Here is a 283,565-nt window from a genome sequence, read left to right on the forward strand (position 1 = left end):
CGGGTGCATCGATCTTCGTGATTTCAGCTCTTTTCTGCCACTGAACCACCACTTTTATAGACAGACCGATCGTGGCCGTAGGCCAGTTCCAGGATTGGTCATTTTTTTGGACCCTTGTTCCAAGGGGCTCATTACTGAGCCTTCATTTGGGTATTCTAGAATGGTCTTTTGATTGACAGTGGCAGCCGCCTGTGGCACGTGCTATTTCTCCAGGGCAGGAAGTCTGGCCAGATTTAGTTTACTGGGGAGGAGTCATGCAGAGGTCAATTCCTATTGACTTAAGAGATATTCATTTAACAGGGTCTGTAAAACTGTAACGAGCTCATATCTGAATATATCAGAAGCATAAAATCTGGCTGCAGTAGCATAAAGCCGCTGTGATGGTGCTCTTGTCCCCTGACCAACAGATGAGCGTCTGCTGGCAGCTAGCTGTAAATGGAGCAGCCTGGGAAGACTGGCAAAGTATATCCATGGTTGAACCTCCCGGTGCTGCATCCCTCTTGTAAGCTGCGTTACGCAGGCTGTAAGGATGGTGGATCTTCCTGAGGACAAGCAGCTAATTCAGATTCCAGTGCTCCTACTTCCTCTTAAGAGAAATCAGATAGACCTTGCTCCTGTTTGAGGCTACTGAACACAAGCAGGGCCTTGTATTCCTACAGCTCCCAGAGTTTCAGATACTGCTACCTCGTGTCTGGGGTTTATTGTTTGCTTCTCTGGCAATGCTTAGCTTTCTGGAGCTGGAAGGAGCTATAAAAAGCCAGAGCCGCCTTCTAGAACCATCCACTCCCACTGCCACCATGTCCTTGTCATCCTTGAGCAACCATGATGGGAACAGCGCAGAGCTCTTGCTAGCTCCCTGCTGCCGGGCAACCCAGTTGCGCTGAGGGAGAGGGATGGGACTTTGCAGAGCTATTCAAGGCTTTTTGGAGTCTCTCTGTTCCTGGAATTTGGGGATCTGATTCTGATCATGAAGATTTTTTTTAGCCCTCTTTTCAGTTTGAGTGATGTGATGCTTGCATTTTCCAGGTGAAAATTTATTGACCTACAGAGCAGAATGATTTCATTGTTTAACCTTATTTTTGAAGGAGGTATCTGTCTGGGTTATCTTTTTTTTAAAAAAAAGAATGAAATACATGATATTTGAAAATTATGATCTCATTCCGTGGGGCTACAAGATGTGTGTGAACTTGCTGGGCTGGACTAGAGCAGGTGCTACACAGCTGGGGTGCTGCCTCCCCTCAGTTTACCAGTGGTGGGAAGCAGATATTCTAGGGGTTATTACTCCCAAGGGGCTAAGGCCTGGGTTAAAAAACTGTAAACCACAAACACAGCTGAGTTTCAGCATAAGTCTATTAAAGTACACACTCTTAAGTTGGACTATCTGAGGTTTTAGCTCTGGTTTCCTCTACTGTATTTGTGTGTGCTGCACACCATGCATAAGTCACTCATCCACTCATGTCCCCCACCTGTTAACTTTGAAGGTGACTTTATCCTATGGGGCTATTAAAGGTGTGTTTCAGGGGTGCTTCACTCACTCTTTTGTGCTACTTCTGCAGTACACAAATGCAAAAGCACTGAGCATTTCTGCAAGTTTTGCCCACTTTAAAAAGCAGATTCTACCAGCAAGGATTCTCTTAGCCCATTGATGCTAGGCTGACTTCCTACTTATCATGTTTTGCAGTCTCTGTCCCCAGCTGCATACAGCAGGAGGACATCATTCAGGAAGCTTCAGACCAAGAGGAACAATTTCTTCTTTGGATAGAGTGTCTGTGTTGGAGATGTCCCTCTGAAATGACTGTACAATTTGTTTTGTCACAGCTGGAGTTTGCCAGTGCTTTTCCTGAGTGGAGCTGAGGAACACTTTAATGCTTGGGGACTGTATGTTCCCATTGCTCAGTGCTAAAGCACCCCTGCATGGCCACAGAAACGCAGAGAATCAGGCAGGATGGGAGTCATGGTAAAGACTCCTTTGGTCTTTTAGACTGAAAACTAGCTCTGGATAACCAAAGGCAAATAAGTGCAAATTATGCATTGCTTTGATTCAACATCTCAAACAGAACCATATTTGAAAAAAGTTTAGCTTGAATCAAAAAATAAGTTTTTGGTATTCATTTTAATAAAAAGAAAAAAATTTGTTTTAAACTTGAATAAAATGTTTATTTGACCCAAAGCAATTTTTTTCCCCATCTTAGACAAGTTTGATAAATGCAAATGGAGTAAATACCAGTCACAAAACAGGTGAAGCTGTGACAGTACATTTTGAGTGCCATAGGCCAGAAGACAGGTATCTCAGCCAGGAAATAGCAAAATTGGGTTTGTTTCTTTCTTGCTGATGGGATTTCAGAATTACACTTTTCTCAGGACCATATTCTAATCATCAGGACACAAAGTACTTTGGAGTCAGTATCTTTCACTGTTCTCTGTTGATCCTGGTCCATTTCACATGGAGTTTTAAATATTCATCAACTTGTTGAGAAACTCTGTCTCCCAGTGGGGAGGCACTCACTGTGGGACTGACACTGACCTCCGCCCCAACAAATATGCATTTCCTCCAAAGGAAAGCAGCTAAACAGAGCAGACTGAAGGTTCAGACATTGGCTGAACTACGGCAATTGACTTGGTGTATGTTTTAGCCCTTTGCAAGTGCAAAGTAAAACAGTTGCTCCTATGTGTCAGCAGCTCACTGAGCAGTGAGACTTCAGGGGCGTACACGAGCCTGAAGGAGAGCACCTGACTGCTGAACTTGCTCCAGGAGGACAGATAGGGCAGTTTTTTTGCAAGAGAGGAGTGAGCGTCCTCTTAGGCAGTAGAGGAACCTGAATCCATGTTTCCTGTGTTTTGGGAGAAGGCCCAAATCGTTGCACTACTGAGAAATGAGAAGCACAGATGCAGCAGTGCTACTTCTTTCTGTGTTATGACTCTAACCTGAACTTTTTCTCAGCTGAAACTGTTCGACCAATAACCCAGGAACCCTACACTGGAATCAAAGCCACAGTCTAGGTAGCCGATCGGTTGGCTTCAGGCTGTGGCTGACAGCAGATGGGCTTCAAGGGAAATCCTCAGAACAGGGAAAAAGGTTAGAGACATGTATGCTAGAATTCTCTCCCACCCTGAATTCATGAAAATAAAAAACTTCTCATTTTTTGGACAAAAGATTTCCCGGGGAAAAAAGGAAAAAAAAACCCAAAACCCTACCAGTCCTACCTATAAGTAGGAATCTCTTACAATGGCACTACAACGTCCCGCTACTACTGACCGGGAAAAACCTTCAGGTCAGCAAAAGGAAACAATTTCTGTACGTGAAACAAATGCTTTGTTCAAGAATGGTCTTGTTCTGCTTTCAAGGTCTTCTCTCTCTAAAGGAACACGCCAGGGAAACAAAGATTCTTGGTGTTTAGGTGACCCTGCTTGAGCAGGAGGGTTGGACTAGATGATCTCCAGAGGTCCCTTCCAACCTCAACCTTTCTGTGATTCTGTGATTTCACAATTTTTCTTCATGTAGTGAGAGCCAGCCAGCCTGAGGGTTACACATTTCAGGGTCTGCTGTGAATTCTTGTTTTCTGCTGCAGTCCACGGAGCTCTGGAGACCCTGAGCATTTCAGTCTGACACTCACATTAAAACTTCTGCAAGGCCACGTAGCTCAGCACAAATCAGAAAAGGTTCACATTTGTTCAGGGTGAGTTTCCAGTTTGCAACAAAATCCATTAGTAGGTGAAGAGTAGAGGCTTTAGCTCTTGCTCTATGCAGTCCTTGCAGCTTCAGGAGATGCTACAAGATGCAGGCTAGTGGAGTTACTCCTGCCATCCTCTGTTCAAGATACAGTAACAATTTCCTTGGAGACCAAATCCGCTGTCCTATTTCTGAACCCCCACACATAAGAAATACTTTGCTGTAGGTGAGAAACTGGTAACTACAGTAGCATTGCCAGCTCAGCAATCTGTATCACAACTAACAATAGTATAGCGAAGTCAGCTCTTGGCAAACCTGTGGCACTTGCAGGGTCAACAAGACGAAGGCTTGCTTGCCTATTGCTGAAATACAACTTTATCTGCAAGAAAACAGAATTAAGATAGTAGATGATATTTAACCTCTGCCACTACGTAAGATGTGAGTCTTATGTTCTATCTGCCTATCTAAGTCCAATGTCTCCAGTCGTGCTGGGGTACATTTTAACAAATGAGTCTCTCTCATCTCCCCTCACTGGTGTCAGCCACTGTTTAATCAGCAGAGCTATGCCGTGTGTCTCCAGCTGCACTGAGCTGCTTACACAGCACAGCTCTGTGCACGGCCGTCAGGAGACAGGGGACGTGTCACACACACCCTTGCTGCAAGACCGGTTCGTGTGTGCACGTTAATACACCTGCATTCTGGTCCTTCACTTCTGGTGAAATGTCTGCAGGGGACCCAGTGCACATCCCCATGCCGGAGTGGTCCCCTCAAACTTGGACTGGGAAAGTATTTACCATTAGGAAGAGGAATAGCTTTAAGTTAAAATAGAAGCTTCAAATGTGCTCAGGAGTCTCCTCTACATTTTGAATTTAGAGGCTCTCTTATTTGAGAGGGATTTATACTTCTAGATATCAGGATGGCACGAACAGCAACAAGCTGCTTTCTGCCTGTACAGTCTGTCTATCAGAGCAGAGAGCTGCCGTGCCCTTTTTGCCAGTCCTCAGGTGTTCGTATGTGCAAGAGAGGCAGGTGCAATGTGGGTATGCAGTTCTGTCTGACTGTTTGAAGGTGCTGCTAGGCACTCCCTGCTTGCAACACTGACAGATCAGCGGAGGAACAGTGGTGAAACTTGGCTACTCCATGAAAAGAGTTTTTTTTGTAGGGGTATTATAGGAGAGTTTTGAAAACTCTGAGGGTGCATAAGGCAGGTACAGGCTGACAGCCCTCACTGTGGCCTCGACAGTCCCTGCCTGCAGGACAAACTATCCAAAGAGAGATGAAAAAATCCCCTAGAGGACTGAAGCCCCAGGCTCACTTTCTGCTTTTTGACTGGCAGTGGATGCTGGTTAAACAGACCCCCAGTGATCTTTGCTGGCAGACACTGTCCACCCTGGTTAGCGCACTGCCACTAAATCAAAGGGGCGGCCTCCCTGGACCACAGCCAATCCACTGAGATGTGCAGCCATTCTTATGGCTAGTTTCAAAATTTGATTTTCCTTTCGAAATACAATTGTCCCAGTTAATGAAAGATGAAAATTAGTTTTATTTTTGTCATTTGCTTTTATTCATTACTTGTTTATTTTGATACAGTCATCACAATTTTTGTCTACTCATCAGCACTCTAGATCTCAGCCTGCTTGGCAACACACACCCAACACACACCCAACCAAAGGAAGAAAAAAGCTCATTCTAAAACGCATAGACCCTCACCAATTATAGCTGTAGGTGTGCAATAATATTAACAAGCCCCAATCTTTTCCAGGAAATACTAGCTTTCCACTCAAGTAGCACCTTTTGTCTAAGAAAGCTAATGCACAACACAGCTCTTCATGAGAATTACAGAGGAGTCTGGGGAGACAAAGTACCTGCCAAGGGTCAATGAGGAAAGTAATACAAAAGGACTTAGTGCCTAGACCGGCCAAGTGAAGAAAAAGAAACAAAGAACTGTAATGCAGGTGACTGATGCCAGCGGCTGAACAGGTTTTAGAAGATTCATTACTCCCTTTTGTGGCCTCTAAGGTAAGCCCGCATGTTGGAAAAATAGCCCTGGTACATTTTACACTTAACAACCCCACAAGACAGTGCTTAACTCCTCTCCAGCCATTGTCTAGCTTGTAGGCAGATGGCCCAGAGCTAGGAGGAACAAGCCGTGCCATACAATATTTCAGGGCACCAGAGTAACTTGATGTAGCATCTCCTCCCCGAAAACATGGGCTAAGTGCCAAATGCGTGTGTGAAATGGCAATGCTCAAACACATTGTTTACCAAGACTGACTATGTCAATTTTGCTTCCTGGTTGGCTATTGATCAAGGAGACAATATCCTTTTCTAAGATAGTAACTAAATATGGTGTGTTTCTTAAAGAGAAAGACTTGCCCTTGCTTGGAAATGCCCCGTAGCTCAATGTCTTTTGTGACCAGTGACCAAAGGATGTGCTGTTGCGGGCAGGCTTGTTTGATTAGTCAATATTTTGTGAATGGCCTTTGAGTGGCCTTTGAGTGGCCGTCCTGGCTCACTGCAGGTACAAGAAGTGGTAGGGAATTGAGAAACATCCACAGAGGCAGATTGTCATTTGCCTCTTGACATAAGTCTTGTTTAAATCTAATTAATAAATCTCTTTGATACCTCCTGTTTGGCTAGCAGACATGGTTAGGATACAAGTGTCCCCCTCCACTGTGCATTTGTGCCTAGCTACCTGATAGATAGCTCCAGGTAAAGAGGCATCCTGCTTAAAGGAGAGAATGATGCTGGAGAGAGAAAGAAGACACTAGGAGATCATAACAGACTCTTTCTTCTGAGCCTGCAGATGACTTGGGAGATACCAGAAGGAAAGGGGTTCTTTCGGATCTGGGAAGCTGTTTAGAGAGCAGGACACACATTTACTTGATGTCTCACTGCACCTCCTCCCCATCCCACCCAACCCCACCAAAGGCCAGGTAAATCTTGATTCAGCAGCTCCAGCCATGAAAACCAGCAAAGCTCCCTCAGCCATTCTTCAGATGAATGGGTTTTTACTAGAACTTCCAGTAGCGTTCAGTCACTACTCACATGCCAGCAGGAGTTTCTTGTCACAGTAATGCAGCAAAGCTCTAAAAAGGTTACAGAAACTGCACCCTTGGGCACTGCTATTGGCCTTCAATTCCTTGCACTGACTCTCCAGCCCTACCTCTCCATTCCTCCTTGTGATTGCCTTTACACAGAGCACACTGCAGTACCATGTGCCAACATGCACAAAGGCCTTGACCTGCTTCTCAGGATGCTCTGTTGTTGCTACCATTAAACCTTTGCAGCCTTCTAGATCACAAGTCAGGCAGGACCATTCCATCCTTTCGACCAGGCCATGGTTGGTGGCCATGTCCCTGTGACAGGCAATGTTTCTGAAGGGCTGAAGATGCGATAGTACTGTTTCTAAAATTTGGGGATGTCAGCATTATAAATGTCATGGACTGATGGTGTTGGCTCTCTGTCCTGCACCTGGAAAGTTGCACCACAGAGAGTGGGCCGTGGCCACTGATAGGATCCTCAGCAGAAATGGAGACTGTCCTCAGGAGCAGCCCAGGCCCAGCAGAAATGAACAATGTCGCATAGGCACCCTCTATGCCCTAGAAGGCAGCTGGAATGAGTGGCTGATTACCAGCGCGTATCCTGTAATGTGGATAGCAAATACTCAAGAACATGTTGTGCTGTTACGTGCAAGAGACTTTAAATGCTTGTTGTACCTACCTTTTAAACTACTAGGGAGATGAGATTGCTCGTTTGTATGGAATATTTTATGCCTGATTAACTGTATAGTTTACATTGAACATAGGCTGATTTATTTGCTGAAATAAATATCAATTTAATTATAAATCTTTTTGCTTCCTTGGGGACAGAGGGTACTATTTTACTGCCTTCTGTAGATTGCCTGCTGGTTTCTTTATACCTCAACAGAACCTTTTGGCATGGCTACAGCTTCACATTTCCTTGCAGCTGAATGGGCACCTGCTGCTTAAGCAGAAATAGAGCTTTATTGAATGCACACACAAGAAAAAAATTGAAGAACAGTAAGGTCAATCTTGCTGTGTACCAACAAGGAAGAGAGTTTGAGCCGTGAAATGTGAGAGGATAAAAAAGGCAGGCTGCTCCAGCATGTCCCTCTCCTGTCTTTCCCCCTGTGCCTCCTTCTGTCATGTGCCATGGCTGTGGACATGGAGCTCGCTGCCCTCCAGGATTTGTCCATCTCAGGATCTGCCAAGATCCCCTATGCTTGATGAAGCGGGTGAAGAGGGACTGGAGCTTTCTGTCTCCGGGAGCTATTCAGGGCTAGAGTCAAACTGAAGCAGTTTGTATTGCACTCTGGACGGGTCTCCTTCTCTGCTGCCCTCCAGGGAAGCCAGAGGCACAGCTTTTGGGTTGTTCAACGTGTCAGTTAGGAAGGCTGCGAGTGCTCCCTGTGCGAAATCTGAATCAGCAACCTTGCCTGGTGTCTCAGGTGAACAATGGTGAAAGCAGAGCTCTGAATAAGTTCTCCAGGGGTCTCACCTTGCCCTTTCTACCCTTGCTATCTGAAATACCTGACTGCACCATACATCTTCAGCTCCTGAAAAAGCCAAGGCAGAGATCCAATAGACCCAAGCTGCCTTCTCTGCACTACGCTGCAGTCTCTCTCCTGCACATAGGTTGGCAAGATAACCAGGTGCAGTAATTAGAGAACTAAGACGGCAGCCAACTGTTTGGTTTGAGCCTAGCCTAGTGTGACAAACCCACTGTCAGCAAATGGAGCTGCTCCAGAGAGCTGTGTTGGAGCATTTTATACTCTTTCAGCCCATCTGCATGCAAGTGCTATGTTTTGTTTAGGGATCCTATTTCCTGGTGCCATCATACCTCATGAGGAGCTGTGTCAAAGCCTTACTGAAGTCTAAATATGACACATTAGCTGCATTTTCTTATTCCCTGGAGCATCTCCCTATAAGGGAGAAAATGAGACTGGTTTGATAGGATCGTCCTCTGACAGATCTGTGTTAGTTGTTCCTTATCACTTTATTATCCCCTACGTACTTACAAACTGACTGGTTAAGAATTTTCTCTGTGTAGTTTTCTTCTGTGTATTCAAGTTGGTCCAACTGCTGTAATTCCCTGAGTCTCAAATTCCCTGAATTCTTCTTTTTCCTCTTCTCAGGTACTGGAACCACAGCACTGTGGGACGAAGTATAGAGGTCTCCGCACAGCTTGGGGAGCGCTTTGCAAACATGGGCTGCAGTGGTTGCAGTAAGCACCCTGTTGCCCCACGCGACGGAACATCTGAGAGACTCAAGTCCAGAGACTGGAGAACATATTCGTGTAAATAAAAAACTCTTGACGCAACATGATCAAAATACAAATACAGAGAACTAGTATAATACCTGCAAATAATACCTTACTTGAGTCCCTGGAAAATTAGAGGGTGTTGGCTGGTATTAAGCAACCACTATTCTCATAAAAGGTGCCCTTTTTCTCTTTGTGTATGAGCTTTTTGGCACAAGAATGCCCTCAGAGGACACAACAGAAAGGGCAGAAATTCCAGCGCTACCCAGAACCTAAGAAATGTGCATTTCTTCTTAAAACAAGGACATGGAGTGACCCGCAAGTGCGTCATATCCTAGAAGCAGCATGACGATGGCTGATGTGCAAAATATGAACAAAGTGGTGTAAGAGCTTGCTGATGCCTTCTTGGAGAACAGGTAGAAATGAAAGGAGGCTATGTATTTATGCCGAAATATATCTTATTTCAGGCTCTAGGTAGTTCAGAATGACAATGGACATTCTATTACAAGGTTTCTTGCTAAAAATATATACATATTTTTTCCCATCACCACTCTGATTTTTTAGGACTCTGCAGTGTTCAGTCCATCTTTGCTGTTTCATGGGGTCTCAAGGGACATGGCCACAATGGGTAGAACTCCCCAAAGATGGATCTGGTTGGAATATGCAAAGCCACCCACAAGTAGACTCTTAGCATGCAGCATAGTGGATTGAGAACTGGCTGGATGGCCGAGCTCAGAGGGTTGTGGTCAGTGGCGCAGAGTCAAGTTGGAGGCCTGTAGCTATAGGTGTCCCCCGGGGGTCAGTCCTGGGTCCGGTCTTGTTCAGCATATTCGTCAATGACCTGGATGAAGGGACAGAGTTCACCCTCAGCAAGTTTGCTGATGATATGAAACTGGGAGGAGTGGCTGACACACCAGAAGGCTGTGCTGCCATTCAGAGGGACCTGGACAGGCTGGAGAGCTGGGCAGAGAGGAACCTCCTGAAGTTCAACATAGGCAAGTGCAGGGTCCTGCGCCTTGGGAGAAATAACCCCATGCACCAGTACAGGCTGGGGGATGACCTACTGGAAAGCAGCTCTGCAAAGAAGGACCTGGGAGTCCTGGTGGATGACAAGTTAACCATGAGCCAGCAATGTGCCCTTGTGGCCAAGAAGGCCAATGGTCTCCTGGGGTGCATTAGGCAGAGTGTTGCCAGCAGGTCGAGGGAGGTGATCCTGCCCCTCTCCTCAGCCCTGGTGAGGCCCCACCTGGGGGACTGTGTCCAGTTCTGGGCTCCCCAGTACAAGAGAGACATGGCTCTACTGGAGAGAGTCCAGCGGAGGGCTACAAAGATGAGGAGGGGACTGGAGCACCTCTCCTCTGAAGAAAGGCTGCGAGAGCTGGGCCTGTTGATCCTGGAGAAGAGAAGACTGAGAGGGGATCTGATCAATGTGTACAAGTATCTGAAGGGAGGGTGTCAAGAGGATGGGGCCAGACTCTTCTCCGTAGTGCCCAGCAACAGTTCAAGAGGCAACGGTCACAAACTGAACCGCAGGAAGTTCCGTCTGAAACCTGAGGAAAAACTTCTTTTCTGTGAGGGTGACAGAGCACTGGCACAGATTGCCCAGAGAGGCAGTGGAGTCTCCTTCCCTGGAGATATTCAAAACCTGCCTGGATGTGATCCTGGGCAATGTGCTCTAGAGGACCCTGGTTGATCAGGGGGACTAGATGGACTAGATGATCTCCAGAGGTCCCTTCCGCCTTTGGCCATTCTGTATTCTGTAGTTCTGTGATAGCGGCAATTGTTTTTGGGTCATCCCAGGGCCAGATAGACTGGCCTCTTCTTAGTCTGTTTCAAAGGGAAGAAACATGAATAAGTGGTTTTATTTCCATAGTAGTCTATTTACTGAAAGGTGCTTTTCTCAGTTGCCTAAATACTTTCCAGGATGAATCTACAGATTGTGGGAGACACAGAGGTCTTCAGACATGAATCATTGCAGCCCCTGGGCACCATTCTCTCTCCAGCATAGGAAAAGGAGAATTTGGAAGAATTCCTGATTTGCCATCATTAGGGAAAACCATCTGTGTGCAAGGAGTGTATCTGTCTATGGACTTCAAATCCCCTGGTCTCATTAGTGGTGGTGAATTTCATTCCCTTGGTTAAGCCAAGAAGGGTTTTCTGATGGTCTGAGTAAACTCAGGGCCATTGTTTCTATTTACATAGGCATGTACTTTTTACCAGGATAAAAGCACAGCACATTTTTCCTGCCAGGATAAGTGGCTATTCTCAGACTTTGTGACAGAAGGAGAATTGGGGGAGACAGAGCAATTTCAGGTGAATGCCTGAAAAACTCTCTGACAACACTGTGAACCGAAGCACAAGAGAACAGGAGAAACACAAAAGGGCTTCAAAGCTTGCCTTTGGCTCCTGCCCCTGCTGGAAGGATTGGTGGTGGGAGCCCCTGCTATCTCTCTCTGCCCTGCAGTAGGTCATATCTGATGCAGTTTAGATGTCTTGTAGATCAGCTGGACTTCTCCAAATTAGTCATCCAGCACCTTTGCTCTTTCCTTGTAATTCAGAAAGAACTTGAGCTAACATGCTGGTTTGAGGCAAAACCCTGAGCAGTAGGGAGGTTGAGACCAGCTCTACATTTAAAAATCACGGCTCCTTCATGCACCTTCACTGGGTTGAATTCAAATCCGCCAGGCACTGAGGGCCTGTAATCTTGTCCCCACGATAGATGCCCTTCTCTGAAATGTAGGAGATGACCCCCAAGCTAACACAGCTGCTTTGGGATCAGCTTCCTGCAGTGCTTTGGCACTCCCTCACCCTTTTCCTTGTCATGTGCCTTGATTTCCCTTCGAGCTCTGCTGAGAGCCATCTCCTGGTCCGGCAGCGGAGTGGGTTCCCAGGGGCTGGCCTGCCCTCCCTCCCTTTGCTTCTGGCACTCTGCTCACAGTCTTTCCCACTCTGGCGAGTCTATCAATGCTAGGAGGCAAAGAAATATGTAAGTTACATAAGCCAGACATTTGAGAGCTTTATACAAGGGTGGATTTCCTCCCTCCCCTGTGAGCCTAATAAGAAACATATGTGCTGTGAGAAGTTCAAAGTCAGTGGAGAGGACCATGGTGAGAGCTAAATTTAGCACTGCACTGAGTTCAAGTCATTAACAGTGCTTAATGTTGCTTTCCCCCACTAGCAAGAACATCCAGGGCTGAAACAACACAGGCTGATGGACGAAAAGTTTTGGAAGGATCATTATGTGCTTCTCAACAAGGATGAAGAAAATGAGCTGGTAAGGAGTGGAGGTTTTTGCTGGGTTTGGGCTTTCTTATGTGCCTCTTTTCCCACAGGCTCACTTCTGATATGCCCCTGATTCTTCTTTGTCTTCACTCTCCATTAGGGACAGTCTCTTCAGCATAGCCTTGGTGAAGGCAAAAACCTTGCATCAGTCCTTGCTGACTTTGAGATTAGTTTTTACCAAATAAGGACTAAGTGAGAAAAGTACCAGTTCAGTCCAAAGGCATGAAACATGGAAGAGATCTCCTTGCTCACCAGAAATTATCCAGTCAAGGAGGAGCGTCCCTTTCACCACTATCTATTCCAATCTAATTGTGTCTCTCTAGTACAAAGATTCCCTTTCCCTTAAGGGGTTATTATGTCATCAGAAAGCAAGTCACAGAGAAGATGCTTAAAAAGGAGTTTCATCTGGGATAATTTTTTGGAGCAGTGATTAAATCATTCCTCCTGGCACGTTAGGGTTTTGTCTGCTGCTTAACAGGTCTAGAAAGATTGGACAGATGAGCAAAGTCTGCTGCAACTTTTATAGCAGGAATCACTTGTTCCTCAACTGTTTTTAGAAGCACTTACAGAGCAAAACTCTGCCCTTAAAAGACTTTTAATTACTGCTAAATTGAATATACCTTCTGTCTTTGATTGTGGTTCCTATGTTTGTGCTGCAGCTTGTGCTGCGGGAGTGCCTTGCGAACAGAATGAGATGGAAACTCTTCTTCTACCTGCTAACGTGATTATGGAGATCCTGGTGGGGGTGGGCAGAAGACTTTATCCTCAATGGTCAGGGCAGAGAACAACTAGAATCCAGGTATTCCCAGTGCACAGAAGTAGATGCCTCTGCACAGGTATGCAGCATAGCCCTGTTACTCCTGTATTTGCTAGACATGTATATGTGATACGTGCACTGGAAGCACAGCAGCATGCTACCCCCATAGCCAGGAGCCTCTGCCCTTTGCATGCGTATTGCTGCTAGCAGTTGCTTCCCAGTGTCTCCACAATGTCAACTGGGAAAGTACCTCCACCACCGGGATGCAGGTGTTCAGGGCTTGCACAGGTGGGAGAGAACCTGCCCTGCAGCACACACCTGCACCTCCGCAGCAGGAATCCTCATGGGGTACTAATGAAAGTGGGGCTCCTGCCCCCTTACTTCTTTCCATTAGATCCTTGCAGGGCTTTGCTACTCATATGGCATGCACATGAGCTTGCTTTAACTAGGGAACTTGGGGCAGTTACAGTGACCTGGATTCAGCACAAAATTTAAATCCTGCCCTGGAAGACAGGTAAGGTCTCAGCTAGTGCTAATCTGTCTGTGTCACATTGGCTGCTACAAACAGTGTCTTTCAGTGGAAGGTCATTAGCTGGTATGTGGTGATGGCTGTCACGCATATTACTGCTAGCATAGGAAGCAGTGGGGACACTGAATCTCTAATGAGAATAGAGAGCCAGGATGGAGGGTGAAATAACACTATTGCCACAAGCAATCTTTTAGTTGAGTGCCTGGGCTCCCTAGCTGAGCTTCACTGAAATCCCAGAGACATCTTCTCTGCTCCGGCTGGCTGGTGGCTACGCCTCTGTGGGCAGAGAAGAGCCCTGGCTCTGCCCTTGAAGCTGCTGAGGCACCCTGCCTTATGCAAGGCTATCTATCTAACCTGGGCTATCTAGCAGTTTTTCATAAGACAATTTCATACTGTCCTATTTGCTAGAGCTAGAGCAGTCTCACTCCCAGATATTGTACTCCTGGAAAATATTTTTTTACAACAAATAGGCCCTGCCTTGGTAGGGAAGAGCAGCAGTGAACTGTTAGTTCTCTCAGTTCCTGCCTTCAGTGCTGTCTTGTAACACTGCATGACCATTAAGCCTACAGTTTCTGGGCATAGCCTGTACTTTCTCACAGATGACTTTTGTACATTGCCTGTGCCGCATGATCCAGTTGATAAGGGGTAGGGCATGGGGTCAGTAATGCCCCTTGAGCTGCTAAGCAAGTGCAGCAGCACTAATTCTGGAATAATGAAGTTGCCAGTGGAATCTGGACATGGTCCACCCAGTTTCACCAGATTTTATTACATTCCTTGCTGGAGTCCTTCAGCTGAAAGCATCTGGCTGGATTTCACCTGGCTGTAAGCCTGGGTTTTCTTCTAAAGGTTCCTCTTGGGCATCTCTGTGAGGGTGACTCAGCACTTGCTTCTGAGGGGACCCAGATGATGGAGGAGCTATTTTTCCATCAGACTCATCTACAAGATCCTTTGTGTGACTCCCTCTTGATAGTGTCTGCAGAGCCAAGGCTGGATGTTCCTTCTCCCTTGTTCTGGACTTGAGGCCAGCCTCAGGATGGGGGCTACTGATTAGCCCCTACCAGCTCTTGAGGGACCCTGTCTGGCTCCTGTTCCTTCCAGGGCTGGCTACTTATGTGCTTGCATATCACACTGACTGCACCAACCAAGGCTGCCTCTTCTGCCACCCAGGGGGCTCATTTCTTTAATGGCAGGACTGGGTTCAAGTCCAGCCTTGTGATGCTGGCCTTGTGCCAGTGGAGTGGTGTAAGGATCAAGTGTGACCCAGCTGTGCTGAGAATCATACAGCCTGTGGCTAGGGGGGACCTCTCCAGCAGTCTGAATGCAAGGAATTCACTCCACCAATTGCTTGTTTAAAATCAGCTCTTTTAGACATTGTATTTTGTACCTTGATGCTTGTTTTCCATCATGTATTTGAGGCATTTTCTAGTTCCTCAATTACTTTGCTTAACATACAGCCATGTGCTGGAGCATGCTAGCAACAGCACATCTTCAGTTCATGCCAGAAAACCGTGAATGATCTCACTCTGTGTCTCCTAGCCTTATGCTCCCTTAGCCTTAACACAATAGCCCTTCTGAAGTGTTTGCTCTTCCTTTTACTGCAAACTAGATTCCCTCTAGGCCTTTCTAGTTCCCCTCTACTGCTGTGGATGAGCTGTGGCACCTCCCATCGTTCCAGCCACGGGCACAACAGACTTCCTGTTTTCCAAAACTGTGTTTTAAACATGTTTTTAAAAATACTGCTATTAAGTCAAGCAAATGAAAATTGCTATGGATTGTCTAAGTTGTGGATGCTGGTTTGTCCTCCAAACCTTAAAATAACATTTATAGTTACTGGATTAAATTTATGTGACCTTCAAAGAAATAACACTTCATATACAGCAAGGCTGCACACTTAAAAGCTACTGAGTTGGTTTGAAATGTATTTTGTCAGCCTGGTAGTAAGGGCTGCATGATTATCATTTTACTTGACCTGCATTGATTTCAGCCTAGTTTATGTTGATCATGATCAGAGTTCAGATAAAGTTAATTGCGCTCTTAAATCTAAATAGATGCTTACTCCACTGTCTTTAAATCATTTTAAAATTATACCTGAAGTTGAATCAGTATAATTGCTTGTATAATCCTTCTCCAAGTAGTTCTACTTTGTTGCAAACTCTAGTCTATGGAGCAGACACTCCAATTCAGATGCAAGTTTTTTAATTTTTAATTTTTTACAATTTCAAATGACCTTTTCACCTTCCAAATACAGAAGCTATTTCAATAACCGACTACACTGCCCCCATTGCATTGTGTACTTTAGTTGGCAAGCTTTTCTGGAAAACTTTCAGAGCCTTCAGTATAGTCAAGAGTAGAAATATAAGACCATTTCCTTTCATTTATTAACTCTGCTCACATCTGCAGACTTACTCAATACCTTCTTGGGGCAAGTACATCATGCGTCTGCTAATCTGTGGGTGGATCAGTAATTGTTATCTGTGGTCTGGGTTAGATATCTTACTGTGGTGATTGCATAGCATTGCTCCTGTAGCTTCTTGCATGGGCATGTGCTGCAGCACTGTCAGTAATGGGTGGTTGGCAACCTCCGCTGTGATACAAGCGGTGATGTGTCAGGTGTAGGTGGGGGAACACCTGCAGCCACTCTCCAACAGTATTGCCAGCTTCTGCTACATGTCCTTAGCGTGGGCCCTTTCCTGTCCCAGTCAACAGCTTGAGGGTGAAGTAGGAGGAATAACCTGAAGCTGAGGGTTTTTTTGTGGGTAGAGGAAAGAGCAGAGGTGACCAGGGAAGAAAAAAAATGGGTCAGTGCAGCAGGAATAGAGAAACCTTATTGAAAATAATTGATTTTTCACAAGAGGATCCAACACAAAAAGAAATAATCTCTTTCTTATTTTCACTGCAGCCTTAAAAGAAATAGTCTGTTTGTCTCAAACAAGTACTCCTGTTATCGACCCTAGCGGGGTGAACACAGAGCAAGCCCCATGGCCTCTGCCCAGTAATGGTAGGGTTTCTGCCCCTGTGCTTGTGGGGAGGCAGAGAGGGGCAGATGCGTGACTGCCACGGCAGAGGTTAGGGCAGGTCAGGTGGCACCTCACAAGGCTGCTCTGTCATTGCCATGTGAGAGCCATGGCCTGGCTGGGTGGCAGGGACACACTGAAAGCCACCTCTGGGTTCACATCCCATGGTGCTGTGAGCTGCCTCTGCCCCTTCCCTCTGGGAAAGCAGGGGCAGGGGGACTGGGAGTGCTTGGTCTCTCTGGCGCTTGGCAGAGCTGAAGCGTGCTCTCTTCTCGGAGCACTTCTGTGGCAGTCAGGTAGTCAAAACGTTGAAATGAGCGTCAACACCCCTGTGAACTTTGAGGGCTGAATTTCACCCCAGGCATTACTTCCTTTAGCAGGGTGGGCAGGTGCTCAGGTGCAAAGTAACTGTGCATACATATCCAGCGCCCCGCATAGAGAAGTACCAGTTACACTATAGGCAATAAAGTTACTGTTAGCCCCATGGGCAACTATAAATCAAAACAATGTATACAAGAATCCAAAGCTCAACTCAAGGGGTGGAAAAAAAAAAAAAAAAAGCAGGACATGGGGGACTTCCAAATCTCCTTTATGGACAGTGGAGCACCACTTTGTGAATGCAAGAATACTGGGCTATCAAAGTGCAAAGACAGGTAGCAAAGATGACATATCACCTGAGGACTCAGGTGGAGGTTGAGTGTAGCAATCCAAAAGAACCCTTAAGAACTCGTTTTCAAGATGTGGTGTTTATGGTGAAAGATAACACAGCTATAGGTACTGGGCAGATGAGGAGAGGAGCTGCTTGAGGGCTCGAGAGCTATACTTTCCCTGAGGGAGATTCTGCTCCTCTTCTGCAAGATGGATTTTGGCAATCAGCACCAAGTTCACACAGGGACCCCCTCCTAGGTTGCAGGCAAATAGCGTGGTACGGTGCTACTGCAGAAGAAGTCAAGTGAAGTGTTATCATGATGGCTCAGCTGCAGACCCATTATCTTGATGGTAAAAGCTGCAGAATCAAGTTAATTCTTTGGAAGTCAAAGGAGAGAGTTGATATGAAAATGCTGCTCTGTTGGCAGCTGCCTGGCAGCACCTTCCTTTCAGCAGCTCTGCTATAGAATTGTATTGTATCAATCAGCAAACTTTCATTTCTGAAAATGACCTTGGGGCCTTAGTGAGCCTCAGGCACCAGCCTTTCTTTTCAATAAGCATGTACTTCCTGCCCTAATGAACAAATGCCAAGGTCAAGCTTGTTAATAAAGAATGTTTTTTCTTTGCTCTACAGGAGATATTTGGCTACAAAGTGCAAGGCTACCGGAAGGCCTTGTGCATTGCTGGGTGCATCTTGTCTTGCGGGGTTCTGCTACTGCTATTTTACTGGAAGCCAGAATGGGACGTGTGGGCAAATTGCATCCCCTGCAGCTTGGAAGAAGCAGATGTTGTGCTGCTTAGAACAACGGTAGGTGGACCCTTATAGCTTATTGTTATTAGCAGAACTTATCGTTTCCATGGATGGAGCAGGTTGTCTGTCTTTGCCAGCACGACGTAGCAGATCAGTAACGTTTTTCACATTTGGAAGTGGAGTGGCAAGGCTTTGCAGGAGCAACCGGTTTCATTTGCAGAGTGCAAAACGCTGCGGAGAAGACTTTGGTTATCCTAACAATAACCGAGATACTTTGTCTGAAGGCTGGATACCATGTAGGCTTCCTGCATTTCTGCTGTCCAGCTGCAGGGTCCAGCAGCTGTCTTCTCCCAATGACATGTCTTGTACAATAACTCTGACTGTTGTCTTTCTTTATGTACATAATATGGATTCAGATGGCTTCAAAGTGGGGATCATCTTCAGAAGTTGTGGCTGTTAGTGGCTCTTCTGCTCTAAACCTGTTGGGAGGTGCTGAGGGGCGGATTTTAAAGAGCTGGATTTTAGGCATTAGTTGTATTCCAGCACTCCATCACTGTAAACTAAAACCCAATGCAATTCTACCAGAGCACTACACTTAACTCTCAATACAGCAATGATAACCCTAATATGAAGTGGTCTGAGTGTATTTATAAGTAATCTATTGTTTATTGTAACTAGTTACATCAGGCTATATTGATTAAAGGACAATTCATTCTGACAGGTGCATCTGTAGCAGTAAAGCTGAGTTGTTGCTGCCTGTGGGTATATAATAGGCATGACAACATGATGGGAGTGAATCTACAAAGCAAAGTAGCTGGTGCTGAGGACTCGACGTCCACAATAAAGTATTTCAGAGGGATTTTACTTCTAGCTGTCTCCAGTCTGGTCCCAAGGACTGAATACCTGGTAGCTACTGAAATGCATGTTCTGTTTTAGTTTCACGTTCTCTGAAATTGCTCCACAGCATGAATCAAGACAAATGGAGATGACTGGGAAATTCATTTCAAAGTGTTCTCCTAATTGGCACTAAAATATGGATACCAAAATACCTGTTACTATGGGGTAACATCTGTTACGATAGCAATGACTCTACACTACTGCAGTTCTCTGGGAATATAAGACTTCTCAGAGTCAGGAAACATTACCATAGGCAACATTTTGGGCTTGTCACTGAACTCTGTTCTGTTTCCCTAGGATGAGTTTCAGAGATGCATCAGAAAGAAGGTGACCTGGATTGATTTGTCCACACTGGGGCTACCTGAGGGCAATAAAACAGATAGTCCTCTTGTAGCTGACAAAGATTCTGTCATAAACAGAGCCGTAATGAAGTCACAGTTAAAGGTAAGTCATCTGTAAAATGGAAGAGAAAGACCAAGGAGGTAAATGAGTGAAGTATAAGAGCTAAATCATCTGCAAGCTCCCAAAGATGCTCTGCCAACATCTTCCTGCAAACCCTGTCTACATGAGCTGAAGTTTCTTCCTAGAAGTTGAAGAGTGTTTATAATATAATGAAGTGGTTTTCCCTTAATGGCAAAAGAAATTTTTGCTATTTCGTCTTGCAGATAAGATGTATCCAGGTGCAGAAAATTCGTTATATTTGGGACTTTTCTGTAAAAGAATTCAAGAAAGTTGGGTGAGTGTGAACAGCTTGTTACAGAACCCTTTGCAGATGGGAAATCCCTTGGCTGAACTTTCTCCTGTTATTCTAGATCATTAGAAGACAGCAACACGTGTCACAACATACATCACAAGTTTGGAGATGGCCTGACAAGGGCGGAACAGAAGATGAGGTACAGTCCACATGATTTCCTTCCTGATCAGTATTTTTCATATTTAAGTAGATATGAGCTCTTATGAATTATGAACCTAAGATAGTAAGACAAATTCTCCCTTTTAAATTCATGTGAGCTTCCTGTTACTCACCTCAGTGGTAAGGTAGTGTTAACTATATGGGTGACATTCAAAAATTTGCAGAATTATCCCTCTCATCTTACTGAGCTTATTCTGTTCTGAGTGATGCTAGGGTAAGTCCGGGGAAAATGCCACCAGCTCTGACTGGGGTTCAGGGCACACCAAATGTCTGATTTATTTTGCCACGATCTCCTTAAAAGTCCTCAGAAAAGCTCATCACAGCATTTAGCAGAAAACTGAAGACCTTTTCAGCAAAAAATTACTTAAACTTCAGCTTCTGAGTAAAATCTCCTCATTTTTTTTTAATTGTTCAGCTACAATAGTTTCTTGAGACGTTTGTCCTGCTCAGCCATCTATGCCTTCAGGAGTTACTTTTTTTAGGTATAAATGTTAATGTTGTTTGGGTGCACAGTTTTCTGCATGAAGTCTTACCCTACAAGACAAAGCTATAGCACTGTGGACTGTTCTTTATCTTCTTACAGGCAGCTGGTGTGTGGGCCTAATGCCATTGAAGTTGAAATTCACCCCATTTGGAAGCTACTTTTTAAAGAGGTCAGTAAGTCTGACAACCTCTTGGTGATGCAGATGTGATGTGTTTTGAAGACTTTATCTTGGCATTCTGGGATGGGGCAACTGACGCCTCATGGAGGAAAGCTGATGAATCTCCTTTATGGCTATAAACGGTGATAATATTTTTAGTATGCTTCCTGGCAGAAGATTGTGGAGAAGAATAAGTAGCTAGTAGGATACATGCTGCATACTTACAGCACCTAACCCTTCACCTTATGAATGTCTCCCTACTCGGAGAGCTGTAGGTTGGAGAACTAACGCCCTCACTCTCCCCTGCCTAGCCCCATGTTCCTGACTGAACATCTCTCATAAGCTGGGTGGTCTTGCCCTGTGACTGAGCAGTGACATGCACCTGGAGAGCTCGTGCTTTCTGCAACTGCTAGGGCAGACCATAGCCATATCTGTAACTATGTGCTCCTTTCACGTTGCCTCTTGATAATTGTTTTCAGTGAAATTTCATTGGCACAACTAAGGCTCACTTGTTCCTCTTTAATAGTCTTGTTTTAGTAGTGTCCAAATGTAGCACGAAGCATTAGAAATGCTGCTGCTGGGCTTACTTGTGGCCTCAACAGCAGTGTAAATCAGGAGAAATTTCAACAGTGACATTTATATTTCACTCATTTTATGCCAAAATAAGCAAGAAATCCTGATCTGACTGGAGATAGACACACACTGATAGTGCAGCCATGCTATTTCAGACTATGAATTCGTGTCTCCTGAGACAAGTGCAGTATTTTGAATGGAGACAGTCCAACAGTAAAAGCATATGGTTTGGAGGAAAGGGCTTCAGTGGTCCGAGAAGTACAGTTTCCCTGGACAGATATCCACCAGCGCGTTCCAGTCACAGCAGGAAGAATGCGTCTTTTACCATAGAGATACAATTTAGGAATGAGAGCAACTTTTTCCCAACTACTGCACTAGGTAAATATTTTGTTGTCTCAAATTCCTTTGTCATTTGAACAAGAAGTAGGACCTCTAATTCTGTATCCACGCCGTTGCTCCCCCTACACACTTCTACACAGTTACTGTTATGTATATGTGCTTTAGAATGGAAGCAAATATATGCAAAATTAATATCTCTGAATTACTTTATTCATCTAGTAACTTCCTTATTTTCATATGGCATAGAAGCAAGTCAATTTCCTTATCTATGTAAACAGACAAGGACTTATTGCAAGACTAATCTTCTACAGAGGACAAAATACCCACATCGTATGGGAAGGAGGAGAGATGCATGTAGGGATGGTTACTTGATGAGTTTATATATAGAGATGCTGGACATTATATTTTGCTAGTCTGTAAGCAGAGTTTTTGCAAACAGTGAATTATGTCATCCCTGTACGCATTAAGGGACTACAGCTACTTTACAAATACCTTTAAAACGGAGAGCTACGAATGATGGGAATTGAAGCTATTATAAGTCATGTGTCAGTGTATTTGGAACCGTAAGCAGAGTTCATTTGAAATACCCCACAAAATATGTGAAAAGCTCCAGGGCTCCTGAAACTGATTGGACTTGATATTTCCAACCTTTCACTGTCCCCTGGAGATGATCTTGAAGAAAAACTTTTTTAAAGTGCTGGACTGGAGTTATTTAATTTGAACTTTGCACTTCCATCCAAGTCTGATGCTTCATGGTTGAAATTTTAATGGGTGTGCCTGGAGGCAGAGCAGTCCTCATAAGCCTGTGGTATTTCTGTCCAGTTACTGCTTCAGTGGCTGAGGACCGGCATTGTGATTTAGTGTTTCTCTCTTTGTCCTGGTGAATATCGAAAAATATATTAAATTTTCATTGAGAGACCAAATTTGTCAGATGAATAATTCATCTCAGTTCTAATCGTTATGCAGATAGCTCTGTCAGTGGCTATTTTGGTTATATTAATTTTACAGACAAGTCTCATTTGTTTGGATGGACAGGTAGTGGGCAACTCTCAGAAACAATTCATCTACTTTTATTGTTCAAGTTAGATACCACATTAACCAAAGTTATATTCTCAGTTATAGCCTTCAGTAGGGCTAGCTGCTGATTTTGGTACAATGCATTAAAGTTGGTGATGATTAGTACAGTAAGGCTGACACAATGCACGGTAGCCAAAAGTATGTGAGCGTGAGGAATCAAGCCTTCATTTTGGCTATAGTCTAAAACTGATTACCTGATGGCTCCATAGACCTTAGTTTCTTCATCATTTTTCTTTTTCCATTAAGAAAGTATCACTGTGGACAGGATTTTTTTTAAATTGCAAAGTGGTAAAAACATTTATAGCAGTTCTGTCCTTTTCCACATTTGGATAGTGTCTCTTGTGTAGAGATCAGAGAATCCAAAATGACAAGGTCATCTTTGTTAGCTGGCTACAGTGGGAAACTGTCTGAGTTCAAGCTGACCGGCATAGTTGCTGCTGCATAGTAACTGGATAGCAACAGCTTTTAATCACAAATAGCTTGAACTGCGTGTAAGCTGGTAAGTCAGGAGATGGAGTCTGTTAATGCTCTGAAACCACCATGGAAGAAATCTGGCTTGTGATAGCAACATGATCTTTTAAATTAATGTTGAAGACTCCTAGACAGAGTAATGAAATGTTCTCGCCTCTTCCCACACTCATTCGCTCCTGACGTGTGTTATGTCCATCTCCTGACAAGTGTTACATTTGCGTTTGCAGATTTTAAACCCCTTCTATGTGTTCCAAGCCTTCACCCTCACTCTGTGGCTGAGCCAAGGTTATATTGAATATTCTGTGGCTATCATAATCCTGTCAATCATTTCTATTGGCTTAACTGTGTACGACCTCAGACAGGTGAGTCTGCCGTTCAGCCTGCTGGCTTCCCGTGCTGCACTCTGGTAACAATTTCATTTATCACAGACACAGAATAAGCAGTTATTTCCATGCTCTGTCTTTCTGGATATATATTTATTTTTACTACACATTCTGCTGCATTACTACAGATTTATTCCTACGGAAGAGTAGAAGGTTCAGACCTGATGGGCTTGAACTTCTCAAGAATTAGGAAAAAGGATTTAAGTTTGATACGTGGGGTTCATAAGGCTTTGTGAAGGTGTACTCTATCCATGAGTCTGGATCCCACCACAATTTCTCTTAAAATTTGCTAAATAGCAGGTCTTAACAGGAAAAAGAAGCATGACTTTTTTAAATTCTGAAATTCTTTCATCACTTTTGTTATAGAGCATCTTAAAGCATTTTTCAGTAGTCTCAGCTGATTCACTCTGACCTGAAGCATTCATTTGTGATAGGCTTGATGCCCTCAGCCTCTGTGGCAAAGGAAAGTACATGAAGTTGTCTTTCACAATATTTGCCTACCATTGAGTATCTTCATTCAGCCGAGATAAGTAAATAAGTGGCCTGGGGGTCCTGGTGCTTCCTGTTAGAAATGCAGAGCAGTCCCTTTGAAACCACTCCCTTCAGTATCTGCCTGATTTAAATACACAGGAGGAAGGTAAAAAAAAAAATCACATGGAAAAGGATATAGTAAGGAAAAAAGGAGGAAAACAGTGAGAATGAAAGTACCGGCAAAGGAGAAAGAAATTGATAGGAACAGCAGTTTGGTAGGTGACATTTTAGTCTCTCCAGGCTGTATTTTACTATATATTTTTTTGTATCATACTTCTCTGCATTGTCAAGATTTAGAAGTGAAAAAGAGAATGAGGAAAAAATGTCAAAAGTCCCTAATCTATTTAGGAAATTGGGAAAATGAGCTGGAGATTCTTGTGTCCTGGTAGCTGTTGTGCTAACTTCCAGGAAAAACATGAGTTGGAGGACAACACTGAGAAATGCAGTTCCCATGGACTGAGTGTGATGTGCCATATGGCAGGGTGAAGGGAAAGCTATGGGGTGCACTGAGCTAAGGGTCATGCTCAAAGCCCACCTAAGCCCTCGCAGGGTGCTCCAAAGGCAGGCACAGCTTGCATTGCTTCCGAATTCACTCTTCCTGCACTGAATTGGAGAATGGCAAGAATTAGCCCTTAGAAATGCTCCTTGAGTATAGCCAGCTGTTCTGTTAAACGCTGCCCAGGAAGAGGTAGTAAATTGCCCTTCCGGGAGCTGGTTCTGGTTTGACCTAATCCTGCTGTTCCCTGCACTGGCTCAGGTGCGCAACACCTCCTGCTTGCACAGGCTCGGCAGGCTTGGGCGATGGGCAGGGAGGGTGTGCAATGCTGACAAGGTGCTCTTGCACACCCTGCCCCTTGCCAGAGGCATGCTTTTAGTGCTGTGGCTTATTCCAGGCCTCACTCCGATCCCAGCAAGATGTTTTGTATATACCTGGGGCTTTTGCCAGCACAGGTGTGTTGGCCAGGAATTGCACTTTTGTATCTCTGGCTGAAATCTGTAGGCTGAATAGCACTCCTGTGTTGAACCAATATTCACATCCCTTTAAGAGCACCTTTGTAAACAAAGTGTTGGTGCCACATCCCAGTATTGCAGAGCACCAAGAACAGATATGATCCATTCAGCTTTCTTTGGCAAGGCTGGTTTTATTGTTAGATTGGTAATTTTGGCATGGAGAATTATAATGTTTGGGGCCTCAGGATATTCTTCAAACTGGTTTAACATCCTTACAAGAACAATGCTAATGAAGAAATCTACACTCGGGGATGAGTTTTTTGCAATTGCAATTTTTAAATCAAGATAACACATTCTCTATGTTCACACAATGGCAGTTGACTTCATTATTATCTCAGGATATGTAATTGTCTGAATTAGATTGCAAAAACCGGCAAAATTCTGACACCCAACTAAATTAAAACTTCTGTTTTTCTTCTTGCAACGACAATTTTGTAATGATAGTCTTTACAACTCGGTGGTTCTATTCATAACCTCCTAGCAAGGATAAAACTGACAGACGTAAAGAAACCCACCACTGAGGGACTGCAAATACTGACATTGCAACTGAGGAGACAAACTCTATTTACTTTGGAACAAGCCAAGAATAGCACCTTGAAAGTTGAGGGAGGTACAGTGGCATCAAAAGGAAGTGAATAGAAAATTAGGTCCATGCTGTCACAGCAGCTTGTTCTAGATTAACTCTATGAACTGATAAGGGATGTGGAACCTTCCCTGGATAGGTCAAGTTCAGTTTCTGTATCATTAGCATGATCACTGAATTGTAACATACTGCTTAATTTGTGTATTGCTGTTTCAACACTCAAATTGCTTTCCAACCAACAGCAGTCTACCAAGCTGCATGACCTTGTTAAGGCACATAACAAAGTTGAGGTTCGTGTCTGCACAAAGAACGAAGGTGAGTCATCCGTGTCTCATCATAATTGCAAGCCTGTATAATTAACTCATGTGTTGAAATGCACCTGGAATTACACAGCTCCTGTTGATTTCCTTGGAAGGAGCATACAAAGGGCTGGTAGCAGTGGGAATGGGGGCAGAGGGAGGTGGACAGGGCAGGGTGGTGAGGAGAAGTGTGGGTGCAGCTGTGTGGCACTCTGTAATGATGCAGGTGAACCCAGCAATTTGGGTTAAGAATCAAGAAAGGGTTTGGAAACTGAATTTCACAAACAAGCAGCTAGATAAACAAACCTGGTCTTCAGAGACTTGCTTTCCTGCACTGCTATAGGCTACTTTTGCAATCTTGTCTGGGTGATTCTTAAGGAGTCTGGATGTATGACTCCCACTGAGGTATGAGTTTTTTCTTCTCTGTGTCCAAGTTCCTTGTCCATAAAACAGAGTATAGCATTTTCCTGCCTCCCAGGGATTTTGAGATGTGCAACTACTAGGGTTATGGGTGATGTAAGGGCTTTAGATAGGTTTTCTTGGTCTGAGTGTTTTATAGACACTAAACAAATAAAACTTCCCACAATGACTTGGAGGCAGATGTTTAGACAATGGGTCTATCTGTACTGCTGCTTTTCAGCCAGTTTTCCAAAAACACCGGCCTTGCATTATGCAGTGCAGAAGTTAAGTGATGTTGTGTGTGCCTTGAAACTCTTTTATTGCTCTGAATTTGTGCACAAATGAAGTTATTTTATATTGTACTACAGGTTGCAAAAAGCTGGAATCTCGTTACTTGGTCCCAGGAGACATGTTTCTTTTGGATGGAAAAAAGTTTCCTCTCCCATGTGATGCAGTCCTGATTGATGGGAGCTGCATTGTGAATGAAGGCATGCTCACAGGTACAACCTTGAAGTACGAAATGCTACCACTTCCCAGCAGGTCTTTGGCCAGGGAGATGCCTATATCTGTTCTGATAGCGATTTGTTTGCTATTTATTAGAATAGTTCATGGCAGGAGGAGGAAAACTGAGCTAAAGAATTTACAGTTGTCTTGGACTTTTGTTCACTACCATTATGTAATATACATTTCTTATCTGCATGAAAAATAAGTAAGTTTAATACACTCTTAGGAGCAGAAACTGCAAATTCTCAAATACACGTACGTATATTTGAGCGTATGTATATATTGAGTTTTAGGATTCTGATTGTGCAGCAGTTCTGTTCAAGCATAGGCGTCATAAGTGTCTAGTCCTTGCAAGGCATGAACTTGAGCTGGGACAGAACTTGATCCAAACTCATTGATAGGAAAAGCTCAAGAGAAGCTATCTGATGTACTTTGAGACTAAAATTATAATGGTTGTCGCCATAAATCCACCTGTATATGTCCATATTCAAGTTAATCAGGCATGCTTAAGTGCCTGAAAGGTGCTGTCATTTTTTAATGTGCAGAATCAAAATTTTAAATCCCTCTTAAGTGAAGCTGCACAATGTTGTTCTTAGGTGAAAGTATTCCGGTTACTAAAACTTCCTTGCCTCTTACGGAGAGTCTGATGCCCTGGAAAACCCACAGCATGGAAGACTATCGGAGACATGTCCTCTTCTGCGGCACAGAAGTCATACAGGCGAAGCCGACAGGCAGAGGGCCAGTGAGAGCTGTTGTACTGCAAACTGGTATTTCTTTCATTTTTTGCTTGTAGAGGGAAAGTGGCAGCCCAGGGGACTGATAGGGAAGCTCTTTACTCTTTGTAGCTTAAATCCAGTGCAGATCTGTTGTCTGAGAAAAGTTTGTTCCCATCTGATGGCTGAGGTATGTGTAATGATATCCATCCCCCAACAGAACTGACTTGGGCTACAATGCCGTTATGTCAGGTACACAATAACGGCACGTGTCTTCGCACAGGGTTCAATACAGCTAAAGGAGACTTGGTGAGATCCATCCTCTACCCCAAGCCCGTGAACTTCAAACTCTACAGAGATGCTTTCAAGTTCATTATAGGCCTCTCTTTAATTGGCATACTTGGACTTATCTACACAGCGTGTGTGTTTACCTACCACAAAGTAAGTACAAGCGACGCAGCTCGGCGCCCTCGGCAGCTCACGATCTTGGCGGTATCGTTCACTTCTGCAGTCAGTGCCGGGGAGGAGGGACGCAAAAAGTAGACTACAGTTGTCATCCCGAGGGGCAGAGCTTGGCGTGCGCAGTCCCTCAGCAGTGTGGTGGGATCCCCCTGGCAGCGGTGGGACGGGGCGGGAGGACAGTTGTGCCCACCCTACTGCAGCCTACTCTTGCTGTTTGCAGAAGCCGGTGGCAGAGGTAGTGACTATGGCGCTCCTGCTCCTCACCAGCCCTGTGCCTCCCGCTATCCCCGCTGCCTTGACAACAGGGATTGTTTATGCCCAAAGGAGGCTGAAGAAAAAGAAGATTTTCTGCATCAGCCCACAGAGGATTAATATCTGCGGGCAGATCAACCTTGTGTGCTTTGACAAAGTAAGGTGCCTTTGGCAGCAGTGAAAGATGCTTTGGATGCTGGGAATGTGGGATTTTTTTTTTTTTTTTTTTTTCTCGCCCCATCTGCCCTTATTTCTTCCTAGGGGCAAAATCCTGTACGAGTGCCTGTGTGGCAGGTTCGCCCTGCAGACACAAGGCTTCTCCTTCCCTGACCGGGAATGCCACGAAGGACCTCTGGGGACGTGGCAAGGAGAAGAGGGTGGGCAGTATCAAAGTAACCAGATATTTGTTTAAATTTAGACTGGCACATTGACAGAAGATGGACTGGACCTGTGGGGTGTCATCCCTTCAGAGGGAAGTCGGTAAGGAAGGATTTAACTTAGTGAGAACCTCATCTCCAGTGGGAACGCAGTGCACAAATGTATGGTTAGCAGAGAGGTGCTTGCACAGGATAAAGAGAGAGACAGCAAATAAAATATACTAAAGATGGGTGTGTTCACGGGAGGCGGAGGTGCTGAGGGTCCCGTGCTGGACTTCCTCGCCACCACCTCCCACTCGAGCTGCACGCATCCTCCCCCCACACCTCCTGGTTCGGCTCCCCCTCTCAGAGGAGAGGGTTCTGGGTGCTGCTGCAGGAGACTCAGTAATAAATGTGTCACTGCTAATTCAAGACAAACGTAAGGTTCAGAAGTCAGCAGCAGCACGAATGTTTGTAATTACCCTGAGGGGATTTAGAGCACAGAGCTTTTCAATTATGTCATTCACAGCACAGTTCAACAAATATTCTTAATCTAGTCCATAAACCTTTCATCATTTAGGTGTTAGGATAATGCTCCTTCTGTTGAAATTAGCAGTGTTGCCAGCTTTGCCCATCAAATCTCTCCTATCTTCTGTAACCGTTATGAAAAAATCAGTGAGACCACAGAATGGACTGCCCCAGCCAAGCCCGTAAAGCTCAAATGTCCTTAGACTCCCTTGCACCTACAGTAGAGTCCATTTCAATTCCAAGCCCAAACCACACTGAAATCCTCCAGTGATAACCGGCATGTAAATAATAAGCTAGACTATGTCCAGAATTATACTATTCAGTCAAATCACTGTAACATAATCAACATGCAGGGCAGTCTGCATGTTATGTCAAACTCGAATATTCATCTTTTGCAGTGGCCGGGACAAATCACATATGCCATATCCATGCCTGGATTTCATTAGTAGTTGCTAATGTATCCGATACTTCAGCCCCAAGGAGATAATTACACCATAATGAATGAAAGGATGAATTCATTAAGAAAGGAGAAAAATTACATTCCCAATAATTCCTTGCAGGACAGAAAGACAATTACTGTCTGATGCAAATTAATGAGAAGAGATTAGTTAAATGTTACCCAATAAAAATATTCTCCTGCTAGGACCAAAACACAGGCACATAATAATGGAATCTCTTCTTGCTCCCACTCTGTGATCCAGGGAGGTCACGTTCAACAGCTACGTGCTCAACGGGTGGCTTGGAGCCCCCCAAGAGGCTAACAGCTCACGGTAATGCCAGAGTTATTTCCACTGAACTAGTCTTGCAGGAGCATCTGCTCACATGAGCAGCAGAACAAAAATGGATAGGTATATCAGAATAAATTCAGGTAAAAGAAAATTCTGTAAAGCGTCAAAATGTAAGGGTGTCTTTGCAGACTTGTCCAAACTTCACCCAACCGGGAACCAGTGCTGGTGGCTTGCCAAAGCACAAGGAGGAGCTATTGCTGTCTGCATTGATCTCATTAGTGTATTTACATAATTACTTTCTGAAACATTCACATTCTTAAACATACTATAAGAATAGCTGTCAGCTAATCTGAATACTACTAGGCAGCTACAGTAAACCTCATTCAACTTGCAAAATATCCTGTTGTGCATTTAATAAGATATAAATATTTGCTGGTATTCAATATCTTGCAAGTGTTAATTAATAAACCAATTATGACCAGACTGAGACCAGATAAATTTTTCTGGAAACAGAATAGACTTTGGTCCAGAGGGACAATAGGTGCCAGAATTCATTGGGTTTTTTTGGTAGAACTGCTAGATGTCACACTGCTGAATTCCAGATGCATTTCACTGCTCCTGTTCTAGTAATGGGGGTAGTTAGTGGTGATCAAAGGTAAACGTAATAGTCTAAATTTCTCCTTACTAAAAGGCAGCCTAAATGGCAACGGGCTGTGTTCTGGTCTGGCAGACATACAGCCTGCCAGTTTCTTAGAAGGAAAAACACTTACATGAGAAGAGAGGACTCTGAGAAATAACTTTCATGATAAAATTAGAGCTATCATGCAGTCCCGCCTCATCCATGTTCAGGCTGTACTGCAGGGATGAAAAGTGAGTGTACCTCAAGGCTTTCCCCAGGAAAAAAAAATTGGTGCATGATTCTTTTACAGCCTCAGTGTAGCTCAATATGAAACAATGAACTTATTCAATTTTAAAGTCAAGATGAGGGACAAGCAACGAGCTTCTTTGGATATGCAGATGTAAAAACTACTAGTGGAAATGAAGGTTGTGCCCTCTGGCTCTCCCGAGTGGCTCGTGGGGGTGCCGAGTGCTGACTGCTGGCCTGGCACTGCACTGCTCACCCACAGTACATTGCAGGGGGGTAAAAGGCAGCACAGGGCAGAGCAGACGCACCCCCATTTCCATACCGGAGCTTCAGAAAATTTTTGCTATGCCGGCTTGCAGTAGGGGATCTCAAAGATACTCAGCAGTTTATTTTGCAGGCAGTGTCTCCTCTCTGCGTTATCTAATACCAAACAGCAATTGCCAAGCAGGACTCCAAAGTGTCTGTGCTAGCCACTCTGTTTTATTTTCAGTTGTTTAGCATCAAGTTGAACTCTGTGCCAATTAATTATTGGATGCTTTTCGGTCTCCTGAATGCATCCAACCTATTAGCCAAAGGACAGGCAGAACAGTGCTTTGCTTGCTGTTATTGGGCTCAACTCCACCACACTCAGCAGAGCAGCACCTGTATCCACGAGCTGAGGTCTCTGTATCCCTCTTACAAGCAGTCCCACTAAACCTCTACTTTTAACCAGGTTTCAGAAAACCCATAGGTTCCCATCCAGCACACCTTTGCCCTGGGGCCCTGTGTGCGGAGCCATGGCGAGCTGTCATTCACTGGTTGTTTTGGATGAGAAGATGCAAGGAGATCCGCTGGACCTGAAAATGTTCGAGGCCACACACTGGGTAATGCGACTCCTCTTCCCTGCTCACGTCCAAACCACAGACATCTCCAACCTTGCCCACAGGGGGTCACTCTTAAGTCAAGCTCAAATACCTGCCTATAGGGGAAACTCCTTTTCGGTGCTGCTTGTAACAGCCCTGCGCTACTCCAGGCACAGCTGGAATTGGCTTTGTTATTTCTAGTAACTGTGTGACAGGTTTGCAGCACTGCAGCTGCTTTTTGGTAGTCCAGCAATTGCTTTCCTTGAGGCTGCTTGCGTTTGCTCTCTTAGTTCGATTTGCAAAGAGCAAAGTAAGGAAGCAGAGGGGGAGCCTGGTCCCGGCTTGCTGGAAGCAGGAGCTTGGACCCCAGCATGGCCGCATGGTGTGGTGTGGGGACAGCAAGCAGCTGAGGGAGTGCACAAGCAGGTTTTGCATGCCCTTATGCTGAGGGCTGTTTCCTCCGATTAGCAAAGCAAAGCTTCTGCATAGAAAGCAAGGCTGGAGCTGCATAAGCAGCAATTCCCTGAAAGGAAATTCCCTTGAGGCTACCTCCAGGATTGTGGAGGGAGCAGGATGGGAGCTAGAAGCATGAGAAGGAAAGGGGTTGCTCTTCACAGACTGTCACGGCTCCCTGTGAGCTTCCGGGTGGCACTGCAGGAGGAGGCAAGGAGGTGTGACTGTGCTGAGGCCGTGCCCAAGAGATGGTGGTAGAAGTGTGGCTCTGCCAGCCTGGTGCAATGCCTGCACTCCTGCAGGAAGCGCTGGGGCATCTGCAAGCCTCCTTAAAATCCCCTTGGCTGCTGTGCCGAGCTCGTCCCGGGAGAAAACTGGTGGAAGACCTGAGGCAGCAAGGCCGTGCTCGTCTTTCCTTGCTGTCAGGCAGGAGATGCAGTGAGCTGGCCCTGCCTTGCCTCCCTCCCACCTTCCAGCTGTGTCCTAAGCCAGAGAGGGTCTTGGGGCATTGCAGTTAAATGCCTCATCATCTTTTCTCCTCCAATGTTTTGCTCAATAAGCAAAACAGATGGCAGGTCCTTCAGCAGCCCTGCGGGGTAGGCACCAGCCCAGTACTCACTCTTATGGAAAAACAGGCAGCAGCAGAGTTGCATGCCAGCAGAAGAGGACTATGAGGGTGAATGAGCCTTAGCACATGAAAAGTAACAGAACTGGAGGGCTAAGCATCCTACAGCTAAAATTGCTTCTGCACAGTACATCAGTGAGTCTTTTAAAAGGCAAGAACCTAGAAAATAATTTTTGGCTAGATAAGGATAATTTTTTCTTTCCCTTGGTCATTGAGCTGTCCAGGCATTAAGTTTATGTGGAACTAGAGTTTAGGGAAACCACAACATTTCACACTTTTTTTTTTTTTCTCTCCACTCTCAGTAAGGCAAAACATGCAGGGCCATGTGGGCTTCTGCTAAGGACAAGGCTGCATGGAGGCTGTCACTTGTGATGGATGGAAAGCTGTATTAGATTACAATAAACCATTTCTACAGCTTGCTGCCAACAGTAAGGAGGAAACATGCCCCCATGTACTGCTGTTCCTGCTTTTAACAGACAGATGTGAAGCTTAAAATAAATAAAACCATAAATGTGCAGAGAACAAAAATGAACTGATGAAAATTTGAGGGTGGAAATTACTCTTTGCAGCACAGATGAAAGATAAGGTTTCCTTAGCGAGCTCTGTGAACCTGGGGGTGGCCCAGCAGCTAACTGCTTCGTTGCCAGGTCCCCAGTGGATGCCGGCACCCTGAGATAGCACCAATGTTGTTTTTCTTTTACAGGAAATAGAAGATTGCAGTACAGCTCAAGATGGGGCTGGTACTCTCGACGCTTGCATAGTTAGACCTGGACCGAAGGCCAACGCAGTGAGTTGAATTCTTTCTGCGAGAGAATATTCTGTGTTTTTAACATACAGCACCTGTGATGTCCTAGTACATGTAATATTCATTTACCTTGGCTAGAGGCTGGAAAACCCCTCTCAACTACTCTTTTGGTGCTGTATTGTGTCTTCCCCAAAGCAGGCCAGCTGGAAGCTTAGGCCCGGGAAAGCAAATTCTGTTTAAACTGAGCCAGGCCTTTCAGCCGGCCTCTTAGGGGCTGCAGAGAGAGGGAGAAAGGGCAGCAAAGCTACCTCTCCCAAGAGTCAACTAAAACTGACAAACAAGCATTAAAAAGAAAAAAAAAATCAAGACCAAGAAGGAAGAAAATGCTGGTAAAATACTGGAGACTAACAAGAACAAGGTAAGCCGTAAGGAAAGTGCAGAAGAAGCAGAAGAACGAGCAGTGATGTGGAAGAAGGGCTGCAGCAACAGCCACTGGTAGCAGCAGAGCCTTGTTTATCTCTCCCAGGCAGGAGAAGGGCATTAAGGCAAGAAATACCTAGTAGAGGGGGAAAGAAAGGCCTTCTGGTGGTGGACTCTAAAAGAGAAGCGAACTGAAGGGCTCAGGTGCCTAAAAACTCATCGTTTCCAACTCTACCACTTGCACTAATAAAAAATATTGACTTATCTTATTTCTAGGATTGCTCTGCTCCCTTGGTATTGTCACTGTAACACATCAAATGTCAGCTTCTGTGTTTGTAACTCCAGGAATCAATACATGGTTAGAGAAACACTGAGACAAAGCCTTGAAAACACGTTAAGCATAAAGAGCAGCACGGAGGCCTCTGGGAAGCATTGCTGGGAAGCCACATGTCTCAAGGCTTTGGTTCTTAAACTTGCAATCAGTGATCTGATCCCACAGGCAGAAAGCAGCAAAAATGAAGAAATCGCCTCAGCTAGAAAAACCCAAACAAGCAAAAGCTCAGGATGGGTTTGCTTTGTGTAATCAGTAAATCAAGCTGCAAATAACAGCTCTTTTCCCTAACCTCTTTCCAGGCTCCTGTGGAAGGAATAGCAATCCTACATCAATTCCCATTTTCTTCAGCGTTGCAGAGGATGTCTGTTGTTACGCAGCAAATTGGAAAGGAACAGTATGACCTGTACATGAAGGGAGCACCAGAAACAGTGACCAGCTTTTGCAGACAAGAAACTGGTATAGAATTGGGAAAGGGCAACTTTGAAGTTTTTATTTGCACTCATTCCAAAGCAGAGTTTCTCTTGGGACCGTAATCCTGAAAGGTTTTCGGTACTCTTTTCCAACTGGCCCCACTGCAAGTGCGCATGTGCAGCTCTTTCCACAAACAAGCCTTTGGATCAATGCAATAGTTAAAAGTCCCTAGTTAATAGCACACATACAAAGAAATTAATTGCTTGTTTGTAAGGTCGAGATACACATGGCCCAGCGGCTAGCGAGATGTACAGACTAAGGTTCAGCCACTGTACAGCCCTGGGATGATTTGCACCAGCAGAAGCTATAGCTCACAAATGATGCAGATATGTCAAAACACCCAGAGTAGGTGTAGGATCTTGGTAATTGCACTTGTCATAGCAAGTCCGATGTTGCATACACATTCTTAATTTTTCTGTTAATTTACTGACCTGTGAATTCAGCACTGAGTTACTGCCGCAGCTTGCAAAGGCTTTAAATCACAGTGATAGGAAACTTGCTGTGGACATGCAAATTACTGTTATTAGGGATAATTGCCATTAGCACTCCAGCCAAGACTTCTGTCCTCCCTCAGCAGACAAACAGAGCCTTTTCTTTTTTTTGCGTTTTAGCAATATTACAGGTCTATTCTCAAATTTGTCTGCAAACTTGAAACTTGAGTCACGTTTGCCTGAATGCTTCAGAAGGATGCCAAGCAAACACAGTACCGATGATCTGTGGCTCTGTGGCTTGTTATTTCAAATGCAATGACCTGAGAACAGGTGAAAATGGTTTTGAGGGAGAATGGGAAGATTAAGTTTAATACCATCTAATGACACAAACCTCCAAACAATTCACAGTTAGCAAGAAAAACTTGTTTAAAATGAAGTTATATTCTACTTTCTTCGGTGTCTAAATGTCTCCTCTTATCCTGTCTTAATTATTTCTATATTGATTACAGCTTAATAAATAATTAGGTACTGCGCTGTAAGGCTTTGATTGCAATATGTAGTGATTACAAAATACTGCAAAATTAAAAGGAACTCTTTACTTTTAGAGTCACTGGAATGATCAGAGAATTGAAAATTTACGATTTGGGAGAATTCTCCTATTAAGGCATGAACATAAAATAATTTTCCTAGTATACCTCAGCATGTAGGCAGCAAAGCTCAGGCCAGAATTATGAAGTCAGTTGTGAGTCCTCTGCGCAGTAATTCATCCTTCTTACCCGCACCTCAACATGCATTTAAAAGGGTGAAATAAATGGATAAATCCCTTATTTGAACAGCCAGTCACAGAGCCTTGGTACAAAATGGCTGATTTTTTTACTATGAGAGGGCATCGTGCTCTAAGTAAGGCTATAATATATCCTAATGGACAGACATTTAACACTAGAAAAGAAATCAGCAAGCATGAAGTATTTTAACCATGCAACTTTTTTCCCTGTACTGTAAACAGTCCCAGCTAATTTCGTAAAGGAGCTTAAGACGTACACGAGCCAGGGCTTCAGAGTCATTGCCCTGGCCCATAAAGAGCTAAACCCAGGGGAGGATGCAGACGTGCGCAACCTGAAGAGGTAAGGCTTGTTACGGAGCTGCCCCATTTCTTCCCTTATCTGCTAGTTTGGACCAGCCTCAGAAGGGTCTGCCCAGCCCCAGCCCCTTCCCAGACTTTCCCCCCTTTCCCGACAGAGGAAGCACAATGGCAGTAGCTGCACCATATAACACCACCTTCCTGGCAGATGGTGATTACACTGCTAATTACCCAATATGCTAATGCTCGTGTAAGGCTCACTGAGCTGAGTTTCAGAGGCTGCTGTCAAACAGTAATGAGAGCTGGTTATTGCGTTTCAATATGGCAACGAACTGGGACCGCAATAGGAAGTAACTCTGTGCGCTGCAATCTGTGGGCTTCAGCCAGCCCGCTCCTGCAAGCGTCCGTCCCTCTGTACACGCGTCTAGGCTGCCTCGCTCCTTCCTTGGGGCAGCGACGTAGAGGAGCCGCAGTCTGGCTGAAGCTGCAGAGATGTCAGTGCTTGCTGAATGCTTCGTCCTGAATTTGGCATGAGCTGGGTTTCCCTGCAAAGAAAGGGCATTTCCAGTTGAGTACGGCTTCCCATCAACCCAAACCTGCAGGGAGAGCCTCACCCTCCGCGCAGTCCCCAACAACAGCGTGTCTGTGTTTCTGTCCTTGCTCTAAGAGAGGAGGCAGAGTCCGACCTGACGTTCCTGGGCCTCCTGGTCATGGAAAACCGCCTGAAGCGGGAGACGGAGCCTGTGCTGAGAGAGCTCGCTGCTGCCCGCATCAGGAGCGTCCTGGTCACAGGTGAACCCCCGGCTCACCCTGCCTGTGCAGCCCACCTGGCGCTCGCCAGCAGCAGCTCCGTGGCCTCCACCTGGGTGGTTGCGATGCAATGGCAGGCATTAGCGGTCTGCCTTGCTGATGTTGTTTGCAGGGGACAACCTTCAGACGGCTGTGACAGTAGCCAGGAGTGCAGGGCTCGTTCACAGGGCCAGCCGAGTCATCGTCATCGAGGCGAATGAGCCAGAGGGCTCCACTCCAGCTTCCCTCTCCTGGCAGCTTGCAGAAGACGGCAAGACAAGCGCAGCTGGGCCCAGTGTAAGCACAGCTGGGGACAGTTGCATTTGGGTGACAGCTGGAATTAACAAAGCTTTAAATGTGTACTAATCAGATGTGTCACCTGGACTCCTTGCTGGGTGTCTTGCAGCAGCTATGAGGAGGAGGGGAAAGGCCCGGGGGCTGGTTTATATCTGCTGCCCCAGGGTACGCAGAGGTATGATATGGCCAATTCACCTTTCAGGGAGAAACAACTAATACAGCGGATCTTTGCTCAGGACAATACTTAAAATAGCTATGTAAATAAATGCCTGTGCTTTGCAGATGCAGCGGCCACTCCACTCACGCTTTAGGTGCACAGAATTCACAGAAATACTTGCCTGGGTGACTATTTTCTGGACCAAACTTCAGTGCCTAAACTAGCAGGGTTACGCGTTGTACCTAACAAATATTAATTACACATAGAAACGCACCTAGCAAACCAAGTGTTGCCAGGCTTGCAGAGTCTGGCACAGGGTGTTGCACCAGGCTGATCTCCCCGTTAGCCTGGTGGGAGGCTGCAGACGTGGAAACGAAGGGGCGTTTTGGAGCCCTGCAGCTCAGGGGCAGGCAGCAGAGCTGGGCGTATGGTGGCGGTGGGAGAGGGGGCTTACTGCGGAGCTGGGATGCTCCTCTGCCACTGCAAACTCTGAGTGGCCACAGCCAGGGCTAATCATCATCCGTGAAGGGGAGATGGCTCCAGAGATAGATCTGTCCCAGGCACAGCCCAGGCTGTATGCCTTCAAGATGTTGTGACTTCAGTCTGAGAATAAATGCTGTCTTATTTCTAGGAGATATGTATTAATCATGAGGAAAAGGTGATCTTGGAAGGAGAAACCTGTAACTACCATTTTGCGATGGATGGAAAGACCTATCAGATTATTACAAAGCACTTCTACAGCTTGCTACCGAAAGTAAGTTGGGAGGGAACAAAGCACTTGCTTTCCTCTCCCTGTTTTATTTGAATGGGAATTGTGTTCAGGCCACTCCTGCCTGAACCAGAAAGGTACTTTTCTGTCAGTACTTATCACACTGTTATTTTGCATTTTGACAGCTCAGGATGCTTCCCAACGTGTCTCAAGTTTCACCTGAACAGCTTGCTTTCAGCATCTGTTCTTCTGAGACTTCAAATGACAAGGTTAATTGTGGTGCTGTGAGCAGCTGTACCACTCCATGGTCACCTTCTCAATTTGAGTTTAATTAAAAAAATAACAGCCCATTTCCCCATGTACCACCACCATAGTTGGCAGTGGCTTCTGCTCAGCAGTGCATCAGAAACTTGAAATACTCTCATCTAGGAGCAGAAATCTTACTCCTGTCACCTAGTCCATAAAATAGCTAGAGACGGGAGAGATACTTTTTGGCCAGATTTTCAGGTAGGAAAAAACTCAGGCTTAGTAATACTCTGCCGATGTCAACCACTATCTGCTGTGCACTTGGAAAACCCTTAACTTTGCTACTCAAAAGGCTGTTGCAGAGCACATGGCATTCACTGTTTTCCCAGCACCTGCTATGGAAAGAGCAAGAAAGAAATCAAAGCATGATAAATCTGACCCTAATTTAGAGGAAACCCTAACTTCAAGGGTAGCAAAACCTTGGCAGGATTTGGGAGACAGAATTGGAAGATTTTAAGCACATATTGGACACCAGTCAAGGAGGGCTGATCCCACCCCAGGTGAGGACAAGCTGACCTCTTCAGGTGCAACGCAGCCTGTGCCATGAACGCAAGCCTGAGGCCAGCCTGCTGCTCTTTCTTGCAGATATTACTGAACGGGACTGTCTTTGCTAGGATGTCTCCTGCCCAGAAATCCAGCCTTGTTGAAGAATTTCAAAAACTGAAGTAAGGTTTTGGGGTTTTTTTGTTATTGTTTAAAAAAAAACAGTAAAATGCTTTATTTGAAGTATAATTATACTAGCTAGTGCTGCTACAAACCCAGCTTTCTGATCCTCCTTTACTCCGCGTGCAATCCGCGTTCACATCCTTTGTGGTCACCTTCTTCTCAGTTTGCCTACAAGAATCCTACGTGTCAGGAGTAACTTTACCTGTCGACCAGTTTTAGCTGCTCTCCATTGCAATACAGTATGCAGCATTATCTGAGGATGAGATAAAAATATAGACCCAGACTCTAGCACACACAAATACCCTCTGCCACCCCCTAGCAATTCCTGCAAAATGCCACTGAAAGTCAAGCTGCAGCCACAGGAACTACTGCAAACGTGCACACCCTGCTCCCTCTGGAATAAAATGGCGTTGTTTCCTTTCCTGCTATAGTCTCTTTCCAAATTTAATTCTAATTTTGATCTCTGTACCCTGCCTCAATCCCTCCCCATATGTGATTAACCCCGTGAAAGCAGCCTCCTTATTCTCACTGCATCTTTCTCCCTCAGTAGGGTGATGTGAGTACTGATCTAATACACCTACGCCAGTGAGTATCCTACTGCATGATCAAATAGTTGCATGCAAAGCTTATGTGTTTTTCTCTCTTTTTCCCCCGTTAGTTACTACGTGGGTATGTGTGGTGATGGAGCTAATGACTGTGGGGTATGTACAAGCTAATGTCCCATTCTTGTTAGAAGTTGCAGCTCATTCAGTATAGCGAGTACGGTTGCAAGGGGCTGTCCAAAAAACGTTTAATCGGCATTTTCCAAGTCAGCCTGTGGGTATGTTCAGTCAGCATGTCATTATAAAACACAATCTAGGTGCATTTTTTTTTTCATATTACTATACAAAAAAAAAAAAAACAGAGGAGTATTACTGTGTTTTTTCCTCCTGAAACTGGGGGCAGGAATACTTTTTTTTACACATTTGTTCATATTTACAATTAATCTGATTCGTCTGCTGGGACGAGAATGTAAAGCTGATGGCCTTAGTTAGAAAAATTATTATATCATCTATTATATTATCTATTATTATATACATAATGTAATAATATAATAACGTATTGGTTTTACAAAAGTTGCCCACAGCTCACTGCTGAGTACTAAATAAGAGGTGCTGAGGTCAGATTACTGGGAACTCATAAGAAAGCAGTAAAAGAAATACAAAGAGGACATTGAAAGGAATAAAAAGAAGAAAGAGGAAACGCTAATATAAATACTTTAACAGAAGAGGTATACACAAATTCCAGTTTGAGGGAGAGCCTACAGCATTGTTCAAAAGACTAAAATAGGTTTAATGGGATTAAACGAACAAAAGAGATATTTAACAAAAGAGATATTTCCTTCCTTGGGGAAGGAACATTATCTGGAAAATGAGATCAGTTAGGCAACAGAACAGAGGAAGATCAATTACAAAGGGCACTGAAAGCAAAGCTTGAAAAGCACCAGTAAACGTATGGCGTATGGCGCAGGGTGTGAGGGGTGTAAGGATGTCTCTCCATTTTCTTACTCCTGTGGATTTCAGGCTTTGAAAGTGGCCCATGCAGGAATATCGCTGTCAGAGCTCGAGGCGTCCGTGGCTTCCCCTTTCACGTCCCAAATTCCCAACATACAGTGTGTACCGGAGCTGATCAGGTAGGTTTGCCCGGCGCGGCTCCGGCGCAGCCTGGGCGCACTGCCGCCTGCCCGGAGCTCCCTGTGCCGAGCTGCTAGTGGCAGAGCACGGGAGCGAGCAGGATCCTGAAGCAGCTTGGTAGTAACAAAAATAACTTGTGTTCACTTATTTATATTTTTATGCCTATTTGTGCAAACACACACACACAGAGAAGGAGAAGGGGAGAGAGAGAGATCTGCCTGTACGTGTTTGCCTCAAGGATGTGGAGAAACCAAACAATTCCTCAGCACACACGTGAAATAAAGCAGTTTTTTTTTTGCTGGTGGTGGTGATGGGGTTTTTTGGGTTTTTTTGAATTTTTAAGTTCAAGGGCTGTGAGTGTTTTTGTGTTTTTAGGAGAGCTTTGCCCATGCTGGCTGATTTTTTTGGAACAGGCACAGGAACAGAGTCACATGAAAAGGCAGGTGTTACAGTGACCACAGAATAGATTTACTTGTCATTACTCTAAAATGTTGACATCCACATACTGTACGTGGTCATGGAGCAGCCAGTAATAATGCCATTTAACTTAAATATATGCAGAATAGAAATGCACCTAATTCCCAAAAGTGTTGAGCAAATTAGTAATGAAAAAAATATGAAACATTAGCAATGAAAAAAGTAACAGCAGGCTAAGCTAGGTATTAAAATTGTAGCTGCAGAATAACGGCAAAGAAACAAAACACTGCTGACGAAGGGCTAGTTTAGTGGCTCTGCAGTATCTCAAGGCCAAAGTGTTTTTCTGTGGAATTTAGACTCTTTCCCATTCTTCTTAATGATCCTACACAAAAGTGGTTGCTCTTACAAACAGACACCTTCTCTAGCACTAAGACCACAGTACTGTGTCTGCAGCTATAAGAGGGGTTTTTTGTTTGTTTGTGTTTGTTTGTTTGTTTTTTGAGCAGGGAAGGTCGAGCTGCTTTGGTTGCTTCTTTTGCTGTAGTTAAATACCTGACCCTTTATGGCTTGATTCAATTTTTTGGTACTGCTCTGCTGTTTTGGGTAAGTGTATAGTACCAATCTTCTATCAATGAAGATATCCTAGCATCCTGGGTGGTGGAGGCCCAGGAGCGGGACTTGCTATAAAATGGATGCTTTGGCAGGGCAGCTTTCCCCCTCTGCTGGGGTTAAAAACCAAAAACCTCTAAAAAGAAGAAAGTTTCCCATGCAGAGGAATAAGAGTAGGTAGTTCTCAAGGAAGAATGACCTTTGTTTATCACTGTTATATGAAGAGTCTTCACTATTTTTCTTTTCGCTGATAAAAATTTTAGAAGGAAATGGCTTTTACTCAGGGCCACTTCTAACCACGTCCATGTACATCTTCTGAGCGTGGTACCTCAGAGGGTGAAGGGCATCAGGCAAATTGAGCTACTGTGAATTAGCTGGGTATGACCCAGCCGTGGTGGGAGAACAGAGGGAGTGTGTTGTGGGTCACTGCACAGCGACAGCACATGGCTGCTTCCTTCTGAATACAGCTTGTTAGGGAGTCATATTTTCAAGGCTCCTTATCAATAAAATAGTTAAAGTATTTCAGATAGATTTCATATTTATGTATTTCGACAATTCTGATACTATCTGCTTACCCGGTCCCTAGTTTGGGCCTACCACCTTTGACGGTGCTCCCATTACCCAAAGACATTTCACGCCTGGCACAAAGTGAGACTCTGGTTCTTGTTGCTGTTACTGTGGGCTGGGAGTGCTTGACCTAGTCTGAGTTGTCCATTGGCACTAGTGTCTCCTGGAAAAAGGATGGAACAATATTTAAACACCGTGGGGTCACCCACAAGTGATACAAATTAGCGGGAGGTTCAGTGGGACCGTACTGACCTGCACAGCCTGCAAGCTGGTCCTTACAGGGTTGTATCAGGGCCTGGACGATGCTGTTGCTGGCACGGTGTTGCTTTGAAACAGCAGCTGGTGCTACAGGTTGCATCATCAAAGTTGATGCCTGTTGTCATGTGATGCTTTCTTTATTTTTCTTCCAGCAACTGCAAATCTTTGGAAATTACCAGTATTTCATACAAGACATCGTCATTACCCTTCTGATTTGCCTAACAAGTAAGCAGCTCAGGGAAACCAGCTGCGTGTGTTTTAAGAGTGTGAGTGTAAATAGTTAACTTCATTTTTCAGTAGAAATTGAAATGAGGAGCCAAGTTCTACTGTCAGTAACATCATAACCATGGATGTTAGAGCAATCCCCAGGGCCCAGAGAATGGGATTTGGCTCATAATCCCTTGCAAGCACAGTCACAAGAAACCTGTACAGAGCAGTGAGCGTTTGCATGTGCGACTTTGCTGAAAAAGGAGCATTTGCTCCTATTATGTTAGCTCCTTTAGTTTGACTATGTGAGTAGTACTCAGAGTGTAACTGCGTGTCTTGGCTCGCCTGCATGTTCTCAGTGTGAGATGCAGTACGGTCTTGGACTCCCGTGGAGATCACCATCTGCAGGTGGCAATGATATTCCCCAGCTCTCTATGTGTTTTCCTGTGGGGACGTGGGGATTCGGAGAAATTCAGGTGGAAAATAGTTGAGATCAATGCCATTTCTTGCTTATTTCTTAGGGCCAGACTTTGTAGCTCTCACCTGCAGTGAGCGGATGGGTGACCTGTGTGCAGCTCTGTTGGCTCAGCTAACACAGAAGGATGTTGGCAGGCAGGAAATGTCTATGGTTTCTTTCCAGTGAGCTTGACTGAGGCCTATCCAAAACTGGCACCCTATCGTCCTCCTGGCCAGCTCATCTCTCCTCCCTTGCTACTTTCCATCGTCCTCAACATGTGCTTTACTGTGGTCATGCAAGCCTGCGGCTTCCTTCTGGTGAAGCAACAGCCCTGGTACGCAGAGGTGGCGAGCCACAGGTAAGTCCCTCTCTTGGTCTCTGATCCCCAGCTTGCAGATCAGACTGCCAGCTGTGCACAGCAGCTGTGCGTCAGCAGCACCCCAACCCTTCCCATCGCCTCACCAAAGCTCAACGATTGCCTTTTCCCCGTGGTGTGCTTACACAGCACCACAGCGAGTGTTGCCACAACACTAGTAAGTTGCTGCGGATGCAAGGATAGAAATCTAAAGGCTAAAACACTTCTGTTCCTCAAAGGTGTCCATCCTCCAAAGCCCGCAGGGCTCTGCCTAGCTGGAACTACCAGATAAACAGTCGATGTAGAGCAGGGATGCGTGGCACAGCACTGAATCTACATCGGCACCCCAAGGGCTGTGCTGTTGCACTGCCACCGCACTGATACATCATTGGCATAAGCTTCCTAAATCGTGTGCAGGCAGCCAGGGTGTGTGCATGCACGTTCAAAGGTTGTGTTGCTCACCAGAGTAGAGATTTCAATGTAGACTGAGAAATTAACTGATTTTTTTTTTTTGAAACAAACTTAAATGTGGATTTTGATATTGTGGATGATATCAGGTTATTACATGAGGTTGGGCAAGGAAGAAGAGAGAGAGTGGCTGCTTGCAATTCTTTGCTCCTGAAGAGAGCAGGAAGAAAAATGCCAGATGTTTCCTTACAGACACTGCTTTACGGGAAACCAGACCCAGAACTCCACCAGCCCAGGAGGAAACAGTACCACCAGCAGCGTCAATAGCAGTGTCCTCAGTTATGAAGGTACTACATTGTGGCCACTGTCTTCTATCAATTGCATCATTATGGCCTTCGTCTTTTCCAAGGGAAAGCCCTTCCGGAAGCCCATCTATACTAACTGTAAGTAGAGCTGGATTAATGTGTGCTCTGTAGACTCTCATTCTTGCCACAAAATAACACTGGCAAGAGAGGCTGCTAGGAAAGTAATGCTGTGATTTCATTTGTACCCACACCATTGACTGGCACATAAAATAATTGTTGATATATGTTAGCTCCTATTTCACTATCTCTAGAACAAGCTCAGCTCCCATCTCTTACATTAGCTTCTTCCTTGAGATAACAAGCGGCACAGCTGAAAAAGGAGATCACATCTTCATTTGGAAAATACATATTTTCTAGAAGATGATGTGCTGGACTTATTGCCAGACCTGTGTATTATCATGAACACAGAGAGCAAACAGAGATGAGATGAGATTTGCTTGGAAACACATCGGAATGAGCTCCTCTGAGAGCCACAGTCTGGCCTTGCCTGACCTCTATTCCTGGAGATGAGAGAGAGCTATGATGAAATTACAGTTAAAATCCTCTCATGATAATCCTTCCTTTTCTCTTTGAGTTTTGCAGAGATGCTTTAGCCCTACTAGACTTCAGCTACTGATAGCTCCTTTGCAGTTGCACTTTTTACCCACACTGAGAGGTCAGGGCTTTGCTTAACCTTGGCACTGTTGATTTCATTTGCTACGTTGGGAAAAGACAGGTCCCAAAACATGTTTCACAGAGCACTGATCACCTGCAGAAGACAGACAATGACCAGAAAGAAACTCCCCTAAAAGCAGTCAAGCTGAGTCGGGAGAGAGGACACTTTCCGCTGACTAACGTGCACATGTGTCTCTGTTTTATCCCTTGTTGGGGAAAATTGCTAGCAGGAAGCAAAGGGAAATTTACTTGTTTTTGCAACCCATTCCATCTTGTCCCCTTTTCACCTTACCAGTGAGCAAGGTTGCCAAGAGGCCGTTGGGAGCTGTTGACCCAATTTGTCAAATAGTTTTAGGTGCCCAGCTCCTGGTACCTGCCAGGAGTTTGGCACCTCCAAACCTCTGAGCCAATTGCGATTGCTCTGTGTCCTCCTGCTTGTCTGGAAAAGGGTGCAAAGCCAGACATCAGCTGGCAAAACTCTCCCTAGGGAAGGCACTTGCATAGCCCACCCTTGCCCCATCAGTGTAAGTCCCTGGAGCAGCCGGTCCTGCCCTAGAGGGGACAGGCCACAGGAACAGGAGCCATCACACAAGGCTGCCTTTGCTGTCTGAGGTCTGGGTGGACAGCTGAGCGCATGGAGACAGCATAGAGGCAAGGATGCTGATGCTGTACTGTGCTTTTCTAATGGAAGACTCACAACTAGATCAATGCCTTTTGAGGCAGTTTCCTTTGGTTGTATAGGAAGAATCAGAATGTGCCAAATCACTTGTGCAGTAAAACTAGTGTAAGTGGAGAACTGCTCCCCACCAGCCTGTTGCAAAGCTCTTTTTTTTGGCAAAAGTAGGATTTTAGACTAGGAATTTTACAACACGAGCATTTGGGGCTCCTATCAGCACATATGCAGAGTTAGAAATATTCTGGTCACCAACTCCTCCCCCCCACTCCAACCTCCCTTCTCAGGGTCAAAAATGCTCTTGTTTCTCTAGATGTGTTTTCAGTCTTACTGGCCCTCCAGCTTGGAATCTGCCTCTTCCTCTTCTTCGCTGACATCGATGCTGTGTATAGTGGCATGCAGGTAAGCATAAATGAAACATATGTCCTTTTCATGCTGCATGGTTTTTTTTTTTTTTTTGACTCTTCACCTGAGCATGCAGAGCACAAGCTACAGCTACAGTCATCTTTGAGATGAATTTGCTAGTTTGGCACTGACTGAGCAGCCCTTTGCAATGTCTCTAACATCCATCTGGCAAGGATTTAATCAATGAGTTATTCATCTTCTCCTGTAAAGACTGGGCATCAAGAGGGAGAAGAAAAGTGCTGATAGCTTGCTGGTTTTTTTTTTTTTTTCCTCTCTAATAGAAAAGCACAATAGTGTCAATTGTGTTTTTTGCATGCTAGAGGCAGCTTGCTGGCGGGGGAACCAAGTGGGCAGGGAATTCTGCTGCTGCCGCTGCCACCCCCTCCTGGAGCGCAGGGAGCACATCCAGTGCTGTGGGGCTGCTCCCTTCCTGGCACCTTGATCTAGTAGAGGGATACCAAAGCCAAAGCACTCCTGTGAGCTCAGTGAAGGGCAGAGGACAGACAACGCCTTCCAGCGGCACAGCCCAAACCTGGGGATTGACCTGCAGGGAGCTCGGTGCAAGGACCGGGCCTTACTGCAGCCTGGGCAGCTCATCCCCCTACTGTCCCTACACAGGATCTTATACAAGGTTTTGTTAGTGTGGAGGTCTGGCATCAGGGTTAGCAGGCAGAGGACAGGATCTATGCTTTTTGCATGACCTGTAGCTCCCTAGAACTGTTTAGGTATCTAATCCTGATCCAGGCTCCTGATCACTGGTGTCAACAGTAGTTTCAGTAGCCAAGGTGAGTTAGGTGCCCATGTGCCATGGAGAATCTGGCCTCAAACTTGTCAGCATCTCTATAATAAGAGATATTACTGTTACAATTACTGTTACTTCCTACTGCCTCCTCCATGCTTGCCATTGGAAAAATGTTAGTCAGCCTCTAAAATCTTTGGGAACAGATGCAAATCTTGGCAAGGCGTTTAAACCTAGCTGCGGTTCATATCTTTTCCAACAGTTTCTTTGCACTCCTGTGATCTGGAGAGTTTATGTCTTATTGATGCTTTTGGTCACCTTTTGTGTATCTTTTTTTACAGAGGTGAGTATATTTATTGACCTTCCTTTCCCTGGGGGTGAATGGGAGCAGTGTCTGTTTGTCTTTCCTCCCTTATTAGCAGCCACACTCTCCTCCTGCAGAAGCATGAACCTGCAGGCCTCTTTTCCCCTGCCCCCCCCCATCAATCAATCAAATCCATTTCACTCAGCATCAGAGGCTTTAGACCACTTCTCTTAAGCCTTCAGGGGGAGAAATAAATTGAACGTTACCAGTAAGGAAACCCGCTCTCCTTACTTGCTGGGAGCAGGACTGGCTCTGCAGGTAGTGGAGCAGACAGCTGCACGTGCAGTTGTCTGGTAGTGACTTTAAAGCCCTTTCCTTCTTGATCTAAAATCATTCAGGCCAGAGATTGTATGGGCTAATGCAGTAATTAAAAAACAAAACAAAAAAAAGAAAAGAAGCCCAGATGCTCACAAATAATATGCTGTGGGTCAGAGATGGCTGTGTTTCACCAGATAGGGTCATGGAGCTGTATCCAGAACTGGGTATTGCTCCTTGCAAGAAAACAAGAGTCCCAGGAGGAAAAACTTGTCCCTGAGTAGTCCCTTCAGCTAAACAGATTGACATTAGTGTCATAAAGATACAACTAAGCAGAGTCTTCCCATCAACTAGGACATGTGATGTCCACATAGCATTTGGTGGCTGCTTTGCGGAAGAGGTGGGCACGCACATGCCCTGTGCTGTGCTCCCTGTTGCCTATAAGAGCCAAGGCTTACAGGATTTTTTGCACATATAACAAAGGATGGTTTTTGTTCACTGAACACTTCTCCCTCTCCATGAAGAGCAACAGCCCTGACTCTGCTTTGTGTCACTCCACAGGATGTTATCTTGCAAAACAAACACCTCTGGCTGCTGCTTAAATCCTCGTTTGGGTTCCAGTCAAACAGCCAGTACCGGAAATGGCAGAGGAAGCTGCAAAAGGATCCAAATTGGCCTCCCTTAAATGCAAAAGATTTTGCAGCAAAAAACACAAATGAGATTTATGTTAACCCAATATACGAACCTAAGGCAGGGGCTGAGGGGTAGGACGGCATATTGACTAGCTTGCACTGAACAGTCCACACTTTCATCACTCAGTATGCACAAGATTCACATTTTCTTTAAATACATGAGCAAACCAAACATTTCCAAGGCGGACTGGGCCTGCTGTGGCTGTGCCCTGGAGCACAGACAAGCAATATTCTCTCAGTCACTGGCAAAAAAAACCGACTTTGGTTCCACTCTGTGGCCACAGCAGGTCTCAGGCCTTGCCAATATCCCCTACAAAGTCTCAAGAAATACTGAATGAAGTGATGGCTTCCACTGTGTCACATCATGATCCCATGCCAGGTTTTGGCCACCACTCCACCAAATCCTGTCAACGTATCCACTGAACTTAAGGGCAAGGCAGTTCCAAAAAAAAAAAAAAAAAAAAAAAAAGAAAAAGAAAACCTGTGACCTAATCTTGACTCCATGGGAGAGCATGCATTGCAAAATTGCAAAAGCCAGCATTAAACAACACCCTGCAGCTCCCAAGCCCTATAAGACAGGCCCAGATATCATGTAATTCTAGCGTTCTTCCATCCTGTAGTGATGTGAGAGGACGCACGCATTGCCCTACCTGGCCCCCACCTTGACAGTTTCTGCACAAATATAGCTCAATGAATACATAAAAGGTGTAAGCTGTCACGTCAGGCTGGGAAGGCTAGCAAAGTATCCACAAAGATATGTCCCACTTAAGCTTGCAAAGTCTGAGGAAGGAAGAGCTGCCACCTGCTCTGCCACACACAAGCACAACTGCCCCCCCCCCCCGAAATGTCCCCAAATGACCCCAAATGTCTCCCCTCCGCAGAGCTGGCCGGGAAGGGTCAGTGAGATAACCCACAAGCTTCTCCATTGTGCCTGCACATTTCAAGAGGGCCTACGGCAGGATCAGTCCTGTTTTATCTCAGCTACCGACACTATAGTTTCTGCTGGCTCAGACTCATACACTTTGAGCACGACACGCAGAGACCTAAATGCTATCCTCACTTTGGTATCACATAGCACTACTACTTTCAAGGACTCGGTGGAAAGCTGCACTGAGCCTTGACTTTTTGCTTTAAATAGGTCATGCCAAGAAGGAAGGGTTTTAATGTGCTCTAGAGCTCTGCTGCTAAACAGGTACAGGAAGCTGAGCCTCTCTAGATTAGCTTTTTCATTTTTAATCTTTCAGTGACCTAATTAGTTAGCCATGAAAGAACTTTTCATTACATTTGAGGCAACTGAAAAAGGCCTTTCAGGTGCAGATTTATTATAATGTATTTTCCCCATACTAAAAAGGAAGAATGCTATTTAAATGTAGTAAGAGAGGTCACTACAAAATATGACCAGATGGCTTTGCCTTGTTATTTCAAACACTGGAACAACTAACGTTTTTTTAAAAAAAAAAAAAAAAAAAAAAGCAGCATCTGATTCAGCTATGTACATGTTAAAAGCAGATAAATATAGCAAGCCTTTTACAGCCAGCTCTTTTGTGCTCATCTCTTCTTACAGTCCAGGCAGCTGCACATGGAAAAAGCAACACAGGATTTAATTTCTTATGTGCAGTCTGCAAATAACATGGTTCCAAACATGCAAACCAAATACTCCCTTCAGACAGCAATCAATCACAACTTTTCTAACTAGTTTTCTCATGAGACAAGTCACGCAGCAGCTTTGTGACTGGCAAATAGTTGGGCTCTGTAGATTTTGTGAGATGTCACATAGACGCTGCACAGGTGCTTCACCTATAGGTGAAGCAGGGACACTGGGCTTAACCTACTGCTGGCTGGAGGAAGATCTTAATTGCGCTGGAGCAACAAGCTGCTTAAACTTAATTTTGGACACTGCAGAGAAAATGGCCCCGGCTCCAGACATGGCTCCTGGTTGACCTTACAACTCACTACAGCCTTACGTTAAGCCTCATCACTTTGGGAGACCAAGGAATAAGCTTGGTCAGGTCCAGTACCAACAGTTACCACACTTACACGGATGAAGAGGGAAATTTTATTTGCATAGAGGTCCCAATCTGGAACAAATAGCTGCCAGAGAAAAAGCCAGCTGGGGGGTTTTGTTAGACTCCCAGAGCACTCAAAATGTGGGTCTGCTGCTCTCAAAAGGAGTCAGAGGAACCAGGGAAAGGGATGCCTTGCAGGTGGAAGAAAACCAAGCAAGACACCGCCATGCCAAAAACAAAATGCCAATGTAAAACACATGATGAGGGAGTCATCTCTTAAGATCTGCCCTTCCTTCCTGCCTCCCTCACTCTCAAGAGCAGCTCAGAGTTCAGGAACTGCAAGTATAAGGGCCAAAACACAGTACAGGCCTTGTCTAGCATTTCCCAGGCAGTCTCATGCGGGTCCAAGCAACTGGGATTTTCAACTTGTACAGAGACATCAGCTGGAGGACACGTAATACCCCTTGGCAATATTTTTATGTTACTTTTGTTTTCAAAAAAAATGCAAAAATGTTTCTTCAAATTGGTTTAAAAAGGTTATTAAAAGAGCTCACAGGAAGCACTCTATAGAAACAGCACATGTAGAAAGACCGTTAGCAGGCTCACTGGACTAGTCCTCAGCAAAGCAGTAGGTGGGGGAGTGTGTGTGTGTGTGTGTGTGTGTGTGTGTGTGTGATATTTGCTGGAATTTGCTAGCTCTGCAAGACTAACACGGACATCATCACAACGTAATGCAAGCAGCTGTGGCAAATAGGGTAGTGCTGGTCTCATCAACAGCGACACATTTGTTAGTCTCAGTTGCAGCTACAGCCACAAACTGTCCTGCTTCCATCCCAGCCAGGGATCCAGCTAGTCTGCTCTGACCGCTTATCACGAGAGTCAGTCAATACTGTCTTTCTCTGGATCTGCTTCGGAAAAAGCCCAGCAAGGAGAAGGCACCAGCAGCAGCCGTTACAAACCCAATGGCACTGATTGCTCGGCTGGCCTGCAAAGGGAGAGCAAAACACAGACTGGAAACACTGTGAGTGGTTCCCCTCCCCGCCCAGGCATGCTGATGATGACCAGGCAGACGTAACTGAGACAATGATTGAATACGAGACACACACATACCCCATAAGCAGAATGGTACAGACCTAAGGCCCAGACCCTTACCCTCCTGGCTGTGGCGTTCAGCAAGAGGGGCGCTACTGGAGCTCAGACTGTAGCAAATCTTATGGTCCAGTGTCTCAGCCAGACTGGGAGCAACGATGGGTTGGTCTCAGTACTTGGGTTTTGCCGTCCCCAAGGAGTTCGCTGGCTGTGACCGAGTCCAGGGGCTCATAAAGAGAATTTAAGTGCATGCTTTGCAAGGAGGAGCCATAGAAGCATGCACAGAATTACTCGGTGTTCCTTACCTGTTCAGAGACCCCCTCGCCGTAGCGGAGCAGCGTCACAAAGTGCTCACAGTTGTTGCCAAGCAGGTCATAAGACACCTCCTGGTCGATGAGGTACTCAGCGCGCCGGATGATCTCCTCCACGGGAAGGGGAGGGTAGGTGTCGTCGTACTTGTTGTTGATTTGGTAGGTGTCGTTTCCCACCACATCCTTCAGGAGCTGCATCCTCACCCGGGCCTTTCTGCTAAAGACTGACTTGGCGCTGGCGAATGACGCCGCAGGCCCTTCATCTGGGGAAGACAGAGTCAGGATGAGCCAGGGTCTTGCCCCTCCGAGACCCCAGAGCAGTTTCTGGCTGGCTCCTGGAAGTCCTATGGGTGATACCTGCCTGGAGACGCCTGCGCACATTTGTGCCCCCAGCAGCAGTGAAGGGGACAGCAGTAACCTAAAAGGAACCTGTATACAACCCACAGAGCACTGAGGGCAGCAGTCTTCCCCCAGCCACAAGCCTCCCCCAGAAAAGGGACGTGCAACCCTCTCCACACAATCCTCTGGAGCCTACCAGGCTCCTCATACAGGCTAGTTCTGAGGATTTTCCTGAGAGGCAGAAAAGGTCTTGAGATACAGCATGTCCCTGCTCCACTGTGAACAGGTTTTTGAATTAGTCACAGCTAAGGATGGGCACAAGGCCACACAGGTGGCAACCGTTGCTCCTCCCTCACTTTTGGCCTCTTGTTCATCGTGATGCTGTCAAGAAACCCAAAGCTGCCCAGAGTCAACCACCTGTCCTTGGAGCAAGGAGCTCCTGGATCACCCCAAGGCACCCTGCTGCCATCCTGCAAGCCTTACCTACAGGTGTCACGTTGATGATGTATCCATCCCCCAGGTAGAGGGCCCAGTGCTGATAAGCTGGTCGGAAAATCTCGATCAGGTCCCCAGGCTGGGGGTTCCCAGGGTGCGTCGCGCTGAAGCTCTCCGTAGCTGCCATCTCAGAGGGAGGGGAGCTGGTGCCGGCTCACGACATGCCCCTCTCATAGGGCAGGCTTCACACAAGGCACAGAGGAGCGGGGAGACCTGGCGTGCGCAGAGGCCATCTGCTTAGCAAGCACAGGCAAAGAGATCATTAGGGCGCAGCACTGGCCACGTGCAACCCGCGCAGACCACCCGTGACACGTCCCGTGCAGCGGCCAGCAGGCACCGACCAGAGGCTGCCGCCGGCCGCTGCGCAGCTGTCCCCCTCCCGCGCTGCAGGGGCCCTGCCTCAGCCCTCCCGGTCCTGCCTGCTGGCAGCACGCTGGCATACTGTCAGAAACGCAGTCACCACCCCTCCAGCGAAGCGCTGCAGGCAAAGGGTGAGGCAGTGTTTCTGTGCCCCAGCCCCTCCTGCCCTTGCAGGCTGGCGCCCGTCTCACCCAGCCCTCGGCGCAGCGCAGTCCCCCTCCCCCGCGGCGGGGTGCGCAAGCAGCCTGATTTATCCGCGCTGCCTCCTCCCTGCAAGACTCCGGCTCGTCCCTCCCTACCCACACCCTGTTTCCGCTGCTTTCGAGGCCCTGCTCAAAATACCGCTACTTGTGCTGACGCTGGGGCAGCTCTGGCGGAGGGTCGCAGCACCGTAAGGGCTCCCGGGGGTGCAGAGAGGGGCGCCCGGGCGGGGGGCACCTGCCCCCACGCTTTGCAACAGGGCGGGGGCCGAGGCCCGGGGGGATGGGGGGGTGGGAGGGGGGGGCCTGGCGTGCCCCGGCGCTGGGACACCCCGGGGAGCTTGGCAAACCTGAGCCTGCCACCGACACCCCCGCAGCGCACACCCGGCACCGGCAGCGCGAGCGGGGCTCCATCCTGCTGGCTGATGCCTGCAGCCCCCCCGGCCCCCCTTTTCCCATTCCCCCCCCCCCCGGGTCCTGCTCACCCCCAGCGCCCGTCCTGCTCGGCCGTGCCCGGGCTGCCGCCCCGGGCAGCCCCGAGCGAGGCCAGCAGCGGAAGCTGACCTGCCTCTTGGCTCCTCCCGGCCGCTATAAATAGGGAGGAGCTGGGCAGGCTCTGGGGTGGGTTGTGTTTGTGCTGTCTTTAGGGAGCTGCCTGCCAGCAGAGCAGCCGGTCTGCAAGGCTGGGTGAGACTCACCTCCTGGAGGGTGTTTCTAAAAATTCCTGTCTCGTAGGAAAAAGCTCCTCCTGTCCTTGGAGAACATGGGCAATCACCTCCTTGCCAGGAGCTAGTGTCACACCTCTCTTGCCCCTGCCAGCTTCAGGTGTGGGTGCTGGTGTGTGGAGCAGGGACAGCTGTCCTACAGGGCTGAGTGGTAAGTGAGCATCTCTTACTGGAAAATTTTTAGAGAGGGAGAGGTGATGCAGAGCAGCTGTTTCACTTTGCTGTCAAGAGGATGTAAAGGAGGTGGAGCTCAGAGTAAATTCAAACTGCCATTTTAGGGCAAAGAGATTTCTAGGATGGCTTGTCATGTCTTTCATATTGTGGCTGAGGGATTTCCTTCAGGACACTGAAAGTGTCTCATGCTGTCAGCTGATTGTGCCTAGCATGAGCCTTCTCAGCTGAGGGGCAGGAGAGCACAGACGTCCTGAGTGTGGATAGGCAGAGATGGCTGTCTCCTTTGCCGTTGCCAGTGCAGCACGCTAAAAAGGAGGGCAGGTGGCCACTGTCAATGAAACTGTGCTCTTGGTCAGTTGAACTAAGTATTAAATTAAGCTCGGCATTTTGAAAGTCAGATGAGAGAGCAGGTAGATGATTATAGGAAGATGAAAAGATTAAACAGCAGCAGAAGGTACAGAACATGTGGTACCTCTTGGTAGCCTCACTGTTTGACCTGGCATTGTTAGAGGCAGACAACAGTAACACTTTATGGAGTTAGTCCCTTTCTGGCTTCTCTTGACATGCAATAGTTAATTCAGTGAGTGACGCACTGAATTGCGGTTCTGCTTTGTGTAGCACCTCCTGTTTCAGGTCTGAAGTATTTACAAGGCTTTGCAGTGGAAAACCAAGGGAATTCTTGAAACAGAAAGGGTATCCATGGAAACCCAGGCATCTGCTTTACATGGGCACATACGGGCCCTGTTGCTTGAAAGTGCTTGGGCTGTGAACCTGCAGGATACAAATTGGCCTTTGCTCCCACCGACTTCAACAGAAGGTGAGCATGGTCAGCACTGCATGACACTCACAGAATTGCCATGTTAGCAAGTGTGAGAGAGCAATAGGAAGCTGCTGCTGAACAGGCAGGAAAGATGCTTTTATAAACACTGTGAAATTCCAGTGTGAATTTGACAGTTCATTTGTGCAAGAATAGGTCTCTTGCACTGATTAATTTTCATTATATAATGAGGCTGCAAGCCCCTTTCTATTCACGTCCACTCCTCAATAGCTGTGTGTTGTTCATGTATGGACAGCTGGCATGTTCTTGAATGGCCTGGAGTAACATTCCTTTTATCCACCTAACTGCTCATAGAGGTTACAAATACTTTTCTGGCTAATAGCATGCATGAGTTTATGGGTACAAGGGAAAGGGAAGGGAGAAGGGGCAAGTTAATAATAACTGGCATTATGGCAGAAACAATGGGAAGCCTGCACTGTTCCTCACTATTGGTATAATCAAGAGGGAACCTGCAGAGAACTGGAAAACAATCAGAGACCATAATGAAATTTCACTTATGCCTCAAAGGCTTCACTCATGGCACTGGAAATTTGTTTAGGGCTGGCACAAGGCCTAGGCCTCGGTCCGCCAAGCTACGTAAGAGTGGTCTGTCATGGGGTGGGTGTCTCAGACACTACATGTTATTTGGCCTTGCCACAAGCAGCTTTGATATTCTGCTTTTGGGGGTCCTTAGCACGGGTTCAGGACTGAGCTGATGCAGATCTCTAACCATGCTTGTGACAATGTAGCAGCTTCAGAATTTGAAAAGACCCCAAGGAGAATTTATGAGAAATCAATTAACAGGCTCTCATTCTTCAGGGGCTGTCTGTTATGCTTTGCTTAGCACCCACAGCCACAGGGATGATGACAATTTTTGTTCTCATCTACTCCACCCTGATCACAAGGAGGCAGCTGTCATTCAATTGGCTCTTTCAGCCCAGCACTCCCAAGGGGGAGAGCATGTCATCCCTTTACTACGCCTGTCACCAGATGAGCTAGGTGTCTTCACATATATTTCTCTCCCCGACTGGACATTCCTTCCCAGGAGAGGAGCAAAAATAACATAGTCTCTAATGTAAGTTAGGAGTCCTTCACTTCAATATGGGTCTATAACACAAGGTCCTAGATACTTTAAGAGAGTGATTTCAAAGGTCTTCAGCAAATGCAATGTTTTATTTGGTATTATTTCTTCTCAAAGTATTTTAATAATATTTCTAATACAAGAGAAAAGTAATACAAATAAATGGGAAAAAGTAACTGTTAACTACAAGTAGGTACTTTGGGATTCATTTTGATCAAATGCAGTGTTCACTATGCAGCCATAATCTTGCGCATATACACTGTCATCTAGTGCATCTCTGGACTGGTTGAAAGATGAATCCCTTGTTTTGTCAGTTCTTTCCAATGAATGCTGCTTCTTCCTCTTCCTTCTGTCCCAAAAAAAGCAAACCAAAACCAGCTTTAATTTCTATTCTTAACTGTAGTGAGAGGCCAAACAGTGGTGTGAGCATGAATGAAGTTGAATTTTGGAGATTCCTAAATTTTGTAATAGTGATGCATAGGCCTTATGTAATAGAAATGGCATATGTTGATTCCTACAGACAAAGGTAAGTTTTCCCTCACATTCCTCAAATGAGCCCCTGAATGCTCTGGTTCCTTTCCGGTCCTGCCGTTTTGTGACTAGCAGGAGTTCTGGGGTACAGATGTGCCAGAAAATGTGTTTTTTATGTGTTTTGTCTCTGCGGAAAGTAGCAGAGCTGGCAAAGGCCTTACCTGGACAGGTACACTGCAGAGGAGATGAGAATGAGGACAACAACAACACCTGCCACAACTCCCACAGCAATGGCAACCGTATTGTCCTTGGTCTCTTTGAAAGGTGTTTCATCTGAAGAAGAAATAGGAGCCCTGTCAGTGAAAGCTAACTACTGCAAGCAGAAGCTTCTTCTCAAGCGTCAAATAGACATGCCTGTCTGCTTGGTTTATACTCTCTTTTCTGGCTAAGGTGGCTTTCTGGAGTGTCTGACCTCTGACCCCTTCTTTCTGGTTGCATGGTCACACGCTCTCACCCACCAAAGGCAGACAGAAGTACATAAACATATTATTTGCTAACTGAATGCAGATTCCAAACAACCAGTAGCTACAGGATGGCTTCCCATGCAGGAGAGTCCAGGCCATTTCTCTGTGACACTTGTCCCAGTGGAGCTGTTTATTCTGTTACGTTAGCTCTCAAAACCGGTCTCTAAATCCACTTACCTCTGTTAAGTGCAAACATAGCATCTGGTTGTTGTCACTACTGTCTGTGCTAATGGTGCCAGCAGACAGGCAAAAGTTAATCAAACATGGCTCCTCCATGGCTCAAGCCAAGAGGATCCATGTGGCATTTTGGAATATTTTCTTTGAAGTGGACCCCTACCCTCTGTCACAGTTTCATGCCTGAGGCTTATTTCAGACATGAGCCAGAGCATGAGCTGACATGGAGGCAAAGTGAACTGCTGGGGACTGCTGCGGGCTTCTGAAGTAGGTCTGGCCAAAACAGACTGATGTAACAGTACAGACGTGCCCACTTAGTCTGTGGTACCAGGGCCAATCCTTACTCAGGGGAATAGTGTCAAGGACTTGGCTGCTACTACATGCAGTGGAAGGTCAGCCTCTGCCCTGCCCTTGATTACATCACGACGTGCCCATTAAAAGATATCATCAGGTCCCAATCTGATCTAACACCTGCCTGCCTTTGTGTGTGTTATGCTGCCAGTGAAATCCAAAATAATTTTGTTACCTATCCGTTCAGCCTCACAGTTAAGTCCTGTGTACAGTTCTGGACATTCACAGGAAAAGCTGAAAGAGGTATCACTGGTAGTCTCAGAGCAAACACCATCATTCTGACAAGGACTTGGCATACATGGCCCACCTAGCAAAAAGGAAGAAGAAACACTTCAGAATCTCAGATGATCTAACACTGAGAGAACAGTTCTTAGTTAGCTTACACTGACTCTAACGTATGCTAGACATGCTCCATATTGTAAGGCCCGTTCTTTATTTCACACTTGACAACAAGAGTGAAGGAAAGAAACACTGTTTCTAAGATGAAACATCACAGCAAGATCCCTGGTATATTTATGATGGGATTTTCTTCTGTTCAGACTCTGTTGCAATTATCCCGGACTCAGTGATGAATTCTGCTGCCCTAAAAGCAGTAAGTCAAGACTTCTTCGCACCAAACACAAAGCAATAGGGTTAGGAGTTGACTCACTTCTGTAGCACCCACGAGTATAGTTTGAAACACCACAGATTTCATCAGATGCACACACTATGTTAGAGCAGGAGACGGTGGAGCTTTCTGTGCACTGGCATGTCTGAGAGCAGTCATCAGTAGTGAATGTTTCTCCAATCTGCAAGACAGCAGTTAAACATTAAAAAATATCAAATAAAATCAGCCTTAAAAGCATGAATGGAGTACTGGGGCCCCATGTTACTCTCTCCAGTGCCTTCCTGATGAAGGAGAACTGGACACTTTTTTTTTTTTTTCAATAGTTTGCACCAAAAAAAAAAAAAGCAAGCAGCCTACTAATCCAGCTCTTTGAAACTTGAAGGAAGCCCAAGAAAGAAGGCAAGAGAAGGCTTGCCTTGGGGTTTGAGATCCTATTGCCAGCTTAAACATTGTTAGTTGCGCATGTACCTAACTGTTGCTAGAGATAAGAGACAGTGGCAGATGAATCGTATTGTACCTCCAAGACAATGTGGAAAGGTGCCATGTGCCATTTTTCTGGCAGGTCCCATGCTCTTTACTGGCTTAAGCCTTATCTGCCTCAAATGTTTAGTGTTCACACAGAAATCTGTGAGATTATGAAGCTGCTAATCTGTTCTATCCAGCAGCTAAAATGGAAGATACTCTGTATTCCTCAGAGGCCAGCCTTTTTGAGGCTCTCTTCATGCTACAGCCACCTTTGCAGACACTCAGCCCTGCCCCTACCCCTCTTCATTTTAGGAGAGGGACCATAGTGACTGCTAGAATTTCTCTGTAACTGGTTTGTTAAATTTAAGAGCCTATTAGGCCTTTATTTAGAGTAAAGGTGAAGAATTAACATGGAGGTTACAGTTTAAGCATATGCTTCCCCCAACTGCCTGCCTTGAGCTTTTTGGCAGGCAGGGATTCAGAGGCACACAAAGCACTCCACACTCTCTCCCCTTCCTCTAGAGAGGAGAATATCGTTAAAAAAATTGCTGTTTCTAACGCAAAGTTGCACACTGAGCAGAAGAATGAAGAGGCTGTCAAAATAATAAGCAGGAGAAAATATTGTTTGGCACTGTGGGAGCTGTCTGGCCCACTCAGACACTGTACCTCATAATATTTGTCAAGGTATATGCAGCCACATTGTTTGTAAGGCACACAGTCAAAACCACTGAGAACATAGCCAGGGAGACATTCGCAGCCTTCAACACAGGGCGAGTCGCACTCAGAGGGGCTGGTCAGGTCAGCACAGGACGCTGGGCATGCAGACATGCATGAGCTGTAGTTGCTGTTGGCAGGACACTGTATTGCTGTAAGAATCAGGAGAGCTAGTTATAACAGGCTGCTGTGTGTTACTTACCCATTGCCTTTTCAGTGCCAAAGGATGTTACGATTTTGTAAGAGGCAAAATGATGAATACACATGCACAGAGGTATGCACACGTGTATAATAATACTAAAGTTGTAAGTCAAGCACTGCAAAGTCAGGAAATGCACTGTCAAAAGTTATTTGTGTGCTGTGCTCTCAGTCCTGGTGTTCACTGATCTCAGATAACTTCTCACACGTTCACAGTAGCCATTCCCGTAAGTATGAAAAGCCATTCCCATAAGTATGAAAAAATCTACATAAGATCCAGACGAGGGGACAGAAGAGCAAGGGTGCATCCCAAACTGTGAGCAGTGATTGAAGTGTGAGTCAACGTGGTTTCAATCTCTGAGAAGCTTTGATACATGGCGGTTCTGCAGAAAGCCTCAAAATTCAGATTTTAAGAGTCCTTCCTAGGTAGAAACCACGCATTCTACTTCTTCCTTACTTACCACAAGCTGTATGTTGCCTCCAGCCTTCCACGTTGACTCCTTGCTCCTGACAAGCCAACACGTACTGCTCCAGACTGCGACATAACGTGGCATCATCATCTCCTTCCATGCACATATCAAAGAGGCAGCTCCTATGTACAACATGAGAAAGCGTTTATTTCTAATATATTTGTTGTCGTTTATTTTTAGCTGCTTTTCCCCCTTACTCTGAGTTAGTTCCATTTTCCTGTACCTTGCTGCCAGAATAAAAGAAAGAAGAAAAAAACCCCAAATCCTTGGGAAAATCCAGTCATTTGTTGTGCACCTGCTGCTAACATGACATTTTCATATATACACGAGCAATAAACAAGTGTCTGACTGCTTGTCACAGTGAGTTTTTTCATCTTTGCTCTCAGCTTCTGTTTCAGGCTGCATGGCTACATCTTGCTTAGAGAGCACTTCTTAGTACTAAGTCTTGTATGTGGACTACAGACTTCTTTCGATATTTGAACGCTGTCCCTACGACCATATATCTTGAATATGAACACAGAATTCTGGTTTAACCAGTGTTCCTTTGCCAGTGCTACCTTCTCAACTTTGCTCATCATCTGAATATTAACAGCCTGATTTTCAGAGGCATTGAGAACTGAGGGCAATGGGATCTGCAAGTATGCAATACCTCAGAAAGATCAGGTAGACACTAGGAAGTTAAAATAGGCTTACCAACCAAATTCTAAAGCGAGAAGAAAGGTAGGTCTACATAAAGAATTGGGATATAAACACTGAAGTCAGTGGTCCTGTTTATTTGGCTTAACATACCTTCACATTCCTTTTATAGCTAAGAGGGACTTAGAAGTGGACATTAGTTAATTAGCATTAAACACTAGTTACAATGATATGACTAGAGAAAACTGGCAACTACTAGGCAAATTTGTGACTGATGAAGGATTAAGGTGAGGGTGACTCAATACATTTCATGTGGTTCAAAAAGAGGTATGTAGGAATTAGGTATGCTGGAGGCCAGAGGAGTCTTGACACACAGCAGAGGAAACTTTCTTGTCGACACCAAGATACTCTTCACTAACCTGTTTTTAGTACTTCTCCATGCAAGAAGTGTCACTGACAGCTTCAGCCTTTAGGGTTATAGCATAAAGGCTACATTTTATGATGCTAAAATTGCCAAAAGGAACCTAACAGTGCCAGATACCAAATTCTCAATGACACTTGTATAATAACACTTGTAAGTTGTTTGAAGTTCTGTTTAATGCTGCTGTGCTCTCTATCTGTGTAGCAAAATAGGAAAGCTACTTTCCAGAGCGAATAGAAAAGTAAAATCCTAACTAGATGGAAAGATGGATCATCATAATTTTTTTAAAAACAAATAACAGTAACAGCAATAATGACAGCATGGGGCTCAATTCTGCAAAGGTACTTACTATCCTTGATTCCGATTTCATATCCTTGAAATTGAAAATGCACAGCTCTTCTCAGAAAAAAAGCACCAAGAGGATTTTGGAAATGGGGAGAATAGTTGTCTGCAGCAGAGACTTACGTGAAATAGAAATCTGGTGAGATGGTAGAATGGCAGTTTACAAAAGGACCATTTGACTCGATCAGGATTTGACATCTAGAAGTGCTGTTTTGTTGCTCCAGCTGATTTTTATTGCAGCCTTGGAAAAGCCCTGGATCTGGTTCCTCCTCAGAGTTATCTTCTGAAGTGACATCTCGCCTGCAAATTAAGTCATTGTGAAACCACCAGTTCTCTGAACAGTATTCATAATATTACTCTCCAAATAAGATCACAAGAGTACTTCTACCTTGTGGTAGAAGTGTCAGTGTATTTCTATCTCATGGCTTATCCTGAATGGAAGGGAACAGATAAAGCAAATCAATGAGGTACTAGAACCATGTCTGAGATTTATGGGCTTTTAAACCAAAAGGGATAGCTGTAATTATCCCTTTGGACATTCTGTATGATCCAGGTTTCATCCAATTTCTCCTCTATCCAGTCCTTTCAATAAACCTTGAGCCTTAGCCAAAATGATGCAGCTGGAGCAGGCAAGCCATTTCTCAGAGATATGCTCACTTTCACTGAACAGCTGGCTGCATGCCTGAAGGCCAGAATTCTCCTCTAGGCATAGTCTGCAGAGCCCATTTCTGCTTTCTATTATTCCGCTAGACAAGTTTTTGCAACAAAACGATGTCCTGTCAACTAATACAATTCCATTTACTTGCCAAAAATGTTCTGTGTGAGTGGCTAAGCAACCTCCAAAGGATTTTCAAAACAAATTGAGAAGGCAGAAGGAGGGAAGAAAACTTAGTTCCCTATCTGTTGCAATTTCTGTGTGGACTAATTAGTGTAGAATTGGCCTCACCACAAATACCACACTCATTTATACTCAGAAGATTGTCCTATCTTTCTTTGTACTGTCAGGAAAGAGAATGTAGCTGCATGAACCTGGCACAGACCTAAGCCATCCCTGCGCCACAGTAGTTGCAATGGCTGTGACTCCAAAGAAGGACAGTGAACTGGAGTAATGCAGTGACGGCTCAGGCCTCTCTTAGTTAGACAGAAGATCACAGATAGTTCACCTTAGTGATGAGAAGGAAAAGTTCCTACACGCAGATCAAGGCAAGAAGAAAGACCAGAAACAAGGCAGCGTAGTTATGCCTGGGGATTAAATACGGCTTAATTCATTGACTTCCAGTGGCTGTGCATGCCATGGAAATTAAATAGAAAATTAAGTACCTGAGACGAGAGACTGTTCTTTTGAGAGGAACTTTCCAGCTCTCACCGAATACATTCACGTTCCTCACCCAAACACCATCTGACTTAGTGAAGTCATTTCTGTATCTCCCATCAAAGTTGCCACACAAGCCTTCCACTCTGTTCTTGTAGGTGTTGGCCAGCTTTATTTCTAGGGAGGTCAGAAGAAAAAAAGCCATTACTCAGAAATTTTTGCTGATGAGGTGTATGGAAGAGGTGGAAAGAAGTGCCATGTAGCCTGTTCCATGATTCAGAACAAGAGTTGGTAAAGTGGTGTGGACCCTGTACATAGGAGATGAGCACAATACTGAACATTGTCAATACATATATTCACAGGGCTGTTTCTGTGCTCTGCTGCAAGATGGATCATGACAAAAGTTGTTTATTGCTGCCAGCAGGGTATTTATATAACAGAACATCTCCATGTGAGTTCTGCTTGCACTTACAGCTTACTACCCTGCAACAAACTGGATGCATCGCCATTTTACCCACTTTTTGCCCGTCAGGTACAATCCACTTGCTCACTGAGAAACAGAGTTCCTATAAAACAGACCTTTCTTTCCTGCAGGTGGAATTTTAGGGTTTGGAAATGTGGTCATGCATATAAAGGGCCTGCACTTTCACCATACTCTCAGAAACAATATGGCTATATTCTGTTGTAAATCAGGAATAGCTCTGCTCTGATCAGAAGTGGTAACCTGGAATGAGTTGTGTGTACATGACACAGGTGTCCAGCTGAGAGATACTGAGGAATGGGACCATCTGAAACACAGAATGCAAGGAATTCCATGGGAGGAAGCACGTAGAAACATGCACTCGCAGTTGTATAGCTTGAGGACTTCATCCCTCTGAAACGGGTTAAGCTGGCAAAGAGGCAAACCTGGACTTCACCCCATCATCCTAATCAGCAATTTAAAATGATCTACTTTTGCTTTAATCATTCAGGCCTTACTTTACATGAACAACCCTAGAACAGTCTGGATCCACATCCCATTTTTCCTAAGTTCAGGTGGATCCAGATAAAGAAATGCCATTTTTATAGGTTCTCTGGTTCCTGGAAAACACTTTTTTTTTTTTTTTTTGATTTTCTGGAACTTCTTATCACAAATATTCACAGGTTCATAGGACGAAGATTTCTAATTTTTTCTTGGGTTGAGACTTCTTTTTTGGAATGAGAACATTTCTCAGACAGTATATAAATATCCTTGCAGATTGTTTTACCATCACTTACCTGCATTTTGATTGCCATCAAAGCTCAGGTATAAACCAAAATCTGTCTCCAGATAAATTCTTGTTGCTCTCTGATATATGCGAATACCTTCATGAGGACGAGCAGGGGGTATCACTCTCACACCATCCAACTAATAGGGAGAGAATAAGTTAAAATTTACACTATGTAGGCCAAATTCAAATGTGGCTTCAGTACAGGTCAATGCTACAAAGAACAATCCTCTTCTCTGGTTTCATGCTAAACAAATAACTTACTTAACCAGGTAAAAAAACTCAGTATTCACTTTCTTAAAGTAACAAAGTCGTGTATGAAAAAAGTGATCTGGACACAATATTTTCCTATCATCCTAGGAGACTTCTATTACGTGCATATGAGCTAATGTATAATCTTATGTACTAATGAAGAGGAAGGAAACAGTTTTCCTAGCATATTGCTCATTTTTCTTTTCCCCTACCAGTGATATAAAATTATATGGCTTTATTGTAAGTCTCAGGATATTTAGTGTTTTATTCCTAAATCTCTATTTATTTATTTATTTGTTTATTTGCTTGTTTTAAGTAGAATATATTGCTTATGGTTATAGAGGAAAAAAAAAAAAATCAAAGAATCCAGAGAATACAAAAATTAAAAATACCTTATGGCATTATTTTTAAAATATTCCCAATTTTTAATCAGTCTCTATCTCACTGTGCTTGAGATTAGTACTCCAGCTACTATTATTTCTTCTTCAGAATTGTTTAGGAATTGAGCTCTGAAATGGACATTTTCTGCAATTCCCTTAGTTTTCTGCGCTCTGTTCTTCACACCTGTAAAATGGGCTCTCTGATCCTTATTTCCCTGCTTTTCAAGGCACTGAGGAGAGCAACTTGCCTAAAGTATATAAAATAGTGTGATGGTAAGGTGGTGTGCACCCCTTCTTAACTCATATTGAGCTCAAGTACAGTTCTGCCTGCTCTAAGAAATGCCTGTTAAAATACAGGCCAGCATCTGCACTCAGAATCTTTCTTGCATCCAAATACAGATTTCCTTCAGGTGATGATCCAAGTTCTGTTACCAAACTGCAGGATTCTTTTTCTTTTGAGGCCTCTCTGGTGCAATTTCAAGAATATCGCTACAGCAAGAAGCTCTAAACTGCACAGTCAGTTCATCTTACAATAAATCCCTCCTATCATTTTTTCCTGTCCTCACATTACTCCCTTCCTTTCTCTTTCCCAAGTTTGCATGTTATTCCCAGTTTCCCACTCTGACTACTAAGATGGTGAGCTCAAGACAGGAGTCACCCATGCTGTTTGTGAGAGGCTTAACACAACTGAGATCACATTTTTGGTTGCCCCATAGCACTGCTGTAATAATACAGTTAGTTTTAATACTTAAATGCTTCAAAACAGACATTTATTATTCAAACTGGTTTTATTCTAGGGGAGAGGGAGGAGCATTTGGTTTGTGTGCTGCAGTGAGAGACTTACCACAAGCTGCTTCTTCTGCCTGAATCGCACCGTGTGGTTGTAAACATTGATGAGAATCTCTTTGAGGTAAGTAATGTGCCGACTTAAAGGAAGAGGATAGTTCATGCCCTCGATGCTGAACTGTGTCAGAGTATCAGGTAGGTTAGGGATGGTCTGAGCCAGAGTATACGTGTATTTCCCTTGGAAGTGGTGCACCAGACCATCAAAGGTGATATAGTGTGGATCGCCCATGACCCAGCATTTCCCAAAACCTAAAGGAGAAGAGTTTTTTTTTTACCCTCCAGTCTGAATGCACCTGTGCCAGATCTGATGCATGAACCAATTTAACAACAGTTAGATAACAAAGTCTGCTGCTAACATGCAGGTCTCTGAAAGCAAAGATGAGTGCTCAGGCATCACCCTAGTGAATGGACACCTGAGTGGAGAGCCAACCAGAGAAACTCATTCCTTTGCCGATAACCTGTGCAAGCCAGCCAAAAGAAACACAGCATTAGCATATAAGGCTTTATAGGCACTAAGTTGGGCACACTCTATCATGCAGCATGGCTTGCAGTGGGCTCTTAGACGTGTGGGTTTCACATTCCACAGCAGTATGTTGCTACAAAATTATTGGAACATGAAAAGCAGTGTCTAATTTTGGCTGGGTCACTAATGTCACATTGATTATTTCTGAAGTTACTAAATTTATCATTGGGTTCACCAGACCAAACAATTGGATGCAGTGACTATTGTCTAAGTATTCTGCCTGTTCCCAGGAACTAGGCTCTCCTTAAGGCTCCTGTGGTGTCTCTGATGTGGTATTTTGCCCAAATGGAGCAGGCCAAAGCTGCATTTGCATTATGTTCTTGTACTGGTCACCAGTACAGTAGGACCTATGTCATACTGTTCTTCAAACCAGAGGATTCATAGATGTATCTGAGTTTTATTTGTGGTAGATACAGTACAAATCTTTTTTCTTTGCAAACAGGTTAGACTAAACTGCCAATTTTTTAGAGGTGAATATATTTTCAAACTATTGCTCTACTTCTCTCTGCAGATTGTGTGCCTTGTACTGGAACTTTCTACTGTGAAAACTGAGGCCTTTTTGTGTTCAGTAATATTCCATCAACAGCATTGGCAGACCTGCCTGCCTTCCCCTGTGAAAAAGACTGGAAGCGCCACGGAAGAAAGACTGGACAGCCACATCCTTCTTCCTTCTCCAGCCTTCATGAAACAGTAAATGAAGACCCGCTTGCGCATACCTGTTGGATTACACTTGTGTTTTCCATTTTTGACCACACAGGTTTCTTGAGATTCACAGCCATAGTTCTGACATCTGATGACACCATTCTTCTGACACTGGCATCTTCTGGCACAGTGTGGAGTTATCCAAGTCTCCCCAGCCTGGACACAAGTTGTGTTAATAATATGTTACCAATGTGCTCAGCTTTACAATACAGTAAGAGACCAACAGTGAAGGGTATGGGGGCTGGCTAGGTGCAACCTGTCCTACTGGCTGTTCCACAACTGCCTTATCCAGGCATAGTCTCACCAAGAGTCTGGGAGGCAGGGAATCTCAGGCCATTTGTCCTATTGACTGTCTTGAGAATTTGGACACAAAACAGGACCAGGATAGACTACCCAAATTATTCTGATCAAATTACTGGTTTCCAACCTGTCTCAATTTTGGCTGCATATGCAAAGTAGCAAGCTTTTGCAGCTGCTAATAACCGAGACTGCAGCTTTTTCTAACCAGATGTAAGATAACTAAAGATTCATCTTTCTCTCATTTAGATGGTCAGGAAGCCAAATCCCCACAGGGACAAACTACTTACGCTGTAGTAATTGTTGTCATCATCCCTGCAGCCACAATTGCTCAGCGGTACACACTTGCCATTACTGAGCACATAATTATCATCACACTCACAGCCCTCTGTGCACTCTTTTGTCTTCTCACAAAGGGAAGAAGCAAAAATGTCATTGCATGTTGATGGGCAGGGAGATGCGCAGTCTGTGTAATGGCTGTGGGATGAGCAAGGCAATGCTGTGTGGGTGAAGAAAATAAAGTTAGTGTTATTAAATACATTTAGAAACGGCACTGCAAACACATATGACTGCCTGAAACCTAGGACTTGAGCTGAAAAATGGCAGTATAGGATTGCCTTTTAATAGCTGATTTTGATCATCCAGTTTTAATTTTTGATGATTTTTTTTTTTTTTAAATAGAGAACCAATTTTGGAGCTGCTGATTCACTTCTATTACAGATATGTCTGAGCTGGTGGTACCTGGGGTAGACCATTCAGATTCACTATTTCAGCTCAGCTGCAAATGCCTCTGCAGGCACTGTTAAAAACGTGAATCATTAGGGCAAATTCTTTAGAATGCTCAGTCCTCTAGTGGTACAAGATATGTGTTAGTTAAGTTACGTTAGCTTAACCACAGATATAAACACATACAAGAACAACAGGTATGCATGGTCAAACTAAAAGTTCATCTAGCTCTATATCCTATTTCCGCCAATGACTAAAGATGCATAAGGAGACAGTTCAAGAAATACATTGGCAGAGAGTGTTCCTTTGTCCAGCATTCTCCCCTACTTCTGGCAAGCAAGCACTTAGGAATTTCTGATGGACCTGTTCAACATTCATCTGGCTTGCTTTTTAACCAGTGAAATGTTTTAGCTTCCAAAACATCGCGTGGCAATTAGTTCCATAATATAATACTAAACTGTGAAAAAACAAATATCATGTAATCTTTATTAATCTTTACTCAGTTAGTTTGTGGCTTTGTTGAACGGGTAGAATGAGGCACGTACACTGGAGATTTATCAGAGAACCCAGCCCTTAATAAGCAACTGGCCAAATGGCCAGTCTTCATTCAGAACACAGTGAGCAGTATTGAGCCCTGTGTCCTAATACAGTATGCCAATTTATTCTAGTCTTCTTGTTATATATTTCTCAATTTTAGACTCATTGCAATATCTCACAACATCCATTTGGCTACTAAAACTATTCTAACTCCACATTACTACCCACAGCTTGTCTAGTCATGAGTTATCACTGGATTTAGTTCAACATGAACACAGCTCACTGCAGCAATGAAGTCATAAAATCATAAATAATAGCATTGTTTTTTGTGAGGATTTGGGTTTAGTTATCTTTTACATAACTTGTCCAGATAATACTGCTAATTAATTTTCATGCCATCAGCCATCTAAGGTTCTGCTTTTTTACTTGCTTGTGCACTTACGACAGAATGTGCTGTTCCTCCATTTAATGGTGATGCCTTTGTTCCTGCAGGTGTCCACATAAAATTGAACTATGTCACAGAGAGTGGACTTCATGCCATCATACTGGCACATGTCATAGGTGCATATCTGTATGAAAGGTTCTGGCTTGACCAGATTGTGACATGGTTTGAATTTGTCTGATTTTAAGACATTGCACTCGCTTTCAATGATTGGTTTATTCTCAGCAGTGCAAGGAGGAAGATCATCTTCTCTTGAATCTGAAAAACAGCTGTATGAAAGCATAAACACAGTTAAATTTGAGTTTCAAAGGCATATGTAAAACTGAGATTGAGAGAGGTAAGTCTGTTGCTACTGAGAGGTATTAAATAAATAGCCCTGGAGACTCTAATCTTCTTTCTAGTAACGAGTGAAAGAGTAGGTAATAGTAGTGCAAACTCTTACTACTTCATCAATGTGTTTTAGTTCTGCCCTTGGCTCTGCCCCATCACCACGGTCCCGCTCAGCCATCACAGGGCTGTGTCTGCCCATGTTGACCCTCACTGGACCTGACCCTGACCAGTGGATTGACTTTTCAACTTGACTTTGGACCTAACTTGTAACTGCAAACTTGTGTGGTGATCTGGACTCTCAGTTGAACCTGGCTGCCCCTCCTGGTCTGCCCTGCTCACCTTGCTCAGGTACTGTGGGATGGGCCCTAGCTGGCAAGGCCCCTGCCCTACAAGCCATGTTATCGTGCGCAGCTCCCCATCCATTAAGAGTGAAACCAGTCCTCACTGCTCCCCAATACCATCATCCTGCTCTAGGTGTTTTCAGTGTAAAATAATCATAGGGTATGTCCACACTATGGACTACCTCAAAGCCTAATTCCCCAAGTGTGCATATCAAAAGGATGGTTGTGGTTTCTTGCTGGCCTGTGCAGTAGTTTCCTATGGTGATGGCTTTTGTTTGTGCTTCACGCTGAAGAGGAGAGAAATCTCATAGGCACTACCTATGTGTTACAGAGTAGCAAAATGGCCAAAAACATGTAAAAGGAGACTATTTCCCAAAGGAAGACAAAAAATATGAAAACAAGTCATGTTTACCCTGCATCACTGTCTTCCTCCACTTTCCAGCTATTTCCAAACTGTATGTCATTAACAATTGTACCATTGGGCAAGGTCAGATCATCTTCAGGTCTGTCATTGAAATTACCACACATGCCATGCACCTGCAAGTGAACAAGATCAACATATTCTAAGTATTATCTGTGCTATACCAGCTTCCCCAAGAACTACTCACTGACCGCAGAAGGAGGCGGCCAAATCACTAACAAAATCCCACGTTGTACCAAACACTTCGGACCCGTTCCCTACCATCTGACTGCACCAGTGGAGAAATAAAATAGACACAGCAATAAATCTGTGGTCCCCTAAGGCTTCAAGGCACTTAATTCTATAACCACAGTGTGTTCCTTGTAGCTAACAGCCAGGTACTTAGCCAGCTGGGTTATTTTCTGTAACTATCCCTAGAACACAAGGAAATTAAAAAAAAATAAAAAAAGACTTGTGTGTTACAATACAGCTACAAAAAAAGATACAATAGTAAAACACAAGAAGAAAAGAAATGAAAAGTGAATATACAAAGGAGCAGTTTTGAAACAGTGACTGTACGCTTACATATTAAATCTTACCTTTGAGAAATAAGAGTGTGGGAGGGTGATTTCCAGATGGTGATTGCCATCATATTTCACTACCATACCAAAGTCAGTTTCCACTACTATGTATCTGCCAACATTTCCAATGGACACGCCTCGCAACCGATTCTCCACTGGAGTGTGGACTCTCTCACTGTTCAACTGGAGACGAAAGTTATTTTTGTCAGTACAGACACTCCTGTGAAGGCTTTTCTGCTCACATTTTATATTTCTTGTAGAGCTGGAGATCTTCCTATGACAGTTCCAACTCCTTGGCTCTTCCACCACTGTACATTCCAACTATGGGCTGCAGACTTTTAGCTGAGGAGAGCTGGGCAGGACTCAGAGCCTATGCTTTTACCAAGGAGGTATAAAGGTCCCTCGTATTGAGTAAGCTCCTACCCTCATACATGGTGGATCTTTAGCCTCAGGGACTCACGTGGATCCTCAGTGCTATTCCAGACTAATACAGTATGACTTGCTGTTCTTCTGCTCACTCTGACAAGCTATAGATGATTGAGTTGAGATCAGCTATTGAACATGGGAGCCCAATTCTTTAGTTCAGGCAAAAGTTCTCATATCTGGAGGCTCTGGGCTCTATCTCCAAGATACTACTGATATAACAGTAAACCCAAAAATGAAGTCTTGGGAAATAGTGAGAAATTCTATTGCTTGATACCAAGTTAATGGAGGTGCCACAAGTATTAAGGATATGCGTACCTGTTACTTAGAAAACAGGAAGATCCTTTTTTTTTTTTTACAGCTACTCTTTTGAGGTGGCTTTAAGATACTTATTGCAAGAATAAAAGGAGCACCAGCACCTACCAGGATTCCTTGGCTTTTCTGAAGGGTGATTCGTGTGCCATACACATCTATGTAGACTTCTTTCAGGTATGTGGCTCCTCTTTTTCCTCGGTCTTCATTCTTGCCACGGATGGTTATAGGTGTGATACTGCTGCTGTTCAAGACCTCAACCAGGGTGTAGGTGCAGGTACCCATAAAGGTGTACATCATTCCATCAAAGGTGAAGTAATGGGGATCTCCTGCCACCTGACATGTTGCTTGGCCTGAAGATGAAACATTTATCCAATGACTTTGGCCTGGATTTTATCACAGACTCAGCTGACCAAAGATGTCTGCATTAGTGCAGTAACCTGATCCTGACCGTTATTATGTGGGCAAACTTTCACGTAGGTATCTCACGTTCGTGACAATGACATTTACTTGGAAAAGAAAATTTTCCAAAAAGTGTCTCTTCAATTTAGTTTGTGAATTACAAACTTGGCAGAAAATAAATGTTTTTACCCATTTCTTTGTGCAGTTGTAGCTATGAAGCATACTAGATGGGAGTAACCCATAGCTTTTCTACTTAGTAATATATAAATACATAACTGTACATCTAAATACACATACATATTTAAGACCCTTGCAACTATCCTGATTCACATAATTGCAGTTCTTCTCAATTATTTCCAAATGCAGAGCTTGCAGCACTGGTGATTTGGGACTAGGATATGCATTATCTAGACAAAAAGAACCCACATGATCTTGCAAGCATTTGGGCAGCATCAGTTCCTACTGATATCCCCACAATAAAATGGAATCAGTGCTTGCAAGACACATCATCTGTCTTTTCATCTCTTAGCACTGGCAGCAGTCAGTTGGGACTTTGCCATCATATATGGAAAGATGTCTGTGAAAAAGCTAGAAGGGGCAGAAGGGTCTTAGTTATTGAATGGACACTGACAACCATTTTCAGGGAGAACTTACCATTGGAGTGACAGCCCAGCACACCATCCTGAACACTGCATTCCTCTCGCACCCCACACTCCCAAGGTGTGCATACAATGCTGTTATTAGTCTTGCAGGTGCAGCGTTCAGTGCAGGTGTAATTGGTGAACCAACTTTCATCCAGCTGAGAGAAAAAAAAGAGGTGTGGAAGTAAATATTATAAGATGAATGGAAAGGTAATATCATAAGGGGTAATCAAATTTTTAGTATTTGAGTGCTCATTTACACAATTATAGCCACACAGCCCACTGATCAGGAAGGCTGGCAAGGTGAGTTTCAATTTTGCTATTATTAACAGTGTAAATAATAATTTTGTTAATGTGCTTAACAGTTTTCCTCTTATGGTTCTAAAGAATGAGATCCCTCATTCTTTCATTTTTTTCTCCAAATGCCTAAGATAACTTGCCTGGTAATAATTGTTTTTTTCATCAACACAACCACAGCTGCTTTCTGGCACACATATGTCTCCACTCAAAACATAGCCCTCTTTACAGAAGCAACCCTCCACTGGTAATGAACTGCAGGAATTAACTGCTGAGGTGTTCACACAGGTAGAGGGACATCTGGTACCACAGCTCTTGTAGACACTGCCTCCAGGACAGGACATTGCTAGAGACAAAAGAAAAAACAAGATCACTCAAAAGGATAAAATCTTAAAAAAAGAAATTATGTGTTCAGTGCTTTCTCCTGAAAGTACACTAAAATTTGCTGTGAAAAAGTCTGACACTGGAAAGTGCTGACTAACAAGGCTTTTCTTGCAGTGTGAGAGAGTGGGTGGTTTTAGGCTTAGGTGGGCAAGACAGGGAAACCTGGGTCACCCTGCACATCACCTCACACAGGAATTTAAACAGTCCAGGCCTGCTTTGCGTGTAAGGCCTGGAGTGATTATACTACCCTAGGTACTCTTGCCTTCCACCTTCGGACAGTTCAGTACACAAAGGAGAGAACTAGGAGGTCTTGGTCAGAAAGCTTGGGCTGGCCAGAGCAGACAAGTGGCTGCAGGAGGGATCAAGGCTTTTCATGGACGGTCTTTTTCACATGGATTTAAAACTCATTTTTAACCATATAGTGGACAATGATGAGTTTCATACAGCTTTATTTTGAACTACAGCTCTACAGGCTATAGGTATTCAGTGACTAAACAGAGGATGTTACCCTCCTGTTACCCTCCATTTTTTCCTGAGTACTCAAGTCACTCAACTAAGGGAATAAAAGTATCTCTTCACATACTACCTGATATGATCCCATTACAGTAGTTACTATTTGAACACTTGTCACATATTTAAAAATAGAACTAAAAATCAGACTCTATCTTTCATCCTAGACCCCCTGAGAAAATGCACTGTACTCTGACATCCCTACTACTTACTATAGTAGCGAGTATACTCACTACTATAATTTGGCTTCTGTCACTCAAAGCATGCTCCTCATGGAAAATGTCATACCTTACAGAGATCTTCATGTATTTGTCTATTTCTGTGATCTAAAAAGCCTAAATAGTATTTTTGTCTAGATTCTATGATAAATCACCACAAGTGATTCTCATTCACTTCTGCCCCTGTAGCAGGACCTCTTAGTTCTCTCAGACAATTACAGCCAATATCTCCAATCATCTAGTCAGAGCACCTGCCTCTTGTCAAGTTCCCGATCGACTTTTTGTTTGAATTACTGATGGAGAGAGCGCTTGAGAGCCAGTTCTCTTAATGTAACTGAGTAATCTTCTTCTCTATAACCATAATCAAGCTGTAGATCTTTAGGCCTTATGCTATTGCTTCAGAATACGGAGTCTGGACGTCCACAGGCTTAATCTGATTTGGGGGTTAGGAGTTAATTTATTGCTCCTGTTTTATGTGGTGTCCCTATGTGTTCTGTCCTCCCAGCACTGACTCACTGGGTGCTTTAAATCAAAGGCCATTTAAAAGTCACAGTAATTCTTCTCCCACACGGAGCAGCTCCCAGAATCTCTCAATAATTTTTATATTTGGCTTCAATGCAGAGCAAACTGTTGATCACAGAAAAAAAATAAGGTGTTAATCCACAAAGGATATAATACACCAGTAACTGATGTCATCAAAATTAGCATCAGCACATAGTCAGAGATGACGGTTTATTTTACCATTGCTGAACTTTAGAGGACTTCTTATTTTAGCCAGCTGTATACTTTGTGAATAGAAAGGCCCTTTGGAAGATGTCTAGTGTGTGTAAAACTGCACAGTGCTGTATAAAATCAAGACCATTCACAATGGAACTCCTGGAAAACTTTACTATATGAAATATGAACTTAGTGTACACAACTTCACTTAAGGTCATTCTAAAGAGAATTAATCTGGAGGTAACTGAGAATACTTCTGCTTTTGTTTTTTATAGAGAACTACCTGCAACCTTTCTAGAAACTGCTGTTTCCCAAGGCCTCTTATTAAGCTATGTTTTGTCCAAAAGCCAGCAATGAGCTTTTGTGGGTAGAGTCTAGATGTCTAGACTAGACTAGATGTCTAGTCTTTCACCATCAGCTCTGCCTGCAAAGAAGATGGTGAAAAGCAGCACTTATTCCCCCAGTGCAGAAGCTCACATAAGATACAGCTGAGTGTAATCAAATCTTCCCAATAAGCTAAAAGGAAATTATTAAAACTTGAAGGTTACACTGTATTAGGAAGTGTTTAGGACCAGTTGGGATACTCACAGCTGGGTCGGAGGCAAATATTGATTTGCTATGAATAATAATAGATTATATTAACATTTCCTGAACAAAGACCCTTGACAGTGTTATCAGCTCCCCGCAGACTCAATCTCTCTCCTCTTTTCAGGACAGGTTCCCTGATTCTCCTTTCACCATCACAAACAAACGCTAAAATAGTATGGCAATCTAAGTAAATCTACTCGCTTACCTTGCCAGATTGTGGTCCTGAGTCTCAAGGCTTAAGGGGTCTCTTCTTATATGTATCTAATTATGGGCCTTTCAGAGGTCCTCACAGAGACTCACTCTTACAAAACATTTACCCATCTGCTGTTCTTACAGCACCCTGCAGGAGCTGCCAACACAAATGGCTAGCTCCTCATATATCTGCAGCAGCTGGATGTGCTAACTCCATGTTTGTACACTCTGCCTGGACCATCTGTTTTTGGACTTACAAAAATGTTTTCCTACACAGCCACATTTGACTACAGAAGATTTAAAGATCAGGCTTGTGCTCTTATAGTGGCAGTCAATAACTAACTTCAAGATGATAATATGTGCTCCAGAACAATTAGACTTGAATGTATCCAAAAATATATGAAAAATAGTGTTTTATACAAATACTGGAATGGCATTGAAATTGAAACAGGCTTAAGACATGACAAAAGACAGACTATACTCAAACATGACATAAAAAAGGTAGAAGAAAATTCATGTAAAAGGGTGAAGAAAGTGTGCAGACTTTGAAAGTTTAAATCTGGAACAGATATTTATAAATCACAGTACTCACGACAAAGAGTAGAATTTCTCCACTCTATGCATATTCCAGCATTGATACACGACTCAGCATAGGCCTGCAGTCCATAGCATAAGGACATTGCCTGTCCCCCAGTGAAACACATGTCATAAACACAGTTTTCAAAGAAATTCTCTGGAGGCACTTTGGCATGACAATCCTTGAAGATTCCTGAGTAAATCAAGAAAGATAGATAGAAGTATAGGAAAAAAGCAGGGAATGATAAGATTCATCACCACTACCACTTATTCTCTGTCACAGAAAGGAACGTATCAGGCTAACTTTGTTTAGTAAGTCATACTGACACTTGAAACTGAGCACACATAGCAAGAGTTGGCCCTCTGGATCACACCTGCTTCTTTTTTCATGAGTGATACAACATAGCTTACATAAATGAGGAGCTGATGGCTAGGCAATCCACTAATTCTAGACACCTGCAGGAGGTCTCTAATGCAGGGAACCCCTACAGAATTTGCAGTAAAGTATCTGTAACACATGCAATGCCAGTGTCCTCCGAACTATTTCTCTGAGAAAGGAGAGTGCAAATCACTATAAATCAAACAGTAACTATGGCTCTCTGAGCATCATTCTCAGATCTTCATGGACACATTGGCATTGTCTGAATGGTCAACACGTCTTGACCAAGCAGCTATGAATTTTATGGCTGTCATTGGTACCGGAGGCTTTGTGCGCTTCCAGTGTGAGCTCAGAACAATGGGCTAAAGAGAACAGAAAACATAAACTATACTTTGCAATGCCCTCTATTGCATAGCTCAGAGAACTACCAATATACTACCTGCTGGGTCTGTGATCATGCCACATGTTGTGTTCTTTTTTGCTTCACTCTCCAGCACAGGGTCACACTGCTCTTCTGTTCCACTGGAACATCTGGGTAAAGCAAGGATAATAAAGTCTTTGTTTCATCTCTCTTAGTATCAGATTTTAGGAGAAGATTGGCACATGATGTCTCTGCACAACAGGGACAGGGATTTTGTTAGTCACAAGACCAACAAAACAGGGACAGGGATTTTGTTAGTCACAAGACTTTATCCAGTTTCTTTGAGAGACTGATGTCATCCTTATCACTGAATGGATTCCATTTTTGATGCCTTTGGGCTATTCAAAGGCTCATTCTTAGCTGATCTAAGAGCTATGGGATCCAATCAGTTACAGTTTTCAGTCAAGGAATTGGACTGAAGTTCCTCCCTACCACTCAACAGACACTTCCTGCTTTGGAGAACAAGACTTAAAGGACATACTCCCTCTTCTCATTCCCTGTATAACATAAAGGAGGAGCTCCCAACTTCAATGGGCAGTCAGAAGTTTTCTTCAGATGCAAAATGGTGCTGTATGACAGAGCCAGTGAGTAGATAGCTGCTTGGTTTTACAGTTTTATTACCAAATGCCATGTGATTAGATTCCTGTACGTACATGGTGTTATTCTCAGGGACAAGCCAGCTTTGTCCAAGATCAGTAGAACTACTTGCAGTATCACCATTGGGCTTTATGTTGTCATCATTTGGATCACCATTGTAATTACCTGTGAGGGTAAAAAGAGATTTATAGAATACATGAAGTTCAAACCTGTAGAAAAAACCTAGGTTTCAGGTTGCAAAATAGACTCTAATGGACTAGTGAGAATATATATGCAACATCAATGTGTACTGGACAAAATAAGAAGAGCTTCCTTGTGTTTTAGACTTTGACTACTGCTGACAGATGACAAGGGCTTGTCTTTCAAATACAGTGTTGCTGGCTTGTGGCATTGAAGCAAGGAAACTGTAAATTCATATCTAACTAGATCACACTGCATATAAGAACGAATTGATTAGATTAAAAAAACCCCTAATTTCCTTGGATCATATCTGTAGAACTTTGGTGGATTAAAAATCAAATGGTGTCATTTGCAGCACTATATCCTTAGGTAGGTTTCCTGAATTGAAACTGTGAAACATCTACAGAGATATCATTGAACTAGGAAATTTCAGTTCATCCAGATCAAAGTATAACCAGAAACTCACACCACAAGCTACTCTTGCAATTTCTAGTTACATTTCCATCCTGAAGTACATTTCATGTAATCACCTCATTCTAGAAAGTTGCTCCAACTGAACCTGCTCAGGTTCAGGCATTACCAGCATTACTGATGAAAAACTGCTTGTCACTACTAGTTTCAGATGGATCATGCTCTCTCATTAGCTATATAAACCACCTGCGATTCTTATTTACTGTGCCATCCTATTGCAACACAATTTCTTACAGAACTCAACAGAACATGCCCTTTTTGTATGATTTGTTCTTTCTCCCAGGATTCTCAAAGGAATCTCTCTCTTGCATCATGTATTACACTTAATATTTTGTGGCATTTAAATTTTGGAAATTAGAAATGAATTTTCTTATTCATCATGTCTGTCAGCGCGGAATTATCCATTCTAGATCTCCATCACTGCTTTGTTTTAATGTGGACACTACCTAGCTGAGTTGAAATAAGAAGTAGGTGAAAAGAAGCCTTTGTAGTCTGACTTTTTTTTTTTTTTGCCTTTGTTTATATAAACATGATCATCCAGAATGTATTAACAGCTTCTAAAACAGCATAGGAAAACAGCATGAGGAAAGCTTAAGGATGCTCACAGTCAGCTATTCTGAAGCTTGTTCTCAGCTTATTCTGGAAGTTTTTATGTCCCAGGAAATGAAATGGCATAGCAATCCTTACACCCCCCAAAAGAAAAACATATCAGAATGTAAATAACAGAAAAGTATATCTGTAGGATCCTTGAGTAGATGCATGAACATCATTACTCTTATTGTATTTACACTGCAGACCTGAAGTGAGATTTTTTCCAGCTGGTAATTTTACTCATAGTTATAACTCACAAGATTCCAGAGGGATATGAGATTTATAAGTTCTGGTTGTTAGGAACTGAAAAATTCTAGCAACTTTTCTTCACTGATGTAAATTCTAGTCCATTTGACAAGGACTACTTGTGTATAGAATAAATATGACAAAGTAAGGAATAAGTTTAAGTAATCACCAGTCTCCATGACTCACTTAAAAGTGACTAAGCCTATGACTTACCACAAAGGCCACAGAGCAGACCACTGTAATTAGAGGGCACAGAAACATCTGCATAGTGGTTTCCATCATATCTAACCCACAGTCCAAAATCAGTTTCCAGGAGAACATATCCACCACTGCTTTGGATACTGATCTTCCTTTCAATAAATACTGGCAGATTCACTCTGCTGCCATTCACCTGTACAACAAGTTGTAAAAGTCAGTCTGTGCCTGCTGGGGCTCCTACAGCTACCAGCAACAAGCTCATGAACAATCTAGCAAACTAGTTTAGTGAAACATTAGCGCACAAGGGAAGTGGAAACAACCATTAAAGAACATTTCACCTGAGCAATCATGGGTAAATGTGTTTGAAAGCTCATTCAAAGAGGTAATTCAACCAATGAAAAAAAGGGAAATCCTTATGAACTCTACAATCAGAGAAGATATTTCATATTTTTAATTTCTGCATATCAGCTTAAAAATATTAGATATCAAAATATGTCTCTTAAGCAAAGGTTTTCTTACATTCACTTTCTTGTTTTTCAGCAAAGAAATCTGATTGCCATAGACTTCCACTTGCACTGACTTCACGTAAGAGACTTTGGTGTTGCCACCTCTGTGTTCATTCGTTGTGGACACATGAAAGTATGGAAGCCCCTGAGAGATGTTGCACAATCTTGAGAAGGTGTAAGAGCAATTTCCCATGAAATTATGAACTTTGTGGTCAAAAGTGTTATAATGTGGATCCCCAGAGGCACTGCAGGAAGCACGATCTGGGAAGAAAGACAGACAGAATAAATCCTTTTGAATCTCTATCAGATTTCTGCAGTCATTGTGCCCCCATCAGACACTTCATTTTACTTTGTAATTGCTATTCAGATATTGATGGCATCAATAAGCAACCGAGTACAAAAGAGTCACGCAAACTTTCCACAGAGAAAATGCCATTCTACTGAAACTGGAAGTCACCTAGATTCTGTTGCAATTCCTGAAGGTCATATCACCTGATCCAGGGATTCATTTGATGTACAGTAAATAGAGATCCACCATCTGCAGCTTGAGACCAGAACTCAATCTGAATCATGCACATTCACCTAAATAGGATTTTCAAGCTTACAACTGTCTTGAGACTGAAATTAAGACATTACAAAGCCCAGCCTAGACTCTTGCCTTTGAAGCCATGAAGAATCTGTACCTCTGTGTACCAGAAATCTATACAAGAGGCTGAAGTAGCAATATAAGCAAGATTTATAACGTTGATATTTGAACCTCAGTATGTAAGGCAGAGCAGTGAGTGTTTCACGTCCAAGTCTGAAAAGCTATTTCAGACTGAATAGGAAGAACCTACTTAAAACCTTTACACAGCTGGTCAGCTCTCTAGGGCTCTGTACTCATGTCAGTTACAGAATCTCTATTGAACACTGCATACACGACACCTCCTAGACAGTGACACCATGTACAGCTTGAGGTTTTCAGTGTGTGTCTGTGTTGTGCGCATGCTCCGGGTAAAGCTCTAAGTGTTAATAACAAACTTCCTTTTTAAAGCTTCAAACAGAAAATCTTACTATAAAACAATAGGTAGGATGAGCTTGCAGATGTTTTATGATCTTTATCAAAAAAAAAAGCTTCTCTTCTTTCAAGCGGTATGTTAAAAAAATAGTTACACTCACAGTTGTGTCTACATGTGAACCCTAACTACTATTCACACAAACCAGCAAAAGGCTGGGAACTGTATATAATTAACTAATATCACAAAAAGAGAAGAAAATCAAACCGAGAGCTAATACTCTTTTGTACTTAACAAGCTGATATATATAGAACACTTGGTGAGTAAAAAATAGAAGAAAAAAGATCTGAAACTTACTTAAACTGACATTTTAACTTATATACTAAATACTAAATAACAATACACACAATGACTCAACTTTTTCTAGGACTATGTAACAGAATAATTACTATCAAAATATTGAATTCAGACAATTAGAAGGAAAACTAAAATCAAAAGCAAAACTATGAAAAAGGATATTCACAATACCACAAATCCATGTATAACATACACACATAATGCGTTGTAAACAAATGTATAAAAATTGAAAATATGCAATAGAAATTGGCTTACTGAAATATTTATATATAAGGTAACAGATATGGATGGAAGAGAAAATTACCAGGAATATAGTCCACCCCTCAAAAAACCCCCAATCAAAACCTCCAACCACAAAACAACATTGCCCTAGGGAAGGGATCCAATGGTGACTCCCTCAAAGGAGCTCCATAATTAAAGGGCAGCCCCAGAGAGAGTGTTGGGAGACACAAGGAGAAGCTCCGCCCCTCCACTACAGCCACTCCGTGCCTCAGCTCTGCGCCACGAAGAACACAAACCAAGCAGCTTACCACCAACAGCAAAAGCTGCGGATGGGAAACCACAGTACCTGAGCTTGGCGTGCCTGTTGGTGGCGCTGTAGGTGGAGGCTGTGTTGTGGTGTTTGGCAAGGCGGTCGGGGGTTTGGGTGTGGATGGACCTACAGCAAGACAGAGGGGGAGGAGATCTGCGTCAGCATGCGAGTTTTCTTCCAGGCCCCTGGTCCACCCTTCCCAAGCACCCCAGCACCACCGCAACAGGACCCCAGGGCAGGGATCCCGCAGGGATCCCACGGGGAGGTGGGGGGAAAACAAAACAAACAGCAGCCCAACTGTGCCCCCCCAGGGCGCTTGGGAGACACAAGGAGAAGCTCCGCCCTCCACTACAGCCGCTCCGTGCCTCAGCTCTGCGCCACGAAGAACACAAACCAAGCAGCTTACCACCAACAGCAAAAGCTGCGGATGGGAAACCACAGTACCTGAGCTTGGCGTGCCTGTTGGTGGCGCTGTAGGTGGAGGCTGTGTTGTGGTGTTTGGCAAGGCGGTCGGGGGTTTGGGTGTGGATGGACCTACAGCAAGACAGAGGGGAAAAAGAACGCTCACGATCTGCTCACCAGAAGGGACAACTACTACTCACATCCACAGAGTATGTGGAGGGAGAGGGAGACTCTTACCGCTCACTCTTGAACACAAACACAAACGAGACATTTACCACAGACAGTGCCAGCGCTCCAGTCTCCCAGAGTGACTCCTGCCTGGGTGCAGGCGGCAGCGTAGGCCTCCAGGTCATTGCACAGCTGCTCTGTGCTGCCCCCGGTGGCACACTGGTCATAGACACAGCTCTCAAAGTAGGATTTGGGTGGCAGAACCGCATGGCATGGCTGGAACGGGCCGCCAAGTTGCGTGAGGACTGCACACTGCTTGTTAGCTGCCTCCTCCTGGGAGGGGGAGCAGGACGCAGGCGGGAAGATGGTTGGGTCACACCTACAAAGCAGATGGATACCCCTGAGGTCACAGCAGCCTGTGCACCCCAGCCACACCATTTCCTGACTTCTTCCCCATGCAAAGCCTCAGCCTGTGGAGTCCAGACCCCTTGCCGAGGAAACACACACCCCAGATTTCATTTGCAAGGGTTAGGAACACGGCCCACAGTCACCACTCTCCTCTGTGGCATCAGGCAGGCAAAAACAAACGGCTGAAACAGTTGGCGCCACAACAGCTCGGGAGGAGCACCGTGCCCACCAACCCTCCCACCCCCTCCATCCCCCCCGAGCACTCTCTTCGGGGTCAGGAACAGTGAGTGTGCAGAGTGGGATGCAGGGCCCTGCACAGAGGTCACCAAGGACCCCAGAGCACGGCACCTACAGGGAGAAAGCACCGTGAACCCCACCGGAGAACCGCACAGCGGGGACCTGACACCAACCCTAGTGAGCTAGCCCTCAGGGGAAAGGGGAAAGGGGAGCAGCCGCATGCCTGGAATCTATCTGCAGGCACGACATCCCAGACACGAATGAAGCAGAGCAGGGCGGACTCAAGGGCCACAGGTCTGCTGCTCCGGAGACCTTCCCGCAACCACCTCCTCTCTGCCATTCCCGACCCTCCCTCCTTGTTCCACCCACAACCGCTGTCTCCCAGGCTCCCCTTCATCTGTTATCCACGCTGCAGGACAAGGACTCACGGCCAGTCATTGTCCGGCACCATCCAGCTGGCTCCAAAGTCATTGAAATCAGGCACTATCACCCCGTCGGGTCTCATGAAGTCGTCCTGCTGGCTCCCGGTGTACGTCCCACACAACCCACACAGCTTGCCCTTGTGCTTCTCAGACACCCTCACTAGGAGCTCATGGTCCCCGTTGAACTGCAGCTGCAGGCCCAGCCTCGTAGAAACTTGCACGTAGGAGCCACTCAGGGAAACGGTCACGCTGGGGATAGGAGAAGCAGGCAGGGAGGCCGGAACACCATTGATCTGAATACGGGAGAGAGAGGGAGAGAGAAACATAAAGACGTGCCCTCCACTGAAAAGTCAGTGTTCTTCCCTGCCGTGGTGCCAGGGCCCAGGGAGTCAGAAGCGCGGAAGGCACGGGAAACCCTGCCCAGACGTACAGGGACAGCAGCTACTCTACACACGGCGCACACAAGGCTCAGGCAAGCAAGCAGAACATCGGTCGCTGTGCTTGCAGTCATCTCCTCCCCACTCAGAGACCCACCACGCTCTTCCATGAGCGTGCCAGCACGCTCAGGGAATGTTGAGCGCTTCTTGGAGGCTCAAGTATTCAAGCTGATTTCCTGAAAGGAAACCGGGTGGGGAAGGCAACCAAGAAATGGTACTTTGGAAGACGGTAGTTCCCAGGTCTAAAAATGAGGGGCTTACGTAGACTGCCTTGTTCTTCTGCAGTGCGATGTGGAGGCCTTCCACAGACAGCGCCACAGAGTTAAGGGCTGTCCAGCTCTGGCTGCCCCGATGCTCGTTGCGGGTGGTGACAGTGAACCCAACGGAGGAGTTGCCGCAGCCCGTCACCACTGTGTAGTTGCAAGAGCCCTGGAAGTGGTGAAGCTTCCCATCGAAGGTGCTGTAATGCGGGTCCCCGTAGATGTGGCAGAGAGCACTGCTGGCTGGGTAACAGCCCCTGTGGCCATTCTGGATCTTGCAGACCTCATCCTCACCACAGGACAGCGCAGAGCAAACCATCTGGCCTTTGGCTTCACACCGGCACTGGCGAGTGCAGTTCTCGCTCACAAAGCGCTCGCCTTCCTGCAGGCAGAGAAACACGGAGCACCAGTGCATCAGGCAGGGAAACAGAGGAAAACAGGTGCCCTGGGAGGGGAGCAAGCTGGGGCAGGGCTTTCACTCACGCTGAAGTAGATGCCCTCAAAGAGGCAGCCACAGTGAGCCTCGGGCACACAGGCGTCTCCGCTGAGCAAAAAGCCAGAGGTGCATGCACAGCCCTCCACGCAGGGCTTGGAACAGTTCTGTGGGGCTTGTCGGTCGAGGCAGGTGGCAGGACAGCCGGTCATGCAAGGGTCATAGTAGGTGTTGGCAGGGCACAGCAGGGCTGCAAGGGGATGAGGACAATTAGGACCAGAAAAGCCCTCAAGAAATGGCTACTTTCTGGGAAAGGGAAGGCTAAAGATTTGGCAAGAAATGCTGTGGCCACAGGTTTGGCACACAGGAGGCGGCAAGTTTTCCGCTGGGAAATCCAAGGTAGGTACTCACGGCAGAAGGTGGCATTCCTCCAGGGAAGAAGAGTCACGCCCGCCGCCTGGCACGCGTCAGCGTAGGCCTCCAGAGCACCACACAGGACCTCCCGGCCACCGTTCAGGGCACAAAGGTCGTAGAAGCAGGACTCAAAGTAGTTCTGGGGGTTGATCACAGAGTGGCAGTTCTCAAAAGAGCCAGGCCTGGCGGTCAGCATGCCACAGAACCCGTCTGACTGGTAGAGCTTCTCCTCTTCTGCACTGCAGGGTGCAGGGGGGTCGGGGACACCGCAAGAGGGGTCGTCGCCTGGGACCTTCCAGCTCTCTCCCAGCGTGGTGGAGTCTGCGGCTTGCTGCCCGTTGGGCATCATGTAGTCGTCCTGACCCCGGCCGTTGAAGTTCCCGCACATGCCACAGGTCAGGTTGAAGTAGGTCGTGGGCACCTTCACCTCCACCGAGTGGTCGGCGTCGTAAGACACTCTCAGGCTGAAGCCTGTCTCCAGGCTGATGTAGCGGCCGCTCCTGCTCACTGTGACGGCACCTCCCGCTGCGCTCACCGGCAGGGTCTGGCGCACCCCGTTGACCTAGGGCAGACACACCCCAGTGGGCCCTGGGCTTGCACGCAGCCTCCCTGAGGCCTCCCTCACGGGGAAAACAGGCCCCAGAACCCAGCACAGCACACCAGCGCCCACGCTCCCCTCACGCATGGGCGCCCCGAGGCTTGGCCAGCCCTGCCTCTTCTCTGCACTGCGCGGGGGCCTGTGTTCAACACTGGCCACATTCTTCCCTCCTTCCCTCTTCCTCCTCCAGCCCTTCCCACAATGGAAGCACCGTGGAGAGAGCGCCCCCGGGGTTTATGGGGAGCCCACCCAGGGCCTGGGACAAAAGGGTCTGGTTCAGGCAAGACCCTGCCAAGAAAAGCCACCGCCGTCTTCCAGCCGCTCCGCCCTCATGCCAGCCCAGCTCCCTACCAGCACTTGGCTCCGCTCGTTCTTGACAATTGCAATGCGTTCTCCGTACACCTCCACCAGGACTTCACGCACGTAGGACACCCTGGGGTTCCCACGATGCTCGTTCTTGGCCTCAATATTGAAGTAGGGCAGGGAGGTGGCATTGGAGCACACTTTGGCCAGGGTGTAGGTGCAGTTCCCCATGAAGTTGTGCATCACCTTGTCAAAGGTGTTGTAGTGCGGGTCACCGTGAACATGGCAGGTGCCGTAAGAGTACGGGAAGCAGCCGGGTTTCCCGTCCTGCACCCCGCAGTACTGGCCTGCAGGGCAGGAGGCACTGGAGCACTGGACTTTGCTCCCCCGCCCTGGACACGTGCACTTTGAGGAGCAGGTGTTGTCCGTCCAGAACACCGAGCCCACGGGGTAGTGCTGCCCGTTGTGCCAACACCCGCACTGCTGGCTGGGCACGCATCGGCCATTGTAGAGCAGGTACCCGCTGTCGCACACGCATCCCTCCACGCATGGCAGGCTGCAAGTAGCAGGAGCCATAGGGTCAACACAGGTAGCAGGGCAGGCTGCAGCGCACGGCTCGTAGTGGCTGTTGGCAGGGCACGTGATGGCTGCCAAGAGAAATGGAATACCAGGGATATCGTCAGGATTCCGCCACAAGGAGTCCTCTTATGGTCACTAAACAGCAACTGCCTATTTAGGAAACTAAATCCCACCAGCTGGCCCCTTACAATGCCTCCTGCATGGAAAGGACCTGCATGTGAACTCCGCTGACAAACGGTCCTCCCACAGTCATCAGCCAGCACAGGGAAATGGCATTTTTCCCCCTTCCAAACCCACTTTCCGAGGAAAAATGGAGACCTTGAACCAACGAGACTGTGGCCCAACAGGGTCAGCAGAGCAATACGTCTCGGTGCTGACTTACGGCAGAACGTTGCGTTCCTCCACGCGGGAATCTTCACACCGAGCGACTGGCAGACGTCCGCATAGGACTGCAAACTGTTGCACAGGGCCTCGCGATCCAGCCCCAGCTCACACAGGTCGTAAAGGCAGGTGTTGAAGTAACCACTGGGGCTCAGGACAGCATGGCACAACTCAAACGGGCCACTGGTGTCAGTGAGGAGTCCGCAGAAGCGGCTGCTGGCAATGACTTGCTTGTCCGTCTCGTTGCAGACCGGGCTGGGGATTGGTCCGGGTGAGCAGCTGTGGAAAGGCAGGGGGAAGGGCCCCTGGGTTATCTGTGGGCGTCTCCTGGTGTCTCACCCTCCCCACGCCTGACACATTCCCAGGCCTGCCAGGGGCCACGCACCTGCTGTCGTTGGACACCTGCCAGCTGTTGCCCAGGCTGGTGGAGTCTGGCTCCGGCACCCCCTCCGGGTTCAGGAAGTCGTCCGCTGCCATCCCGTTGTAGTTCCCACACATGCCACAGACCCTCTGCCCAAAGGTGCTCGGAAGCGTCACCTCCACCCGATGGTTCCCGTCAAACTTCACTCTCAAGCCAAAGTCTGTTGAGACCACGGTGTAGAACCCACTGGACGAGACCTGCACGCCTGCTGATGGGGTGCAGGGCAGGACCTCTTCCACTCCATTGACCTGGAAGGACAGCAGGCGAGGCACAGTTGCTGCAACCCATTCGGCACGGCTCTCTCCTCTTGCAGCCACAGCCCCGCCGTCGCTCCCCCTTGGGCTTACCGTCACCACTCCGCCCTTCCCCAGCCTTATCCGCTGGCCAGACACATCGACGTCCACGTATCGGACGTAGGACACGCGAGTGTTGCCTCCCCTGTGCTCGTTGGCCGCTTCCACGTTGAAGTAGGGCAGGGAGCTGTTGCTCTCGCACAGCTTGGAGAGGGTGTAGGTGCAGGTGCCCATGAAGTGGTGAATTTGCTTGTCGAACGTGTGGTAGTGAGGGTCTCCTTCCACCACACAGGTCCCTGACAGAGGGAAGGCCACAGGAAGCGTTCCATTAAACAGCTCCTGACGCCTCTTCTCCCCTGCCCACCCTGCACAAAGCACTACAGCCCCCCATGACTGCTCTACTCTGTTCACCTGAGCCTGGCGGCGGTGTTGGTGTCGGATTCTCTGTCGAAGATGGGGCGGTGCTGGGGCTCGGTGACGGTGTAGTCACATCGGCTATGGGAGAGACAATGCACATGCAAACTCACTCCTCCCTGACAAGCTCCTTCTCAGGGCAGAAACTGCACAGACTGCCTCAACGAGCAATAATGGCCCTGGAGCCACCCTTCCCCAAGTGGGAAACAAACCTGGGCAGTATCCCTTCCTGATGGACAGATCATCCAATGCTACATCGCTCCGGAAATCTTCACCCCATTCTCCCTCAAGGACAATCTAGGGAAAGGGTTGGTTTCCAGCATTAGCTCCAGTCGCACACAGGAAGCGCCGTTTCAAAGCACGGTCTGCCTCAAAGGGCAGTCAGATCCTCTGCCCTACCTGCATGTTTCCTGTGCTGTGCACCGTGACCTCTCCCATGTTCCATCTGTCCCCCTGGTTCCCAACACTGCTCCAGATCATCACCAACTCTTCGTTCTTAGCCACGTACACCCGCAGGGCCATTGTTTCAGCCACTCCGTACATGTGATACCAGAAGCGGAAGCAGTGCGGTCCTTCTGAACTGCACACCGGACTGACCAGCTGAGCCACAAAACCGTTGAGGGCATTGCTGCCTTGCAGGTAGATGTAGTAGCCGTCTGAAACAAAGCACAAGCCACGCTGACATACTGACAGGCACCATCAAACCTGGACAAAGCACTCTGGAACAACCCAGACACCGGCTTGGCAGCACCCCCTGCAGCAGCTCAAGGCAGGCAAGGGTGGGGAGAGCAAACAGATCCTCTTGCACATCCTTCTCTAGCCACAAACACGCAGCCTTGAGTCTACCTGTGAACCATGCTCGCCGTGGACGATGCCAGATGGACGGTTTCAGCTGAGAAACAGCATCACTTCCGTCTCTACAAAGCATCGCCATAATCCTAGCATGACTCGGCAGCTTTCGGACCCATTCATCATCGGTTTCTAGAGGAGCCAGCGTCTGCTAACAGACACCCGTTTGCCGTCCCCTGAGAGAGCCTGGCCACTGGGCTCCGCATTGCTTTCCCCCTCGCACAGTAGATCCTTGCCTGCCCTGGCGGTATCACAGACTGATTCCTAGGGCTGCAAGGCTTCCTAAAGCAAGGGCCTGGCCCTGGGGAAGACTGCCACAAGCAGCTCTGGAACAAGCCCAAGAAGCATGTGGCCTGTATTTCCTGCCAGAAGAGGCTCCTCGTCCCCTCCCCAGGGATACCCCTCTGCCTGAAGGACCACCATGTACCAGCTGCTCTTCCTACCTCCTGTTGTGTGGTCATAGGAAGGGCCGGTATCTGGCGAGGGTGTTGGCCCCTTGTGCCTTATCCAGTCGATGCTGCTGTAGTCCGCCTGTACCCACTCACAGAAGTCAACGTCGAATGTGCAGGAGAAATTGCAGGCTGCAGGGGAAGATGAATATGGTGCAGAAAGAAAAGCAGAATTTCTACAGTGAGGGCAGGGACACCTTCTCCTTGTGTCCTGGCAGGGACACCTACATTCCCGGCGTGCTCATGGCCAGGTGAGGATGGCCAACTAAGTGGAAGCACGTGGTGTGCCAGCGTAGCAGAGGAAAAACTGCGGACAGATAGGCCAGGGAGCAAGGTTGTTCCCAGATTATCGGCTTCATCTTGGGTATTCCAAGGTGTTCACTAATCAAGGCTGCCTCCCTCTTCCCCCTCCCTCGTCCGGTTGTCCCTCCCTCTCTTCACCTCGCTGGTCCTGGGTGGTACCTCGCTAAGCCTCCTTACAGCCTCCATCCAGCCATGGGCAGGATGTTACCAGTGACTCACTACAACTCTAGGTCTTTTCTGACAGCCCCTTGTCAGCAGCACTTCATGTACAGAAGAGGGACAGCAGGCACCACAGCCTTGACCACTCTTGCCTGGCACTGCATTTCCATCCCACTAGCAGCACTCAGGCAGTTGCCCGCCTTCCCAGGGCCTAAGAAGCTGCTGACAACACACCCCAGAGAGGCCACTCCAGAGCCAAAGACAGGCAGCGCTGGGCAGAACGCTTTGGGCAGGACACGTAGGGGAGCAGAGGTAAGGCCTTTGTGGACTGCCAGGCTGGAAAGGGTTGTGCCCAACCCCTCAGAGCTGCTGTGACATGGCGGGGCTCCTGGATCTTAACCCTTAGGCTGTCAGCCCTAGAGCCAAGGCATGCAACAGAGGGGAAAAAGAATGCTCACGATCTGCTCACCAGAAGGGACAACTACTACTCACATCCACAGAGTATGTGGAGGGAGAGGGAGACTCTTACCGCTCACTCTTGAACACAAACACAAACGAGACATTTACCACAGACAGTGCCAGCGCTCCAGTCTCCCAGAGTGACTCCTGCCTGGGTGCAGGCGGCAGCGTAGGCCTCCAGGTCATTGCACAGCTGCTCTGTGCTGCCCCCGGTGGCACACTGGTCATAGACACAGCTCTCAAAGTAGGATTTGGGTGGCAGAACCGCATGGCATGGCTGGAACGGGCCGCCAAGTTGCGTGAGGACTGCACACTGCTTGTTAGCTGCCTCCTCCTGGGAGGGGGAGCAGGACGCAGGCGGGAAGATGGTTGGGTCACACCTACAAAGCAGATGGATACCCCTGAGGTCACAGCAGCCTGTGCACCCCAGCCACACCATTTCCTGACTTCTTCCCCATGCAAAGCCTCAGCCTGTGGAGTCCAGACCCCTTGCCAAGGAAACACACACCCCAGATTTCATTTGCAAGGGTTAGGAACACGGCCCATAGTCACCACTCTCCTCTGTGGCATCAGGCAGGCAAAAACAAACGGCTGAAACAGTTGGCGCCACAACAGCTCGGGAGGAGCACCGTGCCCACCAACCCTCCCACCCCCTCCATCCCCCCCGAGCACTCTCTTCGGGGTCAGGAACAGTGAGTGTGCAGAGTGGGATGCAGGGCCCTGCACAGAGGTCACCAAGGACCCCAGAGCATGGCACCTACAGGGAGAAAGCACCGTGAACCCCACCGGAGAACCGCACAGCGGGGACCTGACACCAACCCTAGTGAGCTAGCCCTCAGGGGAAAGGGGAAAGGGGAGCAGCCGCATGCCTGGAATCTATCTGCAGGCACGACATCCCAGACACGAATGAAGCAGAGCAGGGCGGACTCAAGGGCCACAGGTCTGCTGCTCCGGAGACCTTCCCGCAACCACCTCCTCTCTGCCATTCCCGACCCTCCCTCCTTGTTCCACCCACAACCGCTGTCTCCCAGGCTCCCCTTCATCTGTTATCCACGCTGCAGGACAAGGACTCACGGCCAGTCATTGTCCGGCACCATCCAGCTGGCTCCAAAGTCATTGAAATCAGGCACTATCACCCCGTCGGGTCTCATGAAGTCGTCCTGCTGGCTCCCGGTGTACGTCCCACACAACCCACACAGCTTGCCCTTGTGCTTCTCAGACACCCTCACTAGGAGCTCATGGTCCCCGTTGAACTGCAGCTGCAGGCCCAGCCTCGTAGAAACTTGCACGTAGGAGCCACTCAGGGAAACGGTCACGCTGGGGATAGGAGAAGCAGGCAGGGAGGCCGGAACACCATTGATCTGAATACGGGAGAGAGAGGGAGAGAGAAACATAAAGACGTGCCCTCCACTGAAAAGTCAGTGTTCTTCCCTGCCGTGGTGCCAGGGCCCAGGGAGTCAGAAGCGCGGAAGGCACGGGAAACCCTGCCCAGACGTACAGGGACAGCAGCTACTCTACACACGGCGCACACAAGGCTCAGGCAAGCAAGCAGAACATCGGTCGCTGTGCTTGCAGTCATCTCCTCCCCACTCAGAGACCCACCACGCTCTTCCATGAGCGTGCCAGCACGCTCAGGGAATGTTGAGCGCTTCTTGGAGGCTCAAGTATTCAAGCTGATTTCCTGAAAGGAAACCGGGTGGGGAAGGCAACCAAGAAATGGTACTTTGGAAGACGGTAGTTCCCAGGTCTAAAAATGAGGGGCTTACGTAGACTGCCTTGTTCTTCTGCAGTGCGATGTGGAGGCCTTCCACAGACAGCGCCACAGAGTTAAGGGCTGTCCAGCTCTGGCTGCCCCGATGCTCGTTGCGGGTGGTGACAGTGAACCCAACGGAGGAGTTGCCGCAGCCCGTCACCACTGTGTAGTTGCAAGAGCCCTGGAAGTGGTGAAGCTTCCCATCGAAGGTGCTGTAATGCGGGTCCCCGTAGATGTGGCAGAGAGCACTGCTGGCTGGGTAACAGCCCCTGTGGCCATTCTGGATCTTGCAGACCTCATCCTCACCACAGGACAGCGCAGAGCAAACCATCTGGCCTTTGGCTTCACACCGGCACTGGCGAGTGCAGTTCTCGCTCACAAAGCGCTCGCCTTCCTGCAGGCAGAGAAACACGGAGCACCAGCGCATCAGGCAGGGAAACAGAGGAAAACAGGTGCCCTGGGAGGGGAGCAAGCTGGGGCAGGGCTTTCACTCACGCTGAAGTAGATGCCCTCAAAGAGGCAGCCACAGTGAGCCTCGGGCACACAGGCGTCTCCGCTGAGCAAAAAGCCAGAGGTGCATGCACAGCCCTCCACGCAGGGCTTGGAACAGTTCTGTGGGGCTTGTCGGTCGAGGCAGGTGGCAGGACAGCCGGTCATGCAAGGGTCATAGTAGGTGTTGGCAGGGCACAGCAGGGCTGCAAGGGGATGAGGACAATTAGGACCAGAAAAGCCCTCAAGAAATGGCTACTTTCTGGGAAAGGGAAGGCTAAAGATTTGGCAAGAAATGCTGTGGCCACAGGTTTGGCACACAGGAGGCGGCAAGTTTTCCGCTGGGAAATCCAAGGTAGGTACTCACGGCAGAAGGTGGCATTCCTCCAGGGAAGAAGAGTCACGCCCGCCACCTGGCACGCATCAGCGTAGGCCTCCAGAGCACCACACAGGACCTCCCGGCCACCGTTCAGGGCACAAAGGTCGTAGAAGCAGGACTCAAAGTAGTTCTGGGGGTTGATCACAGAGTGGCAGTTCTCAAAAGAGCCAGGCCTGGCGGTCAGCATGCCACAGAACCCGTCTGACTGGTAGAGCTTCTCCTCTTCTGCACTGCAGGGTGCAGGGGGGTCGGGGACACCGCAAGAGGGGTCGTCGCCTGGGACCTTCCAGCTCTCTCCCAGCGTGGTGGAGTCTGCGGCTTGCTGCCCGTTGGGCATCATGTAGTCGTCCTGACCCCGGCCGTTGAAGTTCCCGCACATGCCACAGGTCAGGTTGAAGTAGGTCGTGGGCACCTTCACCTCCACCGAGTGGTCGGCGTCGTAAGACACTCTCAGGCTGAAGCCTGTCTCCAGGCTGATGTAGCGGCCGCTCCTGCTCACTGTGACGGCACCTCCCGCTGCGCTCACCGGCAGGGTCTGGCGCACCCCGTTGACCTAGGGCAGACACACCCCAGTGAGCCCTGGGCTTGCACGCAGCCTCCCTGAGGCCTCCCTCACAGGGAAAACAGGCCCCAGAACCCAGCACAGCACACCAGCGCCCACGCTCCCCTCACGCATGGGCGCCCCGAGGCTTGGCCAGCCCTGCCTCTTCTCTGCACTGCGCGGGGGCCTGTGTTCAACACTGGCCACATTCTTCCCTCCTTCCCTCTTCCTCCTCCAGCCCTTCCCACAATGGAAGCACCGTGGAGAGAGCGCCCCCGGGGTTTATGGGGAGCCCACCCAGGGCCTGGGACAAAAGGGTCTGGTTCAGGCAAGACCCTGCCAAGAAAAGCCACCGCCGTCTTCCAGCCGCTCCGCCCTCATGCCAGCCCAGCTCCCTACCAGCACTTGGCTCCGCTCGTTCTTGACAATTGCAATGCGTTCTCCGTACACCTCCACCAGGACTTCACGCACGTAGGACACCCTGGGGTTCCCACGATGCTCGTTCTTGGCCTCAATATTGAAGTAGGGCAGGGAGGTGGCATTGGAGCACACTTTGGCCAGGGTGTAGGTGCAGTTCCCCATGAAGTTGTGCATCACCTTGTCAAAGGTGTTGTAGTGCGGGTCACCGTGAACATGGCAGGTGCCGTAAGAGTACGGGAAGCAGCCGGGTTTCCCGTCCTGCACCCCGCAGTACTGGCCTGCAGGGCAGGAGGCACTGGAGCACTGGACTTTGCTCCCCCGCCCTGGACACGTGCACTTTGAGGAGCAGGTGTTGTCCGTCCAGAACACCGAGCCCACGGGGTAGTGCTGCCCGTTGTGCCAACACCCGCACTGCTGGCTGGGCACGCATCGGCCATTGTAGAGCAGGTACCCGCTGTCGCACACGCATCCCTCCACGCATGGCAGGCCGCAGGTATAGGGTGCTGTTGGGTCAACACAGGTAGCAGGGCAGGCTGCAGCGCACGGCTCGTAGTGGCTGTTGGCAGGGCACGTGATGGCTGCCAAGAGAAATGGAATACCAGGGATATCGTCAGGATTCCTCCACAAGGAGTCCTCTTATGGTCACTAAACAGCAACTGCCTATTTAGGAAACTAAATCCCACCAGCTGGCCCCTTACAATGCCTCCTGCATGGAAAGGACCTGCATGTGAACTCCGCTGACAAACGGTCCTCCCACAGTCATCAGCCAGCACAGGGAAATGGCATTTTTCCCCCTTCCAAACCCACTTTCCGAGGAAAAATGGAGACCTTGAACCAACGAGACTGTGGCCCAACAGGGTCAGCAGAGCAATACGTCTCGGTGCTGACTTACGGCAGAACGTTGCGTTCCTCCACGCGGGAATCTTCACACCGAGCGACTGGCAGACGTCCGCATAGGACTGCAAACTGTTGCACAGGGCCTCGCGATCCAGCCCCAGCTCACACAGGTCGTAAAGGCAGGTGTTGAAGTAACCACTGGGGCTCAGGACAGCATGGCACAACTCAAACGGGCCACTGGTGTCAGTGAGGAGTCCGCAGAAGCGGCTGCTGGCAATGACTTGCTTGTCCGTCTCGTTGCAGACCGGGCTGGGGATTGGTCCGGGTGAGCAGCTGTGGAAAGGCAGGGGGAAGGGCCCCTGGGTTATCTGTGGGCGTCTCCTGGTATCTCACCCTCCCCACGCCTGACACATTCCCAGGCCTGCCAGGGGCCACGCACCTGCTGTCGTTGGACACCTGCCAGCTGTTGCCCAGGCTGGTGGAGTCTGGCTCCGGCACCCCCTCCGGGTTCAGGAAGTCGTCCGCTGCCATCCCGTTGTAGTTCCCACACATGCCACAGACCCTCTGCCCAAAGGTGCTCGGAAGCGTCACCTCCACCCGATGGTTCCCGTCAAACTTCACTCTCAAGCCAAAGTCTGTTGAGACCACGGTGTAGAACCCACTGGACGAGACCTGCACGCCTGCTGATGGGGTGCAGGGCAGGACCTCTTCCACTCCATTGACCTGGAAGGACAGCAGGCGAGGCACGGTTGCTGCAACCCATTCGGCACGGCTCTCTCCTCTTGCAGCCACAGCCCCGCCGTCGCTCCCCCTTGGGCTTACCGTCACCACTCCGCCCTTCCCCAGCCTTATCCGCTGGCCAGACACATCGACGTCCACGTATCGGACGTAGGACACGCGAGTGTTGCCTCCCCTGTGCTCGTTGGCCGCTTCCACGTTGAAGTAGGGCAGGGAGCTGTTGCTCTCGCACAGCTTGGAGAGGGTGTAGGTGCAGGTGCCCATGAAGTGGTGAATTTGCTTGTCGAACGTGTGGTAGTGAGGGTCTCCTTCCACCACACAGGTCCCTGACAGAGGGAAGGCCACAGGAAGCGTTCCATTAAACAGCTCCTGACGCCTCTTCTCCCCTGCCCACCCTGCACAAAGCACTACAGCCCCCCATGACTGCTCTACTCTGTTCACCTGAGCCTGGCGGCGGTGTTGGTGTCGGATTCTCTGTCGAAGATGGGGCGGTGCTGGGGCTCGGTGACGGTGTAGTCACATCGGCTATGGGAGAGACAATGCACATGCAAACTCACTCCTCCCTGACAAGCTCCTTCTCAGGGCAGAAACTGCACAGACTGCCTCAACGAGCAATAATGGCCCTGGAGCCGCCCCTCCACTACAGCCGCTCCGTGCCACAGCTCTGCGCCACGAAGAACACAAACCAAGCAGCTTACCACCAACAGCAAAAGCTGCGGATGGGAAACCACAGTACCTGAACTCGGCGTGCCTGTTGGTGGCGCTGTAGGTGGAGGCTTTGTTGTGGTGTTTGGCAAGGCGGTCGGGGGTTTGGGTGTGGATGGACCTACAGCAAGACAGAGGGGGAGGAGATCTGCGTCAACATGCGAGTTTTCTTCCAGGCCCCCGGTCCACCCTTCCCAAGCACCCCAGCGCCACCGCAACAGGACCCCAGGGCAGGGATCCCGCAGGGATCCCACGGGGAGGGGGGGGAAAACAAAACAAACAGCAGCCCAACTGTGCCCCCCCAGGGCGCTTGGGAGACACAAGGAGAAGCTCCGCCCCTCCACTACAGCCACTCCGTGCCACAGCTCTGCGCCACGAAGAACACAAACCAAGCAGCTTACCACCAACAGCAAAAGCTGCGGATGGGAAACCACAGTACCTGAGCTTGGCGTGCCTGTTGGTGGCGCTGTAGGTGGAGGCTGTGTTGTGGTGTTTGGCAAGGCGGTCGGGGGTTTGGGTGTGGATGGACCTACAGCAAGACAGAGGGGGAGGAGATCTGCGTCAGCATGCGAGTTTTCTTCCAGGCCCCTGGTCCACCCTTCCCAAGCACCCCAGCACCACCGCAACAGGACCCCAGGGCAGGGATCCCGCAGGGATCCCACGGGGAGGTGGGGGGAAAACAAAACAAACAGCAGCCCAACTGTGCCCCCCCAGGGCGCTTGGGAGACACAAGGAGAAGCTCCGCCCCTCCACTACAGCCACTCCGTGCCTCAGCTCTGCGCCACGAAGAACACAAACCAAGCAGCTTACCACCAACAGCAAAAGCTGCGGATGGGAAACCACAGTACCTGAGCTCGGCGTGCCTGTTGGCGGCGCTGTAGGTGGAGGCTGTGTTGTGGTGTTTGGCAAGGCGGTCGGGGGTTTGGGTGTGGATGGACCTACAGCAAGACAGAGGGGGAGGAGATCTGCGTCAGCATGCGAGTTTTCTTCCAGGCCCCTGGTCCACCCTTCCCAAGCACCCCAGCGCCACCGCAACAGGACCCCAGGGCAGGGATCCCGCAGGGATCCCACGGGGAGGGGGGGGGAAAACAAAACAAACAGCAGCCCAACTGTGCCCCCCCAGGGCGCTTGGGAGACACAAGGAGAAGCTCCGCCCCTCCACTACAGCCACTCCGTGCCTCAGCTCTGCGCCACGAAGAACACAAACCAAGCAGCTTACCACCAACAGCAAAAGCTGCGGATGGGAAACCACAGTACCTGAGCTCGGCGTGCCTGTTGGTGGCGCTGTAGGTGGAGGCTGTGTTGTGGTGTTTGGCAAGGCGGTCGGGGGTTTGGGTGTGGATGGACCTACAGCAAGACAGAGGGGGAGGAGATCTGCGTCAGCATGCGAGTTTTCTTCCAGGCCCCTGGTCCACCCTTCCCAAGCACCCCAGCGCCACCGCAACAGGACCCCAGGGCAGGGATCCCGCAGGGACCCCACGGGGAGGGGGGGGAAAACAAAACAAACAGCAGCCCAACTGTGCCCCCCCAGGGCGCTTGGGAGACACAAGGAGAAGCTCCGCCCCTCCACTACAGCCACTCCGTGCCACAGCTCTGCGCCACGAAGAACACAAACCAAGCAGCTTACCACCAACAGCAAAAGCTGCGGATGGGAAACCACAGTACCTGAGCTTGGCGTGCCTGTTGGTGGCGCTGTAGGTGGAGGCTGTGTTGTGGTGTTTGGCAAGGCGGTCGGGGGTTTGGGTGTGGATGGACCTACAGCAAGACAGAGGGGGAGGAGATCTGCGTCAGCATGCGAGTTTTCTTCCAGGCCCCTGGTCCACCCTTCCCAAGCACCCCAGCGCCACCGCAACAGGACCCCAGGGCAGGGATCCCGCAGGGATCCCACGGGGAGGTGGGGGGAAAACAAAACAAACAGCAGCCCAACTGTGCCCCCCCAGGGCGCTTGGGAGACACAAGGAGAAGCTCCGCCCCTCCACTACAGCCACTCCGTGCCACAGCTCTGCGCCACGAAGAACACAAACCAAGCAGCTTACCACCAACAGCAAAAGCTGCGGATGGGAAACCACAGTACCTGAGCTCGGCGTGCCTGTTGGCGGCGCTGTAGGTGGAGGCTTTGTTGTGGTGTTTGGCAAGGTGGTCGGGGGTTTGGGTGTGGATGGACCTACAGCAAGACAGAGGGGGAGGAGATCTGCGTCAGCATGCGAGTTTTCTTCCAGGCCCCCGGTCCACCCTTCCCAAGCACCCCAGCGCCACCGCAACAGGACCCCAGGGCAGGGATCCCGCAGGGATCCCACGGGGAGGGGGGGGAAAACAAAACAAACAGCAGCCCAACTGTGCCCCCCCAGGGCGCTTGGGAGACACAAGGAGAAGCTCCGCCCCTCCACTACAGCCACTCCGTGCCACAGCTCTGCGCCACGAAGAACACAAACCAAGCAGCTTACCACCAACAGCAAAAGCTGCGGATGGGAAACCACAGTACCTGAGCTCGGCGTGCCTGTTGGTGGCGCTGTAGGTGGAGGCTTTGTTGTGGTGTTTGGCAAGGCGGTCGGGGGTTTGGGTGTGGATGGACCTACAGCAAGACAGAGGGGGAGGAGATCTGCGTCAGCATGCGAGTTTTCTTCCAGGCCCCTGGTCCACCCTTCCCAAGCACCCCAGCGCCACCGCAACAGGACCCCAGGGCAGGGATCCCGCAGGGACCCCACGGGGAGGGGGGGGAAAACAAAACAAACAGCAGCCCAACTGTGCCCCCCCAGGGCGCTTGGGAGACACAAGGAGAAGCTCCGCCCCTCCACTACAGCCGCTCCGTGCCTCAGCTCTGCGCCACGAAGAACACAAACCAAGCAGCTTACCACCAACAGCAAAAGCTGCGGATGGGAAACCACAGTACCTGAGCTCGGCGTGCCTGTTGGCGGCGCTGTAGGTGGAGGCTGTGTTGTGGTGTTTGGCAAGGCGGTCGGGGGTTTGGGTGTGGATGGACCTACAGCAAGACAGAGGGGGAGGAGATCTGCGTCAGCATGCGAGTTTTCTTCCAGGCCCCTGGTCCACCCTTCCCAAGCACCCCAGCACCACCGCAACAGGACCCCAGGGCAGGGATCCCGCAGGGATCCCACGGGGAGGTGGGGGGAAAACAAAACAAACAGCAGCCCAACTATGCCCCCCCAGGGCGCTTGGGAGACACAAGGAGAAGCTCCGCCCCTCCACTACAGCCACTCCGTGCCTCAGCTCTGCGCCACGAAGAACACAAACCAAGCAGCTTACCACCAACAGCAAAAGCTGCGGATGGGAAACCACAGTACCTGAGCTTGGCGTGCCTGTTGGTGGCGCTGTAGGTGGAGGCTGTGTTGTGGTGTTTGGCAAGGCGGTCGGGGGTTTGGGTGTGGATGGACCTACAGCAAGACAGAGGGGGAGGAGATCTGCGTCAGCATGCGAGTTTTCTTCCAGGCCCCTGGTCCACCCTTCCCAAGCACCCCAGCGCCACCGCAACAGGACCCCAGGGCAGGGATCCCGCAGGGACCCCACGGGGAGGGGGGGGAAAACAAAACAAACAGCAGCCCAACTGTGCCCCCCCAGGGCGCTTGGGAGACACAAGGAGAAGCTCCGCCCTCCACTACAGCCGCTCCGTGCCTCAGCTCTGCGCCACGAAGAACACAAACCAAGCAGCTTACCACCAACAGCAAAAGCTGCGGATGGGAAACCACAGTACCTGAGCTCGGCGTGCCTGTTGGTGGCGCTGTAGGTGGAGGCTTTGTTGTGGTGTTTGGCAAGGCGGTCGGGGGTTTGGGTGTGGATGGACCTACAGCAAGACAGAGGGGGAGGAGATCTGCGTCAGCATGCGAGTTTTCTTCCAGGCCCCTGGTCCACCCTTCCCAAGCACCCCAGCGCCACCGCAACAGGACCCCAGGGCAGGGATCCCGCAGGGATCCCACGGGGAGGGGGGGGAAAACAAAACAAACAGCAGCCCAACTGTGCCCCCCCAGGGCGCTTGGGAGACACAAGGAGAAGCTCCGCCCCTCCACTACAGCCACTCCGTGCCACAGCTCTGCGCCACGAAGAACACAAACCAAGCAGCTTACCACCAACAGCAAAAGCTGCGGATGGGAAACCACAGTACCTGAGCTCGGCGTGCCTGTTGGCGGCGCTGTAGGTGGAGGCTGTGTTGTGGTGTTTGGCAAGGCGGTCGGGGGTTTGGGTGTGGATGGACCTACAGCAAGACAGAGGGGGAGGAGATCTGCGTCAGCATGCGAGTTTTCTTCCAGGCCCCTGGTCCACCCTTCCCAAGCACCCCAGCACCACCGCAACAGGACCCCAGGGCAGGGATCCCGCAGGGACCCCACGGGGAGGGGGGGGAAAACAAAACAAACAGCAGCCCAACTGTGCCCCCCCAGGGCGCTTGGGAGACACAAGGAGAAGCTCCGCCCTCCACTACAGCCGCTCCGTGCCTCAGCTCTGCGCCACGAAGAACACAAACCAAGCAGCTTACCACCAACAGCAAAAGCTGCGGATGGGAAACCACAGTACCTGAGCTTGGCGTGCCTGTTGGCGGCGCTGTAGGTGGAGGCTGTGTTGTGGTGTTTGGCAAGGCGGTCGGGGGTTTGGGTGTGGATGGACCTACAGCAAGACAGAGGGGGAGGAGATCTGCGTCAGCATGCGAGTTTTCTTCCAGGCCCCTGGTCCACCCTTCCCAAGCACCCCAGCACCACCGCAACAGGACCCCAGGGCAGGGATCCCGCAGGGATCCCACGGGGAGGGGGGGGAAAACAAAACAAACAGCAGCCCAACTGTGCCCCCCCAGGGCGCTTGGGAGACACAAGGAGAAGCTCCGCCCCTCCACTACAGCCACTCCGTGCCACAGCTCTGCGCCACGAAGAACACAAACCAAGCAGCTTACCACCAACAGCAAAAGCTGCGGATGGGAAACCACAGTACCTGAGCTCGGCGTGCCTGTTGGTGGCGCTGTAGGTGGAGGCTTTGTTGTGGTGTTTGGCAAGGCGGTCGGGGGTTTGGGTGTGGATGGACCTACAGCAAGACAGAGGGGGAGGAGATCTGCGTCAGCATGCGAGTTTTCTTCCAGGCCCCTGGTCCACCCTTCCCAAGCACCCCAGCGCCACCGCAACAGGACCCCAGGGCAGGGATCCCGCAGGGACCCCACGGGGAGGGGGGGGAAAACAAAACAAACAGCAGCCCAACTGTGCCCCCCCAGGGCGCTTGGGAGACACAAGGAGAAGCTCCGCCCCTCCACTACAGCCGCTCCGTGCCTCAGCTCTGCGCCACGAAGAACACAAACCAAGCAGCTTACCACCAACAGCAAAAGCTGCGGATGGGAAACCACAGTACCTGAGCTTGGCGTGCCTGTTGGCGGCGCTGTAGGTGGAGGCTGTGTTGTGGTGTTTGGCAAGGCGGTCGGGGGTTTGGGTGTGGATGGACCTACAGCAAGACAGAGGGGGAGGAGATCTGCGTCAGCATGCGAGTTTTCTTCCAGGCCCCTGGTCCACCCTTCCCAAGCACCCCAGCGCCACCGCAACAGGACCCCAGGGCAGGGATCCCGCAGGGATCCCACGGGGAGGGGGGGGGAAAACAAAACAAACAGCAGCCCAACTGTGCCCCCCCAGGGCGCTTGGGAGACACAAGGAGAAGCTCCGCCCCTCCACTACAGCCACTCCGTGCCTCAGCTCTGCGCCACGAAGAACACAAACCAAGCAGCTTACCACCAACAGCAAAAGCTGCGGATGGGAAACCACAGTACCTGAGCTTGGCGTGCCTGTTGGTGGCGCTGTAGGTGGAGGCTGTGTTGTGGTGTTTGGCAAGGCGGTCGGGGGTTTGGGTGTGGATGGACCTACAGCAAGACAGAGGGGGAGGAGATCTGCGTCAGCATGCGAGTTTTCTTCCAGGCCCCTGGTCCACCCTTCCCAAGCACCCCAGCGCCACCGCAACAGGACCCCAGGGCAGGGATCCCGCAGGGATCCCACGGGGAGGGGGAGGAAAACAAAACAAACAGCAGCCCAACTGTGCCCCCCCAGGGCGCTTGGGAGACACAAGGAGAAGCTCCGCCCTCCACTACAGCCGCTCCGTGCCTCAGCTCTGCGCCACGAAGAACACAAACCAAGCAGCTTACCACCAACAGCAAAAGCTGCGGATGGGAAACCACAGTACCTGAGCTTGGCGTGCCTGTTGGTGGCGCTGTAGGTGGAGGCTGTGTTGTGGTGTTTGGCAAGGCGGTCGGGGGTTTGGGTGTGGATGGACCTACAGCAAGACAGAGGGGGAGGAGATCTGCGTCAGCATGCGAGTTTTCTTCCAGGCCCCTGGTCCACCCTTCCCAAGCACCCCAGCGCCACCGCAACAGGACCCCAGGGGAAAACAGGACCCCAGGACCCCAAGTGGGAAACAAACCTGGGCAGTATCCCTTCCTGATGGACAGATCATCCAATGCTACATCGCTCCGGAAATCTTCACCCCATTCTCCCTCAAGGACAATCTAGGGAAAGGGTTGGTTTCCAGCATTAGCTCCAGTCGCACACAGGAAGCGCCGTTTCAAAGCACGGTCTGCCTCAAAGGGCAGTCAGATCCTCTGCCCTACCTGCATGTTTCCTGTGCTGTGCACCGTGACCTCTCCCATGTTCCATCTGTCCCCCTGGTTCCCAACACTGCTCCAGATCATCACCAACTCTTCGTTCTTAGCCACGTACACCCGCAGGGCCATTGTTTCAGCCACTCCGTACATGTGATACCAGAAGCGGAAGCAGTGCGGTCCTTCTGAACTGCACACCGGACTGACCAGCTGAGCCACAAAACCGTTGAGGGCATTGCTGCCTTGCAGGTAGATGTAGTAGCCGTCTGAAACAAAGCACAAGCCACGCTGACATACTGACAGGCACCATCAAACCTGGACAAAGCACTCTGGAACAACCCAGACACCGGCTTGGCAGCACCCCCTGCAGCAGCTCAAGGCAGGCAAGGGTGGGGAGAGCAAACAGATCCTCTTGCACATCCTTCTCTAGCCACAAACACGCAGCCTTGAGTCTACCTGTGAACCATGCTCGCCGTGGACGATGCCAGATGGACGGTTTCAGCTGAGAAACAGCATCACTTCCGTCTCTACAAAGCATCGCCATAATCCTAGCATGACTCGGCAGCTTTCGGACCCATTCATCATCGGTTTCTAGAGGAGCCAGCGTCTGCTAACAGACACCCGTTTGCCGTCCCCTGAGAGAGCCTGGCCACTGGGCTCCGCATTGCTTTCCCCCTCGCACAGTAGATCCTTGCCTGCCCTGGCGGTATCACAGACTGATTCCTAGGGCTGCAAGGCTTCCTAAAGCAAGGGCCTGGCCCTGGGGAAGACTGCCACAAGCAGCTCTGGAACAAGCCCAAGAAGCATGTGGCCTGTATTTCCTGCCAGAAGAGGCTCCTCGTCCCCTCCCCAGGGATACCCCTCTGCCTGAAGGACCACCATGTACCAGCTGCTCTTCCTACCTCCTGTTGTGTGGTCATAGGAAGGGCCGGTATCTGGCGAGGGTGTTGGCCCCTTGTGCCTTATCCAGTCGATGCTGCTGTAGTCCGCCTGTACCCACTCACAGAAGTCAACGTCGAATGTGCAGGAGAAATTGCAGGCTGCAGGGGAAGATGAATATGGTGCAGAAAGAAAAGCAGAATTTCTACAGTGAGGGCAGGGACACCTTCTCCTTGTGTCCTGGCAGGGACACCTACATTCCCGGCGTGCTCATGGCCAGGTGAGGATGGCCAACTAAGTGGAAGCACGTGGTGTGCCAGCGTAGCAGAGGAAAAACTGCGGACAGATAGGCCAGGGAGCAAGGTTGTTCCCAGATTATCGGCTTCATCTTGGGTATTCCAAGGTGTTCACTAATCAAGGCTGCCTCCCTCTTCCCCCTCCCTCGTCCGGTTGTCCCTCCCTCTCTTCACCTCGCTGGTCCTGGGTGGTACCTCGCTAAGCCTCCTTACAGCCTCCATCCAGCCATGGGCAGGATGTTACCAGTGACTCACTACAACTCTAGGTCTTTTCTGACAGCCCCTTGTCAGCAGCACTTCATGTACAGAAGAGGGACAGCAGGCACCACAGCCTTGACCACTCTTGCCTGGCACTGCATTTCCATCCCACTAGCAGCACTCAGGCAGTTGCCCGCCTTCCCAGGGCCTAAGAAGCTGCTGACAACACACCCCGGAGAGGCCACTCCAGAGCCAAAGACAGGCAGCGCTGGGCAGAACGCTTTGGGCAGGACACGTAGGGGAGCAGAGGTAAGGCCTTTGTGGACTGCCAGGCTGGAAAGGGTTGTGCCCAACCCCTCAGAGCTGCTGTGACATGGCGGGGCTCCTGGATCTTAACCCTTAGGCTGTCAGCCCTAGAGCCAAGGCATGCAACAGAGGGGAAAAAGAACACTCACGATCTGCTCACCAGAAGGGACAACTACTACTCACATCCACAGAGTATGTGGAGGGAGAGGGAGACTCTTACCGCTCACTCTTGAACACAAACACAAACGAGACATTTACCACAGACAGTGCCAGCGCTCCAGTCTCCCAGAGTGACTCCTGCCTGGGTGCAGGCGGCAGCGTAGGCCTCCAGGTCATTGCACAGCTGCTCTGTGCTGCCCCCGGTGGCACACTGGTCATAGACACAGCTCTCAAAGTAGGATTTGGGTGGCAGAACCGCATGGCATGGCTGGAACGGGCCGCCAAGTTGCGTGAGGACTGCACACTGCTTGTTAGCTGCCTCCTCCTGGGAGGGGGAGCAGGACGCAGGCGGGAAGATGGTTGGGTCACACCTACAAAGCAGATGGATACCCCTGAGGTCACAGCAGCCTGTGCACCCCAGCCACACCATTTCCTGACTTCTTCCCCATGCAAAGCCTCAGCCTGTGGAGTCCAGACCCCTTGCCGAGGAAACACACACCCCAGATTTCATTTGCAAGGGTTAGGAACACGGCCCACAGTCACCACTCTCCTCTGTGGCATCAGGCAGGCAAAAACAAACGGCTGAAACAGTTGGCGCCACAACAGCTCGGGAGGAGCACCGTGCCCACCAACCCTCCCACCCCCTCCATCCCCCCCGAGCACTCTCTTCGGGGTCAGGAACAGTGAGTGTGCAGAGTGGGATGCAGGGCCCTGCACAGAGGTCACCAAGGACCCCAGAGCACGGCACCTACAGGGAGAAAGCACCGTGAACCCCACCGGAGAACCGCACAGCGGGGACCTGACACCAACCCTAGTGAGCTAGCCCTCAGGGGAAAGGGGAAAGGGGAGCAGCCGCATGCCTGGAATCTATCTGCAGGCACGACATCCCAGACACGAATGAAGCAGAGCAGGGCGGACTCAAGGGCCACAGGTCTGCTGCTCCGGAGACCTTCCCGCAACCACCTCCTCTCTGCCATTCCCGACCCTCCCTCCTTGTTCCACCCACAACCGCTGTCTCCCAGGCTCCCCTTCATCTGTTATCCACGCTGCAGGACAAGGACTCACGGCCAGTCATTGTCCGGCACCATCCAGCTGGCTCCAAAGTCATTGAAATCAGGCACTATCACCCCGTCGGGTCTCATGAAGTCGTCCTGCTGGCTCCCGGTGTACGTCCCACACAACCCACACAGCTTGCCCTTGTGCTTCTCAGACACCCTCACTAGGAGCTCATGGTCCCCGTTGAACTGCAGCTGCAGGCCCAGCCTCGTAGAAACTTGCACGTAGGAGCCACTCAGGGAAACGGTCACGCTGGGGATAGGAGAAGCAGGCAGGGAGGCCGGAACACCATTGATCTGAATACGGGAGAGAGAGGGAGAGAGAAACATAAAGACGTGCCCTCCACTGAAAAGTCAGTGTTCTTCCCTGCCGTGGTGCCAGGGCCCAGGGAGTCAGAAGCGCGGAAGGCACGGGAAACCCTGCCCAGACGTACAGGGACAGCAGCTACTCTACACACGGCGCACACAAGGCTCAGGCAAGCAAGCAGAACATCGGTCGCTGTGCTTGCAGTCATCTCCTCCCCACTCAGAGACCCACCACGCTCTTCCATGAGCGTGCCAGCACGCTCAGGGAATGTTGAGCGCTTCTTGGAGGCTCAAGTATTCAAGCTGATTTCCTGAAAGGAAACCGGGTGGGGAAGGCAACCAAGAAATGGTACTTTGGAAGACGGTAGTTCCCAGGTCTAAAAATGAGGGGCTTACGTAGACTGCCTTGTTCTTCTGCAGTGCGATGTGGAGGCCTTCCACAGACAGCGCCACAGAGTTAAGGGCTGTCCAGCTCTGGCTGCCCCGATGCTCGTTGCGGGTGGTGACAGTGAACCCAACGGAGGAGTTGCCGCAGCCCGTCACCACTGTGTAGTTGCAAGAGCCCTGGAAGTGGTGAAGCTTCCCATCGAAGGTGCTGTAATGCGGGTCCCCGTAGATGTGGCAGAGAGCACTGCTGGCTGGGTAACAGCCCCTGTGGCCATTCTGGATCTTGCAGACCTCATCCTCACCACAGGACAGCGCAGAGCAAACCATCTGGCCTTTGGCTTCACACCGGCACTGGCGAGTGCAGTTCTCGCTCACAAAGCGCTCGCCTTCCTGCAGGCAGAGAAACACGGAGCACCAGCGCATCAGGCAGGGAAACAGAGGAAAACAGGTGCCCTGGGAGGGGAGCAAGTTGGGGCAGGGCTTTCACTCACGCTGAAGTAGATGCCCTCAAAGAGGCAGCCACAGTGAGCCTCGGGCACACAGGCGTCTCCGCTGAGCAAAAAGCCAGAGGTGCATGCACAGCCCTCCACGCAGGGCTTGGAACAGTTCTGTGGGGCTTGTCGGTCGAGGCAGGTGGCAGGACAGCCGGTCATGCAAGGGTCATAGTAGGTGTTGGCAGGGCACAGCAGGGCTGCAAGGGGATGAGGACAATTAGGACCAGAAAAGCCCTCAAGAAATGGCTACTTTCTGGGAAAGGGAAGGCTAAAGATTTGGCAAGAAATGCTGTGGCCACAGGTTTGGCACACAGGAGGCGGCAAGTTTTCCGCTGGGAAATCCAAGGTAGGTACTCACGGCAGAAGGTGGCATTCCTCCAGGGAAGAAGAGTCACGCCCGCCGCCTGGCACGCGTCAGCGTAGGCCTCCAGAGCACCACACAGGACCTCCCGGCCACCGTTCAGGGCACAAAGGTCGTAGAAGCAGGACTCAAAGTAGTTCTGGGGGTTGATCACAGAGTGGCAGTTCTCAAAAGAGCCAGGCCTGGCGGTCAGCATGCCACAGAACCCGTCTGACTGGTAGAGCTTCTCCTCTTCTGCACTGCAGGGTGCAGGGGGGTCGGGGACACCGCAAGAGGGGTCGTCGCCTGGGACCTTCCAGCTCTCTCCCAGCGTGGTGGAGTCTGCGGCTTGCTGCCCGTTGGGCATCATGTAGTCGTCCTGACCCCGGCCGTTGAAGTTCCCGCACATGCCACAGGTCAGGTTGAAGTAGGTCGTGGGCACCTTCACCTCCACCGAGTGGTCGGCGTCGTAAGACACTCTCAGGCTGAAGCCTGTCTCCAGGCTGATGTAGCGGCCGCTCCTGCTCACTGTGACGGCACCTCCCGCTGCGCTCACCGGCAGGGTCTGGCGCACCCCGTTGACCTAGGGCAGACACACCCCAGTGGGCCCTGGGCTTGCACGCAGCCTCCCTGAGGCCTCCCTCACGGGGAAAACAGGCCCCAGAACCCAGCACAGCACACCAGCGCCCACGCTCCCCTCACGCATGGGCGCCCCTGAGGCTTGGCCAGCCCTGCCTCTTCTCTGCACTGCGCGGGGGCCTGTGTTCAACACTGGCCACATTCTTCCCTCCTTCCCTCTTCCTCCTCCAGCCCTTCCCACAATGGAAGCACCGTGGAGAGAGCGCCCCCGGGGTTTATGGGGAGCCCACCCAGGGCCTGGGACAAAAGGGTCTGGTTCAGGCAAGACCCTGCCAAGAAAAGCCACCGCCGTCTTCCAGCCGCTCCGCCCTCATGCCAGCCCAGCTCCCTACCAGCACTTGGCTCCGCTCGTTCTTGACAATTGCAATGCGTTCTCCGTACACCTCCACCAGGACTTCACGCACGTAGGACACCCTGGGGTTCCCACGATGCTCGTTCTTGGCCTCAATATTGAAGTAGGGCAGGGAGGTGGCATTGGAGCACACTTTGGCCAGGGTGTAGGTGCAGTTCCCCATGAAGTTGTGCATCACCTTGTCAAAGGTGTTGTAGTGCGGGTCACCGTGAACATGGCAGGTGCCGTAAGAGTACGGGAAGCAGCCGGGTTTCCCGTCCTGCACCCCGCAGTACTGGCCTGCAGGGCAGGAGGCACTGGAGCACTGGACTTTGCTCCCCCGCCCTGGACACGTGCACTTTGAGGAGCAGGTGTTGTCCGTCCAGAACACCGAGCCCACGGGGTAGTGCTGCCCGTTGTGCCAACACCCGCACTGCTGGCTGGGCACGCATCGGCCATTGTAGAGCAGGTACCCGCTGTCGCACACGCATCCCTCCACGCATGGCAGGCTGCAAGTAGCAGGAGCCATAGGGTCAACACAGGTAGCAGGGCAGGCTGCAGCGCACGGCTCGTAGTGGCTGTTGGCAGGGCACGTGATGGCTGCCAAGAGAAATGGAATACCAGGGATATCGTCAGGATTCCTCCACAAGGAGTCCTCTTATGGTCACTAAACAGCAACTGCCTATTTAGGAAACTAAATCCCACCAGCTGGCCCCTTACAATGCCTCCTGCATGGAAAGGACCTGCATGTGAACTCCGCTGACAAACGGTCCTCCCACAGTCATCAGCCAGCACAGGGAAATGGCATTTTTCCCCCTTCCAAACCCACTTTCCGAGGAAAAATGGAGACCTTGAACCAACGAGACTGTGGCCCAACAGGGTCAGCAGAGCAATACGTCTCGGTGCTGACTTACGGCAGAACGTTGCGTTCCTCCACGCGGGAATCTTCACACCGAGCGACTGGCAGACGTCCGCATAGGACTGCAAACTGTTGCACAGGGCCTCGCGATCCAGCCCCAGCTCACACAGGTCGTAAAGGCAGGTGTTGAAGTAACCACTGGGGCTCAGGACAGCATGGCACAACTCAAACGGGCCACTGGTGTCAGTGAGGAGTCCGCAGAAGCGGCTGCTGGCAATGACTTGCTTGTCCGTCTCGTTGCAGACCGGGCTGGGGATTGGTCCGGGTGAGCAGCTGTGGAAAGGCAGGGGGAAGGGCCCCTGGGTTATCTGTGGGCGTCTCCTGGTGTCTCACCCTCCCCACGCCTGACACATTCCCAGGCCTGCCAGGGGCCACGCACCTGCTGTCGTTGGACACCTGCCAGCTGTTGCCCAGGCTGGTGGAGTCTGGCTCCGGCACCCCCTCCGGGTTCAGGAAGTCGTCCGCTGCCATCCCGTTGTAGTTCCCACACATGCCACAGACCCTCTGCCCAAAGGTGCTCGGAAGCGTCACCTCCACCCGATGGTTCCCGTCAAACTTCACTCTCAAGCCAAAGTCTGTTGAGACCACGGTGTAGAACCCACTGGACGAGACCTGCACGCCTGCTGATGGGGTGCAGGGCAGGACCTCTTCCACTCCATTGACCTGGAAGGACAGCAGGCGAGGCACAGTTGCTGCAACCCATTCGGCACGGCTCTCTCCTCTTGCAGCCACAGCCCCGCCGTCGCTCCCCCTTGGGCTTACCGTCACCACTCCGCCCTTCCCCAGCCTTATCCGCTGGCCAGACACATCGACGTCCACGTATCGGACGTAGGACACGCGAGTGTTGCCTCCCCTGTGCTCGTTGGCCGCTTCCACGTTGAAGTAGGGCAGGGAGCTGTTGCTCTCGCACAGCTTGGAGAGGGTGTAGGTGCAGGTGCCCATGAAGTGGTGAATTTGCTTGTCGAACGTGTGGTAGTGAGGGTCTCCTTCCACCACACAGGTCCCTGACAGAGGGAAGGCCACAGGAAGCGTTCCATTAAACAGCTCCTGACGCCTCTTCTCCCCTGCCCACCCTGCACAAAGCACTACAGCCCCCCATGACTGCTCTACTCTGTTCACCTGAGCCTGGCGGCGGTGTTGGTGTCGGATTCTCTGTCGAAGATGGGGCGGTGCTGGGGCTCGGTGACGGTGTAGTCACATCGGCTATGGGAGAGACAATGCACATGCAAACTCACTCCTCCCTGACAAGCTCCTTCTCAGGGCAGAAACTGCACAGACTGCCTCAACGAGCAATAATGGCCCTGGAGCCACCCTTCCCCAAGTGGGAAACAAACCTGGGCAGTATCCCTTCCTGATGGACAGATCATCCAATGCTACATCGCTCCGGAAATCTTCACCCCATTCTCCCTCAAGGACAATCTAGGGAAAGGGTTGGTTTCCAGCATTAGCTCCAGTCGCACACAGGAAGCGCCGTTTCAAAGCACGGTCTGCCTCAAAGGGCAGTCAGATCCTCTGCCCTACCTGCATGTTTCCTGTGCTGTGCACCGTGACCTCTCCCATGTTCCATCTGTCCCCCTGGTTCCCAACACTGCTCCAGATCATCACCAACTCTTCGTTCTTAGCCACGTACACCCGCAGGGCCATTGTTTCAGCCACTCCGTACATGTGATACCAGAAGCGGAAGCAGTGCGGTCCTTCTGAACTGCACACCGGACTGACCAGCTGAGCCACAAAACCGTTGAGGGCATTGCTGCCTTGCAGGTAGATGTAGTAGCCGTCTGAAACAAAGCACAAGCCACGCTGACATACTGACAGGCACCATCAAACCTGGACAAAGCACTCTGGAACAACCCAGACACCGGCTTGGCAGCACCCCCTGCAGCAGCTCAAGGCAGGCAAGGGTGGGGAGAGCAAACAGATCCTCTTGCACATCCTTCTCTAGCCACAAACACGCAGCCTTGAGTCTACCTGTGAACCATGCTCGCCGTGGACGATGCCAGATGGACGGTTTCAGCTGAGAAACAGCATCACTTCCGTCTCTACAAAGCATCGCCATAATCCTAGCATGACTCGGCAGCTTTCGGACCCATTCATCATCGGTTTCTAGAGGAGCCAGCGTCTGCTAACAGACACCCGTTTGCCGTCCCCTGAGAGAGCCTGGCCACTGGGCTCCGCATTGCTTTCCCCCTCGCACAGTAGATCCTTGCCTGCCCTGGCGGTATCACAGACTGATTCCTAGGGCTGCAAGGCTTCCTAAAGCAAGGGCCTGGCCCTGGGGAAGACTGCCACAAGCAGCTCTGGAACAAGCCCAAGAAGCATGTGGCCTGTATTTCCTGCCAGAAGAGGCTCCTCGTCCCCTCCCCAGGGATACCCCTCTGCCTGAAGGACCACCATGTACCAGCTGCTCTTCCTACCTCCTGTTGTGTGGTCATAGGAAGGGCCGGTATCTGGCGAGGGTGTTGGCCCCTTGTGCCTTATCCAGTCGATGCTGCTGTAGTCCGCCTGTACCCACTCACAGAAGTCAACGTCGAATGTGCAGGAGAAATTGCAGGCTGCAGGGGAAGATGAATATGGTGCAGAAAGAAAAGCAGAATTTCTACAGTGAGGGCAGGGACACCTTCTCCTTGTGTCCTGGCAGGGACACCTACATTCCCGGCGTGCTCATGGCCAGGTGAGGATGGCCAACTAAGTGGAAGCACGTGGTGTGCCAGCGTAGCAGAGGAAAAACTGCGGACAGATAGGCCAGGGAGCAAGGTTGTTCCCAGATTATCGGCTTCATCTTGGGTATTCCAAGGTGTTCACTAATCAAGGCTGCCTCCCTCTTCCCCCTCCCTCGTCCGGTTGTCCCTCCCTCTCTTCACCTCGCTGGTCCTGGGTGGTACCTCGCTAAGCCTCCTTACAGCCTCCATCCAGCCATGGGCAGGATGTTACCAGTGACTCACTACAACTCTAGGTCTTTTCTGACAGCCCCTTGTCAGCAGCACTTCATGTACAGAAGAGGGACAGCAGGCACCACAGCCTTGACCACTCTTGCCTGGCACTGCATTTCCATCCCACTAGCAGCACTCAGGCAGTTGCCCGCCTTCCCAGGGCCTAAGAAGCTGCTGACAACACACCCCGGAGAGGCCACTCCAGAGCCAAAGACAGGCAGCGCTGGGCAGAACGCTTTGGGCAGGACACGTAGGGGAGCAGAGGTAAGGCCTTTGTGGACTGCCAGGCTGGAAAGGGTTGTGCCCAACCCCTCAGAGCTGCTGTGACATGGCGGGGCTCCTGGATCTTAACCCTTAGGCTGTCAGCCCTAGAGCCAAGGCATGCAACAGAGGGGAAAAAGAACACTCACGATCTGCTCACCAGAAGGGACAACTACTACTCACATCCACAGAGTATGTGGAGGGAGAGGGAGACTCTTACCGCTCACTCTTGAACACAAACACAAACGAGACATTTACCACAGACAGTGCCAGCGCTCCAGTCTCCCAGAGTGACTCCTGCCTGGGTGCAGGCGGCAGCGTAGGCCTCCAGGTCATTGCACAGCTGCTCTGTGCTGCCCCCGGTGGCACACTGGTCATAGACACAGCTCTCAAAGTAGGATTTGGGTGGCAGAACCGCATGGCATGGCTGGAACGGGCCGCCAAGTTGCGTGAGGACTGCACACTGCTTGTTAGCTGCCTCCTCCTGGGAGGGGGAGCAGGACGCAGGCGGGAAGATGGTTGGGTCACACCTACAAAGCAGATGGATACCCCTGAGGTCACAGCAGCCTGTGCACCCCAGCCACACCATTTCCTGACTTCTTCCCCATGCAAAGCCTCAGCCTGTGGAGTCCAGACCCCTTGCCGAGGAAACACACACCCCAGATTTCATTTGCAAGGGTTAGGAACACGGCCCACAGTCACCACTCTCCTCTGTGGCATCAGGCAGGCAAAAACAAACGGCTGAAACAGTTGGCGCCACAACAGCTCGGGAGGAGCACCGTGCCCACCAACCCTCCCACCCCCTCCATCCCCCCCGAGCACTCTCTTCGGGGTCAGGAACAGTGAGTGTGCAGAGTGGGATGCAGGGCCCTGCACAGAGGTCACCAAGGACCCCAGAGCACGGCACCTACAGGGAGAAAGCACCGTGAACCCCACCGGAGAACCGCACAGCGGGGACCTGACACCAACCCTAGTGAGCTAGCCCTCAGGGGAAAGGGGAAAGGGGAGCAGCCGCATGCCTGGAATCTATCTGCAGGCACGACATCCCAGACACGAATGAAGCAGAGCAGGGCGGACTCAAGGGCCACAGGTCTGCTGCTCCGGAGACCTTCCCGCAACCACCTCCTCTCTGCCATTCCCGACCCTCCCTCCTTGTTCCACCCACAACCGCTGTCTCCCAGGCTCCCCTTCATCTGTTATCCACGCTGCAGGACAAGGACTCACGGCCAGTCATTGTCCGGCACCATCCAGCTGGCTCCAAAGTCATTGAAATCAGGCACTATCACCCCGTCGGGTCTCATGAAGTCGTCCTGCTGGCTCCCGGTGTACGTCCCACACAACCCACACAGCTTGCCCTTGTGCTTCTCAGACACCCTCACTAGGAGCTCATGGTCCCCGTTGAACTGCAGCTGCAGGCCCAGCCTCGTAGAAACTTGCACGTAGGAGCCACTCAGGGAAACGGTCACGCTGGGGATAGGAGAAGCAGGCAGGGAGGCCGGAACACCATTGATCTGAATACGGGAGAGAGAGGGAGAGAGAAACATAAAGACGTGCCCTCCACTGAAAAGTCAGTGTTCTTCCCTGCCGTGGTGCCAGGGCCCAGGGAGTCAGAAGCGCGGAAGGCACGGGAAACCCTGCCCAGACGTACAGGGACAGCAGCTACTCTACACACGGCGCACACAAGGCTCAGGCAAGCAAGCAGAACATCGGTCGCTGTGCTTGCAGTCATCTCCTCCCCACTCAGAGACCCACCACGCTCTTCCATGAGCGTGCCAGCACGCTCAGGGAATGTTGAGTGCTTCTTGGAGGCTCAAGTATTCAAGCTGATTTCCTGAAAGGAAACCGGGTGGGGAAGGCAACCAAGAAATGGTACTTTGGAAGACGGTAGTTCCCAGGTCTAAAAATGAGGGGCTTACGTAGACTGCCTTGTTCTTCTGCAGTGCGATGTGGAGGCCTTCCACAGACAGCGCCACAGAGTTAAGGGCTGTCCAGCTCTGGCTGCCCCGATGCTCGTTGCGGGTGGTGACAGTGAACCCAACGGAGGAGTTGCCGCAGCCCGTCACCACTGTGTAGTTGCAAGAGCCCTGGAAGTGGTGAAGCTTCCCATCGAAGGTGCTGTAATGCGGGTCCCCGTAGATGTGGCAGAGAGCACTGCTGGCTGGGTAACAGCCCCTGTGGCCATTCTGGATCGTGCAGACCTCATCCTCACCACAGGACAGCGCAGAGCAAACCATCTGGCCTTTGGCTTCACACCGGCACTGGCGAGTGCAGTTCTCGCTCACAAAGCGCTCGCCTTCCTGCAGGCAGAGAAACACGGAGCACCAGCGCATCAGGCAGGGAAACAGAGGAAAACAGGTGCCCTGGGAGGGGAGCAAGCTGGGGCAGGGCTTTCACTCACGCTGAAGTAGATGCCCTCAAAGAGGCAGCCACAGTGAGCCTCGGGCACACAGGCGTCTCCGCTGAGCAAAAAGCCAGAGGTGCATGCACAGCCCTCCACGCAGGGCTTGGAACAGTTCTGTGGGGCTTGTCGGTCGAGGCAGGTGGCAGGACAGCCGGTCATGCAAGGGTCATAGTAGGTGTTGGCAGGGCACAGCAGGGCTGCAAGGGGATGAGGACAATTAGGACCAGAAAAGCCCTCAAGAAATGGCTACTTTCTGGGAAAGGGAAGGCTAAAGATTTGGCAAGAAATGCTGTGGCCACAGGTTTGGCACACAGGAGGCGGCAAGTTTTCCGCTGGGAAATCCAAGGTAGGTACTCACGGCAGAAGGTGGCATTCCTCCAGGGAAGAAGAGTCACGCCCGCCACCTGGCACGCGTCAGCGTAGGCCTCCAGAGCACCACACAGGACCTCCCGGCCACCGTTCAGGGCACAAAGGTCGTAGAAGCAGGACTCAAAGTAGTTCTGGGGGTTGATCACAGAGTGGCAGTTCTCAAAAGAGCCAGGCCTGGCGGTCAGCATGCCACAGAACCCGTCTGACTGGTAGAGCTTCTCCTCTTCTGCACTGCAGGGTGCAGGGGGGTCGGGGACACCGCAAGAGGGGTCGTCGCCTGGGACCTTCCAGCTCTCTCCCAGCGTGGTGGAGTCTGCGGCTTGCTGCCCGTTGGGCATCATGTAGTCGTCCTGACCCCGGCCGTTGAAGTTCCCGCACATGCCACAGGTCAGGTTGAAGTAGGTCGTGGGCACCTTCACCTCCACCGAGTGGTCGGCGTCGTAAGACACTCTCAGGCTGAAGCCTGTCTCCAGGCTGATGTAGCGGCCGCTCCTGCTCACTGTGACGGCACCTCCCGCTGCGCTCACCGGCAGGGTCTGGCGCACCCCGTTGACCTAGGGCAGACACACCTCAGTGGGCCCTGGGCTTGCACGCAGCCTCCCTGAGGCCTCCCTCAAGGGGAAAACAGGCCCCAGAACCCAGCACAGCACACCAGCGCCCACGCTCCCCTCACGCATGGGCGCCCCGAGGCTTGGCCAGCCCTGCCTCTTCTCTGCACTGCGCGGGGGCCTGTGTTCAACACTGGCCACATTCTTCCCTCCTTCCCTCTTCCTCCTCCAGCCCTTCCCACAATGGAAGCACCGTGGAGAGAGCGCCCCCGGGGTTTATGGGGAGCCCACCCAGGGCCTGGGACAAAAGGGTCTGGTTCAGGCAAGACCCTGCCAAGAAAAGCCACCGCCGTCTTCCAGCCGCTCCGCCCTCATGCCAGCCCAGCTCCCTACCAGCACTTGGCTCCGCTCGTTCTTGACAATTGCAATGCGTTCTCCGTACACCTCCACCAGGACTTCACGCACGTAGGACACCCTGGGGTTCCCACGATGCTCGTTCTTGGCCTCAATATTGAAGTAGGGCAGGGAGGTGGCATTGGAGCACACTTTGGCCAGGGTGTAGGTGCAGTTCCCCATGAAGTTGTGCATCACCTTGTCAAAGGTGTTGTAGTGCGGGTCACCGTGAACATGGCAGGTGCCGTAAGAGTACGGGAAGCAGCCGGGTTTCCCGTCCTGCACCCCGCAGTACTGGCCTGCAGGGCAGGAGGCACTGGAGCACTGGACTTTGCTCCCCCGCCCTGGACACGTGCACTTTGAGGAGCAGGTGTTGTCCGTCCAGAACACCGAGCCCACGGGGTAGTGCTGCCCGTTGTGCCAACACCCGCACTGCTGGCTGGGCACGCATCGGCCATTGTAGAGCAGGTACCCGCTGTCGCACACGCATCCCTCCACGCATGGCAGGCCGCAGGTATAGGGTGCTGTTGGGTCAACACAGGTAGCAGGGCAGGCTGCAGCGCACGGCTCGTAGTGGCTGTTGGCAGGGCACGTGATGGCTGCCAAGACAAAAGGCATAAATTGTACAAAGGGTAATTCTTTGCTCACTTTTCTCCCTCTCAAAATTAGAATCCCATATTTTCTCACATGGTCTGCCATCTTTGCCCCGTGAGAACACTGAATAACAGAATCACAGAATGGTTGAGGTTGGAAGGGACCTTTAGAGATCATCTAGTCCAACCCCCTTGCTCAAGCAGGATCATCTGAAGTAGGCTGCCCAAGACCGTGTCCTGATGGCTTTTGAATATCTCCACGGACAGAGGCCCCTGGGCAAGCTCTCTGGGCAAGCTGTTCCACTTCTCAATCACCCTCACAGTAAAAGTTTTTCATCAGATTCAGACAGACCTTCCTGGGTTTCAGTTTGTGCGCACTGCCTCTTGTCCTGTCACTGGGACCACTGAAAAGAGTCCAGCTCCATGTTCTTCATGCTCCCCCTTCAGATATTTACCTGCACTGATAAGATCCCCCCTCAGCCTTCTCTTCTCCAGGCTAAACAAACCTAGATTTCTCAGCCTTTTCTCATGAGAGAGACTCTAGACTCTTAATCCCGTTAGCAGGCCTACGCTGGACTCGCTCCAGTAACTCCACGTTTCTCTTCTCCTGTGGAGCCCAGAAGGGGACACAGTATTCCAGGTGTGGCCTCAAAAGTGCAAAGTAGAGGGGAAGGATCACTGAATCATCCCTGACCCACTGAAACAGAAAAGGGGCCCCTGCTACTAATAATTAACTCTATATCCTCACGTCATGTAACAAGAATGGTTATTATTCCCCACTCCAATGTTTCATTCTCAAGTTGGGTTTTCCTAGGAGCATGGAACCATGGCATGCTTTCTGTGCTGACTTACGGCAGAACGTTGCGTTCCTCCACGCGGGAATCTTCACACCGAGCGACTGGCAGACGTCCGCATAGGACTGCAAACTGTTGCACAGGGCCTCGCGATCCAGCCCCAGCTCACACAGGTCGTAAAGGCAGGTGTTGAAGTAACCACTGGGGCTCAGGACAGCATGGCACAACTCAAACGGGCCACTGGTGTCAGTGAGGAGTCCGCAGAAGCGGCTGCTGGCAATGACTTGCTTGTCCGTCTCGTTGCAGACCGGGCTGGGGATTGGTCCGGGTGAGCAGCTGTGGAAAGGCAGGGGGAAGGGCCCCTGGGTTATCTGTGGGCGTCTCCTGGTGTCTCACCCTCCCCACGCCTGACACATTCCCAGGCCTGCCAGGGGCCACGCACCTGCTGTCGTTGGACACCTGCCAGCTGTTGCCCAGGCTGGTGGAGTCTGGCTCCGGCACCCCCTCCGGGTTCAGGAAGTCGTCCGCTGCCATCCCGTTGTAGTTCCCACACATGCCACAGACCCTCTGCCCAAAGGTGCTCGGAAGCGTCACCTCCACCCGATGGTTCCCGTCAAACTTCACTCTCAAGCCAAAGTCTGTTGAGACCACGGTGTAGAACCCACTGGACGAGACCTGCACGCCTGCTGATGGGGTGCAGGGCAGGACCTCTTCCACTCCATTGACCTGGAAGGACAGCAGGCGAGGCACGGTTGCTGCAACCCATTCGGCACGGCTCTCTCCTCTTGCAGCCACAGCCCCGCTGTCGCTCCCCCTTGGGCTTACCGTCACCACTCCGCCCTTCCCCAGCCTTATCCGCTGGCCAGACACATCGACGTCCACGTATCGGACGTAGGACACGCGAGTGTTGCCTCCCCTGTGCTCGTTGGCCGCTTCCACGTTGAAGTAGGGCAGGGAGCTGTTGCTCTCGCACAGCTTGGAGAGGGTGTAGGTGCAGGTGCCCATGAAGTGGTGAATTTGCTTGTCGAACGTGTGGTAGTGAGGGTCTCCTTCCACCACACAGGTCCCTGACAGAGGGAAGGCCACAGGAAGCGTTCCATTAAACAGCTCCTGACGCCTCTTCTCCCCTGCCCACCCTGCACAAAGCACTACAGCCCCCCATGACTGCTCTACTCTGTTCACCTGAGCCTGGCGGCGGTGTTGGTGTCGGATTCTCTGTCGAAGATGGGGCGGTGCTGGGGCTCGGTGACGGTGTAGTCACATCGGCTATGGGAGAGACAATGCACATGCAAACTCACTCCTCCCTGACAAGCTCCTTCTCAGGGCAGAAACTACACAGACTGCCTCAACGAGCAATAATGGCCCTGGAGCCGCCCCTCCACTACAGCCGCTCCGTGCCACAGCTCTGCGCCACGAAGAACACAAACCAAGCAGCTTACCACCAACAGCAAAAGCTGCGGATGGGAAACCACAGTACCTGAGCTCGGCGTGCCTGTTGGTGGCGCTGTAGGTGGAGGCTGTGTTGTGGTGTTTGGCAAGGCGGTCGGGGGTTTGGGTGTGGATGGACCTACAGCAAGACAGAGGGGAAAAAGAACGCTCACGATCTGCTCACCAGAAGGGACAACTACTACTCACATCCACAGAGTATGTGGAGGGAGAGGGAGACTCTTACCGCTCACTCTTGAACACAAACACAAACGAGACATTTACCACAGACAGTGCCAGCGCTCCAGTCTCCCAGAGTGACTCCTGCCTGGGTGCAGGCGGCAGCATAGGCCTCCAGGTCATTGCACAGCTGCTCTGTGCTGCCCCCGGTGGCACACTGGTCATAGACACAGCTCTCAAAGTAGGATTTGGGTGGCAGAACCGCATGGCATGGCTGGAACGGGCCGCCAAGTTGCGTGAGGACTGCACACTGCTTGTTAGCTGCCTCCTCCTGGGAGGGGGAGCAGGACGCAGGCGGGAAGATGGTTGGGTCACACCTACAAAGCAGATGGATACCCCTGAGGTCACAGCAGCCTGTGCACCCCAGCCACACCATTTCCTGACTTCTTCCCCATGCAAAGCCTCAGCCTGTGGAGTCCAGACCCCTTGCCGAGGAAACACACACCCCAGATTTCATTTGCAAGGGTTAGGAACACGGCCCACAGTCACCACTCTCCTCTGTGGCATCAGGCAGGCAAAAACAAACGGCTGAAACAGTTGGCGCCACAACAGCTCGGGAGGAGCACCGTGCCCACCAACCCTCCCACCCCCTCCATCCCCCCCGAGCACTCTCTTCGGGGTCAGGAACAGTGAGTGTGCAGAGTGGGATGCAGGGCCCTGCACAGAGGTCACCAAGGACCCCAGAGCACGGCACCTACAGGGAGAAAGCACCGTGAACCCCACCGGAGAACCGCACAGCGGGGACCTGACACCAACCCTAGTGAGCTAGCCCTCAGGGGAAAGGGGAAAGGGGAGCAGCCGCATGCCTGGAATCTATCTGCAGGCACGACATCCCAGACACGAATGAAGCAGAGCAGGGCGGACTCAAGGGCCACAGGTCTGCTGCTCCGGAGACCTTCCCGCAACCACCTCCTCTCTGCCATTCCCGACCCTCCCTCCTTGTTCCACCCACAACCGCTGTCTCCCAGGCTCCCCTTCATCTGTTATCCACGCTGCAGGACAAGGACTCACGGCCAGTCATTGTCCGGCACCATCCAGCTGGCTCCAAAGTCATTGAAATCAGGCACTATCACCCCGTCGGGTCTCATGAAGTCGTCCTGCTGGCTCCCGGTGTACGTCCCACACAACCCACACAGCTTGCCCTTGTGCTTCTCAGACACCCTCACTAGGAGCTCATGGTCCCCGTTGAACTGCAGCTGCAGGCCCAGCCTCGTAGAAACTTGCACGTAGGAGCCACTCAGGGAAACGGTCACGCTGGGGATAGGAGAAGCAGGCAGGGAGGCCGGAACACCATTGATCTGAATACGGGAGAGAGAGGGAGAGAGAAACATAAAGACGTGCCCTCCACTGAAAAGTCAGTGTTCTTCCCTGCCGTGGTGCCAGGGCCCAGGGAGTCAGAAGCGCGGAAGGCACGGGAAACCCTGCCCAGACGTACAGGGACAGCAGCTACTCTACACACGGCGCACACAAGGCTCAGGCAAGCAAGCAGAACATCGGTCGCTGTGCTTGCAGTCATCTCCTCCCCACTCAGAGACCCACCACGCTCTTCCATGAGCGTGCCAGCACGCTCAGGGAATGTTGAGCGCTTCTTGGAGGCTCAAGTATTCAAGCTGATTTCCTGAAAGGAAACCGGGTGGGGAAGGCAACCAAGAAATGGTACTTTGGAAGACGGTAGTTCCCAGGTCTAAAAATGAGGGGCTTACGTAGACTGCCTTGTTCTTCTGCAGTGCGATGTGGAGGCCTTCCACAGACAGCGCCACAGAGTTAAGGGCTGTCCAGCTCTGGCTGCCCCGATGCTCGTTGCGGGTGGTGACAGTGAACCCAACGGAGGAGTTGCCGCAGCCCGTCACCACTGTGTAGTTGCAAGAGCCCTGGAAGTGGTGAAGCTTCCCATCGAAGGTGCTGTAATGCGGGTCCCCGTAGATGTGGCAGAGAGCACTGCTGGCTGGGTAACAGCCCCTGTGGCCATTCTGGATCTTGCAGACCTCATCCTCACCACAGGACAGCGCAGAGCAAACCATCTGGCCTTTGGCTTCACACCGGCACTGGCGAGTGCAGTTCTCGCTCACAAAGCGCTCGCCTTCCTGCAGGCAGAGAAACACGGAGCACCAGCGCATCAGGCAGGGAAACAGAGGAAAACAGGTGCCCTGGGAGGGGAGCAAGTTGGGGCAGGGCTTTCACTCACGCTGAAGTAGATGCCCTCAAAGAGGCAGCCACAGTGAGCCTCGGGCACACAGGCGTCTCCGCTGAGCAAAAAGCCAGAGGTGCATGCACAGCCCTCCACGCAGGGCTTGGAACAGTTCTGTGGGGCTTGTCGGTCGAGGCAGGTGGCAGGACAGCCGGTCATGCAAGGGTCATAGTAGGTGTTGGCAGGGCACAGCAGGGCTGCAAGGGGATGAGGACAATTAGGACCAGAAAAGCCCTCAAGAAATGGCTACTTTCTGGGAAAGGGAAGGCTAAAGATTTGGCAAGAAATGCTGTGGCCACAGGTTTGGCACACAGGAGGCGGCAAGTTTTCCGCTGGGAAATCCAAGGTAGGTACTCACGGCAGAAGGTGGCATTCCTCCAGGGAAGAAGAGTCACGCCCGCCACCTGGCACGCGTCAGCGTAGGCCTCCAGAGCACCACACAGGACCTCCCGGCCACCGTTCAGGGCACAAAGGTCGTAGAAGCAGGACTCAAAGTAGTTCTGGGGGTTGATCACAGAGTGGCAGTTCTCAAAAGAGCCAGGCCTGGCGGTCAGCATGCCACAGAACCCGTCTGACTGGTAGAGCTTCTCCTCTTCTGCACTGCAGGGTGCAGGGGGGTCGGGGACACCGCAAGAGGGGTCGTCGCCTGGGACCTTCCAGCTCTCTCCCAGCGTGGTGGAGTCTGCGGCTTGCTGCCCGTTGGGCATCATGTAGTCGTCCTGACCCCGGCCGTTGAAGTTCCCGCACATGCCACAGGTCAGGTTGAAGTAGGTCGTGGGCACCTTCACCTCCACCGAGTGGTCGGCGTCGTAAGACACTCTCAGGCTGAAGCCTGTCTCCAGGCTGATGTAGCGGCCGCTCCTGCTCACTGTGACGGCACCTCCCGCTGCGCTCACCGGCAGGGTCTGGCGCACCCCGTTGACCTAGGGCAGACACACCCCAGTGGGCCCTGGGCTTGCACGCAGCCTCCCTGAGGCCTCCCTCACGGGGAAAACAGGCCCCAGAACCCAGCACAGCACACCAGCGCCCACGCTCCCCTCACGCATGGGCGCCCCGAGGCTTGGCCAGCCCTGCCTCTTCTCTGCACTGCGCGGGGGCCTGTGTTCAACACTGGCCACATTCTTCCCTCCTTCCCTCTTCCTCCTCCAGCCCTTCCCACAATGGAAGCACCGTGGAGAGAGCGCCCCCGGGGTTTATGGGGAGCCCACCCAGGGCCTGGGACAAAAGGGTCTGGTTCAGGCAAGACCCTGCCAAGAAAAGCCACCGCCGTCTTCCAGCCGCTCCGCCCTCATGCCAGCCCAGCTCCCTACCAGCACTTGGCTCCGCTCGTTCTTGACAATTGCAATGCGTTCTCCGTACACCTCCACCAGGACTTCACGCACGTAGGACACCCTGGGGTTCCCACGATGCTCGTTCTTGGCCTCAATATTGAAGTAGGGCAGGGAGGTGGCATTGGAGCACACTTTGGCCAGGGTGTAGGTGCAGTTCCCCATGAAGTTGTGCATCACCTTGTCAAAGGTGTTGTAGTGCGGGTCACCGTGAACATGGCAGGTGCCGTAAGAGTACGGGAAGCAGCCGGGTTTCCCGTCCTGCACCCCGCAGTACTGGCCTGCAGGGCAGGAGGCACTGGAGCACTGGACTTTGCTCCCCCGCCCTGGACACGTGCACTTTGAGGAGCAGGTGTTGTCCGTCCAGAACACCGAGCCCACGGGGTAGTGCTGCCCGTTGTGCCAACACCCGCACTGCTGGCTGGGCACGCATCGGCCATTGTAGAGCAGGTACCCGCTGTCGCACACGCATCCCTCCACGCATGGCAGGCTGCAAGTAGCAGGAGCCATAGGGTCAACACAGGTAGCAGGGCAGGCTGCAGCGCACGGCTCGTAGTGGCTGTTGGCAGGGCACGTGATGGCTGCCAAGAGAAATGGAATACCAGGGATATCGTCAGGATTCCTCCACAAGGAGTCCTCTTATGGTCACTAAACAGCAACTGCCTATTTAGGAAACTAAATCCCACCAGCTGGCCCCTTACAATGCCTCCTGCATGGAAAGGACCTGCATGTGAACTCCGCTGACAAACGGTCCTCCCACAGTCATCAGCCAGCACAGGGAAATGGCATTTTTCCCCCTTCCAAACCCACTTTCCGAGGAAAAATGGAGACCTTGAACCAACGAGACTGTGGCCCAACAGGGTCAGCAGAGCAATACGTCTCGGTGCTGACTTACGGCAGAACGTTGCGTTCCTCCACGCGGGAATCTTCACACCGAGCGACTGGCAGACGTCCGCATAGGACTGCAAACTGTTGCACAGGGCCTCGCGATCCAGCCCCAGCTCACACAGGTCGTAAAGGCAGGTGTTGAAGTAACCACTGGGGCTCAGGACAGCATGGCACAACTCAAACAGGCCACTGGTGTCAGTGAGGAGTCCGCAGAAGCGGCTGCTGGCAATGACTTGCTTGTCCGTCTCGTTGCAGACCGGGCTGGGGATTGGTCCGGGTGAGCAGCTGTGGAAAGGCAGGGGGAAGGGCCCCTGGGTTATCTGTGGGCGTCTCCTGGTGTCTCACCCTCCCCACGCCTGACACATTCCCAGGCCTGCCAGGGGCCACGCACCTGCTGTCGTTGGACACCTGCCAGCTGTTGCCCAGGCTGGTGGAGTCTGGCTCCGGCACCCCCTCCGGGTTCAGGAAGTCGTCCGCTGCCATCCCGTTGTAGTTCCCACACATGCCACAGACCCTCTGCCCAAAGGTGCTCGGAAGCGTCACCTCCACCCGATGGTTCCCGTCAAACTTCACTCTCAAGCCAAAGTCTGTTGAGACCACGGTGTAGAACCCACTGGATGAGACCTGCACGCCTGCTGATGGGGTGCAGGGCAGGACCTCTTCCACTCCATTGACCTGGAAGGACAGCAGGCGAGGCACGGTTGCTGCAACCCATTCGGCACGGCTCTCTCCTCTTGCAGCCACAGCCCCGCTGTCGCTCCCCCTTGGGCTTACCGTCACCACTCCGCCCTTCCCCAGCCTTATCCGCTGGCCAGACACATCGACGTCCACGTATCGGACGTAGGACACGCGAGTGTTGCCTCCCCTGTGCTCGTTGGCCGCTTCCACGTTGAAGTAGGGCAGGGAGCTGTTGCTCTCGCACAGCTTGGAGAGGGTGTAGGTGCAGGTGCCCATGAAGTGGTGAATTTGCTTGTCGAACGTGTGGTAGTGAGGGTCTCCTTCCACCACACAGGTCCCTGACAGAGGGAAGGCCACAGGAAGCGTTCCATTAAACAGCTCCTGACGCCTCTTCTCCCCTGCCCACCCTGCACAAAGCACTACAGCCCCCCATGACTGCTCTACTCTGTTCACCTGAGCCTGGCGGCGGTGTTGGTGTCGGATTCTCTGTCGAAGATGGGGCGGTGCTGGGGCTCGGTGACGGTGTAGTCACATCGGCTATGGGAGAGACAATGCACATGCAAACTCACTCCTCCCTGACAAGCTCCTTCTCAGGGCAGAAACTGCACAGACTGCCTCAACGAGCAATAATGGCCCTGGAGCCACCCTTCCCCAAGTGGGAAACAAACCTGGGCAGTATCCCTTCCTGATGGACAGATCATCCAATGCTACATCGCTCCGGAAATCTTCACCTCTCATACCCTCAAGGACAATCTAGGGAAAGGGTTGGTTTCCAGCATTAGCTCCAGTCGCACACAGGAAGCGCCGTTTCAAAGCACGGTCTGCCTCAAAGGGCAGTCAGATCCTCTGCCCTACCTGCATGTTTCCTGTGCTGTGCACCGTGACCTCTCCCAAGTTCCATCTGTCCCCCTGGTTCCCAGCAATTTTCCATTGCAGTACTGATGTTTCATTGGAAACTACATACACCCGCAGGGCCATTGTTTCAGCCACTCCGTACATGTGATACCAGAAGCGGAAGCAGTGCGGTCCTTCTGAATTGCATACTGGACTGACCAAATGGGCTACATCACTTTCTTTGTGTTCACTTCCTTGCAGGTAGACATAATAGCCATCTGGAATTAGCAGAGTGCCAGTGTCACATATTACTGGTGCAGAAGAATATAAAATCTCTCCTTTCTCATTTTTTGTGCAGGTACCAATTCTGAGAGGCACCAAGGAAGCAGCCTTCCCTGGAACTTATGATACTGGAAGATGAACACTGTACTTTCCAGAATAGAGCATCTCTAGAGAGCACTGGCCAAGGAGTGTGTTAACGTTAAGGTAGGCAGCAGTAGCCAGGCTATAATAGTACACCATTTTTCACATACCATCTCTATCAAACTCCTAGTCCCCAAAGTGATTTGCAGGAGATTACACTCATGTCCTACTTAGGGAAAGGCAAGCCTCCTAAAAGAAAGGCCAAGCACTGGAGTGATCGCATCTCTAGCTGGATATGTCTTTGCTGAAGCCTCTTCCCAGGAAACTATGCAAATATTTCACTCACTCATGCATCTCCTGCACATTTCATCCACCCCAACACAGACTCCTGACTGCTGCAAAAGACTTTGGATCAAGCCCAGTAAACACTTGTCCTGTATTTCCTGTTAGAAGAATCTGTTTGCCCTCTTCCCAGGGAGATCTTCCTACCTGAAGCATAGCCATGTACTGGCTCTTGTTCCTACCTCCTGTTGTGTGGTCATAGGAGGGGCCTGTATTTGGTGAGGGCGTTGGCCCCTTGTGCCTTATCCAGTCAAAATCGTCATTGGCCGCCTGTTCCCACTCACAGAAGTTGATGTCAAACGTGCAGGATAAATTGCAAGCAGTTGGTGCAGCTGCATATGATGTAGAAAAAAAAAGCACAATTTCCACAGTGAGGTTTGGTAATTTTTTCCTTGTTCTAACAATGCCCTTCTACTCCTCTGGTGTACCCACATCCATGAAAAATTTGAAGGCGTTATAGTGGAATGTGTAGAAGCTAACAGTACAGTTAAACTCACTTTGAAATATGAAATTGTGTTTTTGAGAATGTGTCGTATTTTACCAGTCCATTCCTCAATTGTTCTCATAACGGCATTAATATCCTATATTTTTACGCTGTGCTACAGCCATAACCCTTGGTCATTTGAGCAAATTGCTCAAAGCGATCCTGCTTGGTATGGTGGGTATTCAGCTGGCTCTCAGAATGCTGCTTTGGTGAAAATCCAGGATTCATAAAAAGAAACGGTCTCCTATTTCTTTTTATCACTTATAAAGTAAGATGAGAAGTATTGTCTCAGGATTGCGAAGAGGTCATGGGATGCCTTTTCATGTTATAACATATTTAGGCTGCCATTTCTGCTGGCTTTCCTGAGATGCTAAGCATTTGAGTGTGTCTTACATCTTCCCTTGAATCACCTCTTGTTAAATTCTGTTCAGCTTTTTAATCACCTGAGTTTATATTTGTAGCGTGAGGCTGTTCGCTAAATGACCTCATGACTTACCGCAGATGGTATTTTTTCTCCAGTCACCCAGATTTACACCTCTAAGTTCACAGACAGCAGCATATGCCTCTAAAATTTTGCAAAACTGTTCAGAATTCCCATCTGTGGCACACAAGTCATAGACACAGCTCTCGAAGTACAGCTGAGGGGGAATGTACCAATGACAGACTTCAAAAGGCTCACTACTTTTCAAAATGATTTTGCAGAGTTCTTCATATTCTTTCTCTTTCGCTGCATCACAGGTGGGTGGTACAACTGCAATTGGATTACACCTGCATCAAAAATGAACAACAGCTTGGTAATGTGATAAATATTTAAATTTTACTGTACAGTAAATGCTCTGACTTGCAAAGTATACCTCAACAGTAATGAAACCCTATGCCAAAATTCTGTGGATTTGCTATGTATTCTCATCTTTAGTCTGTCAGACCTAAAGGTGAGAATAATTACACTTAGACCCATAATTCCCCATTAAGAATATAATAGTGAGTTGTTGTTATACGACCAGCTATTTAACACTGGCAAGATAATTTAAATTCACTATTGCATATAGTAAAAGTAGTAATTTGTATGTGAAAGTATTAATAGACAGAGAAAAGCCCTGTGCCTATCTTCATCAATGTGGAGCTATCTCAGGAGCGGAACCTGAGATCCATATTTAGCTTTCTCATAGTTGGATGGAAATATTTTAGAATACAGAAATAAGAAAAAAATCAAGTTAATATGCAAAAAAAGCCTAGTTTTGATTAAAATGTACAATGTTCATATGGAAAACATATGAATAGTGCTTTAACATTTCTACACTTTCTTTTAAAATGTAGAGCTACTCAAAGATGAAAATGCTGGCATACAAGTAATATCAAGGAAGGATTTCTATAGAACATAAGTCAATGCAGGCTTCAGCTTTTTGCTATTTCCTGTAATATAATCAGATACTTACGTCCAGTTGTCATCCTTCACTACCCAGCTGTCACCAAATTTATTTGGATCGTGTTCTAGGACTTTATCTGGTTTAAGAAAATCATCCAGCTGGTTGTCAGTGTATGTCCCACACAGACCACACAGCTGTCCTTTAAGACTTTCATCAACCTGAACAAAAAGCTCCTGGTCACCATCAAACTTCACCTGGATCCCTATAGAGGTATCAATGACCACATAGTGTCCTTTTAAAGCTACTCTGGCTCCATGTTTCAAATTCACAGGAGGATGAACCTGGACTCCATCCACCTAAAGAAAACAAAACCCATACAAACATAAGTCAATAAAGCTCCTAGGAACCAAGGAGAGGTCCATGCTGTGAGTAGTGCAGCTTTCATCTCCAGGCCTTATTCTAGTGAGTAACGTAAACACAGCAGTTTGAAACTTAGCAGAACCTAACCAGCCGTATACTTGTCCCACATCTTGGATAGGGGTTTGTAGCACAAGTTGAGCTCTGTGTTGTCAAAACTACACACATGGCAATACTTGGAATAGCTAATTTAAAGACAGTTCTGATATGTATGAGTCTGAGAGTGTACGGCAAAAATGCTGTTTTAATTTTAAAGACCAGATCTGTAAAACTCAGACTTAGATTTAGTTCAGCAGAAGCCTTCTATTATGGATGCAGCTATTGTTTTTTTTTTTCTACAGCCTAATGCTGAAAAATTTTGAAAGGATAGAAGGAAGCTATGTTGATTTGAGCCTTATTTAGAAACACATTTCTGTGCCCTCTAGTATGTGCAGTCTTGGAGGTAAATAGAGAACCTTGATACAGTTCTGTGGGACAGAAAAAGGCAATGCACAGATGCAATGGACTGCTTGTCTTTGAAGTTTAACACTTACATAGGTCTCCTTGTTTTTCCTCACAACAATGTGAAGATTTTTCAGTGTGACAGCAATGGAGTTCAAGGCTGTCCAGTTTGGATTTCCTCTATGTTCATTTCTGGTTGTCACTGAAAACTGCTCAGAAGAATTTGTACATGTCTCAACAACTGTATAATTGCAGCCTCCTTGGAAATGGTACAGTCTCCCATCAAAAGTTATGTAATGTGGATCCCCAAAAATGTGGCAGCTGCTGGGATTGAGCGGATAACAGCCCAAAAGTCCATTCTGCACCTTGCAAACTTCGCTTACTTCGCATGTGTCTGAATTGCAAACTACAGTGTTATTTCCAGCACATATACATTGACCTGCACAGTTTGTTTGCCAAAATGTTTCTCCTTTCTGTTAGAGACAACAAAATAAAAAGAGTTAAAAAGAGCTCATGTTAACGGTAGGCTGTGAAATAAGCCCCTGAACTAAGTACCAGAACCAACCTCATAATATTTCTCATTTTGAAGGCAGCCACAGTTGCTCATGGACACACACTGTCCACCACTGATGACAAAACCACTGTTGCATTCACAACCCTCCACACAAGGTCCGCTGCAGTTCCTTGATGCAAGAGGGTCAAGACAGGTTGCAGGACAAGCACTGGTACATGGGTTGTAATGACTGTTGGGAGGGCATGCAACAGCTGAAAAACAAGAAAAGGCTCTGAAGTGACAAACACAACTCACATGAAGCCACCATCCACAATGAGATTATTTTGAACTAGTAACAATACTTTCTCAGAACATGTTTGGAGTCTAAAATTCCTTTCTTATTTTGATACTAGAATATTAAAGAGAAAACAATTCTACATGAGAATGGCATAAATGTTTAAAACATATACTCTGGCTGCTAAACACCTTCAACTCCATGTGAAAACTAAACCTCTTTACATGATGCCTAATATTTAGCTGATACATTTCTAGAAGTTCATGGATTGCTAAAGTCATTATATGAACTTATGAAACGCAAAACTCTATGACTGGCAAATATCAGATAAAACTCAGAGGTGAACTACCATTTTCAGGGATTAACAGTTCCTTTTTCTACACACCTTCCCAGGATAAGGAACATACATTTTCCTTGCTCTCTGTAGGAAAAATTCACAGTGCAAATTATATAGAATTTTATTCCCCAATACTTTGAGCAGACGTTCAAAGTACAAAGTTACGTGAGGTAGTGGCTAAAAGCAGCTTGCTCAGACAACAAGAGAGCTATTCAAACATTCTGTTCCCTACATATACTCACGGCAGAAGGTGGCATTCCTCCAGGGAAGAAGAGTCACGCCCGCCACCTGGCACGCGTCAGCGTAGGCCTCCAGAGCACCACACAGGACCTCCCGGCCACCGTTCAGGGCACAAAGGTCGTAGAAGCAGGACTCAAAGTAGTTCTGGGGGTTGATCACAGAGTGGCAGTTCTCAAAAGAGCCAGGCCTGGCGGTCAGCATGCCACAGAACCCGTCTGACTGGTAGAGCTTCTCCTCTTCTGCACTGCAGGGTGCAGGGGGGTCGGGGACACCGCAAGAGGGGTCGTCGCCTGGGACCTTCCAGCTCTCTCCCAGCGTGGTGGAGTCTGCGGCTTGCTGCCCGTTGGGCATCATGTAGTCGTCCTGACCCCGGCCGTTGAAGTTCCCGCACATGCCACAGGTCAGGTTGAAGTAGGTCGTGGGCACCTTCACCTCCACCGAGTGGTCGGCGTCGTAAGACACTCTCAGGCTGAAGCCTGTCTCCAGGCTGATGTAGCGGCCGCTCCTGCTCACTGTGACGGCACCTCCCGCTGCGCTCACCGGCAGGGTCTGGCGCACCCCGTTGACCTAGGGCAGACACACCCCAGTGGGCCCTGGGCTTGCACGCAGCCTCCCTGAGGCCTCCCTCACGGGGAAAACAGGCCCTAGAACCCAGCACAGCACACCAGCGCCCACGCTCCCCTCACGCATGGGCGCCCCTGAGGCTTGGCCAGCCCTGCCTCTTCTCTGCACTGCGCGGGGGCCTGTGTTCAACACTGGCCACATTCTTCCCTCCTTCCCTCTTCCTCCTCCAGCCCTTCCCACAATGGAAGCACCGTGGAGAGAGCGCCCCCGGGGTTTATGGGGAGCCCACCCAGGGCCTGGGACAAAAGGGTCTGGTTCAGGCAAGACCCTGCCAAGAAAAGCCACCGCCGTCTTCCAGCCGCTCCGCCCTCATGCCAGCCCAGCTCCCTACCAGCACTTGGCTCCGCTCGTTCTTGACAATTGCAATGCGTTCTCCGTACACCTCCACCAGGACTTCACGCACGTAGGACACCCTGGGGTTCCCACGATGCTCGTTCTTGGCCTCAATATTGAAGTAGGGCAGGGAGGTGGCATTGGAGCACACTTTGGCCAGGGTGTAGGTGCAGTTCCCCATGAAGTTGTGCATCACCTTGTCAAAGGTGTTGTAGTGCGGGTCACCGTGAACATGGCAGGTGCCGTAAGAGTACGGGAAGCAGCCGGGTTTCCCGTCCTGCACCCCGCAGTACTGGCCTGCAGGGCAGGAGGCACTGGAGCACTGGACTTTGCTCCCCCGCCCTGGACACGTGCACTTTGAGGAGCAGGTGTTGTCCGTCCAGAACACCGAGCCCACGGGGTAGTGCTGCCCGTTGTGCCAACACCCGCACTGCTGGCTGGGCACGCATCGGCCATTGTAGAGCAGGTACCCGCTGTCGCACACGCATCCCTCCACGCATGGCAGGCCGCAGGTATAGGGTGCTGTTGGGTCAACACAGGTAGCAGGGCAGGCTGCAGCGCACGGCTCGTAGTGGCTGTTGGCTGAGCAGGCTGGTGCTGTATAATGAAAGAAAACCTTCTGCATTAATGTTTTTTATGTATTGAACTATTTTTTTTAATAATTTTATTCAAAACATTTAGGGGACAGGCTGGAGTCCTGAGGCATTTTGATGCATGGCTTTATCGTCTTACCACCCTTTAATTTCTTTTAAGGTTTGAATTATTTCTCTGCTAAAACGAATTTCCTGCGAGTTCTCCTGTCCTGAAGATGGTTATTGTGAATTCATACACGGGTCTGAGGATATCAGTGTCATATACTTTGTCCTACATATGTTTCATGTTTCCATTACAGGTCTGATTTTTAGTTCTAGTCATATTGTAATTTCTTAATTTGTACTTTTTCACTTCATTGAGGTCTTCAATTTTTGTTAAATAATCAGGATGTGTTAGTGCTCTGCTGTATTTTTAGATCTTGTTACACACATGTAAAAATCTTAAGCCAATTAGAGCCTTTAAATAGAAGCATTTTCTGGGGAGGCGTTGCCAGAACTGAATTTGCCTGAACTATCCTTACTCAGCTTCTGTATATGTATGTATTGCTGTTCCATTTCAATGACATATTCTCATTTTACTTTTAGCCTACTTCCCTGTGGAGGAAGTGCTCACACAGTTATATTGCACCTTTCTCCGTCCATCCTCCTGTTTATGAAATTTGACCCAGCTAACTTATTGGAAACAATTTTGCAAGGTGAGTAGAGGACAAAAATATAATTCAAGTCCAATAAATAAAATAGAAGCAGGGCAAAGAGGAGAGATTCTGCAAGCAGCTTCAGCAGCGAAGGCTCACTGCTGCTTAGAAACCATGGAATCCATATGAGAAAAAGCCTCAATTATGTCCCCAGCAGAGAAAATGCTCCAACTGGAGACTGCAATCAACCATGAAACAGAAATCCCAGAGTAATCAGGCTTCATTCATTCCAGTGCTTACAGAGCAGTGTCTTTCTGCAGGTGCCCCATCTCCTTCAGGGCACAGAGCACATAAGGCACTGCACAGTGTATTGAATCAATATTTCATGTTCCCTGCATTGCTCCTGGTATGAGCAATTCTGTTCATGACTTTCTACCGGACAGTATTCGAATCCTGTTCTAAAGATTCTTTTTTTTTTCCTATAATTATGAAGTCCTAATTATATCTTTAGCAGTCCTAATTATATCTTCCTGAGGTAGTTTCCATCAATCTTTGATACATACGGCAGAAGGTTGCATTTCTCCATGGCTTCAGAAGGACTCCTGCAGCTTGGCACACATCTGCATAAGCCTGCAGGTTTTGACAGAGGGCTGCATTGTTCAAATGAAGTTCACACAGATCATACTGGCAGCCTTCTGAATAACTCTGTGGATCAGCTACTGCGTGGCAATTCTGGAACGGACCACTGGGATCAGTGATCAGGCCACAGTATTCATTACTTTGAATCATTTGTTTTTCATCTGTAGTGCAATTTGGGGTATGACCATCATCTGGCAAGCACCTGGTGTGGAAGAAAGATGTGGAGAAATTCACTGATGAACTTTGCATGCACAAGTATCCAAGATGCTTTTCAAATCATATCCAATAAAACTGCAGGGCTGGTCAAAAGCTAAGCATGACATATTTGAAAGTTCTAATTTTTCCACAGTTAAGGCAGAGACTCAGGTTTTAATATGATCTCAATCTTATAACTTTTGATCTGGAAGTGGTCTGAAAGAAACTCATATTTTAATTTTGGCTTTCTTTTAAGTCTAAAAACAACCTTTGTACATGGAAAGTATCTAGAAAGGAGCAAAAAGTAAAAACATTTTCAGTTAAATATCTATCCTCATTAAATAATATATTGTGAAATTATAAAATAAAAAGCAAAATATCTCAGAAGTGCTCAAATCGAACCTTCAAGTATTATTATTAATATTCTATAACAATAATTGAAATCCTAGTGGGCATCTGAAGATGTTTTATTCAAATTTTCTCTTTTAGCACAGGTGAAGTTGCTGTGAAGCTTTATCCAGATAAATGAAGTAAGTAAGCACTGACAAGACTGTGTGCATGACATTTTTAGCCCACATACAATAGTTGCTTAAAATACTGCTCATTACATAACCATCATCTTAGGCCTATCATCATGATTGGAGTCCTACCTGGAATCGTTGTAAACCTGCCAACTGTTTCCAAGGCTGGCCGAGTTTGTTTCCATCCCTCCATCTGGGTTAAGGAAGTCATCTGCTTTGTGTCCATTATAATTCCCACATATTCCACAGACTTTAGACATGTAGGTACTGGGAAGAGTGATTTCTGCTCTGTGATCTCCGTCAAACTTGACACTTAGTCCAAAATCAGTAGTAACCACAACATACTGCCCACTGAAGGAAATATTGACACTGTGCACCAAAGTCACAGGAAGCACCTGGCTGACTCCATCAACCTGTAGGCACAGAGAAAGACAATATTCATATTGGCTTTAAAATAAGTATTTTTGTGGTGATCCTTTCAGATCACATCCCTTTATTGAGCTTAAGCCTTGCACAGTGAGCCTGAAATAGCAGTAGGAACACTAACGTGTTAAATTTAAGTCTTGCTTAACATACATGCTGCATATAGGCACATAATCCAGGGGCACTAAGGTGTTAAATTTAAGTCTCGCTTAACATACATGCTGCATATAGGCACATAATCCAGGGGCACTAAGGTGTTAAATTTAAGTCTCGCTTAACATACATGCTGCATATAGGCACATAATCCAGGGGCACTAAGGTGTTAAATTTAAGTCTCGCTTAACATACATGCTGCATATAGGCACATAATCCAGGGGCACTAAGGTGTTAAATTTAAGTCTCACTTAACATACATGCTGTATATAGGCACATAATCCAGGGGCTCAGGACCACACTAATGAGGCAACACAACTTGCCAGTTCCAAAAGGTATGTGGTCAAAATGAGCCTGTGTCTTCTCAGACCATGGTCTTGGTGAACTTGACCTAGCTGGCAAAGGGCCAATGCTTAACATGGTCTGTCAGCATTATCAACTTACAGACCAAGAACAGGGTATAAGATTCAAAAAATGTAGGCTAGAATGAATTCTCAGAAATTTTTTAGCATTAGGCAGATTTTGAAAAAGCTTTTTTTTTTACTTTTTGTTTTTCTTTCTCTTTCTCCTTTACTTTTTCTTCTTCATAGATGAAATGTCAGACAACAGAAAGCAAGAGTGTCCAAGTAAAAGTGGCAACATATAATAAAATTAGCATACACTTTGCATGTTTGTCCTTATTATATATGTAGGTAAGTTCATTTTACTTAGAAACATAAATAATGAAATTAATAAAGAAATACAAGGAAAAAATATAAAAAGGAAGTAGTTGGAAAAATATGCATATGAAGTTCACTGTGTTTCTAAGATCAGATGGGAAAGGTCCCATTGTACATTTAAACTTCTGTCTCCTGTCACATAAATCACTGTACTATTTTCTTATAAGAAGGGTAGTAGTGAAGTAAGGTGACCTATTCATTTACTGTAGGTTTGGAATCAAATGTCTGTCTGCTGCCATGGCCCTTTATACTATGGAAAAGAGCTGTAAAGCAGTCTTAAAAACACAATAGCTGCTTAAATGACACAATTGGTATGAAGAAAGTAATCAGATTGTCCCTCTGGGACTCTCTCATCTGGCCCTGCTTTATTGCAAGTGCCAGGTGTTAAGTGCAGTTATCAGAGATGGGTAATAACTAGATATCAGGGATGAGCATGCAGCTTTGCAAGCCACTATGCAGGATCAGGAAATAACCACAAGTACAAATTCTGTAAATTCAGGGCCTCTTTATTCCCTGTTACAGACCATGCTTGAGGATGAGATCAAGCTAGAGAGGTAGGATAGCCTACTAAATCCATCTGGAGTGTCAACTCTAATCTCATCTCTTAGCATCACAGCACGAAATTTAGCCTATGTTTTCAGTCCTAAAATCTCAATGCTTACTTTACAAGACTCCACACTATTCCTAGGCCTAAATATCTGACTCTCCTCTAAATATTACTGGAAATTTGCTAGCAATTTGTACGCAGTGTACTGTGGTTTCTGCATTCACAGTAGAAGTTACTGATGAAATATGGTGGGCTCTGACCTCACCTTAACAACTCTGTTTTTACCCAGATTGATCCTGTAGTCATATACATCGATGTCCACATATTGAACATAGGACACGCGGGTGTTGCTTCCCCTGTGCTCGTTGGCTGCTTCCACATTGAAGTAGGGCAGCGAACTGTTGCTCTCGCACAGCTTGGAGAGGGTGTAGGTGCAGGTGCCCATGAAGTCATGACGCTGCTTGTCGAATGTGTAATAGTGAGGGTCCCCATGTATACTGCAAATTGCTTCTGGAGAGAGGAAAAAGGGAGATGTTCTCGTTAACACATGGGTGCATCCAGAAAAACCACTTCCTACCTTCACTGTGCTGTGGGAAAATACTGTCACCCCCATTTTGCACATTACATATGGGAGAACTGAAGCAGAGATGAGTTTACATGGCATAGAACAATGTTATAGAGACATACGCACAAAAATTAACTAGTAGCACTGGTAGAAAAAAACTCAGGTGCCCTTCTACAATGTATTGGCTAACATAGGTGTTTAGCTAAAATTACCTGTCACTAGAGGTGGCATAGGTTTTGTCGGTGTAGTTATTGATGGCTCAGGGGTGGGGACTGCATCTGTTGGTAGAAAAGACAAGGCAACACAATGAGTTATAACATTAAAGAGTATACAGTATGTACTCACCAACAAATGTGAATTTCTACGTACTCTTCACCAGCTTAAATTGGAAGTTTTTTATTTGAAGCAAAAGGAACTGCCTCTACTTAAAAATGAACATTTGAGGACATATGGGTCTTTTGAGCTTTTAGGGAAGCTTGTCTGACTGTTGGCTGGGTGAGAGCAACTGAGCTTGTCCCTGCATGCTTCTCTGGAGCTGGAAATGTATTTACAACTGGATATGTGATTCCCTCTGGTGAGTACGTTAAGGCAGTGAAGGTAATACTATCTGCAAGTGTTGGCAGGACTGGGAGTGAGTAACTTGCCAGAAGGTGCCACACAGCAGAAAGAAATGACTCTCAGGGCACTAGTAGTTTCTAATCAGAGTAGTTTGTTATTTCTTCAAAAGGATATTTTTCTTTGGAAAGTGAGAGCTGCAAGAGCTTCCTAGTGACAGACATAACAAACAGTGGTACTGTGGAGGCTTTGCTGATGCCTGCTTCTGCTTGCTGACATATTCTAGCATCTTCCTCATCTATTCTTTATCGACCACAAAATGCACGTGAACTACAGGAACCAACATAAGTATGCTCTTGATGTTCATACTCATTCCACTAGTGACTTCTGAATGACGGTGAATCTGTGTCTCTGGAAGTACAATAGACTGACCAAAACCTTCAGAGCACTCAAGTGTTCACTCCTGCCCCTCTGCAGAACCAAAAATAGCTCTACTCATTCAGCTACTCTCCTATCCCACGCTTGTAAGCCCTCCACTGTGGACTGCATGTGATAACACTCGCTATATGAGGAGATAAACAAGTGAGGAATTGGTTGATGCAGAATAATGTTTTCCATCTATTTATGGGTGCACTATAGGAATATAATTACCCAAATTAATCCACAAATAAGGCAATTAGTCTTCTGTACAATTTACACTACTAACAATATTATATATAGGGATTAAGTTATAGTACAGAAAGTAACTCATATGAGAGCAAGATAGAGATCTTTGAACCATGGATGGAGTAATTGCACACTACGACAGTACTGTTTTTATGCTGACTATGTGATTCAAATTCAGCTGGGTGTGGAGGATTTGCAGGATACTTATGAAAATAATTTAGATGAAGCCAATAGACTTCACAGAACTTGAAGTGCAGTATATATTGCTAAACCTCTGTATAAAGTGATCCTTTTCATTTACATGCCCTGGCTTCTTGTACATCTGCTTTTTACAGCCTACTTCTTCACATCCAGTTCCCTGCTCCAGTGCAACCTCAGATTTTTGCACACTCAGCACAGAACTGTGCCTTTTGCTTTTTCAAAATCAGGGAAAATTGCAGGAATCCTGATAATGGCTATATTCCCAAAGGGATACTTCCCAACAAACTTTAAGGTAACTTTGTTGTAGAGGTGAGAAAAAGCACAGAAGAAAACCTCTTCCTAACATTACTGCCCCTCAAGATGTAAGGTGAAGCGCTGCAAATGACAACATGAATTATCAGTCATCATAACCCAAAGACTGCCTGTTAAAGTTGTCAAAGAAACTATTTTTTCAGGCAAGACATGGACATATATTTGTTTATTCATGAGTTTGATTAAAATCTCTATTCAATCAAATATTCTCGTGAAAGTAAAAAGGTTGGGAGGAATTTACTTTTCATCAGAGCTAATAACTCACTTAACTTTCTATTAGTAGCCATACAGTTGAACAGAGAGAGGAGCACCTTTCTCCTGCCTCTTGCAGTTACATTAGTGCACCATCCAGTGGCTGAATCATGTGCTGATGCGCCTGGGAACACAAATACTAGCTCTACCTGGCCCTCAGAAAAAAGCTCTCAAGTATTTTTCATAGAATTTTAAAGAAAATGATATATTCTGAGGGTTTGGCCCTGAATGGAACTCTTCACTCTCCAAAGTTCCTGGTTAATGTAAATCTGAGACATTTATTGCCTTTATACAAATAGTGCTTCACGAAGAGAGGTGGTTTCTATTAAGACCTAAAGACATTTCCTATATTGTATTCAGCAAGCCTCTTGTACAGTTCATATTTTAAAAGTGTTGCGTGCATAGCAGTAAATCAGTAAAGATGGTCTGAAACTGTAATTCGCTTCTGGATCATAGCCATCCACAGCTTGTGACAGTCTTGGCTGATTTGTTACAAGGGCAGGGATCAAGCTCAAATTGCTGATTCACAGTCAGAGCCAGTGGCGCACCTCAGCTTTACTGATGGACTGTTATTTCTCTGTATAGCATACAGCAGTGCCATGTATTTGCTGAGCTCATATGGGTAGACATTTACTGTTAAATGTTGAATAGAGCATTTAATCTGGAATCCAAGACCAGTGTGCATAGCCTTGGTCAGGCTTAGAGATACACTGCAAACAGAAGAGAGGTAAAGCTTGCTAGATCTCATGAAAAGAGTCACTTTTCAGAGAAGGGGACAGCTTATTCCAACCATGTTTGAGGCAGTGAGGAAAGATCTGGGAAGAAACTTGGACAAAACAGAAAATATTCAAATAAACTGAGCTGTAAATGTTGTGTCGCTTCTCTTTTGTGGTTTGGAGTTGTGAGGATTTGCTACATTTTGTGTGGAATTGAGTGATGGTCAACAGCTTAAACAGATGAGGAAGGAGTGTGCACTATGATATGCAAACATAGACTTACCGCAGGACCCATCCCTTACTCGCACATTGTCCAGTGCTGTGTCCCCATACTCTGTCAGTCCTCGGACAGCCTCAAAAATGACCTAGGCAGGACACAAAGTTGAATCACTGCATTAGAGATGTTCAGGCCAATGCAAGAGCATTTCCCTCAGCACATTTTCAAACATTCCTTTCTAACCTGCCTCTAAAGGCATCAAAGAAGCTGAGGGTGGAGCAGTTTTCCTACCTCTCTTTAGAAGACTAAAAAAAATATTCTGTAATAAGGTAAGAACTTGAAGAAACACTGTCCTCTATTTTGCTGGCTGATAAATGTCCTATGAGGATTAGTTGTCTGGATTCTACAGAGGAGTCCAATGCATGCAGCATCCCAAAGTTTAAATCTTAACTGACAGCAAAACAAACTGCATTTGAGTAAGGCACCCAAAATCCATGATCTCATGATAAAATAAGGAAGGGAAGGAAAGAAAAAGAGAGAAGACTAAACATATTTTATCCCCTAAATAACACCACCAGTGAAACTCAGGGGGTCATTTCTTTCTTCTCTTAGTTCATTGGCACAGAGTGTGAGGCAAAATATTTGCAAAATGAAACCAAGAAAACCTTGGTTATATTTTTTGGCTTACGTGCATTTGGCTTACGTGCACAGCCTGCAAGAGAAGGACAAATCAGACATGCTAATACTGTACCAAGAAATTTATTCCAAAAATATATTACCTTTATCCTTCTCTGTATTGAAAAAGTTTGAGTAACGGCACCATACATCCAAGAGGAACTCTGATTTCCCTTCCGACTCCAAACCAGAAATTCCCCTGCTACATCTTGGATAAGCACTCTCAGCTCATTCATGTCTTCTGACCCAAACATATAGTACCAGAAGTCCACACATATTTTTTCAGAAACCGTAATATCTGGGCTCTCAAGTCTGTTAGTGTCAAATGGGATCAGATTACTGCCTTCTTGATAGATGAAATAGCCCTCTGCAGAATGAAAAGAATGAAAGTATTGCTGAATCTTTGAATCCTGCTAAGTATTATTTAAAACTGAAGTACAATACAACTCTGGAAGAAATCAAGAGCATCTTCAGCAGTGTAAAGCAGTGCAAAGAAGCAAAGCAGAAAGTGCTTGCAATTTGGTAGTTAGCATCATGTAGTTATCCAGAGCAGAACATGAACTGGAGAGCCAAGCAAACACATCTCATCTTATACGAGCAGTTATTTAGGCCCACGAATAAAGATGTAGGCTGCTTCCAAGAGACAGCACCTTCTGCTACAGTGCCCCATTGATCCATATTCATTTTCCTCTTTCCTTAAAGGAAAACAATGGAATCTGCTATACAACTTCTCTTAGAGGACACATCTTCTTTAAAGATTTTGGTCTCAAGACAAGCAAATTCCTGGCACAAGGAAAATTCCAACCCTTCAATATTTGTTTTTGTCTCAAAATGGTAGGGAGCAAAAGAAATACAGATATTTCCTGCAAAATGAAATGTGTAGAAAGAATTCTGCCCACCAAAATATTTGGTTTGATGTTATCAAAAGGAATGAAACTTTCCAAATTTCAGAAAATCTGAATGTTTACTTTTGGGATGAGGAAATTATCTGAAATATTATAGTTTGAATTGGTTCAATATAAGATCACATTTTCCTATTGTGCATTAAAATTGATTTAAGATCTTTACCAGGGCTGAAGTTTTTTGTGTTCCCATGACTACTCTGGGCTAAGATTAAAGTCAAATTTCCCCAATGCAGTTAAAGTCAATTCTCTCCCATTTGACTATGGAAAGGAATCAAACAGAAATGAAGACAATATGGCTCCAGACACACCATCCAACATCCAGTTGAATATTTTAGGATTTTTAATGGAGGGAGGGAAATGTAAGTTACCTGAAGTAAAATGTTCTATGTCAGTTCAAAAAGCAAACCATTTTTATTTGCATGAATTGAACTTGAAAGTATTTCATTTCTTCCTTCAACAGAGAATTTTAATTTTTGTGAGCGAAAATGCAAACAAATAATTCAACAGAAATTCCAACTAATTCTGTTCTAACCCCTTTACTAACTGATTCTGACAGTAGCTGACCTTTCCAATCCAGGGATAATTGCAGAAAGCAATATGAGTGCCAACTGATCCCCCATAAATGGACCTGTTAGTGCAGGACTGATGGTTCAGACAAATAGGGATAGAGCCATATTAACCATTCTTTTGATGGAATAACCATACTAGACCTCAGTTTTTCAGTTAAATGTAGCTGAAAACAAGCTTTTTAAAGATATTTTTTAAATTTCAGACTTGATCTTGTAACACTCTTTGCCAGCATGAACATTATCTAGTGTCAGCGTTAGCAATCATTGTGTTTATTGCCATTAACTGATATCAGTGTAATTTGGCCACAAAAACTCTCTTGAATAATGATCTGTTGCACTTCACTGCATTCTCTGTGAGGTATTAAGCATGAAGTAATTAGCGTTCTTCTGCTTCCTTGCACTGATAAAAATTTCCAACACATGATGGGACAACCCAGTTTTATTTGTGTGATGGACATGGTGAAAAAGTCAAAGTCGATTGTCTGCAAGAAAGTAAACTGACATATTTCAAAGGGTTTCATGAATCTCATTTTTTCCAAAAAACAAAAAAAGGAAAAAAAAGAAGAAAGCTAGTAAAGCTGTCTTCGAAAGGAAATCAACAGTGCCTCCACTGAGCACTTACTTCCATCAGGATAGTCTCCATTGGGACCTGTTCCATCAGTTGGAGTGTCATGCTTGGTTCGTATCCACATTCCCTGGTTTACATTGCAAGGTTGGGTCCAGTCACAAAATGGTCTTGAGTTGTTGTTAAAATCACATCTGGTGAGGTAAGCTGAAACACAACACATTAACACAAGGAAGAAGAGCTATATGCTCATAGTCTGCCTGGGACGTTAGCAGCGCTAACGACATGCAGTTACCTGTTTCAGGCTCCCATGTTCCCAAGCCACCAGTGGGTCTTTGCTTGATCCTGCCAATGAAATATAACACAGTGAAGCCCCTGTGGATTTAGTAACTCAAAAACTGTAAAAGAAAGATTGTTTTAACAGCTTGCACTTAACGGAGACATAGACTGTGAACGTGAATGGGACTTTAACATACGCCTTTGAGTATTCTTACTGAATTACTGTCCAAACTCAGGGCTTCATGCATGTCTCAGTCCCTGTCTTCCAGTCTGTCCTTACTTCCTCATAATAAATCTGAGAGTGAGACAAAGGTGGGATATGTTCACTTCCTCTGAGGGTGGAAGGATCCTCTGCTCTGTATCCCATTGAACTAGAAGAAGACCAGCTCTCCCAGACATGGGGAGCTATAGGAAGAATGGCTGGGTGCAGCTTAGCCAGACAATGCCAGGATAATAGCATAGTCTTCCTATGTCCATAATAGGAATAGTCTTCCTATTAACTTGCTCTTGGCATTGCCACCCCTGCTGTTGCAAAGCAAGGTGTGTAAGTGCCCATAAACTGCTGTACCACATATCTAATGTGGTACAATCTAGCTATTTGTTGGAAGGCTTGTATATCCTGTAACCACTGCAAATCCCTCACAACCTCAAGTTGTCATCTTATGCAGCTCTTCCACTAATGTACCTTGTAAGTGATGTAGAGCAAGAGCAGTACTGTATAGTCCTTGTGGTACTGCAAAGTCCTGCAGAGATGAGCTGACACCAAACCAGAATATCACCACAGCACGGATGGATGGCTGTTTGGGTGTTTTGCATAGGTAAGGGATTTCCAGAACCACAAGGCTACCGTAGCAGCTCTTGACATGCTCTGATGGTGGTCCATACCTTCAGGAGGCCGGGTTCAGTTCCAGTCTCTGTGGTGTCCTCCTCCCTAATTCTCCTTATTGTACTTGACACAGTATAAAGAGTCTGTCCTTCAGGGAATGCATCACAGTGATTATTCCCACTGCCCCTCAAAATCTAAGCAATGACATTCAGATAAACTAGGGGATTTAAGAGCAAATATCACACAAACAAGACCTATTTCATCAATGGCATGCGAAAGCAACTGGAAAGCAGATTGAGCTAAAGCTAAGGAGGAAAGATGAGGAGTGAAGACAGATCAAGTAAGAAAATTTTCTTTACTGTTTCTTGCTGGATTTATTCCTCCATGAGAAAGAGCAAGCTGTGGCATTATTGCCGTTTAGGCTCTACTCAGTGCTCTCTTTAAACTGTTACACACCAGACAAGTCCAAAGGCAATGGGTACTACTGTAGGGAGGTATAATCACAGTATCAAAAAACATTTGATAACTACTGTGGGTATTTTGGCCAGCTTTCTCCCTTTCAGATATTCCGTTAGAAATTCACGTGTGTTACAGATTTCTCGTATAGCCGGAAGCCAGCACAAAATTAGGCAACAACAAAACTGAATTATTTTCCCTTTTTAAAAATTACGTAATTCAATTGTACAATAGCCCACATTTATAAAGTGAAGAAAAAATATTTAACATTAGCTAAGCTTCCTGAATTAAGGTACGTTCAGTACTGTGGTACTTACCCTGTGGTATCCAGCACTGAAACACACAATAAAATTAAAATGCATTTTAAGTGCCAAAGAGTCTCCATGCTAGAAGACAGAGTTAAGTCTTCTGTGTGGTATACTCTGCATAGTAATCCACCAGCTTTACTCAGCAAGAGGGAAATGAGGACGACCCACAGCGTAACAGAAGAATATATTGACCAGAGGGTGGAGACGATCATAAAAATCCGTTCAACCATGTGTCAGTACTGCTCCCTAGGTTATCTACCTCAAGAAAGCATATATTAGCAGAAAACATTCTGCATCACTTGCTTTTAAACCCTTTGTTGTTTGCTAAAGAAATCAGTTTGAATTTGCTTATTTTTGATGCTGCTGTTGTATATTTTGAACGTCTGCATTTTTAAATGGATTTTTTTTCCATATTGATGGCAAGAAAACTTACTTCGTTTTTACTTCCTGGTAGTGTGATTTCTCTTATTTATTGAGTTTTCTCTTGTTCTGAAAGTAACATTCAGCAGAGCAGCAGACCTTTCAATTTACTCATAACCATCCCATTGTCATCAGCACAGTTCAGGAATGTTCTGAAACGTTACTGCTACTTTGCCACTACTTTGGGCAGTCGCATGAGGAATCGTTTTCTGAGTTGTGTCAATAAAAGTGTCTGTGGGTTGTGTGCACAGAAAAAGCGGTCTAGTCGTTCCCACTATCTCTTGGGCCTTTGCCATTCTGTTCTTTTTGCAGCATCCCTTGCACTGGGGTCTGCAGAGAGACTTCTCTAAAGCAGGCAGATTCCCTACTATGCCTAGGTTTCACAGCTGATGAGTAGCAGAGGAGCACTAGGAAATGTACAGTGTTTCCTGCATTGCCCAGAAAACCAGGAGACAATGGCTCCTGTTTTGTCTAAAAGGAGGATGGATCTGAGAGTAGGGGTACTTCAAAAAAGCAGCCTCTCAGTCATAGCCACCTTCGCTTTGTGATTGTGTTCTAGTGGTTAAGATCATTGAGATTTCATAATTTTAAATGACTGGGGTTTCCTCAACTCTTTCTTCTGACTCAGTGCAAAAGATTTTCACTTATCATTAATGAGTAATTGAGGAAGGTACTTACAGAAACAAAAGAAACAAGGAAAGATCAAGGAAGGCTGAGCAGGAACATAACTGTATTTCAAGTTTCATGTCATGACAAAAGGCCTGGGGCTGCATTTTGCTACAGGCTTCTTCCCCACACAAGCCCACCAAAGCCCAGAGGATGTATGGAGCTGATGTTGACTTGACTGGTATCCATTCTTCTCCAGTGAAAATCCTTCACTAGGAAAATGTGCAGATTTTTGCCAATCAATCCACAGGGAAGAGGATTTCTGTGATTCAGAGATAAAGGAGACTCATTCCCTGCAGAAAACCTTTGGCCACATTTTTCTAGTCCAGCTGAGAAGAGCTCAGTGTGAGAGGGAGAATACAACTAGTGACCTTCACATAAAAGTTGCATTGAGCACACCAAGTATTTTCAGCAAGGCTGCTGAGATGCTGGTCCAGCAGGTGGTAATTTTGGGGACAGCTGCCCCTTGCACTGTAACAGGTAGCAGTGTTCAGGTACATTCCCTCCTTGTACACATATGCTTTGCTCCCGCAGATGACTTTAGGGCTTCCTCATAAATCTGGTGCTGCTCTGTATCTTTCTGACAAGAGTGAGTCCACCTGCAAACAGCCACACAAGCCTCCCTGGCTAGGAGATATTGTCCACATTGGAAAGAAAGCATCCCTCTGGTAAACCCATCCATCCACATGATGCACTGTCTTTGAGCACTCCGCACCACGACATATCTGAGGCACTGAAGCTCCATGAACATTGTCAAAAGAATAAGCTATGCTATCCAGTTACACTGACTGCCCTTTTCTGTCACCTTGTCACCCCTGCTTCATGCCAGCTCAGATACTTTGTGAATGGTGAAATGGAACACAGATTATGGCTTTTCAGCGAGGGACAAATATTAATATCCCCTTTTGCAGATGGGTAAAGACAACACGGAAATGACTTGCTCACGGAGTCACCATTTGATTTCAATGGGATATGACCATACCCTGCATTCCTGAATATCCAGTTGATCAACTTCTAGGCCTGCTATTTCTCTTCTCCATCCGCATGCTTTGTATCTCTGACAGGCCTCTGGGAGACACTGTCATCTGTATTAAAATATTGGTCTAGACTGCATAGCAACCTGAAGAAAAGCAGTTCTTCATTTCTAATACAATGAAGATAAAATTCTTTCAGGGCAGGGCATTTGCAGACAATCTTAGAAAGAAGTTACCTTTTACTTGTGCCTTAAACCAAGGATGCAATGATGTTGTGCTTCTTTTTGAAACCAGATTCCAGATTTCTTCTCATCTACAGCCAACATTAGAAATTTCCCTCACCTTATTCCTGTTGATGAGGCATACTGAGGCCACTCATGGGAAACAACTGCCTTTATATGACACAAATAGATTTCCCACATAAAATCTGCAGGAAAAGATGCAAATAGTAGGCCTTGTCAATGAACACAGCGTGTATAGAAACATTTTTGAAAGGACAGAGAGGTACTGTATACAATTTTATTTCTGGCTAGTAGTCAGAAAGGGACTCTTAAAGGGACTCCCTTTCTATTTTTGCAGTACAAAATTCTGTTCCCAGCAGAGAGAATCAGCATGAGACCGCAGCAAAGGGACAGCACAATGAAGACACAACCAAAAAACAATTGTCTCAAGCAAGAAAAATTAAACAATGAGGGAACCAAAAAACTCTGAAGTTTATCCATTCTAGTAAGTGCTGTCTAGTGCAGTTTTTGCTGCACATTTTTGCTAACATACGTAATTGTCTTCAAGTATCTAAATCTGGTTACTCCATTTTCTTGAGTCCGAGTATTCTCTGATGAACAGTAATTGCGTTTCAATGCGTTGCTAATGCTCAGCCTGTGATGCTGCAGTCAGTAGCATGCTAGGGAGATTGGTAAGCTTAGAGAATGAAGAAAATTATACAAAACCCTTTTCCTTTAATCTATGGGTTTGGAGATAGTTGAGCCTCAGAAAGGCACTAAGGAAGACTGGTTTGCTGCTACCTAACATGATGCGGAGAGGTCACCAGCTAATATGAAATGCCGGTATCTTGTTGGGATGCACTTATAGTACATATATGTCCCAGGACCCATTCTGTCTGAGGCTAGATCTAGAACAAATTTTAACTGGACTAACTAAATGGCTAGTTTTAAGTGGCAGAATCCTGCACAGATTCTCTTAATTTAGAATGTACCTGATAAAGTAAATTTGCACGCATAAATTAAACATTTTTATCTGATTTTCAGACAATATAAACGTATCTTATTAGGCAATGCATAAATTCAACTATGCTGGGTTTTGAACCAATTTTTGTTAAACTAATGAAACCTGTCTAGGTAGAAAGAACCCTCTGTTACTTTATTGTTTCTTCCCATTTAGGAAATAGTAACCAAGTTCTTCCTCTATCCTAACAAAGCAGTGAATCGGCTCTGGTAGAACGTAATACCTATGTCACAGTCAGTTTCTGGAACTCTCAGTGCTCTCTGGGCTTCACTTTGCCTCTACTGAGGTCATATATGAGAAGGTATTGCCAGATTTTACTCTTATTCCTTCAGAAAGCCGTCTATGATGGACTTCTGCTGAAGCTACTCTCAAGTCAATGCTCTGGTAAACCTGCACTAAGGAGTTATGAAACAGATCATTAACACTCATAAATCCATAATCAGACAAATTTAGATTATACAGCAGTGCAATTAATCCCACCTTTGCTCTGTTGAGCAACATGCTTTGATAGGCTGAGGAGGAAGTACACAAAAAAATTCTGTTGCTAGAAAATAAATTGATGTTACTTTGATGAGTAAAGTGTACCTATGCTCTGAAGAACACAAGCTGAGGTTGTTTTTCTAACTGCTGGCTCTCCACACTAAAGCTTAGGTTTGAAATTTAAGCTTTCTTCTTCCTGATCCGACAGCCACAATGATTTTGGGTGTAGAATTATATTAGAGTGCAGGTGCCAGATTAAAATTTCATTCTCTTTCTTATGTTTTGAATAGTACAGAGCTAACAGAAAGAAAAAGATAATTGTTTTTGATCATTATTCTCGGTTTTCAGTTCTCCACAGATAGAATTCCAAACTGCACAGTGTTGGCAGTATTTGCCTTCATCCCAATGCTACTCCTATACCATGACCTAGAAAAAAATACATTTCTAAGGTAATGTTCACAAGTGTATTAGGTGCTTACAAATGACTATTATATAAATAATATATTACTAAAATTATAACTATCGCGGGCTTTCTTATCTTTGAATCGAAATTTATTGACAATGTATTTCAATTCCAACAAACAGGGTGGAGAATGCAACATTCCTCCCACTTAATGTGATATAGATTTTTTTGCTGGCATTCCAGTGGGTGTTTGAATAAATGAATGATTATCATGGGTAAAACTACCGTCTTCCTAAGTTTGGGGGTGCTACACTTGCAATCATGAGATTAGTAAAATCTCCAGTTAAATCAGTTTATAAAAGCCCAGAAGTTTCTGTAAGTCTGTCTGTTAATAATAGATGAGACATAAAAAGATACCTTCTAATATGTATTTTGGGAGCAGAATTCTAGCAGGAAGAAACTTGTGATTTAACTCTTCAAACTGCCTTTTTTGTGTAGGGATAGTCTTTTTGGTTTGTGATAATCTAATCAACTGCCTTTGACTCTCTGGAGTTTAGCACTCTTCATATCTGCACCTTGATGCATTTTACATTTATTGTTTGAGGTTTAAAATACACAGCAAACCTGTGGTGTGCAGAGTCCATTCTCTAATAGCAGTTTCTTTCAGAGGCAGAACAGTACCTTATATTTTCCATCAAAGGGTTTGTAAAACCAAGTTACCTACATAGATGAAGGTTTCAGATTACTGCCAAAGTCTGATTCTGCTCTTCCACTGCTTTAATTCCATTATTCTGCTGTAAAGTTTGGGGTTCTAGTCCTGAATCACTCTGGTGTAAATGAGAGGAACTCCTGGCTCATTCTTTATGGCAGAACTGATATTAGAGATGCATCTCTACCTAAAATTCAGGTTTGCAATCTCCTGAGGTACATTTGAATTTTTAGGTCACCAGTGTGAGCTTCTTTGAAGTTGATTAAGCCTGTGTTGTCCCTTCCCTCCTCAGTACCCCAACATTAGCAAGCCTTTCCCTTACTTGAACCCTGTTCCAAACAGCTGTGTGTGTCTGCCTGATCTTTTCTGTTAACCCTAGACAAACTGGTGCAGCTCTTTGCCTTCCAACCCCATTCCTCAGGTCCCGAGCAAACCTGCAGACCTCTTACCTCTTCCTGGTCATTTCAGGAAGGGTGACTTCTCCCATGCGTTATCACTGGGCTAAAGCTGCTTCCTCTCAGGATATAGTCCTAAGGTATAGTCACTTCCTACAGTAAGAGAGCCCCCTGAATTTCCAATAGATCCTGTAATAAAGCTATTAAAGCTGATTACTGTAGTGCCTTCCTAAAAAATTCCTAACATAATTTCCTTTTTATTTAAATATGTACAGATGTATAAATTATTTTAAACCAAAAACAAAAAAGGAGAAAGTCATCAATGTCTATCCATGTGACGTTTCCTGATCTAAATCCTGCATTGCCCAGAACTAGTGGAACAATGCACTGCTCACCATTATCTACATCACAGATGCCTGCCTGCCCAGTCTGTAGAAAAACCCACTGAGAGATGACTAAGCTCAGCTAAAACAAGTCTCAGTTTGGCAGCTCCTGCTGCTTTTACAGATGGAGGGAGACTGGAGAGTTAAGCCACTGCTCAGTTTGTCCCCAGATCACAAATTAAACCTGCTCTGGGCTCTAGCAAGGTGTGAAGCTTGTGAAATGCCTTGCTTATTTGCACTTTGTTCTGCAAGCTCCACATCTGAAATGAACTAAACTCAAACGGTGACTACTTGTGTCATAGATTGGTTCAGAGTGAGTGATCAGCATTCTGCTGTTTGCTTTGGAGAGAACTATTTTTGTAAAAGATTGTTTGAATTCTGAGCTATGCAGGAAAACAAGACTTAAGTCTCAGGAGGTAAGCAAGGCTTCTCATCAGCAAAGCATTTAAACTTTAGACAACATCTGGGTGTGTTTGCACACTTCTGTATACATAAAAATTTGTATGAATAAAGTTCAGCAAGTACAGCTGACCACAGGATATGATTTTTTTGGTGTGACTGTGATTTACCTCTCTGGAAACCAAAGACAGCTAGGCAGCATTTTCTACCAGACCCAACTCAAAGTATGACATTCTAAAAATCATCATTGTATTTAGATCAAGGTAAAATGTTTTGGTTTGGGTTCTGCTGGTCAAAATATAGACCTTGTACATTTCAGAACTCCAAGCTTCCCCCTTTGCCCCGACTCCGAAAATCATTGGATAATCAAATTCAGACAAAAACAGATAAAAGATGAAGAGCTACGAAGCTAAAGCTTCATGCTGCTATGAAGTGAATGTCCAGTATCAAGCCAAACACATGTATTTACATTGCCTTTATAATCTAAATTAAAAGATTATCTTTTGCCTCTAAACATGATATGATCTGCTGAGAAGCAGTGCTCATAGGACTGGATATGGACACAAGAAGGAGGAAAATAGGCCTCTGGATATGTTATTTCAGAGTTAAGTTGGTAGAAAGGGATGACAAAGCAACCTAGGAAACAACTAATCCTTGGAAAGAGGGATACTGAAGCTTTTGCCAGCAAAGTCCATGATTTTAGACATCCAGTTCTTGCTGAGTGTCACTGATCTGACAAGATAAGAGTAATAAGATGAGTGGCTATTAACATGATTCAGAAAGATAAAATATATTGCCTTTATGCTAAAATCATATATGACTCCTGAAAGCTGGATGTTCCTACTGAAGTAACCAACCTTTACATAGTTAACAATGCAGAAGTGGAAAATACTTTCATTGCACCTTGCAGTGATGCCTTCTGAGAATAGGTGTGATCTGCTGCATAAAATTTTCCTTCCTTCTGCCCTGCTTTCTTATGCGCAGGGAAATTGAGCAGTGATACTGTACTTTCAAAGCAGATCAATAACATCAGAATATACTACCTTTATTTCAGGATAGCATGCCCATATGTATAACTGTATAAGTAAAACTGTAGCAGCGTTCTGATTCAGCTAAAATGACACCAGTCAACTTCCCAAGCTAGACAAGCCCATTGCAATGCATATGAATTGCAGAATCACACAGTAATTCAGAGTGGAAGGGACCTCTGCAAGTCACCTAATCCAGCTCCTCCTTAAAGTATATGTAACTTCAAAGTTACATTAAGTTGATCTGGGCCTTGTCCAACCATTATTTGAATATGTCCCTGGATGGAGATCCCACGGCCTTTCTGGGCCCCTCTCTGATTCCTGTGTTTGCCCACTCACATTGTGAAGATATTTTTATATAACTGGAATCAATTTGCATCCAGAAATGCATGCAGAAGTGCCTGTGCATGTGCTCTCACCAGGAATAACAGAATACTTAGAAAGTAGACCTTCCTTTGAGAGTCAAACCAAACAAGAGAGAATATGGTTTACCTGGATATAATACGTCTGTGCCATAAGCAGCACATCTAACTGTAAATGTTGAAAATTCACATTAGGCTTCAGAAATTATCTTGTGACTTGCTTAATAATCATAAAGCTCATATCTCTGCTTTTTCTTCACTACCCTCAGAGCTCTCAGCCTCCAGGTCATGGTAAGGTTATGTTTTCAGCTTTTCAGAGCAGTAAAATGTTTCTCTTCCTGTCTATTTTTAAGCAAAACATCACCTGTGAGTCAAAAGTATCCACCTAACTCCACAATTTAAGGCTTATAAAAATAACTTCGTAAGATATGAATCAAAATGGGAGAATTAACAATTACTTGAGAAACAGCTAAATACAATGTGGGCAACAGAAACAGAAGCACTTCCCTTCACACTGTTAATGTTAAGTACAGGACTTTCAAGAGAGGCAAACCTGTAAATCTTCCGTCTAGTTCTGAATGAACCTTTTAGAGATGGAGCATGTGGTGCCCCCAGGTACTTGGAACTGTCTACTCTTTATTCAGACCTGCTATACAAGGAGTATAGCAGAGGATAATCCGTGAGAAAAGCTGTATGGAAAAAAAAACAACTAAGTAAAATTAAGTAAATAATCAGTTAAGATTTTATTGAGGAAAACAGCTTTCATTCTATCCCACAGTTCTTCTATTGCCTTGTGTTAACATGTAAATCCAGAAGGAGAATAAAGTGAAGAAAATAATATGATAATATGCTTAGAAAAAATCTTCTAAGCAACTAGGTGATTGCAAAGTATTGCTCTGGGCTGTCTTTGCAAGCAGATAGCAAAGAAAGGAGGTTTCCAGACCGCTGTGCTCACAGGCTTAGGTGCAGTAAATTGCCCTAGTACCACTCAGTGAAACCACATGCACAAGCTACAAGCCGAGGGTTTGTTCCTTATTTCTGAAAAAGCTTTACCCCGCCCAGGTTTCAAAGTTGCTGGTGTGTTCCCATCTCCCAGGGAGGAACAGTATGAGATTACAGGATTTCTCAGAGGTCGCAGGGGTTCACAGAGTGGAAAGGAACTCCAACCTTTCACTTATCTCAAAAGTAGTCTCTTCTGGCAGAGCAAGCTCTTTAACCTCCATCTCCCACAGCCCACATGAGTTGCCCACATGGTTTCTGATCCATCAGTTATTTAATTTAATTAACTTAATTACTTCAATTACCTTCTGAGCCCAGGGAATAGAGCACTCACCTGAGTAAGACACCATAGTGAAAGAGTGGAAGTGCTGGAGGCTGTGGATACATGAGCAGGGAGCCAATGCTTAAGACATGAAGTTAGGCAAACTGCACTGTGTCAACAGCCTAAGAAAGAAACACTTGGGCATCGAAAAGTGCAATGAATGGTGAAGTTTCTCCCTGGAAGGCAGGTAGCTAACAGACTGCCGAAGTCCCCTGGCTTATCTAAAAGCAAATGTGCTATTAGTGAGATGATGGTAAATCACTTTTGGGATTCACTTTGGTAAATCACTAGTACAGCTCGCCTCACTTCAACAATATTCCCTAGGGCCTATCAGCGAGCCAAGAGGTGCCTCAGAGATGTCAGCAATAGCAGCTGGAATAAACAGCTGGACCTTCTGTACCAGGCATAAAGCCAGGGCTCTGAGTGTACTAACAGGCCTTACTGTCCCTACCCACCTGCCCAGGGCCTCCCCACCCTGCCCAGGCCCAGGCTCCGTCTCAGCCCGGCCGGGCATCAGTCGCTGCCCAGCAATGCTGCAGCGGAGCCGGCTCCAGCCCCGCCACAGCCCTGCCCCCACCCGGCTGCGGACACCCCCGGCCCGCGGGCGACCGCCTGGCCGCCCCCTGCACCCACAGCGGTGCCTGGTCCCCGGGGCTGGGGCTGCCGCGGTGCCCGGCGAGGCCCAGCCCTGCCCTTCGGGGAGCCCCCTTGACACATAAGCGGCAGAGTGGGTGCCCTGTGTGGGAGGAGGCCAGGAACTGCCCTGGGCCGGTCAGAACCGGTTCCAGCCGGCTCCGAGCTGGCGTGAGCCCCCATAGCGCTCCCCTCGTGGTGGCCGCAGGGCATCGCCGCCCCGGAGGGCCTGGGGCCGGCTGAGTGTAGCCCGCAGCCACGGCACAGGGTGGCTCGGGAGGATAGGTGTTTGATCGCTGCTGAGCACGGGGAAGAAGGAAGAAGGATGCTTCCTGAAGTGTTTATTTAATTATGTTCTCTTCTTCTCAAAAACTGAATCAGTGATCAAAAGTCGGTGCTAATGGGCAACAAACTAAACGAAGTAAAAATTCCTCAGGGGGAGACTGTTTTACCTGGGACACCGTCCCCTCTGAGTGATTGGTTGATGTTAACGTGATGGCAAGTTTCTGTTTAGTTTCATTTCCAGTGGGTGACTCTATTGCGATCTGTCATATTAATTCAGCTTGTCAGGAAGCCAATCGTTTAGCAAAGAACTTGAACATAATTTCTTCCTTGAGTCCAAATTCCATATTCACCACACCCAGCATTTAAAAGAATAAGCTTTGATACGCACCAAGAAGGTGGTATGGTCCGGTGGTTAGTTTGGCAGAATCCAGTATCTGTTCCTGTTTCTGCTACTGACCAGCTAAATAATCTTTGGCAAGTCACTTCCTCTTGATGGTTATATAACTTTAGCACCTGCTTTGGCATCTGCAGATTGAGTAGACAGAGAAAAAATTATTGCTTTTGATATCCCTGTAGATTTTAATGTTGGGATTAAGTTCGCATAAGCCTGAAAAGCAAGGGTAGTTTTTAAAGGTTAAGTTAAACCTACAGCTATTGTGACATTTGCCTTTTGATTCATTCCCTGGGAGAGAGATCAGATAAGACTGGGGCCACTCGTTCGCCATCCGGGCCTGATTCAATGAGATATTCAAAAATATCTTATGTCAGGCCGACGTTTAGCCTTGAGGGTCTCAATGAGCCTAGTCAAGGCCTCAAGCACTTCTGGGCTTTCTTGAACCTTTTGCTGAATCTGGTCCTGGAATGCTGTGAAACTGGGGATATGTTTCCTTAATGTTTGGCAGATATATTTATGTGGCCATGCATATTCATTTTTATGCACAATCCTTGCTTTTCTTTTCTCTCCAAACTTTAGGACTGAGGCCAGACCTGAATTTCACAACTAATTTTCTGTCTTAATAGACTGAAGCAAAGTCAATGGAGTCAAATACTCTGACATCACATCTGTGGAGAGTAACTGAGATAAGTCAGTTGTAGTAGTCTACTTGTCTGATGCTATTCCTGCTAATTTTTGTCACCTCTGCTATTTCCAGAGAGCACCAGACACTAAGGAGGCTGCCTGAAATGAAACAAAGGTAAGAGTATGGGAGTCCAATATGGTCCGTCTTCACTAATGGCTGGAGAATCCCAGTGCTGCAGATGACTGCCACTGTCAAACTGTGCTGCTTTCAGTGCTTTAATTAAAGACATGCTGATACCTTAGGATGTAGAAAAGGTTTCCAAAGAGACAACATGCTTCTGTACATCTGACACCTAGTATTTCTTTGTGTGATCATTCACACACTGTAAATACCTTAATAAACACTCGGTAAGCATAGACACTTTTACATGGTCCCTATCTTGCAGCTGGGAGAGTTTAGAGCAAACACAATCCTCTAGAAAAACCACATTGCCAGCTCTTTGAAAAATGTTATTCTTAGAACAAGTTTTAATTCTCGAGGAGTTCTTTTTCTGACTGTATTATTTGCTAAATCCCAGAGGGTAACCATAAACAAGGAATTATCACAGTGTGCCTGTGTTTCCCTTACGTACCTTAGGCTCAGTTCTTGGGCGTACGCTGTGTAATATTCTAAGAAATGATTTGGAAGACACTATAAAATCATGACTGATGAGGTGTGCAGATGACACAGAGATTTATGGATATATTAGATATGGAAGACTATGGAACAGTGCAGCAGAGATCTGTAGTGCCTGGTAACATGCAAGCACATTCACTTAAGGTAAATATACAGTCATACTTCTGTTACTAAAATACAAGTGTATTTAAAGGATATGACTGGGCAAAGGAAGTCTTACAAAAGATTGTGTATTCACAGTGCATGATCAGCAGAATTCAGTATCATAAATGGGAGGGCTGATCTGATTTTGAGGAAATGTTGAGTCAGAAATGGTACGTGCAGTCAGCTAAGCAGTTTCAATCTTTTGGAATATAATATCTTAGTCCGGAGTCAAAACTTCAAGAAAGCTGCTAAAAATGTGGAAACAATAATGGAAGAGAACGGGTAGAAAAATCTGGAAACATTATAGTTTAAATAATGCGTAATGGTGCAATTGAATGTCATATTGCATGTGGAGAATGAGGATAAACTGAAGTTGAAAAGGCAGCTTTAAATTCTATCACTAATAAGTTCCTAAATGTTGGGTTTTGAGCTGTTGTTTTTTAACCCAGTTCTACATGTTGCAGAAATTTGTATGTCATAATTTCCTCTTTTGTTAGAGCAAACTAAAAAGAGAAGCACTCCATCATAAGGGGTTCTTGTATGACACCTTAAAGTTATCGGTGAGGTTGGACTGGTTATCTCTGCTACCTCGTGGCAGTGTTGGTGGCTTTTATTAGCTTCTCAGCCTTTGGCTTGTCCAGTGCTTGCAGGTGATGTATTTGTTCTGCCACTGCCTTTTCAGCTGCTTGCTGGGGCAGTGCACCAGCAGTGCAGCGGAGTGCTGTCCTCCACCTTCCATGTGCCTGAGTCACCTTGCCCTTCCCCTCACTCTGCCCATCCCCTCACCCTGCCCCAGGCTGCCTCATACCAGTTCCAGACCCCTTACCCAGTCCACTTCTTGGACTTCTATCCCATGTGCATTTTCTTGTTCTATCTCCAGGATATGTCTGCCTCACCTGGTTCTGTCCTTCCAGTTCCTACACAACCACACTTCCAATCCCTGCTGTTTGCACCCTGGTTTCCCTTCTTACTGCCAAACAAGTCTCTGTTACAGTATGCCTTTCACCTGGCTCTATATTACCACCAGAACTGAACGCCTTCCTCCTCCCACCCGCCTGTGCCCAGTGGTATGGGAGGCGTAGCAGCTTGACAGTAAAGAGGAGGGAGAATCCAGTTCAATTTATTTTCTCAGAATTTATCTGTTTAATCCCTAGCAACATTTGTAGTGCTGGGTACACAAGGCTTTGCTCATATACAATTGGGCTGGGGCTTGCTTAACGCACTTAATGTAGCCAGAATAGGAAACTCATCTACAAGGATATGGCTAGACTCTCTGTCAGTGAAGTTTGATTCTTCATGAAGCTGGGCAAACTTGATGACAGAAAGTACAGTTCTGACAAGTGCTCTTTTCCCCGAGCAAATTATAAGCTCCATTTTAAGGGGAAAATGCACTAGCCTGTAAGAAGGAAAAGCTCACTAGAATTTTAAAACGCAGAGGGGGCTCTTCCAAATGGCCACAGTATTTTGGCTGGAGTATACCAGGAGAACACAACTTAAGGCTCATAGCTTCATGGAAAGTGTTGGCCCCAAACTGTTTGGGTTGGCTGCATCATAAGCAACTGAATACAGCAGCAGAGAGTTCTGTTTTTAATAGCTCACATTCTCAGAAGTAATTAGTCATTGTGATTGCTTCATTTTTCAGGTGTTCAGCTGCTGACCTGCTGATTACCTCTGAAAAATGAGCTTCTTCAGGGGTGTTTCAAGCTAAGCAAGAGAAGCTAGGTATCCTAATCACCAAACACTTTAAAATATAAGGCTTTCTATTTCCATCAGGTATCTCTATTGGTCTTTGAGGCAACCTGTCACTAGGAACAAGAAGAAGGTTGCATTTAAAATGTTTGCCTATTCATAACAATATTTTAACTCTTTCCAGTTTGCTAACATTTTCTCTGGTACTTTCAAGCGACCAAAAGATCCAAATCATAGCAGAGGTCACAGGTTTGAAAGTTGTTTATAATTTTTTTTTTTTTTTTGGTAACAGCTGCTTTGAGTCAGGGGAACTTCTACTATGGAATGACTCAATGATAGACTGAGAATCTCTGCATTGCTTTGCACTGTGTAGATACTCCGTGAGTCATGTTCTTTAATTGCCTCAGATTGCAGCTGTAGAAAGTACAAAGATAAAAGGAATCCTCCACAGTAGCATGCCTGTCTTCGATGCTGCCCTTTGACATTGCTTGACTTAGAACATAGTGTAAATGAAAACTCGGAGACATAATGGTAAACTTATCATTAGGGAATGAAAAAAAACATATTTAGCAGTTATCTGTTTGTCAGATTAATGAAATAGAGTAGGGGTAGAACAGAGGCCCTGTAGTCATTAAAATTGAAAGCCATGGATGGAGCAGTTCTGGCAGCTGAAATTTCAGCATTTCCAGGTATCTCAAGATAGGGTCCTTAATATGGGACCATCCCAAATCATTAGATCTTCCTGAAACGTACGGGTAGAAACTAGTCCCAATATGAAAGAGACATAATCTGAGATGTATGTGGATGAAAAATGCTATATAAAAGATTCTGAAAATTGATTGTCTATGAAATTTCCATAGATTTTTGAAAGAGCTGCAAACTTTGAGGAAGAATAACTTTTTTTCTGAGGTTGTTTATTCATCTCTTTGTATCAGGTTTCTTTGAGTGACTCGCGTGGTGAGGGATGATGCTGAACAATGAACTGTATTTGTATCATTTGATATCATTACGATTGCTAAATAAACATTGCAGTGTTATTGCCTAGCTATTGTCGACAGGGGACTTCAATCTCCCTACGACTAAAACAAGTTGATAGTGAACTGATTGCATGCAGTTATTCCCCTCCATTAGCTCTGGAATTCACATGCCCCTCTACCGAAGGCCAACTTGAAAGTTTATTTTTAGACACTGGGCAGAAGACATGAGATTAAATCCTGATTATTACAGCCCATTTGCATAGTGATGTGCAGCTCTTTTAGAGTATATCCAGATGCTGACTTGGCCATGCTAACTGTGATGCAAAGAAATTCAAAGAAGCTGGGGTGTAGAGAACCAAAGTGGCTGAGTAATCATCAATCTCAGTCTGGAAGCAACCTAGCCATATTAAGATAGCACATATCTGATAAGTCTGGATAAGAGGTGTGCTAGCTCAAGGCAATGCCACGTTGTGCAGCCCTTGCCTGTCCAAATAGTGATTTTAACAACATAGAGCTTTATGAGCTAGTTCGGGGTCCTGAGCTGCTGTGTATAAACTGGAGGTACCCTCTGCTGCATCCTCTGTCTGTAGCACGGAGACAAAAATATTTTCTTTCTATCATCTGCATCTGTTAGGACTGCAAGGTCTTTGGTTCATTGCCTGTCACGCAAAGTGCCTTTGCACCACACCTTGTCTGATGGGGAGCCTAATCTCAGCAGAGACATGCAGGCTGTGGGTGGCAATAAAGTCTTGTCTGATGAATGCAGGTTGGCTGCAGCCAGTCAGGACTCTATAAAATGCACTGGTTTCCATTCTGTAGCAGATGCGGTTCAATTACTGCCTTTGACCTAAGACACTTTCAAGACTCAACCCATTCTGCCTTAAAGAGCCCCTCTCTACCCGTGTGTCATTGCAGCAGAGGTCAAGCAGGGTGTCCTTATTGCGTCTGCCCATCAGGGAACCAAAAGAGTTAGTATCTTAGGGCCTTGTGTTTGGCCGTCAAATCCTCCTTGAGTCCAACAAGGCTGCATAGATTGGCAGGACAGTGTACGTCAATTTCATTTTGGGTGAGGCTTCTGCCTGAGGGTGGGGAAGAGCACAGGTCATTGGGTGTGAAGAGCTTATTTTTGTAGCCAAATAAATGTTAATATATAATTTGGGTTTGTCTTGTTCCATAAAGTGTTCAAGCCACAAAAGAACTCAATAAACAAGCTGGCGTGGCCTACCAATCTGCTCTAGGTGACCCTGCTGGAGCAGGGGGCTTGGACTAGATGATCTCTAAAGGTCCCTTCCAATTTCAACCATTCTGTGATTCTGTGCAATAGTGCCAATAGGGAAGGGAGGACATGAGGAAACTCGCTTCCTAAAGATAGGGAAGATACTAAATGCTTTGGAGCTGAAGGTGCTGCCAGCTTCCACAAAGCCCTCTCTGCCCTGGAGGTGACCTCAAACCAGAAAGCAGGATTGCAAAGCAGAAAGAGCAGCTCTTTCCTCAAGGAAGCAATGCCCAATGGGGCAGGCAGGAACCAATTACTGCTGTGGAGCAGAGCTGCAGGTCTGGAGGGTATTTCCATTCTAACAGCAGCATGTGTGTCCTCATGCCTCTCAGCCACCTGCCTGTCTGGATATGAATTCCTCATAGAGTCCCTGTGTGGCATCTCAGAGAATTCAGCTATCTATTCACAAACAATAAAGCTTGCCTTATGGCTGCTATATAATAAATCCAGGCACATACAGAAATGATTTCTGTTATCTGATGCTCACCACCCCATAGAATCTTTGCTTTTGCTTCATATGCATCACAACAAAAAGATCTGAAAGCCTTGAATCTTTGGGCTTCATTAAATTGGCCTCTCTTCAGACAGACTGGACAGAAGATGTATGTTAAACAAATCAGAAGGAATATTTGAGTGCACCCAACTGAAACAGATTTGTTTTTCAAGTATAAAAGAGCTTTTTTATCTCTGCTGGCACATATATTTCATTAGCATTGTACTGCACGGACTCTTATTCTAAGGCTTCTGTGTAGCTATAGTTTAAAGATTGAGTCCTACCCGCTTGTTAGAATATATTTTTCTCCGAAAAGAAGTTATAGTCATAAGAAAATGTTGGCTGCATAAACCTTTGGCAGAGAATGCACATGTGTAGTCCAAAGTCTTCCATAACTTGGATTCCTAATGGGAGACCTCAGCTTTCTCAAATAACCCCTGCTCTACAGCCTTCCGATTAATGACACTTACATAATAACGAGAGAGCCAAAGTAGCCACTGTTTAAATATGGCATGTGATTCTCCCATCCTCAGCAAGCCTGTTGGTGCTACAGTATAGATGTGTGATGGTGGACCACTCCCTCTGTATCACCGTGCAGGATATAAGGGGAGAGGAGCTCATCTGCAGCAGAGGAATGAGGTGCACCAAACCAGCAATCACCTTGGCATTAGTAAGTGAAGTTTCATAATAACAATAATGTAAAAGAGATTAATGATGTCAGCTCGGTTCCTATGAGGCAATTACCTCCATACCTCATCTGACTGACCCAAGAGGAATTTCTCTTGAAAATGCTGACAAACAGACGGATAGAAAAAGAAAGAGTCCAAACTGTTGCCACTGTGTAGCAGACCAGTGCTGTTTCCAACAGCTCAAGACTGCGTGAAGGCTCAGGAACGAAATATGGGAGACAATTCACCAGAAAGATATAGCCATCATTTCTGCTCTCCTCAGACTGTGACAAAGCATGCTCATTATCCTGAAAGGCCTGTATAGTGCCTGTTGTCATTTCTCCCTCTGACTGTAATTTTAGACAAATGTAAGATTTCTCCTTTCCACTGGAGCTCATTTAGCTCAGGTGATTTCACTGTTCTAGCGTGAATTTGTTTGCCACCACTATCTAGAATTTTAATTTAAGAAGGATGGATGGTTGATGTCTTTCCTTCAGGACTTACAGTGGCAATAAAATCACAGATCTTGTTGGTTTCACCGGGAGGTGGCAGTGTGTAATCCTTGCACCTGGGCTGGGACTGACCAGATGACAAACACCAGAGGCTATGGGACTGCCAAGAGCAACAGCCAACTCTGGAGTTCATATCTTCTGAAATGCCACTCCCAGAACAAAAAAAAGAAAAAGAAAGCAAACAATCACTTCCCCCACTCCCTCCTTTTTGAATTTTTTCGTATCTCAGTTCTTTCTGGCCTGTAGGAAGCAAAGGGCAACAGATTATCTTCTTCAGAACAAGCGTTTGCTGTGTCTCTGGTTGTTCCTGCTCAAAGCCCAGCTCTGTTATCAGCCAGTGCCCTTGCTGGCAGTGGTGTTTGCCAGGCAGGTGTTCTGATGGGTGTCTGCCCAGAGAGCTGGATGTTTCCGTTCAGGCTAAGGCCCCATCTGTAAGGATTACTTCTTCCTTCACACATTCCTAAATTTGTAATCTTTCTAATCTGCTCGATTCTTAGTACCTTTGTAGTCCCAAAGTTAAATTGCTCCTGCTTTGTGTGAAGTGTTACTGTTATTTTTCTCAGCCACACATCAGTATTCACATTGTAAAAGGAACAGGGCTTGTGTTCTTGGCGTATCTGGGACATGCTCCAGATACGCCAGGATCAGACCAATAGCTGGAGACAAGGTGAGCAGACTTGGTGGAGCAGGCTCTCCACTTCTCTTTCTCGCTAGCAGCTCTTCCCTTTAACATTTCACAGTTAGCTTGTTACACTGAGTACTTGCAAGCCTTACAAGCTTGTAAATCACGATTGTGTTTATCTGGAAACACAGTTATTATTAAGTGACCATATAGCTTCATCTTTGTACCTGCAGTAGTGGAAGAGTGACATTTCAACCAGCTACAAAGTCAGCCTATTCAACTGTAACTGAATTTAATTTTAAATGATAAAAAATGAAAATGCACAAAAACATTAAGGACCCTTTATTAGAGCAGAACACAGCTGAACTCAGCCCAGTGATAAAAACGCATTTTACTTGACTTTTCTAAATCATAGGCTCAAAGACACAGCATCTAAAACACCACCCTGGGAATACAGACTGACTCCTCCAGTGCATTCACCAGGAACAAGCAGAGCATGGAAAATCTAAATGTAGATCAGATAGAGAAGAGGAAACTGAATGGTGTTTAAGGCAGGACTCGTGGTTCATCCAAGGTATCGTACCTGCAGAAAGCTATCAAGAAATCAGGAGTAGGCTTTAGACATCCACAATTTGGGAAATCTGGGCTTGTCTCCCAAATCTCTATTTCTCAGCCACAGAAAATAGGAATGCAGACCTGGAGGGAGCCACAAAAATGACAAAACCCAGTCCCTCTGCAATCACAGCAACTAGGCAAGCACTGAAAGGTGCACAGTCTCAGAGTTAGGAAACAGAACAGACAGGGAGTTACTCTTTCATCAAAGAGAAACCACCCTCGATCAAGTCTATCTCCTCTGACTTGGGCACCAGCTGGGCTGTTATGGGAATGCCAAGGTTCTGCCTTGCTAATTTTTGCCACTGATAATAATTGGGGGTGGATATTTTTCCTTTAGATACATGTCCCCAGCAGCATCTTTTTTTAATCAAAAATCCACAAGCAAAGTCCATGATTTTGTACTTCAGAAATGGCTAGTTTCCCTTTTTTAAGGATAAGGAGAGAATAGGTCGCAAGTTTTCAGAGGTAAAAAAAAAACTTTATTCATGGAAAATTCTGAAAGGAAAAGTGCATTAAATATTTTGTTTACTGGAAAGTGAAGGCAAGTGACCTTGTTCCCCAGCTCTAAGAAATTACAGTGAGATGATTTCTTCCAGCACCATACAAGAAATATGGAAATTCATGCCACTCCTACCATAGGTTGGTGCCTGTGTTCTTTTTGGTTTCTGCATAGAATCTCCTGTCACAAAGCATAACATCATGCTGTGTACAATACTTTATCCCAGCAATATCCTATGGGGAATTTGTGATCCAGGAACACAGACCTTCTTTGCAGAGGAGAGCACCAGTGCCTCCATAAGGCGCTGCTGAAAGTGATGCTTCTGTGCTCCCAGGCCAGCGCACATCCAGTTGTGCCAGTTCGGCAGGCAGCAGTCCTGATGCTGGTTGTGACCACAGCAAACACTGGAGGAGTCTGAGCTTTGAGCTCCATGGAGGGTGATTCGGGTGTTTAATCAGAAGGCAAGCTGAGCTTTGAACACTTGTAATGTAGCCCCAAAGAGGAGAAATTAAAGATTCAAAATACAATTCAAATATTCAAATTCAAAATATTTGTCAGCATCAGCTTAACTAAATAAAAGGGAAGAATACAGTTCTGCAGGAGATGCTTTGGCACACTGCCTCTCTCCTCGCTCCAAAAGCCTGGCTGGTTAGGTTACTTGAAGTGGGATTTGACTATGGCCAGCCAGCCAGAGCCTCTGCTGCTGTGCTTAACTGCACAATGTGAGTGTGTCAGGACAAGTTCACTGCAAGGGAAACTCCACTGAAGTCAAAAGAGTTGTACTAAGAACGAATCCAGCCCATCATTTTTTTTTTTTTCCCAGGGTGAATTAAGTGCTTACGCAAGCAGGCACAGGTCCCACTGCGGTTGGCAGGAGTATTGTAAGAGACTCAGGCTGCTTGTTCTGCACTGCCCTAAACTAGGACCTGTAAAATAGTTTGGTCCCTCTTGCCACATGGCAGTGCTCTGCAAACAGAGATACTAAAGACAAGTATCACAAGTGCCTATAGCTGTGGTGAAAACTGGGGCAATCTAAGCAGAGTATATGTCATTGATAAACTACTATTTTCCTGGGACTGAAAACAGCATGGAAAATTAGTTCAGAGAGACCCACATGCAGTTTCAGCTTTCACAACCAAATTACTACCATTACTACCATAGCAATGCATTTGTCAGTTATGCTTTGCCACTGTTCATATTAAAGAAGCATACAGCTAATTTACTTATCTCATCCTCCCAAATTACCTTCTATGGCAGTCTGACTACTACTCCCCACCTTCTCTTCCCACTGTCCACACTTGGAACAGCTTCTGCAGTCCTGTGCTAAGCTATCCACACAGAGATCAGAACTCACAAAGCTGAATGTGTGGGGTAGAGCCTAATGGAATCTACTTAAAATATAATAGAATAGCACAGATAGTGCTGCAAATATTGCATCATTTTTGATAACCATTTATAGAGGAGAAACCTCTAGTTTTTAGAGTTATCTGCTGCAAAGTTTTCAGGCTACTACATTGATCAGATGTAAAAATCAGGAGCCTGACTGAAGAATGGAAGCTCAAAGTACTCTGTGGGGGTATCCCTTTTTTTGGAAGATTAGCTTTCAGGATTATCTTCCCAGGCATTTCCCTTATTTTCTCCTCCTTTGTAAAACTCTGGATGAGGTCAAATGTTCAGAAGAACCATCCTTCCTGCAGGATCTCTGTCACCCCGTATCTACCAGCACAACTGCACTGTCTCCCCTGAGGCAACAGAAACCAGCATGGGGCAAAGGTCTGGGCAGGCGTGATAGAAATGGTGACACCAGTGCAAGGGCATGTTTCCAGGCTCCAGCAATGAATGCGCTATTAGTGTTTTTAGTGGCTGTGACCATGACATTTTGCTGAAGATTGGTAATGTAAGGGAAGGGTTCTGTTCTTTGGTAGTAATAAACCTGAAATATGGGTCACACCAAAGCCCTCCTGCTTTGCAAAACCTAGGGGACTTCTCATGCAAACACTGTCTTGAAACCAAGGCCATAGGCTGTACAAGCCTCTTCTTTGTAGGCAAGTTCACTACTTGGAGGCAGTATCTCTGGAATACAAGCTCTGCAGTTACTCTGGGCCATCACTGCAGTCGTATCCTACTATACTTTTTAAAGGGAAGAAATATATACAAATATTAATTTGCAAAAAGTATTGACATTTCAGAGATGGGAAAAATCACTGATGTGTAGTTGTAAATGGCTGAGATTGCACATACTGACGTGCAGTCCTTGACACTTGTGAATTCTGAGAGAACGTTGCAAAAAGAGGATCTTCTTACTCAAAATAACTGTTCCTTCAATGAGCGGGACAGGGGAGGGTGGGAGTGCTCTCTGAATGCAGGGAAATTCAGATGGTAAGTAATGTGTGATGGAAAGACCGCAAATGGAATCCAGCCAGGTTTTGATTATGCCAGTTCAGATCAGCACAAAAGAAGCAGTAACCTGCTGGATTTAAATGGTCAGCTTTAGCAGCCCGATTCTAACTTTTATGTTAAACTTCATCAGTGCTTCTCTTACGCCACTTTAGAAGCCTTTTGCCTGATTGAGGCACACAGAGTGAGTGAAGCACACATAGTGGCTCAGCAGATAAAACACTGCTGATGTCAGGAAAGCCCTATCCATTCCTCCCTGTGCAGAATTTGGCCCTGGATGTCCACCTCTGTAGGACAGAGTCCTAGGAGGTCGCAGCGTTCAAATATGTGTTGCTTATACCTGCTTATACCTATATACCTTTTGCAACCCCGGTCAGCTCTTAAGCTGGGAGACCAAGATGCATGGAAATGGACAGCAGAGCAAACGAACAACAAAAATATATTTGCTTATATATGTCAATACACAGTATCCACCATAAATGGAGTGCATGCAGCTTTGCCTTCATGGACTGATGTGACAGGCTTCAGAGACACTGAGATCTGTTTCTCATAGTCACAGAGATGTTTGTGTGACCATGGATAGGTTGCTTCACTTCACCAAAGCATCTTCTGCAGAATTTGTTTAATACGATAATTCATCCATTTGCTTAATTTTGTAACTGAGAACTGCTTAGCCACCTAGTCTCAAGTGTGGCTTACACTGTAATTCCCAATGAGATTAAGAGAGAAAGTAAGGCATAAATTGTTTTATTAGCTAAGAGGGTTACAATGGCATGAATATACATGCAGATATGTACATGTGCATAAAGACATACCTAAACTCCTGATCACAGCACAGAAGGAAAGGACGTGGGCTTATGTGTATTTCCACAAATAAGGATGAGGTATTTTTTCTTAAGCTTTTCCTAAAATAAACTACAACTGGGAGCAAAGAAACAAGCAAGATTTCATTCTGAAAGGAATTAATTGTCTAAATCTCTGAGGAAAATAAATGGAATTGTTTTAGACAAGGAAATGATTTTTTTTACTACGGTAGTTGCTATATTAATTGTAGTTGGATCAATATTATATGCTGGCTCATAAATATATGCAGTTCTTGATTGTACCTTTTCTACATTTACTTATTTTACGCTGTGTGATGTTTTGAATGCAAATACAAGGCCAGATTTGTAGCTAATGGTGCTTAGCAATTGTTTCTAAAAAGCACTAAGAAATTTTCTCCTGTGGATCTGAGTTATGGCTGAATGGGTTACAAGGATTCCCAGTTTATGACTGTCTCCTAAGCCCAGTAGGTCTCCTGGAAGCCTTACTGTTCATGAAATCTGTCTTTGTCACAAATAGCAAATCATGGAATGGGTTATGGAATATCACAATCTCATTATGGGATGTCATCCTGCAGCACAAATACATTATTCTCAGTGGATTTGCAGACGGCCCAGCCAACACTACTACCAGGACATGACAGATGTGCCGGGTCCAGATTTACACTGAAACATGATTTACACTTTTCAGGACAGCGGCAAGAACAGGCTGCAGAGAAGACTAGAAATACTGTCAAGAGTTTCTCCTTCATGGTTCCTTAGACACCATAATCCCTATCCTGAAGCATGAAGAGGGGGAGGGAGCAGCTGTCCCTTGCTCTTTCAGCTGAAAGAGCAGGATAAAGGGAATAATATTCTGCTCAGTATTTCTATCTGCAGAGCTTAAGCTGTGCCTTCCATCCATGGGAGCAAAGCAAGTTATTCACTGCCAGTGAATAAGCCTTGAAATTTCCTTATAGCATGGTCCATGGGTCCTAGAGATGTGTCTTAGAGGGTGAGCAAAACTGTCTGCGGCTGTCCAAGTTGCGTGGAATTCAGTGCAAATTGGGTAAGGAGTGAAGATGCTCCCTCTGATGGCTCTGTAGCAGCCCTGGAAGCACATTCATGTCTCATATTCAATCTACCATTCTTTGCACTGCATGAAACTCATCAGGGATCTTCTATATGGGAGCTCTGGCTGTGCAGAGGATGCAGGGAGAGGTCTGTGCTGGCTGCCTACTGTGAGGCAGTTCCACCTCTCCTCAACACAAGCTAAGGCTCTACGGCTTTGCAGCAGTATGCAGTTCTTACACCTCAAATGCCACTAGCAGCAAACCACTTCTAATGCCACATGGTGAATGACAAACCTTGAGGACAAGGCTAGAAGCCGAGCTCTCCAAAAGAGAAAACCTGCAGGTTTCTGCTCCTGTGGGGCTATGGGAGCAATCTAGAAGTTCCCTAACCTAGTTGCTTCCTGGGGTTGTCAGAAGAACTGGATTAATCAGGAGACAGAGGGCTTTTTTTAATCCAGGAGGCCTCAAATTGTACTCCGTGTGGAGGGTACCTTAGCACTGCCCTGCTCCCCACAGAGAACCACCCTCAATTGCTTTCCAGGCACTCCCTGTTGTCAGGGTGAACCTCTCTCAGCTGCACTGTCTGCTCCCTGCTTGAAGGCTGAGCTGTTGGCTTTGTGCATGCTTGAAATCCATCCCTCCAGCCCAGGCTCTGTTGCCCAGGTCTGAGCTGCATAGGGAGCTTTCCTTACAGCCCATATTTCTTCACAGTCAGAGTACCCTTTCAGGGTTGTCAGGGTGCTTGTGGAGGCAAGCTATCCAGCATCCCAGTGAACAGGGAGCAAAGAGATAATAATAAAAATAACACCAGTAATAACAATTTGGTTGTATTTAATCTAAGAATAAGCCTCCCTAAGAAAGGGAAATAAATTGTCTGTGAATGAGAGTAAATCAAACTGAAACATAGAAATGGGAAATCAGCTCCTCCAGATCCCAAATAAATGTGAGCAGACCTCCAGGTTCCCTGAGATGAGACAAATGAGAGATGAAATGATCCACTTGGAGCTATAGGGGCTCAGTTACCATATTATCATAGGACAGCAGGGAGGGCCTTAGGGGACATCTGCAGAGCAAGGGAAAGAAATGTCACCTGCAGAACCAGCAGGACTGATGATACTCAGTACCATGGCAGCCTGTAAGGCCAGCAGGGAGACACTGTTTCTAGGGCACAGGGAGGAGACTTTCACTGTTTCTTAATGAAGAGTAAATCAGAACATCCTTTCATTGGCATATGGTACAGGGGTGTGGTGGTGCTGCTAGGAAGAGAGGACAGGCTCTGCTTTCTGCAGGTAGAAGTGAAGAGGGCTGCCCTGAGGGAGCAGGGAAGGAAAGGAGCTTGGCTAAGGCGTAAGCAGAATTTGGAGAGAGGAGTGTAAGTTGTGGAGCTCACCCTGTTATCATATATAGAACTCAATCCCGAAAAAGTGGGTATGCTTCAACCGTTACCCAAGATTCAGACTACAATGCATCCCCAGAACACAGTACCCTTTCATGTGAGCAGCTGGCCTCAGAAGCCCACATCTCAGCGACAGTGATCCTCTGGCCCAGAGAAATGGAAGCAAGGCAGAACAAAGCTGGCATATCTCCACTCAGCAACTTACAACCTAATTTCCATTTCTAAACTATGGACATTTCAGGCCCAAAGCTTTTCTGAGTAAAGTGTCTGGGAAACTTAGAGCATTCCCAATCCGGAGAGCTTGTTTATGGATCAGGCCTGAATGAGTCTAGTGCTAAATTTCCCATCTGTGAAATTTTAATGGATGATCTTAAGAAATAAGAGAGTTCTACATGATTCTGTGTAAAATCAAAGATTCAGATTTATATCTGAAATATGAAATGTCCACTATGCAAAGTTAGAGTCAAGTGCCAGGAGATTCAAACATAAATGAAAAAAAAAAAATCTGCATGAAAGTGAAAATCAGGAGATGGATTACTGTTACGTCCCTATGATTATCAGAGTAACTAGTCTGATTCCTTGGGTGGAAGTTACTAAGCAAGACACCCAGAAGTCTCTGCATTTCCACTGAAGATACTTCTTTTTGCAAAGTTCATCCTAGCACTGATTGATTCTGATCTTTAAGGGAAAATAAAACCTGGAAGGAACTCTTGAAATGCTGAAGAAAAAACTCAGGCAGAGGAGAAACTGATAACTTTGCCTAAGCAATGGCTGTTTGATGTCCATTTACAAATGATGTGTATCAGACACCGTCCCTCCCTATGACAGGGCAGGCTTAAATGCAGAGTATAATCACATTGATTTCCTGACCCAGGAAATCACATGACCACCTGGGAAATGAGCATCTCTAATGGTGAGGGAGCTGCAGAAGCAGCATGCAGACATTGCAATGTCTCATCAGGTTAGACTTCAGGGGGAAATTCCCCAAATTAAATCTCTGTAGCCAGTGTTGCAGCGTGCCTGGTATTCTTCCTGGTACAAGAAACAAAGCGGGGCCCCTGTTCAGCCAGTCTCCAGTACTCACCTCCCTGTCCCTCATCTTTTTAGGCCAGCACTCAGCCCTGCTGCACTGGGGGTCTTGTTGCTTTATGCCTCATGGCAGCATCCTCCCACATAGCTTTGAAATCCAGCTTTGGATCCACTTCCTTTGAGATATGAACAAAATTACTTCTGAATGCAAAGACACACTGTGAATAGCAGCCACTCTTGAGCCTAGGGTGGCCCAGGGGAGCCACCTCATCATTGCCTTAGTTGGAAAGAGAAACAAGGGCCTTGCTGATAATTGGGGACCTAAAATATCCATGCTTCTGTACTGAAGTCATGCTTCACCATAGCCCATCTCCTATCCCAGGCATTTCTGCTCAGCCAAGGCTGCTAAAACAAAGCACCAACATTTACCTTCATAAATCCATTACTCTTTGTTTGTTTGTGGGAGCACCACCTCTTGAAACTCAGGTGATTTAATTAGGCATGAACGTCCCTTGATCTGGCTTCACAAAACACTTCAAAGTTGCCCAGAGACAGTCTATTTTGAGGATATCAGCACTTTTACCTGGTGTGTACCTAGAATGGCTTTTCTCTTTCATTTTGCAACCTACCTTCTTGCAAAGCACCTTTCAAAATCACAATCGCTCATTCACGATCCCTGAGGTCACACACTACATTGTCACCAGAAGAAGGGCAAAGACCCAGAGCAGGGGGAAGACTCCTGTGAAAGTGCTTAGGCACAAGCCTGTTGGAACTGGCTGCTACCCTGTGCAAGACTATCGGTTAAAGCCTGACCCTCAGCTCCCAGCAACTCTAAACAGCCTCATCTACACCCTGCCTGCAGTGCTTTGTCCAAAGCCCCATGTGTTCCCTCCTATTATGCTGTCTTGATCACATTGACATTACAGCCCTATCACCAAGCTGACAAAATACGGATTTCTTCTGGAGCAGGAAACTGCTGAGCTGAATTTGTTTGCAGCAGGAACAGAGTTTTGCTATGAAGCTTCTTGTTTGCAGTATGAGGAAAGGCTATATTTTATTTATGGGTCAAAGGCCTGTGAATAAATGCAATCATAATCCTCACACTTACTTCTGCTCTGGAATAAAGTTGAAGCATTTCATGACAGTTAGAAATATGGCAAGGCAAATATTGGCATTTCGAGGCCCTGGAGGACTTTCTAGGTCTTCCACTCTGTGTGCCTTTGTGCATTTTCACTGCCCATGCCAAAACTTGTCTCTGTTTCTGCAGCCTTGCCAGGTCTGGCTTTGAGGAGAGATGAGAAAAACGCCTGCAGAGTTATCCAGCTTGGACAGAGCTAATCTGACTCAATCATGATGAGATTGTAGGACAAATCCTACCCTGCTTCTTATTCCCTGAGCCTCACACCTACAGTTTTTGTTAGCTACGTTGAAAGGTTCACTAAGACTATACATCTGTTAATCACCGTAGGACAGATGATATTCTGAGATTTCTTCTTCAAGTCTTCCACATGAGGGGAGAAAAATAAAATAACTGTTTGAGTTGCACTTCTTCTGAAGTCTCCTCTCCTATGACATCAACAGGAACATGATGCTAGGTGAGTGTGGGTGCTGGACTTTTGTCTGTCGTGCTCACCAATACTGCCTTGTTTCTCCGTTTCTTCACAGACTCCTGCTTTGTGCTTGTGTGGGGAGCTCTCTGGGGCAGTGATCCTCCTTTTGAATTTTTTCATACAGCACCTGACACTGTGGAGTTTGAATCCACATCTTTGTCTCCTGTGTGCTAGAATAAGACACTTCTAATGTGAACATTATTTAAGGACAGATCAGATTTTAAAAACTGTGCGTCAGTTGTGTGCTAGGCTTCTGTGTATGGGTGAACTCCATCCTTTGAGATTTGGTTATGGAGCAGAGTTTCATGCTCTGAAGATGTGGCAATGGCAACAATTCAGGGAATTCCCAGGCCCTACATCTCGCCCTGCTCCAGGGCACCTATCCACTTGGTTATACCAGTGCAGCTATTTGTAAGGTCTTTTGCTGAGAACTGGAATAGAGACTGATCTGCCTTTAAGAAGAAAAAAGCTAAAGAATGCATCTGCATATTCACAGTTGGCCTAGATATTAAACTGTCAGACATCAGTATAACTGGGGGAGTTCACTGTAGCGTGTGAATGGGAACCAGCAGCAGGACTGGGGTGAGTGTGGGAATCAGTATTGCTACTAAACACTCGATATACTGAAACATAGCCTGAAAGCAATGCTCTGAAGTCTGATCTTCCTTGCAGGCCCTCCTTCACCTTATTAAAATAATATAACCTCCTACCCACTTATTAGGAGCCAGTAGTCTTTGCTGGGGAGAAGCTTCTTATGGGTGAGCAGGAGCAGGACTGGCCCTAAACTGATGCTTATCACCAGTGGAGGTGCAACTCTGGGTGATCAGGGATGGGTCAGGCCAGGACTGAGAGTCCTACGGCACAGGGGTGCTGGGGGACTCTCTGTTTCAGTGCTGCACTTAGCTGCTCTGCTTCACAAGCACTGACCTACTTACCTTTTCTTTCATCTCATGCAGAGTACAGAGTGCAAGGGGACAGGTACTTTGACCCCTTTGATAAGCTAAGATAATGACTTCTGCTTTGCACATCTCTGCAGCAGAGGAATCAGTCAGTTGAGGTTACATACTGACATGCATTTTGCCCCAAAGGCTCTTCAGCTAGAGCTGCGAGAATGGCTTTTGTTCTGCCACAATGGAGAAGAGAATTCTCATGTATATTTTAAACAGCATACTGAAAGTAAAGACTAATCTTCTTTACCAAATCCAGAGAAACGCCACTGAACTCAGTGAAACTTGCCTCCCTGTGAAACCTCTCAAAGTGGTACCAGGATCAGGTCTGTAGGCACTGTGTCGTGTCTATATGGTTACTTGTCATTAGCAAATTAATTTCCATTTGCTCCTGTTGAAATGAGAGTCCAGCCATCAACACAACTAAGCATATTAACACTGATATCGTCGTCCTTTCCTGTCTACTGTTCCTCTCCTGTCCTGAGTTGATTTGGATGCAAGTGACATCAGTTGCTTCTGGAGAGATTGAAGCCAAGGTAAATGGATGTGGCAGAGAAAGGAAACTGCAGGAGAACTTGACCCTGAACAGAATGGGGGAAATACTGCCTTGAATAAGCCCAGGAGAGGACAGTGCACATCTGCAGATCTAATGGAAGAAAATATGATCTTACGGCTTCACTTATAAGAAACTATAAATTTACTTATAACCCAAAGTGAACAAAAAATTCCAGCAGAGTGTTAGAGAAGGATGTTTCCATACATTTACTCTCTTCTTTCCTATGCTACTATCCCATAAACAATTAGAGAACATCTGAGGTCTCCTGGGTATGAATTAATTAATTCATTAATTCTGGTAACTAAGCAGGCACAAATCCTGCATCGGCAAGGATCTGCACATAAAAAAATGCATTTTAAATTCAGATTAAATTCCTCTTTTCACCCTGTGCTTTGACTAGAGAGTGCTAGTTATGTTGCTGACTGTGTTCCCCTCTGAGCTGGGAGACCCTCAGGTAGACAGATAAACAAGGTTAAAATTTCCTTTTGTTTAGGAGGCTTACAAAGATCTGCCTGAGGAGGCCATGCTGCAGTGGAGTGTCCCAGCCCGTGACATGGGCTGGTTAGAGATGGCAGGCTAACGTAGATAGAGAAACCTGTCAGCAAGAAAACAAGGTTTAACTTACCCTGATATCTTCATTGTAGGGGGCTGTAGGAGGAGGACTGGTGAGAGTAACCTAAGTATTATAGATAAAGCTATAATAAATCAAATCATATCAGTCTTACAGAGATGAATGGTCGACTGATTGGCTGACCAACATTTTGGCTGTAATACCCACTGGTCGAGGTCAACTCCTCCACATGCTGCAAGGCACACTTTTTATTATAGTTTTCCTGCTGGAAATATACTTCAAACAAACTAAGAAGTTGCAGTCCATTTACAATAACTGTGTAGAACTGGGAAAGGAAGAACAGAATAGCTCAAGGAGTCAGGAGCTAAATTACACGTGGAGAGCATAGACAGATAGATAATTGGATACACAGATCAGATAGTCTCATACTCATTGACCACTGTATATTATAGCCAAAATGTTGGTCAGCCAGTCCACTATCCATCCCCTAACACCCCTGCATTATAGATCTTCCCATCTCTATGCCTTCCTGTGACACCTAGTGCAGTAGGTGTCAATGACTCAATAACTTTTGCTTGGAATACCCTTAGGTCGGCCTTGCTGAAGGCATGACTTATTATAGCTTTATTCACAACATTTTGCAACCAATTCCTCACAGAATGGTTGAGGTTGGAAATGACACCCGGAGATCATCTAGTCCAACCCCCCTGATCAACCAGGGGCCTCTAGAGCATATTTCTCAGGATCGCATCCAGGCGGGTTTTGAATATCTCCAGCGAAGGAGAATCCACTGCCTCTCTGGGCAACCTGTGCCAGTGCTCGGTCACCCTCACAGAAAAGAAGTTTTTCCTCAGGTTCAGATGGAACTTCCTGCGGTTCAGTTTGTGACCGTTGCCTCTTGAACTGTCACTGGGCACCACGGAGAAGAGGCTGGCCCCATCCTCTTGACACCCTCCCTTCAGATACTTGTACACATTGATCAGATCCCCTCTCAGTCTTCTCTTCTCCAGGATCAACAGGCCCAGCTCTCGCAGCCTTTCTTCTGAGGAGAGGTGCTCCAGTCTCCTCTAATCATCTTTGTAGCCCTCCGCTGGACTCTCTCCAGGAGACTCCAGGAGTCTCTCTTCTACTGGGGAGCCCAGAACTGGACACAGTACTCCAGGTGGGGCCTCCCCAGGGCTGAGTAGAGGGGCAGGATCCATCCAGGATTTGTGGATGTCAAATTTGGACAAATGATCTCTAATCCGATCCTCCTTGACCAAGGGAGAGTCTTCCTTTCTCCAGACTTGGACTCCTGTGTCTTTGACTTACTCTTCCATGAATGGCTGATAGGGAGTCTTTCTCCTGCATACTTAAAGTCTTTCTTCCCCTCTAGCACGTGCCACAAACAGGGCATTCAAAGGGAACTCAAGAAATGGCTGATTCATTCAATTTGATCTTCTGCAGAAAGGTAGGCTCTTTCTTTAAATCTTTGACTACATTTATGCTTCCTTAAGTCTCCCTTTCTGCATAACATGAAGAAACCAGTTTTGCCCAGCTCAAGACACTGTTTGAAGTCTAGTTGTATTTGTCTATATATCATCGGTAAATGAAAACATCTGCACTGAATTGCTGTCACACTGGGCTCACATCCACTGTCTTCACCCACCTGCTTCATCTATTTCAGTTCAGAGCTTGTGGATGTGGAACTCCTTTTATCTCCTGTATACCTTCGGCCTAGCTGCCTTGCATGAGTCTAATACAAATCACAAAAAACAAACAGTACAATTTACAGCTAAGATGCTGAGGTATCTATAACTGTTACGGGGGATTTTTTGATGTTGGAGCGGATGTTTTAACAAGGCTTCTGTTATTCCAGCCAGGATACTGAAAAAAAACAAAAGAACACTAGAAGAGAGACAGATGTGACCAAGCCTGAGACTATTTCCCTGCCATTCCCTCTTTTTAGCGTACAAGCACTTGAAAAGTAGCTGGTGGTACGAAGGAACATGCTGGTAACATCTGGTCACACCATATAATGCCCACATTTTGGACATGTCATTGTGCACATCTAGTTTCATAATGGAGATAGGCAAGCTGCCTTATCATGTTTAATCAAACATAGACGCATACTGTTTTAATCACAAGAGGGCTGAGATGAAACCATGGAAGCCTTCTAAGGCTAATTTGGGACCCCAAGGGTCCCAAAATCTATGAAAATTAGGCTGGTGAGTGGTCTGGGGTGCTGACCTGGATGAAGATTGAAATCTTGGCACTTAGCTACGTTTCTAGGAGCTAGCAGCTAGGATTGACACATTGTATCATTTGTTATTTCTCAGGCAACAGCTCCCAGGCTTCAGCGTGCATTCTCCTGTGCCGGAGAGTTTTGTGATGTCCCGTATTCATTTATTCATGTTTATTTTCTGTCATCCAATTGCTGTGCAGGACACAGCACAGTGGGCCTGTTTCTCACGCCTTTCTCCTACTCTCATCATGCAGGCCAAGAGAAGTCCTTGGAAAGATCTCTTCCGTAATCACTCCTACTCTAGCCCAACACCTCATCTGCAGCATAAACAACTGCCCCGCTTCTCAGCTCTAGAGCAGAGCGTGGCAGAGGAAAAGGGCCATGGGTACTGTTAAACACACCTCCCTTCTTCCCCACAACCAGGCAAGAATTCAGGCTAAAGCAACAGAAAATCAGGCTATGTGAGGGACAAAATTGCTCTAGAGAAGAGTCATGTACAACCCCATGCAGGCAAAGTACAAGGACAAGGCATCAGGCTTAGGCTTAGTGTCTTGCATGAACAGGATAGGTAATTTCCTTCTTAGTGTTGCAGCTTCTCTCTACCCTTACTTCTAACAGTCTCTGCTGACCCTACTCTTCCTTGTGTGTGTGTGAGCACTTTGCTGTGTGTAGCTGCTGCTTTCCAGGGATTGCTTCGTTTCACTGGTGGTCACCTTCCCCTCCAAACCACATCAGGAGAGGAAACAGGCTCCCCTCAGTTCTCTCTGTGCTTCTCCTAATTTCTTGACTCCTTTCACAGGAGCTATTGGAATTAATGGGAACCTCAGACACTCGTCAGAGGGGTCAGGGTCTGTTTGAGAGAGAGGTACAGCCCCTGCTTCTCAGCAATGCTTGCTGAGGCTGGAGGTGACTTGAGTTGCCACTGAAAAAGGACAGACACAGGCCAACCCATTGCAGACCTGTATGAGGTCTGTGCTAGGCAGTGAAAGGCTTTTCCATGCTAACGTGCAGGGTCTTCTGCTGAGAACACCATCTGACGTTCATTCATGTTCTGGTGCCAAGAGGTAACGTGGAAAAACACAATTAAAAGGAATGCTTCCCTGAGATACGTTGTGCGAGCATAGCCGGAGAGGACAGCACTATAATTTCTTTGATGTTATTGTAACATATTGCCTATAAGGAAAAACATATATCAGCTTTAAATTGATTGTGATACACACTCTGAAAGCTAAGTGGAATGAATGGGGAGAGACGAGAGACAGAACGGGCTGCTCTCCAGATATTATTCTGAAAATGGAAGTGACTGGATGGAAGATATACATCACAAAAATAATCTATTACACCCAGTGTACTAGAGCAGAACTTTCACCCTTTTAAATTCTCATTAAAATGCAACCATTTTTGTTTCAAAGGATTAATATGTTGGCTCTAAAGAGAGAGGAAAAATGATCACAGAACTAAATATTGTTAATTGAAAATAACCCTAGGCACTTACACAGTGCTTTTCAGCTCAAAATCTCAAAACTAGGATTTGAGATGAAATTCATTCATGTAAAGGGGCTGGTGAAAAACATTTTGCTGAGAGCAAAAATCTCACCAAAAATACTGTGGGAGCTCTTGGATGCCTACATTGTGCATTGAGGCAAACATCATATTTGGGGAGAAAGCTTCTGAAAATGTGGGATGATCTCATCACCATGTAGAAACAAAATACCTGTCTGTAAAAATGTCAGGAGATGATTTATGTGGGTTTGGCTGCAGCTGAATGAATGAATGCACAGTTAGCTAAAACAAGCCCCCTGGAAACTGGAAAAAAATATCTGCAGGTGCAGACTGACTTCTGTCACTCAGAACATGGGAAAATATTCATTGGGAAACGAGGACTTTGTAAGCATGTGCAAACTCCTACTCAAAATGAACGTAGAGAAGAAATTACTAGTGGTGTTTTTTGACCACAATGGACTTTCTGTGCCCTCAAACCTCCCTTCTAGCAGGGCAGGCTTCAGTGAGCTTCCCCAAAAGACTTAAACAAGAGCTTAAAGGTGGGCACACTGTTGAGGACTTTGCTGAATTAAGGCCGAGAGCAAATAATATCTCCACTTGGTAGGCAGGGAAACTGGAGAACACATAATGTGGTGGCTTACCTAAGGTCAAAAAAAAATGTGGGCTGTAATAAAATGAAAAACCCTTAAGTCTTGTCCTTTTCCCTACTCACCCACCCTGCCGATGCCAAATGAAGAAGGAGCACCTCTCACGAGTTATGGTAATTTCATAAGCATCAAACAAAAGCCTTTAAAGTTAATAGAAGTAGAAATAGCTACACTCAGAGAGTGCTTTCTTCTTTCTTGGTCTCTGGAGCATTACACTGGCATTCTGTGGTGGTGCTGTGAGGATTTACAGTTTACTTGCGAGTACAGTACTGCCACTGACATGTTATAGTGAAGATTTAGCTTTGTAAGCCATTTGTTTCTGAACTCATTGCGACCTACTTACTCTAAGTTTGTTGCTAAGTGGCTGGGATTTAAAACGGCTAGGACAGTGATGTAATCAAAGTCATGCTTTGGTCTTTAGAGGCAAAACAGGTCATCAGTATCAGTGCTAGGCCAGGAAATTTTGCAATGCACCATCAGATGAAATAAATCACTCCGGAATAAAGACAAAGAGGGCATCATCAGCTGAGAGGAAGGATCTGCTTGAAGAGGAGAGAGCAGAAGGATGTTTTTCATGTTGCTAATTGATGCAGTAATTCCAGCAGGAAGTCTTGTCACGGATGAGCATATCCAACACCTCCACAAGCCCCTCGGGAGCAGAGGTGATGAACTTCTCTCATAGCCCATTATCTGCAAGTTTCAGTTCTTCACTAAGGCAAAGGATGGCTTCTCACAGCCCTCCCAGCCACTAATGACCTCATTATCATCAGCTGGGGTCTGCCATCACATAGCTCCTGGAAACGGGAATAGCTTCCTTCCATGCTGCATCGGGGAAGCAGATAATGAGACAGGGAAAATCATAGACTCAGGAAGCACAGAAGATGACTAAATCTCAAATATGTCCTGTTTCCAGCTTTGTCTGTGGCTTCCCCAAGGAAGAGCTATAAGCTGTATGTAAAGAGGCCGGTGATACTAAAACACACAGCTCTTAGAGACCTGGGGATGAGAAACACCACACAAAAGAAGCTATTATTGTTATCATTTTACTGCGGGTGGTTCCCTGTTAGCCTCAAGGACTGGCAGAGGAGAAGGCTGGAATGGAGAAGGCTGAAGGAAAAACCACTGGGATGAGCAGATAGCATTACCTGGAGCAGGCTCATTGTAAGACTGGACAAATCCTTCATACCAGAAACGCAGGAAGTCAATGAAAAATCTCATGTTACTGTCAGCAAGGTCAGGATTTCACAGCGTTCTCACTCTGGGCTTTATGCGGTCCAAAATGTAGGTCACAGCCTCATATGGGGAGCTCCAACAAAGCACGGCACAGGAGTGATTTTTAGCTTTAAGTTCTTTAATAGGTAACCATGGCTTTTATGACAAAAACTCCCTTCTCTCCCATGTGTGACCTCTTCCCAAGGCTCTGCAGTGAGTTCATGGCTGAGGTCATCAGTGCCTCTCCTGGGGCAGCAAATGTGGAGACAAGGGACAAAGAAATACTTGGGCTCCTCAGTAGCTGAGCACAACATGGTGGAAACATAGTCTCTACTTCCTGGACAAGGCATAGGTAGGCACCAAGTGGACTCGGTCCTCAGAAAGCTCTCTGAGCACGTGATGGGAAAAATGCTAGGAGTATTTCAGTTAGCACTTGGCAGGGGCCCAGACATGCCACTGTCTTCAGAGCGCTGAGTTCACTGCAGCACTGAGCCTGCATGTGTTAATGGAGTGGGACCTACCGCTGTGTGCAATGCCTCCACAAAGCAAATGGCCCCCACCAGCCTGGAGGGAAGGAGTGGAAAAATTGCTGAGGTTGTTTGGCACTAGCAGAAGGTGGAAGTTCATGTCCTGCTCTAAAACTCAAAAACAGTAGGCCTAATCATAGGCCCGTACTGTCTCCTGAAATGAAGTAAAATTCCCAAGGAAATGAAAGGAATTTTTTGGTGAATAAACCGCTTGAACTTGGCTCTACTTTGCTTAAGTAACCAAGGAGAATTTGAACTGATTATTTATTTTCCCATGGAAAAATCCCATGAATTGTAATAGAGGAGACCCTGAAAGGCTTTTATCTCAATTACTGCAGAAAATTACAGAGAATTAGATCCTTTCTAATGGTTTTCTGAATCATCCTTAGGGATTTGATAGCAGGAATATAATTCACCATTGAATTCTATAGACTAGTGGAAAAACAATGCCTATAGAAAAGTGTTCACTATCTATTAATGTCTATAGGGCTCTCCTATAAAAGGTTTTTAAAAGCCTTTTATTTACAAATACTTCCAGGGGGTTCCATTATGCTGTACACCTCTATTTATACTGATCACTCATTCGAGTAAGAAAAGCAAAAAATAGATGGCAGAGACCAATGATCTGGTCTCTGAGAGAAAGGACAGCATGAAATCACAAGACACCATCCTCATAACCCCATGGAAATGCATCACATAGCAAAAAAGGCCAAAAAAATCTAAGGTCGTGATCCTGCATGGAGTTGCTCCTGGCAGACCCTTGTTCCCACCCTTGTTCCTGCGGCTCTGAGAGGTGCAAAGATCTCCACTTTGGATTACAGCTTGAGGGACTGACACTGTAAGTTGGTAACTAAATTTGATTGCACCCCAGAAGCTTGCGTGCAGGAAGTAACCCTGACTGCATGTGTCTTCCCACATCTGCAGCAAAGAGTGAACCCCCAATTCTTTTCTATTACTGGCAAGATGTATTATTAATATCAGGAATCACATGCCACATCTTACCAACAGATCTCAGAGCACTATCCTAGGGAAGGTGAGATAGCCAGGTGAATCTCCCAGGGCAGAGCTAGGGGCAGAAGCTGGCACTCCTTGTCGCTAGACTATCTGCCCACATACAGTCATTGTCTAGCTGCAACAGCCTTCAAGTTTTTTTTTTAATTTTTTAATTTTTTTAATTTTTTAATTTTTTAATTTTTTTTTTTTCAGGCACATGCAAGGCCAAACTCTTTCCTGGGCTCCAAGTGTTTATTAGTACAGCAGAAAGTTTTCAATTTCTTACTCACTTCTTTTAGCAGGGCAGGCTGGTCTCTTAAATGCAGTAACAGATCCCTCCTAAGCAGACTGTGTTGCATGCTGTCTAGTTCTTTCTCTTCTAGTACTGTTCACTCTTAACAGAACTGGACTCCCCAAAATTAGTCCCCCAGTAACTATCACATAACTGCAAGGAGATCTAGGTCTTAGCTGTGCAGTCTTTTGCTACAAATTCAGTCTTACAGTTAAGAAAGAGGGTATCTCTAATGATGGCAGCTTGAAGCTGCTTAAGACTGTCTAGCTGCTGATTTAAATCCTTGTATTCCCTCCAGCCTCTGGGAAGTGTTTCCTATTGCCCTTGCTTTTCCTGCTTGAGGCACTGGTAGCACTCAAGCCTCCAGGTCAGATCCTATTGTTCCAGTTAAAGACACTGGTGCTGCAGGGGATGGGGCTTCTGATGAGGAGATGGTTCACAATGTCTTTTCTTCAGCAAAGGAAGTGACAGTGACAGGAGTGCTGTACCCAGAACTGAGCCATGGAGCAAAGCTCTCTCCAGCAGCCTCTGTCCTGCTTAAGCTACTTGTTTTTTTCCAAGGGATTCTTGCATTCAGAGCATGGTAGGGTGCTCCTGTGCACTTGGTGTATTTAGGGGTGATGCTGAGCTCCTCTTTCCTGCTCTCTGGTCAACAGGCTTAGGGCAAGGGCTACATAATATCTGCTTTGGGACTTTCCATTCTTGATGGGAATTTCTGTTGCCTTTTCTGATTATGCTAACTGATTTTGCTCTGTTGTTATAAATATAGTCCCTGAAGGAAAAGATCCTTGTTGACTGTAATTGTATGCTTTTCCACAGACTTGTTATTCTACCACCTGAAGGGGGACACACTGAACTTGCTGGACACTAGTGCTCTGCTACAGTTCCCCTGAGTTTGAACAGTGCAGTTAAGGCTGCCACATGCAAGAGTTTGCAGAGCTGAGAACAAGAGAAGTCATAGCAAATATTCAGACATCCCTCCTCACCTACCTCTTGCAAGTTCACAGCAGGGGACATGGAAGAAAGATGACAGCAGGAACAGCAGGATTTGCCTGTGTCTGCAAAAGAGTTGGGGAGGGAAGGGGGAAACATAGTGACTTAATGTAATTTTCTTCCCAGGTGACAACAACATGCCAAGCTTGCAGAACAGAAGCCACAGAGTGATTCTAGCACCAAAGGATATGATGGCCTTTCTGAGGAAAACTAATTTAGGAAAACGTTACAAAGGTGCTTCTGTGGCAGGTATCCCAACACTGCCTGCCCATGTATTGAAAGCCCACATGACAAAAGGTGTTTAATAATCTCAGACTAAAGTACGTTTTTCATTTCCAAGGGACACTTATAAATTTCAGGTATTTGTATGCCAACTGCCAACTGCCAGCACAAAGCACTTCACTCAGCAGTAAACACAGATCATTCCAGCAAGCAGAAAACAGCATGTCCAATACTGGAAATAGAAAACAAATTATTTTAGTTATTGGATTTATAAGTTGAACTAAAGCTAGAAAAATCCATTCACACATCTTGCAGTTCTGGCCAGGTCCTGCCTCACTATATAGTCCTTCAGCAGTGAAAAGTATTATTTTGCCTTTGCAATTGTCTATTTTGGCAGGTATATTGCCTGTTATTTGGGACACACGCTCCTGTCCCTTATGGTATACCACTAAAGTATTTTATTTGACAGATTTGCAGTCTGTCACAAGTATTGCAGAAGGTTTTTTTCATTATAATTATATTTGATTACTCAATAATTAAATTGTTGCTGCCATTTGTTTCACTTCATTTCAAGGCTTCCGTTCCTCAGATACGAACCTGTCTGCCAGCCAGAGCTGTGTTGAATGCTGCTGCCCTGTAATACAAGACACAGACTCTTAAAAATATGTCTGCAGTGGCTGGAGGATGTCCCTTGTGCCATCAGATGCTCAAAGGTTATTAGTGAACTAGGGCAGTTAAATACGCTACAGAGCACAGGCCTCTTAGATTTCATTTTGTGTTAATGTATTTTTATAGAAAGACACTTGGAAAGCTCTTAGATCTTCATGCTAATGAAGGGGAAACTGATAAAGAAACCAGTGGCTTGACAATCAGTTACACGGTAGGCATTTTAACAGGAGGCACAATGTGGGAAAGGCTGAGGGAAGGGACTCTTGGCTTTAGACGCGGGGCTGACTGTGTTTTCTTTTTGTGTGGATGTTGCTACTGGGAATTGCAGCATTTCCTGCAAACCTCCTGCTTTCCACTGCTTTATGACAAGTTGTAAGAACTGTATTCTCCAGGGATACAGGAAAGAGTCCAGGGGCTGGAGCTTCTTTGTTTTCACACTTGAAAAAATATCCATCTTTTACAGTTACAACCACTACCCAAAGGTCTGGAGAAGAACTGAGTCCCCAGTGAACCCAATGCGGAATTTTAAATAACAAATAATGCTGAGATTGCTACTCTATGAGTCTCTAAAGAAGTAGCAGGTATGTCTAAATCACAAGGACAGTTGCTATTTGAGACGGTCCGAGTAAAGTGTGTCATGTAGAAATTTGCTTGACAGCTGCAGAATAGGATGTGGTAGTTAAATTGCTTCTGGTAGCCTCCTTGAGAGCAGAGGGCTGGTGCAGGAGAAATGGTGTAATTTGTTCTTTTCACCCTGGACCTATCCATCACTATGGGCACAGACTCTCCGGTAACTTAGAAAAAAGTTCCTGGGTGGGGAGAGAGGAGCTGGGTGAAGTCTGATTATACAGTGAAATGGGAAATGAAATAGGAGTACTAATGACCAGTTCTTCATTATGTTTATATCTGCTTTCTAGCACAATAAGGTCCTGATTCTCATTTGTGGCTTTTTATGTTGCGGTAATACAAGTAATTGAATCCAAGTGAACAACAGTGATGAATGCAATCAAGCCACACATCATGCACACACATAATGTGTAAGGGAATGTATCTTGCTGATCATATTCTCCAATTATTTTCCTCACCAGAGTATTTATTATATATGGAACCAAACCCAAACATCAATTCCGTATCCTTTCCATGTAGGGGAAAGTCACGTTCTGGTTATATCCCTGTGTCAGAGCATTAGCTCCAGTGCAACACTGCAACTCCCAACACTACTCAGATCAGAATCCAAACTTTGCTACTTGAGTTCATCGCAACATATAAATAAAACTGAAGATAGAAGATTGACATAAACCAGGGAAACGAGCAGCAGAAATATTTCCAAACATTGCTCACAGAGGCCCTGTGCCAACCCACTTACAACCTATGAAGTTTTTCCAATCAGCTTCAAAGGTGCCTGGGTAGGATCTAATTACACTTCACAACAGTGAGACAGACAGATCGCCAGTGTATTTGCACAAAAAAGAACACTGAGGCAAGGAAAGTAAATGAACTGGCAGGGGACTTACAATGATTAGCGTATGAAGTTGGTCGAGAATTAGGAGTGTCTACATCTCAAAATCCTACTTCAAAAGCCTTGGTTGATATATGAACTGCAATGACGCATTTCTAGCTTGGGATATGGGCTAAGTTTCTGCTATTCTTTTAGAAAACATTTTGAGCATCCCGAGTATGGATGCTTTGAGGTTGGCTATGACAGATGCAATGCCATTGTTTCAAAAGATCTTAATGAGCACAGCTCTGCTGCCATGTGGATGGCTCTACGCTGTGTTCTGCTGACAGGATGTAAGAGATCGCAGCTCTTCACAGGGGGAGGCTTTTCTTTTGTTTAATCTGGAGAAAAAGTTAAAGTCTGATAAGGAGACAACACGCCCCTTTTTAAAACTGTCTCAAGACTGTGGTGTGTGCTGGGTGCAATTCATCTGTCATGACTGCCTGCACACAGAAGTTGTGTCTGTAAATCGGCCAGATTTTTGTTTGCAGACACTAACTGGAAATAATCTCTGGTGATCAGAGGGAGAACAAGGGCAGATGGAGTTTCTCATGGTCTCTGGGAAACACCTGGGACACACTAGCCATTTGCAGAGGGTCAGAGCTGAGGTCAATCCATGCTGCTTTTGCTGGCAAACTTTCACAGCTGGTACCGCACATGTCCCCATGTGGGGTCAGCTCCAGATGGTGAAACGCATGAGGTCCATGGGCCACAATGCCATTGGCTTTCCTCTATAAATGGGCAAAGGTGAGGAGGAGGCCTGGGTACAGGAGAAGCACCCATTTCCTTGCCAGCTCCGGATCTCCAGAGGGCATCTGGGAGTGCTTTGGCGGGGCTGTGTGATTTTATGTTCACTGCAGTTGCTTCATCTCACTACCTTATAGTATGCAGCCCTTGAATAGTAGAGCCAGGAAGAGATTATGAGTCCAGACTTCATCTGAAAGTCTGTAATAGTCCTGAGTCTGTGCTAGACTTGGCCTGTGTTGGTCCCAGCCTGTGGAGACTAAGGACTGCTCCGTGTACCTGAAATTTTGAAGATGTCTTTGGAGTGTGAGGAGCAGAGCACCTTTTCTTACCCCAGAACAAGGGGAAATTGCCATGTGGAAGCATAGCGAGTGCTCTAGTGAGCTTGTGGGATGCTATGACATACAAGTCCTGTCTAGGAGTCCCAAAAGGCCCTACTCCTGAGCCAGACTATGGTCTGCTAGTGGAGGGAAAGACTGGAAGAGCAGAGAAGCAGCTGAAGTACACACGATATCACCAGGGTGCCCTAATGACAGTGAGCGTTCCATAAACGTGAAACAGAAATGATCCTTACCGCTCTCTCTGCTCAGGCCTGCTCTGGAAGAGGTCCCTACATTGTCTGCGCTGCAGAATCATCAGGGCAGCACCAGGCACAAAGGGCACCTGAACAGCTTAGGAGGTTTTGCTATAATATGAAGCACAAATTGCAGGCACCAGACTGAAAAATAGAAGCACTTCTAGTCAGTGATTTTGTTCCTGGTGGAGCCCCTTGCCACACGAAGCCTTCAGCTACAACTGCTTTAGCACTCAGCACAGAAAGGAAGGATGTCCTCAAGTCTGCTTTTAGCCTCAGAAACCCTGGGTACAATTTTTACGAAATGAGGGATGAATCTAGCTCATCTATGTCATACCATAATTACTAGCTGCAGTGAAATATCATCAGATGATGTATCTGAGGCTCCATCTTATTTCTGGATCTTGCTCTGATTAATTCCTCCTATGAGTTCTCAGAACTGGTGAGGGAGTCAGGCACTGGGTTGCCTGATCTTCCTCTCTCTGTATCCTGAGCCAGTTGCTCTTCATAGCTACTGCACATCTGTTTCCCCAGTCTTAGGATGGTGGTATTAATACTCACTTGCTACCCAGCAGTTTTTCGAGACAGCCCATTCAAGTGTGAAAAGCACTTTGAGGTCTTAGGTCGTGCTACAGAAGTGAGGACAGTTTTTTCTTCTCTTTCGCTTCATTTCCCTGTGGCCTGTTCTGTTGCTAAGGGCTGGGACGGGTGATGAGCAGAAAAGAGGTTATCTGTCCTGCAGGAGGAAAATAAGAGGAAATCTGTTTTGCAAGTGAAAAAGAGGAAGGTGCTTTGAAGGAAAGAGAAATCACATGGGAGAGAGGAAGAGCATACATGAGAGAGAACACATGAGAGAGAGAGAGATTCCAGTCCAGGTAAGGAAGAATCTAATAGTCAGGGTTTTCAGTCCCTATCCCACATCAGGTTAATATCCTCGTTACTAAGTCCTGGGCCTAGTATAGTATAGGCCACAGAGTCCCTCTAGGCCCCATTAATGTTTCCAGGAAAAGCTTTGAGGATGCCACAGTGTTTCTACAGAAAGTTCCATTTCAATGAATCGGCATTTTCAGAAAGAAAAAAACATTTGGTAGAAAAACTCCTGGCCAACTGTGCTTGCAATCTCATTCTCATTTATTTGCTCAGATAATCCTCAGTGCTTGATTTACGTAAGAGTTGAATTAACTGTGTATTTATTCAGAGATCTTAAAATGCACTGATGTGATGAGGTAAAATTGCAAGCTGATGCAGTTTCAAGGGTATTAACAAGTATATGACAGCGCAGCAGATCTGCAGCTCTCACTTGCCATTGAGGGACCCGAGCCCATTCAAAAGTTTACAAAGAAGGCAGTAAGAAGAGACCTACTTCTACAAACACAACGGCTTTACATGAAGGAGAATTTATCTTAGCACTAAGGTGGGGTCAGAGAGGCGCATTACCTGTCAGAGACTCTTGCAGAGAATTAAAACTGCTTGCTTGATGCTGCTCTTGGTAAACAGTGTTACTTGGAGCTCAGACATTAGATGAAGCACATTCCTTGGGTCTGAGCACTTTCTGACTAATGCAAGATACCAGGAATAAAACAAACACCAGTGAGTGAAAAGCATGGAACAGTTAATGTCATAACGTAATGGAAACTTTCTGGACATATGAAGGTGACTGTACCTTCAAGCAGAGATGCCATTAAAACAGGTAATCAGACAGAAGTCACCGTTGCTTCTGGCATTAACTGCTTCTGAAGCACTTGATGTTTTCAGTGGATGTGTAGCGAACTTAAGCAGTCAAAGATTGCTATGAAGCTGTTTGTTACTGAATGGGATTTAAAAATTGTAAACGAAATGGGAAAAAATGAGAATATAAGGAAGTCTGCAATTAATCTGTTGGTGAAGAGACAGTCTGACTATTTGGAGACCCAGTGAAAGAGAACCTGGGACAAAACACTCATGAAAAAGCTAGTGGGAAGACCTAGTGTTGAAATTTGATGCAGTAACTAAAATATGGTTAGGAAAGAAAACCACCCAATTCATGAAGCCAACAGAGAATACCAGCTTGAAAGAGATGAGGCAGGAGAGTTGGGGATGCCAAGTGTAGCTCATATCAAAAAGTCCAGCTATTTCACCAAGTGGTGCCAGTGATGCATTATGCTCCACACAAAAGTGAAACAAGGATACTCGTGCAACTAGAAATGGCTATGGCAGGGACACAGGGAACTTAACAGATATTCAGACAGGGTAACAGTAAAGGGCTTGATATGGTTGGGGTTCAGGAGCTATGGTGACTTCTGTGCATGTCGATGACGGGGACTGGTGTTATCACAAGAGGGAGCTGTCTGCCCGTATGAGATTATCACCCCAGAAAAATACACACCGCAAAGAAATAGCAACGGGACTCCCAAAACCTAAGAGGGGCAGGAAGCAAGAGGCCTCCAGAGCGCAGGCAGGCAGCAGCCACAGCAGGCTTGGGAGGGCCTGGACTGAATCTGGTTAGCAGAAGTAACCCTGCTTGCAGAGAGCCATGGCAGGGCATGCCACCGCTGGCACTAGCTAAAAAACACTAATTGCTCTTCTGTAAGTGAGCTCCCACATCATGTTAATGCTGTCACTTAACTGTTTTGATTGGCAGGCTTTGCTGGGGAGGGAGATATAGGGAAGATGCTTGGTCAAAGCCAAACCTGGTGCTGGTCAGAAGTTCATGTCCCACGCAGCTGATTTCCAACTGCTCAGATGCTGAATGGAGCAATGTATGTAAGACGTGGCTGTGAGTGGTATCTGAACACAATAGGGCCTGTGTACCCAGCAGAGGGCATGTGCATGCACACACTGGCGCTCCAACCCTTACCTTTGGGACCTCATTTCCTAGACAATGAACATATCAGTGCCTTGAAAAACTGTGCAAGTCAATAAAGGACAAAGCTGGAGGCATCCGTCTTTCTCCTTTGAAAAGGCTATGGCTTCAGTTATGGGATCCAAATCCACCTTTGATTTTTATTCTTGCTCCAGATAAGGTCCCACTGCAAAAGGTGCTGAACTCCCACTTCTGATCAAGATTAGAGGTCCAGCAGAACCAGGCCAAGTTCCTGATCACAGGTCTAAATACTAGCATCAGTGTTTACTATGCATCTGGAAAACCAGCCTGTGACCTCTTTACACTGAGCTTAGTTCCACTTTCCTGCCTTTCTCTGGCTCCCTCATGCCTAATTTTGGTAGACGCATTCTGCCTTAGCCTGGCATTGAGCTGAAAGCTTTGTTTTCTGCCAAGAATCCTGAGAGAATAACTTGCATCCAGGCAGTTTGCATCAGTGCCACAGCACCTGAAGTGCTCTGTAGAAGGCTAATACAGTATGTTTGTAGGCTCCTTGGGCAGGAAGATGGCCAGTGCTTCCAGCGGATGGACGAAGGTAAATAATGCATCATGCTATATATGCTAGGTGATGGGACAAGGTGCAGCAGATCAGGCGAGAGGAAGAAAAGCATTCCAGGTTGAAAAGTTAGTAGGCACTAAAATATATATACAGAAAAAAAGAACTGCAGTATTGAAGATGAGGAAATGGATAGAGGTCAGAGGTCTGGGCTTCCTGCCACAGGCTCTCTGTTTGACCTCATACAAGTCTTCTGGGCTCCCTTTTCCCCTCCTGCCCTTTGTCTGTGTAGACTGCAGGAGCTTCTAGGCAGGGTTGGTCTGAAGTGCAGCAGTGAGGAAACTTTATCTTGGTCATTGCCTCTAAGACATACCATAAAATGACTCCATATGTATACATAAGGAGTGTGTGTGTGTGTGTGTGTGTGTGTGCGTGTGTGTGTGTGTGTATAAAATCTCTAGGATGTCTTACGGAGCAGAAAGGAATAAACACAAAATGTCCCCGAGAACATGTGGGAAGAGCAGAGTCCCAAGCTGGTTATTAACCCACTTGCAGGACAAGGCATTTGCTGAAGTTCAAAATTGGAGGGGGGGAAAAAAAGAAAAAGCAATTTTACACCGAGGCCGAGCTCTGCCCCAGCCTGAGCACCCGCCCGCCGTGACGCCGGCAGAGCAGCAAGCCCCCCCGCGGCCCCGCGCCGCGCGGCCCCGACCCCCCCAGCGCGGCGGCGGCGGGCGAGCGGGCGCGGCGCGGCGCGGCGCGGCGCGGCGCGGGCGGGGGCGCAGCCAGCGCGGCCGCTTGTTGATCGCGGCGCCCCGCGCCGCTCCGCGCCTCCTCGGCCCGCTCCGCGCCGCGCCGGCAGCCCCCGCGCCCGGGCTGCCGCTGTGCTGCGGCGCCGCTTCCATTCTTCCTTTGCAACCCCCTCTGTTTTTCTTTTCCTCTCTCCCTTTCTTTCCTTTTTTTTTTTTTTTTTTTTGCATGAAGATGGCGGCGCCTCTCGCCAGCAAGGCAGGGTCCGCCGGCACCAACAGCAAGCCTCCCTTCCCGGAGCTGGATTTCCGATCGGGAGCCAGGGTGGAAGAATTGAATAAACTCATCCAGGAATTCACCAAGCACGACCAGAGGGAGTACGACGACCAGCGAGCCCTGGAGATCCACACGGCGAAGGACTTCATCTTCTCCATGCTGGGTAGGGCAGGGACCGTGCGGGGCGGGGGCCGCGGACAGGGCTCCCCGGCGGTGCGGCACCGGCGGACCCTCTCCCGCGCCGCGCCGCGCCGCGCCGCACCAGGAACGGGCCAGGCTGGGCCGGGAGGTCTCTGGTCACAGGGCGAGTCTCTCCCCCGGCAAACTGTTTTTTCCTATCCGCTCCCTCCACCTTTTAGTAGCAATATATTTATAAGCACAGAGGAAAGGCTGGGTCGTAGAGCTAGCCAGTGCCCGAGAAACCCGCCGAGCGAGCGAGGGGCGAGGCGAGCCCGACCCTTTATTGTTTTTCCCTCGACTGTCAAGGCTGTAGGAAATACTTTTTTTTTTTTTTTTTTGGCTGCTTCTGTTGGTTATTAGACCGGCTGATGCTTTTACAGGAGTATCGCCCTGAACTGCATTTCTTGCTTGGGTTGCAAAACTTGCTGCAAGTGGAGCAAATCAGACTGTGGCGGGGGAGTCCTCATCAGCGTGAAACTTTGAATCGTAGGTAGGGATTCTTAAACTATAGTATAGCAAGTGCTGGCCGTTACAGAAATCACCTGGGCTCTGGCATGACTAAGGCTTATTAAGATTAACAGTGAAATGACTAATAATTCTCACTCTCTAGGCAGTCAGTTCCTGATAAATATTTACCTCATTTTGACTAAGAAATCACTCATCCAAATGGAAGGCTTCAAGATACGAAAGGAAGCTCTCTTACGTTTAGGTTGGACCTGGAGATCAGTCTTCCAGATTTGAATCAATATCCGAAACATTTTTGCATGTAAAATAAGAACCTGGGTAAACAGCAGGTGTGGCCAGTCAGTGGTTCTTTGTAGCTCAGAGGTGCGCATACACCCTTGAAGTGTATGTGGCACAACCCCAATTGGATTACTAATAGCCTATATCCTATTTCTCATTCAGAAGCACAGACATACTATATTGCAATAGTAATTATTTTCTGTAACAAAGGGGTATCCTATCCGGAAATCACTGATCAATTGCTTCTTCTGTAACCAGAAACATACCTACGCGTACTAAATCAGCATTTACCTGCCAAACTCGTTGTCTTGTAGGCTACCTGAAAAAGCATAACTGCCTGCTTTGGGGTTTGCACAGCCGATTTCATGCATGTTTTGCTTTTTCATGCAGGGCTGGACAGGATACAGCAGACTAAATTTAGCTTGAGAACAAGGACAACAAGTTAAAAAGTCAGTAGCCTGTATATTTATAATTGCTGTTATAAATATTTTCCCTTCCTGTTTAAAAAAATGATGTGATGAAACATGGGTTACATCAAAGTCCATAGGAGTTTTGTTATTGAAAACGTGACCCTAAGGAAGTCATCCACTACGATGATCTGATACATCTTTCAATCAGGGCTTTAAATAACTGACTGAGAAAGCAGGGCTGGATGGGATGAAGCAAAGAAGAGAGGGGAGAAAAAGGCCCAAACTGCAGTTTTGGGTGTGTGGGCAGTGTATAGAGAAAGCTTTATATTGCCCTATTTAAACATTGCTAGTCTTTGCAGAGGACAAGGACCAAAGCGTTTCTTTTTCCTGCCTGCACTGACAAGAGAAAACAATAGCAGAAAGACAGAAAACTGGACTGTAGCATTCCTTGTATTTCTCTGCAAATGCACCTAGATGCCTTGCCGTTCATTAAAATGGTGAGCCTAAGGCTATTTAGGACTGACATAATAATTTATGTGGCTGGCTTTATTGGTATAAAGGGCGGGAGATGAGCCTTATTCAGTTCTACAAGTATAAGCTAAAATGGGGTTTAAACAGGAGGTGCATTCCTGTCTAAGTCACATCTGGCAATTAACAGTGAGACCTGTTCCTGAAAAAGGAAGAGTCTTCAGGACCAAGCGCAGGTCAGAAAAGCAGATGGAGTGTCTGATTTTTCTGGGTTGGCCTCAAAGGTTGCATTTCTGGATCAGACCCTTCTTAGTCGGAGCAGTGCTCCTGGCTTGAGAGCAGCTTAAATCTAAAAGAATTTAACTCACTAATATAAATAGCTCTTTCCCCTGTGCCTGATCTATCCCATACGTACTGCTCTTATCTCATCGGGTGATGACAGGAAAATTAAACGTAGCTTTCCTGATTTAATTACATTGGTGTGTAATTGGTCGATGAATGATAGGCAAGGAGACTTTGTGCAGATTCTCCGGTATTGGTACTCAGGATGACTTGGCCTCTGGGTCAGATCTTTGCTTTTTGTCTATATTAACTCCTGTTCCTCTGTGTGTTATCTTGCGCTGGCTATTGACATCCGAACTCTGGGAGATCTCAGGAGTTGTGCTATGATAAAACTAGGGAGAGGTCCTGCTAGTCATGCCTTTGTCCAAAGTCTTGTGCCTCAAGCTTTGGAGCAGGACTGTAAATGACCCACTAATCTGCTGATCAGCAGAGGAATGAGTGTTTTCTGGATGTAGTCAGTTCTTGGGCATCTCATCATAGTTGCCAAGACAATACGGTCTTGCTAACACCCTACCTGAAACAACACATGTCTTTTGGAGGGCCTCTACTGGGTAACTTCCCATACTCATGCTGAGCTGTGCCTGAGGATTACTTGTCACTTTGACACAGGTATTACTGAGCCTCAAAGGAGGGGACGCCTATATTAGCCAAGGAAGGGAGTAGAGGAAAGTCTTGTGCTCTGGGCAGTGGGCTGACTGGGGGTGACCAGGAACCAAGTCTCTCCCTGCCAGCCATGAGCCAGGCTAATTACTTCTTCTCACTGTTTCTCAGGCTTTTTGTGTTTCAGGTGAGATAAACAAGTGTTTTTAGTAAGTGATGATGTTGTAGTCAGTTATATTTCGATTTTTAAAGCACTTGCTGCTACTGTGATGAGAGGCGCTTCTTTAATAAAGAGTTCCTCTCTTTCAGTTCAGCGCCTAAATAAAAATGTGTTGTAATACACAGATGTGCTATGAGACTTTTAAAAACCGCATGTATTATGCTCTTGAGAACTAGAACATTGCATATTAAATAGCCCCTTGGAATTTCCAGTGCTAATGCTGTCTCAAACCAGCTCTGTTATTAGGGTTACTGACTCGTTTTACTTCTCAACAAGGAGAGGGGGGAAAAGAAAGAGCAAGGAGGTATGAATAAATATAGGCTATACAGAGCTATTTCCTCCCCTCCAGGTGCACACTGGCATTCAGTCTTTTGGAGCAGTTCTCAGGCTCTTCAGATTGGTATTTTATTTCCCTTTCCCATCATGTGACTTTTTCTTCTCTATAAAGAGTCAGGAGAGGGATGCTCAAGACACATCATGCCCTTCTTTTTGTTCTCATTGGCCCCTTCCCCCCAAATTAGGGAAAAGACTGGTTTAAAATGGTGCTAAAGTGCGTTTTTTTTTTTTTTTTTGGAAGGCCTCTGCTGTACTTTTTTGTCACCTCAGTGGTTGCATCTTGAGTCTGCAGGAGAGGTCTGGAGCTGCCTGCCCAGGCCTGCAGAACCCCACAGCCCGGCCTGGTGAGAGTTTGCAGCCAACTGCAACTTAGAGCTGTTGACAAGACCTCTAGAGAGCTTGTAGCAGCACCTGATATGGGAGAGGCTGTGAGCCTATTCTGAGAGTGCTTCTTGGCTCTCAGCTTCGACGATTTGCCTTTTCTGTGGCGTCTTCCCAGGGCTGAGCTGGGTGTTCTGGTAGGTGTCTGTGACAGAAGCAAGCCTCGTGGTGAAGGTATAGCTGGCATCAGCAAAAGATTTCTGCTGCCAAAACCAGCTTCCAGGATGGAGTGAGTTACCCTGCTGGGTTCCTGCATCTGTAGCAGGGTTTCCAGCTGTTTCTTGGACCGATGACTCCTAAAACATGTGCAATGGAGGTGCAGATTGCTGTGCTGAGAACACAGGCATCCTGACAACTGCTTGCTTTCATTACCTCCTTTTACAAGGGAAGCATTTCACGGCCTCCTGTGTTCCTGAGCTCTATATATCAGAACGACACTGATAGTGTGACTCTGTTATGTGGGTCTGTGTGGCAATTTTTTCCCCTTTCTCTAACTGGCACAACTTGGCTGATGAAACCTTCTGTTGCAGACTAGACTTTTGGCATTGTTGGAAGTATTGCCTGTTTGTCTACGATAAACCACAGAAATTCTCTGGTTTCTGTTGTAGCATTGAGCTGATGAAATAGCAACAGGATTGCAGTGATCTCTCTAGGGTTAAGTCTTTTGTGTGTGTGCGTGCCTTCTCTCAAGAGAGGCCAATCATGATAGGAGCGCACTGTACTCTGAGGCCTATGTTAATAGAGGCTCCCTGCTGACATTCCCTGTGCTGCTGAATGCATAATGCACAGCTGTTAAAAAGAACCTTACTGTATTGCAGAATTCATTTCTGGCTTCTGTCGGGCCACTTTTCCCTGCAGGCCTCCAGTTTCTGTATTTGTAGATAAGGTTGAGCTCTCTTGTTTTAAGGGACAGAGTACTATGGTGATATAGAATGCTAGGAAGGCATTGGTAGCTGCTATTTGGTTGTAGCTTGCAAAAGTCAACCCATTTCTTCCATCCTTGGGATTTCTTTCTGTGTAACTGGTTAAAAAGGATCTGTAGCCTCCTCTGTGTCTTTGTTTAAAGGAATTGCTGCATGTGTGCAGTGAAAATAGCTTGAAAATCTTTCTCTCAGTTTGCTTTGAGATGCTGGTACTTCACTTGCTCAACTACTGTTTTGAAACATTAGGCTGTGATGCAAAGCATGTAGTGTAATAGCTAGGAACATGTCCTGAGGGCACAAATTCTTGTGGCAGGCTTGTCAGACTGCCCACCGCCTGTTCCTTCAGTCTGTAGAAATATTTGCAAAAGATTTGGGTGAATGCTTGCCAAGCCCAATTATGCAGTTATGTTTTAAGGGCAATTTTATAATTACAGTGGATGGTAACCGGGATACATGAATTAATTGTTGGGGTTTTTTTGACTTTTCCTTTTTTTTTCTTCCACATGACTTTGCATGAACACTAAAACATTCAGAGCAGTTCTAGTCAGAAACCTGTTGTTCAACTTTCTTTTAGCCAGCTGGCTATTTTTATAGGTGAATCTAAATTAAAGGCAAACACAACCTTGTTCAGGAAGGCTGGAGGACATGTTTTATTACAGCTTTGATGATTTATAAGACAGATGTGCACTTGGAGATCCAGAGCAGCCCACAGGCAGAGCCTAGCCTGTAATCTAGAGGAGACTGAGGATGTAAGAGTCCTACCTGCACTTTTCAGAGGGAATCTCCAAGCTGTAAAAGTTTCTTGGATAATTGGCACCGTCATCTCTAATTTTGATTTGACAAATGCCAGACCCCTTCTGGCTTTGACCAACTCCTGTACAGCCCAAATATTTGCATCTTTTCTCTGGTCCTGACATGTACAGTCTTGCTCCTGTACATGTCCCAGTCTTTTTACTGCAAAGAGAGTTTTCCCAGGTACCTCTCTAAAACCTTTCCCCATCTTGCCTTCTCCATTCACAGCAAACCCTAGCTGTTTGTACTCTGCAAGATTAGTTAGGTGAGAAAGTGCCAGGAGGAAGCATGCTTAAAACCATAAGATTAGCTCTCAACACCAGTCAAGGGAAGCTTTAGTTGCCAGGGCTGCTACAGCATGACCCTGTGAACAGCGAACGAGGTGACAACCACCGTTCCAGGCATGTCTTTATGGGACCTTGTGGGGGCAGCTGCAGGTGGAGGCTCTGGGAATTCCTGCCCCTTGAGCATGAGCATTGCCAAATGAGCCATTGGGTCCATTACCTGTGGCTGGGTGATGTTAGTGTTTCTGAGAAGGCAGCAGCAGCCTCCTCATTAGAATATGTGGATGCTAGCTTTGGGAGAAAGAGCTGTAGCTTATTTGCTATGAAAAGAGAGGTTGAAAAATTTAGAATGTTATGCAGGGTGACATCCTTCCTGAGCCAGGTTTTTCCTTAACAGCTTTAAGCTGGGATGGGTTAAGTTCGATATTCCGAAGGAAAACCACTACTTTTGCTACTTACAGTAGCTTTGTCAGCTATAGTCTGAACAAGGAGATAAAAATCCCAGAGAGTAACCATTCGTTCATCTGTACAGTGTACTCTATTACATGTAGACTTTCTTTAACTTACCTGTCCTTGAGGTAAGAAACAAGCAATATAGCAGATGGAGCACTGAGGAAGCGAAGAGGGGGAGCTGCCCTATTTTTTTCCTAGGAAGAGCATGGGATCTGTAATGGGAGCTAAAGCAGAGCACAGCTTTGGATGTGGTGCTCACAGAGCTTCTGCTGTTAAGGAAAGGGGAGTGTGCATGCATGAGAGTGAGGGTGTGGGAGCTGAGAAATGTTCTTCAGGTGAATGTCTCTAGTTGTTTGCCTGGGTCTTGTTGTGGTCACTGATGATGTGATGTGAGTTCAAGAGACTCTAAACTGAAGCCTTATTGAAACTTACAGCCTCACTTCGTACGTTCTCCATCCTAACTGTGGATTTCTGTATCCAGTGAAGTTTTATGACTCCTGATAGCACAACTCTGTCTTACCATACCACTAACAAAAACATGGGGTTTGGATTCTTTCTTTGCTAATATAACTGGAAGGCAGCTTATGAAACATTCAAAATAAATCTTTCAGCAGCTTTTGATGTTCCAGTTGACAGATGCTGCTATGGATTTTGCTTGCTTTATTAAAGAGATCTCCACTGTTTCCTTTCATTTCTAGCATGCTGTTGCATTCCTTTTTATTGTGAATAGCAAATGTCCTGAATGGATTAATCTGGATTTCTTTTTGGACTTTGGTACTTGAGCCAACCTAACAGGTTCCTGAATCATGTGTTTCCACATTAGATACATTTCCTGCACTTCTTTCAGAGCACTATTTCAATGACTTTCTGGTTATAAGGGAATTAAAATCTGCTGTAGCTTTCAGTTTGAGGGAGATTCCTTCCCCTCTCCTCACCATATTTGAGTACTGAGCTTTTAATAAGCACTAGAGGCTAAGGAAGCTACAACAGTCCTGCAAATGTATTGTGTTCTATCTGCCAGACAGTACGATTTTAGTCTAATTTTAGAGCATTTAGTTAGAAGGTGGTTAATGCATTTCGTTGTGAGCATGCTGGTGTCAAAAGTACAATTTGCATACCATAAATGGGGGCTGATTAATTACATTAAGGTTCAGAACATCTGTGTCTTGGAAACAGTGTTGGTAGCTTCTCCCACCCACTTATTTTCAGGTCTCAGGAAAGAAGTTTGCCCAGCGCTAGGTGGCTTCAGATTGTAGAGCGGGAGATGGTGGCACCCATTTCTCAGCAGAAAAATGGTTCTGTGGGTAAAACACTGAGTCAGGACACCATAGACCTCTGTTCTCTTCTGAGCTGCCCTGCAACTCACATAGCCCTGTGCAAGTTTGCAAATGTAATGATATGTTGTGGGACTGCAGTACTATCAGAAGCCTTCCCCCATCTCTGCTTCAGCTCTCTGTGAAAATGCAGTACTTGTGCCCTCTCTTAGTACTTGCTTAGCCTCTGAAAAGCTTTGTGGTAGAGGTACACTGACCACTTCAGGGTAGCTGTGTTCCTGCCTGACTGCAACTAATAATACTTCCCCCCCATCCCCAATTAAATACTGAAATCTGAGAGTTTGAGCCCAAAGCTGTCTTGGGTTCTGTGGCTAGCAATGCTATAGGAATTAAACTCTTGTTACAGACTTCAGTCATCCTTTGCTGCAGAGAGGACTGAAGAACTGTACCAGTTTGGCCCAGCAGTATCGGAAAAATGAAGCAGCGCAGTGTTACCATTCTTCAAGCTGGGATGGCTTAGCCATGCAACTCTCTGAGACTGTAGCTGGAAAAGGAGGTCCATTTTTGAGAGCCAAGCTTCAGAAAGCATTCAGATACTGAAAGCAGGTTGTTGCCCTGTCATTGTGTGTTGAGCTAGTGGTTTTGAGATCAAGTGCAGTTTAGCCTCTGAGAGAGAGATTACAATCTGACCTAGTTAGGCTCTTCTAGCAGGTAATCTTATTTTATACTGAAAGGATCCCAAAGCTCTGACAAATTAGTTTAAAGAGTACATCCTGGTTTACAGTCTGTGAGCCAATACAATTTGGTAGAGTCTGGCAATGTTAGGCAGTAGAAAGCAGCAGTTTGGGACAGAAAGCAAGGGAAAAATGCCAGACATGGCCAAAGCTAGGAATTCGAGAAGGACCTGGGAGTCCTGGTGGACAACAAGTTAAACATGAGCCAGCAATGTGCCAAGAAGGCCAATGGTCTCCTGGGGTGCATTAGGCAGAGTGTTGCCAGCAGGTCGAGGGAGGTGATCCTGCCCCTCTCCTCAGCCCTGGTGAGGCCTCACCTGGGATACTGTGTCCAATTCTGGGCTCCCCAGTAGAAGAGAGGCATGGCCCTACTGGAGAGAGTCCAGCGGAGGGCTACAAAGATGATTAGAGGAGACTGGAGCACCTCTCCTCTGAAGAAAGGCTGCGAGAGCTGGGCCTGTGGAGCCTGGAGAAGAGAAGACTGAGAGGGGATCTGATCAATGTGTACAAGTATCTGAAGGGAGGGTGTCAAGAGGATGGGGCCAGCCTCTTCTCCGTGGTGCCTAGTGACAGTTCAAGAGGCAACGGTCACAAACTGAACCGCAGGAAGTTCCGTCTGAAACCTGAGGAAAAACTTCTTTTCTGTGAGGGTGACCGAGCACTGGCACAGGTTGCCCAGAGAGGCAGTGGAGTCTCCTTCGCTGGAGATATTCAAAACCTGCCTGGATGCGATCCTGAGAAATATTCTCTAGAGGCCCCTGGTTGATCAGGGGGGTTGGACTAGATGATCTCCGGGTGTCCTTTCCAACCTCAACGCAAACAACTCTGTAATTCTGCTAGGGTTACTGTAAGAAACTGCGAGAAAATTGTTTTCTGGCTACTGACACCTTTCTAAGGTCATGATTTAGATAAAAAGTAGAGGTTCATGTGTAGGATGTTTTTGGTCTTCTTAGAACTTCTCTACTGTGGCTTTCAGTCAGACTGTGTGGAATTTCTTCCGCCCACTGACGGAATGAGACCTCATAAATGAGTTTGTCCAGAATTGCTGAGTAGCTAGGGAACGGCAGTTGCAACCAGAAATAAGTAAGTTGGTTCCTGCTTTGCCGCAAAAGCTGTTAGGCCATGTGCTTTTTCTGTTCTAAAGTGTTTTGACTCTGCCATACGTGTTGTAGGATCTTTTGATGCTGCTCTACACGTCTCTCAAGGAAGGATGTTTTTATTCAGTGCTGAAAATAAGATCTTGGTTAGAAGGTCAGTGACTGAAATTATGAGGAAGTGATTGTATTAAACAACTATCAAAAAAGTTAAGGCAAACACTGTAATCAACTTATGTGCTTTTCCCTCCAGCAGTGCTTCACTTTGCATTTCAGTGGTTCTCTTGACAAGCTGGTGGTGCTTTGGGTGATCCAGGGATGCAATGGAGCCTCCTCCTGGAAAAGAATCCTGTGCTAATAGCTCTGACTCGGCCTGATCCACAGAATAGATGCTTGGAGATATTTCAAGTTTGTTTTGTACCTCGCTAATTAATCTATAACTTAGTGGTAGAACAGCAGGAAAGCTGCATTTGCTGACACTTCATGATATAATGATTTAATCCTTTGTGACACATTCCTGCTGAGTGTCAAAGCTGATAACTCTAATCTCTGTCCCTAGTTCAGTGTGACAGGAACCTGTTCTAGAGAGCATTTTGCAGGAGTTCACAAGCTCTTGTAGGCACTTTGAGACCTATTTCTGTAAACTTTTTTGTGCCTTGCCATGTGTGATATACAGCATTGCCTGGTGCACTGAGCGGTCTGGAGTTGAGTGCAAACAAAGAAGCTAACTGATTACATTCAAATGAAATAGGGCTTGTCTTGGGTGGAAGGGGAAATAGGCTTACCTCCTTCTAAATACGCTTCTTTTGCCAGCATTCGGAGCATTGCAGTTATACTGGTTAAGAGGTGCCTAAACCCTCTGGTCTTTGTTATCTGTGATTCTGCAGCCTGGGTATGGATGCCGATCTCTACACCGAGATAAGCGTACAGCTAGTCTCTAGTGTTCAATCCCTATGATGCAACCAGCAGAGCAAGCTTCTGTTCTAGTGTGAACAGTCAATGTTTGGGAAGAATTGCTGGTTGTTTTAAACTTTTGGTTGATTGGTATTCATAAAACAATTTGCAGCTCTGCAGATAAAGGAGAGAATGTCATTGTAACAACTCTTCAGGGGCTCTGTTGCCTTCCATCTCTGAAATCTGCCTTTTGAAAGTTGCATACAGTGTGGTGAATGGCAGATCAGGTGTTGATATCAGTCCCTTGATATTTGGGCCTCAAAGCTTAAGTTCCTGAAATGTCTGTATTTCATAGAGAGTAAGAGCAACCATATGCTCAGCAATCACTGACCTGAGGAAAATAGTAAGAACACAAGTCTTTCTGCAAGTGCAGCGTGTCTTTGAACAAGCTGCATCTTTGGAATTAAATGGCTACTTTTTTTCTGCATGCAAACTATAATGCGCCTCTAGTTGCAGTAAAGAGAGAAAGGAGCTATTAGGAAACCTTGAAATTCCTAAAGACTAGATTTGACTGAGCATCTGTCAGAGGTTTGATTTTTTGTGCCAGGTTGTCTGTAAAAGCTTAACTCCGTGTTCCTAGTTTTCCCTGGTATCCTGGTATAAAGCATGCAGGTGAGGCAGCAATGTTAAACTGAAGAAGATGATTTTCACACAGGCTTGTAATAGCAAAGAATGAATATATCTATTCCTTGCAATTGTCTTGGGGGGACAGGGGGATTCTTGTGTACTATGTAATGGTTACCAAAAAACACTTAGCAAAAGTACTTGCAGATTATCAGAGCTGCAGACAGTTAAGCTACAAGTTAACCTGAAAGCCCAAAGGAAAAAAAAAGTGTCTTTGATCTTCCTAAACCTAAATTCTGCCTCTGGAAACATAGAGCACTCTTGAGTTACTTTACAGAACAGACAGCCCCTCTCACTCCCCCACTCCAGCTGCAGACAGGAGGTTTAGAATAATCTTTTTATCTAAGCTGCATCTTAACAATGCAGGTAAAGAAATTAGCTTATCTAAAAATCTGCTGTTATGCTGGAACCAGCCCTCCTCACTTGTGTATATGAATCACTTCAGTCTATTGTGCTGGTAAGCATCACTTGTGAGTTCTCTTTTTTTTTAACTAACTCTTTCTTTACCTTGGAAATGCGTATGTGCCTTTGTTTTTATTTTTTTGTCTTATTTTGCCCAGAGCAAATAATTTAGGTGGAAACATTCTGTTATTCAAGTTCAGTGATGATAGTGCTCTGGAGCGTGGGAGAACCCATTTGAGAAGTGATATAGCTGAGGTGTGCAGGGAGAATCTCATCCCCATTCAGCAGAGCTATTCTACTGTGACAGGTTTGGCTGTGCCAAGGCCAGCCCTGCTTGGCAAGGGTTGTAGGAGTCCAGTGGAGGGGATTTCTGTCTGAGGGAGACAGGAGCGGGACAGACGAATGAAGAAAATCCCCAGACCCACAGCATGTTGATAGACCTCCTGTTGTTCCTAATTCGCCTCTATAAATAGCACTACTTTCTGCTGTTGTGAACCAAGACAATAATAAATAACAGTCCTTAGCATTTGTACACCACTTCACAATCTTCAGAGCGTTCACCACACGTTAACTAATTCAGTCGAGATGCAAATGTTCTGTGAGCGAAGCTGCTCTTCTTGCTACCCAGGGGGACCTTTCCTTACAGCTGGGACAAGGCTTTTCTTTTTCCTCTTAGCTGGAGCTGATGGCAAGAAAGTTCTCTCCAGGGACTGTATCTTTCTTCCCGAAGTTTCTAAGCCTTTGAATATGCCCTTGCCTGCACAGGAATTGGACTACTCCCCAGTCATATATGGTACTGTTAAGAAAATTATGCCGGAGACTTGCCTACCAGTTCTGTGCCATAAAGATGTGGACGTAGAGTTAACAAGTACATGGCTCCAGAAACTGTTGAGTTTGCTAAGGTTGCTGTTGCAGTGAGTGCATCTCTCAAGACTTGTGTAAGGCCTGTGGGAAACATCATCTCCCATGGATCTCAAGACTGTTCCTGCCAATGACCTCACAGCAGCTCCGTGCAAAAATATGTGGAGGGGAATAAACATCTTTCAGTTCTGACCATGCTAAATCATCAGGCCACAGGCTAAATGAAATTTAGAATGCTTCCTGGATGGTGCTGGTCCATATTTCTCTAGATCCAGCACCTGCTAAAGCACCCATCTGTCTTTTGGGGCTGGAGAAAGCCCAACAGGAGGCCTATTGCCTGATAAGAGTTGTGTTTTGGGGAGTTTGTCCTGTTGTTCACAGTCCTGAATCCCAAGCATGGACTAATACTTGCAGTAGTAGGAATCTAATTTGTCTGGCCTTTGACTGAATTTCTGCCTTGACATTTTCTGTGTGCGTGTGCAGTGGTGGTGGTGGGGAGTTTGATGCGTCTTTGTGCCTTTGAGCTGGAAATGACTAGTTCCACTCTTTATTTGGGTGAATTGCATTTCTTGTTAGCATCCCATTAAGGGGTCTAGGAGATAAGTGTCTTTCCTTATCAGGGTCACATAATGACCTACTTTTAGTGGTTTACTTTGGAAATAACTTTTTAAGAGTCTTTGTAAACTGGTGCCTGGTGCTGTAGCAGTGCCTGTGTGCTCTGTACTTATAACCTTCTTTCTAACCTGTGAGGTTTAGTCATAACTAGGTGACAGCACTTCTGGATTGACTCTTTGTCTAACAGCTAGAAGAAGTGGTGCCTATAGGTTTGACCTGAGACTGATTCGGAAAGGAGAGCATAGGTTATAATTTTTATAAAAATGGTTGTACAGACAGGAACGCCATTAACCTCTTAGTGACCTAATTATACAGGGAGGTAGCAGCACATTTTGAGATGAAAGCTCTCATTTTGCTACAGCTTTCCCTTCACCCAGCTGCACATGGGAGAATAACAGAGTGATGCAGAGTTTTTGCGGGTGATGATTACTCTTTCAATGGCTTTGATAGCCTCATTTTCTCTTTGAAGTTAATATGCAGATTGCTGGGTGGCATCACTCAAACTCACTGGCTGACGGAGCTGCTGCTTTATGTGAAGTGTCTCTCAGACAACTCATTCCCTGGTCAAACAGCACGTTGGCTTCTGTCACGACACGTTTTAAGGGAGCTGATCAGCTGAAGGAGCAAGATATTTTAACAGTTTATTATTAGCACTGTAGCTGCCAAATACAGCTCTGAGTCTAAGACTGAAAATATTCCCATTAAATGCTGGGTATGAATGGCTAAAAAAAGGATTTTGTGATTAGACTAGCAGAGTGATTCAATTTGTCATAGAACTTCTACAAAATAATAGAAATTAAGTGTCTACTTGTGCAGTTCATTTTCTCCAATTGCTACTTGTGTTCCAATGCTGGAAATACGGGGGATTTGGGAACTTTCTTTCACTTTTATATTTTCCTGCTACAGTTTGGGCTTCCCTGCTACATTTGAGCTCTGTTTTTCCTAGCATTAGTGTGCCATGTTTTTTTTAATGGCCAGAAATCAAATGTTTGTTTCCATTTCTCTTCAGTTCTAAAACTCTGAAAGGTTTAGTGACTCTTTCCTCTTCTGAAGTTAGGACAAAATAAGCTTAAAGCATTGGTCTTTGTTTTCTCTTGTGTCCCTTCCTTCCACTCCTCTTTCTCTCCATAGGAGCAGTGTTTGTGGACAGGTATAGAGAACTTCCAAGCATTTTTCTTCTGCATTTCTAATTTCTGACTGTGCTTTTCTCTCTAAAACACTCCCCTGCCCATCCTGTTCCAAGGGATTAGGTCCAACAACCAAAATCTAAAATATCCTCATTTTTTCCTGCCTTCCTCGCCAGGCTTAGCTGTACCGCCTAGCTGAACAAACCCCACCTTTGTCTTTGCTTTGGACGAAGAAACAAGCAGGCTTGTTGATTCCTGCTGCATTAACACGATCCTCCTCCCTCACGCTGATGTAGTGGTTGTCGGGGCGGGGTGGGGTAAGGCGGAAGCTGCTTGCTGCTGTTTTCATGAGACCTCCCAGGAGGCTGCTGCAGCAAAGATCTCCTGCACTCAGGCCCCAGAGACCTTACAGCACTTACTTGGGCTGTAGCAACCGGAGAAGCACAAGCAAAAAAACCCTTTGTGCAATAGTGCATGGAGAAGGGATACTGAGGGCGCTAGGCTGAGAATGCTGAAGACTCCCAAAAGAAAGCCCCAGAGAGACACGGGGTGGTGTCCATGCCCTGACCTCTGTCCCATGGCACATCTGAACCTGAACCCCCAGCTAACAACCCCTGAGCCACTAAGCAGCCTGCTCGGAGCATGCCTGCCTGCCCTGGGGAATTTCAGGAATGTGGACTTCAGCCCAGTGTGGGGCTGCCGCTGCTCTCCCTCTGTTCCACCGAGAGCTTTAGAAGCTGCGGTGGGGTTGGTATCGCCATGATAAAGCCCCATTGTAACTGTTTGCAGCGTTCTTTAATTAAAGATGTATTTTCCTGGGTAATGTTCCATTAGAACAGCAGGAGCCAACATCAAAGAACTGGCGAGAGGCCTCTTCCCTTCCCTGGCACAGCACAGCTTCACCCCTCTCCCTCCACCACTCCCTCTCCCAATCCCTTTGTTTTTAGGGCATTAAAACTTCAGTGACTAGGCTATTGAAGAGGCTGCAATTAGTGGTCTGTTGCCCCCAAATTGCAGTTTCATTTAAGGGGAAATTTATCCTCCTATTGATCTAAGCAGGTAAAAGGCGAAAGTATGGGGGAGGATGAAGCTAGTATTGCTGATGCAGACCTCTCCCCTTTGCTGTCCCCTGTGTGCTAAAGCAGCCCCGTTTTTAGTCTCCAGCTACGTGAATTGCTCCTGCTGGAGGATATGGGAGGTCTGCTGTTGACCCCTATGGGAGCAAGATCCCTTAAGCTGGTCCTAAAAACCCTATGGCCTGCTTGGCTGTGTTCACAGTTCTGTGTCTTGTGTGGCCTAGCTCTGCATGCATCTCATACAGTGAGGCAGCCTGAGGCTGTGGTTTTGTGCTCTAGCTGCAGATATGGCAGCAGGAGATGAGAGAATGCCCTGCTTAGTCCCCTTTTGTACTTCTCGTGGGTAGTAAAAGGTCCTCCTCTTTGCATTCGAAACCTGCTGACACAGGGAAGCAAAAAAAAAATGTGTCCTCAGCATAGCAGGGCAGCCACGTGACTGGCATCTCTGAAAGACCTCAGCAGCGTATCTGGGAGTCCCATCCCAACTCTGCCAACACAGAGTTCATATACATGCAGGCATTCTGTGCCACACTTGATTGCGGAAAAGTGATTCAAGCCATCTCAGGTACTAACTACAGTATAACCAGCAAACTGGACCCAAATGAGAGCCCAGTGATTCTATAGGAAAATATAAAGTTATTTTTAGGGTTGTTGCTATTCTGTCTTGCACCGGGGAGGGTAATGCCCCAGTTTTGTACTGAAGTTCATCACTGTTCTGCCTTATTCCTCACTTATTGGTCCTACCTATTTTAACTGGCAAATATTGGTTGCAGACCCCCTGGGCTTGAGTACCTCTGTCCCAGCCCTGTGTCTTCCTGCCTAGGTGCTGGAGAACAGCATACTTTGAGACAATCCGGGGCTTGTGTTTCTCTACAAAATATACTTACAAGTGATGCTGGTCGCCTTGCAGCAGAGCTATTTCTGTCTTGCTGATGGCCTGGCTTGCAAGCTGAAAATGTCTGGATAGAATTTATTATGCTCCGACCATTAAATTTTAAAAGACTCTTAATGGTAGATGTTAAATCACTGCTGTCCCGGTTCCAAGCACTGTGCAAAGTTCCCAAGTTCTTAGGAAAGCATTTCACCTGCCCACAGTCTGTGACAACCCTTGGTTTCTGAGAAGGACAACCTCAGGTTACAGGGCTGTTCACAGGACAAGCAAGCAGTCGTTTGGTGATGGACCTGTATGCTGTCTGACCGGTGGCTGGCCAGTGTCCCATGCATCTGGCTGGCTTTAGTGAGCAGAGCCAGGCAGATCTGGTGCAGCTGTGGTGTGAAGGAGAGATGTTTGTGTTGGTGTCTGGGTGCAAGCACTCCGCTGGGACGCGGGGTTTGCATGGCTCCACTCTTGTCTTTGTTCCTCCCTGACTGAAGCATCTTTGTAATAGCAAGCAAACAAGTCCAGTGTTTTACACTGAGTTGCTTACAGCAAACTATTTGATTTTTGTACATGCCTAATAAATATTGAACTGTTCGGTGTTGTCACTCAGCGTGGTTTTGTCTCTTGCTGTCGGGCACCTCTTTAGCTTTCCCTTAAGGCTGGGGAAACGTTGCCACGAGGTCTGGTGACTTGGTGAACTGTGAAGGCTGCTTCCTTGAGTATGAGATGAGATGAGCACTCCCCTAGCTGAGAGAGGACGTGGAAGCTGTTGCCTGCTACCTTTGCCTGGAGAGTGCTAAAAGCTCTAAGGCAGTATCTAATGTTTCTCAAACCACTCCAGTAATCTTGAAGTGGTTTTCAGCTTCTTACGAAGATAGACCTTGCAGGTATGCATGAGTTGTCTTCCTTGTCATGGAAAGGGAGATGTGTTTTTCCATGTTGCGTTTGTTTGCAGAGGAAGTAAAGGCCTCTGCCTTTCAAATATCTCCATCCTCCTTGTAGGAGCCTAGCACGGGGCTTTCCTTTCCATCAGCATGAGTAGTATTTACTGTTTTACTTTCTTTCTCCCAAAGCTGAACTTCATAAAAAATCTTCATCCAGCATTAGGCTGGTGGGAAATGTATGAGGTCAACATTATCAAGAAAGGCTACAAAATTTTACTGTATGCTGTGGCAGATTGTCCTGGAGGCTGAGCTTGGCCAAAGTGAGATATCCCTTGTCCTTGCACAGTGTTTAAAACCACTGTTCATAGCGGTGTTTGCAGTGATGGCAGCTAGAAGTAGAACTCTGGATCATTGTAGCCAGAAGCTTAAAACTACCATATATTTGAGATTTCCCTTCTCCTGGAAGATCCTGCTCTGGGGCTTGCTTACGTTGGGAGAGACAGGCAAGCACAGAGAATGGTGATGCTAGACTAGGGGTTTAAGCAAAACCACCTCCAGTAAGAATGTTTTCCCAGAGCAGCAATGCCTGTCTCGAGAGAAACAGAAACTCTGACTTTTTCCTTGCTTATTCTCACGCCTGTTAAGCTTGAGCAGACCATTTTAACAGTACTGCTGTATGGTTTCTTCCAGTATTAGAAGGGAAAGTGGTGGACATGGACATCCCAGTGTGCTTGCGTCTGTCTATCTGGACTTGTCCCATCAATTAAACAGGAGCTGACGTAGTCATATTTGAAGGTCAGCTGTTTTATAACCCAATATTACCATTTTTTTTTTCCTCTGGGCTTATTATCTCCCTCCAACCTGCAGCTCGGCACCATCTGGTGCAGGCACACAAGGGAGGAAGATTAGAGGAAAGTAAAGCAGCTTTGTTTGCTTCCCCCATTGCTTCCGATGTACAGAGGAATCGGCAGTCTCTTACAATATTGAATTTTAAGTGATGGGAAGGGCTGGATCCTGTTAGCCATCTAGGGGAGGGTGAAATAGTCTGCACTTACCAGTGATCTGTCAGGAAGCGTATTATGATTCCTTAAGGGACTTATGTAGCCACAGACTGCCATTTGTTGCATTTTATTTTATGTTTAACTACTCTTTTTTTATGGCTTGTTTCTACCATCACTTATGTTTTTCTTATGTGTGCCTTGCCAAAAGCACTCCTAAATGATGCACGTGCACAGTGCTAACCTAGACTACAGTCTGCTTTGGTAGTGAGGTGCTGTGAATGTCCATAGTGCATTCACACCCCCCAAAGTCGCCAGGCCGACGTAAGACAAGCATGTTCTGCCGCACCAGGAGGTTCGTCTGCCCTGCTGGTGTCTGTCAGCACTGTTGCTTGTCCATCCCCACCCAGCCTAGCAGGGGAAGCACCCCTACTTGCAGACAGCACCAGTTGTTTCCCTTTAACGCGCAGGGCTGGGTCTGCGCTCAAGTTTTCCCCTGTGTCCCTCTCTCTGGAGGTAGGACCGCTCTGCGTCCAAACTGCACCCTGATTGTTTTCTGTAAAAGCAAAGTTATTTTCTTTCCAATAATAAAACGGTGATAATTAAGGAATGCTGATCTCCTAGGCCAGCAGGATTACTTGCAAACCAATACCTTATCGTTTAGCTTCAATGCTACAAATTTTGCGTTGGGCAGTTTTGAAAAATAATGTCTCTAGCCATAAATAACTATTATGCGTTCAGCTATTTGGAAATGATGGCTAATTGGTGTGCACTGGTTGAGTATGAGTCTCCAAGCCAAGTTATGAAAACATTTGGCTTATTCTGTGATTCATGCCAGGTAGATAGTACTGAATCATAAAGCATATAATGTGCACACAGACTCTTTGTGGTCTGCCTTTTCTCTGCTACTGTGTAGCAGTCTTCCAAACTGAGATTTCGTCAGGTCCCCTGGAGAGAGGGTAATTCAGCTTTGAGAGTTTGGGGGTGTTGGTTGGTTTTCTTTCTTTCTTTAAAGAAAAATTAAAATAAGTTTCCTGCTCCTCCCACTATGGAGAAAATCTTAAAGAGAGCAACAGCAGCAGACATCTAAAAAAGGAAGATTTATTTGGAGACAAGGAGGAAGTTCATGGCTTTTCAGTGTTTTGCATTGGCAATTCTGAGTGTGTTCTTATTTCTTTAGCTGACCCTCAGCACTGGATGGGATGGATTCGTTAGAGCAGAACGCTAAGGGCGTTAGTATGCTTGAAGTCATTTCTGTGGTGCAGGAAAGCTCACTGAACACTGGCTTACGTGTACTTGATGGCATAGTAGAAAGGATATCAGCGCTTGATGTACAGTCAATTAACAACTTGAAGTCTTTTTCCAAGCAACATGCATTTTTTGCATCCCAGGTTAATATGGAGCAGCTTTGCTGCTGGCCTGAATAGCTATTTTAATATGAGTTTTTCATGCTTAATTATGGCCCCCTAAGTTAAGGAAGCTTGAAAGTGAAACTCCTTAATTAATAGCTAGTGCTAGCGTTTTGATTTGATTTCTTGAACTGGATTGCTTCAGACTGGTTGTGCTATAAAACTCAGCAAGTTATGTAAGAAAAACCACATAAAGTGCAATATGCCAAGAGAGATGGACTGAGAATTTATTTACTGTCTTTATAATTGTGCTGGACTCCTGGTTCGTGCTTCTTTAAGGGAAACTCAATCTGTGTCTAGTAAAGGAATATCTGGAAGCTATAATTTATAACAGAAAAACATTTGTCTTCTTCCACCCATGTTCTGATGCAGTTCTTTCCACTGTAGTCTTTGAGGAAAGGGTTGGATTTTTCCTCTTATGTATCAGTGTAATGTACAATGTTTCTTCAATATCTTATCCAGATAAGATATTTCCTGTCCTCAGCATCTCGATTTATACAAGGTTCTTCCTGGGGAAGATCCATGATAAGTGGAGCAATGGTCGCCACACTTCTCGACAGGATTGTAGGAATGAAGTGCACTTCCCCACGTAGTGCAACAGAATTGAAGTCCCTGCACACTGCGGTGAAAAGTTGAGAAGGTAGTCGCATACAGTCAGAGAGGCTAACCGTGACACCACAGTCGTCGTGATGTGAAACTTTGCCTTTTTAACTTGAGCTTAAAAATCCTGCTGTAGATTCTACTTCACAGCTTAACTCTGCAACAAATTGTGGTGTGTCGTTAATTGCCTAGAAAGGTGTTTGCCCCTTCTTTTTCCATTTTGTTTTTAAGACCATTATTGAAGTGATTTTTCAACAGCATTTGTCCCTTCATCACTCTGTCCACTGTAGTTTATGGCACATTTTGCTTTCTATCCAGACTGGCTCAGTTCTCGCTGTACCTTGGCACTATGTAAGTAAAAGGAACTGCTTTGTGCTCGCTTGCCGTGAGGGAAGACCAGATCTGCGAGACTGCTGAAATGGTGGTTGGGGAGGGGAAGGAAAGCAAACAGAGGGTTTGACTGCAGCATCGCCCCAAAGGCACATTTTTGTTTCAAAATTCAAGTGAAAATTCAGGGCAGTAGGAAGGGGCCTGTATAGTGCAACTGCACATGTTCAGGATTGGGCCCCTGATTTGTAAAGCACTCTAGGGCATCCTTCTGGATGAACATTACCCTACAACTGTCATTCTTTTACAGCTCCCTGGAGCTGTAAAATGAGTAAACCTATTGCTCTCATTTCCAAGTTTATTTTATCCAGCAAAATCCCCCTTTTAGGAGTTTTGATGTTGTTATTTAAATGGCCTGGTTCTTTTTAACTAGACTAAAATCAGCTTTTATGTTGCTATTTTGCCAGGCATTGGGAAATGTTAACACCAGTGTTCTTTCAGCAAAAATAGATTGAACCCAAAGGTTTAACATCTTAATTGAATATGCAGTGTCTCCTAAGATTTTTCTACCTGTGCTGAGACTCTGAAAGTGAGAGTTTTGCAAGCACTCTGAAATTGCCACAATATATCTCTGGTGGCATTACTGTTTTTTCTCTGTCTAATCACTGGTACGCTACTTCTATTTAAAATGGGTTGAGCCCAGCTCCTGGTTGTCTGTATTCTTGTTCAGTGCATGGGAAAATTTTGAACTCCAGCAGTGTTCTGGGTTACCATTTCTTATCAGGGGAATGTTACTCTGTATGATGTTTAACTGGATTAATGGATTTAAATGCAACATTAATATTCATCTTAGCTGACTTGTGCTGTTTATTTTGTCAATCACCCCTTTACAGCATGTGATTGACATCCTTTGCCACGGGAAACAATGATTTTTCTGTCCAGTTCCTAGCTATGCGGGCCATTTACTCTGTCTCTGAGAGAAGGACGGACCAGATAGCAGGTATTTTTCCCCTCAGGTGAGAAGGATCCCAGGTCAAATACCTAGATATGATTTTTCCCCCCACCTTCGACTTTGCAGATCCAGTATGTGCATTTCTGAGCACTCAAATGTGTACAGCTCTTCTGAAAAGTTTGTCACGTGTATTAAGTTTTGTTAGTTTTGAGCTTTGGACCATCGCTATGCTCTTAGTTTGAAGGTTGTGTCCCTTTATTAAAAGAACTCATGTGGTGATATCTAGACCGTGATATGTGAAGGACATGAGCTGTCAGCAAAGAAAAGAGTTTGATTCTCTTGGACTACGTTTTGTCATGTGGCATGGTGAGTGCACTGGGAGACAAAGGATGTAGCTGCAAGGGTCAGGGAGAGGTTTGTGTGACAATGTGACTTTGGCAGTTCTAAGCCCAAGTAGGACAATTGTGATGCATTTGGAAAGGCTGGTGAAGCTCCTCCAAGGGATTCCTGCATCCAGCCTAGAAATGCATGACTAGGCTAGAGGTGGGCTCTGCTTATTTTCTCCTAAAGGATCCTCCAGCCCTCCTGTATTTTCTTGGCTGTCTGAAGAGCTAATTAGCTGCACTTACACTCAGAATGGACCCACAGGAAAGGTTTTACTTTGCTCCAACTGCTAATCCTCATGTCTTTTTTGCCTATTCCGGTTAGGTAGAAGGATCTAGCTGAATCCAGTATATCTAGCATCCAGTATGTACCCACTGTCCAGAATCAAGTCAACAGCTGCAGGTGATGGACCTGATGCTTTTGGTGCAGAAGATTCCAGATGACATCCCAGCTGCTGCTGTGCTTCTGCATCTGTGGGACAGTTAGGCAGTGAGGATCTCCTGAGTCCTCTGTCTGGGTTGCTGTAGCTGCAGCTACTCAGTCAGTGGGATTCTGTGGTTACGCAGCCTTGTTGAAGGCTGTTTTGTCTAGTGGAATTGCAAGTTTGCTCAGTTGTTTTTCGTGCCCAGTGCAAGATGAAAGGAAGGAAAAAAATGTGTTATTCAGTTCATAATGTAACTTTGCAACCTGAAATTCCTCCTAGACTTCTCAATTTTTTTACTTCCAGGATCTCTCTGAACAGATGTCTGGCTTTCTATTTCAAGAACAGTATAAAACAGAATCACTTGACTTGGATCATTATGAAATTCCCTAATCTGTCTATTCATATTTTATTTTGCTTCATGTTCTAACTCTTGTCTTCATTGGTATTGAAAGCATGCAGCTAAGGCTGATGAGGACAAAACTTAAGCTATGGTCAGTCCCCACTTAACTGTTGCTGCTTTTCTTGAGGGAGGAATGTGAGTGAGTAAAGCCTTTTCATCTCTCTTATTCGTCCCCTCCACTCCCCACTCCAATGCAATAAGAAGTTTTAATTTGCCTTTTGAATTGTTGAGAGCTTGGTCACTTAACTGAAATGGTGCACTGTGCCTGGTGGTACTGAGTGCTATGCAAGGAGCTCGGGTTCCTTTAGGTCTTAGTCTTTTCTTCTGGATGACAGGAGATGCATACCCCTTAAGGATATGAATGTGGCTAAGAATACTCCCACAGGGAGAGGTTGAACACACAAAGTTTCCAGATGTCTGGGGACACAAAAAGAGTCAGCACAATGATAGCCGGCTTTGCTACCCAAGATTTGTGCCCAGAAGAGAGTGCTGCTAACAGACACCTTCATGTAGCTCCTGGTGCTGGGGCCAGAAGAGCATCTGCGCTGTTTGCTGGCAGCTTGGTGAGGAATGGACCAGCAGAACTGCTTGATCTGATGCACATCCAGAAAAACCATCTTGCAAGCACCAGGTTAATGGTTGCCAGTAATACTTAAACTAACAGTTTTTGGTGGAGTGCAATTGAGTGAAGTCCTTTACATGTTGCATATCAGAGGCTTCTAGTTTACGTTGCCAGTACCACTAGGAGTTCTCGGTTGGCGACAGAACCCTCAGTACTCGTCTGTACAAAGACTGATAGAAAGCTGTGATTTTTGTCTTGAAGATCCCCCTAGGATATAAGTAGCAAAAGCATTTTTAGTCCTGTGCCTTGTGCTCCTCTGTTAACTTTCACTTTTATTGGGTTGTTTTGACCACTGATTGAACTGTTTGCAGTTCCTACTCCTTTTATTGTCCCTCTTTTCATCCCAGCAAAAATCCCTGCTGATCATCTTTCAGCACTTGTCCTATTTGTTACTGGAAGTTCCTCTGTAGAGGAGCTTGGAGGGGTTTTGCTCACTGTTTCTAGCAATAACTGAGGTAGTTTTGTGAGTTATGGAGGATAAACTGGATTGATTTCCCTTTTGTAGCCTGGAGTAGAAATGCTGATTCTCTTGATCTGCTCTGCACTCGAGGCCACAATCCAAGCTGCTATCAATTTTACCTACTCCTCCTGTGAAATTGCTGTAGAAAAGAGGCTTTCCAGATCATATGTGTGGAACAGATGTGGCTTATATTACCAGATGATTCAGCTAAAACTGATGCCAAAACATCTTCCAGAACTCTCAGCTGGCTGTCGGGTTGAGCAAAGGAATAGCTTAATAAAAACGCTGGGCTGGCTCTGCTGTCTGTGTCCGTCTGTAACTGCAGCCCTGCCAGGTATGATTCCCTTTGATTTACCAGAGGTCTAAGAGGCAGACAGGATGAGGGGTGCATGCAGATGTCTCCTGCCACAGGGCTAGGGAGATGTATGTCCAGCACTGGGTGCTCCCAGCCCAGGAGTATCAAAGGAATACAGAAATGCCATTGCAATCAGCTTGGTTAATGTGTGGAGGCACTCGCACACAGTCTGTGCCCAAACTGTGCACTGCTTCACTCACCCCAAGTGTTTCTTTATTGTCAGGTACCATCAGCATGGAGATAAACTTGGGTCTGTTTGGCCAACTGTATTTCCTTCCAGCTTCTGCTGAGATGGAGGAAATTCTGTTTTCATAAATAAAAATGTCAATAGCTTTCCTATTTTTCCCTTTTCAGTTACAGCTGGCACTGTCCCAGAGAGCTGCTGGAATAAGTTTTTTGGGGGCTAGGTGCCTACACAGACTTTTGCCAAAGACCGGACTGGGCAGCTGCCTGAAAGTCTAGCACTGTAAATACACATTCTTTTCTTTAAAACTTGCTTATATGTAGACTGAGGGGTGCAGGGAGTGAGCAGAAGTGCTCGTTCAGATTTGGCCAGTGACTTGACAGTGCAGCTCTTTGGACTTTACTGCTGACGTTGTAGTTGAAGGACACTTTAACTCCAGGTTAAACTTTTATACTCGGGCGAAGTCCAAGGACCCGTGTGCTGCTGTTGCTGCTCAGGGAATCCATCCCAGTGAGCAGACACTGGTTGTTTTGTAATCCATTATAGTGAAGTATTAAGCTCAGCTATTGGGCAGGTGAACCAGAGGTGGTTTTTTACCCCACAAAATAATAAATGTCCGCAAAGGACATTTATATGGTGGGTACAAAGTTGGCAAGTCTTGGCACTGGAAAATGTGGAGTTTACATTTCTGTGTCTTTGACTGCCAATAATTATATTTGTGCAAAAGCACTGCAGGGTACCAGCAGCTAAAGCATGGCATCTGGCTGGCCTAACCCATGGGTGCATCAAAGGGAAGAAATGTCCACAAGCAGTGGTGGTGAGGATCACCTCCCCCTCCCTAGTCCTGGGCAAACTTGAGTTCTGGCAGAATCTTCTGCTGAAATCTGTACAATGTTCTCCCTTAATACAGGAAACTATAGGAAGAGCTGTGTTTTTTCTCTGTGACTGCTGAGTCAGGAAGGGGTGGAGGTGAGAGGCGCAGGGATGCCATTCGGTGCCCATGAGAAAGCTGGCGCACAAGTTCCTCTCTGTATTTGCCCCTGTGGGGGCTCTCTCTGACGTTCAGCAACCCTACCTACCTTCAGTTAGAAAACAGGATATTTTCCTGTTCTTCCTTGGTTTTAGACTATAGGCTACAAACCAGGTTTGCTGTGGAAGAGAGCAGTGCAGCCTGCAAAGCACTTTCCACTCAGTGTGCCAGGTATATCTCCTAGTAATTTGGGAGAGGTTAAGCGTTGCACCCTTGGGCTACTGCAGACTATTGGATGTAACCTTGGTGTTACAGGGAAATGGTGGTCCTTTAAGCGGTGTGTGGTGCCCCCCGTGCTCTGTGCCTTTGGACTCCAGCAGATTGGGGAATGGGGCAATGTTTGCATAGTCTGGCTTGACTGTTTCTGTGGAATTACTGAATAAGGCAGTTGGGGTCCCAGCTGCTCCTCTTCGGTTTCTTTTGTACTTGATTTTGTGTCTTCTGTTCGCTTCCCAGCTGCTAAAGATTTTCCTTCGGCTCAAAATGCAGGGGCTGATGCTTTCAAAGCAGGAGGCTTGTTGTTCCCTCCAGTTGGTAAAGCCAGGTTCTGTCAGCAAAATCTTGTCAAGATGGTTGCAATTTTTGCTGGGAAGGCTTTTTCCTATCCTCGCCTATGTCTGAGCAAAAAGCAGCGCTGAGAGGCAAATAAACTGGGCTTGTATTGCAGGGTTTCACTGGCAAAACTCTGCTAATCGTGACTTGCATTTATTGTATCATTTGGCTATACTGACAGGAAAGCTTGCAATAGACCCTGGGTTCATGGACCTTTTGTATTGCCACAAAATTTTCTTAAATGATAGGGTACTTTGTGGTCTCTTGAATTTCACTCGTGGCTGCACGCATGCTCTGGACCTAAACGTAAAATGCTGCATATCATTGACTTAGGAGTGTTTTGGTAGGTTACAGACCACCCAGTTAGCACAAAACCCAAGCCGATGTGGATGCTAAGATGGAGTAAAATGTATTTACCAAGTTTTTATTTATCTTTTGCCACAAAGATTTAAAATGGAAATGTGGGTGCTGATTGGATAAAGAGGCTGTTTTGTATATTTGAAGTGTAAAAGTTTTCAGTCACTTGCACTGTGAGTAACTTGCGGCAGTATCAGAAGTTTGCAGTTCCCTTCCTACCCCTGTCACTGTTGAATATTGAAGAGGATACAGCAGAGTAAGAGGAGCATAATTTGGAGGTAATTCACTTATCTCTGCCTCATCTCTTCCCATGAGCAAAAGGAAGGCACAATAAAGACATCTGTTCCCTTGAACCCAGTAACAGATTTGCTCGGGGGTGCAAGAGAGAACTCGGGAGAGGAGAGGAACCTATGGCTGCTGTGCAAGTGGCTGATAGTCATCGATTATTGAGCACTGAGGGGGTGAGCTTTTATCATGCTGACCTTAGGGGTTATTGAAAAGACACTGGCACCCGACCTCTGCCAGGATTTAAATCCCCGAGGTTCAGAATCCCTTTGTGCTCTTTCGAAGAAGAAGCAAATCTCCGTGGTAGCCACGCTCTCCCCTCTGCCTTGGGGTAGGTACCTCTGCTGTACTGACCCTGGTTGCTGCTCTGTCCTGTCCTGGGTGAGCCTTTCACTGCTGGGAAATGGCCGTGCTCTGAGTTAGAACAAGGCAAACAGGAGTCCTCCAGAAAAAACAAAATTATCTTGTCACCTGGACCAAAAGGATGTCCTACCTCCCATCCACATTTTGCTCTTGTTGTGTGTAATGCTTGAAATCTTGTGGACATAAGCACACTACTGCAGGGCCTTCCCTCTTCCCCTTCCACACACCCACCTAATCTCATTTTGCTACTTAGTCACAGCTAAGACCACTCTGCTGGATATGTTGTGCTTTATATTCAGCGTGGGACAGTTGATTTAAGTAAGAGATCAGGTTGCACAGGTCTACAGCTTCAAAGTCCTCCTGTTGTGTCAGCAGGTGCATGCATGAATGTTAAGTTTCCATCTAAGCATTATATCTGGAAACAAAAGCTGTGTAGTAACCAGCATGTTACAAAATGCCAAGGGGCCGATGCATTGATCTGAAACTAGTAATATGCGGCTGAGAACCCTTTTATGAGCTCACCCACACAATGCAGAGGCAGACAGTCCCCCAAGAGCTTTTTCCAGGCCCCTAGAAAGGTCTAAAGCATAAAACAATGGTCCTGGCACCAACTGGCATCGATAATGTTGGTGGGAGGTATTCTTAAATTGTGGATTTGGAGTCTACTGTGTATTCTTCTCTGACTTTCTCCCCTGGCTAGTGAGAAGCTGTCAGATAAATGGCCATCTAGGAGACAGTATAAAGAGCCTGCTAAACCTATAAACCTGGGATGCTTGTACAGAATGGGAATGGTTCTTTCTTAACCTTAAGGGTAACTAACAGGCAGCTTCTAGAAAGAAGAAATGTGGCTTTGTGCAATGATGTGAAAAATGTGAGCCAGGAGCCTGCTGGTAGGTATTTGAAGAGCTGATCATGCTGGAAAGAAAAATCTCTTAGGCGTATCATGGACACAAAGGTATCTCTGTATTAGCGAATGGGATAGAAACCAAGGCTGAGCTGAGCAGAGACTTTCAGGATGAGAGATAAATTCCAGGGTACTGAATGAAATGGCTGATGTCTGGTTTGTGAACTCACCCCTAGTGATTACAGCTCTCAGCACAGCTGAGAGCTGCTGATACACGGTCTCTGGAAAAATTTCTCATACACCTGTATAGTTAGAAACAGTCAGAAATCTCTCTGGTCTGTCTGCTTCTCTCACTAGGTTCAAGTTAGATGAACCCATATGGTGGGAAAGAAATGAGGGCCTTTGTATTGTAGGTGGCACTGGAACGTGGTGACATGATTAAAAGTGATGGGATTGTGTAACGTGTGGCTATAAACGATAGGGATGGGCACGTTATTTTAAAGAGGGGAGAAAGGGTAACAGGAGCCTTCAGACACCTCCCTAAACTCTACTGAGAGACAATATGTGAGGGGAGGAGAAGGAACTAAAATGTAGCTACAGATAGCGTATCTATGAAGGTGAGCAGGCCAGCAGGACTAAGCTGCTGCAGTGGCCGGGAAAAAGACTATGGGGACCAAACACGGACAGAAGAGAAGCAAGTGCGGCTGATAAAGCAACGGGCAAGAGGAGAGGCTGATGCTGAATTAATCTTTTGAACTACATAAGAGTTTGTTCCAGAACTAATTACTTGAAATATTAAGCAATGGAGATCGTTAAGGAGTTAAACTCAGTGCCTCTGGTAAAAATAAATAAATAAATAAATAAATTACCAGAAAGGATCCTTCATTTCTCCACCCTCTATTTTCCTTTCCTGTCTGCCTTTGGTGATGTAGAGGGTCTTACAGTGCTTGGAAAAGCCTATGGAGTCAGGTTCACCCTTAGAAAGAGTAATGGAAGGGAAAACCCAGCATGTTCATACATCATAAAGCTACAAAGGAGGCAACAGGCGCCTCTAAACAACAGAAGCCTGTTTGAAGCTTACGCCAAAGGGTATGTAGTATGTGGCAAGAGCTCATGGAGGGAGAGGAACACGAAGCCAAAGATGTAATCAATGGGAGGCAGCCCTCAAAAATGGCATGTACGTGCTAGGCTGTGGGTGAAGGCAGCAGCTGAGCTGGAGAATTATGCTGCAAGGGAACCTTGTTGGTGATGGATTTGTGTCTTTAAATATGTGATAGCACCACCAGGTGATCCGATTATGCAGATGGCTACTCTAGCATTATCTTTGCTTAGTTTTAGTGCAAAGCTATAGGCAGAGACAAACAGGAAGGAAGGAAAAGAAAGTTAAGGTAGTTCCTCTACAACAAATGTGTAAAGATGGTTACAAGGGAGTGGCAGACCTGTTAGTACTGCAGATTGCAGCAGATTCCCTACGCTGATTTGGACTAACAGGGACAGAAGATAGAGCAGGGCAAAGAGTTCAGATTAGATGAAAAGGAATATTCTCTCTTCCCAGTGAGTAGGAATTGCAGTGGATGTAGTGGATGTTGTCTGTCTTGACTTCAGCGAAGCTTTTGACGCTGTCTCCCGTCACATCCTCATAGGGAAACTCAGGAAGTGTGGTTTGGATGCTTGGACAGTGAGGTGGATTGAGAACTGGCTGGATGGCAGAGCTCACAGGGTTGTGGTAAATGGCGCAGAGTCAAGTTGGAGGCCTGTAGCTAGTGGTGTCCCCCAGGGGTCAGTCCTGGGTCCAGTCTTGTTCAACGTATTCATCAGTGACCTGGAGGAAGGGACAGAGCGCACTCTCAGCAAGTTTGCTGATGATATGAAACTGGGAGGAGTGGCTGACACACCAGAAGGCTGTGCTGCCATTCAGAGGGACCTGGACAGGCTGGAGAGTTGGGCAGAGAGGAATCTCCTGAAGGTCAACGAAGGCAAGTGCAGGGTCCTGCACCTAGTGAGGAATAATCGCATGCACCAGTACAGGCTGGGGGTTGACCTGCTGGAAAGCAGCTCTGCCGAGAAGGACCTGGGAGTCCTGGTGGATGACAAGTTAAGCATGAGCCCACAGTGTGGCCTTGTGGCCAAGAAGGTATCCTGGGGTGCGTTAGGCAGAGCGTTGCCAGCAGGTCGAGGGAGGTGATCCTGCCCCTCTCCTCAGCCCTGGTGAGGTCCCACCTGGAGTACTGTGTCCAATTCTGGGCTCCCCAGTAGAAGAGAGACATGGCACTCCTGGAGAGAGTCCAGCGGAGGGCTACAAAGATGATTAGAGGAGACTGGAGCACCTCTCCTCTGAAGAAAGGCTGCGAGAGCTGGGCCTGTGGAGCCTGGAGAAGAGAAGACTGAGAGGGGATCTGATCAATGTGTACAAGTATCTGAAGGGAGGGTGTCAAGAGGATGGGGCCAGCCTCTTCTCCGTGGTGCCTAGTGACAGTTCAAGAGGCAACGGTCACAAACTGAACCGCAGGAAGTTCCGTCTGAAACCTGAGGAAAAACTTCTTTTCTGTGAGGGTGACCGAGCACTGGCACAGGTTGCCCAGAGAGGTAGTGGATTCTCCTTCGCTGGAGATATTCAAAACCCGCCTGGATGCGATCCTGAGAAATATGCTCTAGAGGCCCCTGGTTGATCAGGGGGGTTGGACCAGATGATCTCCAGAGGTCCCTTCCAACCTTGGCCATTCTGTGATTCTGTGAGGCAGATAGACTTTAATGGGGTGTCTGGAAAAGGCTAGATCATATGTGCTACCATCAGGCACTTAATGACTTTAAATTCCTCTTTCATGAAAGACGTTGCTTATTTATAAAGAATATGAACAAGAAATTGCAGACCCTAGCTAATATGACTACTCTGTCGGGGGACTAGAGGGGAGCAGATCATAGAACTGTGTTTAGAGGAGGTTATTATACTGCCTAGTGAAGGTTATAATGTTGCCCAGGCACCTTCATCGAAAAGAGAGGGCTTTCCACTGCAAGGTAGTTTGAATAATTGAATCATTTTAAATATAAGTTGAAAAATTATTTTATTTCTTTTCACTAAAGTACCTTTTCTGGCAGAGCAAGCCTTGTACAACATAATTGTACAGCATGCTATATTCTGTCCTAGAGGCAGTGGAAGAGCCACAACAGATTTGGTTAGCAGATCATATGGGGTCTTCTAAGATGACAGGAACACCAGGAATGTAACCTGCACCTTTTGGAAAAAAGGCCAGACTTGTTCTCCTTTTCTTCATCGATTCCTGGTCAGTTCTGAGTCTAGTTTTATATGCAACAGTAGTAAGTATGGACTCCACTGTGTGCTGAGGACTTAGAGGACAGTTGAAAGGCTGAAGAAACAAAACCTGTGAAATAGTCTTCTCTGTCCTTTCTTGAAGGAAGTGCTAGCCTTGGGTCTGAAATGTCCTGGGTGGGAAAATTGCTTCCAATAACTCACAGTTGCTTTATGAAAATGAAATCTCTGTGCACCACTCTTCTCTCTTCCCCCTGCCTTTTCAAGGTGGAGGTTGTTGCAGAGCCCTGTGGTGCAGCCTGTGGTGCTGCTAGGAAGAGCAAACACAGGACTATAATAGTGTTCCGGGAGCCGCTGCCTGGCCCTGCCGTAGCACTGTTGGCTAAATGCAGGGATACGACACAAGTGGGTATTGCTCAGTGCGCTCTCGGGTGTATGCTTTGCTGCTCACACCAGCCTGTGTGTGTGATGGGCAGAGGGACATCTCAGCCGGCTTGGTACTTGGCTAGCTCTGTGCAGAGGATGGGTTATTTTTAATTTCAAAGTGGCATTTAGTCTAGAGTTGTTTCTAGAGTTGCTTCCCTTTGCTCAGCCTGAGCTATTAAATGAAAAACACTACTGTGCAGATAGACTCTGTCAGGAGCCAGGGAGAGGAGGCATTGCACTGAGCAAGAGACCTTAAATCTGTGGTGATGCTTCAACAAAGAAGAAAAAAATGTGCTTTGAAAATCCTATAAGGGCTCAGATTATTCTCCATAGATTTCTCTTCAACAGATGGTAGAATCCACTCTTAGGAGTACAGGGGAACAGGCTCACTTTTGAAGCAGCTTGGAGGGAGAGCAGGAATTTATTGCTCACATATGGATCTGTAGAACAAGACCACCTCTCAAGCCTTCATCCTGGATGGATTCCTACCTTCCTCTGGCCAACAGCACTCACAGGAGAGATGTGACTTATCAGAGCTGGCTGCTTTTCAGAGGCCCGGTCCCTGCTCTAGGGCTGGCTGGGGGCACCCCATGGCATAAATGGAGCAACAAGCTGGAGCTTGCACCCAGATATCTAGTGAGACCCATGACTTCTCTGTCAGCTGTTTCCTCAGGGGCAGAAATTGCTGCTGTCTTCCACAAAGATAGGGCCCCAGCTGCTGCACAGATAAACGTGGTGCCATCAGGCCCTGCGTTGGATGATGCTGACGCTCAGTGCTGCTGCAGGGCTGTCTGGGATCCAGGACGGAGGCCGGCTCTGGTGAGTGCCACCCTGCAGGCTGCAAGGAAGAAACCTTATTTGATGGCTCAGGTATCTTGTGACCTGAAGATACCTCAGGTCTTGCATCCTTTTCTGAAGCAACCACAGCCAGCTGGTTTTGGAGGCAGGATAGCGGACAGTGGATTCAGCAGGCCGTTGCTTCTGCTCTGGGGTGGGTAGTGACTGTAGTCTGACTGATACATCACTATCTGCATGGTGGCATGGACAGACAAACTTTTATTTGCTAACAAATCCCTGTCTCTTCCTTTTTGTCCTGACAGCATGCTTCTGTTACAGCTCTTCTTAGGAATCTCCCAAATATCAGCTTTAATTTAGTAGTGCACAAACCAGACAGACTAAGTTTGTCAGTTCTTTCTCCTAGAGCAGGATTTGATTAGCCAGTGAGCTAGAAGGGAGGTATGTGCCCTGGTGCCTTCCTCTCTTTGCCCCATTCTCCATTATGCAATGGGATTTGTCTGAACTGATGATACTGGTATCACTTACAGAAGCACTCTGCTGAGACCTATCATTGGCTGGTAGAGAAGATTTCTTTTTGATCGTGAAGACTGGACCTGAATATAATCTCACTTTTCCTTCTAAAGCAGCAGTAGAGAGGCCCAAACTGTTGAGGTAATGCTCAAGAAAGGAAGCAGCTTAAAATAATAAACTCCTGACCCATGGCATTTGCTACCCTCTTTTAAGATGAGTCTCCTCTTTGTGCTAATCTCCTTTGTCCCCTGACAGGAAGGCTAGTGAGTGGTGTGAAAAAGGTGATTATAATATGACTTCTGGCTGTCTTCCATACTACAGAAGAATTACAGGCACCAATAAACTTACCAGGTGGCTGGTGAAAAGCAAGCAAGAGGAAGTAGGTTTTTTTCCCACGACCCATAGTTACGGTGTGGAGCTAATTGCCCCATGACACGTGAAGGCCAGAATATAAACAGATTTAAAAAGAATTGTGCAGATTCATGGAAGACTTGTGTGTCAGTAGCTATTGAATATTTAATAGTCCACATGCAGAAACTTCTGAGCAGCTCATTGCCAGAAGCTTGGGCAGGTGTATCAGAGGAGGTATTGCTGTAGGCCTGCTCTGCCTTTTTACACTTTCCCCTGAAGTTTCTGTTCCTGGTCGCTGTCAGACACTCTGTGGTAGATGAGCTGACCCAGTATTGTTTTTCTACTGTTGCTGAACACTGCCTATCGCGAATCTCTGTCCCACCCCCGTCATGTTTGCCTTTTGCACAGGGACCTGTCACACAGGCATCCCAGTCGGAGCCTACTTGCGTGAAGCATCGTTCTAATGAGCACAGTAGCTTAGAAGTTCCCTTTTCGCACAACTAGGGCAGCTGCTCCGGTGTGGGTGAGAGAGGAAAGGCGGTCGCAAGTATCATGAGCAATGAGGGTGTTTAAAAATAAATGGCACAGCAGTTCAGTTGTGCAGACAGATCAGCCGTATTGCTTTTCTCACCTTGTGTGAGCTTCTCTGATGTGCCCACTGTTGTAGTTGCAGCTTGATACCTTCTCATTCCCCCTTGGCTTGCTGATCCTTTCTCCCTGGCACTTTGGCTCAAAGGATCTCAGAGTATTCTAAGCAGATGGCCGCTTCCATGTTCTGAAGTCTTACACTACCCTCACTCTTGGCAGTGGAACATAAAGTGTGTTACTCAACCTTTTCAGGGGGCCTGGATATGAAACTCAGAGGTTGGCTGCTGGGAAAGGGATTCTGTTCAGTGTTTGATTAGTATCTAGGTGGCTGGCTTGTATACCAGCTTTGTGGGACCAGCGAGGGATGTGTTCGGATAGCAGACTGCAGGGCATGGACATTATAAAGGGTTTTCATCCAAAAGGTGTAATTCATAAAGCGTGTCTAGCTGGAACAAACTTCTTGACCAAATATGAGCAGCTCTTAGTTTGTTGGCTTGGTTGGTTGTGTGTGTTCTTATACTTTCGCTTCCTCCACCCCCACCTACCCCCCACAGGGTAATTGCTTTTCATCAAATTTATCTGACATTCTTAGTAGACAGGAGCATCATCTGCCTTTCATTTGATGTTTTGGTTCTCTGTCGAAATGGCTTCTTCCTAGAGGTTATTCAGGCTGCAAAACTTTAGGATGGAAGGAGGCTTTCTCTGTTGCATATGCTAGTCTGTGAAGTGTTAGTTGCTGCTGTTGGGCACCCTTTGGCCTCTACTCATAGCTGAGGCCATCCTGGTAATGTTTTATGCCAAGTTTTTTTTTCTTCTCCTGTGATCTCTTCACACCACTCACTAATGCAGCTGAGTTTCTATTCCAGTTTTCTCTGCAATACGTGTACCTCTCTTCTCCAGCCCTTGCTCTGCTCCCTGGTGCCTTCTTGCTCACTGTGGGGCTCTCGATGAGAATTTCAAACGTATCCTGGGTCAGTCTCCTCTCCTCCAACAGCAGGTGAGGCGGATGGCTTGGCTGATTTTTAAGGTTATACATATGTTAGGTTACATTACCATGTTTTTGTGACTTTGGGGAGCCTATGTGTACAGAGATACCACAATGCTAGCCTAACTGCTACAGAAATTTACAACTTTAAGCTCTTTCCTTAAGAAATGTTGCATACCTTTAGGAATTCTTATTTTTTTCATCTAAACTCCCTTCTCAAAACATCCTGTTAAAATGAGACTCTGTCAAAAGCTGCATGCATAAAGGCTGCGTGCATAATCCTGGTATAGGCAAAAAAGACGCCATTGGTTTTGCATCGGTCTGATTTCCTAGTTAGTGATCAGTTCATTTATTTATTCATATTAATTATTTGCAATGCCCAGCTATGTAACCTCATTGCTGACCCCATTCTGTAATCAGTTCTTTGCATCTCGTTGGAAAGAAAATCAGCACATACTGCAGTTTGTGCTACAGATTGCCAGAGTGCTTGTATATCTCAACATTGACTGTGTTGCTACTCTGCACCTTGATGTCTTGTGAAAGCTCACAGAGTTAATCTTTTATAGGGTCCAATCCAGTTCCCTCTTAATAGAAAGATTCTTATTGCCTTCAGTGGCCTCTGGAGCAATCCTCTAACGCTGTGAAGGAATGTGGCTGTATTCTTGTGTGGATTTTAGCATGACTGCATGCTGAATGCCATAATGATTGTGGCAATATTAGCCTGCATATTTTCCTTTTCGGTGTGAAATCATCTTGATGTTTGGAACTGCTCAGATATTTTTTTAAACCATTGCTTATCTCTGCATGGGAGCGCTGTGCTGTAATAGCCTTAGGACTGATTGAATATTGTGTGCTACTCGACTGTGAGTTCCTCGTTAATCCAGGGGGTTCCCACTGTCTTATTGAAAACTAGGATAAGGAAAGGGGAGGAGAAGGTGAGAAATATTTTTAAAAGAATTTGTGATGAACCTTTGTAGACAAAGAATTAGGCATTGCAGATCTATAAGTGTGATTTTCTGTGTAAATTGACCGATATCTTACTTTGAAGTCATTCTGTAGATTTCCATCCTGTTTTTAATCTTGGTAGCATTATTGAGGCATATCTAAATGGTATCCAAAGGTCAACACTGATTTATAGGATAAGGTAGGGTCTCTGGTAATGTTTCAGTAGAATATTTAAATATTTTTGACAGGTTATGAAGTTCTACGTATTCACAGAGATTTTAGAAAGGAGTTTAAGAATTGTTGTCCTGTGTTAGTAACCCCTTCTTTGTTGAAACACAAAGTAGAATCCTATATCGTGGGTTTTCTTTCTTTATGCTGGCAGGTTTAACTTGTTGCACTTGATTCATTTTGAAGAATTTGTCAGAGACTTTCTCTGCTACTGCTTTGAATTTATTGGTTTCATGCAGTGCTAACGTAGCGGCTGCAAATGCGCATGTCACATTTTCTGTGAATAATACTCAATAAAACCAAACACTTGCAACTTCCCCTTCCTTTTCCTCTAGATACAGTTTTTCTGTTTGTAAAAGCTGGCTGACTTTTAACCTTGTATAGTTTTCTTTGGAACTGGCAGTTCCTGCTGATGATGTGCAATTTCTCTGAAACATATTGCAAGTCATTTCCATCACATGGCAAAGTGGATGCATGATGTCCCCATGGGGTGGTGGAGGGCACAAGCTGAGGTATGCCAGCTGGCTAGTTTTGGTTCCTGTTTCAGAGAGATTCTTTGTTGCAGTATTGCATTTCTACAGAGCACAAATGTGTTGTATCCTTTTGCATGATAGAGGAAAAGCCAAATGCCACCTAGTCAGAGGATGAAATAGCTTCCGAGTGTCTGTTGCAGTAACTGAAAGGGGCAGCTGAAGCCCTCGGCTCACAAATTGGTACCCTGAAGTCTTTGTGATTTTGTGCAGCACTGCAACAGTTGTTTTTTAGAAGGGCACCTACCTTTGGATCTTTCCTCCCGTGAAATGAAGCTCATCCCCATATGCTGGTGGCATCAGGAAAACACAAGATGTGAAAAAAGCATGTTGCCAGGCCTTGGTGGCAGATAAGAACAGAAGTTTCTTATACAATTTCTGCCCAAGTTGTGTTGCTTTGTGACACTCATCTACGGAGCAATGGCAGTGAGCTAGCTGCACAGCACTCTCATCCGTCCTGTGTGTGGATGTAGAAATGGCAGCTTCCAGGGCACTGATGGTGACAGCTTGGGGAGAATTGTCTTGGCACAGGCAGCACAGAAGTGCTTCACTCGCATTCGGTGCCAGATGTCTGCTTATTTCTGGGCACTGGAGTAATGCCAGCTCTGGAAAGCGTGGGGGAAGAAGGGATTTGGGCAGTTAAAAGCAATCTAACTATGAGGATGAGGAAGAGGAAGAGAGGTCAGGCCTGGCCAGTGCTCAGTGCTTTGCCAGACCTTCTGACAGCAAGAGCCACATGGGGCAACGCTTATGGGCAGCCCTGTGGTCTGTCCCCAGGCCCTGCTCCTCATCACCCTCCTTAACATCCGTATGAAATACATGTGAGTTTAGCCTCATACATGCTTGGCGTGAGCAGAGCCATCAGGAACACGCCTCTAAGCATAGGAAATAGTCTTTCTGGAAATCTGGCCAGGAGCACAACTGGAGCGTGTTAGATATGGATCATAGGGTCAGGCTAACGATTAGTCCTACCCCTCCCCAAGTTGTAATTGGTTGTGGTGATGTCACCCTTCGCTCTTAACTTCTCTGACATTAATTACAGAACTGCAAATTTCCTGCCTTTCCCTTTTAATAGCTCGCTGGGAAACTCAGCGTTTACACCCTCTTTTTAATGTCTGCTGGCAGACTTCCTTGTCGCATGCTACAGAGCCTAATCTCTGGCTTGAACCTAGCAGAACCTAGAAATAGGCTTGCCCAGGGTGCTCGCACAGGTGATTTTCTGAGCCTGAACTCACCAGCGGTAAGAATGCTCCCTGTGTTCCTCTTGAGCCTGAAAAGCTGGACACTGGGCCAGGAGCGTTATTGTGAAGCTGTCCAAGACCTCTCTTTCACCCCATTTCATTTTGGACTCAGTCCTGAGGAGCAAGTTCCAAGATATGTAAAACCCACAGTGATGTTGCCCCTCCCTTTAAGGGAATTCTGCCCTCCCTGGGAAATCTAGGGTTAGCTGTAACCTGAATGCTAGTAACTGGGGAATTGATGTAGGAGCTGGTGGACAGGACAGCATTGGGAAAATCTGAACAGGAGCAGTTCTGCATAGCTTGATCCTTTACTATCCTGAAATCTGTCCTAGTCCTACAAGGACCCTACAGCCCTACACTTAGGCTGCCATGCTGCTGAACTCTACCTGTGCAGCTTAAACCTTGCTTCAGAAAGCTTAGGACTGTGGCTTGAACTCAGCCAGGAGCAGCTTGTACAACATCTCCATTGCCCAGGGACCCTTGTGAGCGCTATGCAGCCTCTAATCATTGGGGTCAAATGGGAGGGATAGGAGAGTACTGCCAGCGGGATGCAGGAAGGAAATGACAGGAATTGTACTAAGAGCTGTCAAGGGAGAGATGGAGTCAGGCTATCGAGGACGAGTGAGATGCCAGGGCCCAGGAATGTCAACATGAGCTGGCTGGATTTGTAACCAGTTCAAACAAGAGGCAGTCCCTTGTTAAGTGCCAAGGCTCTGGACCTGATCCCGCAATCCCTGAGCCAGGCTGGTGCTGAGAGGAGGGAAAGAGCCTAGGCCCTCCGTAGGGGGTGCTCCTCTTGGCATGTGGGCGCGCAGGGCTGCCCGTATGCTGTAGCAGTCCTAACCTAGACAGCTTCTGTGCTATATATAGGAGCTGACGCGGGATGTGAGGAACCAAGGAGCTGCACTAATGCTTCTCCATTTAGAGAAGTTCTTAAAAATACAGGTCAGATTCAGATTAGGAAACTAAATTCAGAGCAACTGTGGTGCCATTTGCAGGGTTTATTTTGGTATTGCTGGGTAATATTTGGCCCTGTTCTTCATACTTGCTTTGCAGCCATTTGTTTTCCTGGACAACTTCTCAGCTTTGTGCTTTTTGCTCTCTGCAGACCTCAGCAAGGTGGCCTCGCAGCCCCTTCCGCCAAGCATCTCCCAGTCAATCCTCCTTTTGTTTTGGGTGACTCTCCTCTTTGAAGTGGGGTACGTCTATCACAATGGATCCGTCAGTAACATGAGGGGGAACATATCCCATAATCAGGAGCATTCTGTCTAGAGAAAAGTGTTTATTATACGCAACTTGTTAGGGACTGTCAATCAACTAGGGTCCTTTTGTTACTCCATAATGCATCATTAATGATGGCTGCTGCTATGCATTTAATTTCATTGCACACTAGAGCCTTGTCTCTGTCTCCCCATTCCCTCTCCCCTCCTTATTATATCACCAGCACAGGAGAAATTAATAAATTGATCCGGAGAAGGAGAGCTGCAGGCTTGCTACAGGCTCTGTTCAGTGTCCTTGCTCTCACTGAGTTGTATCGCACTCTGAGAGAAGTCTCTTAGATGTCAGTGGAGCTGTGCTGAGGTCAAGGTGCTACTTGCTCTTCGTTGCGGGAAGGGGGTTGGTATCTGCCTGCACATACATGAGCACAGGTAACTGGCCTTGTAAAGAAGGGCCAGAGGTATCTCACAGAAGTGGTCTGTTGAGGGCTGGGGAAGCGTACATCAGATGCTTTTCAGCTCTTCATCTGTCCCCACCTATCGATCTCTGAGCCTGGAGAACATGCTGATGCTTTACTGACTGTTGTTTTGCTCATTCAGCCCAACTCCATTAACTTTCTTCTTAAAAGAAAAAGAATATACAACTGCTCTAGGACCTGTGAAAGGTGACGGAGAGAAACTTAGGTTACTTAGGAAACTTAGGAGGTTACAAATTCAGTAGAAGAGTTAGTGCCTCTGCTGGAATTTTTTAGAGGGAAACCACAAATAGTAAAAAGACCTGAAAATCCATAATTGAGGCTGATAAGAGGCTGATGTTAGTGTGGGGAATTTGTTTGTTAGATAAACCTAACTGTGCAGCTTGGGACTGGCCTTTTGGAAGCCCTAAAGCTGATTTTCCCCTGCTGTCAAAGTTTGAGACCTTCATCTGCAGCGGAAGTGCAGCACCCCAATAATGGCTAAAGGAATTCTTCCTTCTATTTGGAATATGCTAAGTGGTTTTGGGTTGCCATCCTGTCCCATGTTTTTCTCAGTATCTCCAGGGTTTTTCTGAGCAGAGAGGCCTGGGAACTGGTATGAGACATAGCTACCAAAATCCCTCTTTTTGTTGTACTTTTCAGGATTAGAAGTGTCTTGGGTTGCCAGGGTCCTTTCCTGCTGTGTGGACAATCCAACTACCTTTGCCATCCTGAACCAGCTGGCTGGTGACTGTCTCAGCACAAATCTTGCATAAGTCCCCATGCTGGTACTGCCCACCCATGCTAAACGTTGCTCAGATGGGCAAGACCTCCTATTTGCTCAGGTGGAGAGAGTGGTTTGCCTGGTTGTTCCAGCCCAATTTGAGGAGTTTGTGCTGAGGGTCAGACACCCTCACAAAGTTGTGCTTTACGTCCCTGGGTTTCTTCGAAGGAGGTCACCTCCTTATCCTCATACCTGTTTCACAGAAAGACCCATAGCTGCTTCATGTCAGTCCCCAGGACGCTGCGTAGAAACATGGCCAACTTTAAATGGACTTTAATTCTGTCTCCCCACATCCTTGGCTCCAAGCCATACTCTTTTCGGATTTCCCCCTGGCAAACAGCTTTGGCAGAGTGCTCCAGGCCGGGCTCCAGCTTGTTCGCCTTTATCTCGTCTGCTCTGGGGCAGCCAAGCCTGGCTGTGGGCTTCCGGTAGTGCTGGACAGGATCCCACTCCTCTCCATCTGTGTGGGAGATACCTCTTTCTTGTGTAAAAATGAGGGAAGGGGAAGTTAGACATGTACCCTCAGATGGTTTACAAGAGGAAAAAAGCTTGCCCATTCTGCTCATGGCCAACAGCTTGGCCTTTCAGTCAAGGGAGCATCCTGTTTTAGATGGCAAAGACCAAGAGCAGAGCTGTTTTAAACACCTATGAAGTAGAGATGTTGCAAAAACCTTTGACCATATTTCATCTGAAGGGTGTAACTCACAAGACTACTTTGTCTCAGTTTAAGGGAAAAATAACAGATTTTGACATTTCTTTTCTGGAATAGAGCACATAAGGTTTTTTAAAAACATTTTTTATATTTTTTATTAGATGTTACTGTACCCAGCTTAAGTCAATCTGAAATATTTTTAGATTCTTCCTCTCATGAATGATTTCTGAGATTTTATGGCCTTTGTTTCAACTCAAAGGGAAGTCAGATTTCAGAATCTTTTATCCTTGTCATAACACATTTCTGTCTTTGTACTGCTCTGTGGATTTGTTTGATATTTAAAGCAGAAGAAAACAAATTTTACCTTTTGGTTCCAGATTATTTCTAAGACCCTCCATTTCACTGAGGTCACATTTCTGGTGTTGCTTTCTCCACACTAGGGTTAGCTTCTCCCCCAACACAGCGTAAATTCTTCCAGTGCCTCCAGTGAAAAGTGCCTTAGCCCCTCATCAGCAAGGCTGGTCTTTTAGGGCTGGTCTGGGAACCTGTTTTCCCAGGCCAAATACCTGTCTCTGGAATCAAAGAAGACACCATGATTTCACTACAGTGCTGAGGGTATACGCTGGCCTTTAACGTGATGACTTTTGTACAGTTTAAACAATTTGGCAAAAATGCTAAATTCACACTACCGGGGGGAAAGTGGGAAGGTATAGTGAACAGTCTTTCCTTTAAAAAAGAAAAAAAACAATTGTTGACTACTCTCAGGGACTTAAAATGTACTGTTTGATTTGATCCTACAAGGATCACATTGATCCCTTGAATTTCAATGAATTTAACTAGTAAAAAGGATTTACCAGTTTACCTGCTAATTCTTTCCTCTGCTTTAGCGCAAGTTTCTTCAGGGCTGACTTTGCCATTAAAAAAACTGGTGCTGGTTGCAGCTACTAGACAAAATGCTTGCAAAGACTTAGTTAAGTTTGGCAATGGTGGGAGAGAGGCTGAGCAGAAAGTTGGTAAGAGAATGAGATTCACAACTTCATGTTCTGAGTTTTTTGGTGTGTTTTGTTCTTCATTTACAGCCAGTGAATTTTCAGGCTTGCTCTTGAGGATGCAGCTATAAACTTTGGTACTGCCCCCCTCGTTTATGGCTAGTGTGAAGCAAAGAATTAATCATGGAGCCTTAAATCACTGCTTGAAGCCTTAACATCAGATCATCATTCCCTTTAAATATCTCTGGCATGGGCCCACTACTTCTGATTTTCATGTCTCACCAGTTGCTATTTTTACGTGTTTTGAATGGAAGAGGCTGCTGGAAATAAAGCTGTGTGCTGCAGTAACTGTTTGTGGACTTTAAAATGGCTCCCACTCCCTTGTGTGCCTTATAACCTCCTGAATTCCCAGCTCAGCTTTTTGCTCCTGTCAGGAAATGGCTCCTACCTTTGAAATTCCTCTCAAGAGATGAGAGAGTAGCTCTGTGCTGTCAGGAGCTGTCATTTCAGGCAATTAAAAATAGATCAGCTGACTCCTGTTAGTTTTGCAGATGTCTTGCTTTCCTGCAACTGCTTTGCTTCTAGCTGGTTTGAAGGTTGGTGGGGGGTAACTCTTGAAGGTTGGTGGGGGGTAACTCTTTCTGATTGCCCATGTGTAGTCTTTGTTTCTGTCAGCTATTTTCTGGCTACTTTTTCACTGTTTGTGGAGTTTTCAGTAGCTAGTAATGCTGCTGTGAGGTAGCTTTATTTGTAGTGCAGGTAGTTTACCCAGTCTCTGAAGGTGGAAATACAGAGAAAATAGAAGTGGATATTGCTGAAGGCAGAAGCAGATGAAGAAGCAGATTTATTGCCCTAGAGGTCTATGCTCTGCTACGACTGGGAGGAAATATGCAGCAGGAGCTAGAGAATCACACTGATATAACCAAACTCGTTGAACACCCTTCGGCTACATCTTTCATTAGGAAGTGGCTGCCATCCATCTGTGGAGCACCAATCCCTACCCACCTGTCTATTCCTGTGCTCTCTCTGTGTAGGTGCTTCTGATTTGTTCTATTTCTAGGATTAATATTGCCACCTGAAATGTGTAAGGCAGGACTGTTCCCAGAGAAGTCACAGTCCATGTCAGTGCAAGGCCAAGATCTGTTTCTTTGCATTTTAGGCTGAATTTGAGTTATAAAATCTGTATGGGAAAGTAAGGGGGAGGCTAAGCCAAGGTAACTGGGAGGAGCACAGGCCTATTTAGTGACCTGTGCATCGTCTCCAAACCATCCTTTATATCTGAGAAATTATGAACTCTCCGTGGTGGCTCAGCTAAGCTGCTAAATCCATTTTGGCTTTCTCTGTCTCCTACCCTGTATTTTAGCTGAATGCAAGCAGTTAACCTGAGTGCTCCACCTTGGAGATGTGCTACCCTGGATAATAAGATGGTTTCTACCAAACTGTTGTTTGAATGAGGTCTCCTTGACAACTAAGTTCCCTGGCAGGGGTCCGTTATCGTTTGATGGAAGCCAAAACAGAGAGCCTGGAAGGTAACCGAATGCCAGGAGCTGGCCAGTCTGCTATTTCAGACATCTTCAATAGCAAAGGCAGAGGAGGATCAGCCCGCATCCAAAAATAGCGAGGCAGTGAGACTCTTGGCTCCCTGCGTGCACCTAGACAAATGGAAGGAAAAATGAGTGCTCACAAGAGGCATTGTGTTCAAAGCATTGGTTTTGTCACTGTCTCTGCCCCCCTGGATGGGAGCCTTTTGTGAGAAGGTCTGAAGGATAGAAGAGCAGAGCAGAGACTCCAGGCTCTGGGATCGAGTGATTGTGCCCCTGGTAAGTCTACTGAGTACTGAAAAAGGCCAGGGCTTGGCCAGATGGAATCACGGAGAGGGGAGGCTGGGAGTGTGGCCTTGGGCCAGCCTGTGGAGCGGGGTGGGCAGATCAGGGGGAGAAGCCTGAGGGGATCAGAGGAGGATAATCCTGCAGCAGCAATGAAGGCTGCAGCTGCTGGTGTTAGAGCACAGTATTACAAGGGCTTTCCGCTGCTGTGCCATGGGTATCACCTACAGTCTGATGGCCCCAAGAGCTAGGTGAAGTGGGACACTGATAGTCTCATCTCTTCTCCCCCGTCAGTCAAGGTCCCAGAGAATGTTCTTGGACACTCAGCTGAAGTTGGGGGAGCCTGCAGGTGCGCAGGGCATCTAGGCAAGAGATTATCCAGCATGGGGTGGGTTTGTAAACCCTGTGATAGCAGCTGGAAGGGGAGGTGGCACGCTGCTGGAGCTGGCATTTAGAAACACCGATGTGTGCAGCTTCGGAATAATGGCTGAGCTCAACTTCCATTTCTGTCCCAGTTCGCACCAAATCAGATAACTGTGCCCTGAGTCGTGCTTCCACAATGCTCTGTGTAGCAAGCACTGCAGTGTGGTGGGACTGGTCCGCTTCCTCTGAGCAGGGAAGCAAGCAAGGAGCCCAGAAGTGGAGTTGGGGAGCAAGTGAGGGCTCTCCAGGCCCCTGGAAGCCACTTGCCACCATTCTTGGCAGAGACACCCAAATTGTGCTGTGCTGCAGGGCCTTGCAGGCAGGCAGTCATCCCTAAAAAAAAGACTTTATCTCCTGTGGTGCGTGGCATTTCTAGCTCCTGCAAGGAATTGTACCTTGCTGCTGTTCTGCTTTGAGACTGCAGAGAGTTTGGCTGGGTGTGAGAAGTGTGAAAAGATGTTAGAAAATCTAGAAGAGCTCCCTGTGCAGAAGTGGGTACCTAGAAGATGACAGGAGGGCTGAGTGCTTGGCTGTCTGTCCATGGCAGAGACCATTAACTGTTGGAAAAGATGTGTCACTCCTTTTCAGAGAAGGGAGCTCTCTGTGTTGAAGAAGGATGCCCTGCTCTGGCCATTCCTAAGGTTGCAGATGGATCCTTTTTGGAGTGTTTTCCCAGGGCACTACTGCCCTGGAGAACCATACACAGGATATGTCCATCCCTTTCCTAGTGCAGTGCTACCTCTCCACCTCCCTGTATGAGGCCCAGTGAGTTTTACTTTGCTGTGGTTTTACCAGGTAAATGTGCAAGGTCCTGCACCTAGGGAGAAATAATCCCATGCACCAGTACAGGCTGGGGGTTGACCTACTGGAAAGCAGCTCTGCCGAGAAGGACCTGGGAGTGCTGGTGGACGACAAGTTAAGCATGAGGCAGCAGTGTGCCCTTGTGGCCAAGAAGGCCAATGGGATCCTGGGGTGCATTAGGCAGAGTGTTGCCAGCAGGTCGAGGGAGATGATCCTGCCCCTCTCCTCAGCCCTGGTGAGGCCTCACCTGGGGTACTGTGTCCAATTCTGGGCTCCCCAGTAGAAGAGAGGCATGGCCCTACTGGAGAGAGTCCAGCGGAGGGCTACAAAGATGATTAGAGGAGACTGGAGCACCTCTCCTCAGAAGAAAGGCTGCGAGAGCTGGGCCTGTTGAGCCTGGAGAAGAGAAGACTGAGAGGGGATCTGATCAATGTGTACAAGTATCTGAAGGGAGGGTGTCAAGAGGATGGGGCCAGCCTCTTCTCCGTGGTGCCTAGTGACAGTTCAAGAGGCAACGGTCACAAACTGAACCGCAGGAAGTTCCGTCTGAAACCTGAGGAAAAACTTCTTTTCTGTGAGGGTGACCGAGCATTGGAACAGGTTGCCCAGAGAGGTAGTGGATTCCCCGTCGCTGGAGATATTCAAAACCCGCCTGGATGCAATCCTGGGCAATATGCTCTAGAGGCCCCTGGTTGATCAGGGGGGTTGGACTAGATGATCTCCAGAGGTCCCTTCCAACCTAAACAATTCTGTGATTCTGTGATTCTGTGAAATCTACAGGGAATGGTGATGCTAACCATCCCAAGGGGAACCTCACAGCAGAGAGCAATGAGCTGATTTGCTGAACCTGAAGCACCTAGAAGCCCCGAGTTGGACTCTTAGTATATTTTTATTTCTGTTCTGTTTTCTTCAGCTTTTTAAGCCTTTCTTAGCCTTATCTTCTTCAGGATATTTTTGGTATTTACAGCTGAGATGGATAGAAATTGCTCATTTTTTTCATAAATTTAAGCTGAGACTCTTGCCCGGTCTTATAATTCCAGAGACCGGGGTCTTTAGCAAAAAGACAGAAGGCTAGTGAAAATTGACACCATGGCCAAATGCTGAGTATGGAAAACTTCTCAAGCACCTGCAGCATTTTGTTGAATGCTAGGACCCGAACACAATGTAAACACATCTCTGCGGCTCCGGATTAGGAGGCTTTGGGAGGTGCAGGTCTGTACGTTCCTGTTAACTTGGTACATTGGGGTAATCCATGAAAATGGCTCTGTTTCTGTGTTATAGCCCAAAATGATTTGAAACAACGTAACCGTGATTACTGCTCAACTGACAGAGGCTGTTGCTAACTACTGTTGTAAGATTACAGACAGTTCTCCTCTCTCTTCTCTGTGTTAACTGGGAAGTTTGAGATCTGGCTCTAAACCCTGCCAGCAATTCTGTACGAAAGCTGTCTGAGGCCGGTCCCGGCCCTGCTTGTTCTCGTTCTGCAACTTGGGATGCGCCGGAGCAGGCAGATCGCGTGGTTACGAAGGGTGTGAATAAGCCCTGGGAAAGAGCAAGCAAGCGGCTTGTTTTATGTTTGCTTCCTTGTGTTTGTGTGAGTCATGGAGCTGGCGGTGGTCCTGCGTTCACCTCGCAGAGAGTAAGTGTGTAAGAGCCCCATGCGAATTTGCTGAAAATAGCTGAAGCCAGGCCCTTAAGATACTCACAAGAGATTGCAGCTCCTATATCTGTTGATTCTTTTTCTTCCACCTTCAACCTAACAGCTTTCAAAGGATGATACAACAGGGGAGAGCCTGGATGCACCGCGTGGCGTGGGGCCGTCTGTCCCAGCCCTTGCCTGGCTCACCTGCGTGCGTGGCCTAGCAGGGTGCACACGAGGGGCTGCAGGGTGGACGGAGGGACCGTGTGTAGAGGCCAGCATTTGCAGCTACAGAGAGGAGGTAAAAAACGTCTCCCTCTGTTATCCTAGAGGCTGCTGTCACGCCTTGCTGTAGTCGCTGCAGCTGAAGGGCTTGCTGTCCACCCTCACACAGCAGCCTTGCCCTGAGCGGTCAGGGGCCGAGGTCACTTATACCTGAGCTGATGCACGTCTCTAGCGGTTGTGGCGTGCCCCTGTCATTCTTCACTGCCAGGAGAAAAATACCAGTTAGGTGCCTTGCAATACTGCCAGCTCATAATTACATTTTTTTAATTTCTGTTTTTAATCAAGAGTGATGTTATATTTTATGCTCTCGTTGAAACTCCAGCTTCTGGAGTCAGTAGATGATGCTGTGAGAATCTCCCCCCCCCCCCTTTTTTTTTTCAGAGAAGTGAAAAGAAGTGTAGAAATGCAGTCTGGCAGCTTGTAGCCTGGGGGCAAAGGCAACAAGGAACTCCAGCATGTTTTAGTGGGCCAGGTCTGTACTTGAGCTCCTGATATGGGTTTTGAGCACAAGCGTTGGCAGAGCTGCCTTTGATCTAGCCAGCTATGTGTTGGAAAAAGCAGGAACAGCGCGGTGGCTTGCAGGATAGCGTCAGTGGGTTTGCATGACGGCCATGGATTCAGGTGAGCTCAGCAAAGCACAAGTGGAAGCAAATGAGAGGCTGCTCTTGCTTAAGCCATTCATTTTGGGGGCGATTTATATGCTGAGCATCTCGAGCAGGCGAGAGCCAGCCATCTCCTGGCATTCTTGTTGCATATGATCCAGTCATTGCTCTTCAGCAGCACAGGCTCCCCTGAAGCCTGACTCCTGCATTTCCTCCCTGCCTTAAGCAATCTCTGCTTCACTTGTTTCTACATCTGTTTCTTCTGTTACACAAACTCTGGAGTCAGGCCTGTCTGGGCTTTCAAAAGCAATGCTCTTAATTCCAGAGTGTCTGGCTTCTCTTTGCTGCGTGCCCAGCTCAGCTTACCTGTGAGAGACTGAAGAACCAAGTCAGGGAAGGATTTCCCTGTGTATCTTGTGAACTGCCACACCTCTGCTTCAAACCCAGACCACTCCCAAACCCAGGCCATGCCACTGGATTCAGCGTTGCTCCCCAGAAAGCATGCAGATTTTGCAGCTAGGTCAGGTCTCTGTTTTCTGTGGCCACTTACTTCGCTTCTGCTGATTCCTCTGCTATTTGGCAGATGTGTGCCTGTTCTCAGGGACCTTTAATGTTCCTGCTACCCTGGCCTCTCCAAATGAGTGGACTCCAGCCTGTGGTCTGCAAGGTGCCTCCTCTACCCAGCCCTCTTGCAACAAGTGATTTGCCCCTCATGAGGTCTGGGTGCTGGGGCTGGAAAGACATGCCCTGCATGGTGCCCCTCTCTTTTTAACTATGGAGGAATGGAAAATGGGTATGGAGATTCACGGTTATCCATCCACCTCCCTGTTTTCCACATTCCTGATAGGGGTGGGGAGACAAACCTGTGTCCTGCCCTAGAGCACTAGTAAGTCAATGCCATGTGGAGTGCTGCCCAGCAGTTATGTTCCTCTAGCTGGAAGCCAGTTCAGGACCCTGAAATGGGCTCAATTTATGGGCTGCTTCTGGTTATGTTCCTCCTGAGCCAGCAAGTGAGTTTTCTCAGCAGTATCTCCCATGAGAGCCCTCTGAGCAGCTTTTCTGGGGTGGGGAATTTTAGGGTATGTCTGCTAACAACGAGAAATATGTATCTGTGCCATCCACCAGTGTTTCTGCTAGCTTAAACCTAACTTGTGGGTGTAGCAATAGCTATTTAAATAGAGCTTCAGAAGTGTTAGTAGGAGATGCCCCGGCTCCTCTGAGAGTTGATTTACTGTTGCCGGGCACAGTGCTATAGCACATGTCGCAGCAGCTTTACTAACACACTGCTTGTGGTAGCTAGATTTGCTATTCCTGTCAGCTGAAAAGATGCTCTGGTTTTGTTCTAGTGACACACCCTCATCCCAGATGTGTTGTGCGTTGCCAGATGTTCACAACTGTCTCTGTTACAGCAGGCACATCTAAGGCTGCATGAGTGCACCCACTAACTGCTGTTCCTTTGCTTGTCCCTAACTAAGCTGACATGCAGCCGGTTTGATGGGTCTCAGCACTACTGGTGGAGTCATGCTGTAACCTCCTTGCCAATTCCACAGCATGTTGCTCACAGCAGAGGGTCTGTATCTTGAATCTCTCTGGAATCACACTGATGAAATAGTAACAAAATGTATTTGACTAAGTAGCTAATTTTGGCCCCCAAGCGTCTTACTTTTCAGATCCATTTTAAATTTGTTTAGTTCAGATGTTTTATAGACTGGATTAAAACAAGTACATTCTGCTTTACAAAGCTCTGTCGTTTTTTCTTTTTTCTTAATGCTTTCTCCCCCCTCCCCCATCTCTGCGTAGTCTGTCCATTTATTGCACTGAGACAACTACAAAATCCCAGTGCTGCTCCTCAAATATGGATGTATGTGCGTTCTTAGATGGCACCCTCTGCATTTCATTTTAAATGATACATCTAGTTTACTTTTGCTGTATTCACTCTGCTCTGAGGATGAAAATAAATAAGGAACACTAAGTAGTTAATCATTGGTTTCACCTTCCCAGTATTTAGTCTGAATGACCCAAGGGCTCTCTCTGTCTCTTTTAAACTGAAGTACCTGCTTTCATTGATCATGTGAACTGTTCCTCTGCATCTGTGCAGGTGTGTGCTTGCTGTGAGCTTGCTTGTTTTTTAATGAAGAAATAGAAAACCTAAATTTTGAACTAAATCTGCCTGCAATGATTTATTCAGGGGCAATGCTTTCTTTTCATAACCTATTAAAATGCACTAGCAATAAATTTTTTACAGTGCTGCTGTAAACATCAACTGCTCTGTTTTCAAGCCATGATGCATGTTGCCTGCTCAGTTATGCTGCTATGTAAAGTGGCATAAATAAAGAGAAATGACACAAAATAAGGCCTGTACAGATGGTTTGGACAAAATGCTGACCTTTCCCTTCAGTCATCACAGGCTGGCAATCTGGCATTAGATAGTACATTTAGACAGGTTTGGTGCCTGTCTTCTGGCTTGTCACCTCTTAAACTTGCATTTCACTCCCACCCTATACATTTTGTACAATTAATAAGAGGACTTACGAGTCGCGTTACAAGAAAATTATGTCTCCAGTCTGGTTTGATAAAGGATAGCCTGGCACTGTAGGTGTCTCTCCTCTCTTCAATGGCAGTAATTGTGTCAGAGCTGTTTTTCTGTTCACTTCAAATGCTAGTAGGTGGCAGGGAAAGGTGTGTATATGCCTGCATGTATTTTCTTTCCTCACCCGTACTGCAGTGTGAAAACTCTGTTGCCTTTTGTTTTCCAATGATTCTTTTTCTCCCTGCTCACAAATCCCATCGGCCTGCTGTTCTCTGCAGCCCCGACACGCTGATGCATTCGTGCCATCTGCTGACAGAAGTGATGGTTGCATGTCCCAGTTTTGCTGGTGTTTTTCACAACTCCTGTGAGATCTCATACAGGGAACGAGAATGAACCATGCTGATAGAAAGGGGGAAATGTTTCCTGGCTTCACATTGCAGTGGCTGGGTAACTAGCAATAAACTTTGAAATAGGATTTGAAGCTCAATGTTATGATCTAAAGAACTGGGAAAGAGTGGGATACCCAAAACTCAGAAAAGCAGAGAGATGTATTAGTAGCATCATGATTTCTTAAGCCACTGTTGTGTGCAGGGGTAAAATGCTCCTTCTCCCTCAAACCCAGAGCTCTGTAGGATAGTTTTTGCTTACTTTCTGTCCTAGTTCACAGGGGTGTGAAGAGCAAGAAGATGACGTTACTGAGGTTTGAAGGTGTCTAGAGGAGAGCGCTCTAGAAAACCCTGGGATGTGAACAACAAGGAAGAAAACCTCTTGTTTATTCTTTGCCAGGCAAGACCTTAGTTTTGCAGATTTACTTTTCTCTCCTGCTTCTAGACCTATTTGGCCTGTAATGCCGTATTCTGCTGCCCCAGCGCTTTCTCAAGGCTTTCCATCTGCCAAGCTGAGGTGACGTGCTTCAGGGCTCTGTGCGCAGAGCAGAGCTGCGTGGTAGCGAGAACGGCGCTGCCTGTCACGGCAGCATCTTTTCCAGCCAGAAAGACAGTGCAGCTCAGTACACATCTTGGGTTTTGCTGCTGATTGGCTTCAGCTAAAAAGCAGTATTTCTCTGTCTCTTTCTCTGCCAGGCCTTTCCCCAAGTGCAGCCAGGAACAAATAAGTAGGATTGTGCTCACATGCCTTCTGGGCATGAGCTGTACATCAGCTTTGTCTGACTTCAGGGACGAACACCCTCGTTAAAGGGCCAGCTCTCACCCCTGTGCTCCTGCTTTCAGCTTGTGCAGTTAATTCTGTTGACTATGTTGGCAAATTTAGGAGGCCTGTAATCTTCTTTGTTTGTCCATTAATCATAGCGGGTCCAGCTGTCAGTGGGAAACCAGTGAGGACTGTATTGGTTGTTGCCTTCTCTGAAGCAGGTCTGTGTTCAGACAATATCCGTTCCTGTTGTGCTGGGAAGTGTTTTCATGCAGAGGATGGGGAACCCTGCAGGAGCTGAACATCCTTGCGGGAATTGTACAGAGGGTTTTCATAGCAATATCTATAAAATACAGATCTGAAATTCAGTGAGATTTCTAATTACTGACTTCATGGGAAAGATTTGCATTCTCCATGAAACCTGCCTCTTGTAAGCTTATCTTCTTTATCAGCACTCGTGAACAAGGCTTTTTAGTATGCGTTTGTTTTATTACTGTTATAGATGTATTAGAGAATCTGTGGGGTTAAAATTCAAGGTTGTCCACTGTGTAAGACAGTAAAGAAGGAGGTTTAATTTTTCGGGAGGAACTTTAAGTGCAACAGACTTGCTGGGACAAAATCTACCAGAATATGTTTTTTCCTGAGGCTTATTACTGGAGTCATGTGAAGTTCTCTATTAAATAAAGCGGAGTATAAACAGAGTATTTCCAACCCTAACATTTTCAGGGGAAGCCTAAGTGAACTAACTGAAATTACTAGATTCTTGGGTTTGAATTTTGAAAGATAGCCCCCTTTCCTCTGTCGCCCTTGCAAAATGCCCCAAGAATATGAAGCTTGAAGGTACTGCTCTGACTTTGAGGCCTGAGCTGTACTCACGAGTGCTTGGATTGAGGACACTGCCTCTTAAAGTTGGGAAGTTTGGTGGATGGGGTCCTGCTCCCCTGAGCTTTTCAGAGTCACCTGGATGAAGAAGTCCTGATAGGAGATGAGATCTGAAGAATGAGCTCTGAGCGTCATCAGCTTTCCTTTGCAAGAAGACTTTGACATCCTACTTCATGAGGTCTTTTGCGTAACTCTCTGACACTTCCCTGGACCCAAATCTTGCTTCTGTTCACACTCTTTCTGCTAGATTTTTAGATGTGAAAGGGCTTTGGGACTATGCTATTGGAGAGAATGTTTTCCTGGAACACATTTTGTGAACTTCACATCTAATCAGCAATTTTGCTTTCTGTTCTCTCCTTCATCTCACAATATGCCTATCCTGGTGAGCTTATAGATCACCAGGCCTGCTCTAAACGTGTGTGTGAGAGGCTCTGTTTCATGTGAAGTGAGCACAGAAAAGCTTATGAGAGATGTGGGGCTGATGTCCTGAAATGTCCGCGAGTGACTGAGGCAGACAGAATGGGGTGCAAGTCCTGCGCAAAGGGCTGCAAGGGCATGTTGCCTTTCCAGCCCTGTTCCTGATAACTCCTCCAAAAGCACAGCCCTCATCTCACTGCAAGGGCTCACAGCTAGCTGTGAGCACTGCCAGACCCTGCCACAGCTCCACCTGCCTCTCCTTCCACCGGCCAATTCACTGCTGGCACCGGAAGAAAGGCAGAGTGGCAATACCTGGATCTTGCAGTCTCCTGCAAGTGACTCCTGACTTTCTGCTGCTCTCTTGAGATCATTGCACCTTGGAGTCTCAGTGCTAGAGTGACAGTGGCACTTTGCTGCATGCCTTCATGCAAGGCAGCCCAGGTTCCGCTCCTGTGCTGCAGCAGCGGTTGTTTACCCCTCTCTCTTTTTCTCTAATTGTCCCAGCATTTCTGCTTCCTGGCCATTGCTGTGGGGATAAGAGGTCCTTGATGGCTGCTGGGGCTATGGGATTGGCTCTCGCTGGAGATGGAGTCCGCACAGCTCTTCCTGCCACGCTCTTTTAACAAATGTCAGTGCTCAATTGCACATAATTGCCTATAAAACCTGAGAATTTAGGGCCTGAGAGTCCCTGTTAGAAATAGATCATCCCATCTCTTCCTTCTGCTGGCTTTCGAGGGCTGTCAAGTATGACCACTGTAAAATAAGGCTGGGGCAGGTGGACAGGAGGCAGTGGCACATGTGCAGAGAGGTTTGGAGGGGTTAGGTTTTCCTCTGTCTGTCTTCCATGGGAAGGAAGGGGAAATGCTGCTCTAGTTTCTGCCAAGTGTTCCTGCTTGCTTCAGGGGAGCTGTTCTGCTTTCCTCTAGCAGAAAGTTTGGGCTATGACTTCTTCCTCTGTCAGTGTGGACAAAGAGGGATTCTGTCTGAAAGTCAAAGCCAGCCAGCGCTTTTCATAGAGCTGACTGCTGTACGGCAGGTCTTGACAATATATCTCACATGGATGTTTTAATAGATCTGGCTCCACGTGGCTTTGGCAATATTCTCTGTGGTGGGTGGGAAACTGGTGAGTACTGCAGGAGAGCTTGCTCTCAGCTCTGTGATCTCAAATGCAGTAGCAGTGTTTTAAGGCTTTTCAATGTTAGTGCTTTCTGACCAATTACCTACATTCTCTGCCTCACCTTTCTAATCCAGTCCATACTCATCTGCAAAGATAAACCAAACTGATGCTGTGGGTCTGGTGTTGGGGAGCTCTGCACCAATGGGCCTATCTATCTTGGCTCCTCCTAGAGTTTGGATAGAGGATCCAAGGGGCTAGCCCAGAGAAGTATGGAAGGTGATTGAGAATTCTAGGGGCTGGAGAGAAGACTCACTTGATGTCTTCTCCGCCAGACCCCTCAGACAGGCTTCTGAGGAGAAGGCTTTCCTTCTGCATTCAGAGAAGGGAACTCCCCTGTAACCAGAGCTCTTTTGAGGGTTGGCTGGTTTCATGGAATCGTGCTTTGTTCCTACTTCTTCTGACTTGTCCCATGTTATAAAGCTAAACAGATTTATCCATAGGAAGGTGAAGAGAGTGAAAGTGATTGGAGGGGGTACAGTTCTGATATTGTCATAGACCCCAGGAGCAAAGTTCAATTGGATTTCAAGGGAGTATCAAGAACACTATCAAGAACAGAATTGTAGCTGTGGTTATCAATCCACCCTCCTGTGGCTGCTTGTTGCTATATAGACCCAACATGTAAGTTTTAGCTTTCCCAGAAGATTTAGAGAAGAATTTTTGCATCAAAGACAAATCTCCCCCTGCTACTCTGCAGTGAGCTAGAGCTGTGTTACAGTGGTGGCAGGTATGGAGGATGGGCAGTATTGATCCAGATCCAATTCATAGAGAATAGTGCTATGATTTGCTCTGACTGTGGCTTGTCTCTGTCTAAAACAACCATGCTAAGGGAACAAAAAAAAAAAAGCTGATGATTAAACAGCTGGGGAGGGAATTTCTAGTGTATTAGATAACTGTAAGCAGGAGGCCTGGCAGGAACAGCGTAAAGTGCATTTATGATGAAGGCTGTAGTGTGAGTTACGGGATGCAAGGGAGTGGTGGCATTACCCTGGGTTGCTGGCAGTCGAGCATAAAGTGTTTTAGCAACTTAGCCCTTTTAGGACTGGCAAACAAATACCGGATAGTAACTAAGAACAGAAAACCATTGCAGAGGATCCCAAAGTGCCATTGCAACCTTGGAGTCAAGTTCTGCCCCGCATACGCACATGCTCCTCCAGCTGCCTTCGCTGTGAGTCAGTGTGAGGAGAGTGTGTTCCCCGGGCCATAAGGGAATGGCTTTGCTCATTGCTGAAGTCTTTGCACGTCTTCTGCGAGAGGTACCTGGTGCTGACTAGTCAGTTTGGAATAAGAGCTCAAGAGAGGTTGAGGACTTTTAGTGCAGACTCCTCTTTTCTCCTGTGAAGTCTCCAAAGTCTTCCTCTGTCCTTCTCCCACTGTTCTCCTCCAGGGTCATCAGTGCCCTATGTAAAGTAGTGGAATTGGCATTGGCTTCTTGGGGGAGTATCCTAAAGGTGAAATTAAATTTTAGGGAGGAATGTTCAATTGCATTGAACAAACCAACAGTGGAGCGGGCCTATACTAGCAAGCAGAGCTTCTGAGGCATTTCCCAGTGGATTGCAAAGATGTATAGATTATGCCTCTGAAGATATCCCTGAAGAAGTCACCTTTAAACGTTGTGAACGCAGTCTTGGCCACTTCATTTCACATAGGATATAGTAACACTAGGGCTCACCTAAGTGCTGACAAAGAAAATCAGACTCATGGAGGTTAAATAAGCATTCTCGTCAATGTAGAAGGAAAATAATTGGCTAAAGCCTTGTAAAATCATGAGTGGTCTGTGGAAGGTGCCACCGCTGGGTGAGTTTTTCGGTTTCATTTGCTCTCCTGTTCCCTAGCAAGCCAGCAAAAGGAAATACTTTTTGACACAACATGTAATTTGGTGAACACAATGCCGCAAGCTGTTGACAATACCAAAAGCATGAATGATTTAGAAAGCAATGAAAGACATTCCCAGAAGAAAAGTCTATCAGAGCTGTTAAAGAGAAAACTGCAAATACTGCCTCTAGTTTGGGAAAGCCCAAAGCCAAAAACTGCTTGAAGGGTGCAGAGGGAAAGTTATTATTCTCTACTTTTGTTGTTCTTATGCTCTCCCCTTGACAGCAGCCAGCAGCAGATGCCTGAGACAGAGTACTAGGATAGATGGATGTGTTAGCTAACTCACTGAGATTGTTCTTTGCTCTTGTAAAGAGCACAGTAACAGTGAAGGGATTAGGAAGACAAGGGGCAAGATGACCTTTCCTGCAAGGAGTTGCATGTTGGCACTCAAGAAGCTTGACCTAGTTTGTACCCACTGCTGTTATCTTGCAGGCAGATCCAAGAGCAGAGTCCTGGTGAATCTCCCTTAGTGTAACATCCTGCTGAGTATTTAGCTGTGCTGCATAATGGTACGTGGGAACAGAAATGGCCCATCTAGACCCAAGAAGGGCTTGCATAGCCCTTACCAAAGGTGAGCTCTTTGTCCCAAAGAGTGGAACTGATAAAGCAATCTGTCCCCAGACAGAGTTTCTCTTCTGGGATTTCAGTTGTAGATGTAGCCATCTTGTGCCGTTTCCAAAGGGAATTTTATGTGTGTCATGCACACTTAAAACTGTGCACACAGTGTACAGTGGTGAGTAGAGAGTAGCAGCAAGCTGTTCTTAGTACCTTTCTGTCCCTTCTTCCCATTGCTCTGCTTGTCAGAAGCTCTCAGACCTCGTTACCATGTTCTTTGGACCCTAAAACACCTCTTTCACTTGTGCTCTTTATTCTTTGCTAGGCTTTCAGCTTTCAGACGCTCTTATCTCAGCTTGGCTAATGTAACTCTGGAGTAAGGCCATTGGATGAGCAGACTGGCAGGCTGAAAACCAGACACTGGTTTGGAGGCTGACTCTCAGACTTTGCACTACCCAGAGCTGCACACAAAGATGCTGGAGCCCCGTCTGAGCTGAGTGTGCCGTTCAGCTCCAGAAGCAGTCTAGCCATGGTACCGTCGTCCCTAAGACTTGCGTATTTTAGTCAGCCAGGTCACTGCAGTAACATTACCTCTGTTTCTGGTACCAGGACTGGTTTGGATGTTTGTGACAACAGTGCCTTTTGCTGCACAGGCACACACTTTGGGTCTTTTTTTTTTTTTTTTTCTTGCAATATGAAATACTCTTCTGCATTGGCATACAGGATTTCAGCTAGCAGGGTGGCTTCCACCAGGGCACATGGGAACTGGAAAAAAAGAACTGGGACACTGCTTTTGAGATTGTTTTTAGAGAAGGCTTTGGAAAAAGAAGCTGATTGCTTTTATGAGAGGGTGCTGTGCCCCTGCAGTGTGTTCTGTCACCATATCACAAGATCTCTAAAAGGAGCAGAATCAGTAGGACAGTGGTATATCAGTCTGCAAAGAGCGGCTTCCTTTGCTTGCCTCCCATGTTTGACTAAACTGGTATCACGTGGTTCAATCTCCTCACTCCCCTCCTGCCCCCTGCATGCTTCCACCAACCATCCTCTCAAGATGTGCTTTGTAACTAAAGACTTTCCTAAACAGCTGACTCTTTCAGTTCTTCTGTGTAACAAAAACTTGTGCTACTCATAAATAGATTCGCAATTAGCAAAGGAAACAAAAGAATAAGTGCAACCCATCTGCATTAGAGTCGGTCTCCCATCCCTGTCTTAAAGAAGCCCCTGAAATTCAGCACATATCAGTCAGGCATCGCTGTGAGACCTCTGCAGGGATCTTTACTTAGAACAACATTCCTTTTGTGCAGGATTTGCTGTTTGCAGCACAATTGCCAAGAAACTGCAGAGTGCCTATCTAGCATCTTTACTAAAAATGACAGAAGCTTTTTGGTTTTTGACTAGCCTGGGGTTTCATAGTATTTCTTTCAGCACCCAAGGATGAGAATTGCCTGGCTGAAGCAAAGGACCCTGGGCTTTATCATGAATTTACAAATTGGTTCTCAGCTAATAAAATCTGATGTGTTTTTAGTGCTGTCTGAGCAATTCAGAGCACTTTCTGAGCATCCGATAGGTCAAACTTCCTTTAGTTTTTGGGCTAACAGGAGGCTAAGGATTTTCTACAGAAGAATGGGAGTGTGTCAAGGAGAAACTTAAGGAAAGACATGCCCAAGGTTATCCATCAAACTGAGTAGAACTGGGAGGAAAACTCCAGAGCCCCAACTCTGCTGCATCCTGTGCATGGATTCACCAGTAGAAAGCAGAGGGGTAGAGCAGTGCATGTGGGGGGTCCTCAGCTGATGCTGTGGCCCTTCTGTGTGTCTGCTCCCTAGGCTGCCAGGTGGCATGAGGACGACAGGACCCAATATAGTGTTTTTTGAGCACTAAACACTATAGTGTTTTTAGTGCTCAAAAGGACCAAGATAAATGGGCGCTTCCCCTGCCTCCCAGACCAGGTGTGTCACCTCAGTGCAAACCTACATGGGCTCAGCTTGTCTTAGATCCTGGGCTCAAGCTCTGCTTCCCCACAAAGTGTGGTTAGTTTCTCAGTGACACGTTTCTGCATACCCCAGAAAACTTACCTTAGAGTCAGGGCATGTAATTCCATAGAGCAAGCTTCCTGCCAGGGCTCTGTGCTGCTTCTTGCTGGAAGTGTTGAACAAATGAGAGCAAAACAGATTTCTTGAATCGAAAGCAATTCCCAGCATTTCTGGTTGCCCCAGAGACGTGACTGCTTCCTGGAACCCCTCTGGAGAGTTTCTCTTTATGGGAATTCACCTGCCTCTGGGACCTCAGAGTTGGATCTACAGAGGAGTTTAAACATTAAAACCTACTGATGTCAGCAGTTACTTAGGCTGATTTCTTTCAGGAGGAAGATGTAGCTGTGTTTCTTCTCAGGTGCTGGGGGTGCAAGAGCAGCAGTGTGATGCTCACTTTTTTTTTTCTTTCAATGTGATTACTAAAGAGTGTTGATTAAGACAATAGCCAAGTCTGTGCAAGACAGTGGCTGCAAATAACAGTCTTCTCCTAGACCATAAGCTAATGGTTTGGAGAGGGCACACTTTAAATGTAAGGTCAACCAATGATTAGTGCCAGAACACCACATCATTGCTATTGATTGAGGAAAAGAGCTTCCAAACCTCTTGTTTTGTGGAGATTAGGTTACCTGCAAAGTGAGAAGGAAAAGGGGAGTGAGATAGGAAGAAGATACCAGTGAGAACACCAGCTCAGGTGTTGAATTTATCTAAAGAAGTGCTCGATTTTAATTCTGTAGGTTTTTTTCCTATGTGTGAAGTAAAGAGAAGAGCTGGGGAAAGGATGCTGCTAATTTTGTCCAGTTCTCCCTTCTCTCCCCTCTAGCATATGCATGTGTTGAAGTGTGTAAGGCACCCGAGTGTCCCAGTTCTCCCAGTCGCTCACGGATGCTCTGTTCCTGGGCTGAACGGGCAACCTTCATGCCTGTGTCTGTGCACAGGGTGGAGGTGGGGGGGTTCCCTCTAGCTTCTTCTAAACTCCAGTGTGGGGGTGAAAGGCAAGAACCAGGTATGTTTATTCTATACTGCAGCTTTTTTTAGCGGCTGATGTTACACAGTTCTGTGCTTCTTCCCAAATCAGATCAGATGGCAAAGTCAAGAGGTGAGCAGATAAAGCTCAGTAATGAGGAATAACCGCTCACTAACATCACTTCTACTTGTTCAACTCCACTGCAGAGCTGCTAGCCACTTCCTATTAACCTAGGGTCTTTTCTTCTAGGGAGAAAGGGCAGTCCCCTGGCTGTGCACCCCATGGCTAAGCTCATGGGCACTGTTTACACATCTCTGGGATCATTATACCCTAGAGATCTTGGCAGCCCAAGCAAGGTGTCTTTCATGGTTTAGCAGCCTCTTGTTTGCCTTCTGTGCTGGTGAAATATGAAATACGTGCATGGCCCTAAGAGGTTGAAGACAGCACGATGAGGGAATGCATTAGCTTTCTGAGCCAGCTTGCAAACCTTTCCTGGCACAGAAGGTCTGCAAGAACGAGGTTGTTACAGTGACACATGGTCTCAGCAGCTTACGGGGAGCATTGCAGACTCTGCAGGGGCAGAGGGTGATGCAGAGGGCAAGGAAGAAAGCCAAGGCTGAGCACTTACTCGGACCATCTCTTCCCCAGCAGGCTGGGATGTGAGCAAGGCATCTGGTACTGCAAACACTGTGTAAGTAGGAGCCCAGGAGCAGTGCAGAGCTAGTGCCTGGATCTGGCTTGTCTCCCAGCAGCATTCCCATGATCTGCCTCCACTGCATGCATGGTACTGCAAAATCCTCCTTTGCGGAGCCTTCCTAAGCACCCTGTGCTCCTTTGATCTCTCCCAAGGTCCTGGGCAGCAAAAGTGCTGCTTCAGTCAGTGACTGCTCCGGACATGGATGTTTTTAGTTCAATGAGACCAGGCTGGCTAACAGAATGACATCTTTGCTCATGTTGTCCTGTGGCAGAAATAGCTGTATTTCTAAGGCATCAGGAAGGAACCCAAAGTTAGGAAATGCACGTGTTGGAAATAAGTTCTTGCGCAATTTTTTTCTTGTGATCACTTTCTTCAAAGACTGATCTTGGAGTTCCTTCTTATTTACACAAAACTGGTCACGAAATAGCACCAGACCTCTGCATGCACTGTGATGGCTATGAAATCAATTCACCTGAAATTCTGTAATGGATTGAAAGCTTTGAGAGCTTTTTACTGCCTTTTTTTTTTTGTAATGGACAGAATAATCTCTCTGTCATGTGCATCAGAGTCCCAGTTCATTCAAGGATGTATCCCAAATGCAGATGTTATGTAAATGTGAAATCTCTGTGTTCTGTCCTTTTTTCTTCTCTTTGTATCACAGTGCTTGGAATAGAAATAAATCCTATTTCCTACCACTAAAGGAACAGCAATAGAATGAAACTGTGTGCATAGAACTAATTTGCTCACCTGTGTTACCCTGAATTGGCTGCTTAGTAAGCTAACCAGCACACTTGGCCTACCTGTGCTGCTCCTGATTCTTACATTCCCTGCATTTCTCATGCTTGTAAGCATACTTACCTGTTATGTTGCCAAGTTTCATAGCTTGGAAAGATCTTAGACTAGTTACATAGCTAGGAGAACAAAGCTTCTGCAAACACTTCAGTCACCAATGGTAAGTGAACATAGATCTCATAGCAAAATATCAGCTTTGTTAAACAACCTTTTCAAGAGAACATGTTACCCAGGTATGCTTGCAAATTACATGTTTTGGCTGGTAGCAGCAAGGGACTTCTTAAGCATTTGTGAATATACTCTGATGCCATGAGATCTGATCTTCCAGCTAAAGTAAAAATGTCTGCATTTGTCCCTAGAATTTCTGGGTTCGATGTTTATAGAAACTCCCCAGGGCTTCTACATATTTCACAAGGTTATCTGTAACCCCTACCCACATCCGCTCCTGGTACTGAGATGAGAAGAAGAGAATCCAAATGGCTTGCTGCTGCTATTATCTCAGGTACTTGACTCAAGTACCAGTCTTGATATTTTTCTACATATCTGCACTTGCATGCTTGTTGAGCTCGAGTGCCTGTTTCTGCTGTGTGGTTACATGGTGCTCTGAGCTGGTGTTTGAGTTGCTGGAACATGGGATGGAAGCTTTTTGCCAGGGTAGTGTATGCCATATAATGTTTATTAACAGGTTTCCTTCATATCCTTTCATATATTAAATAGATATATGAGTAAGGGGGGGGGGCAGTTTGAACACACAGCAACAACCCCAAAAGCCTTAGTGAATCCTGGATTTGGCCTGCTCAGCTATTTATAGAACACACTATGCATATTCTGAATATATTTTCCTCAAGGGAAATTCATCTCAATCTCCTGCTCCAACAACTTAAATTGGATCAGCAGAACTGCTATGATCTGTTAGCAAAAATTCCCTCTCTGGCTCCATGGCAGAGCTGCAGATATTCCTGGTCCAGGCCTTGAAGGTGCAGGTCTGTGCAAGACAGAATACAAGGGTTTGGATTTAAACTCTGCAACCATCCAGGTAGAGAGATTTTGATGACGTATTAAATCATTTCCTGGATCCATTGCCTGAATTTTTTTTTTTTTTTATGTTTCTCCTCTGCTGATAAATCTAGAGTTCTGAGAGGGAAAAGCAAGTGACTCACTGGCAGTGTTCAGCACTTCTCCCTTTCAGATGTCTGCAGCCTTGCAGACTAGGCTTAATGGAGAGCACACAAAACGTTTTCTCCCTAGAGGAGGTGTAAAGAGTATTCTGTGGACAGAAAGCATTTCCTGTTGCAAGAAGGCTTGAAATTGGGTGTTCTCTTTTTTTTTCTACTGTAGGGAAGAAAAGTGGCTCTTCTGTGGGAGTGCCTGGATGACAGCACCTAGAGAGCAGTGGCTCTGACTGCAGGATGATTCTTCCTGAAGTGTTTTCCATTCACCAGGAGTGGAAGCCTCCTCTTTGCTGTCCGGGATTTTGCAGCCCCTCTAGCAGCAGAGCAGGCAGCGCAGGCTTTGTCCAGTGCAAGCTCTGCTTTGTGTCAGCAAGGCCCGCAGCGCTGTACGGTGATGTAGAATTAACGCTGCAAGAGTGGCTCCTACTCTCCGACTTTGAAGGTTGATGATGCATATCCTATGACTTAAAAAGTAGGGGTTGACCCCCACTTGCTGTTGATTGAATGAGGGCAGACCATCAGCCCTGTTGCGCCTGAATAAGGATAGAAGATCTCCTTCAGCCAAGGAGAGCAATTCTTCCTATAGTAGATTTCTCATCTCTATCTTTCAGAAAAATCATATGATCTTTTCCAGTCAAAAGCTTTAACTGTATCATAGGTTAGAAATTTTGGTGTACAGGGCGCACTATAAGGCTTCATAGGATATTTTTCATCCTTCCTTAAGTTTAAAAATATTTAGAAAAATACATTCTGTATTGCATTTTGTAGGTTTGAACAATTTCTTCTGTAGAGTGGTTGCATTCTGTTTGCCTCCTTCCGGAACACCTTCTGATCTGCCTGGCAGATGCCACAGATCGCAGTTGTGAGTGGAGAATTTAGGATCAGTATTGGGGCAGGACTGGCCATCAGGACCCCCACATGTCCTGAGTGGCTGTGCTGCCCCACACTAAGGGTAGGTACTGCCTTGTGTGCTCAGAAGAAGCACCTGTCCCTATGACTGATTGACCCAGACTGCCCTGCAGGGATCTAGGGCTCAACTTACGACTGGGGTCTAAAGTAGCAAGGCTGCTTGCCCTGATTCAAGGACAGGATTTGGAAGCAGTGGGTCGGTACTGACGCCAAAAGTGATGCCAGTCAGCTGGAACTTGCATCTAGGTACCCTTTAGAAATCCCTGTCTTCTAGATTCAATAAAGGAGTGACCACTGCTTACTTGGCCTGAGGAGCAGAGAAACCTGTGCAAGACTTTGCCACTCCATGAATCAGGATAACATAGCTCACTGCATATCTAAGCCTCTGAAAATGTCTTTGAGGTTGACAGAAGCTTTTCTGGGTTATTATCCTTTAAAGGGTGAATGAGGCAGCAGCAGGTGGCAAGATCACAGAATGGGATTAGCTCAGGACTTAGCAGGAAGAGTTTCTTAGTATTCCTCCAGAGCTATTTCCTTCTCTTGCAGCCTCTGGAGCTGCACGAAATGGAAAGGGTTATGTCCTTGCCTGCCTGACAGGAGAATCATCCCAGCTTAGTGCAGCAAAATGGATGGGGTCCAGTGCTCTTGGAAGCAATGAGACAGATGAATAGGGTTCAGCAAGGAATTGCACGTGGCTGAGAGGGAGGGTAATGGTAAAACCTGTATGTCACCCTGAGAGCAGCATGGCTCTATCTTGCTTGCAGTTACCCTGGCTATCGCCCCGACCCTCTTCCGCTTCACAGACAGGCCTCTCGCCACAGTGTCCTTGGCTCATCCAAGATATCAGCCTAGCTTTTGATTTTGTTCTGGTGATTACATGACTCAGCTATGTGCATGCAGATAGCGCCTCCTTGCTCCCCTGTCTAGCATGACCCAAGGAGAGGTGAGTCTGAGAGCACTGCAGAGCTGCACCTTAGTGTGGTGTGCAGTGCTGTGGGGTGCCGCTGCTGCTCTCCCCTGGGGAGGCCCCATCAGGTTAGGTGGGTACCTGTGATCCCATGGAGATGCCTTAACTCAGGAAAGGCTCTGCAGTACCTGGGGCTATGCTTAGGATGGGTGCTCAAACTCTAGTGCTGATCGTTTGGGTTAACATTGCAGTAAAGAAATACTACTAATGTATCTGTGGTTCCTGGTCTGATAGTTGGATTGACAGCTCTCTGGCTCACCTTCTCATGGCTCTGGCCGGTTATTCTCACTGACATCTCGTTAAGACTGGCTTCCTCATAATGGAAGGTCTAAATTAGACCACTCTTAATGTAAATAGACTATAGTGCCTTGTGAAAGGTAGAGTAATGCATGCTAATAAAAATAAGTACTTGCATTTGTGCTTGTACATAATGATATATCCCTCTTGCAGCAATTGTAAGAGATTCAGTGTCTTCATTCAGAGTCACTGGCCTTAGCTCCCTCATGGCATGGGTGTGTTTTCTTAACTTATACTGGGAAAGAATCAAGAGCTTTTAACTACAAGATGGACACAAGGAGTGAAACAGCCTAAGTAGCAGGAGCAATCTAAGTACAGAGCTCAATTTTAAGCCTAATCTGAGCATTGATCCAAGTGCTAATACCTCAGGTACTGTGTGGAGTCTCTTTGCCTGCTGTTAACATTTTAGGAACAAAATATAATGGTATATGTAAAGTCCACAGTTAAAAAACTGGCTTTGTACAATTGATGCAGGCAGTGCAGAGTGAGAGGAAGGTGTCTGGTTTTGGTAGGGAAAACAGAAAACTGTCTTCATGGCTGAACCCGGGGAATATCGTCAGCTATTTTATGGCATAGTACTATCATCGCAGCTTGACGAGCTAACTTCAGAGCTGGCTTCTCTAGTTCTCCGATAGTTTAACCTGTCCCTCTTCCCCCATAAAATGGTGGCATATTGCCTTCATTCATGTTGCCTCATTCATCAGTAGATGTAAAGCCAACTGGTAGAATCAGACCTGCTTGCAGTAATGTGTGTAGCTATCCCATTCATTCACACAAATCAAACCCCACTATGCCAGTCCGGCTTTTTTCTTATACTAGAGAGAAAATAAGAACAGTCAGTCAATTAATATTCTCATTTCTTTTTTAAGTGTAGGAGAAGCATTTGGATACCTTGGAAATGAGGGACAATATGGTGAAAAACTTGTTTAGAGGGAGTTTAAGTTAAATTTAGTCCTGCAAATAGCTTGGCTGTGCTTTGACAGAGGTCTCCGCTTTTCTGTTGTCCCCTATGATGTTTAGGATGGACTTCACCCATTTCTAGAAGTGCAGGGGACGTTCTGCCCTTGAGTCAGGTGGGACTAGGAGTTGGCTGTGTTGGGCCTGATGTAAGTTTGTGTCACTCTAACAGTGTAGGTGCCCGTGATTGTTTTCTTCCCTCTGAACATGGAATAGGTTTTAATCCTGGTTAAACCCTGAATCCCAAATCTGTTTGACTCCTCTTAAAAGAACTCCTCTCTCCTTATTTTGCAGGCATGGTTCAGAAACTTGACCAGAAGCTGCCTGTAGCCAATGAATACCTGCTGCTTTCGGGCGGAGTGCGGGAAGGTGTAGTGGACATTGATCTTGATGAGCTGAATGTCTATGCACGAGGGACGGACTATGACATGGACTTCACCCTGCTTGTGCCCGCGCTGAAGCTGCATGACCGCAACCAACCAGTCACACTGGACATGCGCCACTCAGCTTTGTGCCACTCCTGGCTGAGCCTTCGGCTTTTTGATGAAGGGACTATCAGCAAGTGGAAGGACTGTTGCACAATCGTGGACCATATCAACGGAGCTACCAATTATTTCTTCTCTCCAACGAAAGTAGCAGACTGGTTCTATGACTCCATTAGCATTGTCCTCTCTGAGATCCAGAAAAAGCCTCAGCGAGGGATGCCAAAGGTGGAGAAGGTAGAGAAAAATGGAACTATCATATCCATCATTTTGGGAGTGGGCAGCAGCCGCATGCTGTATGACATTGTTCCTGTGGTGTCCTTCAAGGGTTGGCCAGCTGTGGCCCAGAGCTGGCTGATGGAAAACCATTTCTGGGATGGGAAGATCACAGAGGAGGAAGTTATAAGTGGGTTTTACTTAGTGCCTGCGTGTTCCTACAAGGGGAAGAAGGACAATGAATGGAGGCTGTCATTTGCCAGAAGTGAAGTGCAGCTGAAAAAGTGCATCTCCAGCAGCCTCATGCAGGCCTATCAGGCCTGCAAAGCTATCATCATTAAACTGCTCTCTCGCCCCAAAGCCATTAGTCCATATCATTTGCGGAGCATGATGCTGTGGGCTTGTGACAGGCTACCAGCCAACTACTTGGCTCAGGAGGATTACGCTGCTCATTTCCTCCTGGGTCTCATTGATGATCTCCAGCACTGCTTGGTCAACAAGATGTGCCCTAACTATTTCATCCCCCAGTGCAACATGCTGGAGCACCTGTCTGAAGAAACCGTCATGCTGCATGCACGGAAGCTCTCCTCAGTCCGCTCAGACCCTGCCGAACACCTTCGAACTGCCATTGAACACGTCAAAGCGGCCAATCGGCTAACACTAGAGCTCCAACGGCGGGGCAGCACCACCAGCATCCCCTCCCCGCAGTCAGATGGAGGGGATACCAACCAGCCTGATGACCGATTAGCCAAAAAGTTGCAACAGCTAGTGACTGAGAACCCAGGGAAGTCCATCTCCGTCTTCATTAACCCAGATGATGTCACAAGGCCCCACTTCAGAATCGACGATAAATTTTTCTGAGCTTTCATCAGTATTTTTTTGGAATTTTTTTGTTTTGTTTTGTTTTGTTTTTAAAAACTCTTATGGTGTGTAGTTTTTTTTGGTTGATTTTCCTTGATGACTCGGTCTCTTGTTTTTTACATATCCAGCATATATTGGATCTGTTGAGAACAATCTGAATAAATTTTAATTCCTGGTTCTTCAGGACAGTGCAGATTTTGAAACAGTATATTATGGTTTCGTATGCTGCTTTGTTTTTTTCACCCACCCAGCCCCATTGTCTGTGAGTAGTTTCTAAAGGAGAACATGCACCATAAACACACATACCAGTGTTATATATAATTTTTTTCAAGCTTCCATAATTTATGCACGTTGTTGGGCCAGTAAAGGGAGAGCTCACCTTCCATTGCCTAGGAAATTCACTTTTTCTTTCCATGAGCTTCCGTCACCCTGAAGAAATAAGGAGAGACTCTAGGTTGGAAAGCACTGCTGGCAGTTTTGATAAGGCCAGACCCACAGGGCTGAAGCCCGGTTCATCTGTTCTTCACACTTCTCACAGTAGGGGAGAAAGTTGACTTTAGCGATGATGATGCAGCTTTTTGGGGGGAAGAGTTGTTTTTGTTTTGAACTACTTTTTGAATGTAATTGCTCATAATTGGACCTTGTACAGTCCAGAGGGTTGTTTCTGCTGCTTTTCCATGCGGAATAAGGTTATGGAATGTTAGTTTTAGTGTGTGTAATTATTCAAAGCCTTATTTAAATTCTATTAAAGAACATACCATTATAAATGTTAATTGCACTAATGAAATCTCTGCCATTACCTCAGTCCCACTGTTTGTGTTTTTTTCGTGAATTAGCATCTGTTATTAGGTCCCAATATTGCAGATTGCTTGAGGGCCTTTGGGTCTTACGGTTTCAGGTGACAGTTACTTGATTGTCTTTTGTAAAAGACTCTTCCTTGTTAGCCCTATTATGTGTGAGAAGCCAGATTTTTGCATTGGCATATTTCTTTGAATATGTATTGTGTGTTGCAGTGCATATTGCATTAATATGTATTGCATGTTGTTGAAACAGGTTTGCCATTAGATAAGGACATAACGCTAAAGCAGTGGTATGTGCAAAGTGAATCAGCCAGACCTGGAGCAAAGGAGCTATCTTGCTTCTGTAATGCATGTATTAGGCCTGATGCTCTATGGCAGTTCTTGTTCCCTTGACTCCTGTGGACTTTCTGACTCACCCTGGGACAAATGAGATCTTGCTTAGGTCCCGTATTTGCAGAAGTTGTGTTTGTACGTAAACTTGTAATACAGCAGTAGCCTTGTTCTCTGCAAAACACATATGCTTTCCTTTTGTTTGTAGGCTAAGGTGTATGGTAACAAGGGTTAGTCTGAGCCAAAAATAATTCCAAGAGTTCAAGGATAGAGTGGCTTCTTGTGGCTGGCTGGCCAGTGACTGATGCTGATATTTAGGCCTTAAATCAGCAATTTGGGTTTACTGATTATCCCAGAGAAGCTGTTCTGATCCAAACTTCATGCATGTTTTAAAATGTGATTATTAGAGCAGTTTGAAATATTTTTAAAATATTTCACAGGCAAATGAGGCACGTATCTGGTAAATTGTAACAGATGAAAACTGTGTATGACAAATGTGTCACTTTTTTAGCCTAGCCTTTCTGTTACAGAGACCAGGCTATTGGAGCAGCCCAGCAGCTTTGGAAACTACATCAGTTTATCAGATGGCAGGGAGGTTTCAATACCTGATTTAGTGCCCAAGTCACTTCCTAAAATGAGACTTTGGCTTCTCCGTCTCTTGGGCAAAATTTAAAACTTTACTCCAGTGCTGCAGCCAAGGCAATCACGTTTACCTGAATTTGCAGATATTCTCTTACATGAGCCTGAAGAAGCTCTCAGAAGTTGCTGACTAGATGAAGTGAAGGAGGATTTAACTTCAAAGCACAATTGGCTAGTGATCACAAGCTCCAGCACAGCTGCAGCTATGATCTGGGAAAGGACATGTATTGACTTCAGTGGAAACAGAACTGGGTCCTAATGGTGTGGCTATTGCCAAAGATGAGTCTCTATTCAAATGTGCATAAGCTGCAGGGGGAGGCAGGAGAGCCAACTGGGAGTCCTCTCCAGAAGTGACTGGAAAATGCTGATGCGTTGACATGTTTTTTTCCCAAGTCCCCAGGACTTCCAGTGATTCATCTGTTGGGAAAAGAGTTTTTGGGCTACTGGATGAAATTTCCCTTCACCGCACGAGAGAGAGCTGCTCAGCACAGAGCAGCAGTAGCCTGGCAGGCTTAGTGCTTTCCCGGGAGTCCCAGCATCCATGCTGGTGCTCCTGACTTACACAGAAACACAGCTCTCAGCCTTCCTTATGCCAGTTCAACATCCTGATGACCAGCAGCTTGGCTAGTCCAGGTCAAGCTCTGGTGTGTGCTCCTTTTTTTGGTTTTAATTAAAAAATGTTTTGAAAAGTATCCATCTTGTTCTTAATGCATTATGAGGAAAACGTGTGTGTGTGTGTGTTTGGGGGGAGAGGAGGTTCGGCTTTTTACTGGACTGGAAAGTAGTTTCCCAGGTAGCTCTGAGAGCATGTAATATCCTTTGACTGGACTCTCAGTCTTCCAAGGAGGCAGAATCCTAATCTCCAGGTGATTTTGAATCCGTCTAGCATTTGCTGGTTCATGTACTTTGTAGTTTTACTTAGAGGCAGGTTGCCAACTCATGGAGGTGGTGTATGCGTTGTATACTGGAGAACACCAGATGCTTTATTTCCTCTCTCTCCTACTATCCCCCCTTGCCTTCCAGCGTATGCTGGGACAGGCTTTCAAATTACATAGGTATCTACTGGGATTTTAAAGCAGTGAAACAGCTTAGGTATCAAAGACCTTTTGATTTTTCACTCCACCCTGCAAGTTTCAAGGGGGGTGTAGTGCTTTTCCTATTGTTCTTAAAAAGTTCTTAAAAATCCTTCACGCAAGCATTTTAGAGTACCTGACCCACTGAGGTTAAAAGGGAAGACTTGGCTGATTTGACAAACATTGGAGGCACAGGGGTTTTGCTTTAAACTAGCAATGTAGTTGTCTTTCCTTCAGGCTCCTTGCCTACTGATGTCAAGAGGAGACAGGTCAATGCTGTCAGCCCATCTCTCAATGGGGGCTTCTATTCTGTACCCAGTGCTAGATGGGAGATAACATGAAGAAAGATTTTTTGCTTTTGCCCATTAGCTGCCTCCATGCTGGCTTCTCCCTGTTGGCAGTGTTGTTGAAAAAGGATGGGGACGATTAGTGGGAGACTGGCTGCGTATGTAACTATGTAGGTATCTATATAATACTGCCTTCCTACACTGCTGAAATGGAGGGGAGTCCCAGCCAAGAAGGTCTTGCCTTGAGGCATCAAAAATGAAGAAGTGCCCTTTAGAGGTTCCATTTTCACTCCTCAGTGCGCCCCTCTGTGCGTGTCCTGGCTCTTGTCCTGCTCTTGGAAGAAACTTTTACCTTTGCTCTTTCCATAGGGCTTCTGACCTATGGAAACATGGCACATGGGAGGAGCAGCTGCTTTGACCAATTCCTTGTTGCTTCTTCTCCTGGGAGACCCAGTCCTGCCTGGGGGAAAATCTGAGCTGCTGCGGGGCTGATGGAAATGCCAGCCGGGAGGGGGGTACTTATCTCTGTGCTATACCAGGGAGAGGGGATATTCTGATAGTTGGAAGAGAAGCAGACAACAAATAGCTCTAGATCTTTGTGAAAGCCTTCAGAGTCTCTGCTCCTTCAAGCACGTTATGTGATGCCTTGGTCACTTCTGGCTGCCTATGATAAATAGCTTTTGCCACTTTTTCCAATACTCGAGCATAGAGAAATGCCTGTGCTGCAGCCAGAAAACTACAACTGAGCATTAGAGTTGCTCATTGAAGGAGACTGAGCAAAATATTGGAGGGAGTTTAACCATTCAATACCTGATACAGGAGCTGGTTCCAAAAAGCCATTGGAAGAACTGTTCTTTAAAGATCTGTCTTTTCTGCTGTCCTTCTGTCACTGTGAGAAATTGCTCCTGATTTTGGTCTGAGTTCTTGGATTTTGGCCAGCTGACTTGTTCCAGTGGAGAGCAACCTTGAAACAGGCTACAGCAGTTTATAGTTCAACGGGGCATCCAAGCTCTGTGCCCTTCCATTCTTTGGTTTCTTTATTGAGGATAATACTAACTGTGAGACAGGTTTGTGTCTACTACAAATACACAGAGATCTGTGACTAATCCACTGAAAAACAACAGTCACTTGTAACATAAATGCGTTCAGCTTTTGTTGGCCAAGGTAATGGGTCATAAGAAATAATCCACAAGTCCCAGTCTGTGGGCACTGAAACAAGAACAGAGGACCTGGTTTCACTCAAGATGCCGTCCCGGTGCTATTTGCCAAACATGCACCAATAGCAAGCAGCCTATGATCTGTTGATTAAATTGCCTGGTAGATGTGGGGACAGAGGTAAAAACATTTAAATGCCTTAGAATGCCAGAGATTCCTGAAGGTTGCATTGCTCTGCTCTCTGGAGCGTATGAATGGTGATTAAACCCAGCTCCACTCAGCCATGTCCTCTGAAAACATTTCTGTACAGAAGGATTTTTTTTTAGGTGTCTCACTCATCTGCATACTGTGTAATGATGGAATGCTCATGGGAGCTGGTTAATAAAACAAAAAGAATCTAGGAGTTGGTTGTTGGGGCTGTAGAGTCACAGGATAGGGCCCTGTCAAATCCCATTAAAGGCCATTGGGACTTGAAAACGTGCTTGAGACTGTGCTTTGGTGAAGCACAAGTTGATTGTGATCAGACCAAAAGTAAGCAGACTTTTGTCATATTTTAATTAACCCATGCTTAACACAAACAGTACAGTGCAAGCAGTGAGTGGGGCAGAGGGAAAGAGGAAGGTATCTTATGCTAATCATTATTTCTCCTAAAAAAATTTTTTTAACATGCATAGTTGGTACCTAGAATTGATTTAAAAAATTCTATATGTTCAGCACTGGAAACATTTTGCTGCTTTGTGTTGTATTAAAGCAAGTGTGCTTGAAAGGTCACTGGACAACTGAGCGCAATAATGTTCAGATTCTCTTGGCATTGCTCAGTGATTAAAAATATTCAGCATGCAAATAGCTTACTTTTAACTTCAGCAAGTACATCATCTCCCTCCTGCCAGCCTTGCTTGCGGTGAGCTAACGGACTCTTAACATTATCATGCAACTTAAAAAGTTACTGCCTCTAATAGCTTCTGAATGAGCTCTCCAGAAATGAAAATAACGATGATGGGGCAAAGGCTAAACCAAGGGGGGCCAAAAATGCAGATGTTAAAAAGTTGCTGTGCCAAGGGCCTCTTGCTGACATGTTTTGTGTTTAGAGAAATTCAGCTTTGTATTTAGCATGCTTTGGCTTTGAGAACTGTCTGTCAAATGTAGAGTGATTTATTTCCTCTGAATGCTTTTAGAATAGTAATAAAATAGCCCTCCATCCCTTCTCCTTCTCCATCCCCTCCCCTCTCCCCCCCCCCCCCCCCCATTTTTAATCTATTATTTTAGGGCTGTTCTGAGAACTATTGTATTTTCCTATTATCATTGTTCCTGGCTCAGCACCGTGCTTCTGGCTGAGAAAACTGAAGCTGAATATAGGCTTTGGGGGGTTGTTTTTATCTGACTGATCTTCTGTGGTAGAGGAAGACACTCTCATTCTCTCTCCACATAGCCCAATTTGCTAAGTAGGAAGATGTGAGTGAATATGGGGGGCATCAGGCTCTGTTTAAACTGACTGGGCCCTGTCCCTCCCCTGCAGTTTTTGTGTGCTTGAAGGATAACGAATGTGCTTCTGGACGACGTCGCTGAGGTCTTGCTAAGCACAGAGAAGCCATTTGTAGACATGATATGTGATTCTGAGGTCTTAAGCAAGCTCTTAGGTGAGGTGGAAGTTCAGCCCAAACAGCCACTTTTCTGCCTGATTCTCATCCCCACCAACACCTCTGTTTTAGCTTCCTTTTGGGGAGGTAGATAGGAGAGAGTTGAGCTGATTTTGTCCACATCAGTGGGTGCAAATCACACCTGGGACTTAGGTTAGCCACTTTAATTCTTAATGGTTCTGTTTATCTCCAAGGCTGCTTCTTGCTCTATGTCCTGTAATGACATTGGCAGGACAGGGAGTGGATTTTGTGATCTGTTTAACCAATTCACAACAGAACTTTAAGCAGGAAAGAATGGGCTTTTCTACAAAGGGCTAATGACCTTGTGTCCTTCTCCTGCCTCCTGTGTGCGGAGGTTCATGCGCACACTTGGTTACAGTCACCTCTAACGGCTTCAGTTGATTAGTGAATAAAGGCCAAGGTGCTTTTGTGCAAACCAGCCAGCTCCCCTTCCTGGCCTTGGGCCTTCTTTACAGGGCAAGGGCTATTCCTGTCTAAAGAGAGCGCTCTGAGCGAGCCCACTGCAGTCTAACATTTCTCTCCAACAGCGTGGCTTGTGTAGTGACCATGAGAAGACACCATGGCTAGTGCTACCATAAGGACACTCTTGTTTTTAAGGGCTCATGAGTGTCACGCAGCAGCCCGTGTCCCCAAAAGGTGCTGGGGCTGCTCTGCTTCCTGCACCTACCTGGGAGGGAGACCAGGACTCATGTAAGTGGTCAGGGCATGCGAGGCCCTTCGTTGTGCCTTATACCTACTCTGCATCCGTGTAAACTGATGCAGAAGAGTCAGGTTAGTGAGGAACAAGGAACAGAAGCAGTGTCCCTGGAAAGGCATATTTCCCCTCTACCTCCCATGCTATTTGGTACACATACATTCAGTTATTGCCCTGTGAGGATTCTCCAAATCTTCCTAAAATGTTAATTATTGATACAGGGCTCAGAGGAGCCATTTCAGTCATTGACTTCAGCCGCCAGTACAATTGCAGGCACCTATGCTAGTTGTTTAGATTCTAGAGATTGTCTGTGCCACCCATCCTGCTTCTTAATGCCTTATAACAGGCAAAAGGATTCTAGCACAAAAAAATGAAAGCTGAAACCTCCATTTAGCTTCCCTCAAAGGTTCCTTCAAAGATCCCCTCTATTTGCCAATGGTTTTGACTAGACTTGGATGATGTACACAGTGCTACATTCATTACATTCCTCTGCTGACCACTGATGGCAAAACTGCGATTGGTGAGTGCTGTCTTTCAGGACTGCTGTGAGAAGATTTAAATGGTGCATTGCTCAACACCTGAATTGTCTGCACTAACATAATCTCTGCTGCTAATGCAAATGAAGGGAGCAACAGTGGAAGCTGTTAAGAAAGCCTCTAGAAGAAGCATGAGCCAGTCAGTTAAAGGAAAATCTAGAAACTGAGCCCAGTGGTTCCCGAATCCCTCCAGCCTATTCTGACTATAGGACTGATAAGCTTGTCACGGCATATGTTATCAGGTTAATTCCTTACTGGTTCTTTCTCCAAGGCATTCTCTGTGTTCTTTTCCACATCATAACCTCTGCTGAAGGTATTGAGTGTGCAACCCGGCCCAGCAAGAGAAACTAGGACCAACTGCTGCTGAACTGGTCCCTCCAATCTGTTTCTCTATCAGATGAGGCCTGTGTCATGCAGAAACACTGAAAGGACCGAAAGGATCTTTAAATAGACTCTCTAGAGGTGTTCTGCTACATAGTAATGAACTAGTAAGAAGTGAAATACTGCTGAAAGGAGCTGGATAAATGCCTTGCCATATTTTGTTATAATCACCTGGATCAACCTCATCATCTATGTCATCTGTCTCTCCAGTTTATTTGCAGAGAGACAAGCATCATGGTGACTGCACAAGAAAGGAAGAGAAATGCAAGTTCATGCGAACTGGAGTAAATAATTCAGAGGAACCGGCTTGCCATTCTGATGCACAGCGCTACCCAGGTCTGCCAGGGTGCAGTGGCACGGCACACACAGAAATCATGCTCTGCCAAGTGAAAGTAAGCTATGGAGACAACGGAGTGAATCCTCCAGTCTGTTAACTTTCCAGCACATTTAGCAGGCCGAAACTCAGCAGTGTGACTTTCGAGGCCAGGAGTGAGGCCACAAGTTGTGGGTGTGGTGTAAGTACATGGTCAGTGGGTACTTCTTCAGCCTAGAGGGCTCTTCATCTGGTGCTGCTTGTACCTGTGCACACAGGTAGCTGATACTGCATTACTGTAAACAACTATGGAACTCATTTAATGTATCAGTGCTTGAGTTTGAAAGCTATTTCTGAGTAGCAACTCAGGAAATAAATTGCGACCAAAATGAATATTTAGGGTGCTTTCTGGAGAAGACAAATGTGTTCAAAATAAGCCACCAGCCTGCTTTTCCTCTTAATGGTTTACCATACTCCGTGGCTGAAAAGAATCTGTATCTTACCTCGATATCACTGGGAACAGGAGTAGACTAATGCATGCTTCAGCTGATGGGTTTTTAACAAAGGCTGCAGATTTATGAGTGAATTATGCTAAATACTGTAACATAATAGACATGGGTGTTCTTCCAGGCTGGGCTCCCCTCAGAGAACATGGCCTATCATATGTCCTTTTTCCTAGCCCAGGCAAATGTATTTGTTAATGAATAAAAGAGATCTGTACTGGGAAGAAAGCAAGCAGAGCTCTGTAGAGCAGACAAAGGCTCCTAGCTCTAGCCTTTATGTCCTTAATACGTTCCTGGAGTTTTCTTCTTCTGCTTCTTGCTGCAGTAGAAGCAGCGTGGTCCTGTCTTTTGAAGAGCTGAGTGAGTTTGGACCTTACTGTGGGAGATAAGAGAAGCTGTAGGAAGCCAAGATTTGTGAATAACTGAGCAATGCTGGAAATGTGCAAATCAGGTGATGAGAACCTGCAATCAGCTTCAGAGCTGAATGGTACTAATGGGAACATTTGTGTTTCTTGGGAAATAGGCTGTGCTTTGAATGCTGAGAGTCAGCTCAAATCTTGCCACTTCCCTTCTCAAGACAAAATGCAATTCTCCTGCCGTCCCTCTCTGATGTAAGTCTACACAACCGTGGAAGTTTAAAAAATAGAGTCCGAAAAACATCTCCTTTTCCCAGAAAATACCTGAAACACCTAAAAAGCAGTGCATGATGTACAGTACTTCCACTGGGCAGAGTTGAGAGAGAAAATTAACTTAATTTGAGTTTTAATGTTATAATAGATTTAGATTCCCTGCCCACCTGCCAGCTCATGGGGAACTCTGTTGTATTTTCCTCTGGGTGAAAATGGATATGGTCTAGATATATAGCTCAAATAACTTTGGGAAGATGCAATTTTGGAGGAAAATGTAGACCTGTGTCCCACCATTCCAATTCAATATTGAGAATGAGGGACAACAGTTTGTTTGTGTGTGGCAGTGTATTCTGGATATTTGAGCTCTTAATGTTTCAGTTCATTACTACTGCAGCGTTTTAGAAGTTCTTCTGAACAATGAAGATCTCCAGGAGATGTTTCCCACCTTGATACTTCTCTCTAAAAAGGCAAGGAAAACAGTACAATGCAACTGCGCAAGGACAAGTAATGTTGGGTAATTCCCATAAAACGTGCCAGGGGATCTTCATGTTTTAGAACAAGGTCCCATCTAGTTTGCCTTTTCTGCCCCTCCCTCTCTTCACACACACATGCACACATAGGAGAGGTCTCAGATGTGGTTTGGAGGTGTCAGACATGGCTATAGTTCCCATTTCCTGACTGACCTGCTCTAAGTTCAACTCAGAAGAGCAGAGAGTAAGTTCAGGTGATCTTGTCATCTTGGAGTCTGGTTGTCTCAGTGGTCAAATCCTGCTAACAATTTATCTTTTATTTCAGGCATGAATTACTCCTACTATACTGCTGCATGTGACTTGAAGGACTAAAAAGATCTTTACACAAGGCTGGGGCATTATGAATTGCTGTAGTTTATTTATCACTGGGAGTGGGACTTTAATAATCACAAAGAGCTGAGTTACCGTAACTATTTGTGCAGTCAAATCTGAGGTTTTAAGGGACTGACAACATATTTTGATATCTGATTTGTGCCCTTCGTGCATTGTTAGTGCTTGCTGGTCCCTTAGTACACTTGTTAAGTCCTGTGATGCTGTAGTCATATAATAACTCACCCCCCTGGCTGACAGGGCCCACATTTAACCACGTGTACGCCTGTGACCTGACTGCAGAAAGGTCCTTCAGATCCAAACGCCATTTCTATTTCAATAGTTACTGTTCTTTTACTGAGCACTATCCTCAATTAGTGCTTCAGCTCTGACCTGCTGTGACACAGAGAAGGGCCCATCTCTAGCTAAGTGGGGAGACAGGGTGCGTCTTGCCTCAAATATCTAACTGCATGTGCTTGACTTGGAAATAGGACCCAGCTCTTTTACCAAGTATATCCAGTAAGGAGAGCTGCCTCCTGTATAGCACTGATATATACATCTTCCCTAAGCAACACAGTACCCTGGTAAAGAGAGAGCTGATGTGTCTGCACAGCACAGCTCCACACAGGACTAGCTCAGCACTGGCAGATGAAGCAGCTCTGTTGGTGCAGCACTCCACACAAGCTGATTTGCTCTTTTTTTCAGTGGGATTAATTAGACCACATGCAGCTTCTGTTTTTGGGAAGAGCTCATTTGGAGCCAGCTCAGGTATCTCTCAAGTGCACAACATTCCCCAGTTTGGAAGCATTCACTATGCTTAGAAATCTAAATAAGGACAATGTCTCATAGCAGTAATGCAGTCTCCCAGTTCTCATTGGGAATAACTTTCTGGCGTTGTCTGCCTGTGGCTTATCCTTTCATGCATCTGACATTCTTCTGAGAGCTGGGGTAACTGTGGGGAAAATATCTGCTCTTCTCCTGTATTTGAGCAGCATTTGAGCAAATGTCCATGTTTGCCAGCCTGAGTTCAAGTGGCTGGGGGGTGGGGGGAGGAGGCAGAGACTAGAATAACATAAGGTCATAAATGTGTTTATAAAATAATCTCTTGTATGCATAAATCATTTCTAGCATCTGATCTTCATTCTAGTTAGAGAGAGATTATGTTGAAATGTATTTCTGCAACCACTGAAATTCCTTTGCAGGCAGTTAGAGCCAGGAATTTCTGTTAAATATATATAGTATTTCCTCTAGGTTCATCTGAAGAGAGTGATAATAAGTCATTGTTCCCAGGGAGATGTAGCTACCTCCTAGCTTATGTCTGCTGACATGCATTAGAGCTGAGTTTGAATGGTAGCAATCAATAGTGGGAAATGCTGCCACTGAAACTGCTGCTAAGTGCAGCTCTAATGTTCCTTATGCAAACGTTAATACTCACCAGAGAGCACACCTGCTGAAACAAACAAAGAAATAAGATTGACTGTTCTATTTGCTAAATGATTCCCCATATTCCTGTTAGTTTTTTGTGTTTTGCGTATCTTAAGAGAAAGACAGCTGCAGAAACTGAAGAGGGTAAGCACAGCCAGAATTAACCAAAGAGCATCTCTCTTTTTGGGACAGGTGTGGGTTGTCCACGCACTCAAGTCCAGGTGGTGCCAGGCTATCTCTGAGCATGTTGGGGCACAGCTAGGCAGGTTCTGCTACCCTCATGTGCTTAGTCCTGACATGGACCAAAGCAGGCTCACACTTCCCTGACTCAGCTCAGAGCCAGAACTAGTGTAGGGGTGTTATATCTTTTGGCATAGCCAGTTCCTGGACACCACCACGGCCTGTCCAAGATTGGTATTCACTAACTTGCTGCTCAACTTGAAGCTGGAACCTGATTTCCCAGGGAGCTGAGCACCTGCTGCTCATACCAAAATCAGCAGGAGTCACACATCCTCATGCTTGCCAGTGGCCGGATGTGGAATTTGCTCATGGCTAAGAGCTAATTCATTGCCCTGAACACAGAGATAATACATGGAGAGAGACTAGTCTTTTGACAGATGTAAGCCCTCACTTTCTTGCTCTGTCCACAAATTGGAGTATTTGCAGTGACAGCTGAAAACAGGAGAGGGCTTTATAGCAGTACTGTCCTCCTTCCCCCTACCTGTAGTACACAGCAAAGAGAAATAGGAGAAGAAAAATATTTTTAGTGTTCTTATTTCTTACTTCACAGGAACCCTGACCTTCACACAGCTGACAGCTTCTCTGTCCAAGAAGGTTTGTAGTTATGAGTCAGGGTCACTGCAGCCTCCAACACAGCTAATTGACTGCTCAGCAACACCTGAGTACAGCAGCAACCCAGGTGAGGCAAATCTGTATAATCAGCCAGTTTGTAAAAGCAAGGTTATAAAGGAGGAAAGGGGTCCTACAGGAGGTTTGTGGGTAGTTATGCTGGCCCATCTCTGTGCTCTGAGGGAAGCTGGGATGATCTACAAGGGACACAATTAGCTCTTCAGGCAGAGGAAGTGCATGAATTGGAGGCAGAGGATGGCCAGTGTTGGACTGGGAAGCAATGTAAGTAAGTAGGAACAGTATGAATCTGTGCATAAGCAAGGAGCAGCACCATGCCCTGGGCCTGGCTTTCTGAGAAGTCTGAGGTGGGCTCTGTGGTCCAGACATGGCTTAAGCCCTGCATTGTGAATGAGGAATACAGTAAATTCCATGTTAGAGGAAGGGCATTTGTGTGCACTCTTTTTTTCTCCCCTTTGCATTCAGCCTCCTTTTCTTTTGGTGATGACAGCCAAGTTGTAAGCAGACTTCTAAAATGAATAAGAGGAAAGGCAAGGGTTGGCTTACATGTGACAGGAGCTGGGGTACCTGGAAAGCCAGAGGCAATGTTATGGGCATTTGGAGTACCAAGTGTCTTGTTGCTTGCTCTTTCTCTGTAAAAGAATCAACTTAATAAAGCAAGGAGAGCTTGTTAGTGCCACTGCCGGACAGCCTAGAAGGAGCTTGGCTCTGGAAGAGTTGAGCAGCAGCAAGAAAGATCTGGTTGACTGTGAGGGCAAGCAACCTTGGAAATGCTACTGGGCTAAATTTGTCTGAAGCTGTTGATTCCTAGTGTGATAATGCTGTCTCAGCCAGCAACAAGAGCACATGCTCGTTCAGGAGGAACTCTGCAGTCAGATTGTAAAGAAAGGACATAGATATCTATCCTGGAGTACAGTCAAATGGCAACCTTTATATTCAATACTCCTACTAGTAAATGGGACACCAGCCGTTGTCATGACCTGTTGTGAGATGTTTTGTAGGGAATGAGAAGTGATTCCTTGCCTAATATGTCAAGGGTACGTTTACCCTGTGAGTTGAGGGAGACTAAGCTTGCTGAGCCTTGTGTGCTTCCTCTCTGTCCTACTGGGTGCTCATCTGGACACAGCTTGGGTGTGGAGTATGTCAGAAGAGCCATGTTCTGGCTATTGCTAGATATGCTTGGCTATAGCACTCCGCTCTGTAGCGCTTAGCCTTGTCGGGGTGAGCGCTCTGAGGCCAGGAGGTTGCCCCAACCAGGGCAATGATCTCTTGATCAAGCCAATTTCAGCAGCTTGAGTTAGATCCTTACCTGAGTACATAGTCTGTGTGTTGACTGGTGATGGTAAGATTGTCTGTACTTGTGAGTGGGGGCCATGCTGAGCAGTGCCTATGTGCCCAGGAAAGAACGGATGGGTGGATTTGAGTCAGACTTCTTGTGCGTGATCTTCGAGATATCTGTGGAGTTCCAAATAAAATTGTGAGGAGAAAAATCCTGTAGAAAACAGCGAGAGAGTCCTGTGAATAGTGTCAGGATTCTTCTTGCTATGCTGCAAGATGACTTTCTGCTGAATCTCAAAGAACAGCCAAGTGCAGTTTAAGCTGATAACCAGAAGACCATTCCTCTCCTCAAGGGAAGAATAGCTCTTTTCAGTCCAGGACCTTTAAGCTGATTACTTGTAACAAACTCTAATGCTTTCTAGCACTGCCAGGTCTATGCTGTAGGCATTTTTGTGGTGCGGTGGGGCAACAGAATGATACAAGCTGTCTGTGGTGTGGTACAGAGGTGCTCGTTCAGCTTGTGCACTTCACGACATCAACCCAGGTCCTGCTCTTTGCTGTTTCACATCTCAGGCTGCCAATGTGTGTTGTCTGATGACCTCGTTACTGTGCATCTGACCCCTTGCAGAGAGGGTTGTGGTGTCTGCAATGCTGTCTTGGCTGTGCTCAGCAGGGGGGGAAGATGTCTGCCTCTAGTTCCCTTAAGAGTGGAGTCTGGTCTACGGCATGGCATGGAGCTGGGTCTCAGTGAAGAAAACTTGTCTTCTCCTTCCCATGGATCTCAGGAGATAGCAGAGTTCCAATGTCAGAATCTGAAAATAGGGGCATTCTCTTTTCTCTGAAATGTTGTTTGAAAATCAAAACCCAGCTTCCCCAAAAGCTGTCACAAGACACTCTCTTCTCACCTTCTCTCATGAGCTCTTACAAAAGTTGTACAAGCTGAAAATAACATGTCTGTGTTGTGCTGCTCTTGATATTTGCCTGTGGTGAGAGGGCAAAAGGAGATGGGGTACCTTGTGTTATGGGTCAAGTGTCTTGTCTCCTGTTTCCTGACTCCTGACTTGTGATGTGCTGGGCACTGAACACTCATGCTCCTGGATTTATCACTGCCTAAAATGCTTGCAGTAATGACTTCACTGACCTAAACAGTTTGTGAGGCATCAACAAAGCACACCTGTGCTTTGCTTTTTGTTAATGCTAACACCTCAGAGTGTCCTAGTCTCTGTTCTCAAAGTCTTTGTTGCCTCAACAAAGTCTCCAGCTTGTTAGAAGTGCAAGCCATGCAACAAAATGCTCTCCAGGGTATTGACATCAGTGAGTGCTTACCTAGTGCAGTCCAGTTTTGGCTTATTGTATTTTAAAGGCTTTCATTCCTCCTTATGCTGCATGTACTGTATTCCCCTGCCTTTCTAAAGAAACAAAAATGTATTGGAAGAACTTGTTTTTCCAGCTTGTATCGTTGGTTTTAAGCTGATGTCCAGCTCTTCAGAAGTATTGTTTAGATCACAAACTCCCACCACTACTACGTTTTTCCAGCTCTACACAGCTATGTGCATAGCTGTAGGGTATGATTATACCATCCATCTTTTGATGCTGTTCCTGAGATGTGGATGAGAGCAACAGATGCTTGTCTAATTTCTTATGGTGGAACCTTCATGTGAGCTGCTTTGAGGGTGTGGACCCAAGGGAGCATTTCCCTAAGGGTACACGAGTCCTTTAGAAAGGACAACAAAAACCTAGAGAAGTAAATCCACTGACTGTGAGGGAGGCTGGTCCTGTTATTTTTGAAATAAGAATTTCAGGCAGGTCTCTAAGCCACAGGTGGGATATGCATTTTTCATTGCCCTCTGTGTAGCCTTATTAGCACATCAATGGAAGTGGGCAGAGACCTGTGGGCAGAAATCAGTTTTCAGCTTCAAAGTTTTCTTGATAGAGTATGAAACGAAAAGCTGCCACGTTCTCTCTCATGTCCCCTTCTCCCATCAGGCTTTTGCAGCCTCCTCTATGCATTTTTGAGTGAGTTTTCAACTCTCCTTATGGGCAGGAGAGTTTTACCTACTGGGTTTCTATTACCAGAAGGAGAGTGGGAGCTCCTCTTTGCTGGAGTCCAGCCTCTGGATGACTTGGAGAATTTGAAGGCAAGGGAATTTTTGAATTGCTCTTGTTCTACCTATAGTGTGTGCATGATGAACAGCTTGGCTATAAATGATGGCAAGGCTTGTGAATGGCTCACTCTTCAGAGCCTGGCTCAGGCCAGCTGCTCTAGGGCTGTTCCTATTTCCTACCACTGACGCCTCGTGAAGGGGGGCCATTGATGGAGATAGGCTAAAACCATCAGCAACAATGCTCTAGGTCTTGCACGTTTTCATCTTCATTGCGGAAGGATGCAATGCCACAGTCGCTGGTGGGAGATAAAATTGTTCCATGGAGCCATCTATATTTTGGAAATGATAGTGCTCATTCACTTTTGAGATGTTAACACAGAAAGATAATATTGCATGACCTTGCTATTGATGATGAATGTGAACTGATGACAGCCAGCAACGTGTTTTCATGTATTCTCAGCTCAACTTTTCCCTCCCTGGTCCTCTTCTCCCTGCTTATCTTTGTAATTGGAGATAAACTAAACCCGCCATCACTATGCAGCATCGAAAATGTAATCTAGGCATCCCATCTGTCTGGAGGGCTGTACGGGGTGCAGGTGCCTGGGTGCCAGTGGCCAGGCATGAGGTGCCCTGCATGGAGGCAGCCAGGAACCACCCCAGGCTGGGCAGAGCTGGTTCTGGCTGACTCTAATGGATGGAAATGCCCTGGTGCTGGGGCATGGGGGCACACAAGGGGACACATGAGGAGACGCATTTGGAGAAATGAAACTGAGGAGGTGAGTAGAAGGGGACATTGGGGCACAGCTGGAAGGGCATTTCTGGGAGGTGGCACTCCCTGTTGGGGCAGGGATGCCCAGAGGGGACAGCAGTTGGGGGACCGTGGGCAGGGATGCTCCCAAGGGACAGTGGTTGAGGGACCTGTGCTGGGACGAGGACACCCCTGAGAGGACTGTGGCCATGAGGAACCCTCCATTGGAGCAGAGGAAATGAGTAAGAGGCAGAGAGCCACTGAAAGAAAGCCCTAGGCACTGACCACAGCCTCCTGTGCTGCCCATGGCCTCTGTGAAGGGTTTGGGAGGGCTTGAGTGTAAAGTGCAGTGAGAACAAGGGACGTGGACATTAGGAAGGGAGGAGAGGTGCTGGACTGAAGTTGAGCCTGGCGAAGCAGGGGGAGAAGTGTTTCCCTTAGCCTTTAATTGTTGGTAGTCTTTGTTTCTCAATATCTGAATCAACAATTGAAGGTGAATATTAATCAGCAATAAATTAAGTCGTGTTCCTCGAGTCAAGACTGCTTTGTCTGTGACAAGGGCATATTAGAAATGTGATTCACAGAAGTCATATTCCTACAGACTATTTTCTGTGAGCTGCTTGGTAAAATCTGAGCTGCAACTACTGATAGATACATGTTTGAGAGGCACCTGGAGGTGTCTGTTCTCACAAAGGTACCATAATACCTCACTGAAAAGCAGCTTTGCTCAAGGACTAAAAAGATATCAAACCCTTCATGGGAGGGCAAGTAGGGGCCCTTAAGGCCTTTGATAAGGTGATGAAAGCCTCCAAGTGATTCGCTTTTCAAGCTAAACAAGCTTTCAGGCTGTTCAGATCTCCAGAAGGGACTTTAAAATACCCTCTCAGCTGTTTGGGAAGAAAACAGGATTTGGTGAAAGATCAGGTGCGTTTTCTACATCTGTGCCCTATCCAGGCCAGTTTGTTGCTGAACAAAACCCCACCTGGGCATCAACTGTTGCTTTGTGTGATGCAGCAGCTAGCAAACTTTCAGATGCCCAGAGCTGCATCTCCTTTTCAGAGCATTATGGAACAGCTTTGCTCTTAGCTTGCCTTCCGGAGTGATAAGCTTGGAGAAATAGTGGGAAGGAAGATCTCTCAGTTAAGGGGAAACAGGAGTGGAGCATTCACACCCAACGATGCCACCTCAGGTGATGAGCATTGTCAGACTCTTGCCTTTGTCCAGATACTAGTCTGCAAAGTGCAAGCTAGTCCTGACTTTCAGATCTTGTCCATCTCCAGGGGTCTCCTTGGGATCCCTCCCTCATGAGGCTTTATGGCCTTCTGCAAGCACAAATGGCAAGGCTGAGGTGAAGGAAATGGAAAGCTTGGAAGAGGACCAAAGGAGAGATCCGCACCAAGAAGAGCTCACTTGACCATCCCGTTGCTCTGGGACAGATTCAGTGGCCCCTACTTGCTCCTGGTAGATGTGTTGAGTTCTGGAGGCTTTTTAATACAGAAGGGTGGAGATTCTGCAGCCTCTAGGTGCACAGTGAGATGCCCAGACAAGTGACTGATGCTCTGAAATCCTGACTGTGGTAAGTCTGTGAGCACTATGGCCTCTTTCAGAACCATGGCAGTTTTCTTTAAAACCAAAGCTATTGCATTTGATTGACTTTGGGAATACTTTCCTTAGCCTTCCTCTGCAGGAACGCTTTTGGATATTTGAATCCTTTAAGCAGTAGAAATGAGATGTAATGCTCTGGAATGCCCTGGCTTGGCAGTCAGTGAAATCCTGTGTTGTGAGGCCCGGTAATGCTGAGTTATCCAGATTAGACACTGCAGCTGATTATCTTGCTGATAATCCTGCCCTCAGTAATTTAATCAGGATGGGGATTGTGAGGCCAGGATCAGGCAGAAATAATGGGTGATCGCCCCCTTGCACAGCTGTAGCACTCGGAACTCCTTGTTTGTGGCAATATCTTTAATGCATTTAAGTAAGCATACATGTGTGTGGTGGTGCTGTGCTGCTTGCTACAGGCACTGCAACTGGGATCTCATGTTCTTTTCTGGCGGTTTGTCAGTGAGAAGTTGGTTATTGAGCGGCTTGGGGGGAGGGGGTGATGCAGATTCCTGCCTTTGATTTCCTTGAATTCTCACAAAGGCTTTATGTGAGGGGACTGGTATATGATGCCAATTTAAACAAATTGGAACAGCAAAGATAATGATCTGGCCCAGTAAGAAGAGCAGATGGTGTTAACCTTCCTGTCACAGATACAAGCAGGTCTCCTTGTCTACTATTATAGGAGGGCTGGGTGAAGTGATCTACATTCAGCTTCCATCTCTGGGAAAGGCTCCCCCAGTGTGGACAGGGAACCAGGCTGCTTAGCCACATGCTTGTAGAAGTGCCTAAAGGGGGGCTGTGTTCATGCTACCTACTTTGGTACAGCGAGTGATTCAGACTACCTGATGCCTGGGAGCACCAGGCTCTTCAGTCCTGCAGAAAAACTGGTACCAGGATATCCAGCTTCACAAAACCTGAAGTGAGTCAAGATCTTATTGTTGAACATGCTGAACTTTTGCACTATGGGAATAAGAGCTGCTAAAGGGGGTCTAAGAGGACAACTTGCTTACTGTACTCTACGAACCTGATACAAGTATCCCAGCATAGCCTTACTCAAGGATGACTGGTAGCATCTTAAGATTTGGGATGCCTGCTACAGTATACTGGCTAGAGAAGAAAGTATGCACTCGGAGCAACTCTGTGCCTTGCTGAGTGAAAGCTGCTTTATGGATCCCCTATTGCTGACCTCTGAATGTTGTAATTTATGTAGGGCTCTTACCAGAATGCAGGCGTCTCTAAGGAAAGACATTTGAGCAATGCTAATTTGCTTAAAGGTGTAAAATATATACTCTGCACAAGTCCATTCTTTGCAAGGAGGACTGAAATAAGCCTACAGTATAAATATTAACTGTCAGGGAAGTCCTTGTCATGTATGCAGTCCAGCTCTGTCACTCCGCAGGGAGTGGGGAAAAAACCGAGCTCAATGTTTCTTGTTCCGGCCAGGGGAGGGCAGAGGTTTATACACATCCACATGTGGCTGTCAGAAGGTTAACAATATTTAATAATGGCATTTAATGGTCACTACAGAGGGGCTCAGCACTTACAGCATTGGTCACATCGTCCTCATAGATCATGACACTGGATGGAACAACATGGGGAGCATCAGTGAGGCGGAGCAAACAAACTCTTCGTTGTCTAGGGAAGGAGGCTATTCCTAGAAGTGACAGGGAGCTGAAAATAAGGAAAGAGGAATGATAAACCAAGGCAGAGAATGGGTACTGCAGGAAGGGGAGGAACAGCACATGGCAATGACAAGCCTGGGTGCTGGGCAGGGAGATGAGAGCTTTCCTCCATGTGGCAAATGTAGCTTGTGTCTTTGTGCAGATGTCAGAATTGCAATGCTTTGTGAGTGTGGGAAGAGTGCAGCAAGGGAATGGGGGAGATGGTGTAGCTGGAGCTCAGACTTGAGGGTTGCCTTGGGAATGAATCTGAATGCCTCAAGCCTAAGGTATTTCAGGTCAACATGACTCCCACCTGGCACTGTCCCTTTGAGTGGCACACGGAGCAAATGCACTTTTGGTGCCTAGATGTTCGTGACACTGAGGAATTTTCAGGATCAAGCAGTAAGCGTTTCCAGCAAATGCTTTTATGCTGAAGTTGTTTGCCAGTTGGTGCTTTCTTGGTGCTGGCAGGAAAACATCTTTTCACTGGAAAACAGCCCTGTTGCTTTTCCCACTTGCTGTTGCTACTGGTTGTTTTGCTACTGCCAGTTGGCTGCACATCCAATTGCTCAGTGTTTCTGCTGCTGTGTTTTGGTGCTGCATCATCTTGGTTTCCTTGCTGTCTGTCCTTCCGATCCCCCTTCAGCCTGATTCTCTAGCCTTCTCATTCTACTGCAATGTGGAGCTTGCTGATCCCCTGTCCTGGTTCACTCCAGCCTTGACTTCCTCTGCTTCTGCTCCTTGGAGGAGAGTCTCAAACTCCACTGCTGGCCTGCACATGCTGAACTCTCCTAGTTCTGCCCACCCCCCCGCTGACTAAATAGGTTTCCTTCTCCAGCTTGCTTTCTGGCATGGAATTCAGTCAACTGGCTGCCTGCCATCTTGAGTCACTCCAAACCTCCTTCTGCCTTCATTTCTTTTTCTGACCAAAATCGTATATCTTCTTAAGTTTAAAAAGAAACACAAGATGATGTGCTCTCCTTTCTCTTCTTTGCCTCTTGCATATGAGCACAAGTACCTCCTCCCATCTCCTAGACTTGCTGTATCTATTCCTATCCATGCCTTTATTGTTCCCCTTCTGCTGTCCCTCTCTTCTGGCAGCTCGCTTACAAAACAAACTTGCTATCCAAGCCCCCACATGTTTTTCTAAATAGAGCCCGTCTCTGCACTTTGGCTTGCCAACTGCCTTCATCAAAGTCAGCCCTTCTTTCCCATTATGTTCCACTCTTACCGCCTGGGACACTGTCCTCCACAGTTATTCCTTTCCCTCTGTAGGCAGTCTTTCATAATGTGTTTTGGAAGGTGCTTCTCTTTTGCCTTTTCCCTCTTTTCCCTTTGCCTTTTTTCAATCCAAATTTGTGCAAATGTCCCACATTACTTTGTCCTTGGGCTCTGTCTCTCCCTTTATCTTATCTGATGAGTGATCTCATCCAAGGACTGAACTGTGCCTTTGTGGATGATGTCCTCTCAGGCTGGGAACAAAAGGAGACAGGTCTATCTAGGTCTTTGTGGAGATCTAGCTATCAGCTAGCCCATCTTCAGTCCCTTCCCACTACCTACTTATCCATCAACAACGGAGAGTGCCATCAGGCCTACAGCTTGCATGTTATTTGTCTTGGATGTTTTACCAGATTCTCAAGTCCTGGCTACTTCAAAGAGATAGACTTACATGTAAATTCCCCTCTTCTGCACCACACAAACCCTCCCCACTGTCTTTTTCCATTATTGACTTTTTTTCTTTGGCCTTGATGGGAGCAATCTCAGGCTGTTCCTGTGCCCATCTTTGTCAGACAGTTCTCACCTTCTGTTACAAAGCCTCATCCCTGGGTCCAGATCCTGCTGCTACTGTAGCTGTTCTGTAGCATGAGTGCGAGGCAGTGGAGGTACTATGCTGTAATATGCAAGCATGACTTGTTTGGCAGTGGGAAGGGAGAGTAGAGAATCCTTTGCCACCATTTATCAGCCACTTCCTCAGAAGTATCTAGAGATGTGTTCACACCTTTGGCACGATGTCAGACTTCCTGGCCGCTTGTTACAATCCCAAACAAGCTCCCTCCTGGGAGAAGAGATTCCCATTAACAGCCACAGAGCTGACCTTTTCTATAGCCTTTCTCAGAACTGTCCTTTACCAAACCCTTTAGTAGCTGGGCTGGGCTGCCTGCAAGAGAGCTTCTGATGAGGTTGCCCTGTACCTTGTATGCTGATGCTTGGGCTGCTAGTTCTTGAATAGCAGCAATGTGTGTCTGTCCAAGTACATCCTAGCAAGAGTTAATGCAGGGCAGTCAGCATATTGTAGATACGAGACCTTGCTTGCTGTTCTCCTGGAATTATGTTCTTGTTTGTTTTGCAAAAGCACTAAATCCAAAGCATAAATGAAATTTCTTCTCATTTTTAGTGTTCTGATGTCACAGGAAAAAAAAATTGAGCTCAAGAAAATCTCTTGTACTTGTTTGTGCCTTGCTGGCTGTTACACACCTTTAACATACGTCTGCAGGATTAGTGGTAGACTTCTTTCCAATACCTTTTCATTTTGTCCCTAATGTTCACCTCTCAATACAAAGCCAACTGTCAATGCAGTGGGTACAGTAAAAAGTGCCTGAGGAGTGTAATCTTCCCCCTCCCCATTCATTCTCTGTGCAGCTGTTTCTCTGGTCAGAGAGGAGTGCCCTTTTCATAGTATTTTTTGCTAAAGAAGCTGCTTGGTCTCTCAAGACTTGGAGGGGAAGTAAGAATTGTGGGCAGCCGAGGAGGCTGGGCTGCACTGTCAGGACCAGCTACTTTGCTCTCAGGAACTCTCCTCTCCAGAGCTAACTACATTGTTTCTGGTATTTTAGTTCTGGAAGAAAACCACTTTGCCTAAGAAACAGAAACACCTTTTGCTTCATCACAGTCAGCTGAGAAAAGGGGTCTAGAAAGGCAGAAGGAGGAAAGACTAACTTTATGCAGCAGAAAATGAGGTCCCAGGAGTGGGGTTTGAAGGGAAAGGGCAACAGTGAGCCTATTCTGAGTTCTGTGAGTTCTCTTCTCCTGAAGACTATGAAGTTTTGCTCTGAGCATGGCTGTGGTGGGTACTGGCAGGGCTGTGCTCTTTGGTGTATCCTCTGAACTGATTGGGTATGGCCAGCACTGGTCTGCATGCTAGATAGCTGTGTAGTACTAGGGCACAGCTAAAAAGGTCTGCCTTCCTGGGGCTTCTGACTCTTCTACCTCAAAGTGCTGTGCTTGGTGCCGTCTGCTTGAGCATCTAAGCAGCAGTAGTCTATGGCCCCTACCCATGATCTCAAAGCCCTGTTTCATCCCCTGCTGAAAGGGCTGCAACAGCAGATACTGGAGAATGAACAGGATTTAAATAACTTGTGGCTGGCTGTGCCACCTGTCTCTGTATAATCCCAGACTCTTCCTGGAATCCCCACTATATGTTTGCTTCTGCATTTAACTGCCTCTTGGAAGAGGCCACTGCGGTATTTAGAAAACACTAAAGCTAGCTTGCTAGGTCTAGTCCAACTCTGGCAAAATGAGAAGGGATGTGCTCACCAGGTAGATCTGACTCTTTGTGAGGCTTTTAAACAGTCATGTCTGGTAGAGCTTGGATTAAAGAAACATGCCTTGGTTGCGTAGATAAGTGATGCAGCTGTAACCCTTGCACCTCTCTGCCCTGCCATGGCTATAACCAGCAAGGAGGAAGCAAGCAAGAGCCTCCAAATAGTGTTCATCCTTTCAGGGTCAGGCATGCTGATTTCAGTACTGTTTGGGGCTGACTGCAACCCAAAGCTTTTGAGATGGATACAATGAGATCCCATCAATTAAGGAAAGCAAGACCTAAGGAAACTGCTATTTATGTACACAAACTAAGCAAACAAACCAATCAAACGTTTTAATAAGCAGAACCTCAGCAAAAAAAGTCAGGCATTATCTTTGGCTTATAACACAGGTCACCAAAGAGTACTGCCTAATGTCTAGCAGATTTGGGGACAAAGGGCAAGTCAAGTCCATTTCTGGATACAGAGCCAATTGATGGAAACTAGGATTCACTGGTCTTTGAATTACAGTTATTAGGTATATTCTAGGTCAGACTGGCATTTCCTGGCAGTGTAGGAGCTCTGTCTCAAAGAAGGGTGTTGTCTTTACAGCTCAGCATAGGTTGCCACAATTAATATTCTCACTGTGTGGTTTATATCCCACCTAAAAGACACTGGAGCAGAAAGCAAACTGCTCTTGGAAAAGCATCATCATCTGTTTGTAGTACAGAGCTGCTGGAAGCTTGTGCAGGTTAAAATGTCTTTAGGGATCAGGCTTCACCCAGGCAAACTAGAATTGATAATACTCACTTCAGGGATCAAGTTCCTCCTATAAGCATGAGGAGCTGTCTCCTTAGCTTACAGCCTTTCGTGTCAGTGGTGAAGGCACCCTGTTGCTTCTCTGTTCCTGCAGCTTTGATTTTAGGATAAGTTTGAGCTAGGCTTTTTGCACTCTTCCCAGTATGTCACTTTCTTCTCCTGGTTTCTCCACTGGGCATGTGGGTGGTAATCCAGCAAAATATGAGTTCAAGCTTCAGGGTAAGCATGTGAATGTGTTTTTCTTTACAGTAGCTGCTGTAGTGCTTAAGGTTTGTGTCATTGTCTGATATAACACTAATGTGATAAATAACTTCACACCTAAGAGCTGGTCTTCCCCTCTGTAGCACTTAAATTAGTTTAATTAGGATTGCCCTCTGCTTTTGCTATTCTTTCACTTTTTTCCTTTCTGTTCCATTTCTCACTTTTAACTGGATTTCACATCTGTTTTTTCTATATTTTTTCATGCTCTCTGCCAAGAGGAACTCATGCTCAGGACTAGTCAAGTCAAGTGGCTGTCTGAGTGGTGCTGGGATCAAGTAGCACTTATCTGACTTGCATTTCGACCATCTTAGAGTTTCAGCTTGGATTATCACAAAGACCTGATTACCTGAAGCTATACTGTAACAACTAATACACTGCTTGTAATGGCCTTGGCTTTGTAGGTTTTGGTGCATTTGGTGTATTCTAACACTCTGGAAAGCATAGCATTAAAATGAACAGATTAAATACAGGAAGGTGGAGAAAGTGTTGGAGCTGGATATGGAATAGGGAACTTCCTTGCTCCTTGTTTTCCAAGGAGTCTTTTACCTACTTCCCCTTTACCTCAGGGAAGCTGTAACAGTTGGGCACAAGCTTAGGATTTTGGAGGGTGCCAGCTGGTCCTGAATAACTCTCAGTGGGCATCTCACAGAACTGCAGGCTCTGAGGGCAGAGCTCAGGTCTCTGGAAATGGCTTTTACATGGCAGGCATATGGTAAAGAAATTGCCTCTTGGGTTTTGGGCCTCTGCAGAGGTCAGTCTGCTGCTTTTGCTTGTAACAGCAGACAAAGAATATGAATGTTACTTAGCTCTAGTGGCTGTTGAGTAGTGATGAGCTAATACCTTTTTACTGCAGGAAATAGAAGTAGGCAAATAGGTGATAGGATTTAAGATAAATAGTCCATCCTCTGCAACCATTCTAGCACACAGCTCTAAAGCGGGCAGCCTGCCTGCTGCTGCCACAGGTGATCTACCAGTATGACTTTCCTGGCTGAAAAGTCTTTTTGTGTGTGTGTGTGTAAAGCCTGCTGAATGGATGTAATTACCTCATTAATCAAGCCAAAAAGAGGCTAGTGCTTAAACAGCTCCATTCAGCAGCTTATTTTCATATTTTCTTTTTTACACAAATGTCTTAAGCTTCTAGAAGGTTATAACAACAGGTGTCAGACTTCTGACACCTTCTTCCCTGCCCTCCTCTGTGGCCAACAAATCATGATCCGTGCAACTGAGATGACCAGCTTGTCTACTAAACTGAATAACTAAAAGTGTGTGGTTGGACTCGGCAGGTACGAGCTCTGAAAACGCTAAGCCTTTTCTGCAAGGACTGAGAATCTGGCTTCCTTGGACTTGGAGGAGTTCAGACTGCTCAGTACTGCAGACTTAAAATCTGGAGTTGAGCTGTTTGGGTCAGGTCCAACTACCATTAAAGTCAACAGAAAGACTCTTGTTAATGGATGTTAGGATTTCTTTGAGGTAGCTACCTAATGCACTGTCTTTTTTCCAACCTAGCAAGGCAAATAGCTGGGTGGGGCTTTCCAGCTATATTCTTGAAAGCTGCTTGCTGAGTGATCTTAGTGTATTTTGATATACTTCCACACTTTTGGGGGACTTTTGGTTTACAAATCGTAAGTTTTCTTGTATCTGACATGCTTTTCTGACCTGAAATTAACAGCCTGATGAATCAAAAAACTGTCAGTCTTTAAGTTCAGTATTTTAACAAAAATTTATACAAACAGATCTGTCCACAAATATTTATGAAGAGTGGTAGGAGCAACAGGAAGTTGATATTCTGTACCAACCCCTATGCTGATGCTCCAAAGGATCTTCCTCTCAGTCAATACAATGATTACCTTCTTTTCTAATTTTCTTCCATAATAATTTTTGATTCCGTAATTATAAGCAATTACAAAACTACTCCCTTGTTTTGGTACTTTGTTAGTGCTTTCTCCCTTAAGAATAATGTCTGATTAGTCTCAACATTTGATCAAAAATTGTATGTAATTAAACTGATTATGTGCTTCCTCAAAGACTGTGGCTTGCTTTGGTTTTTGTTTTACATCCCAGCTCCTAATGCACTTATATCTATCAATTATTTGGATGAGGCAAGGAAGTGACACCAGCTGATGATGTAATAGTTTGTTATTGTTTGTTTCTTATTCATAATCAGAAGGCCTGTATATCATCCTCAAGGTAATGGATGACGGATTGTGGAATATGCCTTGTATTTTACCCATACCTGTATCATTCATTAAAAGCTTCTAGTCTGTTTACTCCCCTTTCTCTCATGTCCGTTCATTCTTTTTTTAGTAGCGTTAGAGGTCCTTTGCTGCTGCAGCGTCATAGCCTATTTTCTTAGAACCTGCTGTTTCAGCTTGTGCTTTTCCAAATACAGCTTATGGTACACAGACATCTTCTGAGACTGGGAGAGAGCGGTTGTATTTGCTCTATCCTGGAGAAGTCTATTCTATTGGCTAATGATGCCTGTTTTTGTGAATAGATGCTTCAGAGTTCAAAATCAGGATTATTTTTGGAACTGCTTGGCTGAGTTCTGCTTCCCATCCCCACTGATTTCAAGAGGTGCAGGGTTAAGCCCACACTGAACATGGTTGCCTGTATTCCTCCCTCTCGGTCAGAACTCAGTGCAGCTTCTTTTTGATTAAACTCTTTAACAGCCCTTAAGGTCTCAGGGCAGGGAAAGTCCCTTCTGTGGCAGTGAAGAGTTTTGATCTGGGTGCCGAGGCTGACTTCTGGACATTTTAACAATAGGTTGAGACATTAGCACCTAGATTCATGTTCAAGTTAAGTAAAAACCTGAAGCTGGCTTACATCCAGTTTTATGTAGAAGCTAGGTCCCCTGGCCCTCGGGTTAGTGCATCTGTGTCTGGGTTTTTGGATGATTGTGGCTGGGAAATGGCACTGAGCTGGTGAAATCCTACCACTGATGACTTGCTACCTCAGGTCCCTCCTGGGAACATTTGTTCTGATGCAGAAGTGCCCCATGGTGAAGTGGTGTTACGTGTGCAGCTACATGCATGACCTTGTGGCTGGCTGGTGTCCCTGCCCTCGTGAATGGAGGTTCCCTCTGGAGAAGGAGGCATGGTGCCAGTATAACAGATGGGGCAGGAGCAGCTGCAGCTGGGAGACCATGTATGATCCTCACGTGGACTAACTGTCTGCAGCAATGTCAGAATGATCACTTGGCTTTAACATGTCTGTCTCTGCTCAGGGGTGCTTCTAAGTTAACTCCTGCTGGAGGCTGGGTGCATAAAGGGGGCAGGCAGCACTGATTACGGCAGGCAGTGAGACATGCAATGCTAACTCTGGCCAGTCCTGCCGATCAGCAGGGAAAGCAGTATGTTCCTGGGGGCTGCAGGCCTGGGTAATTGTTCCAGCTTTGTCTAGTGCACTATGTGAGAGCAGCCAAGCTGTACCTTTGCTGTATCTCCTCTCAGAATCTCATCTGTCCAGATTGATCTCTCCTCCAATGAGGAGAAACCTTACCTCTGTACAAGTCATCCTGGCCCCACTGGGGAAAGGGGGTACCTGGAGGGACTGCTGTTCTCAAAGTGGATTGATCTGGTGGGGTGGGCAAGTCTTCAGTATGTGCATTCTGGACAGGAACTCTACTGAAAAACACCTGTGCAGGTGGCCCCAAAGAAGCCTGCAGAAACCACTCAGGGATAACTCTGCCTTTCCCAAATGGTGATTCACTTGTAATGACAGCAGCCAAGGGCACATTGAGGTGTTATGAGGAGCAGATCTGCACAGGATTGACTGTGCTTTGACTGTGCCGCTTTCTTACTTGTGCTATGACTCCAACTTACTCCCAGAACTTGAGCATTAGAGGAAAAGAGCTGAAAAGCCAGCCAAGCACTACAGGCACCCCTGTTTACTTAGTACAGGAGGAGAGTGGTGCTTTAGAAGCTCTCCTTCCCCTCTCAAAAGGTGTGGATGGGAAGAAGTCCAGTGGCAGCACATCTGCTTCTCTTGAGTGCTCCAGTGTTCTATTTTGTTGTGGTTTGGAGAACACCTCAGTGCATTACTGAGCTGCCATTAATGAATGTATCTTTATTTGGCACTTGTTTACCTGGAAAGGCACGGTAGATACAGATCTGACTTTCCTGAGGGCTAGAAGAGGAACAGTGATGTGATCTAACTCAAGCTAGTCCAACTAGTTTGATATTTTAATGCAGGATGCACATCTTAAAGTAGAGAACAGCAGAGGCAATATTGTATTCCTTTCCACTGATAAGTAGTTTGAAAGGTGACCTGTGAATGGGCTTAAGGGGAGAAGGATCTTCTGGATCTAGTCCCTTGGGTTTGCTGCTTTGTATTGAGGAGAGAAGCTTTCAAAGCACTGCATCTGCATTCTGCACAGAGAAGAGTTATTTTTAAGTTGACTTCTTATTTTAAGAACACAGGTCTTGTGACCTTGTGATGGAGTCATGAACTTGGGGAGAGAGACTGACATCCCAGATGTGACCCAGAAAGACCGGATAAGCTGTGACTGGAAAATGAATGTGTGGATTGGTGGGTTGGTTTTTTTTTTTTTTTTTGTTTCTGACTGGCTTGAACTCTGCTCCTACCTGCTGTTACTGGAAAGGAAGAAACGCTTAAGAGTTCTAAAGCAAAGCCAAAACTAACAGAAATGTTTCTTTGCCTTGCTCTCCAAGGGTGAGGCCTCTGAACTTCTGATTCATGTCTATCTCCATCAAGATAACTTCCAAACTGAAGAAAAGGAGGGAAAAATAAAGGAAAGCAACCTTTCTTTGCAAATAGGGGGAGCATGTCATGACTTCCTTGATATTTGCAAGGTTAAAAGGAGGGGAAGAATATTTTGGGCAGTCTCTACGCTTCAAGTATCTGAACAAGGAAAATCCTCTTTTTCCTTTTCAAGACATTGGAAAAATATATATCTTTGGGAAAGTCAGTCTTCATGTACTCCCACAGCAGAGGGAACTTTTCCCCAGCTTTTCCTGTGTAGCTGGATTACTTATGGTTGCTAGCTTTCTGGTGCATGTGCAGCTTTGAAAAAAGTATCTTGGTACATTGATCCAGTGCCTGATATTACAGATGTTGCCTCAAATTGTGTTCTTGCTAACTAGCCTGGCTGTGACTTAACAGGGTGCTTTTTTGCTCTTGCTTCTTCCTGTTGAAAGATGTTCTTGAACTTGCATGTTAAGAACTTTAATGTCCTCTCTAAGAGCTGCCTGGTTCCCAAGCTGTATTTCCTCTTCTATGCCATGCAGTTTCTGGACTTCATCAGTTCTTCTCAGTCTCTTTTCCTACCACATGATTCTGTCAGTGTTGGTCAATCCAGATGCACAGAAAAATGGACAGAGAACTAGTTACTAAAAGTCTGTTCTTTGAGCTTCGTCTGGTTGGTTTTAATCTGTAGAGTTAATAACTGGATTCCAAAAGTTTTTAAAACAACCTCCCTTCTCCCCTCTACACCCCCCACCCACCCTCAAAAAAGAAACTTTGAGGAGCTATCGAGCATTTCAGCGTATGTTTTGATTGTGTTTTGGAACATGAAGAACTAATAGGCCTTGAAAGTGCACCCCCACCCCTGCCCTGGAAAAGCACATAGGTTGACCTTGGAGATGCAGCCTTGTCATTGTAGTTTGACTTTGATAGTGGGTAAAGCCACAGCAATGGGGAGATAGGATTCTATCAGTAAATGGAAGAAATGAAAGAAGCTTGTGATTTGACCCAAAGGTCAAATCTCTATTAATTGGAATTTTTGAACAGGTCTCCTTTGTTGATTACCTATGATGAATTTGACCCAAAGCTCATCTACAGTACCTGGATATTGAGTCCTGAAATAAAATAAAACTATGTTCTACACAATGATTTCATAGTAAGTGGTTTAAGAACTGCTTGGTAAATCCTTAGAGGATTTTACATGGTGAGCAGTCATCCAATAGGGCTGTTCCTAGTTGATTTTCAGTGTCACCTGCTTGGACTAATATGACATCTCTGACTTGTGTGACATGTTAGCTTGTGGGATGGCAACAGGTTGGAAAAGGTATTGTCACTCAGAGCTGCCCGGACCATGTATTAAGATGAGATCATGTGTGCAATCTTCACTTTCCTAATCAAATTTAGGGTTGTACTTTGGGATAGGCAGCCTGATGGGTTAAAATATCTTAGACTACAAGGAACATAAAAAAAGCGCTGGGGTGTATGAAGAAACAGTAGGAGCAGAGGGAAATTGCTTCTATATTCAAGAACTTTAGTGCAGGACCCATCTGTCCTTTACTGCACCTGACCGTCTGTGTGTGCTGCTCCTAGC

The 283,565-nt window shown here is 46.5% G+C and overlaps 4 protein-coding genes across 15 annotated transcripts; 2 read left to right on the forward strand and 2 right to left on the reverse strand.

Moving 5' to 3' along the window:
• The first annotated feature begins 12,025 nt into the window (after positions 1–12,025).
• Positions 12,026–47,959, forward strand: LOC104148789 (probable cation-transporting ATPase 13A5). 3 transcript variants are annotated; one of them, XM_009682118.2, is made up of 30 exons: positions 12,027–12,227; positions 17,818–17,991; positions 19,129–19,275; positions 19,497–19,567; positions 19,644–19,724; positions 20,328–20,397; positions 23,073–23,207; positions 25,596–25,668; positions 26,420–26,551; positions 27,152–27,322; positions 27,552–27,709; positions 27,951–28,139; positions 28,401–28,462; positions 31,172–31,322; positions 33,083–33,166; positions 34,178–34,334; positions 35,787–35,904; positions 36,529–36,653; positions 36,784–36,947; positions 37,736–37,858; positions 38,705–38,784; positions 39,444–39,486; positions 40,348–40,457; positions 41,382–41,478; positions 42,462–42,534; positions 43,157–43,331; positions 43,989–44,179; positions 45,742–45,830; positions 46,835–46,915; positions 47,753–47,959. In XM_009682118.2, the coding sequence occupies exons 1-30, from the start codon at positions 12,165–12,167 to the stop codon at positions 47,957–47,959; spliced, it is 3,594 nt and encodes a 1,197-aa protein (XP_009680413.2). In that variant the 5' UTR covers positions 12,027–12,164. The 3 variants fall into 3 exon arrangements, with proteins under 3 accessions (XP_009680414.2, XP_009680415.2, XP_009680413.2); XM_009682119.2 differs by lacking the exons at positions 43,989–44,179; positions 45,742–45,830; positions 46,835–46,915; positions 47,753–47,959 and having other exon boundaries at positions 12,026–12,227; positions 43,038–43,268; XM_009682120.2 differs by lacking the exons at positions 43,989–44,179; positions 45,742–45,830; positions 46,835–46,915; positions 47,753–47,959 and having other exon boundaries at positions 12,026–12,227; positions 42,462–42,575; positions 43,038–43,185.
• On the reverse strand, positions 35,947–53,286 carry PLAAT1 (phospholipase A and acyltransferase 1). 6 transcript variants are annotated; one of them, XR_011142734.1, is made up of 5 exons: positions 53,169–53,286; positions 52,112–52,356; positions 51,284–51,552; positions 51,042–51,205; positions 49,337–50,874 (listed from the first exon to the last, which is right to left on the reverse strand). XR_011142734.1 is itself a non-coding variant. In XM_068953648.1 (4 exons), exons 2-4 carry the CDS (start codon positions 52,248–52,250, stop codon positions 36,134–36,136), a joined length of 681 nt encoding a protein of 226 aa, XP_068809749.1. In that variant the 5' UTR covers positions 52,251–52,356; positions 53,169–53,286; the 3' UTR covers positions 35,947–36,133. The 6 variants fall into 6 exon arrangements, 5 of the variants coding, with proteins under 5 accessions (XP_068809749.1, XP_068809750.1, XP_068809753.1 ...); XM_068953648.1 differs by lacking the exons at positions 49,337–50,874; positions 51,042–51,205 and adding an exon at positions 35,947–36,406; XM_068953649.1 differs by lacking the exon at positions 51,042–51,205 and having other exon boundaries at positions 47,748–50,874.
• Positions 53,287–54,432: 1,146 nt separating this feature from the next.
• LOC104148851 (IgGFc-binding protein) lies at positions 54,433–141,869 on the reverse strand. The gene is made up of 116 exons (XM_068954737.1): positions 141,738–141,869; positions 140,155–140,204; positions 139,917–140,066; positions 137,925–138,187; positions 137,212–137,293; positions 134,439–134,504; positions 133,927–134,171; positions 131,949–132,232; positions 131,028–131,305; positions 129,235–129,833; positions 128,282–128,846; positions 127,480–127,679; positions 127,007–127,387; positions 126,126–126,412; positions 125,186–125,457; positions 124,388–124,537; positions 123,522–123,778; positions 123,335–123,419; positions 123,120–123,203; positions 122,763–123,004; positions 122,380–122,663; positions 121,996–122,273; positions 121,083–121,681; positions 120,131–120,695; positions 119,770–119,969; positions 119,288–119,668; positions 118,596–118,882; positions 117,630–117,901; positions 117,397–117,486; positions 117,102–117,185; positions 116,745–116,986; positions 116,362–116,645; positions 115,978–116,255; positions 114,533–115,131; positions 113,581–114,145; positions 113,220–113,419; positions 112,738–113,118; positions 112,046–112,332; positions 111,080–111,351; positions 110,045–110,182; positions 109,152–109,408; positions 108,965–109,049; positions 108,750–108,833; positions 108,393–108,634; positions 108,010–108,293; positions 107,626–107,903; positions 106,713–107,311; positions 105,760–106,324; positions 105,399–105,598; positions 104,917–105,297; positions 104,225–104,511; positions 103,259–103,530; positions 102,224–102,361; positions 101,331–101,587; positions 101,144–101,228; positions 100,876–100,996; positions 99,683–99,772; positions 99,275–99,364; positions 98,868–98,957; positions 98,460–98,549; positions 98,053–98,142; positions 97,644–97,733; positions 97,236–97,325; positions 96,828–96,917; positions 96,419–96,508; positions 95,973–96,100; positions 95,602–95,691; positions 94,785–94,874; positions 94,490–94,573; positions 94,133–94,374; positions 93,750–94,033; positions 93,366–93,643; positions 92,453–93,051; positions 91,501–92,065; positions 91,140–91,339; positions 90,658–91,038; positions 89,966–90,252; positions 89,000–89,271; positions 87,965–88,102; positions 87,072–87,328; positions 86,885–86,969; positions 86,670–86,753; positions 86,313–86,554; positions 85,930–86,213; positions 85,546–85,823; positions 84,633–85,231; positions 83,681–84,245; positions 83,320–83,519; positions 82,838–83,218; positions 82,146–82,432; positions 81,180–81,451; positions 80,947–81,036; positions 80,539–80,628; positions 78,632–78,879; positions 78,128–78,305; positions 76,483–76,591; positions 75,848–75,939; positions 75,046–75,222; positions 71,988–72,190; positions 71,561–71,705; positions 70,616–70,857; positions 69,788–69,952; positions 69,201–69,325; positions 68,118–68,386; positions 66,703–66,911; positions 66,130–66,271; positions 64,889–65,139; positions 63,423–63,552; positions 62,174–62,342; positions 60,977–61,153; positions 59,446–59,576; positions 58,739–58,938; positions 57,650–57,788; positions 57,176–57,307; positions 56,173–56,284; positions 54,433–55,829 (listed from the first exon to the last, which is right to left on the reverse strand). Exons 1-116 carry the CDS (start codon positions 141,803–141,805, stop codon positions 55,664–55,666), a joined length of 27,102 nt encoding a protein of 9,033 aa, XP_068810838.1. The 5' UTR covers positions 141,806–141,869; the 3' UTR covers positions 54,433–55,663.
• Positions 141,870–186,444: 44,575 nt separating this feature from the next.
• On the forward strand, positions 186,445–253,925 carry MB21D2 (Mab-21 domain containing 2). 5 transcript variants are annotated; one of them, XM_068954094.1, is made up of 3 exons: positions 186,445–186,489; positions 187,435–187,639; positions 251,888–253,925. In XM_068954094.1, exons 1-3 carry the CDS (start codon positions 186,460–186,462, stop codon positions 253,150–253,152), a joined length of 1,500 nt encoding a protein of 499 aa, XP_068810195.1. In that variant the 5' UTR covers positions 186,445–186,459; the 3' UTR covers positions 253,153–253,925. The 5 variants fall into 5 exon arrangements, with proteins under 5 accessions (XP_068810195.1, XP_068810198.1, XP_068810199.1 ...); XM_068954097.1 differs by lacking the exon at positions 186,445–186,489 and adding an exon at positions 186,732–186,764; XM_068954098.1 differs by lacking the exon at positions 186,445–186,489 and adding an exon at positions 186,744–186,783.
• Positions 253,926–283,565: the final 29,640 nt, after the last annotated feature.

The sequence above is a fragment of the Struthio camelus genome, chromosome 9, assembly GCF_040807025.1.
Source record: "Struthio camelus isolate bStrCam1 chromosome 9, bStrCam1.hap1, whole genome shotgun sequence".
Lineage (NCBI taxonomy): Eukaryota > Metazoa > Chordata > Aves > Struthioniformes > Struthionidae > Struthio > Struthio camelus.

What these genes read in the sequence shown, in the direction of transcription:
- LOC104148851 (XM_068954737.1), bottom strand. Translation starts at nt 141,805, where the DNA reads ATGGAGACTCTTTGGCACTTAAAATGCATTTTAATTTTATTGTGTGTT. An exon ending in CAGGAAGGGATACTGCCCAG is followed by an intron (nt 123,204 to 123,334) that starts GTTTGTTTCCCA and finishes TCTCTCCCATAG; the next exon opens with CCGATGTGACTACACCGTCA. An exon ending in ACAGCACAGGAAACATGCAG is followed by an intron (nt 109,050 to 109,151) that starts GTAGGGCAGAGG and finishes CCCTTTCCCTAG; the next exon opens with ATTGTCCTTGAGGGAGAATG.
- LOC104148789 (XM_009682118.2), top strand. Translation starts at nt 12,165, where the DNA reads ATGGACGAAAAGTTTTGGAAGGATCATTATGTGCTTCTCAACAAGGAT. An exon ending in AGGGCGGAACAGAAGATGAG is followed by an intron (nt 19,725 to 20,327) that starts GTACAGTCCACA and finishes ATCTTCTTACAG; the next exon opens with GCAGCTGGTGTGTGGGCCTA. An exon ending in ATGGAGCTAATGACTGTGGG is followed by an intron (nt 39,487 to 40,347) that starts GTATGTACAAGC and finishes TGTGGATTTCAG; the next exon opens with GCTTTGAAAGTGGCCCATGC.
- MB21D2 (XM_068954094.1), top strand. Translation starts at nt 186,460, where the DNA reads ATGGCCAGTGCTTCCAGCGGATGGACGAAG. An exon ending in CTTCCAGCGGATGGACGAAG is followed by an intron (nt 186,490 to 187,434) that starts GTAAATAATGCA and finishes TTTTGCATGAAG; the next exon opens with ATGGCGGCGCCTCTCGCCAG. An exon ending in CTTCATCTTCTCCATGCTGG is followed by an intron (nt 187,640 to 251,887) that starts GTAGGGCAGGGA and finishes CTTATTTTGCAG; the next exon opens with GCATGGTTCAGAAACTTGAC.
- PLAAT1 (XM_068953648.1), bottom strand. Translation starts at nt 52,250, where the DNA reads ATGGCAGCTACGGAGAGCTTCAGCGCGACGCACCCTGGGAACCCCCAG. An exon ending in CATCAACGTGACACCTGTAG is followed by an intron (nt 51,553 to 52,111) that starts GTAAGGCTTGCA and finishes TGTCTTCCCCAG; the next exon opens with ATGAAGGGCCTGCGGCGTCA. An exon ending in GCGAGGGGGTCTCTGAACAG is followed by an intron (nt 36,407 to 51,283) that starts GTAAGGAACACC and finishes CTTTCTTTGCAG; the next exon opens with GGAAACCCAGCTCATGCCAA.